The sequence below is a fragment of the Ranitomeya imitator genome, chromosome 8 (genome assembly GCF_032444005.1).
Source record: "Ranitomeya imitator isolate aRanImi1 chromosome 8, aRanImi1.pri, whole genome shotgun sequence".
Lineage (NCBI taxonomy): Eukaryota > Metazoa > Chordata > Amphibia > Anura > Dendrobatidae > Ranitomeya > Ranitomeya imitator.
The window spans coordinates 82120305-82379885 of NC_091289.1; the positions used below are offsets into that span (position 1 = coordinate 82120305).

At 44.1% G+C, this 259581-nt stretch overlaps 1 protein-coding gene and 1 long non-coding RNA gene across 3 annotated transcripts; both read left to right on the forward strand.

Moving 5' to 3' along the window:
- The first annotated feature begins 64089 nt into the window (after positions 1–64089).
- On the forward strand, positions 64090–241937 carry ALDH9A1 (aldehyde dehydrogenase 9 family member A1). 2 transcript variants are annotated; one of them, XM_069737123.1, is made up of 12 exons: positions 64090–64221; positions 99445–99633; positions 157343–157488; positions 165417–165546; positions 180281–180415; positions 192015–192211; positions 195385–195525; positions 214976–215164; positions 215457–215544; positions 230969–231110; positions 240880–240992; positions 241573–241813. In XM_069737123.1, the coding sequence occupies exons 2-12, from the start codon at positions 99453–99455 to the stop codon at positions 241665–241667; spliced, it is 1557 nt and encodes a 518-aa protein (XP_069593224.1). In that variant the 5' UTR covers positions 64090–64221; positions 99445–99452; the 3' UTR covers positions 241668–241813. The 2 variants fall into 2 exon arrangements, with proteins under 2 accessions (XP_069593224.1, XP_069593225.1); XM_069737124.1 differs by having other exon boundaries at positions 64203–64269; positions 241573–241937.
- Positions 241938–242384: 447 nt separating this feature from the next.
- On the forward strand, positions 242385–243108 carry LOC138647842 (uncharacterized). Its single transcript, XR_011315054.1, has 2 exons — positions 242385–242766; positions 242815–243108. It is a non-coding gene; the product is annotated as an uncharacterized lncRNA (long non-coding RNA).
- The last annotated feature ends 16473 nt before the right edge of the window (positions 243109–259581 follow it).

Sequence of the window (259581 nt, forward strand, 5' to 3'; positions counted from 1 at the left end):
ATCTCCTCCTGTATATAGTATATACGTGTGTCATCTCCTCCTGTATATAGTATATACCTGTAAGTCATCATCTGCTCCTGTATATACCTGTGTGTCATCTCCCCTGTATATAGTATACACCTGTGTGTCATCTCCCCTGTATATAGTATATATGTGTGTCATCTCCTCCTGTATATAGTATATACCTGTGTGTCATCTCCCCTGTATATAGTATATACCTGTGTGTCATCTCTCCTGTATATAGTATATACCTGTGTCATCTCCCCTGTATATACCTGTGTGTCATCTCCCCTGTATATAGAATATACTTGTGTGTCATCTCCCCTGTATATAGTATATACCTGTGTGTCATCTCTCCTGTATATAGTATATACCTGGGTGTCATCTTCCCTGTATATAGTGTATACCTGTGTGTCATCTTCCCAGTATAGACTTGTGTATCATCTCCCCTGTATATAATATATACCTGTGTGTGTGTTAGGGGTCGAGTTCCTGCCTCTGCACAAGGGGAATCTCGGGCCATCTCCGCTGTGGTCTCCCATTCTTCTCCTGCCGCAGTGGAGCCTGCTCAGCAGAGACGTCAGTCCCAGTGTCTTGCTCAATCTGACTCTGTACAAAGGGTTACTGCTGCTTTTCCTGCTTCTGCCATTGAAGTCAGTGTTGCGCAGCTGCGAGCAGATGCTTCTAGGACTAAGTCCTGCTTTTCTCGTTCTGAGCATGCCCAGAGTAAGATCTCTCAGTGGAGATCGAGGATCACATGTTCAGATACTGCAGCTAAATCCATTGGTCCTTCTAGGAAGGTCCTGTAGGTGCTCAGGCTCTGTAGCAGCCTCTCATTGGTGCTTCTTGGAAGGTCCTGTACTTGCTGCAGCTATTTAAGGCTCTCATGACCGCACAGCTATGCGCTAGCATTTAATCAGTTATGTGCATGCGCCAGTGTGGTCACATTTATGTGTGTTCAGGGACTCGGCTGAAATAAGCCCCTAGAATGCCGGCACCTCCGGCGAGGAGATTGTGTGCATGGATTTAGGGCCCCGGCTGAAATAAGCCCCTGGAATACCGGATCCTCCGGTGAGGAGATTGTATGTTTGTTTTGCCACACACTGCCTTCAGCTCGGCCGTTGCTGGATACTCCTGTGAAGTCAACAGGGTTCCGCATTTCTTAGTTGCCAAGGTCTCAGCTGCTGACTTGGGGCGTCCTCTGGCGCGTGCTTCAAAGCCACCGAGGGTCAGAGTAAGATCTGGCACAGCGTCTGTCACGGGGCTACCGCGACAGAGAGGTTCCAGAGAACCGCAGCGCTCTGGGCCTCGTTCACACACAGTGAACAGAAGCTCTTCACCTGTATTCTGACCTAGCTGCTTTGTGCCAGCAGTGCAGGAGTTAACCTTATTGCTAAGTTGCTGAGAGCTGGGTCTCTCAGCTGAAGTGGATTTTGTAATCTCATCCTCTATATAGACCCAGTCCTGACTTCAGCTAGTGTCAGTGATCAGTTCTGCTGCCTGGCTTGGAGGTTGAAGGAGCGCAGTGTTGGTGTTGGAGGTTTATTTACAGAGATTGGTGTCTGCAGTTTTGGTTGCATGTTAAACCTGTTTTCCTTCCTAAGTTTATTCCTTCTCTTCCCTTCTCTGTGTTTCCTCTGTGGTTGTGTGAGCATTTGGTGAGTTTGAGACTTTTAGTTACCTTGTTTGTATAACCTGTTATTTGTATTATTACACTGGTGCAGTCTACCTCCTTTGGGGGGAAAGGGGGCCCCTGATAGGGCCTGCACAAGAGACAGGGATACGCTGGCAGCTCAGGCCTCCTAACCATCATAGAAACCCCCGAGATAAGGGAAAGCCAGGGCTCCATTTAAGTGGTAGGGACAGGTGCGGGTCCCAGTACGCCGTCCTGCCCCTTTATTGCCGTTTACGGCATGACAGTATCACTGACCTTAAAAAATTTTCTTGGTCCAATATGGACCCCATTGCTTCTTTAGCTGCACAAATGCAGCAACTCAGTCAAGAGGTGGCTGACCTCCGCTCAGCGGTTGTGGAGCGCACTCCAGTAGCCACTGCAGGGGTTGCTACACCTCCATAAGCTTTGCTGGAGCCTAAAATTGCGTTAACTGACAGGTTCTCTGGGGGCGTGACAAATTTGTTACTTTCAGGGAGGCCTGTAAATTGTATTTTAAGTTGCGTCCTCACACTTCAGGTTCAGAGGAGCAGAGGGTTGGAATTGTAGTATCGCTCCTACAAGGTGACCCTCAGGCCTGGGCTTTTTCATTTCCCGCTGACGCTTTGCCGTTACGGACTGTGGAGGAGTTTTTTAAAGCTTTAGGTCAAGTGTATGATGATCCTGACCGCGTCTCCCTCGCTGAGTCCACAATACGCCATCTTACACAGGGAGACCGGCCAGTAGAGGAGTACTGCTTTGAGTTTCGGAGATGGGCTACTGACACAAAGTGGAATGACCCTGCACTCCGCAGTCAATTTTATCAGGGCCTATCTGATAACATAAAAGATGCCTTCGCCCTACAGGAGACACCAATCAAACTGGAGGTAGCTATATCTCTTGCGATCCGTGTGGACAACCGCCTGTGCCAGAGACTTAATGAATCGCCGCTATTCAAGGGTAATTCAGATTTGGACTCACCAGAATCTGAGTCTCTAGGAGAACCTATGCAGTTGGGTGCCGCTACTCATTCTAAGGGGGCTGCAGTAGTACGGCGTAAGGAAGGTGCATGTTTTTTTTGTGGCAGAAAGGGTCATTATGTGAATGTGTGTCCTTTTAGAAGACAACCGCCGGAAAACTATTGAGCCCGGGTTGCGGGGAGGTTGGCAACTCGGGTGTACTACTTTCCTCCTTAGGTAAACCTCAATTTTTCCTACCAGCCGAGATTCGTCTTGGTGAAAATAGGTTCAATATCTCTGCCTTTCTGGACTCTGGGGCAGGGTTTAATTTTATTGATGCTGGGTTTGTTCAGGCATATGGGTTTAAGACTCAAGAGTTGTCTAGACCCATGCCTATAATTGCCATTGATTCTGCACCCTTGAGCCAGGGGACTTTCACTCAGATCATCCGTGGGGTGAGCCTACAAATAGGGGCGTTGCACTCTGAGTCATTAGATTGTTATGTGTTGGGGGGTTTGCAGTCACCTGTAGTTCTCGGTTTACCATGGCTCACGTTACACAACCCGGTGTTAGACTGGCAGACCCGGGAGATTACTAAATGGAGTGAGTTTTGTCAGGAACATTGCCTGGGTACTCGCTGGCCGGATTGAGTTCACAGGTTTTGCCAGAGTTCATCTCAGATTTTGAGGATGTATTCTCTGAGGAGGGGAGTCGAGAGCTACCTCCACAACGTCCTTATGATTGCGCCATACGTCTCATTCCTGGTGCTAAACTGCCTAAGAGTAGGCTATACAATATCTCTGGCCCAGAGAGACAGGCCATGAAGGACTATATAACGGAAAGTCTGGCCAAGGGTCATATCAGACCCTCTTCATCACCCATTGCTGCTGGGTTCTTGTTTGTAGAGAAGAAAGACGGGGGTTTACGCCCATGCTTAGACTTCCATGAATTGAATCAAATTACGGTTCGGGATTCTTTCCCGCTCCCTCTTATTCCGGACCTCTTTAACCAAATTGTGGGGGCTAAATGGTTCTCCAAATTAGATCTCAGGGGGGCATATAATCCAATTCGGATGAAGGAGGGGGATGAATGGAAGATGGCGTTTAATACTCCAGAGGGACATTAGGAGAACTTGGTTATGCCTTTTGGGTTAAGTAATGCTGCTGCTGTGTTTCAACACTTTGTCAATGATATACTTAGTCACTTAATAGGTAGGTTTGTGGTGGTATATCTCGATGACATCTTATTTTATTCCCCTGACCTCGAGTCTCATCAGGATCATGTATGGCAGGTCCTTCATGTACTCAGGGAGAATAAACTGTTTGCCAAACTTGAGAAATGCATGTTCGCGGTCAAAGAGATTCCGTTTTTGGGTTATTTCTTATCCTCCACAGGTTTTCGTATGGATCCGGCTAAGGTCAGGGCGGTCTTGGAGTGGGATCGTCCTGAGGACATTAAGGCTTTACAGAGGTTTTTAGGTTTTGCAAATTTCTATCGCAAATTTATTAAAGACTTTTCAGTGGTAGCCAAACCATTGACAGACATGACCAAAAGGGTCACGGATTTCTCCGTATGGTCCAGTGCGGCCAGTAAAGCTTTTGAAACTTTGAAAAAGTGTTTTTTCCACTGCACCCATATTAATACAGCCTGATATCACTCAGCCATTTGTGGTAGAGGTGGATGCCTCTGAGGTTGGGGTGGGAGCTGTAGTGTCTCCGGGGATTTCTCCGAGTAAGTGGCGTCCGTGTGCATTTTTCTCGAGAAAATTGTCTCCTACGGAGAAAAATTATGACATTGGTAACAGGGAGCTGTTGGCAATTAAATGGGCATTTGAGGAATGGCATCATTTTTTGGAGGGAGCACTTCACCCTGTCATGGTGATCACAGATCACAAAAATCTGTTGAATTTAGAATCTGCAAAGCGTCTTTCACCTAGGCAGGCAAGGTGGTCTCTGTTCTTCGCCAGGTTCAATTTCTACATTACGTACCGGCCAGGAAACAAGAATGTCAAGGCTGATGCGTTATCCTGTTGTTTCCCGGGGGGTGGGGATAATTGTGAACCAGGTCCTATACTGCAGAAGGGTGTAGTAGTCGCCGCAATTAATTCTGATCTTGAGAAAGAGGTGGTAGAGGCACATGGGGACGCCCCAGCAGCCTGTCCATTAGGTAAAGTTTTTGTTCCAGCTAATGTCCGTCTCAGGGTCATAAATGAGCATCATGACTCGGTTTTGACCAGACACCCTGGAAGTAAGGTTACTGCGGACCTACTCACTCAGCGGTTTTGGTGGTCTGGGGTAAGACATCATGTACAGGAATATGTCGCTGCCTGCAGTGTGTGTGCGCGTTCCAAGTCCTCTCATTGTCGCCTGTCTGGGTCTCTCCAATCTTTGGAGATTCCCAATAGACCTTGGACTCATTTGTCACTAGATTTCATCACTGACTTACCGGTTTCGGAGGGTAATACAGTTATTTTAGTCGTAGTTGATAGATTTAGCAAGATGTCTCATTTCATTGCGCTCCCCGCATTACCAAATGCTAAGACTCTGGCACAGGTCTTTATTAACCCCTTTCTGACATATGACGTACTATCCTGTCGAGGTGGGGTGGGCCCGTATGACCACCGACGGGATAGTACGTCATACGCGATTGGCCGCGCTCATGGGGGGTGCGCGGCCGATAGCGGCCGGGTGTCAGCTGCCTATTGCAGCTGACATCCGGCATTATGTGCCCGGAGCGGTCACGGGGTTAACCCCTGGCACACCGTCATCAAATATGATCGCGGTGTGCCGGCAGTATAGGGAAGCATCGCGCAGGGAGAGGGCTCCCTGCGGGCGTCCCTGGGACCCCCGCAGCAATGCGATGTGATCGCGTTGCTGCAAGGGTCTCTTACCTCTCCTCCCTGCAGCAGGCCCGGATCCAAAATGGCCACAGCATCCGGGTCCTGCAAGGAGGGAAGTGGCTTACCCAGTGCCTGCCCAGAGCAGGCGCTTGGTAAGCCTGCAGTGCTGTAAGTCAGATCGCTGATCTGACAGAGTGCTGTGCAAACTGTCAGATCAGCGATCTGTGATGTCCCACCCCCCGGGACAAAGTAAAAAAGTTTAAAAAAAATTTCCACATGTGTAAAAGAAAAAAAAAAATTCCTGAATAATGAAAAAAAAATATTATTCCCATAAATACATTTCTTTATCTAAATAAAAAAAACAAACAATAAAAGTACACATATTTAGTATTGCCGCGTCCGTAACGACCCAACCTATAAAACTGTCCCACTAGTTAATCCCTTCAGTAAACACCGTAAGAAAAGAAAAAAAACGAGGCAAAAAACAACGCTTTATTATCATACCGCCGAACAAAAAGTGGAATAACACGCAATCAAAAAGACAGATATAAATAACCATGGTACCGCTGAAAACAACATCTTGTCCCGCAAAAAACGAGCCACCATACAGCATCATCAGCAAAAAAATAAAAAAGTTATAGTCCTGAGAATAAAGCGATGCCAAAATAATTATTTTTTCTATAAAATAGCTTTTATCGTATAAAAGCGCCAAAACATAAAAAATGAAATAAATGAGATATCGCTGTAATCGTACTGACCCGAAGAATAAAACTGCTTTATCAATTTTGCCAAACGCGGAACGGTATAAACGCCTCCCCCAAAAGAAATTCATGAATAGCTGGTTTTTGATCATTCTGCCTCACAAAAATCGGAATAAAAAGCGATAAAAAAATGTCACATGCCCGAAAATGGGAGCAATAAAAAAACGTCAACTCGTCCCGCAAAAAACAAGACCTCACATGACTCTGTGGACTCAAATATGGAAAAATTATAGCTCTCAAATTGTGGTAATGCAAAAAATATTGTGACGCTGTAAGAATCTGGCTGCACTCGGATGTCACCCGAGTGCAGTCCGATTAGAGCATGTAGATTCAAACAGTGAAAAACGGAGAGTGGACCCACTGGACCGTGATGACGAACCCCTCTCGGACGAGCTGACCAGGTGGACCGCCCCATATACAGGGAGAGTTAGGGGCAGGCCCGTGAGGGACTATCGCCACGGAAGCTGGAGGGTCGACTGAGAACAGATGGGAACACAGCAGGCACAAAGGGAAAGAGGGAACAGAAAGGAACTACTGAGACAAGGGAGAAGATGGGAACGCTACGGAGGCACGGAGGCTGGCAGGACAATATGGAGACACCGAGGCTGACGGGAGCAAGGAAAAGATATAGGAGCCGGGCAGGTACCGCAGAGGAAAAGGAACTGAAGGAACAAGGCAGGAACACAGGAAACAGGCAGGCACTGCAGAGGGCGGAGGAGACCCAAAGTCAGAGAGCTAGGAACGCACAGAAACCACAGGTGGCCAGAAGCACTTGCAAACACAAATGAACATCAGGCACAGAGAAGCAGCAGGAAGCAGTTTACATAGCAGCATGGGAGCTACTTCCGGGTTACAGTCCTCCAGGATGACGGAGAGGACAGGAAAGACCGCCAACAGAGGAATCAGATGTGCGCACGCGCAGAGCTGAATGCGACGCGTGCGCGCACCCGGCGAGCTGCAGTGGGGAGAGGCGGCAGCAGCAACGGCATGACAGTACCCCCATCTTTACGCCCCTCCTTTTTAAGACTAGAAAGAAACCGGGACAAAATAAGAGGAGCCCGAATGTTCTCTCGAGGCTCCCAGGACCTCTCCTCAGGACCAAAACCCTTCCAGTCAACCAAAAACAAAGTTCTCCCTCTAAGTTTTTTCATGGCTAAGATGTCCCTAACCTCAAAGACATCATCCTCGGAAACAGGCGAAGGAGAACAAAGGTTAGAAGAATGAAACTGGTTAAAAACTACAGGTTTAAGGAGAGACACATGAAAAAAATTAGAAATACGCAGAGAGGCAGGCAACTTAAGTTTGTAAGAAACGTCATTAATACGAGACAAAACTTCGAATGGACCGATATAGCGAGGACCCAGCTTATGTGAAGGGATTTTGAGACGGATAAATTTAGAAGAAACCCAAACCTTGTCCCCAGGATGGAATATAGGAGAATCAAGACATCTTTTGTCCGCATATCTCTTCATCCTAACTTGAGCCAACTCAAGGGCGGACTTGGTCTCCTGCCAGACCCTGGAGAACTCTCTAGACAGAAGATCAGCCGCTGGTACAGTAGAGACAGGAGGAACCGGAAGATGAAGACCAGGATGTTGACCGTAGACGATAAAAAATGGAGATTTGTTAGTGGCTTCGCTGGGATGGTTATTGTAAGAAAACTCAGCCCCTGGCAGTAAGTCAATCATTCTGATGAGAATTGGAAAAATGACGGAGATAAGTTACCAAGGTCTGATTAGTACGTTCCACCTGGCCATTGGACTGTGGATGGTAGGCCGAAGAAAAATCAAGCGAAATGTTCATAGATCTGCAGAGGGATCTCCAGAAGCGGGCGGTGAATTGAACACCTCGGTCAGAAACAATATGTAAAGGAAGACCATGAAGACGAAAAATATGGTGAACAAAAATCTTTGCCAATTCGGGAGCAGAAGGTAAACCTGGGAGAGCGATGAAATGAGCCATCTTGGAGAAACGGTCCATGACCACGAAGATGACGGTGGAACCAGAAGAATGAGGCAGATCAGTGATGAAATCCATAGATAAATGTTGCCACGGAGAGGAAGGTACTGGCAAAAGATGTAGAAGCCCAGAAGGTAGTTGCCTGGGAATCTTATTCTTGGCACAGGAAGGACAAGAGGCGACAAAACTTTGGACATCCTTAGACAACGTTGGCCACCAGTAAAAACGAGAGATCAAACGAAAGGTTTTTTTTAAACCAACATGTCCAGCCAGTTTGGAGGCGTGACCCCAAAGTAAGACACGTCTCCTGTTCCCTTCAGCGACAAAGGTCTTACCCGGAGGCAACGAAGTGAGAGAGACTGGAGCAACTGTGATGACTCTGGCAGGATCAATGATGTGTGCAGGCTCGTCCTCCAAATCCACCACCTGGAATGACCTAGACAGAGTGTCGGCTTTGGAGTTTTTATTTCCTGGCAAGAAACGAAGTTCGAAGTCAAACCTGGCGAAAAACAAGGCCCACCTGGCTTGCCGAGGATTAAGTCTTTGCGCACAACGAATATACGCCAGATTCTTGTGATCGCTGTAGATTATAAAACGATGTAAAGCCCCTTCTAAGAGGTACCGCCACTCCTCTAATGCCAACTTGATTGCCAACAGTTCTTTATCACCGATGGAATAATTTTTTTCTGAGGAGGAGAAGATCTTTGAGAAAAAACCACAGGGCACAAGACGACCAGAAGAGGATTTCTGCGAGAGCACAGCTCCAGCTCCAATTGCAGAAGCATCTACTTCAAGGATGAAGGGTTTATTGGCCACTGGACGATGAAGAATAGGAGCTGAGGCAAAGGCTTGCTTGATGGACCGGAAAGCCTCTTCGGCCTCAGACGACCACAGATGAGGATTGGCACCCTTCCGAATCATGGAGGAGATTGGAGCTGAAAGAGAGGAAAAGTGAGGTATAAACTGCCGATAGTAGTTAGCAAATCCAAGAAATCGCTGAATTGCTTTCACTCCAAGAGGACGCGGCCAGTTGAGCACGGCAGAAACTTTTCCCGGATCCATACACAAACCAGCGTCGGAAATGATGAAACCCAAGAAGGGTAGAGATGACTGTTCGAAGACACATTTTTCCAGTTTTGCGTACAGCCGATTCTCTCTCAAACGCTGAAGTACTTGCCGTACATCTCTTCTGTGAGTAGACAGATCTGGAGAGAACACAAGGATATCGTCCAAGTACACTACAACACAGGTGTAAAGTAGATCCCGAAAAACATCATTTACGAACTCCTGGAAGACTGCGGGTGCATTGCATAAACCGAATGGCATAACCAAATATTCATAATGACCATCTCTGGTATTAAACGCAGTCTTCCACTCGTCACCAGAATGGATACGGATCAAATTATAAGCTCCTCTGAGATCCAATTTGGTAAAGATTCGTGCTGCATGCAGACGATCAAAGAGTTCTGGTATGAGAGGAAGTGGGTACTTGTTTTAGATCGTGATGGTGTTGAGACCCCGGTAGTCTATACATGGGCGAAGAGAACCGTCCTTCTTTTTAACGAAGAAGAACCCAGCTCCTGCAGGTGAGGAAGACTTTCGAATGAAGCCTCTGGCCAGATTCTCTTGAATATATTCGGACATGGCTTGAGTCTCGGTAGGAGACAATGGGTAAATACGACCCCTAGGTGGAGTAGAACCAGGAACAAGGTCTATCAGGCAGTCATAAGAGCGGTGCGGCGGCAAAATCTCCGCTTCCTTCTTGTTAAAGACGTCCGAGAAAGCGCAATAGGCTGGAGGAATTCCCACGGATTCCGAAGCAGACCGAGAGGAGGACGCAGGCTTGACGGGAAGCAGGCACCTGTTCAGACAAGACTGTCCCCACCGTAGAACATCTCCAGTACGCCAGTCCAGCGTGGGTTCGTGATCTCTCAACCAAGGAAGACCCAAAAGGAAAGAATGAGACAAAGAAGGTAAAACATAAAAGGCCAGTTTCTCACGATGAAGAGCTCCAATCTGAAGTTCGACTTCCTCCGTAACCAAGTTGACGGTCTCCCGCAAAGGCTGACCATCGACGGAAGCTATTTGTCTAGGAGTCTCCAAGGGTCTAACAGGTATCCCAAGCCTGTTAACAAACCTCGAGCTGAACAAAGTTCCCAGCCGCTCCAGAATCAACATAAGCCTCCAGAGAAAAGTGACGGGAACCTAAATGTAGAATAACAGACAAAACCAGAGGCGGAGAGGAATCATAACCACCTAGGAAGGCCTCTCTTACCTGTCCTAGGCGGATGCGTTTCCCGGCTTCTGAGGACAAGCGCGTAAGAGATGAGAGGCACTGCCGCAGTAAAAACAAAGACCTTGTGCGAGTCTCTCCTTGCGGCGTTGCTCAGAAGACTTAAGGCGATCGACCTGCATGGGTTCAGGAGAAGATGAAGAAGCCACCGGGGCTGCTTGAGAAAAAGAAGTCCCTCGAGCAACAGTGGTCTGGCGAAGAGGTCTCCTCTCTCTGGCAAGCTCACGAGTGCGCTCCTGAAAGCGCAGATCAATGCGTATGGCCAAGGAGATAAGATCATCCAAAGAGGTGGGAGTGTCCTGTCCCGCCAACTCATCCTTAATCCGTGAAGACAAACCACGCCAAAACGCTCCAACCAAAGCCTCATTATTCCACCCAAGGTCTGAGGACAGAGTCCGGAAACGGATGGCGTACTGGGCTACTGAGAGAGTACCCTGGTAAAGGTTAAAGAGGGACTCAGTGGTAGAGACCAGACGACCAGGTTCATCAAAAACCTTACGGAAGGTATCCAGGAAAGGATTGAGTTGGGAGACCAAAGGATTATCACGCTCCCAGAGGGGATTAACCCATGCCAAAGCCTCACCCTCCAAATGGGATACTATAAAAGCAACCTTAGCTCGGTCGGTAGGATAAAGTAGCGAAGACAATTCAAAATGCAACTGGCATTGATTAAGAAAGCCGCGGCACGCTTTAGAATCCCCACCATACCGAGGAGGTCTAGCAAGTCGGGGCGAGGGTTGTGGCGCAGAGACAGGAGTGGAAACAGAGGCCACATTCTGGAGGGAGAGAAGCCGATCATTAATGGAGGCCATAAAATTCAAAATATGGGACCGAGTGTCCCGTTGTTGACCTAGCTCCTGCTGAAGGGCAACCAACTGCGGAGCAATACCAGGATCAGAAGGCTGTAAAGCCGCTAGGCGAGACTCCATATTCTTTAAAAATGACATGATCCTACTCTGGTTTTCACGCAAAAAGAGTAACTCCTTTTGAGTGGCGGAGACTCCAGCGGGGTCCATGGCCTGATGTTACTGTGACGCTGTAAGAATCTGGCTGCACTCGGATGTCACCCGAGTGCAGTCCGATTAGAGCATGTAGATTCAAACAGTGAAAAACGGAGAGTGGACCCACTGGACCGTGATGACGAACCGCTCTCGGACGAGCTGACCAGGTGGACCGCCCCCTATACAGGGAGAGTTAGGGGCAGGCCCGTGAGGGACTATCGCCACGGAAGCTGGAGGGTCGACTGAGAACAGATGGGAACACAGCAGGCACAAAGGGAAAGAGGGAACAGAAAGGAACTACTGAGACAAGGGAGAAGATGGGAACGCTACGGAGGCACGGAGGCTGGCAGGACAATATGGAGACACCGAGGCTGACGGGAGCAAGGAAAAGATATAGGAGCCGGGCAGGTACCGCAGAGGAAAAGGAACTGAAGGAACAAGGCAGGAACACAGGAAACAGGCAGGCACTGCAGAGGGCGGAGGAGACCCAAAGTCAGAGAGCTAGGAACGCACAGAGACCACAGGTGGCCAGAAGCACTTGTAAACACAAATGAACATCAGGCACAGAGAAGCAGCAGGAAGCAGTTTACATAGCAGCATGGGAGCTACTTCCGGGTTACAGTCCTCCAGGATGACGGAGAGGACAGGAAAGACCGCCAACAGAGGAATCAGATGTGCGCACGCGCAGAGCTGAATGCGACGCGCGCGCACCCGGCGAGCTGCAGTGGGGAGAGGCGGCGGCAGCAACGACATGACAAATATTTTTTGCAATAAAAGCGTCTTTCAGTGTGTGACGGCTGCCATTCATAAAAATCCACTAAAAACCCGCTATAAAAGTAAATCAAACCCCCCTTCATCACCCCCTTAGTTAGGGAAAAATTAAAAAAAGTATTTGTTTACATTTTCCCATTAGGGTTAGGGCTAGGGTTAGGGCTAGGGTTAAGGCTACAGTTAGGGTTGGGGCTAAAGTTAGGGTTAGGGTTTGGATTACATTTACGGTTGGGAATAGGGTTGGGATTAGGGTTAGGGGTGTGTCTGGGTTAGTGGTGTGGTTAGGCTTACCGTTGGGATTGGGGTTAAGGGTGTGTTTGGATTAGGGTTTCAGTTATAATTGAGGGGTTTCCACTGTTTAGGCACATCAGGGGCTCTCCAAACGCGACATGGCGTCCGATCTCAATTCCAGCCAATTCTGCGTTGAAAAAGTAAATCAGTGCTCCTTCCCTTCCGAGCTCTCCCGTGTGCCCAAACAGGGGTTTACCCCAACATTTGGGGTATCAGCATACTCAGAAGAAATTGGACAACAACTTTTGGGGTCCAATTTCTCCTGTTACCCTTGGGAAAATACAAAACTGGGGGCTAAAAATTAATTTTTGTGGGAAAAAAAGATTTTTTTTTATTTTCACGGCTCTGCGTTATAAACTGTAGTGAAACACTTGGGGGTTCAAAGTTCTCACAACACATCTAGATAAGTTCCTTGGGGGTCTAGTTTACAATATGGGGTCACTTGTGGGGGTTTCTACTGTTTAGGTACATTAGGGGCTCTGCAAACGCAATGTGACGCCTGCAGACCATTCCATCTAATTCTGCATTCCAAATGGCGCTCCTTCCCTTCCGAGCCCTCCCATGCACCCAAACGGTGGTCCCTCGCCAAATATGGGGTATCAGCGTACTCAGGACAAATTGGACAACAACTTTTGGGGTCCAATTTCTCATGTTACCTTCGGGAAAATACAAATTTGGGGGCTAAAAATCATTTTCGTGGGAAAAAATGTTTGTTTTATTTTTACGGTTCTCCATTATAAACTTCTGTGAAGCACTTGGTGGGTCAAAGTGCTCACCACACCTCTAGATAAGTTCCTTAGGGGGTTTACTTTTCAAAATGGTGTCAATTGTGGGGGGTTTCAATGTTTAGGCACATCAGTGGCTCTCCAAACGCGACATGGCGTCCCATCTCAATTCCTGTCAATTTTGCATTGAAAAGTCAAATGGCGCTCCTTCGCTTCCGAGCTCTGTCATGCACCCAAACAGTGATTTACCCCCACATATGGGGTATCGGCGTACTCAAGACAAATTTTTCAACAACTTTTGGGGTCCATTTTCTCCTGTTACCCTTGGTAAAATAAAACAAATTGGAGCTGAATTAAATTTTTTGTGAAAAAAAGTTAAATGTTCATTTACATTTAAACATTCCAAAAATTCCTGTGAAACACCTGAAGGGTTAATAAACTTCATGAATGTGGTTTTGGGCACCTTGAGGGGTGCAGTTTTTAGAATGGTGTCACACTTGGGTATTTTCTATCATATAGACCCCTCAAAATGACTTCAAATGAGATGTGGTCCCTAAAAAAAAATGGTGTTGTAAAAATGAGAAATTGCTGGTCAACTTTTAACCCTTATAACTCCCTAACAAAAAAAATTTGGTTCCAAAATTGTGCTGATGGAAAGTAGACATGTGGGAAATGTTACTTATTAAGTATTTTGTGTGACATATCTCTGTGATTTAATTGCATAAAAATTCAAAGTTGGAAATTTGCGATATTTTCAAAATTTTCGCTAAATTTCTGTTTTTTTCACAAATAAACGCAGGTAATATCAAAGAAATTTTACCATTTTCAAGAACTACAATATGTCATGAGAAAACCGTGTCAGAATCGCCAAGATCTGTTGAAGCGTTCCAGAGTTATAACCTCATAAAGGGACAGTGGTCAGAATTGTAAAAATTGGCCTGGTCATTAAGGAGGTTGAAGGAGCGTAGTGTTGGTGTTGTAGGTTTATTTACAGTGATTGGTGTCTGCACTTTTGGTTGCATGTTAAACCTGTTTTCCTTCCTAAGTTTTTTCCTTCTCTTCCCTTCTCTGTGTTTCCTCTGTGGTTGTGTGAGCATTTGGTTAGTTTGATACTTTTAGTTACCTTGTCTGTATACCCTGTTATTTGTTGTATTATTACACTGGTGCAGTCCACCTCCTTTGGGGGGAGAGGGGACCCCTGACGGGGCCTGCACAGGAGACAGGGATGTGCTGGCGGCTCGGGCCTCCTTACCATCATAGGTACCCCCGAGATAAGGGAAAGCCAGGGCCCCATTTAAGTGGTAGGGACAGGTGCGGGTCCCAGTACGCCGTCCTGCCCCTTTATCGCCATTTACGGCGTGACACCGTCTCTGTGAAGTAACAGAGTGCGTTTCTACCGCCATATAGGTCCGCCATTTGCTAGCAGCAGGTCTTCTGCTGCTCGGTGGACCCCGGGCTGCGAACGCACCAAATAATATCTCTCAAATTAACTCGGTGCGTTTCGCCAGCCCTAACGTGTCATCTCCTCCTGTATATACACTGTGTTCCAAATTATTATGCAAATGATATTTTTCTCAGATTTTTCTAAATGGTCGGTGCAAATGACAGTCAGTCTAAAGGTACCGTCACACTAAGCGACGCTGCAGCGATATCGACAACGATCCGGATCGCTGCAGCGTCGCTGTTTGGTCGCTGGAGAGCTGTCACACAGACAGCTCTCCAGTGACCAACTATGCCGGTAACCAGGGTAAACATCAGGTTACTAAGCGCAGAGCCGCGCTTAGTACCCGATGTTTACCCTGGTTACCAGCGTAAAAGTAAAAAAAAAAAAAACACTACATACTTACCTTCCGCTGTCTGTCCCTCGGCGCTCTGCTTCTCTGCCCTGTGTAAGCACAGCGGCCGGAAAGCACAGCGGTGACGTCACCGCTCTGCTTTCCGGCCGCTGTGCTTACACAGGGCAGAGAAGCAGAGCGCCGAGGGACAGACACCAGAATGTAAGTATGTAGTGTTTGTTTGTTTTTTACTTTTACGCTGGTAACCAGGGTAAACATTGGGTTACTAAGCGCGGCCCTGGGCTTAGTAACTCGATGTTTACCCTGGTTACCAGCGAAGACATCGCTGAATCGGCGTCACACACGCTGATTCAGCGATGTCAGCAGGAAGTCCAGCGACGAAATAAAGTGCTGGACTTTCTGCAGCGACCAACGACATCACAGCAGGATTCTGATCGCTGCTGTGTGTCAAACTGAACGATATCGCTAGCCAGGACGCTGCAACGTCACGGATCGCTAGCGATATCGTTTAGTGTGACGGTACCTTAATAAAAGTCATCACCCGTTAGATTATACATCAAATTTTATTGAAGAAATCTCCCAATGACAACAGTATAATCTCCAAAATAAATAAAAACTCAAAATGCACTGTTCCAAATTATTAGGCACAGTAGAATTTCTATACATTTGATGTTTTAAAGAACTGAAAATGCTCATTTGTGGAATTTGCAGCATTAGGATGTCACATTCACTGAACAAAACAGCTATTTAACTCCAAAACCTCCTAACAGGTAAAGTTACATGTTAACATTGGACCCCTTCTTTGATATCACCTTCACAATTCTTGCATCCATTGAACTTGTGAGTTTTTGGAGATTTTCTGCTTGTATTTCTTTGCATGAAGTCAGAATAGCCTCCCAGAGCCGCTGTTTTGATGTGAACTGCCTCCCACCCTCATAGATCTTTTGCTTGATGATACTCCAAAGGTTCTCTGTACGGTTGAGGTCAGGTGAAGATGGTGGCCACACCATGAGTTTATCTCCTTTTATGCCCATAGCAGCCAATGACTCAAAGGTATTCTTTGCAGCATGAGATGGTGCATTATCATGCATGAAGATGATTTTGCTCCTGAAGGCACGTGTAATAAACTTAGTGCTAAGTGCAGTGGAGATCAGTATCATGGGTCAGAAAAGAGGCCGAGAGTCAATAGGTTAAGAGTTCAAGAATATTTATAATGATATGCAGGTAAACAGCTATGACACAGCAGGTTAGTAGCAGACAGAGCTGGATAGGCAGTAAGCATGTGTACAGACCGTGGAAGTCCAAGTATGTGAGATCCAGAGACCTGGAGACCAGGCTAGGCCTCCTAGCAGGGAGCAGTCCAGCAGCAGAGACGGGTGCAGAGCAGATCCAGGGAAACAAGTCTTTGCAATGAAGAGATGTAGAACCGGAGACAGATGGGGTATCCCAAAGTAACGAAGAAACCAGCAAGATAGCAGTTCTTCCAGCTTGATCACAAGTCAGGAACAAGATACTCAAGCAATGAGTATATATTCAGAGCTCCCTTAAATACACCACAGACAGGAACATGGAAAATCTGACAGGAAACAAGATGGCCCCCGTGAGACCAATGACTCCATCTTAGGTAAGGGCAAAAGTAACTGAACTGAGGGCAAACAGCAACTAGAAACAGATATACAGTCCAAGTCCTTACAGCACGTTTCTGCTTTTTAGAATATGGAAGAAAGTTGTCAGTCAGAAACTCTAAATACTTTCCAGAGGTCATTTTCACACCTTCAGGAACCTTAAAGCGTCCTACCAGCTGTTTCCTCGTGATTCTGGCCCAAAAGGTGACTCCTCCACTTCCTTGCTGACATCGCAGCCTTGTTGGGACATGGTGGCAATCCACCAACCATCCACTACTACTTCCATCTGGACCATCCACGGTTGATTGACACTCATCAGTAAACAAGACTATTTGGAAATTAGTGTTCATGTATGTCTGGGCCCACTTTAACCATTTCTGCTTGTGAACACTGTTTAAGGGTGGCTGAATATTAGGTTTATGCACCACAGCAAGCCTTTGAAGGATCCTATACCTTGAGGTTCGAGGGACTCCAGAGGCACCAGCAGCTTCAAATAACTGTTTGCTGCTTTGAAATGGTATTTTGGCAGCTGCTTTCTTAATCCCATGATTTTTTCTGGCAGAAACCTTCCTCATTATGCCTTTATCTGCATGAACTCTGTTTGTGCTCTGTTTCAGTCACAAATCTCTTCACAGTATGATGACCACTCCTAAGTTTTCGTGGAATATCTAATGTTTTCATACCTTGCCCAAAGCATTGCACTATTTAATGCTTTTCAGCAGCAGAGAGACCCTTTTTAGTTCCCATATTACTTGAAACCTGTGGCCTGCTTAATAATGTGGAACATAATTTTTAAGTAGTTTTCCTTTAATTAGAATCACCTGGAAAACTAATTATCACATGTGTTTAAGATTGATTTCAGTGATCCATTGAGCCCTGAGATACAATACCATCCATGAGTTTATTTGAAAAACAAAACAATTAAATCTTTATGACACTTAAATCCAATTTGCATAATAATTTGGAACACAGTGTAGTATATTTGGGCACACGCACACGAGAACATGTACATGACATAATGGCTGCTAAAAATGAGACAGACATGACACAATTGAAGACTATACCACGTCACTTTCGACAGTTCCATGGGTGTAACCAAGTCTTTTTTGGTACGTGGAATTGATCTTGTCCAGTGTGGTATTAGAGGTGGTAATGTTCAACGTATTTTGGCACAGAGGGAGTGCCGGTGGATTACCACACTGGGCACAATGTCGCCCATGGGTCTCAATGAAGCGCATGGATTCTCCTCTTATCTTTGAAGAAGATATACATTTACACATTTTTCCTGTTGTCTCTATTGTGCCCAATCAGTTTTTAATTTTGTATCTCTGTTTCGTACATTTTTAGTGTGTTTACCATCCTGACTGTGCCCATGTGACGCCCGACATTGTGAACATCAACATCAACATGCAAATGGAATGTGATTGAAATACTAGTAACATCATTTCCGAAAGAAGTTTCATATTGGAAAAATGGACAATACAATTTTGGCAAATCTGGGATGTATAGGTTAATTAATAACAGCTGTTGTAATGATAACTAATATTAGATTTGTTGTGTGGCAACAATGAATATATATATTTTCACTGTTGTCATGTTTCAATCCTTATGTCCTTAATGTCTGATATTGTGTTACTTTGTATGTCCCCATTTGTGGGCTCTCTCATGTGCATCGCCGGGATGTTTTTATAATTGTGCTTGTTCAAATAGTCTTATATTATTACCATATATTTCATAATGCACTGTTTATTGTCATAAGCACACTTTGTTATTAATTATTCCCCTGCCCGTCCCTTCTCCCATCGGTGTATCTCGGTCATGGGTTGTGGGTATGGCCTGGATCCATTGCGTGGGTGTGGGGGTGGGAATTTGGGGACTTATTCACCATTATCATGATTCATGCATGCGCACTACTTGGCGTTACATGGTTTATATGACAACGCTAATAAGTAGGGTTGAGCGACCTTGACCTTTTTAGAGTCGAGTCGTGTTTCGCGAAACCCGACTATCTTTGAAGTCGAGTCGAGTGGAATCGGCCGATTATCGCGAAAAGTCGGGTATCGCCCGAAACACGAAACCCAATGCAAGTCAATGGGGGAGCATAGTCGGCAGTGAGTGGAGGCCAGGAAAACACCTACACTGCCCATTTTAATGGCAAAAACATCCATTCTTGTTACAGAAGCTTGTCAATCGTAATTTACCTTATAATAATTGGAAGGCATTTGAAATTGGGGGTCATTTGGCTAAAGTTGTGGGGGGTAGGGCTGGTTCAAGTAATTAGTGGGCCCAGGAAATCTGGAACACGTCACGGCAGTGGAGCAGGGAGAGGTAAGTATTTAAACTTTGCAAGTGCTGTGATCCTGAGCAAGCAGGGGGGGCCACTAGTTGGCATTGGCACTGGCACAGGGCCCCTCAAAGTACAGCGGTGTGTTTGCACAGCGGGGGCGCTTCCCACCGGCAGCAACACTTTTGCGTACTATGAGAGGCCCTGTGCCAGTGACGTCGCTAACTAGTATTCCTCCCCCCACCTGATGAAGGAACCTGCACTTTCATCTGCACCTTCCTCTTTGTCCCCGTGTAAGGTGGTATGGTATGCGGGAAGAGGAACCTGACTTTCAGCAGGGTCACAATCTTGCTGTGTACGGGGAATTTTGCGTTACGGGTCAATGTACCAGCAGACTCATCTATCACTGGCTGGGCAATGGGCAAGATGAGGAGGAAACACAGATATAGGCCCAAAGAATAAAGTTGGCTAAATGCAGTTCAAAATTGGTAACACAGGACTAACCAGGGGGCATTGCAGTGGAGGACAACTGGAATGAGAGGCTGACACAGAGAGTAGGCCCAAATCAGTAAGTAGTCGAAATGCAGTTCAAAATTGGCAACCGTAGTAAACAGGCGGCACAGCTTTGTTCAGTGGAGGAGAACAGCAAGGAGTGGCAGACACCGATAGTAGGCCCCAACCCAACTAGTAGGCCAAATGCAGTCTAACATTAACAACTACTTAACGAGAGCCTGAAAATGGAATTTCAGGACAGGAAACCAGGAGAACAGCAAGGAGCGGCAGACACTGTTAGTAGGCCCCAAACCAACTAGTCAACATATAACCCAAACCCATTACCACACATTTGGGATGGGTAGCACTCAGATATAGCACTAAACATACTGATCCACTAGGCAGATATTACGCTGCATGTTGAATCACAAGAGTGTCCTGTTTTTTTATAAAAAGTTAGAATTTTATTAACACAAACAATACAAATAATAAAACAATGCCTCAAAACCGTAAACATTATATACTGGAAACAAGCGTTTGTAGAATTCTAGGAAAACATTAGGTAACATACATATCGTTAAGCCCATTGTATTGGGCACTAGAGCATGCTAAGAAAATTCTTAATAAAATTTTTTTGTGTTCATTTTTTATTGCATCATAATACCAAACTATGAGCTAATTCTGTACCACTACACAATTTGATAATGATATAAATTATTTCATTATTATTAGAGGCATGCTGGAAAATCAGCACAGGCATTAAAAAGCACTCCGACAAATTGCTGCTCAAAAGCACTAGACACACTGTTACAAATACCCTAAATATAGTTATACAAAAATAGATAATACCAATGGGTGCAAGAGATTATTAGATCCACAATTAATGATATGGTTTAAAGTACTACTTGGTGATAATTTCAATACACCGTCGGGAAATCCCATACTTTAACCCCAGCTACCATTGGTGCCATAAACGCTGGAGGTAAGTAACTCTATAGTGTCATACCAGCTACTGTGAGTGCCCTGACCGCTAAATTAATGATTATATAAACAGTGCAACTTGATGCAAATAAGCAATTGTTACCCTAAAAATATGTTAAACTAGCTCCTATTGGTGCCGTGACCCCTAAACTAATGATTGTATAAATAAAGCAGTTTGTTATAATTACGCGCTGCTGCCGTATGGGTAAACAGCTCCAACAGAATGCGAACCTAGCTTCTACTGAATGCCGCAGTCACTGGGCCAATAATCATACAGTCAGGACAGCCCGTTATACATAAGCGTTTGTTACCGTGATGCCAGACCACTGCATGCCCTGATTGCAAGAACACATAAGGTAAGTACACTCTATGCCAAGAGGATTCCTACAAGGTGCAACGCACAAACCAACAGGTAATACTCGGAACTAAAATGGAGCGTTATAGCCACCCATATGTACATAGATGAACAATGCGTCCCTACGTTGGTCCCAGATAAATACAAATGCCGTATAATCAGCCCTCTACATGCAATAAAATATGCCTGAATAAATGGTACAAAAACACCCACACATATACATATTACCTAATTGTGAGACGCTTCTCACTTCCAGCCGCACATGGCACGCCACTTTCCAGAGACCCCGACGCGCGTTTCGCAACAGCTTCCCCCAGGAGGAAGCTGTTGCGAAACGCGCGTCGGGGTCTCTGGAAAGTGGCGTGCCATGTGCGGCTGGAAGTGAGAAGCGTCTCACAATTAGGTAATATGTATATGTGTGGGTGTTTTTGTACCATTTATTCAGGCATATTTTATTGCATGTAGAGGGCTGATTATACGGCATTTGTATTTATCTGGGACCAACGTAGGGACGCATTGTTCATCTATGTACATATGGGTGGCTATAACGCTCCATTTTAGTTCCGAGTATTACCTGTTGGTTTGTGCGTTGCACCTTGTAGGAATCCTCTTGGCATAGAGTGTACTTACCTTATGTGTTCTTGCAATCAGGGCATGCAGTGGTCTGGCATCACGGTAACAAACGCTTATGTATAACGGGCTGTCCTGACTGTATGATTATTGGCCCAGTGACTGCGGCATTCAGTAGAAGCTAGGTTCGCATTCTGTTGGAGCTGTTTACCCATACGGCAGCAGCGCGTAATTATAACAAACTGCTTTATTTATACAATCATTAGTTTAGGGGTCACGGCACCAATAGGAGCTAGTTTAACATATTTTTAGGGTAACAATTGCTTATTTGCATCAAGTTGCACTGTTTATATAATCATTAATTTAGCGGTCAGGGCACTCACAGTAGCTGGTATGACACTATAGAGTTACTTACCTCCAGCGTTTATGGCACCAATGGTAGCTGGGGTTAAAGTATGGGATTTCCCGACGGTGTATTGAAATTATCACCAAGTAGTACTTTAAACCATATCATTAATTGTGGATCTAATAATCTCTTGCACCCATTGGTATTATCTATTTTTGTATAACTATATTTAGGGTATTTGTAACAGTGTGTCTAGTGCTTTTGAGCAGCAATTTGTCGGAGTGCTTTTTAATGCCTGTGCTGATTTTCCAGCATGCCTCTAATAATAATGAAATAATTTATATCATTATCAAATTGTGTAGTGGTACAGAATTAGCTCATAGTTTGGTATTATGATGCAATAAAAAATGAACACAAAAAAATTTTATTAAGAATTTTCTTAGCATGCTCTAGTGCCCAATACAATGGGCTTAACGATATGTATGTTACCTAATGTTTTCCTAGAATTCTACAAACGCTTGTTTCCAGTATATAATGTTTACGGTTTTGAGGCATTGTTTTATTATTTGTATTGTTTGTGTTAATAAAATTCTAACTTTTTATAAAAAAACAGGACACTCTTGTGATTCAACATGCAGCGTAATATCTGCCTAGTGGATCAGTATGTTTAGTCCCAAACCAACTAGTACGCCAAATGCAGTTGTTCCATTTAACCACTATTTAACAAGAGCCTGAAGATAGAAGCTCAGGAAAGGCAACCTGGAGAACACCTTGGAGTGGAACACACTGTCTCAACACCCCATACCCAATTTGTAGGCCTAATGCAGTGTAGTTTCCAACAACTACTAAACGAGAGCATTAAGATCGAAGCAATGGCGAGGAAACCTGGGGAACACCTTGGAGTGTAACACACCATCTCTCTACACCCCATACCCAATTTGTAGGCCTAATGCAGTGTAGTTTCCAACAACTACTAAACGAGAGCCTGAAGATAGAAGCTCAGGAAAGGCAACCTGGAGAACACCTTGGAGTGGAACACACCGTCTCTACACCCCATACCCAATCTGTAGGCCTAATGCAGTGTAGTTTCCAACAACTACTAAACGAGAGCATTAAGATCGAAGCAATGGCGAGGAAACCTGGGGAACACCTTGGAGTGGAACACACCATCTCTCTACTGCCCATACCCAATTTGTAGGCCTAATGCAGTGTAGTTTTCTACAACTACTAAACGAGAGTCGGAAGACCGAAGCAATGTGGACGAAACCTGGGGAACACCTTGGAGTGTAACACACCATCTCTCTACACCCCATACCCAATTTGTAAGCCTAATGCAGTGTAGTTTCCAACAACTACTAAACGAGAGCCAGAAGATCGAAGCAATGGAGAGGAAACCTGGGGAACACCTTGGAGTGGAACACACCATCTCTCTACACCCCATACCCAATTTGTAGGCCTAATGCAGTGTAGTTTTCTACAACTACTAAACGAGAGTCGGAAGACCGAAGCCATGTGGACGAAACCTGGGGAACACCTTGGAGTGTAACACACCATCTCTCTACACCCCATACCCAATTTGTAGGCCTAATGCAGTGTAGTTTTCTACAACTACTAAACGAGAGTCGGAAGACCGAAGCAATGTGGACGAAACCTGGGGAACACCTTGGAGTGTAACACACCATCTCTCTACACCCCATACCCAATTTGTAGGCCTAATGCAGTATAGTTTTCTACAACTACTAAACGAGAGTCGGAAGACCGAAGCAATGTGGACGAAACCTGGGGAACACCTTGGAGTGTAACACACCATCTCTCTACACCCCATACCCAATTTGTAGGCCTAATGCAGTGTAGTTTTCTACAACTACTAAACGAGAGTCGGAAGACCGAAGCAATGTGGACGAAACCTGGGGAACACCTTGGAGTGTAACACACCATCTCTCTACAACCCATACCCAATTTGTAGGCCTAATGCACTGTAGTTTCCAACAAATACTAAACGAGAGCCAGAAGATCGAAGCAATGGAGAGGAAACCTGGGGAACACCTTGGAGTGGAACACACCATCTCTCTACACCCCATACCCAATTTGTAGGCCTAATGCAGTGTAGTTTTCTACAACTACTAAACGAGAGTCGGAAGACCGAAGCAATGTGGACGAAACCTGGGGAACACCTTGGAGTGTAACACACCATCTCTCTACACCCCATACCCAATTTGTAGGCCTAATGCAGTGTAGTTTTCTACAACTACTAAACGAGAGTCGGAAGACCGAAGCAATGTGGACGAAACCTGGGGAACACCTTGGAGTGTAACACACCATCTCTCTACACCCCATACCCAATTTGTAGGCCTAATGCAGTGTAGTTTCCAACAACTACTAAACGAGAGCATTAAGATCGAAGCAATGGCGAGGAAACCTGGGGAACACCTTGGAGTGTAACACACCATCTCTCTACACCCCATACCCAATTTGTAGGCCTAATGCAGTGTAGTTTCCAACAACTACTAAACGAGAGCCTGAAGATAGAAGCTCAGGAAAGGCAACCTGGAGAACACCTTGGAGTGGAACACACCGTCTCTACACCCCATACCCAATTTGTAGGCCTAATGCAGTGTAGTTTCCAACAACTACTAAACGAGAGCATTAAGATCGAAGCAATGGCGAGGAAACCTGGGGAACACCTTGGAGTGTAACACACCATCTCTCTACACCCCATACCCAATTTGTAGGCCTAATGCAGTGTAGTTTCCAACAACTACTAAACGAGAGCATTAAGATCGAAGCAATGGCGAGGAAACCTGGGGAACACCTTGGAGTGGAACACACCATCTCTCTACACCCCATACCCAATTTGTAGGCCTAATGCAGTGTAGTTTCCAACAACTACTAAACGAGAGCATTAAGATCGAAGCAATGGCGAGGAAACCTGGGGAACACCTTGGAGTGTAACACACCATCTCTCTACACCCCATACCCAATTTGTAGGCCTAATGCAGTGTAGTTTCCAACAACTACTAAACGAGAGCCAGAAGATCGAAGTAATGGAGAGGAAACCTGGGGAACACCTTGGAGTGGAAGACACCGTCTCTACACCCCATACCCAATTTGTAGGCCTAATGCAGTGTAGTTTCCAACAAGTACTAAACGAGAGCATTAAGATCGAAGCAATGGCGAGGAAACCTGGGGAACACCTTGGAGTGGAACACACCATCTCTCTACACCCCATACCCAATTTGTAGGCCTAATGCAGTGTAGTTTCCAACAACTACTAAACGAGAGCATTAAGATCGAAGCAATGGCGAGGAAACCTGGGGAACACCTTGGAGTGGAACACACCATCTCTCTACACCCCATACCCAATTTGTAGGCCTAATGCAGTGTAGTTTCCAACAACTACTAAACGAGAGCATTAAGATCGAAGCAATGGCGAGGAAACCTGGGGAACACCTTGGAGTGGAACACACCATCTCTCTACACCCCATACCCAATTTGTAGGCCTAATGCAGTGTAGTTTCCAACAACTACTAAACGAGAGCCTGAAGATAGAAGCTCAGGAAAGGCAACCTGGAGAACACCTTGGAGTGGAACACACCGTCTCTACACCCCATACCCAATTTGTAGGCCTAATGCAGTGTAGTTTCCAATAACTACTAAACGAGAGCATTAAGATCGAAGCAATGGCGAGGAAACCTGGGGAACACCTTGGAGTGTAACACACCATCTCTCTACACCCCATACCCAATTTGTAGGCCTAATGCAGTGTAGTTTCCAACAACTACTAAACGAGAGCATTAAGATCGAAGCAATGGCGAGGAAACCTGGGGAACACCTTGGAGTGGAACACACCATCTCTCTACACCCCATACCCAATTTGTAGGCCTAATGCAGTGTAGTTTCCAACAACTACTAAACGAGAGCATTAAGATCGAAGCAATGGCGAGGAAACCTGGGGAACACCTTGGAGTGTAACACACCATCTCTCTACACCCCATACCCAATTTGTAGGCCTAATGCAGTGTAGTTTCCAACAACTACTAAACGAGAGCCAGAAGATCGAAGTAATGGAGAGGAAACCTGGGGAACACCTTGGAGTGGAAGACACCGTCTCTCTACACCCCATACCCAATTTGTAGGCCTAATGCAGTGTAGTTTCCAACAACTACTAAACGAGAGCATTAAGATCGAAGCAATGGCGAGGAAACCTGGGGAACACCTTGGAGTGGAACACACCATCTCTCTACACCCCATACCCAATTTGTAGGCCTAATGCAGTGTAGTTTCCAACAACTACTAAACGAGAGCATTAAGATCGAAGCAATGGCGAGGAAACCTGGGGAACACCTTGGAGTGGAACACACCATCTCTCTACACCCCATACCCAATTTGTAGGCCTAATGCAGTGTAGTTTCTAACAACTACTAAACAAGAGCATTAAGATCGAAGCAATGGCGAGGAAACCTGGGGAACACCTTGGAGTGTAACACACCATCTCTCTACACCTCATACCCAATTTGTAGGCCTAATGCAGTGTAGTTTCCAACAACTACTAAACGAGAGCATTAAGATCGAAGCAATGGCGAGGAAACCTGGGGAACACCTTGGAGTGGAACACACCATCTCTCTACACCCCATACCCAATTTGTAGGCCTAATGCAGTGTAGTTTCCAACAACTACTAAACGAGAGCATTAAGATCGAAGCAATGGCGAGGAAACCTGGGGAACACCTTGGAGTGGAACACACCATCTCTCTACACCCCATACCCAATTTGTAGGCCTAATGCAGTGTAGTTTCCAACAACTACTAAACGAGAGCATTAAGATCGAAGCAATGGCGAGGAAACCTGGGGAACACCTTGGAGTGTAACACACCATCTCTCTACACCCCATACCCAATTTGTAGGCCTAATGCAGTGTAGTTTCCAACAACTACTAAACGAGAGCCTGAAGACAGAAGCTCAGGAAAGGCAACCTGGAGAACACCTTGGAGTGGAACACACCGTCTCTACACCCCATACCCAATTTGTAGGCCTAATGCAGTGTAGTTTCCAACAACTACTAAACGAGAGCATTAAGATCGAAGCAATGGCGAGGAAACCTGGGGAACACCTTGGAGTGGAACACACCGTCTCTACACCCTATACCCAATTTTTAGGCCTAATGCAGTGTAGTTTTCAACAACTACTAAACGAGAGTCGGAAGACCGAAGCAATGTGGACGAAACCTGGGGCACACCTTGGGGCGGCAGACACCGTTAGTAGGCCCTACCAAAGTTGTACCCCCAATGCAGTTTTAAAATTCCTAGAGGCTGAAAACAAGACTATTGACGCTCAGCTTTTTTAAAAGGAACACAGCTGAATTGAGTGGCGCAGACAGACACAGGTAGTAGGCCTTAAACCAAAAATGTGGCTCACTGCAGCTTAAAAAAGGTTACAGGGGTACACAGGCAGCATTGCTCTGGGCAGTGGAGGACAATTTCAATAGTGGACCGCAGACAGACTTTGTACGCCTACTATTAAAAAAAAGGATGCTCTATGCAATAAAAAATAGGTTCCAGGGGTACACGGGCAGCAGTGGTCTGGTCAGTGTAGGAGTAGTAGAAAGAACTGGCCGCAGACAGGCTTCGAAGGCCTAACATAAAAAAATATTGGACTGTAGGCACTTTAACATTGGTTCCAGGGGTACACGGGCAGCAGTAGACTGGTCAGTGTAGTAGTAGTAGAAAGAACGGGCCGCAGACAGGCTTCGAAGGCCTAACATAAAAAAATATTGGACTGTAGGCACTTTAACATTGGTTCCAGGGGTACACGGGCAGCAGTAGACTGGTCAGTGTAGTAGTAGTAGAAAGAACGGGCTGCAGACAGGCTTCGAAGGCCTAACATAATAAAATGGGCTGGCTGTAGGCAATTTGAAATTGGTTCCAGGGGTACACGGGCAGCAGTGGTCTGGTCAGTGGAGGCCTAGTGGAAGGAGGGACCGCAGACAGGCTTCGAAGGCCTAACATAATAAAATGGGCTGGCTGTAGGCAATTTAAAATTGGTTCTAGGGGTACACGGGCAGCAGTAGACAGGTCAGTGGAGGCCTAGTGGAAGGAGGGACCGCAGACAGGCTTCGAAGGCCTAACATAACAAAATTGGACAGGCTGTAGGCACTTTATAATTGGTTCCAGGAGTACACGGGCAGCAGTAGACAGGTCAGTGTAGTAGTAGTTGAAAGAACGGGCCGCAGACAGGCTTCGAAGGCCTAACATAATAAAATGGGCTGGCTGTAGGCAATTTATGATTGTTTCCAGGGGTACACGGGCAGCAGTAGACAGGTCAGTGGAGGCCTAGTGGAAGGAGGGACCGCAGACAGGCTTCGAAGGCCTAACATAATAAAATTGGACAGGCTGTAGGCACTTTATAATTGGTTCCAGGGGTACACGGGCAGCAGGAGACAGGTCAGTGGAGGCCTAGTGGAAGGAGGGACCGCAGACAGGCTTCGAAGGCCTAACATAATAAAATTGGACAGGCTGTAGGCACTTTATAATTGGTTCCAGGAGTACACGAGCAGCAGTAGACAGGTCAGTGTAGTAGTAGTTGAAAGAACGGGCCACAGACAGGCTTCGAAGGCCTAGCATAATAAAATGGGCTGGCTGTAGGCAATTTAAAATTGGTTCCAGGGGTACACGGGCAGCAGTAGACAGGTCAGTGGAGGCCTAGTGGAAGGAGGGATCGCAGACAGGCTTCGAAGGCCTAACATAATAAAATTGGACAGGCTGTAGGCACTTTATAATTGGTTCCAGGGGTACACGGGCAGCAGGAGACAGGTCATTGGAGGCCTAGTGGAAGGAGGGACCGCAGACAGGCTTCGAAGGCCTAACATAATAAAATTGGACAGGCTGTAGGCACTTTATAATTGGTTCCAGGAGTACACGGGCAGCAGTAGACAGGTCAGTGTAGTAGTAGTTGAAAGAACGGGCCGCAGACAGGCTTCGAAGGCCTAACATAATAAAATGGGCTGGCTGTAGGCAATTTAAAATTGGTTCCAGGGGTACACGGGCAGCAGTAGACAGGTCAGTGGAGGCCTAGTGGAAGGAGGGACCGCAGACAGGCTTCGAAGGCCTAACATAATAAAATTGGACAGGCTGTAGGCACTTTATAATTGGTTCCAGGGGTACACGGGCAGCAGTAGACAGGTCAGTGGAGGCCTAGTGGAAGGAGGGACCGCAGACAGGCTTCAAAGGCCTAACATAATAAAATTGGTCAGGCTGTAGGCACTTTATAATTGGTTCCAGGAGTACACGGGCAGCAGTAGACAGGTCAGTGTAGTAGTAGTTGAAAGAACGGGCCGCAGACAGGCTTTGAAGGCCTAACATAGTAAAATGGGCTGGCTGTAGGCAATTTAAAATTGGTTCCAGGGGTAGACGTGCAGCAGTGGTCTGGTCAGCCAGGGCCGATTGTAATGAGTGTCTGCCAGTTAGTAGTCCAAAACAATAAATAAATGTGAATGTCTCGCATTAAAACAAAATGAAAACACTAAAGGGTGCAATCATTAGGTTCAGGGGTGGGATCCTCTGCGTAGTTTCAGACCTACTAATTTAGCGCAAAGTATTTATTGTGGTAAATAGAGAACACTGCCCCTGACTATGTTAAGTACCATCATACATGTCAACACAATGGTATTGTCAGTGGCAGGAATGGAAGGATGTCAGCGCATAGACTAAACATTGGTGGAAGTGTGAGAGATAACTGTGGAAGTGGTAGAGCAATGTTTGACCTGGGGTTGGGTGAACTCTCTTGTGGCCGGCGGTACAGGCCCAGGGCCCCTCATGTTACAACAGTGTGTCTGACGTTGGGTGCGCACCACCACCGCCAGAGACACTTTATTGAACTATGAGGGACCCAGTGGCAGTGCCGTCGACCAAAAGCGGGCACACCCACCTCTTCAGACAAACAGCACTCTCACGGGTGCTTGCGCCAAGTCGCGATACCACGGCCCCGTGTGGGGAGTTTGGCCATTTAGGGAGGTGTAAACATGTCGTATGCTGGACAATCAGCAGCAGCAAATTAGACATTCGAAAAGTAATTCACAGTAGTCCACAGGCAAGAGCTTTTCATAGGAAAGCTAGGTGTCTGCCGGGCAAGGTGGGGCAAAAGAATTCGAAATCCAGTTGTGGTTCATTTTAATGAATGTTAGATCATCAACATTTTGGGTAGCCAGACGAGTCCTTTTTTCGGTTAATATTGTTCCTGCAGCACTGAATACTCTTTCTGATAGGACACTAGCTGCCGGGCAAGCAAGCTCCTGCAATGCATATTCTGCCAATTCTGGCCAGGTGTCTAATTTTGATGCCCAGTAATCAAATGGGAATGACGGTTGAGGGAGAACATCGATAAGGGATGGAAAATAGTTAGTAACCATACTGGACAAATGTTGTCTCCTGTCACTTTCAATTGATGCAGCAGTACCTGTCCTGTCTGCGGTCATAGCAAAATCACTCCACAACCTGGTCAGAAAATCCCTATGTCCAACGCCACTTCTGATGTGTGCACCCCTGGTCTGCTGCCCCCTGGAGCTCGTGTGAGAACGATCACGTGCTCTGTGTGCTGGGAATGCCTGAAGCAAACGGTCAACAAGAGTTGATTGTTTGGTTGCTAATATTAGTTCCAAGTTCTCATGTGGCATAATATTTTGCAATTTGCCTTTATAGCGTGGATCAAGGAGGCAGGCCAACCAGTAATCGTCATCGTTCATCATTTTAGTAATGCGTGTGTCCCTTTTGAGGATACGTAAGGCATAATCCGCCATGTGGGCCAAAGTTCCAGTTGTCAAATCTGCGGTTGTGATTGGTTGAGGAGCAGTTTCAGGCAAATCTACGTCACTTGTGTCCCTCAAAAAACCAGAACCTGGCCTTGCCACGCAACCAATTTCCAGTGCCCCCGGGAAAGCTTCCTCATTAAAAATATACTCATCCCCATCATCCTCCTCGTCCTCCACCTCCTCTTCGCCCGCTACCTCGTCCTGTACACTGACCTGACCAGACAATGGCTGACTGTCATCAAGGCTTTCCTCTTCCTCTGGTGCAGACGCCTGATCCTTTATGTGCGTCAAACTTTGCATCAGCAGACACATTAGGGGGATGCTCATGCTTATTATGGCGTTGTCTGCACTAACCAGCCGTGTGCATTCCTCAAAACACTGAAGGACTTGACACATGTCTTGTATCTTCGACCACTGCACACCTGACAACTCCATGTCTGCCATCCTACTGCCTGCCCGTTTATGTGTATCCTCCCACAAAAACATAACAGCCCGCCTCTGTTGGCAGTCTCTGAAGCATGTGCAGTGTTGAGTTCCACCTTGTTGCAACGTCTATGATTAGGCGATGCTGGGGAAGGTTCAAAGACCGCTGATAGGTCTGCATACGGCTGGAGTGTACAGGCGAACGTCGGATATGTGAGCATAGTCCACGCACTTTGAGGAGCAGGTCGGAGAACCCAGGATAAGTTTTCAATAAGCACTGCACCACCAGGTTTAAGGTGTGAGCCAGGCAAGGAATGTGTTTCAGTTGGGAAAGGGAGATGGCAGCCATGAAATTCCTTCCGTTATCACTCACTACCTTGCCTGCCTCAAGATCTACTGTGCCCAGCCACGACTGCGTTTCTTGTTGCAAGAACTTGGACAGAACTTCCGCGGTGTGTCTGTTGTCGCCCAAACACTTCATAGCCAATACAGCCTGCTGACGCTTGCCAGTAGCTGGCCCATAATGGGACAACTGGTGTGCAACAGTGTCAACTGCCGATGGAGTGGTTGGCCGACTGCGGTCTGTGGAAGAGCTGTCGCTTCTGCAGGAGGACGAGGAGGAGGAGGAGGGGGTGCGAACGCCTACAGCCAACTGTTTCCTAGACCGTGGGCTAGGCACAACTGTCCCGAAATTGATGTCCCCTGTGGACCCTGCATCCACCACATTCACCCAGTGTGCCGTGATGGACACGTAACGTCCCTGGCCACGCCTACTGGTCCATGCATCTGTAGTCAGGTGCACCTTTGTACTCACAGATTGCCTGAGTGCATGGACGATGCGCTGTTTAACATGCTGGTGCAGGGCTGGGATGGCTTTTCTGGAAAAAAGTGTCGACTGGGTAGCTCGTAGCGTGGTTCAGCGTACTCCATCAGGGCTTTGAAAGCTTCGCTTTCAACTAACCGGTAGGGCATCATCTCTAACGAGATTAGTCTAGCTATGTGGGCGTTAAAACCCTGTGTACGCGGATGCGAGGATAAGTACTTCCTTTTTCTAACCAGAGTCTCATGTAGGGTGAGGTGGACTGGAGAGCTGGAGATCGTGGAACTTGCGGGTGTGCCGGTGGACATGGCAGACTGAGAGACGGTTGGAGACGGTATTGTTTCCGCCGGTGCCCTAGATGCAATATTTCCTCCTACAAAACTGGTGATTACCTGACCCTGACTGCTTTTGGCTGGCAAAGAAACCTGCACAGATACTGCCGGTGGTGCGGAAAATGGTGGCCTTACAGTGACGGAAGGGATGTTGCGTTGCTGACTAGCTTCATTGGCCGAGGGTGCTACAACCTTAAGGGACGTTAGGTAGTTAGTCCAGGCTTAAAAATGCATGGTGGTTAAATGTCTGTGCATGCAACTTGCATTGAGACTTTTCAGATTCTGACCTCTGCTTAAGCTAGTTGAACATTTTTGACAGATGACTTTGCGCTGATCAATTGGATGTTGTTTTAAAAAATGCCAGACTGCACTCTTCCTAGCATCAGATCCCTTTTCAGGGATTGCAGACTGAGCTTTAACCGGATGGCCACGCTGTCCTCCAACAGGTTTTGGCTTTGACACGCGTTTTGGGCCAGATACGGGCCCGGCAGATGGAACCTGTTGCGATGTTGATGCCTGCTGCAGCCCCTCCTCCACCTCCGCTTCTGAACTACTGCCGCCTGCACCCTGTTCCCCCAATGGCTGCCAATCGGGGTCAACAACTGGGTCATCTATTACCTCCTCTTCTAGCTCGTGTGCAACTTCGTCTGTGTCACCGTGTCGGTCGGTGGTATAGCCTTCGTGACGGGGCAACATAGTCTCATCAGGGTCTGATTGTGGATCGGTACCCTGAGAGGGCAATGTTGTGGTCTGAGTCAAAGGACCAGCATAGTAGTCTGGCTGTGGCTGTGCATCAGTGCACTCCATGTCAGAATCTACTTGTAATGGGCATGGCCTGTTAAGTGTTTCACTTTCTAAGCCAGGGACGGTATGTGTAAAGAGCTCCATGGAGTAACCCGTTGTGTCGCCTGCTGCATCCTTCTCTCTTGTTGTTGTTTTTGCTGAAGAGGACAAGGAAGCGACTTGTCCCTGACCGTGAACATCCACAAGCGACGCGCTGCTTTTACATTTACCAGTTTCAGAAGAGGAGGCAAAAAAGCTAGAGGCTGAGTCTGCAAGGTAAGCCAAAACTTACTGTTGCTGCTCCGGCTTTAAAAGCGGTTTTCCTACTCCCAGAAAAGAGAGCATTCGAGGCCTTGTGTAGCCAGACGACGAACCTGGCTCCACAGCTCCAGACTTAGGTGGAATATGTTTTTTCCCACGACCACCTGATGCTCCACTACCATCATTACCAGCTGACAATGAACGCCCACTGCCACGACCTCTTGCACCAGACTTCCTCATTGTTTTAAAAACTTAACCAAAGTAACTTTATTTGTTGCTGTCAAACAACTTACACGGTGACCTATAACTTCAGTATGATTTCAATATCCCTTTACAGGTTGGTGAGAACACAAGGAAAATCAGGCACAATGTTACACACTCTGTTTTCTGTGGCACCAAATCACAGAGATGCCACACACGCAGGACTGTCACTCAAGCACAAATGTCAATATTAATCTCCCACCTATTTTTTTTTTTTCAGGGAGACTTTAGAAACCAAATAAAATAAAATGATTTTTTCAGGAAGAATTTAGAAACCAAATAAAATAAAACTATTTTTTCAGGGACAATTTAGAAACAAAAAAAAAAAAAAAAAGGCTTTCTATGACCCACTGAGTGAGAGATGGCACACACAGGAGTCAGGAGTGGCACACAAGCCCAGAGGCCAATATTTTTCTCCCACTGATTGATGTACTGATTTTTTCAGGTAGATTTTGGAACCCAAATCAAGAAAAAAAATAAATAGGCTTTCTATGGCCCACAATTTGAGAGAGAGAGAGAGATGGCACACCCAGGAGTCAAGACTGGCACACAAGCAGAAAGGGCAATATTAATCTCCCACTGTTTTTTTTTTTTTTCAGGGAGACTTTAGAAACAAAATAAAATAAAATGATTTTTTCAGGAAGAATTTAGAAACCAAATAAAATAAAATGATTTTTTCAGGGACAATTTAGAAACCAAATAAAAAAAAAGGCTTTCTATGGCCCACTGAGTGAGAGATGGCACACACAGGAGTCAGGAGTGGCACACAAGCCCAGAGGCCAATATTTTTCTCCCACTGATTGATGTACTGATTTTTTCAGGTAGATTTTGGAACCCAAATCAAGAAAAAAAATAAATAGGCTTTCTATGGCCCACAATTTGAGAGAGAGAGAGAGATGGCACACCCAGGAGTCAAGACTGGCACACAAGCAGAAAGGGCAATATTAATCTCCCACTGTTTTATTTATTTTTATTTTTTTCAGGGAGACTTTAGAAACAAAATAAAATAACATGAATTTTTCAGGAAGAATTTAGAAACCAAATAAAATAAAATGATTTTTTCAGGGACAATTTAGAAACAAAATAAAAAAAAAAAAGGCTTTCTATGGCCCACTGAGTGAGAGATGGCACACACAGGAGTCAGGAGTGGCACACAAGCCCAGAGGCCAATATTTTTCTCCCACTGATTGATGTAGTGATTTTTTCAGGTAGATTTTGGAACCCAAATCAAGCAAAAAAATAAATAGGCTTTCTATGGCCCACAATTTGAGAGAGAGAGAGAGATGGCACACCCAGGAGTCAAGACTGGCACACAAGCAGAAAGGGCAATATTAATCTCCCACTGTTTTATTTATTTATTTTTTTTCAGGGAGACTTTAGAAACCAAATAAAATAAAATGATTTTTTCAGGAAGAATTTAGAAACCAAATAAAATAAAATAAAATGATTTTTTCAAGGACAATTTAGAAACCAAATAAAAAAAAAAAAAAGGCTTTCTATGCCCCACTGAGTGAGAGATGGCACACACAGGAGTCAGGAGTGGCACACAAGCCCAGAGGCCAATATTTTTCTCCCACTGATTGATGTAGTGATTTTTTCAGGTAGATTTTGGAACCCAAATCAAGCAAAAAAATAAATAGGCTTTCTATGGCCCACTGAGTGAGAGATGGCACACACAGGAGTCAGGAGTGGCACACAAGCCCAGAGGCCAATATTTTTCTCCCACTGATTGATGTACTGATTTTTTCAGGTAGATTTTAGAACCCAAATCAAGCAAAAAAATAAATAGGCTTTCTATGGCCCACTGAGTGAGAGATGGCACACACAGGAGTCAGGAGTGGCACACAAGCCCTGAGGCCAATATTTTTCTCCCACTGATTGATGTAGTGATTTTTTCAGGTAGATTTTAGAACCCAAATCAAGCAAAAAAAATAAATAGGCTTTCTATGGCCCACTGAGTGAGAGATGGCACACACAGGAGTCAGGAGTGGCACACATGCCCAGAGGCCAATATTTTTCTCCCACTGATTGATTTATTGATTTTTTCAGGTAGGATTTAGAACCCAAATCAAGCAAAAAAAATAAATAGGCTTTCTATGGCCCACTGAGTGAGAGATGGCACACACAGGAGTCAGGAGTGGCACACAAGCCCTGAGGCCAATATTTTTCTCCCACTGATTGATGTAGTGATTTTTTCAGGTAGATTTTAGAACCCAAATCAAGCAAAAAAAATAAACAGGCTTTCTATGGCCCACTGAGTGAGAGATGGCACACACAGGAGTCAGGAGTGGCACACATGCCCAGAGGCCAAAATTTTTCTCCCACTGATTGATTTATTGATTTTTTCAGGTAGGATTTAGAACCCAAATCAAGCAAAAAAAATAAATAGGCTTTCTATGGCCCACTGAGTGAGAGATGGCACACACAGGAGTCAGGAGTGGCACACAAGCCCAGAGGCCAATATTTTTCTCCCACTGATTAATTTATTGATTTTTTCAGGGAGGATTTAGAACCCAAATCAAGCAAAAAAAATAAATAGGCTTTCTATGGCCCACTGAGTGAGAGATGGCACACACAGGAGTCAGGAGTGGCACACAAGCCCTGGGGCCAATATTTTTCTCCCACTGATTGATGTAGTGATGTTTTCAGGTAGATTTTAGAACCCAAATCAAGCAAAAAAATAAATAGGCTTTCTATGGCCCACTGAGTGAGAGATGGCACACACAGGAGTCAGGAGTGACACACAAGCCCTGAGGCCAATATTTTTCTCCCACTGATTGATGTAGTGATTTTTTCAGGTAGATTTTAGAACCCAAATCAAGCAAAAAAATAAATAGGCTTTCTATGGCCCACTGAGTGAGAGATGGCACACACAGGAGTCAGGAGTGGCACACAAGCCCAGAGGCCAATATTTTTCTCCCACTGATTGATGTAGTGATTTTTTCAGGTAGGATTTAGAACCCAAATCAAGCAAAAAAATAAATAGGCTTTCTCTGGCCCACTGAGTGAGAGATGGCACACACAGGAGTCAGGAGTGGCACACAAGCCCTGAGGCCAATATTTTTCTCCCACTGATTGATGTAGTGATTTTTTCAGGTAGATTTTAGAACCCAAATCAAGCAAAAAAATAAATAGGCTTTCTATGGCCCACTGAGTGAGAGATGGCACACACAGGAGTCAGGAGTGGCACACAAGCCCAGAGGCCAATATTTTTCTCCCACTGATTGATTTATTGATTTTTTCAGCTAGGATTTAGAACCCAAATCAAGCAAAAAAATAAATAGGCTTTCTATGGCCCACTAAGTGAGAGATGGCACACACAGGAGTCAGGAGTGGCACACAAGCCCAGAGGCCAATATTTTTCTCCCACTGATTGATTTATTGATTTTTTCAGGTAGATTTTGGAACCCAAATCAAGCAAAAAAATAAATAGGCTTTCTATGGCCCACAATTTGAGAGAGAGAGAGAGAGATGGCACACCCAGGAGTCAAGACTGGCACACAAGCAGAAAGGGCAATATTAATCTCCCACTGTTTTATTTATTTTTATTTTTTTCAGGGAGACTTTAGAAACAAAATAAAATAAAATGATTTTTTCAGGAAGAATTTAGAAACCAAATAAAATAAAATGATTTTTTCAGGGACAATTTAGAAACAAAAAAAAAAAAAAAAAAGGCTTTCTATGGCCCACTGAGTGAGAGATGGCACACACAGGAGTCAGGAGTGGCACACAAGCCCAGAGGCCAATATTTTTCTCCCACTGATTGATGTAGTGATTTTTTCAGGTAGATTTTAGAACCCAAATCAAGCAAAAAAATAAATAGGCTTTCTATGGCCCACTGAGTGAGAGATGGCACACACAGGAGTCAGGAGTGGCACACAAGCCCAGAGGCCAATATTTTTCTCCCACTGATTGATGTAGTGATTTTTTCAGGTAGATTTTAGAACCCAAATCAAGCAAAAAAATAAATAGGCTTTCTATGGCCCACTGAGTGAGAGATGGCACACACAGGAGTCAGGAGTGGCACACATGCCCAGAGGCCAATATTTTTCTCCCACTGATTGATTTATTGATTTTTTCAGGTAGGATTTAGAACCCAAATCAAGCAAAAAAAATAAATAGGCTTTCTATGGCCCACTGAGTGAGAGATGGCACACACAGGAGTCAGGAGTGGCACACAAGCCCAGAGGCCAATATTTTTCTCCCACTGATTAATTTATTGATTTTTTAAGGTAGGATTTAGAACCCAAATCAAGCAAAAAAAATAAATAGGCTTTCTATGGCCCACTGAGTGAGAGATGGCACACACAGGAGTCAGGAGTGGCACACAAGCCCTGAGGCCAATATTTTTCTCCCACTGATTGATGTAGTGATTTTTTCAGGTAGATTTTAGAACCCAAATCAAGCAAAAAAATAAATAGGCTTTCTATGGCCCACTGAGTGAGAGATGGCACACACAGGAGTCAGGAGTGACACACAAGCCCTGAGGCCAATATTTTTCTCCCACTGATTGATGTAGTGATTTTTTCAGGTAGATTTTAGAACCCAAATCAAGCAAAAAAATAAATAGGCTTTCTATGGCCCACTGAGTGAGAGATGGCACACACAGGAGTCAGGAGTGGCACACAAGCCCAGAGGCCAATATTTTTCTCCCTCTGATTGATGTAGTGATTTTTTCAGGTAGGATTTAGAACCCAAATCAAGCAAAAAAATAAATAGGCTTTCTATGGCCCACTGAGTGAGAGATGGCACACACAGGAGTCAGGAGTGGCACACAAGCCCTAAGGCCAATATTTTTCTCCCACTGATTGATGTAGTGATTTTTTCAGGTAGATTTTAGAACCCAAATCAAGCAAAAAAATAAATAGGCTTTCTATGGCCCACTGAGTGAGAGATGGCACACACAGGAGTCAGGAGTGGCACACAAGCCCAGAGGCCAATATTTTTCTCCCACTGATTGATTTATTGATTTTTTCAGGTAGGATTTAGAACCCAAATCAAGCAAAAAAATAAATAGGCTTTCTATGGCCCACTGAGTGAGAGATGGCACACACAGGAGTCAGGAGTGGCACACAAGCCCAGAGGCCAATATTTTTCTCCCACTGATTGATTTATTGATTTTTTCAGGTAGATTTTGGAACCCAAATCAAGCAAAAAAATAAATAGGCTTTCTATGGCCCACAATTTGAGAGAGAGAGAGAGATGGCACACCCAGGAGTCAAGACTGGCACACAAGCAGAAAGGGCAATATTAATCTCCCACTGTTTTTTTTTTTTTTTTTTTTCAGGGAGACTTTAGAAACAAAATAAAATAAAATGATTTTTTCAGGAAGAATTTAGAAACCAAATAAAATAAAATGATTTTTTCAGGGACAATTTAGAAACAAAAAAAAAAAAAAAGTCTTTCTATGGCCCACTGAGTGAGAGATGGCACACACAGGAGTCAGGAGTGGCACACAAGCCCAGAGGCCAATATGTTTCTCCCACTGATTGATGTACTGATTTTTTCAGGTAGACTTTGGAACCCAAATCAAGCAAAAAAATAAATAGGCTTTCTATGGCCCACAATTTGAGAGAGAAAGAGAGAGAGATGGCACACCCAGGAGTCAAGACTGGCACACAAGCAGAAAGGGCAATATTAATCTCCCGCCGTTTTATTTATTTTTATTTTTTTCAGGGAGACTTTAGAAACAAAATAAAATAAAATGATTTTTTCAGGAAGAATTTAGAAACCAAATAAAATAAAATGATTTTTTCAGGGACAATTTAGAAACAAAATAAAAATAAAAGGCTTTCTATGGCCCACTGAGTGAGAGATGGCACACACAGGAGTCAGGAGTGGCACACAAGCTCAGAGGCCAATATTTTTCTCCCACTGATTGATGTAGTGATTTTTTCAGGTAGATTTTGGAACCCAAATCAAGCAAAAAAATAAATAGGCTTTCTTTGGCCCACAATTTGAGAGAGAGAGAGAGATGGCACACCCAGGAGTCAAGACTGGCACACAAGCAGAAAGGGCAATATTAATCTCCCACTGTTTTATTTATTTTTTTTTGTTTCAGGGAGACTTTAGAAATAAAATAAAATAAAATGATTTTTTCAGGAAGAATTTAGAAACCAAATAAAATAAAATGATTTTTTCAAGGACAATTTAGAAACCAAATTAAAAAAAAAAGGCTTTCTATGCCCCACTGAGTGAGAGATGGCACACACAGGAGTCAGGAGTGGCACACAAGCCCTGAGGCCAATATTTTTCTCCCACTGATTGATGTAGTGATTTTTTCAGGTAGATTTTGGAACCCAAATCAAGCAAAAAAATAAATAGGCTTTCTATGGCCCACTGAGTGAGAGATGGCACACACAGGAGTCAAGAGTGGCACACAAGCCCTGAGGCCAATATTTTTCTCCCACTGATTGATGTAGTGATTTTTTCAGGTAGATTTTAGAACCCAAATCAAGCAAAAAAATAAATAGGCTTTCTATGGCCCACTGAGTGAGAGATGGCACACACAGGAGTCAGGAGTGGCACACAAGCCCTGAGGCCAATATTTTTCTCCCACTGATTGATGTAGTGATTTTTTCAGGTAGATTTTAGAACCCAAATCAAGAAAAAAAAATAAATAGGCTTTCTATGGCCCACTGAGTGAGAGATGGCACACACAGGAGTCAGGAGTGGCACACAAGCCCTGAGGCCAATATTTTTCTCCCACTGATTGATGTAGTGATTTTTTCAGGTAGATTTTAGAACCCAAATCAAGAAAAAAAAAAATAGGCTTTCTATGGCCCACTGAGTGAGAGATGGCACACACAGGAGTCAGGAGTGGCACACAAGCCCAGAGGCCAATATTTTTCTCTCACTGATTGATTTATTGATTTTTTTCAGGTAGGATTTAGAACCCAAATCAAGCAAAAAAAATAAATAGGCTTTCTATGGCCCACTGAGTGAGAGATGGCACACACAGGAGTCAGGAGTGGCACACAAGCCCAGAGGCCAATATTTTTCTCCCACTGATTAATTTATTGATTTTTTCAGGTAGGATTTAGAGCCCAAATCAAGCAAAAAAATAAATAGGCTTTCTATGGCCCACTGAGTGAGAGATGGCACACACAGGAGTCAGGAGTGGCACACAAGCCCTGAGGCCAATATTTTTCTCCCACTGATTGATGTAGTGAATTTTTCAGGTAGATTTTAGAACCCAAATCAAGCAAAAAAATAAATAGGCTTTCTATGGCCCACTGAGTGAGAGATGGCACACACAGGAGTCAGGAGTGACACACAAGCCCTGAGGCCAATATTTTTCTCCCACTGATTGATGTAGTGATTTTTTCAGGTAGATTTTAGAACCCAAATCAAGCAAAAAAATAAATAGGCTTTCTATGGCCCACTGAGTGAGAGATGGCACACACAGGAGTCAGGAGTGGCACACAAGCCCAGAGGCCAATATTTTTCTCCCACTGATTGATGTAGTGATTTTTTCAGGTAGGATTTAGAACCCAAATCAAGCAAAAAAATAAATAGGCTTTCTATGGCCCACTGAGTGAGAGATGGCACACACAGGAGTCAGGAGTGGCACACAAGCCCAGAGGCCAATATTTTTCTTCCACTGATTGATTTATTGATTTTTTCAGGTAGGATTTAGAACCCAAATCAAGCAAAAAAATAAATAGGCTTTCTATGGCCCACTGAGTGAGAGATGGCACACACAGGAGTCAGGAGTGGCACACAAGCCCTGAGGCCAATATTTTTCTCCCACTGATTGATGTAGTGATTTTTTCAGGTAGATTTTAGAACCCAAATCAAGAAAAAAAATAAATAGGCTTTCTATGGCCCACTGAGTGAGAGATGGCACACACAGGAGTGGCACACAAGCCCAGAGGCCAATATTTTTCTCTCACTGATTGATTTATTGATTTTTTCAGGTAGGATTTAGAACCCAAATCAAGCAAAAAAAATAAATAGGCTTTCTATGGCCCACTGAGTGAGAGATGGCACACACAGGAGTCAGGAGTGGCACACAAGCCCTGAGGCCAATATTTTTCTCCCACTGATTGATGTAGTGATTTTTTCAGGTAGATTTTAGAACCCAAATCAAGCAAAAAAATAAATAGGCTTTCTATGGCCCACTGAGTGAGAGATGGCACACACAGGAGTCAGGAGTGACACACAAGCCCTGAGGCCAATATTTTTCTCCCACTGATTGATGTAGTGATTTTTTCAGGTAGATTTTAGAACCCAAATCAAGCAAAAAAATAAATAGGCTTTCTATGGCCCACTGAGTGAGAGATGGCACACACAGGAGTCAGGAGTGGCACACAAGCCCAGAGGCCAATATTTTTCTCCCACTGATTGATGTAGTGATTTTTTCAGGTAGGATTTAGAACCCAAATCAAGCAAAAAAATAAATAGGCTTTCTATGGCCCACTGAGTGAGAGATGGCACACACAGGAGTCAGGAGTGGCACACAAGCCCTGAGGCCAATATTTTTCTCCCACTGATTGATGTAGTGATTTTTTCAGGTAGATTTTAGAACCCAAATCAAGCAAAAAAATAAATAGGCTTTCTATGGCCCACTGAGTGAGAGATGGCACACACAGGGATGGCACTCTAGCAGAAATGCCAATCTTAATCTCCCACAAAAAAAAAAAAAAACAGGGACTGTCCTACAATTACTATCTCCCTGCAGTAATCTCAGCCAGGTATGGCAGGCAGCAATAAGGAGTGGACTGATGCACAAATTAAATAAAAAGTGTGGACAAACAAAAAAGATAGCTGTGCAGAACGGAAGGAACAACAGGATTTGTGCTTTGAAAAAAGCAGTTGGTTTGCACAGCGGCGTACACACAGCAATGCAGCTATCAGGGAGCCTTCTAGGGCAGCCCAATGAGCTACAGCTCTGAGAAAAAAAAAATGTAGCTTCCACTGTCCCTGCACACCGAAGGTGGTGTTGGACAGTGGAAATCGCTACAGCACAAGCGGTTTGGTGGTTAATGGACCCTGCCTAACGCTATCCCTGCTTCTGACGAAGCGGCAGCAACCTCTCCCTAAGCTCAGATCAGCAGCAGTAAGATGGCGGTCGGCGGGAACGCCCCTTTATAGCCCCTGTGACGCCGCAGACAGCAAGCCAATCACTGCAATGCCCTTCTCTAAGATGGTGGGGACCAGGACCTATGTCATCACGCTGCCCACACTCTGCGTTCACCTTCATTGGCTGAGAAATGTCGTTTTTCGCATCATTGAAACGCGACTTTGGCGCGAAAGTCGCGTACCGCATGGCCGACCCCGCACAGGGGTCGGATCGGGTTTCATGAAACCCGACTTTGCCAAAAGTCGGCGACTTTTGAAAATGAACGACCCGTTTCGCTCAACCCTACTAATAAGTACTCAATTTTATCTATACTTGCACTTTATTGCACTGTCACTTTAGATCCAGACATCAGGTGATGTTCTGCACACCAGCACGTAGGGCTCATTGCGCACTTGGTTCCATCTCTGACGGCGGTCCTGTGTCATGTGTTGTGGGCGTGGCGCCGGCCCGCTCACATGATCGGTATCTGCCGGACGGATGTGAGACCTGGAGCGCATTAGAGGCTCTGCGTGCGGTTCACGCATGCCCACGCGCTATTTCTATTTCGTCACATGATCGGATGTGACCATTATTTAAATGGGACTGAGATCTTTATTAAGCCACGCCCCCTGAGGAAGCGGCAACTTTTGAACGCGAAACGCGCGTTGGGGTATGCAACCGGGATCCAGACGGGACCTCTACTCCACTCTACTCCACATGGGTAATTAGAATTTTTGTATATGCAGTGTGTGCACATTAAGGCCCCGTCACACTGGACGATACCACTAGCGATCCGTGACGTTGCAGCGTCCTGGATAGCGATATCGTCCAGTGTGACACGCAGCAGCGATCAGGCCCCTGCTGTGATATCGCTGGTCGGGGCAGAAAGGCCAGGACTTTATTTCGTCGCTGGCTCTCCCGCTGACATCGCTGAATCGGCGTGTGTGACGCCGATTCAGCGATGTCTTCGCTGGTAACCAGGGTAAACATTGGGTTATTAAGCGCAGGGCCGCGCTTAGTAACCCGATGTTTACCCTGGTTACCATCGTTAAAGTAAAAAAAACAACCACTACATACTTACCTACCGCTGTCTGTCCCCGGCGCTGTGCTTCTCTGCTCTGGCTGTGAGCGCCGGGCAGCCGGAAAGCAGAGCGGTGACGTCACCGCTCTGCTTTCCGGCCGCTGTGCTTACACAGGGCAGAGAAGCACAGCGCCGGGGACAGACAGCGGTAGGTAAGTATGTAGTGGTTGTTTTTTTTTACTTTAACGATGGTAACCATGGTAAACATCGGGTTACTAAGCGAGGCCCTGCGCTTAGTAACCCGATGTTTACCCTGGTTACCGGCATCGTTGGTGGCTGGAGAGCTGTCTGTGTGACAGCTCTCCAGCGACCAAACAGCGACGCTGCAGCGATCCGGATCGTTGTTGGTATCGCTGCAGCGTCGCTTAGTGTGACGGTACCCTTAGTTTACGGCCATTACCATAGCACTTATCTATGCGCTGATACTATTAAGCCTGGCTGTTTGAACATTAGCAAATGCTTTTGTGTGCACTTGCTGGCAGCACGTTTGCTGCATGCTTATGAGTCAGTAATCCACTGTGTTATTGTCCCGGTCTGTGATTCGTGGTTACTAGGGTTGAGCGACCTTTACTTTTATAGGATCGGGTCGGGTTTCACGAAACTCGACTTTTTCAAAAGTCGGGTCGAGTGAAATCGGCCGATCCTATAAAAAAGTCGGGGTCTGGGTCGGCCGAAACTCGAAACCCAATGCAGTGCATTGGGTTTCCAATGGTTCCCAGGGTCTGAAGGAGCGGAAACTCTCCTTCAGGCCCTGGGATCCATATTTAAGTGTAAAATAAAGAATTAAAATAAAAAATATCGCCATACTTACCCTCTGACGCGCCCTGGTACTAACCGGGAACCTTCCTTCCTTCGAATCAGCCTTCCAGGACCTTGCGGTGACGTCGCGGCTTGTGATTGGTCGCACGGCCGCCCATGTGACCGCTCGCGCGACCAATCACAAGCCGCGACATCACCGAAGGTCCTGGAAGGGCTGATTCTTAGGAAGGAAGGCTGCCGGAAAGAAGCAGGGCGCATCCGAGGGTGAGTATATTCCTATTAGGTATATACTCACCCTCGGACGCGCCCTGCTTCTTTCCGGCAGCCTTCCTTCCGTGACGATACCTAATAGGAATATACTCACCCTCGGATGCGCCCTGCTTCTTTCCGGCAGCCTTCCTTCCTAAGAATCAGCCCTTCCAGGACCTTCGGTGACGTCGCGGTGACGTCGCGGCTTGTGATTGGTCGCGCGAGCGGTCACATGGGCGGCCGCGCGACCAATCACAAGCCGCGACGTCACCGCGAGGTCCTGGAAGGCTGATTCGAAGGAAGGAAGATTCCCGGTTAGTACCAGGGCGCGTCAGAGGGTAAGTATGGCGATATTTTTTATTTTAATTCTTTATTTTACACTTAAATCTGAATTCCGATACCAATTCCCGATATCTTAAACATATCGGGAATCGGTATCGGAATTCCGATTCCAGATTCAGAAGATCGCCGACTTCATGGCCGACCCCACACAGGGGTCGGGTCGGGTTTCATGAAACCCGACTTTGCCAAAAGTCGGCGACTTCTGAAAATTGCCGACCCGTTTCGCTCAACCCTAGTGGTTACTATTGTACCAACGGATTTAGTCACTAATTTGTCACTTTTATTTATATGGTAATACTATGTTTTTGGAAATTTAGTGTTTTCAATAAAGTTTATATTTTGGGTATACTCTTTTGGCTACTTTTTGGCTAATGGTTCTCCTATTTTTGTTACAGTGTAGTATATACCTGTTTCATCTCCTCTTGTATATAGTATATACCTGTGTGTCATCTCTCCTGTATATAGTAAAGATAAAAAAAGGAAAACAGCGCAAAAAATTAAAAAAAGTGGACTTTATTGCCCAAACGGTGTGGCAACGTTTCGGATGTGATATCCTTTCTCAAGTAGTGAATACATAGGAGTGACTAGTTTTTATACAAAACACAGACATATCTCATTAACAAAATCATTAAACAGAATATTAAATAATACTCAACAGTGCTTCAGAGACAAGTGATATTTAAAGTGCATTAGTGCAAAATCTGAAAGTCCTTTTAGATTTTTAGTTCAGACAAACAAACCATTGTACACAATGTATAAAAATGTAAAAACTCACTAAATGATCAATCAATTCAATTTCCTTATCCAGGTGTCCCTTTTCCATGAAACATAATTAAACCACACTCACAAGTATATTTCTCATGCGCACCATAACCTCGGCGTTCTTTCATGTCTACTGCGCATGTCCGTGACGATCATGTCCAGGACTCACAATACCTACATCCGCAATTGCGCAGAGCACTTTCAGAGTACAGGGCGCCATCTTAGTTATGGTATTCCAGTATAATACGATCAATACTGCGCATGTCCACGACGGTCATGTCCAGGACCCACAATGCCTACGTCCGCACATACACATAATAGACAGGTCATGTGACTGACAGCTGCCGTATTTCCTATATGGTACAGTTGTTGCTCTTGTAGTTTGTCTGCTTATTAATCCGATTTTTATTTTTGAAGGATAATACCAGACTTGTGTGTGTTTTAGGGCGAGTCTCATGTGTCAAGTTGTGTGTGTTGAGTTGCGTGTGGTGACATACATGTAGCGACTTTTGTGAGATGAGTTTTGTGTGGCGACATGCGTGTAGCAACTTTTTGTGTGTCGAGTTGCATGTGACAGGTTAGTGTAGCAAGTTGTGTGCAGCAAGTTTTGCGCATGGCGAGTTTTGCGCGTGGCGAGTTTTATGTGTGGTGCGTTTTGAGTATGTGCAAGTTTTGTGTGAGGCAACTTTTGCATGTGTTGCAACTTTTGTGCATGTGGCAATTTTTCCGCGTGTGCAACTTTTGCATGTGGTGAGTTTTCCATGAGGTGAGTTTTGCGCGTGTGGCGAGTTTTGCATGAGCCTAGTTTTTACATGTGGCGAGTTTTGTGCGTGGCGAGTTTTGAGCAGCGACTTTTGCGTTTTCACTTTTATGTGGCAAGGTTGGTGTATGTGTGGTGAAATGTGTGCTGAGGGTGGTATATGTGTTCAAGCACGTGGTGGTGTGTGGCGCATTTTGTGTGTGTGTTCATATCTCCATGTGTGGTGAGTATCCCATGTCAGGGCCCCACCTTAGCAACTGTACGGTATATACTCTTTGGCGCCATCGCTCTTGTTCTTTAAGTCCCCCTTGTTCACATCTGGCAGCTGTCAATTTGCCTCCAACACTTTTCCTTTCACTTTTTCCCCATTATGTAGATAGGGGCAAAATTGTTTGGTAAATTGGAACACACACATACATACACACATTCAGCTTTATATATTAGATTGAAACAATCCCAACCGGGAAGAAAAAATGCATTCAGTTGATTCGTTATAGGGAATAGTGTAATAATTAGAAGAAGCTCCGTATAGAAAGCAAATAGTGTGATCTAATTACCTAGGATAATGGTTTATAGCGCCCGGATTATAATTATACTGTATGTCACTGTGTGCGAAACCTGAAAAGATGTAGGTATAGTAAAAATCTGGAATATAGATAAAGCTAATGTAGGGTCTCTAATATAAGTTTAAGTATATTACCTTGTTGCGATTATAGGTAGAGCGGCGCTCCCATGTCCTGCTCGTGCTGGGTGTGCCAGGATAAGTGACTGCGGAGTTTAAAAGCTGGTGTATCGCTGTGTTGGCCGGAAATGGCTCCCATTGTGCCAGAAGTGACGTGGCGCAATACAATCAGTCTGTCGCGCATGTGCGGTAGTTCCTAAGGACGCCTAAGCAGCGTGAGAGTATCGGCGCAAGCGCAGTAGTTGTTTAAGGACGCCTATGCAGCGTGAGGGAATCTGAGTTAACCGGCGCCTGCGTATTGATGGCCTGTAGTGTGGGCTGTCTATACGTCTATAGGAGTATCGCATGTGAGCGGGGGGGGGGGGTTCTTTTGTGAGCAAAATTATGGCCGAAGCCTACCTATAGTTGATGGAGAAAGAGGTATATATGTAAATAAAGGTGGAATCTAAGCAGAAAAGTGGGGCAAATTATATAAGCAATATATAGATATCACGGAACTACTAGTCTGTAGAAGATCCTATCCGGGCACTCTGGTAGTGGTCAGAGTGGGATAACCAAAATGGATGGGATATAAGCAGAAAAATAAAAACTGGAACATGATAAAAGAAAGATGGAACATAATAAAAGAAAGCAAAAAATTTAAAGGAACCTGTCACCTGAATTTGGAGGGACCAGTTTTCGGTCATATTTTCGGGTGTTTGATTCACCCTTTCCTTACCCACTGGCTGCATGCTGGCCGCAATATTGGATTGAAGTTCATGCCCTGTCCTCCGTAGTACACGCATCCACATTTTGTGGATGGCAAATGTGTTAATGCTGGCAGTAGCCATTTAAAGAAATAAAAAGGGCAGAGTTTTGAGTTATGTGTATTACAAAAATATATCCTGTGAGCGGCCAGCACCGTATAATGGTGGCCCAGAGCCATGTGCTAATTCTAATAGCAGCCATTTTGTGGATGGGCCATGTGCTAATTCTAATACCAGCCATTTTGTGGATGGGCCATGTGCTTATTCTGATGGCAGCAGTCATTTTGTGGATGGCAAATCTAATGTTGGCAGCAGCCATTTTGTGGATGACAAATGTGGTAATGATGGCAGCAGCCATTTTGTGGATGGCAAATGTGGTAATGATGGCAGCAGCCATTTTGTGGATGGCAAATGTGTTAATGCTAGCACCAGCCACTTTGTGGATGTCAAATGTGCTAATTCTGGCGGTAGCCATTTCGTTGATGGCAAATGTGTTAATACTGGCAGCAGCCAATTTGTGGATGGCAAATGTAATTCTGACGGCAGCCATTTTGTGGATAGCAAAAGTGTTAATTCTAATGGTGGCTATTTTGTGGATGGCAAATGTAATTCTGACGGCAGCCATTTTGTGTATGGCAAAAGTGTTAATTCTAATGGTGGCCATTTTTTGGATGGCAAAAGTGTTAATTCTAATGGTGGCCATTTTGTGAATGGCAAATGTAATGCTGGCAGCAGCCATTTTGTGGATGGCAAATGTGTTAATGCTGGCAGCAGCCATTTTGTGGATGGCAAATGTGTTAATGCTGGCAGCAGCCATTTTGTGGATGGCAAATGTGTTAATGCTGGCAGCAGCCATTTTGTGGATGGCAAATGTGTTAATGCTGGCAGCGGCCTTTTTGTGGATGGCAAAAGTGTTAGTTCTAACGGCGGTTATTTTGTGGATGCAAATGTGTTAATTCTGGTGGCAGCCATTTTGTGGATGGGCCATGTGCTTATTCTGATGGCAGCAGCCATTTTGTGGATGGCAAATGTAATGCTGGCAGCAGCCATTTTGTGGAAGGCAAATGTAATTCTGACTGTGGCCATTTTGTGGATGGCAAATGTAATTCTGGCGGCAGCCATTTTGTGGATGGCAAATGTGCTGCTCCTGGTGGTGAACATCTTAGGCTACGTTCAGACTAGCGTTGTGCGCCGCTGCGTCGGCGACGCAATGCACAACGCACGCAAAAACGCGGCAAAACGCATGCAAAAACGCTGCGTTTTGCGACGCGTGCTGCGTTTTTTGCCGAAAATCGGACGCAAGAAAAATGCAACTTGTTGCGTTTTCTTGGTCCGACGCTTGCGGCAAAAAAGACGCATGCGTCGCAAAACGCAACAAACAAAAACGCATGCATCCCTCATGTTAAACATAGGGGCGCATGACGCGTGCGTCGCCGCTGCGTCGCCCGACGCTAACCCGACGCACACTAGCACAACGCTAGTCTGAACGTAGCCTTAGACTAAGGTTACACACCACATCACCAAATCCTTGCTACCCAGTAATGACCACTAATGGCCAATACTATATTCCTTCGGGAATTGAATAGGCTTTACCCACGTTTCCTGTCTCAGTGGTTTCCAATGGGGCACCGACCCTTTCCCCTATCACTCCTGTCGTGAGTCCAGTTATCCTCCCACCTGCATCGTCCCCAGCACCGACCCTTTCTACTGTCACTTCCATTGCCAATTTAGCCGCACACCCATCTCCTCCCAATGCTTCCACTACAACAGCACTCTCACGCAGTCTACCTAGCCCTATACCCGATACCTCACAGGCTCTCTCACAGCCAAGCGCACACCTGACGGTGGCAACTGTATCAAGGGGGGGCTCAATCTGGGAGGGGGGTACCAATAGCACAGGAAGCATAAAGGGGAGGGAATGTTGGCAACCTATTTTTTGAAAAAGAACTTCCTGAGGGACACTTGTTAGTGGTGGGAAAGGGTGACCTAATGACAATGGAAACGGACGGTAATTGTTAATGCTGCCAATTCTTAGTTAGAGCACAATGGAGGTGTAGCTAGAGCTATAGTGGAAGCAGGAGGGGCGACTATTGAAGCTGACAGTCGAATCATTGTTGAGTCAGGTGTTCAGATAGCCGTTGGGGACATAGCGGTGACTAAATCTGGCAATCTTCCGTGTAGAATCAACATACACGCTGTGACCCCTACTTTTGACCCTATTCATCCAGACGTTAGTGCTCAACAACTTCGTGCAGCAATAACTCGCATTTTAGAGTATGCGGATTTTAGTGAGCAGATTGAGACCTTGACAATTCCCGCTATTGGTGTTGGCATTTTTGGTTTCCCTGTTCATGCATGTACAAGGGAAAAAGTTGGAATTATAATCAACAAGTGTAGCCCCCCAAGCATTTGCTGCCTCTCTGAAATCAAGTTAATTAGTAATGAGGACAGGACTGTTAAAGCTTTTAAGACTGCCTGCGTCACCTGGACCCCACACAATGATACTGGAGCTGCCTAAATAGAGCCCCTCATACCAGGACTGTTACCTCCTCCTGCTCCTCATACACAAGGGATTACATCTGTACTACTCCTGGTGCCATCTCTACTCCCGCCTCAGGTGCCACCACCAACCGTGCCAATTCTCATGTCTGAGGAGCCCACCCTCTATGTCAAGTATACACCCCAGCAAGCTGCTACTCTGTTGAACCAAGTTCCAGATCCAGAAAAACAGCTGATGCCTTTCTACAGAAGCATGCTTCAAATCCAAAGTAATTACCCAGCCACATGGCAAGATCTCATTTCTCTGGCAAATCTCAAAGCGGGCGATGCATATTGGCCTGTTATGGAAATCACGTTCAATGATGCCTCACTTGCCAGTGACACTACATGGGACTCTGGTGTTGAGTTCTGCCAACAACTCAAGACATGGGCCTCTGATGAGTTGGCTTACCTATCACATATTGTCACCAATGGATTCCACATGCCTCCAAGCTGATGCAGCCATTGTACGATGACCTCAAGACGTCAGCGTTTCCACTATGTACCAAATCCGTGGAAGCTTTCTACGCTCTTAAACAGGCCATAGTCTGCACCAGCTCTTGGAATCCCATATTCTGATATCATCTTAAGACATCCAGTTCTCTTAATGGCTCCACACAACATAAAAGCTATTTTTGAAACCTAAACGTCTGTCACTGCAGCGTCATATGAGACTCCAATGTTCGCTCTTGGTTCCGGATAATGTCACTCTTGTCTGCTGCGCCATCCTCAACCCGTCCATGCTGCTTCCTCTTTCCAGGGGGGATGTGGATGATGATGCTGATGCTCTCGGTGAAGATGCTTCTACACACTCAGAGAAGGATCATGACTGTCTTGAACAAATGCAGGAAGAAGTAGCCTCCCAGAAAAATGTGTCTGAAGACCCATTCCCACTCCCATATGCTGACCTGACGTTCTTCACTAATGGTTCCAGATTTGCAGATGAAACAGGAAGGTTCCATACGGGATATGCCATGGTTACACATGACCAGGTCATCTCAGCTGGATCCCTACCACCGCACATGTCTGCACAAGAAGTGGAACTTAAGGCTTTGACGTTAGCTTGTCAGGAAGCGACGGAGAAGGTAGTCAACATCTACACGGATTCAAGATATGCTTTCGGAGTGGCTCATGACTTCGGCAGTATCTGGGCAGCCAGAGGATACCTAACGTCCAGTGAAACTCCTGTAAAACATGCTGCTACCATACAAGAACTTGTGGCCGCTCTAGATCTACTTTCGAAAGTTGCAGTGATCAAGATCAAAGCTCACGGAAGATTGGATTCTCCAGAAGCAAGGGGGAACTTCTTTGCTGACAAAACAGCAAAAACCTATGCTGCGGATCCATTTGGGAAAGAGAAAGCAGCGATGTAAATGTCAGAAGACACTGAAGAAGGGACTAAAGGCTCTCTTATGAGGATTATCCATCTACATCAAGACAAGACATCAGATGATGAAAAGAAGTCATGGCAAGAAGGAGGAGCTAAAAAAGGATGAAGATGGAGTCTGGAGGGTGAACAAAAAGCTCTGTCTACCCCGTAATCTGTACCCCTCGGTGACAGAATGGGCACACGGTATCACCCGCAGAGGCAAGAATCAGATGAATGACCTGATTTGGAAGACTTATATGGCACCTGGGATCTCTACTGTCACCCAAAAATATTTCAAGTCCTGCCTTGTGTGTGCAACATGCAATCCAGCACCGCCTCAGAAAGTTACTCAGAAACATTTGGCTAAACCACTCTATCCCTTTCGGAGGATTCAGATTGATCACATTCAAATGCCAAAAGTAGGGAAGTATAAAAACGTATTGGTAGTGACTAACATGTTCTCAGGATGGCCCGAAGCTTATCCAGTAACAAACATGACTGCCAGAGTGACTGTTAAGAGACTGATGACTGAAGTAGTATGCAGACATGGGGTCCCAGAGGTAATTGAGAGTGACCAAGTACCCGCATTCATTGCAGCACTGACTAAGGAACTATGGACATTGGTGGGAGCTGATTTGGGTTTACATACTCCATATCACCCACAGAGCAGTGGGAAAGTAGAAACACTGAATGGCACCTTGAAAAATAAAATACTGAAAGCCAGTTAGGAGGTCAGACTTGGACAGACATTTTGCCTGTTGCCTTATACTCAGTCAGAAACACTCCAAGGGGTCCCACTAAACTCACACCATACGAGATTCTTTTTGGGGTGCCTCCAAGGTTGGGTCAATATTTTCCACAACAGCTAGCCTTAGGAAGTGATACTCTTGTAAATTATGTAATTGTCCTTACTAAAAGAACTGTCAGTAATACATGTACAAGTTTTATCATCCATTCCAGATCCAGATTCCAGTGACGGTACCCATGCTTTCCAACCTGGTGACTACATGCTGGTAAAGAAGTTCATCAGAAAGACATCCCTGGAGTCGAGATTTGAGGGTTCCTATCAAGTGCTCCTGACTACTCCTACTTCGGTCAGGATTGCTGAGTGCCTCCTGGATCCATCTTATTATTATTATTATTTATTGTTATAGCGCTATTTAATCCATCTCTCACATTGTAAACTTGTTAGACAGTTAGGGACAGAGTAGGATCTGACCTGCTTATCAAAGTCCAGCTACAAAGGGAGGTTTTCCACAAGGGAAAGCTTGTCTCAAACTGGTGAAAACTCCAATTCCCCCCTCCCGGGCGAGACGGTCAGATCTAGGATGTGTTACATCAGGGTGAGTCACATATGTATTTTATGTAACCATGGAGATGGGAGATTGGAGAGTAATAGATCCAGCAGGTAGGAAAGTCCCGAGGACATGGGTAGAGCGCTCCGATATACCTCCTGATATATCCATAATTGGTCACACATTCTGTGGTGTCAATAGCATCCGTATTGTCATGAAGCCTCTGATGTCATAGTGACACTTAACACTGGTGGGTTAGGGAACCACAGTTGGATCAAGAAAAAATAAAAGGTTAATAAAGTATTTAGGGGGGACTGTTGAGGAGAGCCATAAGATCAAATACTTTATTAACCTCAAGACATAAGAGATTGAGAGAAGTGACCCATAACGTGTATTGTTTAACCTTACTTAAGCTTTCTCAGATCAAAGTGAGACCCTAAAGATGGCTGCCATTTCCTGTATCAGCATACCATGTGCTGATATCCAAGATGACTCCCACCCTGATGACCTCATGGATCCACCCACAGTGACGCCCACCTTGATGACCTCATGGACCAACCCACCCTGATGACCTCATGGATCCACCCATGGACTTTCTCATTGCCCAACCCACTAACCAATGGAATGCTTCCGATCACTCCCATTTTAAAGCTAACCGAGCCCCCCTTACAGGGGTTATATAAATCTGTGTCCTGACTAAATAAAGCCCTTTGGAGCTGAGCCATAGATTGATCAAGGAGAATTTACATCTGACTGTGTGTGTCATATGTTTATTTCTTTAGTGCGCACCTGATCAATATCCATTAGGCCAGGAGTAGGCAACTAGAGAGTGAACATTTTATTAATTGTTCAACCCAACAATGGGAGCCAATTTTTGCCACATCTAATCGTAGATTTATTGCTTGCTATTCGATCACGAATACGTTGAGTAGTCTCCCCTACGTATAGGAGACCACATGGACACTTCACCACATAGACCACAAAATTAGAATTGCACGTGAAGTAGCCATGAATCGGGTAGCTCTTACCAGTTCTGGGGAGGGTGATGTTCTCTGCCTTGGTAACGTTGGATATCATTGTACTCACGGTGGAATATTTGCAAAAAAGTATAGCTGAGACCAGATTGAAAATTGAGGCTATAGAAACACAACTCAGCACTACCCTCTCATCTGCTGAATGGACTGCTCTTAGGCCATGTGCACACGTTCAGTATTTTTTGCGTTTTTTTCACGTTTTTCGCTATAAAAACGTGAAAAAAAAACGCTTACATATGCCTCCTATTAATTACAGTGTATTCCGCATTTCTAGTGCAAATGTTGCTTTTTTTTCCGCGAAAAAAATCGCATTGCGGAAAAAAAAGCAACATGTTCATTAAAAATGCGGAATTGCGGGGATTCCGCACACCTAGGAGTGCATTGATCTGCTTACTTTCCGCATGGGGCTGTGCACACCATGCGGGAAGTAAGCAGATTATGCGCGGTTGGTACCCAGGGTGGAGGAGAGGAGACTCTCCTCCACGGACTGGGCACCATATAATTAGTATATAAAAAAAAAAAGAATTAAAATAAAAAATAGTCATATACTTACCCTCTGATGGCCCCGGTGTCTTCCCGCCTCTCAGCGGTGCATGCTGCCGCTTCTGTTCCTATAGATGGTCTGTGTGAAGGACCTACGATGACGTCGCGGTCCTGTGATTGGTCGCATGACCGCTCACGTGACCGCGACGTCATCGAAGGTCCTGCACACACACACCATCTATAGGAATGGACGCCGCTGAGGAGATCGGCTTTCTGCAGTGTGAGTATAACCATTTTTTTAATTTTTTTTATTATTTTTAAACATTCTATTTTTTACTATAGATGCGGCATAGGCCGCATCTATAGTAAAAAGTTGGTCACACTTGTCAAACACTATGTTTGACAAGTGTGACCAACCTGTCAGTCAGTTTTCCAAGCGATGCTACAGATCGCTTGGAAAACTTTAGCATTCTGCAAGCTAATTTCGCTTGCAAAATGCTAAGAAAAACGCGAAAAAAACGAAAAAAAAAAATGCGGATTTCTTGCAGAAAATTTCCGTTTTTCTTCAGGAAATTTCTGCAAGAAATCCGGACGTGTGCACATACCCTTAAAACTAAAACTGATAAGAGTTTGGCCGAGCACGAGAAACTTCTGCAGGATCGAAAGAGACAGAAATTCTATAGAGACAACGAGGACTACGCGAATAATTTCGCTCACAAAAGAACCCCCCCCCCTGCTCACATGCGATACTCCTATAGACGGCCCACACTACAGGCCGTCAATACGCAGGCGCCAGTTAACTCAGATTCCCTCACGCTGCATAGGCGTCCTTAAACAACTACCGCGCATGCGCCGGTTAGCACAGATATCCTCACACTGCTTAGGCTTCCCTAGCAACTACCGCGCATGCGCGATAGATGGATTGTATTGCACCATGTCACTTCTGGCACAATGGGAGCCATTTCCAGCCAACACAGCGATACACCAGCTTTTGAACTCCGCGGTCACTTATCCTGGCACACCCAGCACGAGCAGGGCGCCGCTCTTCCTATAATCGCAACAAGGTAATATACTTAAACCTTTATTAGTGACCCTACATTAGCTTTATCTATATTCCAGATTTTTACTATACCTACATCTTTTCAGGTTTCGCCATACAGTGACATATAACTATAATCCGGGCGCTACAAACCATTATCCTAGGTAATTAGATCACACTATTTGCTTTCTATACGGAGCTTCTTCTAATTATTACACTATTCCCTACAGCAAATCAACTGAATGCATTTTTTTTCCCCGGTTGGGATTGTTTCAATATTATATATTTTGGAAAAGGTAAAATCTGACTTCTCTTGCCTCTCTCATGTGTGATTTTTTTGGTGATGTGACACTATTTGAGATTGGTGCAATTTTCATCTCTCCAACAGGTTCTGGACTTTGGGGCTATTTTCTTGGGTTCTATACCTAATGTGTGCAAATGGCGGTTATTACAATGATATTTATTATTTGTATTTTATGATTTATATACTTTATGATTTGTATACTTCCATTTTTTTCTCTCCACAGCGGGGTATGATTAAGAACCCGGTGGGTTCGAAACGTCAATGCATTTTTCTTCCCGGTTGGGATTGTTTCAATATTATATATTTTGGAAAAGCGGGGTATGATAAAAAAAAAATAATTCTTGCAGTACCGATGCCATACGGATTACATACGGAGGATGACATACGCTGACACACCCTGCCTACGGATGACATACGGATCACTATTTTGGGGACATTTCTGCGTATTATGGCCGTAAAAAAAACGGACCGTATTTTCATACGCTGAGTGTGACGCCGGCCTAAAGGCTTTTTTTTTTGTTTGTTTTTTCTTAATCATTGCTGTTTCCTCAGATTGTTAGCTCTTGTGAACAGTGCCCCTGCTACTGAGGGTGACTAGTGTGGCGGCGTTATAGGAGGTCCTCATAACCACTCCATTCTAGTCACCTCATTACAGAACCGGCTAGGATCGAGTTGCTGATTTGAGGGGGGTAATGAGGCGCAAGAATAAATGGTATTAGGCCGGCTTCACACTTGCGAGTTTTACGGACGTAAGAGCGCAGAAACTACGTCCGTAAAACTCGCAAAAAATACGGCACAATTATTCTCTATGCCCCTGCTCCTATCTGCCGTATTTTACTGATCAGTATTATACGGCTTTCTACGGCCGTACAAAATCGCAGCATGCTGCGTTTGTCACCGTACTGCGCAAGAAATACGCCAATGAAAGTCTATGGAAGCGTGAAAAATACGGATTTCACACGGACAAGCAGTGTGACTTGCGAGAAATACGCAGCGCTGTTAGAGAGAAAAGCCGGTAATTCAGTGCGGTGTACAGTAAAATCACACTGACAGCTTACAGTAGAATAGGTAGAATAAATGTGTACACATAGAATAGGTATATATATATATATATATATGTCAGTGAGACACATATATGTATATATATTAATATTTATTCCAGCGCTATACAGCTTGAAAGCCGGTAATTCAATTACCGGCTTTTTCTTTCTCCTTCCTAAAACCCGACATGATTTGAGACATGGTTTACATACAGTAAACCATGTCTTCTCTCCATTTTTTTTGCAGATTCCACACTACTAATGTCAGTAGTGTGTATCTGCAAAATTTGGCCGTTCTAGCTCTTAAAATAAAGGGTTAAATGGCGGAAAAAATTGGCGTGGGCTCCCGCGCAATTTTCTCCGCCAGAGTAGTAAAGCCAGTGACTGAGGGCAGATATTAATAGCCTGGAGAGGGTCCACAGTTATTGGCCCCCCCCTGGCTAAAAATATCTGCCCCCAGCCACCCCAGAACAGGCACATCTGGAAGATGCGCCTATTCTGGCACTTGGCCACTCTCTTCCCATTCCCGTGTAGCGGTGGGATATGGGGTAATGAAGGGTTAATGCCACCTTGCTATTGTAAGGTGACATTAAGCCTAATTAATAATGGAGAGGCGTCAATTATGACACCTATCCATTATTAATCCAATTGAATGAAAGGGTTAAATAAAACACAAACACATTATTTAAAATTATTTTAATGAAATAAAAACAATGGTTGTTGGAGTATTTTATTCTACGCCCAATCCAGTCACTGAAGACCCTCGTTCTGTGAAAGAAAAAACATAATAAACCAACAATATACTTACCCTCCGCAGATCTGTAACGTCCAACGATGTAAATCCTTCTGAAGGGGTTAAAACATTTTGCAGCAAGGAGCTTTGCTAATGCAGGCTGCTCCTCGCTGCAAAACCCCGGGGAATGAGTCTAAATATAGATCAATGAGCTATATTTAGCTTCATTTGCGGTGAGGCGCCCTCTGCTGGATGTTCATAGATCGTGGGAAATTTCCTAGAAAGCTCCCAGGCTTTCTAGGCAAGTTCCCACGATCTATAAACAGCCAGCAGAGGGCGCCTCACCGCAAATGAAGCTAAATATAGCTCATTGATCTATATTTAGACTCATTCCCCGGGGTTTTGCAGCGAGGAGCAGCCTGCATTAGCAAAGCTCCTTGCTGCAAAATGTTTTAACCCCTTCAGAAGGATTTACATCGTTGGACGTTACAGATCTGCGGAGGGTAAGTATATTGTTGGTTTATTATGTTTTTTCTTTCACAGAACGAGGGTCTTCAGTGATTGGATTGGGCGTAGAATAAAATACTCCAACAACCATTGTTTTTATTTCATTAAAATAATTTTAAATAATGTGTTTGTGTTTTATTTAACCCTTTCATTCAATTGGATTAATAATGGATAGGTGTCATAATTGACGCCTCTCCATTATTAATTAGGCTTAATGTCACCTTACAATAGCAAGGTGGCATTAACCCTTCATTACCCCATATCCCACCGCTACACGGGAATGGGAAGAGAGTGGCCAAGTGCCAGAATAGGCGCATCTTCCAGATGTGCCTTTTATGGGGTGGCTGGGGGCAGATATTTTTAGCCAGGGGGGGGCCAATAACCGTGGACCCTCTCCAGGCTATTAATATCTGCCCTCAGTCACTGGCTTTACTACTCTGGCGGAGAAAATTGCGCGGGAGCCCACGCCAATTTTTTCCGCCATTTAACCCTTTATTTTAAGAGCTAGAACGGCCAAATTTTGCAGATACACACTACTGACATTAGTAGTGTGGAATCTGCAAAAAAAATGGAGAGAAGACATGGTTTACTGTATGTAAACCATGTCTCAAATCATGTCGGGTTTTAAGAAGGAGAAAGAAAAAGCCGGTAATTGAATTACCGGCTTTCAAGCTGTATAGCGCTGGAATAAATATTAATTTATATACATATATGTGTCTAATGACATATATATATATATATATATATATATATATATATATATATATAGACAGTATATATATATATTTTTTTCTTTTTGGGACACATGGATCATTTCTATAGCGGTATGTTGGTTTTGCAAGCCTGCGAGAAAACCACGCAGTACGGATGCCATACGGATTACATACGGAGGATGCCATGCGCAAAAAACGCTGACACACCCTGCCTACGGAGGAGCTACGGACCACTATTTTCTGGACATTTCAGCGTATTACGGCCGTAATATACGGACCGTATTTTCATACGCTGAGTGTGAAGCCGGCCTAAGAAGTTGTGGTTTTTTTTTTTTCTTTGAGAGCTGCTGCGATCCGGGGGGCAGGATGATGGACACACAGGGGCAGAAATGCTGGACACACAGGGGCAGAATGGTGGACACAGTGGGGCAGAATGCTGGACACACAGGGGCAGAAATGCCGGACACAGTGGGGCAGAAATGCTGGACACAGTGGGGCAGAATGGTGGACACAGTGGGGCAGAATGGTGGACACACAGGGGCAGAAATGCTGGACACAGTGGGGCAGAAATGCTGGACACAGTGGGGCAGAATGGTGGACACACAGGGGCAGAATGGTGGACACACAGGGGCAGAATGGTGGACACAGTGGGGCAGAATGCTGGACACACAGGGGCAGAAATGCCGGACACAGTGGGGCAGAATGGTGGACACAGTGGGGCAGAATGCTGGACACAGTGGGGCAGAAATGCTGGACACAGTGGGGCAGAAATGCTGGACACAGTGGGGCAGAAATGCTGGACACAGTGGGGCAGAAATGCTGGACACAGGGGCAGAAATGCTGGACACAGTGGGACAGAATGGTGGACACACACAGGGGCAGAAATGCTGGACACAGTGGGGCAGAAATGCTGGACACAGTGGGGCAGAAATGCTGGACACAGTGGGGCAGAAATGCTGGACACAGTGGGGCAGAAATGCTGGACACAGTGGGGCAGAAATGCTGGACACAGTGGGGCAGAAATGCTGGACACAGTGGGGCAGAAATGCTGGACACAGTGGGGCAGAAATGCTGGACACAGTGGGGCAGAAATGCTGGACACAGTGGGACAGAAATGCTGGACACAGTGGGACAGAATGGTGGACACACACAGGGGCAGAAATGCTGGACACACAGTGGGGCAGAATGCTGGACACAGTGGGGCAGAATGCTGGACACAGTGGGGCAGAATGCTGGACACAGTGGGGCAGAAATGCTGGACACAGTGGGACAGAAATGCTGGACACAGTGGGACAGAATGGTGGACACACACAGGGGCAGAAATGCTGGACACACAGTGGGGCAGAATGCTGGACACAGTGGGGCAGAATGCTGGACACAGTGGGGCAGAAATGCTGGACACAGTGGGGCAGAAATGCTGGACACAGTGGGGCAGAAATGCTGGACACAGTGGGGCAGAAATGCTGGACACAGTGGGGCAGAAATGCTGGACACAGTGGGGCAGAAATGCTGGACACAGTGGGGCAGAAATGCTGGACACAGTGGGGCAGAAATGCTGGACACAGTGGGGCAGAAATGCTGGACACAGTGGGGCAGAAATGCTGGACACAGTGGGGCAGAAATGCTGGACACTGTGGGACAGAATGCTGGACACACACAGGGGCAGAAATGCTGGACACACAGTGGGGCAGAATGCTGGACACAGTGGGGCAGAATGCTGGACACAGTGGGGCAGAATGCTGGACACAGTGGGGCAGAATGCTGGACACACAGTGGGGCAGAATGTTGGACACAGTGGGGCAGAATGCTGGACACAGTGGGGCAGAAATGCTGGACACAGTGACAGGGGCAGAATGCTGGACACAGTGACAGGTGCAGAATGCTGGACCCAGGGGCAGACTGTGAGACCCAGGGGCAGAATGCGAGACACGGGGCAGAATGGAGATACGGGGCATGATTGGAGACACGGGGCAGGATGAAAGACATGGGGGCATGACTGGAGACAGATGGGGCAGGATTGGAGACAGATGGGGCAGAATGGAGACACAGGGGGCATGATTGGAGACAAGTGTCAGGATTGCAGACATGGGGGCATGGTTGGAGACATAGGGGGCAGAATGGAGACATGGGGCATGATTGGAGACACTGGGGGCAGAATTGGAGACAGATCGTGCAGGATCATGGGGCAGGATGGATATGATGGAGACAGATGGGGCAGGATAGAGAGATCACATGGGGCGATCATATGGGGCAGGATAAGGAGATCATATGGGGCAGAATGGATACTCATGAGGGCAGGATGGGAGAATATCTGGCTGATGCCAGGAATGAGACACACGGGGCCAGGCTGGGTGATATTATTAATACCATAGGGGCTAATTTAGGGATATTATTACTGCAGTGATGTATTTATTTTATTTTTTGAGTATACTGTTTTAAATGGGGGGCGGTCCTGTTACTGTATAGAGTGATACTATGTCGCCTTCTTCATGTGGTGTAATGTAGAAGTTGTGAAAAATTAAGTAATGTGTTCTGCAAGCGGAGCTCGAGATAACTGTGTTATTTCCTGCAGAGAGAAGTCCTGGCTGGATGAAATGATGGCGGTCTGTGCTGGATGAAAGATGAAGGACTTCACCTAGAGACGTCACTGGTGAGTCAGTGTGTTACCTATACACTGACACTATACACTGTATACAGAGCTCCTGTGTATAATTTCACTAGTGATCACTATATTATCTGTACACAGACACTGCATACTAAGTACAGATCTCCTGTGTATAATGGCACTTATGGTGATAGTATGGTGCTTTTTTAAAAATTACTGATCAGAATTGTAGTATTCAGTCACTATGTGGTGGTAATATGTGGTCTGGACATGGTGTTGTGGTATTTGTTCCTTGTATGTGATATTATTCGATCACTGTGGTGGTAATATGTGGTCTGGTCATGGTGTTGTGGTATTTGTTCCTTGTATGTGATATTATTCGATCACTGTGGTGGTAATATGTCATCTGGTCATGGTGTTGTGGTATTTGTTCCTTCTATGTGATATTATTGGGCATTTTAAAAATTGAAAAATAAATAAAAATATACCTAAATTGTATTGCATATTTTAACAAATATTTAATAGGTTACAGCAGAGTAGGGCCTGGCCAAAAGTGTCTACCGTGTTATGGTGGCGGCTTAAAAAATCTTTTGGCCAAAACAAAAGCTGCCTGCTATATGTGTGATCTGGTGATGGGAACTGTTAATGTGTGATTGGTGAGAAGTGGAGTTTTTCCAAGAGAGAGCGGTGGGACTGTGGACAGTTCGAGGGGTGGAGCCTGGAGGCGGGGCTGGGGTGGAGCCTGGGCGGAGTCTCAAGGGGGCCCCGAAAATTTTGCCAGTATGGGGCCCCGAAATTTCTAGTGGCAGCCCTGGTAATTTCACACACAAACTTAGCATCTGTTCAACAACCCTTGAATTAAACATAGATTAGTGGGTTAAGCCCTTATGGAAACTTCAAGTAAGTTGTGATAGCAAACAGTGAGGTACCTATAAAATGTTTCACATGTGGAGTTAGCATATTTTGTATAATTCTTCAAAAATACATAGAGTTCTGAATTTTTGGGACAAAATTTGTTAGATAGGGTACGATTGATTATGTGCGACATAAGCGATTTACGTGAATAACTTCTGAACTACACAGAGTTGACAATTTTTTTGGCAAATATTGTTCAGGACATTGATATGTTCATTTTGAGTACTTGTGGTCCAAGGTACCTGTTTTCAAATTGAACTTATGTACGATTGAGTGCGTTTGTTTATTCGCGACATAAGCGATTTACGTGAATAACTTCTGAACTACACATAGACTTGATATTTTTTTGGGTAAATATTGTTCAGGACATTGATATGTTCATTTTGAGTACTAGTGGTCAAGGGTACCTGTTTTCAAATTGAACTTACGTACGATTGAGTGCGTTTGTTTATTCGCGACATAAGCGATTTACGTGAATAACTTCTGAACTACACATAGAGTTGATATTTTTTGGGTAAATATTGTTCAGGACATTGATTTGGTCATTTTGAGTAGTAGTGGTCAAGGGTATCTGTTTTCAAATTGAACTTAGGTACGATTAAGTGCGTTTGTTTATTCGCGACATAAGCGATTTACGTGAATAACTTCTGAACTACACAGAGTTGATATTTTTTTTGGCAAATATTGTTCAGGACATTGATATGTTCATTTTGAGTAGTAGTGGTCCAGGGTACCTGTTTTCAAATTGAACTTAGGTATGATTGAGTGCGTTTGTTTATTCGCGACATAAGCGATTTACGTGAATAACTTCTGAACTACACATGGACTTGATATTTTTTGGGTAAATATTGTTCAGGACTTTGATCTGGTCATTTTGAGTACTTGTGGTCCAAGGTACCTGTTTTCAAATTGAACTTAGGTACGATTAAGTGCGTTTGTTTATTCGCGACATAAGCGATTTACGTGAATAACTTCTGAACTACACGTAGAGTTGATAATTTTTTTGACAAATATTATTCAGGACATTGATCTGGTCATTTTGAGTAGTAGTGGTCAAGGGTACATCTTTTCAAATTGAATTTACGTACGATTGAGTGCGTTTGATTATGCGCGACATAAATAAGCGATTTATGTGAATAACCCAGGACCACAAGTAGTCAAAATAAACGTCTCAAAGTCCTGATCAAAATTTTACCCAAACAATATCCACTCTATGTATAATTCACCATGCATGGAAAATGGAATAGCTAACTAATATCTAATAGCTAACTGCCATACATGAAAATCGAATAACTAACTAATATCTATAATAGCTAACTGCAGACTAACTTGAATCCGGTCCATCAGGGCACCGTAGTGATGTGTCGTTCCTGAACGAGCCGACACAAAGAGCCGGCTCTCTGCTGTGAACGAAAGCAGTCGGCTCTGCAGCGCGAGTGAGCCGAGTGTTTTTTTTTTTTTCTTTCTTGGCTGGCAGCACAGGACTCCCCCCGCCGCCTCCATCAGAGCACAGGACCCCCTCCCCCCGCCGCCTCCATCAGGGCACAGGACCCCCTCCCCCCGCCGCCTCAATCAGCGCACAGGACCCCCTCCCCCCGCCGCCTCCATCAGGGCACAGGACTCCCCCCGCCGCCTCAATCAGCGCACAGGACCCCCTCCCCCCGCCGCCTCCATCAGAGCACAGGACCCCCTCCCCCCGCCGCCTCCATCAGGGCACAGGACCCCCTCCCCCCGCCGCCTCCATCAGAGCGCAGGACCCCCTCCCCCAGTCCAGAGGGGCGTAGGCGCGGGGCGGCGCACACAGTCAGCCTCAGTGGACGTAAGTACAGAGGTGAACGGAGCACTGAACGCACATAGGGAGCCAGCGGTAGGTTTCACCCCGATGCGTCTTTGTCGTATGTTGCAGGATCAGTTAGTGCGCGGCCCAGGAGCGCAGAGCAATAGATCGCTTCTCTGAGCTTGTGCTTGTCAACGGCGCTGATGACAAAAGTTCTGTGCGAGGGAAGTGGAAAGTGCAGCTCCATAGCCTGGAACTGGGACATAGCAGGAGGTGCAGCCCCATAGCCTGGAACTGGGACATAGCAGGAGGTGCAGCCCCATAGCCTGGAACTGGGACATAGCAGGAGGTGCAGCCCCATAGCCAGGAACTGGGACATAGCAGGAGGTGCAGCCCCATAGCCAGGAACTGGGACATAGCAGGAGGTGCAGCCCCATAGCCAGGAACTGGGACATAGCAGGAGGTGCAGCCGTATAGCCGGGAACTGGGACATAGCAGGAGGTGCAGCCGTATAGCCAGGAACTGGGACATAGCAGGAGGTGCAGCCGTATAGCCGGGAACTGGGACATAGCAGGAGGTGCAGCCGCATAGCCAGGAACTGGGACATAGCAGGAGGTGCAGCCGTATAGCCGGGAACTGGGACATAGCAGGAGGTGCAGCCGTATAGCCGGGAACTGGGACATAGCAGGAGGTGCAGCCGTATAGCCTGGAACTGGGACATAGCAGGAGGTGCAGCCCCATAGCCTGGAACTGGGACATAGCAGGAGGTGCAGCCGTATAGCCGGGAACTGGGACATAGCAGGAGGTGCAGCCCCATAGCCGGGAACTGGGACATAGCAGGAGGTGCAGCCGTATAGCCGGGAACTGGGACATAGCAGGAGGTGCAGCCGTATAGCCAGGAACTGGGACATAGCAGGAGGTGCAGCCCCATAGCCTGGAACTGGGACATAGCAGGAGGTGCAGCCCCATAGCCGGGAACTGGGACATAGCAGGAGGTGCAGCCGCATAGCCAGGAACTGGGACATAGCAGGAGGTGCAGCCGTATAGCCGGGAACTGGGACATAGCAGGAGGTGCAGCCGTATAGCCAGGAACTGGGACATAGCAGGAGGTGCAGCCCCATAGCCGGGAACTGGGACATAGCAGGAGGTGCAGCCGCATAGCCAGGAACTGGGACATAGCAGGAGGTGCAGCCGTATAGCCGGGAACTGGGACATAGCAGGAGGTGCAGCCGTATAGCCTGGAACTGGGACATAGCAGGAGGTGCAGCCGCATAGCCAGGAACTGGGACATAGCAGGAGGTGCAGCCGTATAGCCAGGAACTGGGACATAGCAGGAGGTGCAGCCGTATAGCCGGGAACTGGGACATAGCAGGAGGTGCAGCCGTATAGCCTGGAACTGGGACATAGCAGGAGGTGCAGCCCCATAGCCTGGAACTGGGACATAGCAGGAGGTGCAGCCGTATAGCCGGGAACTGGGACATAGCAGGAGGTGCAGCCGTATAGCCAGGAACTGGGACATAGCAGGAGGTGCAGCCCCATAGCCTGGAACTGGGACATAGCAGGAGGTGCAGCCGCATAGCCAGGAACTGGGACATAGCAGGAGGTGCAGCCGTATAGCCGGGAACTGGGACATAGCAGGAGGTGCAGCCGTATAGCCGGGAACTGGGACATAGCAGGAGGTGCAGCCCCATAGCCTGGAACTGGGACATAGCAGGAGGTGCAGCCGCATAGCCAGGAACTGGGACATAGCAGGAGGTGCAGCCGTATAGCCAGGAACTGGGACATAGCAGGAGGTGCAGCCGTATAGCCGGGAACTGGGACATAGCAGGAGGTGCAGCCGTATAGCCTGGAACTGGGACATAGCAGGAGGTGCAGCCGTATAGCCGGGAACTGGGACATAGCAGGAGGTGCAGCCGTATAGCCTGGAACTGGGACATAGCAGGAGGTGCAGCCCCATAGCCTGGAACTGGGACATAGCAGGAGGTGCAGCCGTATAGCCGGGAACTGGGACATAGCAGGAGCTGCAGCCCCATAGCCTGGAACTGGGACATAGCAGGAGGTGCAGCCGTATAGCCTGGAACTGGGACATAGCAGGAGCTGCAGCCGCATAGCCTGGAACTGGGACATAGCAGGAGGTGCAGCCGCATAGCCGGGAACTGGGACATAGCAGGAGGTGCAGCCGTATAGCCTGGAACTGGGACATAGCAGGAGGTGCAGCCCCATAGCCTGGAACTGGGACATAGCAGGAGGTGCAGCCGCATAGCCTGGAACTGGGACATAGCAGGAGGTGCAGCCCCATAGCCTGGAACTGGGACATAGCAGGAGGTGCAGCCGCATAGCCGGGAACTGGGACATAGCAGGAGCTGCAGCCGTATAGCCGGGAACTGGGACATAGCAGGAGGTGCAGCCACATAGCCGGGAACTGGGACATAGCAGGAGGTGCAGCCGTATAGCCTGGAACTGGGACATAGCAGGAGCTGCAGCCACATAGCCTGGAACTGGGACATAGCAGGAGCTGCAGCCCCATAGCCTGGAACTGGGACATAGCAGGAGCTGCAGCCGTATAGCCAGGAACTGGGACATAGCAGGAGCTGCAGCCGTATAGCCTGGAACTGGGACATAGCAGGAGGTGCAGCCCCATAGCCTGGAACTGGGACATGGCAGGAGCTGCAGCCGTATAGCCAGGAACTGGGACATAGCAGGAGCTGCAGCCACATAGCCGGGAACTGGGACATAGCAGGAGGTGCAGCTCCATAGCCGGGAACTGGGACATAGCAGGAGGTGCAGCCCCATAGCCTGGAACTGGGACATAGCAGGAGGTGCAGCCCCATAGCCTGGAACTGGGACATAGCAGGAGGTGCAGCACCATAGCCTGGAACTGGGACATAGCAGGAGGTGCAGCCACATAGCCGGGAACTGGGACATAGCAGGAGGTGCAGCTCCATAGCCGGGAACTGGGACATAGCAGGAGGTGCAGCCCCATAGCCTGGAACTGGGACATAGCAGGAGCTGCAGCCGTATAGCCGGGAACTGGGACATAGCAGGAGGTGCAGCCCCATAGCCTGGAACTGGGACATAGCAGGAGCTGCAGCCGTATAGCCAGGAACTGGGACATAGCAGGAGGTGCAGCCGTATAGCCAGGAACTGGGACATAGCAGGAGGTGCATCTCCATAGCCGGGAACTGGGACATAGCAGGAGCTGCAGCCGTATAGCCTGGAACTGGGACATAGCAGGAGGTGCAGCCCCATAGCCTGGAACTGGGACATAGCAGGAGCTGCAGCCGTATAGCCAGGAACTGGGACATAGCAGGAGCTGCAGCCCCATAGCCTGGAACTGGGACATAGCAGGAGGTGCAGCCCCATAGCCTGGAACTGGGACATAGCAGGAGGTGCAGCCGTATAGCCAGGAACTGGGACATAGCAGGAGCTGCAGCCACATAGCCGGGAACTGGGACATAGCAGGAGCTGCAGCCCGATAGCCTGGAACTGGGACATAGCAGGAGGTGCAGCCACATAGCCGGGAACTGGGACATAGCAGGAGCTGCAGCCGCATAGCCGGGAACTGGGACATAGCAGGAGCTGCAGCCGTATAGCCGGGAACTGGGACATAGCAGGAGCTGCAGCCGCATAGCCAGGAACTGGGACATAGCAGGAGGTGCAGCCACATAGCCGGGAACTGGGACATAGCAGGAGCTGCAGCCGCATAGCCGGGAACTGGGACATAGCAGGAGCTGCAGCCGCATAGCCGGGAACTGGGACATAGCAGGAGGCGCAGCCCCATAGCCGGGAACTGGGACATAGCAGGAGCAGCAGCCCCATAGCCGGGAACTGGGACATAGCAGGAGGTGCAGCCACATAGCCGGGAACTGGGACATAGCAGGAGCTGCAGCCGCGTAGCCGGGAACTGGGACATAGCAGGAGCTGCAGCTCCATAGCCGGGAACTGGGACATAGCAGGAGCTGCAGCTCCAAAGCCGGGAACTGGGACATAGCAGGAGGTGCAGCCCCATAGCCGGGAACTGGGACATAGCAGGAGGTGCAGCTGCATAGCCGGGAACTGTGACATAGCAGGAGGTGCAGCCCCATAGCCGGGAACTGGGACATAGCAGGAGCTGCAGCTCCATAGCCGGGAACTGGGACATAGCAGGAGGTGCAGCCCCATAGCCGGGAACTGGGACATAGCAGGAGGTGCAGCCGCATAGGCGGGAACTGTGACATAGCAGGAGGTGCAGCCCCATAGCCGGGAACTGGGACATAGCAGGAGCTGCAGCTACATAGCCGGGAACTGGGACATAGCAGGAGGCGCAGCCCCATAGCCGGGAACTGGGACATAGCAGGAGCTGCAGCCGCATAGCCGGGAACTGGGACATAGCAGGAGGTGCAGCCGTATAGCCGGGAACTGGGACATAGCAGGAGGTGCAGCCGTATAGCCGGAAACTGGGACATAGCAGGAGGTGCAGCCCCATAGCCGGGAACTGGGACATAGCAGGAGGTGCAGCCCCATAGCCGGGAACTGAGACATGTTACATAGCAGGAGGTGCAGCCACATAGCCGGGAACTGGGACATAGCAGGAGGTGCAGCCACATAGCCGGGAACTGGGACATAGCAGGAGGTGCAGCCGTATAGCCGGGAACTGGGACATAGCAGGACGTGCAGCCCCATAGCCGGGAACTGGGACATAGCAGGAGGTGCAGCCCCATAGCCGGGAACTGGGACATAGCAGGAGGTGCAGCCGTATAGCCGGGAACCGGGACATAGCAGAAGATGCAGCTCCATAGCTCGGGTACTGAGACACGTTACATAGCAGAAGGTGCAGCTCCATAGCTCGGGTACTGAGACACGTTACATAGCAGAAGGTGCAGCTCCATAGCTCGGGTACTGAGACACGTTACATAGCAGGAGGTGCAGCTCCATAACCCGGGTACTGAGACACGTTACATAGCAGGAGGTGCAGCTCCATAGCCGGGTACTGAGACACGTTACATAGCAGGAGGTGCAGCTCCATAGCCGGGTACTGAGACACTTTACATGGCAGGAGGTGCAGCTCCATAGCCCGGGTACTGAGACACGTTACATAGCAGGAGGTGCAGCTCCATAGCCCGGGTACTGAGACACGTTACATAGCAGGAGGTGCAGCTCCATAGCCCGGGTACTGAGACACGTTACATAGCAGGAGGTGCAGCTCCATAGCCCGGGTACTGAGACACGTTACATAGCAGGAGGTGCAGCTCCATAGCCCGGGTACTGAGACACGTTACATAGCAGAAGGTGCAGCTCCATAACCCGGGTACTGAGACACGTTACATAGCAGAAGGTGCAGCTCCATAACCCGGGTACTGAGACACGTTACATGGCAGGAGGTGCAGCTCCATAGCCCGGGTACTGAGACATGTTACATAGCAGTTGGTGCAGCCCCATAGCCCGGGTACTGAGACACGTTACATAGCAGAAGGTGCAGCCCCATAGCCCGGGTACTGAGACACGTTACATAGCAGAAGGTGCAGCTCCATAGCTCGGGTACTGAGACACGTTACATAGCAGAAGGTGCAGCTCCATAGCTCGGGTACTGAGACACGTTACATAGCAGAAGGTGCAGCTCCATAGCTCGGGTACTGAGACACGTTACATAGCAGGAGGTGCAGCTCCATAACCCGGGTACTGAGACACGTTACATAGCAGGAGGTGCAGCTCCATAACCCGGGTACTGAGACACGTTACATAGCAGGAGGTGCAGCTCCATAGCCGGGTACTGAGACACTTTACATGGCAGGAGGTGCAGCTCCATAGCCCGGGTACTGAGACACCTTACATAGCATGAGGTGCAGCTCCATAGCCCGGGTACTGAGACACGTTACATGGCATGAGGTGCAGCTCCATAGCCCGGGTACTGAGACACGTTACATGGCAGGAGGTGGAGCTCCATAGCCCGGGTACTGAGACACGTTACATGGCAGGAGGTGCAGCTCCATAGCCCGGGTACTGAGACACGTTACATACCAGGAGGGGCAGCTCCATAGCCCGGGTACTGAGACACTTTACATAGCAGGAGGTGCAGCTCCATAGCCCGGGTACTGAGACACTTTACATAGCAGGAGGTGCAGCTCCATAGCCCGGGTACTGAGACACGTTACATGGCAGGAGGTGCAGCTCCATAGCCCGGGTACTGAGACACTTTACATGGCAGGAGGTGCAGCTCCATAGCCCGGGTACTGAGACACGTTACATAGCAGTTGAGAAACTTTATGGGACAAACCCACATGTCAAAACCGTAGATCCTGATCAATTGTCAGCGTTGTGTGTACTAAGACTAGGACTAATTACACTCCATCATTATACTTAGATAGGGATAAACTCAGAACAAAATGATACTAGGGTTCATATTAAATTGAAAATTACAAAACTTTATTGATTAAAATACAAATACCGTAATTTAGGTGAAAAAAGGAGGGAATGAGTCACAGATCTAACATGCATAATAATGCACCGCAAAAGTATGGACACGCAAGGGAGTAGAAAGCATGGAAGTGAGTATCAATTTTTCCCTCACTGAGAGCACGCAATGTTCAACCACTCATATATCCAATAACAATGGGGATTTTTAACTATCTTACCTCTCCTGCACCCTATGGAATCATCTAATTAATCATAAAAGTAGGAAGAACATGTAATCATTTACCCGTAGTCAAAAGGCAGTAAAGGGCACAGTCCACACCTCTATCCCTGCGCGTCCCCCCCTGCAGACTCGCAGGGATAGTGGTGTGGACTGTGCCCTTTACTGCCTTTTGACTACGGGCACTGAGACACTTTACATAGCAGGAGGTGCAGCCTTATAGCCTGGGCATTGAGAAACTTTAAATGGCAGGAGGTGCAGCCCCCATAGCTCAGGCACTGAGACACTTTACAGGAGGTGCAGCTTTATAGCCTGGGCATTGAGACACTTTACATGGCAGGTGGTGCAGCCCCATAACCCGGGCACTGAGACACTTTAGGCTACGTTCACACTAGCGTTGTGCGCCGCTGCGTCGGCGACGCAACGCACGCAAAAACGCAGCAAAACGCACGCAAAAACGCTGCGTTTTGCGACGCATGCGTCAGTTTTTGCCGAAATTTGGACGCAAGAAAAATGCAACTTGTTGCGTTTTCTTGGTCCGACGCTAGCGGCAAAATACGCATGTGTCGCACAACGCAACAAAAAAAAAAAACGCATGCGTCCCCCATGTTAAATATAGGGACGCATGCGTCGCCGCTGCGTCGCCCGACGCAAACTAGCATAACGCTAGTGTGAACGTTACCTTACATAGCAGGAGGTGCAGCTCCCATAGCTCAGGCACTGAGACACTTTACATGGCAGGAGGTGCAGCCTTATAGCCTGGGCATTGAGACCCTTTACATGGCAGGTGGTGCAGCTCCATAGCCCGGGTACTGAGACACTTTACATAGCAGGAGGTCTAGTTCCATAGCCCGGGTACTGAGACACGTTACATGGCAGGAGGTGCAGCTCCATTGCCAGGGTACTGAGACACTTTACATGGCAGGAGGTGCAGCCTTATAGCCCGGGCATTGAGACACTTTACATGGCAGGAGGTGCAGCCCCATAGCCCGGGTACTGAGACAGTTTACATGGCAGGAAGTGCAGCTCCATAGCCCGGGTACTGAGACATGTTACATGGCAGGAGGTGCAGCTCCATAGCTCGGGCATTGAGACAATTTACATGGCAGGAGGTGCAGCCCCATAGCCCGGGTACTGAGACAGTTTACATGGCAGGAGGTGCAGCTCCATAGCCCGGGTACTGAGACATGTTACATGGCAGGAGGTGCAGCTCCATAGCCCGGGTACTGAGACATGTTACATGGCAGGAGGTGCAGCCCCATAGCCCGGGTACTGAGACCCTTTACATGGCAGGAGGTGCAGCCCCATAGCCCGGGTACTGAGACACTTTACATGGCAGGAGGTGCAGCCTTATAGCCCGGGTACTGAGACACGTTACATAGCAGTTGGTGCAGCCCCATAGCCCGGGTACTGAGACATGTTACATGGCAGGAGGTGCAGCTCCATAGCCCGGGTACTGAGACATGTTACATGGCAGGAAGTGCAGCTCCATAGCCCGGGTACTGAGACACGTTACATGGCAGGAGGTGCAGCTCCATAGCCCGGATACTGAGACACTTTACATGGCAGGAGGTGCAGCTCCATAGCCCGGTTACTGAGACATGTTACATGGCAGGAGGTGCAGCTCCATAGCCCGGATACTGAGACCCTTTACATGGCAGGTGGTGCAGCTCCATAGCCCGGGTACTGAGACACTTTACATGGCAGGAGGTGCAGCCCCATAGCCCGGATACTGAGACACATTACATGGCAGGAGGTGCAGCTCCATAGCCCGGGTACTGAGACATGTTACATGGCAGGAGGTGCAGCTCCATTGCCCGGGTACTGAGACACTTTACATGGCATGAGGTGCAGCCCCATAGCCCGGGTACTGAGACCCTTTACATGGCAGGAGGTGCAGCTCCATAGCCCGGGTACTGAGACATGTTACATGGCAGGAGGTGCAGCTCCATAGCCCGGGTACTGAGACATGTTACATGGCAGGAGGTGCAGCTCCATAGCCCGGGTACTGAGACACGTTGCATGGCAGGAGGTGCAGCCCCATAGCCCGGATACTGAGACACATTACATGGCAGGAGGTGCAGCTTCATAGCCCGGGTACTGAGACATGTTACATGGCAGGAGGTGCAGCCCCATAGCCCGGGTACTGAGACACTTTACATGGCAGGAGGTGCAGCCCCATAGCCCGGGTACTGAGACACTTTACATGGCAGGAGGTGCAGCTCCATTGCCCGGGTACTGAGACACTTTACATGGCAGGAGGTGCAGCCGCATTGCCTGGGCCCTGCTTGACACTGTGAGTGTTGGAAGATGGCTCTGATCTCGTCCTCTGCTGTTTGTACTGTGCTCTAGGAGCCTTTGTCGCTACCTTTGTGGCCGTGTGATCAGGTTGTAGTTTCTTTGTGTCAGATAAAATAGTTATTCTGCCATAAACTGAAATCACAGCTAGGACAAAGTGCCTTGCAATAGTATTCGGCCCCCTGGAACTTTTCAACCTTTTCCCACATATCATGCTTCAAACATAAAGATACCAAATGTAAATTTTTGGTGAAGAATCAACAACAACAATTGTGAAGTTGAGCAAAATTTATTGGTTATTTTAAATTTTCGTGGAAATTTAAAAACTGAAAAGTGGGGCGTGCAATATTTTTCTGCCCCTTTAACTTAATACTTTGTTGCGCCAACTTTTGCTGCGATTACAGCTGCATGTCGCTTGGAGTATGTCTATCAGTTTTGTACATTGAGAGACTGAAATTCTTGCCCATTCTTCCTTGGCAAACAGCTCGAGCTCAGTGAGGTTTGTTGGAGATCGTTTGTGAACAGGAGTTTTCAGCTCTTTCCACAGATTCTCGATTGGATTGCGGTCTGGACTTTGACTTGGCCATTCGAACACCTAAATACTTTTATTTGTGAACCATTCCATTGTAGATTTTGCATAGTTTGGGATCATTGTCTTGTTGGAACACAAATCTCCGTCCCAGTCTCAGGTCTTTTGCAGAATCCAACAGATTTTCTTCAAGAATGGTCCTGTATTTGGCTCCATCCATCTTCCCATCAATTTTAACCATCTTCCCTGTCCCTGCTGAAGAAAAGCAGGCCCAAACCATGATGCTGCCACCACCATGTTTGACAGTGGGGATGGTGTGTTCAGGGTGATGAGCTGTGTTGCCTTTACGCCAAACATATCGCTTGGCATTGTTGCTAAAAAGTTCTATATTGGTTTAATCTGACAAGAGCACTTTCTTTCACATGTTTGATGTGTCTCCCAGGTGGCTTGTTGCAAACTGTAAATTACACTTTTTATGGATGTCTTTGAGAAATGGCTTTCTTCTTGCCACTCTTCTATAAAGGCCAGTTTTGTGCAGTGTACGACTGATTGTTGTCCTATAGACAGACTGTCCCACCTCATCTGTAGATCTTTGTAGTTCATCTAAAGTGATCATGGGCCTCTTGGCTGCATCTCTGATCAGTCTTCTCCTTGTTTGAGATGAGAGGGACAGCCTGGTCTTCATAGATTTGCAGTATTATGATACTCCTTCCATTTCAATATGATCACTTGCACAGTGCTCCTTGGGATGTTTAGAGATTTGGAATTCATTTTGTATCCACATCCGGCTTTAAACTTCTCCACAACAGTATCACAGACCTGCCTGTTGTGTTCCTTACATAGTTATTAAGGTTGAAGGAAGACTATAAGTCCATCTAGTTCAACCCATAGCCTAACCTAACATGCCCTAACATGTTGATCCAGAGGAAGGCAAAAAAACCCATGTGGCAGAGTAATCTCCACATTGGAGAAAAAATTCCTTCCCGACTCCACATACGGCAATCAGACTAGTTCCCTGGATCAACGCCCTATCAAGGAATCTAGTATATACAGTCATGGCCAAAAGTATTGACACCCCTGCAATTCTAGTATCAAATATTAATAGTAAAGCCACACCCTATAATGGCAATGTCTCTATGTACAGCAGAGTGCACGTCCTCACCAGGGGATCATCCCAGTAGGTAAATCCAGAAGCGCATGAAGAGAAGGACAGCACCACAGCAATTGTGAAAAAACAGCTCCCGTATTTATTCTGCCATCTGCAACGTTTCGGTCCGTGGACCTTTTTCAAGCATAGTGAAAAGACAATACAACCACCATTATATACCCTTAGGCCAAACCCATTAATTAACAAGCAACCAATGGTGTGGCTCCATACACCTGGAAAAAATACATCATAGTGCAACATACATATACACATATAAAAACAGTCCCACATTTCCAGCCCCCTATATATACTAGCTGCTAACATAGTCCAACTACCTCTGATCGCTCGCCGCTATTATATCACACTCATAAATCCCCTATAAGTCCTTAACCCCTTAGCGACCGCCGATACGCCTTTTAACGGCGGCCGCTAAGGGTACTTAAACCACAGCGCCGTTAATTAACGGCGCTGTGGAAAAAGTCCATAGCGCCCCCCAGAGGCCGATTTTCTCCGGGGTCTCGGCTGCCGAGGGTAGTCGAGACCCCAGAGAACATGATTCGGGGGGTTTTTAACCCACCCCGCATTTGCGATCACCGGTAATTAACCGTTTACCGGCGATCGCAAAAAAAAAAAAAAAAAAAGCGATCTCTTTTTAATTTCTCTGTCCTCCGATGTGATCGCACATCGGAGGACAGAGAAAAGGGGTCCCAGGTGGCCCCCCAATACTCACCTAGCTCCCCCGATGCTCCTCGTGTCTCCCGGTGGGCGCCGCCATCTTCAAAATGGCGGGCGCATACGCAGTGCGCCCGCCGGCCGGCACCGATCGGTATTACCGACCCCTGTTTTGCGATCGCCGGTAATTAACTGTTTACCGGCGACCGCAAAAAAAAAAAAAAAAAAGTAAAGTGTAATTCTCTGTCCTCTGATGTGATCGCACATCAGAGGACAGAGAAATAGGGGGATTCGGGGAACCTAGCATACTCACCTAGGTCCCTGGATCCTCTTGCTGCTCCTCCTGGCCGCCGGCAGCAGAACATGGCGGACGCATGCCCAGTGCGCCCGCCATCTGTCTCCATCTGCCGGCCGGCAGGAGAACAGCAGTTGGGGCTAAAATTAGGGTTAGGGGTAGGGTTAGGTGTAGGGTTAGGGGTAGGGTTAGGGTTAGGTTAGGGGTAGGGTTAGGGTTAGGTTAGGGTTAGGTTAGGGGTAGGGTTAGGGGTAGGATTAGGTTAGGGGTAGGGTTAGGGTTAGGTTAGGGGTAGGGTTAGGGGTAGGGCTAGGGTTAGGGCTAGGGTTGGGGCTAAATTTAGGGTTAGGGTTGGGGCTAAATTTAGGGTTAGGGTTGGGGCTAAATTTAGGGTTAGGGTTGGGGCTAAACTTAGGGTTAGGCTTCTTTCACACTTACGTCGGTACGGGGCCGTCGCAGTGCGTCGGCCCGACATACCGACGCACGTTGTGAAAATTGTGCACAACGTGGGCAGCAGCTGTAGTTTTTCAACACATCCGCTGCCCAATCTATGTCCTGGGGAGGAGGGGGCGGAGTTACGGCCACACATGCGCGGTCAGAAATGGCGGATGCGACGTACAAAAAAACGTTTCATTGACCTTTTTTTGTGCCGACGCTCCGCCAAAACACAACTGATCCAGTGCACGACGGACGCGACGTGTGGCCATCCGTCACGATCCGTCGGCAATACAAGTCTATGGGCAAAAAACGCATCCTGCGGGCACATTTGCAGGATCCGTTTCTTGTCCAAAACGACGGATTGCGACGGAATGCCAAACGACGCAAGTGTGAAAGTAGCCCTAGGGTTAGGGTTGGGGCTAAAGTTAGGGCTAGGGTTGGGGCTAAAGTTAGGGTTAGAGCTGGGATTAGGGTTAGGGTTTGGATTAGGGTTCGTATTAGGGTTAGGGTTTGGATTAGGGTTGGCATTAGGGTTACGCTTGGGATTAGGGTTAGGTTTGGGATTAGGGTTAAGGTTAGGGTTGTGATTAGGGGTGTATTGGGATTAGGGTTAGGTTTGAGGTTAGGGTTGATATTAGGATTAGGGGTGTGTTGGATTTAGGGTTTTGATTAGGGTTATGGTTAGGGTTGACATTAGGGTTGTTTTGGGGTAAGGGTTGTGATTATGGTTAGGGTTAGTGATTAGGATTATGGATGAGGTTGGGATTAGGGTTAGGGGTGTGTTGGGGTTAGGGTTGGAGCTAGAATTGGGGGGTTTCCACTGTTTAGGTACATCAGGGGGTCTCCAAATACGACAGCCAATTTTGCGCTCAAAAAGTCAAATGGTGCTCCCTCCCTTCTGAGCTCTGCCGTGCGCCCAAACAGTGGGTTACCCCCACATATGGAGCATCAGCGTACTCGGGATAAATTGGACAACAACTTCTGGGGTCCAATTTCTCTTGTTACCCTTGTGAAAATAAAAACAAGACCGCAGGACCGCGCTTAGTTACCCGATGTTTACCCTGGTTACAAGCGTTAAACTAAAAAAAAAACAAACAGCACATACTTACATCTGGTGTCCGTCACGTCCCTTGCCGTCTCTGCTTCCCGCACTCAGTGACTGCCGGCCGTAAAGTGAAAGTGAAAGCACAGCCGCTGTGCTCTGCTTTCACTTTTCGGCCGGCAGTCACAGTGCGGGAAGCAGACGGCAAGGGACCTGACGGACACCAGAATGTAAGTATGTGCTGTTTGTTTTTTTTTAGTTTAACGCTTGTAACCAGGGTAAACATCGGGTAACTAAGCGCGGTCCTGCGCTTAATTACCCGATGTTTACCCTGGTTACAAGCGAACGCATCGCTGGATCGCATCGCTAGATCGGTGTCACACACACCGATCTAGCGATGACAGCGGGAGATCCAGCGATGAAAGAAAGTTCCAAACGATCTGTTACGACGTACGATTCTCAGCAGGATCCCTGATCGCTGCTGCGTGTCAGACACAGCGATATCGTAACGATATCGCTGGAACGTCACGAATCGTACCGTCGTAGCGATCGAAATGGTATAGTGTGACGGTACCCTTACTCATGGAAGTGCCTAGGTACTGGAAGGTCAATCAAATTTGTTCTAATAGTACTTTTATGCTTTGAAATTCTCGCTTTGACCTCCATTGTAGTCTCCCCTACATAGTAGAGACCACACGGGCAGCTAAGGATGTAGACCACAAAACTACTTCTGCATGTACACCGTTTCCGTATCATATACTTTTTTCCAGTGTGGGGATGATAAAAACATGCCCCTTTAATTAAGTTATTGCAGCTTGCACATCCGAGACAGGGAAAATTACCCAGGCTTAAAGTAGTCTGCAGATCCCTCCTTGAGCTGCCCACATCAGACACCACCAGCTCGTCCTTCAGATTTTTATTTCTCCTATATGAGAATAGTGGGGGCGACTGAAACTCACTCACATTGTCATGTCCCCTACCCAGAAGTGACCAGTGCCTTCGAATCACATCCGAGATCTGGCCACTCAAACCATTAAATGCTGTCACAAATGGTATCCTCTTATTAGATTCTATAGCAACCTTGGGAGTAAGGAGCTCATCTCTTCCTTTAGACTGCTTTAATTTTGAATGTATCCAGGTCCTCCTTAGGATATCCTCTCGCCAGAAATTTTTGGCATATCTCATTAAGCCTCAAATCTATAAGAGTCACTCGAGAAAATCCTCCTGACTCTTAGGAGTTGGCTCCATGGGAGGGACTCCACCATTCTCCGTGGATGTTCACTGGAAAAATGTAAAACATTATTCCTGTCTGTCTTTTTGACAAATAGGTCAGTGTATAAAAACCCTTCACTCTTATAGACGCATGTATCCAGAAATTGCATCCTGGTCTGAGAGCACTCCATCGTGAAACCCAACCCAGGGTAGATATTATTCAAAAAAAGGTGGAATTGTACGAGCTCATCATAGTCACCATCCCAAACCAGGAAGATGTCGTCGATGTAGCGCCGCCAGCCCCTAACACGGCCCCAAAACTGCGACTTGTACACATGTTTGCCCTCCAGGACAGCCATATAGATGTTAGCATACGTAGGGGCCACATTGGACCCCATGGCTGTCCCGCGGCGCTGCAGGAAGAAATCATCCCCAAAGAGAAAAAGGTTCCTCTCGAGAATGAACTCCAGCAGCGCCAGGGCGAACCGTGCACAGTCCGGGGCCATGTCGGAGCCGGCAAGCGCCACACCGACAGCAGACAACCCCCTGGCATGCTCGATGGAAGTGTATAAAGATGTAACATCAAATGACACCAACCATGTGGTATCCCCGACCTGCACACCCTCCAAGGACCTAATGAAATCACTAGTATCCTTCACATAGGAATGTGTAGTAACCGCAAATTTTCTCAGTAAATGATCCAAAAAGATCGCCACTTTATTACACAGAGACCCACTGCCCGACACAATCGGGCGGCCAGGGGGCCTCTGAAGATCCTTATTAATTTTTGGGAGGGTGTACAGGACGGGAACCACCGGGTGTTCAACTGTAAGATATTTGGCCAACTTAGCATCAATTAGGCCACTATTCAATGCCTCCTCAATTATTGTATCCAAATTTTGATTTAAACCTCTGGGTTGGGTTCACCTGTAGCCTCTCATAGACCTCTGTATCTTAAAGCTGCGACCTTATCTCATCCAAATACTGAGTCGTGTCCATCACCACCAAGGCTCCGCCTTTATTGGCTGCCTTGATGGTGATGGATTTATTACTTTTTAGAATCCCAATCTCCTTACGCTCTGCATATGTTAAATTCGAGCGACTCGATCTCTTCCCCTTTTGTTTCAATTTAGCCAAATCAGCCTTTACTAATTTACAAAAGGTCTCCACAACAGGATCCTGTGTTGGAGGCACAAAATCACTTTTACATTTTTCCAGTGAACATCCACGGAGAATGGTGGAGTCCCTCCCATGGAGCCAACTCCTAAGGGTACCGTCACACAGTGCAATTTTCATCGCTACGACGGTACGATCCGTAACGCTCCAGCTTCGTAACAATATCGCTCCAGCGTCGTAGACTGCTGTCACACTTTGCAATCTACGACGCTGGAGCGATAATTTCATGACGTATGTGCGATGTAGAAGCCGTTGGTTACTATGCACACATCGTATACGATATATGTTACACCATGCAATCATGCCGCCACAGCGGGACACTAGACGACGAAAGAAAGTTTCAAACGATCTGCTACGACGTACGATTCTCAGCGGGGTCCCTGATCGCAGGAGCGTGTCAGACACTGCGATCTCGTAACTATATCGCTCGAACGTCACGAATCGTGCCGTCGTAGCGATCAAAATTGCACTGTGTGACGGTACCCTAAGAGTCAGGAGGATTGTCTCGAGTGACTCTTATAGATTTGAGGCTTAATGAGATGTGCCAAAAATTTCTGGCGAGAGGATATCCTAAGGAGGACCTGGATACATTCAAAATTAAAGCATTGTCTAAAGGAAGAGATGAGCTCCTTACTCCCAAGGTTGCTATAGAATCTAATAAGAGGATACCATTTGTGACAGCATTTAATGGTTTGAGTGGCCAGATCTCGGATGTGATTCGAAGGCACTGGTCACTTCTGGGTAGGGGACATGACAATGTGAGTGAGTTTCAGTCGCCCCCACTATTCTCATATAGGAGAAATAGAAATCTGAAGGACGAGCTGGTGGTGTCTGATGTGGGCAGCTCAAGGAGGGATCTGCAGACTACTTTAAGCCGTCCGAGCCTGGGTAATTTTCCCTGTCTCGGATGTGCAAGCTGCAATAACTTAATTAAAGGGGCATGTTTTTATCATCCCCACACTGGAAAAAAGTATATGATACGGAAACGGTATACATGCAGAAGTAGTTTTGTGGTCTACATCCTTAGCTGCCCGTGTGGTCTCTACTATGTAGCGGAGACCACAATGGAGGTCAAAGCGAGAATTTCAAAGCATAAAAGTACTATTAGAACAAATTTGATTGACCTTCCAGTACCTAGGCACTTCCATGAGTTCGGGCACTCGGTTAATCAGCTAAGATACCGAGTCATAGATGATGTACCTATGCCAAGACGGGGTGGCGATCGGGTTTCCCTTCTGAAGAGAAAAGAATTGAAATGGATCTATGAGCTTGATACTCTTTCTCCAAAAGGCTTAAATATTGATTATCAACAAAGTTGTCTCCTGTAAGGTCCTTTTGGGCCTTTGTGGTATCTTATCGGTGTATTATTGTTTTTAATTCTATTATATACTGTTTATTTTTGTTAGGGGTGGTCTCATTAACAGTTGCCTTTTAGATCTGTCCTATATATACAAATGTAGCCTCTTGATCAATTTGATCTGAATAGAATGTGGCTGTTCGCCTGATATCTACCTTAATCCGTTTTTTATAAATTGTAATTTATTTTTTTTTCCCCCTTTTTCTGCTTGGATGTATTTTTTCCAGGATAAAAAAATATGTCTATGGAGTTAATGTACCTGCTCTCGTCAGATCGCAAATGCTAAGCAGCTTGAGGCTGGGCAAGTACTGGGAATCCCTGGTACCAAAGGTGTTTGTGATCTATGCATGTCCTTGCAAGGAGTTTGATACGGACTGAGTTTAGGTTATCATGATGGTTGTTTTTTTCTGTATATGTCGTCTCTCATTACAGGCCCAAATGAAAAGATGTAAATATTTAAAATGACGGATCACATAATATAGGAATAGTCGATATTGGGGATAAATATATAAGGTGTCCAGTGGAGAAATGTTATATTGTATACTGTTGTATACTATGGACCTGGAGTGGAAAAAATACTATACCTAGTTATGAGCCTGGATGTACTTTTGCGCGCTGATTGTAGCGCAATGTGACCGCTCACTGGAGCCATCTATCATGAAGAAGTCTATGGAGCATTACTGTGTCAGGTGCAGTTGCCGATTAAATAGATTCAGTGTGCTGACTATGCTGGATTCCGTCATTATAGCGCTATGGGACCGCTCACTGGAGCCATCTGTCATGAAGAGATCTATGGAGAATTCCTCTGTCATGCGCAGTTGCCGACTATATGGACTCAGTGTGCTGATTGTGCTGGAGTCCGGGACTGCGACATGCGCATATGAGCTACGGACAGGGATAATGTCACGGACATGCGCAATACAATGTGCACCATTGGACAAGAGTGGGCGGTGTTTGTTTACTACTGACATGTGGACCAGCAGCCTATGAACTAGCGCGGTGAAGAGCGCTGCATGCTGGGCATATGTCGATCACATGATCTAAGATTTAGGAGCTGATTGCCCTAGCAGTACCCGGATTGGTCATGGCCCACAATGCCATGACAATCGTGGATGCAGTACCCGGATTGGTGCGAGTGATATTTGTTTACATTGTGGACTTTAAGGACTTATAGGGGATTTATGAGTGTGATATAATAGCGGCGAGCGATCAGAGGTAGTTGGACTATGTTAGCGGCTAGTATATATAGGGGGCTGGAAATGTGGGACTGTTTTTATATGTGTATATGTATGTTGCACTATGATGTATTTTTTCCAGGTGTATGGAGCCACACCATTGGTTGCTTGTTAATTAATGGGTTTGGCCTAAGGGTATATAATGGTGGTTGTATTGTCTTTTCACTATGCTTGAAAAAGGTCCACGGACCGAAACGTTGCAGATGGCAGAATAAATATGGGAGCTGTTTTTCACAATTGCTGTGGTGCTGTCCTTCTATTCATGCACCCCTGCAATTCTGTCAGATAATACTCAGTTTCTTCCTGAAAATGATTGCAATCACAAATTCTTTGGTATTATTATCTTCATTTAATTTGTCTTAAATGAAAAAACACAAAAGAGAATGAAGCAAAAAGAAAAACATTGATCATTTCACACAAAACTCCAAAAATGGGCCAGACAAAAGTATTGGCACCCTCAGCCTAATACTTGGTTGAACAACCTTCAGCCAAAATAACTGTGACCAACTGCTTCTGGTAACCATCAATGAGCTTCTTAGGCCGGCTTCACACTTGCGAGTTTTACGGACGTAAGAGCGCAGAAACTACGTCCGTAAAACTCGCAAAAAATACGGCACAATTTTTCTCTATGCCCCTGCTCCTATCTGTCGTATTTTACTGATCAGTATTATACGGCTTTCTACGGCCGTACAAAATCGCAGCATGCTGCGTTTGTCACCGTACTGCGCAAGAAATACGCCAATGAAAGTCTATGGAAGCGTGAAAAATACGGATTACACACGGACAAGCAGTGTGACTTGCGAGAAATACACAGCGCTGTTAGAGAGAAAAGCCGGCAATTCAGTGCGGTGTACAGTAAAATCACACTGACCGCTTCCAGTCCAATAGGTAGAATAAATGTGTACACATAGAATAGGTGTATATATATATATATATATGTCAGTGAGACACATACAGTGGGGCAAAAAAGTATTTAGTCAGTCAGCAATAGTGCAAGTTCCACCACTTAAAAAGATGAGAGGCGTCTGTAATTTACATCATAGTTAGACCTCAACTATGGGAGACAAACTGAGAAAAAAAAATCCAGAAAATCACATTGTCTGTTTTTCTAACATTTTATTTGCATATTATGGTGGAAAATAAGTATTTGGTCAGAAACAAAATTTCATCTCAATACTTTGTAATATATCCTTTGTTGGCAATGACAGAGGTCAATCGTTTTCTGTAAGTCTTCACAAGGTTGCCACACACTAGTGTTGGTATGTTGGCCCATTCCTCCATGCAGATCTCCTCTAGAGCAGTGATGTTTTTGGCTTTTCGCTTGGCAACACGGACTTTCAACTCCCTCCAAAGGTTTTCTATAGGGTTGAGATCTGGAGACTGGCTAGGCCACTCCAGGACCTTGAAATGCTTCTTACGAAGCCACTCCTTCGTTGCCCTGGCGGTGTGCTTTGGATCATTGTCATGTTGAAAGACCAGCAACGTTTCATCGTCAATGCCCTTGCTGATGGAAGGAGGTTTGCACTCAAAATCTCACGATACATGGCCCCATTCATTCTTTCATGTACCCGGATCAGTCGTCCTGGCCCCTTTGCAGAGAAACAGCCCCAAAGCATGATGTTTCCACCACCATGCTTTACAGTAGGTATGGTGTTTGATGGATGCAACTCAGTATTCTTTTTCCTCCAAACACGACAAGTTGTGTTTCTACCAAACAGTTCCAGTTTGGTTTCATCAGACCATAGGACATTCTCCCAAAACTCCTCTGGATCATCCAAATGCTCTCTAGCATACTTCAGACGGGCCCGGACATGTACTGGCTTAAGCAGTGGGACACGTCTGGCACTGCAGGATCTGAGTCCATGGTGGCGTAGTGTGTTACTTATGGTAGGCCTTGTTACATTGGTCCCAGCTCTCTGCTGTTCATTCACTAGGTCCCCCCGCGTGGTTTTGGGATTTTTGCTCACCGTTCTTGTGATCATTCTGACCCCACGGGGTGGGATTTTGCGTGGAGCCCCAGATCGAGGGAGATTATCAGTGGTCTTGTATGTCTTCCATTTTCTAATTATTGCTCCCACTGTTGATTTTTTCACTCCAAGCTGGTTGGCTATTGCAGATTTAGTCTTCCCAGCCTGGTGCAGGGCTACAATTTTGTTTCTGGTGTCCTTTGACAGCTCTTTGGTCTTCACCATAGTGGAGTTTGGAGTGAGACTGTTTGAGGGTGTGCACAGGTGTCTTTTTATACTGATAACAAGTTTAAACAGGTGCCATTACTACAGGTAATGAGTGGAGGAAAGAGGAGACTATTAAAGAAGAAGTTACAGGTCTGTGAGAACCAGAAATCTTGATTGTTTGTTTCTGACCAAATACTTATTTTCCACCATAATATGCAAATAAAATGTTAAAAAAAACAGACAATGTGATTTTCTGGATTTTTTTTTCTCAGTTTGTCTCCCATAGTTGAGGTCTACCTATGATGTAAACTACAGACGCCTCTCATATTTTTAAGTGGTGGAACTTGCACTATTGCTGACTGACTAAATACTTTTTTGCCCCACTGTATGTATATATATTAATATTTATTCCAGCGCTATACAGCTTGAAAGCCGGTAATTCAATTACCGGCTTTTTCTTTCTCCTTCCTAAACCCGACATGATTTGAGACATGGTTTACATACAGTAAACCATGTCTTCTCTCCATTTTTTTTGCAGATTCCACACTACTAATGTCAGTAGTGTGTATCTGCAAAATTTGGCCGTTCTATCTACTAAATTAAAGGGTTAAATGGCGGAAAAAATTGGCGTCGGCTCCCACACAATTTTCTCCGCCAGAGTAGTAAAGCCAGTGACTGAGGGCAGATATTAATAGCCTGGAGAGGGTCCATGGTTATTGGCCCCCCCCCTGGCTAAAAACACCTGCCCCCAGCCACCCCAGAAAAGGCACATCTGGAAGATGCGCCTATTCTGGCACTTGGCCACTCTCTTCCCATTCCCGTGTAGCGGTGGGATATGGGGTAATGAAGGGTTAATGCCACCTTGCTATTGTAAGGTGACATTAAGCCTAATTAATAATGGAGAGGCGTCAATTATGACACCTATCCATTATTAATCCAATACTAGGAAAGGGTTAAATAAAACACAAACACATTATTAAAAATTAATTTAATGAAATAAAAACAATGGTTGTTGGAGTATTTTATTCTACAGTCACTGAAGACCCTCGTTCTGTCAAAGAAAAAACATAATAAACCAACAATATACTTACCTTCTGCAGATCTGTAAAGTCCAACGATGTAAATCCTTCTGAAGGGGTTAAAACATTTTGCAGCAAGGAGTTCCGCTAATGCAGGCTGCTCCTTGCTGCAAAACCCCGGGGAATGAAGCTAAATATAGGTCAATGATCTATATTTAGCTTCATTTGCAGTGAGGCGCCCTCTGCTGGCTGTTCATAGATCGTGGGAACTTACCTAGAAAGCCTGGGAGCTTTCTAGGAAAGTTCCCACGATCTAGGAACAGCCAGCAGAGGGCGCCTCACCGCAAATGAAGCTAAATATAGGTAATTGACCTACTTTACCTTCATTTTCCGGGGTTTTTGCAGCCATGAGCATCATTGCATTAGCAAAGCTCGTGGCTGCAAAATATTTTAACCCCTTCAGATGGATTTACATCGTTGGACGTTACAGATCTGCAGAGGGTAAGGATATTGTTGGTTTATTATGTTTTTTTACTTACAGAACGAGGGTCTTCAGTGACTGGATTGGGCGTAGAATAAAATACTCCAACAACCATTGTTTTTCATTAAATTAATTTTTAATAATGTGTTTGTGTTTTATTTAACCCTTTCCTAGTATTGGATTAATAATGGATAGGTGTCATAATTGACACCTCTCCATTATTAATTAGGCTTAATGTCACCTTACAATAGCAAGGTGGCATTAAGCCTTCATTACCCCATATCCCACCGCTACACGGGAATGGGAAGAGAGTGGCCAAGTTCCAGAATAGGCGCATCTTCCAGATGTGCCTTTTCTGGGGTGGCTGGGGGCAGGTGTTTTTAGCCAGGGGGGGGCCAATAACCATGGACCCTCTCCAGGCTATTAATATCTGCCCTCAGTCACTGGCTTTACTACTCTGGTGGAGAAAATTGTGCGGGAGCCCACGCCAATTTTTTCCGCCATTTAACCCTTTAATTTAGTAGATAGAACGGCCAAATTTTGCATAGACACACTACTGACATTAGTAGTGTGGAATCTGCAAAAAAACTGGAGAGAAGACATGGTTTACTGTATGTAAACCATGTCTCAAATCATGTCGGGTTTTAGGAAGGAGAAAGAAAAAGCCGGTAATTGAATTACCGGCTTTCAAGCTGTATAGCGCTGGATGAAATATTAATATATACATATATGTGTCTACTGATATATATATATATATATATATATATATATATATATATATATATATATATATAATTTTTTTTTTCTTTTTGGGACACATGGATCACTTCTATAGCGGTATGTTGGTTTTGCAAGCCTGCGAGAAAACCACGCAGTACGGATGCTATACGGATTACATACGGAGGATGCCATGCGCAAAAAACGCTGACACACCCTGCCTACAGAGGAGCTACGGACCACTATTTTCGGGACTTTTCAGCGTATTACGGCCATAATATACGGACCGTATTGTTTTACGCTGTGTGTGACGCCGGCCTTACAATGCTCTGCTGGAATTTTAGACCTTTCTTCTTTGGCAAACTGCTCCAGGTCCCTGATATTTGAAGGGTGCCGTGTCCAAACTGCCATTTTTAGATCTCTCCACAGGTGTTCTATGGGATTCAGGTCTGGACTCATTGCTGGCCACCTTAGAAGTCTCCGGTGCTTTCTCTCGAACCATTTTCTAGTGCTTTTTGAAGTGTATTTTGGGTCATTATCCTGCTGGAAGACCCATGACCTCTGAGGGAGACCCAGCTTTCTCACACTGGACCCTACATTATGCTGCACAATTTGTTGGTAGTCTTCAGACTTCATAATGCCTTGCACATGGTCAAGCAGTCCAGTGCCAGAGGCAGCAAAGCAACGCCAAAACATCAGGGAACCTCCGCCATGTTTGACTGTAGGGACCGTGTTCTTTTCTTTGAATGCCTCTTTTTTTCTCCTGTAAACTCTATGTTGATGCCTTTGCCCAAAAAGCTCTACTTTTGTCTCATCTGACCAGAGAACATTCTTCCAAAACGTTTTAGGCTTTTTCAGGTAAGTTTTGGCAAACTCCAGCCTGGCTTTTTTATGTCTCGGGGTAAGAAGTGGGGTCTTCCTGGGTCTCCTACCATACAGTCCCTTTTCATTCAGACGCCGATGGATAGTACGGGTTGACACTGTTGTACCCTCGGACTGCAGGGCAGCTTGAACTTGTTTAGATGTTAGTCAAGGTTCTTTATCCAACATCCGCACAATCTTGCGTTGAAATCTCTTGTCAATTTTTCTTTTTCGTCCGCATCTAGGGAGGTTAGCCACAGTGCCTTGTTCTTTAAACTTCTTGATGACACTGCGCACGGTAGACACAGGAACATTCAGGTCTTTGGAGATGGACTTGTAGCCTTGAGATTGCTCATGCTTCCTCACAATTTGGTTTCTCAAGTCCTCAGACAGTTCTTTGGTCTTCTTTCTTTTCTCCATGTTCAATGTGGTACACACAAGGACACAGGACAGAGGTTGAGTCAACTTTAATCCATGTCAACTGGCTGCAAGTGTGATTTCGTTATTGCCAACACCTGTTAGGTGCCACAGGTAAGTTACAGGTGCTGTTAATTACACAAATTAGAGAAGCATCACATGATTTCTTTGAACAGTGCCAATACTTTTGTCCACCCAGTTTTTTTTTGTTTGGTGTGAAATTATATCCAATTTGGCTTTAGGACAATTCCTTTTGTGTTTTTTCATTTAAGGCAAATGAAGATAATAATACAAAACAATTTGTGTTTGCAATCATTTTCAGGAAGAAAATGAGTATTACCTGACAAAATTACAGGGGTGTCAATACTTTTGGCCATGACTGTATACCCTGTAACATAATACTTTTCCAGAAAGGTATCCAGTCCCCTCTTAAATTTAAGTAACGAATCACTCATTACAACATCATACGGCAGAGAGTTCCATAGTCTCACTGCTCTTACAGTAAAGAATCCGCGTCTGTTATTATGCTTAAACCTTCTTTCCTCCAGACGTAGAGGATGCCCCCTTGTCTCTGTCTCAGGTCTATGATTAAAAAGATCATCAGAAAGGTCTTTGTACTATCCCCTCATATATTTATACATTAAAATAAGATCACCCCTTAGTCTTCGTTTTTCCAAACTAAATAGCCCCAAGTGTAATAACCTATCTTGGTATTGCAGACCCCCCAGTCCTCTAATAACCTTGGTCGCTCTTCTCTGCACCCGCTCCAGTTCAGCTATGTCTTTCTTATACACCGGAGACCAGAACTGTGCACAGTATTCTAAGTGTGGTCGAACAAGTGACTTGTATAGAGGTAAAATTATGTTCTCCTCATGAGCATCTATGCCTCTTTTAATGCATCCCATTATTTTATTTGCCTTAGTAGCAGCTGCCTGACACTGGCCACTGAATAGGAGTTTGTCATCCACCCATACACCCAGGTCCTTTTCATTGATGGTTTTGCCCAGAGTTTTAGAATTAAGCACATAGTTATACATCTTATTACTTCTACCCAAGTGTATGACCATACATTTATCCCCATTAACCCCTTCATGACCTTGGGATTTTTCATTTTTCCGTGTTCGTTTTTCACTCCCCTCATTCCCAGAGCCATAACTTTTTTATTTTTCCGTGAATTTGGCCATGTGAGGGCTTATTTTTTGCGGGACGAGTTGTACTTTTGAACGACATCATTGGTTTTAGCATGTCGTGTACTAGAAAACGGGAAAAAAATTCCAAGTGCGGTGAAATTGCAAAAAAAGTGCAATCCCACACTTGTTTTTTGTTTGGCTTTTTGCTAGGTTCACTAAATGCTAAAACTGACTTGACATTATGATTCTCCAGGTCAGTACGAGTTAATAGACACCTAACATGACTAGGTTATTTTTTATCTAAGTGGTGAAAAAAAAGTCCAAACTTTGCTAAAAAAAAAAAAAAAATTGCGCCATTTTCCGATACTCGTAGCGTCTCCATTTTTCATGATCTGGGGTCGGTTGAGGGCTTATTTTTTGCGTGCCGAGATGACGTTTTTAATGATAGCATTTTGGTGCAGATACGTTCTTTTGATCGCCCGTTATTACATTTTAATGCAATGTCGCGGCGACCTAAAAAACGTAATTCTGGCGTTTTAAATTTTTTTCTCGCTATGCTGTTTTGCGATCAGGTTAATGCTTTTTTTTAATTGATCGGGCGATTCTGAGCGCGGCGATACCAAATATGTGTAGATTTGATTTTTTTTTTAATTGATTTATTTTGATTGGGGCGAAAGGGGGGTGATTTAAACTTTTTATATTTTTTTTTATTTTTTTCACATTTTTTTATTACTTTTTTTACTTTTGCCATGCTTCAATAGCCTCCATGGGAGGCTAGAAGCAGGCACAACGCGATCGGCTCTGCTACATAGCAGCGATCTGCTGATCGCTGCTATGCAGCAGAAATGGAGGTGTGCTGTGAGCGCCGACCACAGGGTGGCGCTCACAGCCACCGGTCATCAGTAACCATAGAGGTCTCAAGGACCTCTATGGTTACAATGGAGACGCTTTGCCGACCTCCGATCATGTGACGGGGGTCGGCGATGACGTCATTTCCGGCCGCCCGGCCGGATGCGGTAGTTAACCCTTCGTCACATACAATATTCGGACTAACGAGTTCACATACAATGTGCCTGTCAGGCGCCTGCTGGAAAAATACCTATAATATCTAATGTTTGCAATTTCAGTGCTCTAAAAGTGATCAGTGACCTTCATAGAGATGTAATAAAAGAGACTACACATAATCAGTTGCAAAAAAAAACATTTACTTAACATAAAACTAATAACTATGAAATACAAACTTTTCAAAACTCCCGCCAAATAGTCCCCAGTTCGACTCTCTCAAAAAAATGTACAAAGAAAATTTTTGAACACAAACTTTATTTTAAGGTACCTTAAGTACTATTAAAAACATATTCAATCAGAAATAGATGCTGAGGTTTCCCCAGAAAAGTCACACTTGCAGAGCAAATGGCAAGAATTACACACCATTTTTGCATGTGTCAGGCAAATTGCTTTATGACATTTGAGACATTCATAATTTGAAAGCCTTCTGGTTCCGCTTTCCGTTTGGCAGGTGGTGCATCTCCTTCTTTTGTGAGGTGGTGCAGATGGTGACTTTTCACCATCATCTTCTGGGCGGAACCTTTTGAGCTGAACTTGAAGGCGAGAGGGGATACCGATTGTTTTCACGCTTCTCCTGCGTAGCTCTCCAAGTACTAGTTCATGGGCCAATTTTTTCAGATACAATCGTCTACGGAGTGGTTCAAGCTTGTTTTCAAGATAAATTACTTGTGAATTTATACCACCCAAATTCAACATAGCAAAAAATATGACCATTGGCCAGCGTTTGATGTTTCTGCTGACGTTGAAAGTGGAGCACATCTGATCTGCTGTATCCACACCCCCTTTGGTGGCATTGTAAAATGTAATTATCTCAGTTTTTTTTTCTGCCCCAGTCCCAGGATCGATGGCAGCATCATCATGAAGTGTTGATAGAAGAAGTACGATTTTTTTGGCATGTGGTACATAGGAAACTAAAGCCTTTCCATTATGGAATGCAAACATACTGCTGTACTGTTGTCTCTCTTTAACACTTACAAACTGTGGCTGCAATTCCCTTTTGTTTTTTCTTACAGTTCCCACATATGACAGCTTCTGAATTTTCAGATAATCAATCAGATCACAACTTGTAAACCAATTGTCAGCTGTAATATTGCGACCCGATCCAAATAAGGGTTCAGCCAGTCTTTTTACAACATCAGTGGGTTTGTTGCTCACACAGTAAGGACCTTCTGGTTGTTTTCCTGCATAAACTTCCAGGTTGTAAGTGTAGGTCTTACTGGCATCAACAAGGGCATAAATTTTTATTCCATATTTGTTTGGCTTTGATGGAATATATTGACGAAAGGCACATCTACCACGAAAACCAGGGAGCATTTCGTCAATAGTGAGATTCTCTCCAGGGTAATAACTTTGTTTACAGTTTACAACAAATCTTTGAAATATATTACGAATTGGAGCAAGTCGGTCATGTGTTTTGCGTTCGGTTCGGGTAGTTCTGTCGTCAAACCGAAGGCAACGAATTAGAATCTTGAATCTGTTTATGGACATAACAAGGCTAAATTTTTCAACTCCATCCCCATCTTTACCCCAAAGTTCCTCCAAACTTTGTCTATTTGCCCTATAAGCTCCTGCAAGGTACAGTAATCCAAAAAAAGCACGCAGTTCTATTTCATCTGTGGGCTTGATGGTTCTGTTGCAGATGTACTTGTCCTTTATAATGTCTATATATTGGTTGGTATATGTGACAATAGAGTCCAGAATGTCATCTGTAAATATACTGTTCCAGCATTCAACTGCAGTTTTTGCATTACGTGCAGTTCCTATTACTGCAGGAAGGTGAGTAATAATGTTTAAAGGTTCCCTACGTTTTTTCTGGAATGGCTTCTTGTTCCATTTAGTATTTTTATCTTTTCCAATATAATATGATCCAACTTCTTCATCCTCACCACTGTCACCATCTTGCTCTGTTTCAGAATCCAGGACACATTCTTCCACCTCATCATGAGAATCAATCTCCCTTTCCTCTCCTAAATCCTCATTCAGTGTGAGGTCTCTATCATCTAACAGCATATTTGTTACTTCCTCAACATCAAGTTGTACATTTTCCTCTCCATTTCAGCAGATAATCTGAAGCAAGAGAAGGAATATGTTAGGGAACTACTGTATATGCCTGAGCAGCACACTTTCTTTTATAAAATCTTCCTTATTTCTATGAAATATCCTCACATTTTGTGCTATACATTCATAAAACAAGCTAAATAAACTATTGTGATGAATAAAAACATAAAATACCAACCTTACTGAATGTGACGTATTCACATACAATGAGCCTGAGAGATCTGTGCAGCTATATCCTCTCCCCTGAAGCTCTGAAATCCAACTGTGATATCAGGTTTCACAGACCTTCAAGAGACAGGAGACTACCTGGAGGAAGGGGGTTTCCTCACAATCTGGTGAGGAAGGAGAAATGAAAGTAAAAGAGAAGCGCCTGTCAGATCAGTTGTATGTGACGGAGGGTTAAATGCCGCTGTCTGCGATTGACAGCGGCATTTAACTAGTTAATAGGTGCGGGCAGATCGCGATTCTGCCCGCACCTATTGCGGGCACATGTCAGCTGTTCAAAACAGCTGACATGTCCCGGCTTTGATGCGGGCTCACCGCGGAGCCCTGCATCAAAGCAGGGGATCTGACCTCGGACGTACTATCCCGTCCGTGGTCAGATAGGGGTTAAAGCTCATTTGCTATTTATCAGCCCAAGCTTCTAGTTTACATGAATCATCCTGTAATATAAACTTGTCCTCCCCTGTATTGATTACCCTGCAGAGTTTAGTGTCATCTGCAAATATTGAAATTCTACTCTGAATGCCCCCTACAAGGTCATTAATAAATATGTTAAAAAGAAGAGGGCCCAATACTGACCCCTGTGGTACCCCACTGCTAACCGCGACCCAGTCCGAGTGTGCTCCATTAATAACCACCCTTTGTTTCCTATCCCTGAGCCAGCTCTCAACCCACTTACACATATTTTCCCCTATCCCCATTATTCTCATTTTATGTATCAACATTTTGTGTGGCACCGTATCAAAAGTTTTTGAAAAGTCCATATACACTACATCCACTGGGTTCCCTTGGTCCAGTCCGGAACTTACATCTTCATAGAAGCTGATCAAATTAGTCTGACATGAACGGTCCCTAGTAAACCCGTGCTGATACTGGGTCATGAGGTTATTCCTCTTCAGATGCTCCAGTATAGCGTCCCTTAGAATGCCCTCCAGGATTTTACCCACAGTAGAGGTTAAGCTTACTGGCCTATAATTACCGAGTTCAGTTTTTGTCCCCTTTTTGAATATTGGCACCACATTTGCTATACGCCAGTCCTGTGGCACAGACCCTGTTATTATGGACTCTTTGAAGATTAAAAATAATGGTCTATCAATGGCTGTACTTAATTCCTGCAGTACTCGGGGGTGTATCCCATCCGGGCCCGGAGATTTCTCAATTTTAGTGATTTTTAGACGCCGCCGTACTTCCTACTGGGTTAAGCAGGTGATACTTAATGTGGAATTTTTGTTATCACTGATCATAGTGTCTGCCATGGGATTTTCTTTTGTAAATACTGATGAAAAAAAGTCATTTAGCATATTGACTTTTTCCTCATCCTCCATTTCACCCAGACTTTTTAAGGGGGGCAACACTATCATTTTTTTAGTTTCTTACTATTCACGTAGTTAAAGAATATTTTGGGATTATTTTTACTCTCTCTGGCAATGAGTCTCTCTGTCTCAATCTTTGCTGCCTTGATTTGCGTTTTACAGACTTTATTTAATTTTCTGTATTTATTTAATGCCTCATCACTACCTACTTCCTTTAATTCTCTAAATGCTTTCTTTTTGTCACTTATTGCGCCCCTTACAGCTCTATTTAGCCATATTGGTTTCCTCCTATTTCTAGTATGTTTATTCCCATACGGTATATACTGTGCACAGGTCCTATCCAGGATGCTAATAAATGTCTCCCATTTTCTTTGTGTATTTTTATGTCTCAGGATATCGTCCTAGTTAATTGCACCAAGATCATCTCTCATCCGTTGGAAATTTGCCCTCCTGAAGTTTAGTGTCCGTGTAACCCCTCTACTACACATCTTATTAAAGGATACATGAAAACTTATTATTTTGTGATCGCTATTCCCCAAGTGACCCCCAACCCTTTTATTTGATATGCGGTCTGGCCTGTTGGTTAATATTAGGTCTAGCAGTGCCCCCCTTCTTGTTGGGTCCTGAACCAGTTGTGAAAGGTAATTGTCTCTCATAGTTGTTAAAAACCGATTACCTTTTCTGGAACTGCAGGTTTCTGTTTCCCAATCTATTTCAGGGTAGTTGAAGTCCCCCATAATAATGACTTCTCCTTGAGTTGCAGCTTAATCTATTTGCTTTACGAGGATATTCTCCATTGTTTCCATTATTTTTGGAGATTTATAACAAACCCCTATCAGTAATTTATTATTTTTTCCCCCTCCCCTTATCTCCACCCACAGGGACTCTACATTTTCATTAAATTCACCTATATTATCACGCCGGATGGGTTTTAAGGACGATTTTACATATAGACACACCCCACCCCCTCGCTTATCTGTACGGTCATTTCTGAACAGACTATAACCCTGTAAATTAACAGCCCAGTCATGGCTCTCATCCAGCCACGTTTCAGATATCCCCACCATGTCATAATTATGCTCCAACAACATTAGTTCTAATTCGTCCATTTTGTTGGCGAGGCTTCTTGCATTAGTATACAAACATTTTAAGTATCTCTCTGCACCTCTATTCTTTCTTAAATTATTAACTGTTCTAACCCCACCCCCCATGCCACCGCCACCCCCATCTTCCTTATTTGTGCCCAGGTCTCTATCTGCACTATCTTCCCCTCCTATAAAATGAATACCCTCCCCCAAATCCCTAGTTTAAACTCTCCTCCAACCTTCTAGCCATTTTCTCCCCCAGCACAGCTGCACCCTCCCCATTGAAGTGCAGCCCGTCCCCAGCGTAGAGCCTGTAGCCAACTGAGAAGTCGGCCCAGTTCTGAAGGAACCCAAAGCCTCCTTCCTACACCAATTCTTGAGCCACTTATTAACCTCCCAAATCTCCCTTTGCCTCTCTGGCGTGGTACAGGCAGTATTTTTGAAAATACCACGTTGGAGGTCCTTGCTTTCAGCTTGCAGCCTAATTCCCTGAAATCATCTTTAAGGACCTTCCACCTACCTCTAACTTTGTCATTTGTGCCAATGTGCACCATGACCGCTGGGTCCTCACCAGCCCCTCCCAGTAATCTGTCCATCCGATCAGCGATGTGTCGGACTCTAGCGCCAGGTAGGCAGCACACCGTTCGACGATCCGTGTCTTTGTCACAGATCGCCCTATCTGTTCCCCTTGGTCTTCATGATGCTCTGTGCTTCAAACAGAACCCTGAGGCTATCACAGAGCAGGTGCATTTATACTGAAACTTGATTACACACAGGTGGATTATATTTATCATCATTAGGCATTTAGGACAACATTGGATCATTCAGAGATCAACAATGAACTTCTGGAGTGAGTTTGCTGCACTGAAAGTAAAGGGGACGAATAATATTGCATGCTCCACTTTTCGGTTTTTGAATTTCCACCAATAATTTCCGTTCAACTTCACAATTGTGTTCTATTTGTTGTTGATTCTTCACCAAAAATTTACATTTGGCATCCTTATGTTTGAAGCATGATATGGGGGAAAAGGTTGAAAAGTTCCAGGGAGCCGAATACTTTTGCAAGGCACTGTACCGGTAACCCTCAATGAGAGACCTGTAGAAAAGTCTTCAATGAGCCTGTCAGTGGTTTGTGTATGTGATATGCGGACTATTTCTGGCATGTCCTCCATAGTGAGGGCCAGCCTTACATTAGGCTGATATCTGGTGTACACTCGCCTTCCCCGAGACACCGCTCTGCTTTCCTGCACTGACTGTGAGCACAGCAGCCGGAAAGCAGAGCGGTGACGTCACCGCTGTGCTTTCCGGCTGGCCGGCGCTGACACAGGATGCAGGAGGAGTGCAGAGAAGCAGAGCGCCGGGGACAGACAGCAGAAGGTAAGTATGTAGTGTTTGTTTTTTTTACTTTTACGATGGTAACCAGGGTAAACATCGGGTTACTAAGCGCGGCCCTGCGCTTAGTAACCCGATGTTTACCCTTGTTACCAGTGAAGACATCGCTGAATCGGCGTCACACACGCCGATTCAGCGATGTCTGCAGGGAGTCCAGCGACAAAATAAAGTTCCGGACTTTCTGCAGCGATCAACGACATCACAGCAGGATCCTGATCGCTGCTGCATGTCAAACACAACGATATCGCTAGCCAGGACGCTGCAACATCACGGATCGCTAGCGATATCGTTGTGAAGTTGTTTAGTTTGAAGGTACCTTAACCCTAACTTTAGCCGCTACCCTAACCCTAATGAGAAAATGGAAAGAAATACATTTTTTTTTAAAATTTTTCCCTAACTAAGGGGGTGATGAAGGGGGGTTTGATTTACTTTTATAGCGGGTTTTTTTGGCGGATTTTTATGATTGGCAGCCGTCACACACTGAAAGATGCTTTTTATTGCAAAAAATATTTTTTGCGTTACCACATTTTGAGAGCTATAATTTTTCCATATTTTGGTCCACAGAGTCATGTGAGGTCTTGTTTTTTGCGGGACGAGTTGACATTATTTATTGGTAACCTTTTCGGGCACGTGACATTTTTTTGATCGCTTTTTGTGAGGCAGAAAGACCAAAAACCAGCTATTCATGAATTTCTTTTGGGGGAGGCGTTTATACCGTTCCGCATTTGGTAAAATTGATAAAGCAGTTTTATTCTTCGGGTCAGTACGATTACAGCGATACCTCATTTACCGTATATCATTTTTTTATGTTTTGGCGCTTTTATACGATAAAAACTTTTATAGAAAAAATAATTATTTTTGCATCGCTTTATTCTGAGGACTATAACTTTTTTATTTTTTCGCTGATGATGCTGTATGGTGGCTCGTTTTTTGCGGGACAAGATGACACTTTCAGCGGTACCATGGTTATTTATAGCTGTCTTTTTGATCGCGTGTTATTCCACTTTTTGTTCGGCGGTATGATAATAAAGCGTTGTTTTTTTGCCTCGTTTTTTTTTTTTTTTTACGGTGTTTATTGAAGGGGTTAACTAGTGGGACAGTTTTATAGGCTGGGTCGTTACGGATGCGGCGATACTAAATGTGTACTTTTATTGGTTTATTTTTTTTAATTTTGATAAAGAAATGTATTTATGGAAATAATTTTTTTTTGTTTTCATTATTTAGGAATTTTTTTCTTTTACACATGTGGAATTTTTTTTTTTTTACTTTGCCCCAGGGGGGGGGGACATCACAGATCGCTGATCTTACAGTTTGCACAGCACTCTGTCAGATCACCGATCTGTCTGAGAGCACTGCAGGCTTACCAAGCGCCTGCTCTGAGCAGGCACTTGGTAAGTCACCTCCCTCCCTGCAGGACCCGGATGCCGCGGCCATCTTGGATCCGGGCCTGCTACAGGGAGGGAGGTAAGGAGACCCTTGCAGCAACGCGATCACATCGTGTTGCTGCGGGGGTCTCAGGGAAGCCGCAGGGAGCCCCCTCCCTGCGTGACGCTTCCCTATACTGCCGGCACGCCGCGATCATGTTTGATCGTGGTGTGCCGGGGGTTAATGTGCCGGGGGCGGTCCGTTACTGCTCCTGGCACATAGCGCTGGATGTCAGCTGCGATAGGCAGCTGGCGATCGGCCGCGCTCCCCCCCGTGAGCGCGGCCGATCGCCCTGGACGTACTATTCCGTCCATGGGAATTAAGGCCCACCCCACATGGACGGAATAGTACGTCGGATGGCAGAAAGGGGTTAATGTCCACACTCACACCGTATCCTCCGGATCGCAACTGGGAAACAAAACAGTCCATAGGAGTCCAGTTGCCGAGGGCTACTGCACCACCATATCACGCTGTGAAGTGCCAGGACTTCGCTCTGCTCGCTCTGTGTTAACTCACACAGGCTTAGCTTCTGCAGAGCCGTATGCTCCGCAAGTTGCAAACTCCAAACTTGCACACCCAAACCCTTGCTGCAGGGTTTTTTAAACTGGAATCTGTGGCCATGGGCCACTTGCAAGATCCGGCCTGGAGGAAATTGACTGCCCTGCTACCTTTTGTAGTCCTTTTCAAAAATAAAAGCCCATGACTGGTTTTCCTGAACAATGTCTTGGCCAAATAGCTTGACCAGGTCCATGCTTACTTTTATTTTGCCTTGTGACTCACAAGCATCTTGCTGTGACCACAAGGCCCTCCAGCGGGTCTAATAGGACTCCATCCGCACCCCTGGAATACATATCGACCCTCACATATGATCTCCCCCCTTGCCTCCCTCACAGGTATAAAGTGAATTTTCCTTGTATTTTTGTATTGTCCTTTTTTTTTGTACCTTTCTTTTCTAGTAAAAAGTTGCATGACCCTCTGAAATGTTGCTAAACTCTTTTAAACTGCAGAACCATGTAGCAACATTTCGAAATGTAGTAAATGATAAATGATGGTTCGTCTTAGGCTATGTGCACACGTTGCGGATTAGCCTTAGGAATTTCTGGTGCGGATTCTGCCTCTCCTTGCAGAAAACGCAGCTGCGGATTTGTCGCGTAATTTGTGTGGATCCGCAGCGATTTTTGTGCGTTTTTGCTGCGGATTTTTTTGCGGATTTGCTGCTTTTTTTACCCCTGCGGATTTCTATAATGGAATGGGAACAAAAACGCAGCAGATCCGCAAAAAAAAAGTAGTGACGTGCTACTTCTTTTTTTATCCGCAGCGTTTCGCACCGGATTTTCCGCAACATGTGCACAGCTTCCGCAGAGAATCCGCAACGTGTGCACATACCCTTAAAACATCTTGATATTCAAAAGCACGCATATAATCCTGATGGCCCCCCCCTTCTCCAAAAATTAAAACAGGAGAAACCAAAGTTAATTTAAAACAGGCACAAATTGAATAATGAATTGGATGGAAACATACTATAAGTCATTATGAAAACCATCTTTACTGATAAAAGCAATGATGAGTAGGTGTCGTAGTTTACAAGCCCTGAGGCCTCGTATAGAAGAAGTACTCCATGTGAGAATGGGTATTCTACAGTGTTCTGCAGCTGGGGAAATAGCTCAAGTTAAATTATAATTAGTTATCTTGTGTAAGCAAACACATGAGATCTATGCTAACCTGTCATGTGGCAAAGGGGCGTGTGTTTTCCCCAGACCCGTTGCCAGGTATAAATCCTTATAGTCCCTGTACTCTTTCCTGTTAAGTAACTGTTTTTTTCACATGATATTATTTATATGACAATTTTTTGAACACTTAAAAATCTCCTTTTTTGTTGCGTATTTATTCTTTAGGCTACTGAATGAAATTTATTGGAGCTACTCCTATTGTTCGCTTTCTGATTCCAAAACTACTAGTGACCATGAACCGTACTCTCTGCACGGGGACCTTCCAAAATTGCCAGCCCCTGAATTATCGAGCAGGCGGTAGGGTGCAGCCTTTGGACTCTGTAGGGCACGAGGAAGCCTATGAGCCCTCCACAGGTAAGCAATGGTCAGCGTTCAACTCCTGTATTCACTGCTATATTGTGTACACTGATTCTGGAGGGACACCACAGCTTGTGGTCAGGCTTTCAACAAATAATGACGTATTTGGCCTGCGCTCAGTGTGTTTTGGGTTACAGAATCTTTACACCGACCTTAGCAGTCTTAAAATGTCCACTTTAGTGTCATGTCAGCTTCATCACTTCTGTTCTGCATATTGCATATTTTTGCAGCCTATAAGCAAAGTAGATCTTATCACAGAGGTGAATAGTGCCCTACCTAACCTATAATCTAATATATAAAGCTGTGTATGTATCTATCTATGTATGTATCTATCTATCTATGTATGTGTGTATGTCCAGGATTGACATCTGCACCATCGCAGCTACAGCCACAAAATTTTGCACAGTCACACATCTGGACCCTGAGAGCATCATAGGATATGTTGTGAGGCGAAGTTTTAACCCCGCGCTTTCCAATTCACCAAACAATTTTGCGCCTATCTACATAATGGGGAAAAAGTGAAAGGATAAGTGTTGGAGGCAAATTGACAGCTGCCAGATGTGAACAAGGGGGACTTAAAGAATGAGAGCGATGGCGCCAAAGAGTATATACCATACAGTTGCAAATGCGTCACACACTACCATGTGCTTGAACACATATACCACCCTCAATACACATTTCACCACACATACACCAACCTCGCCACATAAAAGTCGAAACACAAAAGTCACCGCTCAAAACTCGCCACGCGCAGAATTCGCCACATGCAAAACTAGCCACACGTGCAAAACTCACCTCATGGAAAACTCGCCACACGCAAAACTTGCACACGCAGAAAAATTTCCACATGCACAAAAGTTGCCTCACACAAAACTTGCGCATACTCAAAACGCACCACACATAAAACTCGTCACGCGCAAAACTCGCCATGCGCAAAACTTGCTGCACACAACTTGCTACACTAACCTGTCACATGCAACTCAACACACAAAAAGTTGCTACATGCATGTCGCCACACGCAACTCATCACACACAACTTGACGCCTGAAACTCGCCCTAAAATGCACACAAGTCTGGTATTATCCTTCAAAAATAAAAATCTGAATAATAAGCAAACTACAAGAGCAACAAATGTACCATATAGGAAATACGGCAGCTGTCAGTCACATGACCTGTCTATTGTGTATATGTGAGCTAATATATACTGCCAGGGGGGAGGGCATCCTGTTGGCTGGGGATTTATCAGGCTGCCAATTTAGCTTACAAATACTGAGGTAAAAATACTGACCAAATAACGTGTGAATGAGGTCTAATACAGGAGCAGATGACACACAGGTATATACTATATACAGGAGCAGATGACACACAGGTATGTACTATATACAGGAGGAGATGACATACAGGTATATACTATAGGAGGAGATGACATACAGGTATATACTATATACAGGAGGAGATGACTTACAGGTATATACTATATAAATGAGGAGATGACACATAGGTATATAGAGGAGGAGATGACATACAGCAGGTATATACTATATACAGGGGAGATGACATACAGGTATATACTATATGCAGGAGATGACATACAGGTATATACCATATATAGGAGGAGATGACATACAAGTATGTACTATATACAGGAGGAGATGACACATAGGTATATAAATACAATATACAGGCGGAGATGACATACAGCAGGTATATACTATTTACAGGGGAGATGTCATACAGGTATATATTATATACAGGGGACATGACATACAGGTATTTACTATATACAGGAGATGGCAAACATGTATATACTGGGAAAAATGAGAGGTGTGAGGTGAAAATGAGGTGTGAGGTGAAAATGAAAAGGTGCGAGTGCAAAATGAGAGGAGTGAGGGAAAATAGTGGAGTGATCGGAAAATGACAGATGTGAGGTCGAAATCACAAGTGTTAGGGGGGAATGAGAGGAGTGAGGAGGAAAATGAGAGGTGTGAGGGGGAAAATGAGAGGCGTGATGGGAAAATAAGAGAAGTGAGGTGCTATAACTAACCACAGATATTTACTATGCCCAGGCAACGCCGTGCTCTTCAGCTACTAATAATAATAATCTATTTATATAGCACTAACATATTCTGAAGCACTTTACAGTTTGCACACATTATCATCACTGTCCCCAAAGGGGCTCACAATCTAAATTCTCTATCAGTATATCTTTGGAATGTGAGAGGAAACCGGAAGAAACCCACGCAAACACAGGGAGAACATACAAACTGTTTGCAGATGTTGTCCTTGGTGGGATTTGAACCCAAGACTCCAGAGCTGCAAGGTTGCTGTGCTAACCACTGAGCAACCTTTGTAGTTGCTGTTGGGTCTGGCACTGTTCCCTCTAAGCTCTGTTTTGGAGATTATCAGAGTTGAACATTAGACTGAAGGCTCTGTAACTGGAAACTTGTTTTAACGTTTTCGTTTTCCAGAGCCCACAGCTTCTAATTGATATGAAGGCAGATGTGCAGGTGGCACTCAAAGCTGATAATTTTCATTTAGGCTGTGTGCACACGTTGCAGATTTTGTTGCGGATCAACAGCTTTTTCTGCGCGGAATTGCACCAGATCTGCCATGTATTGCCCAAGCAATGTTAGTCAATGGGAATCCAGAATTGGTGTGCACATGCTGCAGAAAATTCCCTGCGGATTCGCAACGTTTTATTTTCCGCAGCATGTCCGTTCTTCTTGTGGATGTGCAGCGTTTCTGCACCCATGAACTTGCAGTGAGTCAGTCATATCTGCAGCAAAACCGCAGGTGTAAAAAGGTTTGCAGATTTGCGTGCTAAAAACGCTGCAGAAATGAAGAAGGAAGAGTGTATGGGCAGAGAATATGTGCGTGCGTCTGTGTGTGTGTGTGTGTGTGTGTGTGTGTGTGTGTGCGGCTGTGTGGGTGTCTGTGTGTGTGTGTGTGTGTGTGTGTAGCCAGGCATCGTCTGATGTGACTATTTCTCCCATCCGGCTATATCTACTTTCACATATAACAGTGACAGCATGAGCTGATGAGTAGTCCCATCATCCAGCAACTGTGTTCAAGTGTAAAAAAAACAAAAAACACACAAAAAAAAACACATTTACATAATCACATTCAAAATTCATACTCACCAAACACTTAATCCCCGACTCCCACATCTCCTGCAACAAAAATAAAATAATAAACCAACAGAAATACTCTGTCTGCCGTAGTCCATTTAATTACGAGTGTCCCATGGCGATCTCACTTGTATGCCGCTGTGAGAGAGTTCTCTGGAGTTCATGCTGTCTTGTGGCACTGCTGCATGAGAAACTCTGTGTATCACTGGAGGCCGTGTAGAACCGTCACATCTCCTAATGTGACTGTTCTACACGAGATATAGTCGTGGGACACTTGTTATTAAATAGACTGCGCTGAACAGCGAGTATTTATGTTGGTTTATTTTATTTTTTTTGCAGGAGATCGAGGGAGTCGGGGATTAGGTGATGTTGTAAGTATGGTTTAACCCCTTAGTGACGGAGCCAATTCGGTACTTAATGACCGAGCCAATTTTTACAATTCTGACCACTGTCAGTTTATGAGGTTATAACTCTGGAACGCTTTAACGGATCCCACTGATTCTGAGAATGTTTTTTTGTGACATATTGTACTTCATGTTAGTGGTAACATTTCTTCGATATTACTTGCGATTATTTATGAAAAAAACGGAAATATGGTGGAAATTTTTAAAATTTGGCAATTTTCAAACTTTGTATTTTTATGCCCTTAAATCAGAGAGATATGTCACAAAAATAGTTAATAAATAACATTTCCCACATGTCTACTTTACATCAGCACAATTTTGGAAACATTTTTTTTTTGTTAGGGAGTTATAAGGGTTAAAAGTTGACCAGCAATTTCTCATTTTTACAACACCATTTTTTTTAGGGACCACATCACATTTGAAGTCATTTTGAGGGGTCTATATGATAGAAAATACCCAAGTGTGACACCATTCTAAAAACTGCACCCCTCGACATGCTCAATACCACATTCACGAAGTTTATTAACCCTTTACGTGCTTCACAGGAACTGAAACAGTGTGGAAGGAAAAAATGAACATTTAACTTTTTTTTGCAAACATTTTAATTCAGAACCATTTTTTTTAATGTTCACAAGTGTAAAAACAGAAATTTAACCATAAATTTTGTTGTGCAATTTCTCCTGAATACGCCGATACCCCATATGTGGGGGTAAACCACTGTTTGAGCGCACCGCAGAGCTTGGAAGAGAAGGAGCGCCGTTTTACTTTTTCAATGTAGAATTGGCTGGAATTGAGATCGGACACCATGTCGCGTTTGGAGAGCCTCTGATGTGCCTAAACAGTGGAATCGCTCCACAAGTGACACCTTAAGGAAATTATCTAGATGTGTGGTGAGCACTTTGAGCCTCGAAGTGCTTCACAGAACTTCATAACGTAGAGCCGTGAAAATAAAAAATCGCATTTGTTTACACAAAAATGATCTTTTCGCCCACAAATTCTTATTTTCTCAAGGATAACAGGAGAAATTAGACCACAAAAGTTGTTGTGCAATTTCTCCTGAGTACGTCGATACCCCATATGTGGGGGAATACCACTGTTTGGGCGCACCACAGAGCTTGGAAGAGAAGGAGTACCATTTTACTTTTTCAATGTAGAATTGGCTGGAATTGAGATCGGACACCATGTTGCATTTGGAGAACCCCTGATGTGCCTAATCAGTAGAAACCCCCCACAAGTGACCCCATTTTGGAAACTAGACCCCTTAAGGAACTTATCTAGATGTGTGGTGAGCACTTTAAACCCCCAAATGCTTCAAAGAAATTTATAAAGTAGAGCCGTGAAAATAAAAAATCCTGGGGGGGGAGAGCACTGTTTGGGCACCTATCGAGGCTCTGAAGGGAAGGAGTGCCCCTTGAAATGCAGACTTTGATGGGATGGTCTGCGGGCGTCATGTTGCATTTGCAGAGCTCCTGATGTTCCCAAACAGTAGAAACCCCCCCACAAGTGACCCCATTTTGGAAAGTAGACCCCCCCCCAAAGAGCTTATCTAGATGTGTGGTGAGCACTATGAACTCCCAACTGCTTCACAGATGTTTATAATGTAGTTACATAGTTACATAGTTATTAAGGTTGAAGGAAGACTATAAGTCCATCTAGTTCAACCCATAGCCTAACCTAACATGCCCTAACATGTTGATCCAGAGGAAGACAAAAAAAAACCCATGTGGCAAAGAGTAAGCTCCACATTGGGGAAAAAAATTCCTTCCCGACTCCACACACGGCAATCAGACTAGTTCCCTGGATCAACGCCCTATCAAGGAATCTAGTGTATATACCCTGTAACATTATACTTTTCCAGAAATGTATCCAGTCCCCTCTTAAATTTAAGTAATGAATCACTCATTACAACATCATACGGCAGAAAGTTCCATAGTCTCACTGCTCTTACAGTAAGGAATCCGCGTCTGTTATTATGCTTAAACCTTTTTTCCTCCAAACGCAGAGGATGCCCCGTTTCAGGTCTATGATTAAAAAGATCATCAGAAAGGTCTTTGTACTGTCCCCTCATATATTTATACATTAAAATATGATCATTCCTTAGTCTTCGTTTTTCCAAACTAAATAGCCCCAAGTGTAATAACCTATCTTGGTATTGCAGACCCCCCAGTCCTCTAATAACCTTGGTCGCTCTTCTCTGCACCCGCTCCAGTTCAGCTATGTCTTTCTTATACACCGGAGACCAGAACTGTGCACAGTATTCTAAGTGTGGTCGAACTAGTGACTTGTACAGAGGTAAAATTATGTTCTCCTCATGAGCATCTATGCCTCTTTTAATGCATCCCATTATATTATTTGCCTTTGTAGCAGCTGCCTGACACTGGCCACTGAATGAGTTTGTCATCCACCCATACACCCAGGTCTTTTTCATTGACTGTTTTGCCCAGAGTTTTAGAATTAAGCACATAATTATACATCTTATTACTTCTACCCAAGTGCATGACCTTACATTTATCCCCATTAAAGCTCATTTGCCATTTATCAGCCCAAGCTTCTAGTTTACATAAATCATCCTGTAATATAAAATTGTCCTCCTCTGTATTGATTACCCTTCAGAGTTTAGTGTCATCTGCAAATATTGAAATTCTACTCTGAATGCCCCCTACAAGGTCATTAATAAATATGTTAAAAAGAAGAGGGCCCAATACTGACCCCTGTGGTACCCCACTGCTAACCGCTACCCAGTCCGAGTGTGCTCCATTAATAACCTCCCTTTTCCTATCCCTGAGCCAGCTCTCAACCCACTTACACATATTTTCCCCTATCCCCATTATTCTCATTTTATGTATCAACCTTTTGTGTGGCACCGTATCAAAATCATTTGAAAAGTCCATATAGGGACTTCCGGGAGGCAGAGCCTGTGAATGGCCGCTTCTTAACAGAGCTCCTGGACCAAGGGCGCAAAATAACTATTTTGGCGTTATTTCATATAAATCAGAGGCCAGGATAAGGACCGGACAAGGGTCATCTAACACAGACCCAGCTCTCCGGACTCCCTGGGAGTCACAGGGGGTGCAGTCAGCGCTGCAAGCAGCACCGCTTCCATCTAACGACCGGAGGCCTGAAGTGGAGAGGGAGCCGGTAGGGGAAGGGCGAGCAGCGCGCCCCATCGGCATCCCGAGCGGACTCACCGGATACCGCCAGGAGGACGGTGAGAGGCATCGGTGGAGGCCCGAGGTGTCCCAGGTCGGTGTGCGGCGGCGGTGTGCAGGGGGGACAGCGTGGGAAGAGGAGGTGAGCCAGCGCCATCTTGCCGGAAAGCGCGCCGGCCCCTCGCCGCTTGCTGCATAACGCCGGAGGCTGGAAAGGAGGAGAGTGCCGAGCCACAGCTGCTGCCATTGTGATAAGGTGAGCGGCGAAGGGAACATTTACAGCACCCCCGGCCCCGGGAAAGTAGGAGACGGCTGGAAGGAAGGGTGAGACCAAAAATCAGCCTGGCGCCCTTCCTGCTGGAAAGCGCGCCAAGTCCCCATACCGCAGGCTACACCTCACTGAGGACCCACAGCGGGAGATAGAGCGAGTCGGCACCTACTGCAGGAGAAGGTGAGCAGGGTCGGAGAGGGATAGTAGCGTCCCTGGCCCCAGGCGATAACAGCAACGATAGTGGCGAAAGGTGAGGGGGGAGACAGCGAGCGGTCGCCATCTTGCAGAGAAGCACACCTGGTACTAGTGACATTCTGCTGGGTAGTCTGTATAGCTGTTCAATTCCAGCTCTGCATCGGCTCTAACCACAGCCATATACTGACTGAAGTTTATGTGCAACATCCTTGAAAAGGGCACTTTAAATCCCTCTGGCATAATAATTGTGAAAGTCTAAGGTGAAACCTTACCCAGTGCGGTAATTTAAAAAGACTTCCAAATCTATCTCCGGATGTAACTAACACACATTGCGATATCACTGACAACTTTACTTACTACTTCAGGCATCCATCTCATCATGGACAAATTCGTGGGTAAAAATGCCAAGCCTGGCAGAAGTTCCACACGTAACCAGGCAGGCACATCTCCCGTATCACAAAATGCTGATGTTAACACAGAGAACCCACAGTCAATTGCAACCGCTATCATAGAACGGTTGATGCCTGAGATAGACAATCGCTTGGCAGCTTTTCAAACTTCTTTGGACACAATTGTCTCACAAGTTAATACTCAGGGAGCGCGCATAGCAGAAGCGGAACAAAGAATATCAGACCTGGAGGACTCTACCATGGCCCTCAAAGACTAACTAGATGGCAAAGAAAAGGTCATCTCAGACCTTCTGGACAAAGTAGATGACCTTGAAAATAGATCTCGTTGCAATAACTTGAGACTTATAGGCCTCCCAGAGTCTACCCCCCCCCCCCCCCCTCGGAGCTAGTCAAAATAACATCTGAATGGCTGCCAAAATCTCTTGGGGTACTACCAACATCAGGTGTAATGGCTATTGAAAGAGCATACAGGTTGGGACCCCGAGGGGAGGGGAGGGTGACAGACCACGACCAGTCATCTTTAAAGTCCTGGACTTTCAAGATAAAGTCCGCATTTTGTCAGCATACAGGAAACAACGCTCCCTGTTGTATGAGAACCACAAACTACTCCTGTTCCAGGACTATTCGGCCGCGTTGGCTGCCAGACGTAAAGCCGTCAACCCTGCTTGTGGACTTTTGGTGGATAAAAACATTCGCTTTAGCCTGCAATATCCTTCAACTTTGCGTTTTGGCATGGCGGGGAAAAATTGGTCCTTCAGTGACCCAGGAAAAGCTTTGGAATTTCTTCATGAGGAATCCCGAGCTCATTCTAATTCTGACAACTCCTGAACGAGTAGAGCTGCTCTAACTGTCATTACTCAGTGATGTTGTGTTTATGCTGATAAAGACCGTTTCTAAACAGTAGAACCCCCCCCCCCCACAAGTGACCCCATTTTGGAAACTAAACCCCCCAAGGAACTTATCTAGATATGTGGTGAGCGTTTTGAACCCCCAAGTGCTTCACAGAAGTTTACAACGCAGAGCCATGAAAATAAAAAAATCATTTTTCTTTCCTCAAAATGATGTTTTAGCAAGCAATGTTTTATTTTCACAAGGGTAACAGGAGAAATTGGACCCCAATAATTGTTGCCCAGTTTGTCCTGAGTATGCTGGTACCCCAAATGTGGTGGTAAACCACTGTTTGGGCGCACGTCAGGATTTTTTGAACGTAAGATTGGCTGGAATCAATGGTGGCGCCATGTTGCGTTTGGAGACCCCTGATGTGCCTAAACAGTGGAAACCCCTCAATTCTAACTCCAACACTAACCCCAACCCACCCCTAACCCTAATCCCAACTCTAGCCATAACCCTAACCACAACCCTAACCCCAACACACCCTTAACCATAACCCTAACCACAGCCTAATCTTCCTTTCAGTGTTCTTTTTATTAGAAATTTTTTTGCTTAAACAATCAAATTCAACAATAATGACAATAACACAGTTCAATTTTAAAGTGTATAACTAGTACAAGAGCTCAGATTGTTTTTATCTTCTTGAGTACTATTAATATCAGATTTATACTGTCATTTATTAACGATTAAGGTAACATTAACTTTTGATATATATTTAAGAAAAAAAGCAATTGAAAAAGATAGGATAGCTTGAATGTTGGAGAAAGGAGAGAAGAGTTGGGGAGAAGCTGGTTGGGGTAGTAGGGCTGGGAGGGAGGGAGGGTTGGTGGCACCTTGGGGCGATAGATTATCAGTTTATGGCATTATTTCTGAAAGAAATGTTTGTGTGGTCCAATGCTTCCAGATGTGGTTAAAAAGTTGTGATTGACTCTTGCAGCTAATTCCTCAATGTGATATAATTGTTCAATTCTAGCCTGTAGTTGGTTGTCAGTGGGCATTGTCTTGGAATTCCAGTGGATCGGAATCAAGGATTTCCCCGCTGCTATAATAAATTGAGCTAATTTGTTAGCAGTCCTGTCATTTAGCCAAATTGGAATGTGTAGAAATACATTTTCTGGCTTTAATGTAATATGTTTATTTAATAGCTTATGTATGATAGAATTTACTATTCTCTCCATAGGTGGGCGAGCGTCGGGCAGGACCACCATATGTGTATGTAGCTACCTTCTTCGGTACCACATCTCCAGCAATTTGCTGATGTAGCATGATGCCATTTTTGAATCTGTTTGGGCGTAATGTACCATCTAGTGATGATTTTGAAAGAATTTTCTTAGATTCACACACATTTTAAGTGACCGTGTGAGTTTCTATAGATGTGTTTGATTTGTGAATCAGTAAAGGAATAGCCTAAGTCTTTTTCCCATCTGGTCAGATAGGCTCGCTTCAATGTTGTGTCTATTTTAAGTAAGTATTGGTATACAGTTGATAGAATTTTGGTAGGAGACCTCAACTCAGCACATAATCTTTCATAAGTAGTTAATGGTCTATTAAAGTCGACCTGGTGGCTACATTGACTTAATATGTGAGAGAGTTTTCTGTGCTGTGAAAATGTTAGGCCTGAGAAGCCTGGGATTTTGTGTAGTTCCTTCAGCGACTTAAGTGCACCATCCTCAAATATGAGTTCTAGTGGAATTTGTGCAGCTTGTTTAGGAAGGGAATCTAGAAAATCCGCAATTTTATTTAAGGGGGATATAGGGGGAGTTAAACTGTGGCAATATTTTTTCCATATTTTATTTGTGGCTAAGGTATGAATATTTTTGTTAGGGTTGGATCATCATTTTGTCCAAGTAATATGGAACGCAGGGGGAGAGGTGACATTCCTTCTTCTATATTCAACCATTTTTTGCTTTCAGTGTTTCTGATCCAGCTAATTGTTCTTGAGATGTGTGCTGCCTGGTAATATTTTACAATGTCTGGTGCGCTCATCCCTCCCATATCTTTTGGCAAAGTCAGGGTTTTCGAGTTGATTCGTGGTTTGCTCTTTTGCCATATGTAATTGAAAAATAGGGAATGCACCTTAGCTAGGAAGGAGGAAGGGATTTGAATTGGGAGCATGTTAAACATATAAATACATTTTAGTAGGATTAAGCTTTTTAGTATATTTTTCCTTCCCATCCATGACAAATATGTATCTTTCCTGGAGTGTCGGGATCCAGCTGTGCTTCTCAATAATTGGTTAAAATTTAGCTCAAATAGGTCTTTGTCAGACGCGCACAACTGAATGCCTAAGTACTTTAAGCTTTTCGATTGCCAGGAGAATAAGTAAGCTGATTTAAGTTTATTTTCTACATGTGTTGGTAGACCTAGATTTAAAAATTCAGATTTTGTTTCGTTCATCTTGAAGTTTGAAAGATTGCTTTATTTTTCCATGACAGCTGGTATGGCCGGGATGCTCTTTAGTGGTTTAGAGATTACTAGTATAAGGTCATCTGCAAATGCTACAGTCTTGTAGTGGGCATCATGACTCTGTAGACCTGCTATATCAGTGCATTGCTTGATGGCTTGTAAAAGTGGTTCAAGAGATAACACAAATAATAACGGGGATAGGGGGCAACCTTGCCTTGTACCGTTATAAATCTGAAATGAGTCTGTCAACGATCCATTGAGTCTAATTCTGGCTGAGGGACTTGAGTACATTCCCATGATAGCAGATATTGTTGATGGGGGAAAGCCAAATTGTGATAGTGTTTCCTGTAGGAAAATCCAGTCTACCCTATCGAATGCCTTCTCAGCATCGATACTCATTAGTGCAATTGGAATTTTTCTCAGTTTAGCATATTGCATTAGATGTAAAATTTTGTATGTTTTATCTTTCTCCTCTCTTCCTTTTACAAATCGACTGGTTTAAGGAGATTAAATGAGGAAGCACTGCCGCAACCCTGTCTGCCATCATTCTCTCATATAATTTTAGATCCGTATTTAACAATGATATAGGTCTATAACTACCACACTGTTCTGGATCTTTCCCTTCTTTATAGATCAATGAGATTCTGGCTTTGAGTAGTTGCCGGGGGCCACCTCACCTCTCTGAAGACTATTACACATGTTGAGCAAGTGGGGAAGTAAGATCTCAGAATTAGAGCTATAGTAATAAGCTGAGAAACCGTCTGGGCCTGGTGCTTTTCCCTTAGGGTACCGTCACACTATACGATTTACCTACGATCACGACCAGCGATATGACCTGGCCGTGATCGTAGGTAAATCGTAGTGTGGTCGCTGGGGAGCTGTCACACAGACCGCTCTCCAGCGACCAAGATGCCGAGGTCCCTGGGTAACCAGGGTAAACATCGGGTAACTAAGCGCAGGACCGCGCTTAGTTACCCGATGTTTACCCTGGTTACAAGCGTTAAACTAAAAAAAAAAAAAACAGCACATACTTACATTCTGGTGTCCGTCAGGTCCCTTGCAGTCTGCTTCCCGCACTCAGTGACTGCCGGCCGTAAAGTGAAAGTGAAAGCACAGCCGCTGTGCTCTGCTTTCACTTTACGGCCGGCAGTCACAATGCTGGAAGCAGACTGCAAGGGACCTGACGGACACCAGAATGTAAGTATGTGCTGTTTGTTTTTTTTTAGTTTAACGCTTGTAACCAGGGTAAACATCGGGTAACTAAGCGCGGTCCTGCGCTTAGTTACCCGATGTTTACCCTGGTTACAAGCGAACGCATCGCTGGATCGCATCGCTAGATCGCTAGATCGGTGTCACACACCCCGATCTAGCGATGACAGCGGGAGATCCAGCGATGAAAGAAAGTTCTAAACGATCTGCTACGACGTACGATTCTCAGCAGGATCCCTGATCGCTGCTGCGTGTCAGACACAGCGATATCGTAACGATATCGCTGGAACGTCACGAATCGTACCGTCGTAGCGATCGAAATGTTATAGTGTGACGGTACCCTTAGGACATTTCAACAGAGCCGACCGGAGTTCCGCAAGAGTAAATGGTTTAATCAATTGTATTTGCTGGGAATTAGATAGGGCTGGAAGCTTTAAATGTTTTTAAAAAGGATTGAATATCCTGTCTCCTTTGACTTTTTTCTTTTTCCCCTTCTTCCGGGCGTAATTGATATAAAGACTTGTAATAGGCTAGGAATTCTTTCTCTATCTCAGAATAATTCTGAGTCTTTAAACCTGCTTTTGTTTTAATAAGATCAATAAATGTGCGGTTCTGTCTTTTTTTTTTTTTTTGATTAGGGACATGGTTAGTTTTGATGCCTTATCCCCATGTACAAATATGCGGTTTTTCCAGGAAGCAAATAATTTAGCTGATTGCTCTCTCAGAATATCTTTTAATCTTTGCCTCTTGGTTGTAAGTTCTATCAGGGTTTGTGGTAGTAAGGTTTTCTTATGTTGGGATTCTAAGCGTATTATCTCTTCATGAAGAGAGTCCATCTCCCTATTTTTCATTTTATTCAAATAAGATGCCATTGATATAAATTCCCCTGGTATCACAGATTTGTGTGTTTCCCAAATTATTAGCGGTGATGTCTCCGTATTGTTATTTAATTCAAAATATGTTGTTATGGCTTTTTGGATACGTAGTTTATTTGAAGGGTTATGAAGTAAAGAGTCATTCAGTTGCCAAGATCTACTCGGGGAAAATTGCTTGGATAGGATTAATTCAGTCTTTACATATGAATGGTCAGAAAATAGGGAGGGGACTATCTCCACGTGCTTAAGGTACCGTCACATTAAGCGACGCTGCAGCGATATAGACAACGAGCCGATCGCTGCAGCGTTGCTGTTTAGGTCGCTATAGAGAAGTCAAACACGTCAACACCAGAACGATGCAGGAGCGATCCAGTGATGTACTTATCGTTCTTGCTGGTTGTTAGCTCCATGTAAAAACATTGCTGGCATCGTTGCTTTTGCTGTCAAACATGACGAATCACGCCGACCTGACGACCAAATAAAGTTCCGGACTTCTAGCTACGACCAGCGATGTCGCAGCGGGATCCAGATCGCTGCTGCGTGTCAAACACAGCAAGATTGCTATCCAGGATGCTGCAAGGTTCTATCACAGCGATCAAAATGTACCTGTAACAAATCTGTTGACCGCCAGATTTGGCAGGCGCACTGCGCATGCGCCCGCCATTTTGGAACATGGCGGCGCCCATGGAGCCAACGGACGGACGTCGGGAGGGACACCGGAGGTCGGTAAGTATGAAGGGGGGGATCAGACAGCGGGGGAGAGATCGGACTGCGGGGGGAGCGGACAGGAGGACGGAGGGGAGCGGAGGACAGCAGATGACAGGACGGAGGGGAGGAGATCGGTGGCGGCGGGCAGATCGCGATCTCCAGCCATGGCTGATGCTATTGCAGCATCGGCCATGTCTGGATTGAAATATTTCACCTATTTTCATTGGTGAAATATTACTATCGCTCTGCTTAAAAGTGAAAGTGAAACGTCACTTTCAACAGCCAATCAGAGCGATCGTAGACACGGGGGGGGGGGAGGGGGCAAAGCCACCCCCCTGGGCTCAAGTACCACTCCCCCTGTCCCTGAAGGTCGGGTGAAATTAGTTAACCCTTTCTCCCGACCTGCAAGAGCGCGATCCGACCACCCTTTGTTTCCTATCCCTGAGCCAGCTCTTAACCCACTTACACATATTTTCCCCTATCCCCATTATTCTCATTTTATGTATCAACCTTTTGTGTGGTACCGTATCAAAAGCTTTTGAAAAGTCCAAATACACTACATCCACTGGGTTCCCTTGGTCCAGTCCGGAACTTACATCTTCATAGAAGCTGATCAGATTAGTCTGACAGGAACGGTCCCTAGTAAACCCGTGCTGATACTGGGTCATGAGGTTATTCCTCATCAGATACTCCAGTATAGCATCCCTAAGAAAGCCCTCCAGGATTTTACCCACAGTAGAGGTTAAGCTTACTGGCCTATAATTTCCGAGTTCAGTTTTTGTCCCCTTTTTGAATATTGGCACCACATTTGCTTTACGCCAGTCCTGTGGTACAGACCCTGTTATTATGGAGTCTTTAACCCCTTAATCCCATATGACGTACTATCCCGTCCAGGTGACCTGGGACTTAATTCCCATGGACGGGATAGTACGTCATATGCGATCGGCCGCGCTCACGGGGGGAGCGCGGCCGATCGCGGCCGGGTGTCAGCTGCCTATCGCAGCTGACATCCGGCACTATGTGCCAGGAGCGGTCACGGACCGCTCCCGGCACATTAACCCCCGGCACACCGCGATCAAAGATGATCGCGGTGTGCCGGCGGTGCAGGGAAGCATCGCGCAGGGAGGGGGCTCCCTGCGGGCTTCCCTGAGACGATCGGTACACGGTGATGTGCTCACCGTGTACCGAGCGTCTTCTCCCTGCAGTCCCCGGATCCAAAATGGCCGCCGGGCTGCATCCGGGTCCTGCAGGGAGCACTTCCGGGTCAGGATCAGGCTGCAGCTGCAGCTCTAATCCTGCCCGGCTGTATGTCAGATCACCGATCTGATAGAGTGCTGTGCACACTGTCAGATCGGTGATCTGTGATGTCCCCCCCTGGGACAAAGTGAAAAAGTAAAAAAAAAAATTTCCACACTTGTAAAAAAAAAAATAAAAAAAAAATTCCTAAATAAAGCAGAAAAAAAAAAATATTATTCCCATAAATACATTTCTTTACATAAAAAAAAAAACAAAAAAACAATAAAAGTACACATATTTAGTATCGCCGCGTCCGTAACGACCCGACCTATAAAACTGGCCCAACTAGTTAACCCCTTCAGTGAACACCGTAAGAAAAAAAAAAAAAAAACGAGCCAAAAAACAACGCTTTATTATCATAACGCTGAACAAAGAGTGGAATAACACGCGATCAAAAAGACGGATATAAATAACCATGTTACCTCTGAAAACGTCATCTTGTCCCGCAAAAAACGAGCCGCCATATAGCATCATAACCAAAAAAATAAAAAAGTTATAGTCCTCTGAATAAAGCGATGCCAAAATAATTATTTTTTCTATAAAATAGCTTTTATCGTATAAAAGCGCCAAAACATAAAAAAAATGATATAAATGAGGTGTCGCTGTAATCGTACTGACCCGAAGAATAAAACTGCTTCATCAATTTTACCAAACGCGGAACGGTATAAACGCCTCCCCCAAAAGAAATTCATGAATAGCTGGTTTTTGGTCATTCTGCCTCACAAAAAAATCGGAATAAAAAGCGATCAAAAACTGTCACGTGTCCGAAAATGTAACCGATAAAAACGTCAACTCGTCCCGCAAAAAACAAGACCTCACATGACTCTGTGGACCAAAATATGGAAAAATTATAGGTCTCAAAATGTGGAGACGCAAAAACTTTTTTGCTATAAAAAGCGTCTTTTAGTGTGTGACGGCTGCCAATCATAAAAATCCGCTAAAAAACTCGCTATAAAAGTAAATCAAACCCCCCTTCATCACCCCCTTAGTTAGGCTAGGTTCACATTGCGTTAATGGGTTAACGCTAACGGACAGCGTTGCACGGCGAAAATGTCACAATTAACGCCGTGCAACGGGTCCGTTAGCACAACCATTGACAGCAATGTGATTTTCAGGTGTAGCGCATCGCTAGAGCGTGCCATTTTCGGCTCGCGCTAGCAAGGTGCCATTCTTTTGTGGCGCGCCTCAGACGCTGCTTGCAGCGTCCGCGGCGCGCCCGAGGTCCGATCCCCGATCTTCCAGAGCGGGGACGTTAACGCGACCACTAAACACGACACCTAAAAAGACATTGTGTTAGCGCAATCCGCTAGTGCTAAACGGATTTCCCTAACGCAATGTGAACCTAGCCTTAGGGAAAAATAATAAAATTAAAAAAAATGTATTTATTTCCATTTTCCGGTTAGGGTTAGGGCTTGGGTTGGGGCTAGGGTTAGGGTTTGGATTACATTTACGGTTGGGATTAGGGTTGGGATTAGAATTAGGGGTGTGTCTGGGTTAGGTGTGTGGTTAGGGTTACAGTTGGGATTAGGGTTAGTGGTGCGTTTGGATTAGGGTTTCATTTATAATTGGGGGGTTTCCACTGTTTAGACACATCAGGGGCTCTCCAAACGCGACATGGCGTCCGATCTCAATTCCAGCCAATTCTGCATTGAAAAAGTAAAACAGTGCTCCTTCACTTCCGAGCTCTCCCGTGCGCCCAAACAGGGGTTTACCCCAACATATGGGGTATCAGCGTACTCGAGACAAATTGGACAACAACTTTTTGGGTCCAAGTTCTCTTGTTATCCTTGGGAAAATAAAAATTTGGGGGGCTAAAAATCATTTTTGTGGGAAAAAAAAGGATTTTTATTTTCACGGCTCTGCGTTGTAAACTGTAGTGAAACACTTGGGGGTTCAAAGTTTTCACAACACATCTAGAAAAGTTCCATGGGAGGTCTAGTTTCCAATATGGGGTCACTTGTGGGTGGTTTCTACTGTTTGGGTACATCAGGGGCTCTGCAAATGCAACGTGACGCCTGCAGACCAATCCATCTAAGTCTGCATTCCAAATGGCGCTCCTTCCCTTCCGAGCTCTGCCATGAGCCCAAACAGTGGTTCCCCCCCACATATGGGGTATCAGCGTACTCAGGACAAATTGAACAACAACTTTTGGGGTCCAATTTATTCTGTTACCCTTGTAAAAATACAAAGCTGGGGGCTAAAAAATCATTTTTGTGAAAAAAAAAAGAATTTTTATTTTCACGGGTCTGCGTTATAAACTGTAGTGAAACACTTAGGGGTTCAAAGTTCTCACAACACATCTAGATAAGTTCCATGGGAGGTCTAGTTTCTATTATGGGGTCACTTGTGGGGGGTTTGTACTGTTTGGGTACATCAGGGGCTCTGCAAATGCAACGTGACTCCTGCAGACCAATCCATCTAAGTCTGCATTCCAAATGGCGCTCCTTCCCTTCCGAGCTCTGCCATGCGCCCAAACAGTGGTTCCCCCCCACATATGGGGTATCAGCGTACTCAGGACAAATTGGACAACAACTTTTGGGGTCCAATTTATTATGTTACCCTTGTGAAAATACAAAACTGGGGGCTAAAAAATTTTTGCGAAAAAAAAATAAATTTATTTTAACGGCTCTGCGTTATAAACTGTAGTGAAACACTTGGGGGTTCAAAGCTCTCAAAACACATCTAGATAAGTTCCTTAGAGGGTCTAGTTTCCAAAATGGTGTCACTTGTGGTGGTTTTTAATGTTTAGGCACATCAGGGGCTCTCCAAACCAACATGGCGTCTCATCTTAATTCCAGTCAATTTTGCATATGGGGTATCGTCGCACTCAGGACAAATTGCACAACAACTTTTGTGGTCTAATTTCTTCTCTTACCCTTGGGAAAATAAAAAATTGGGGGCGAAAAGATTATTTTTGTGAAAAAATATGATTTTTTTATTTTTACGGCTCTGCATTATAAACTTCTGTGAAGCACTTGTTGGGTCAAAGTGCTCACCACACCTCTAGATAAGTTCCTTAAGGGGTCTACTTTCCAAAATGGTGTCACTTGTGGGGATTTCAATGTTTAGGCACATCAGGGGCTCTCCAAACGCAACATGGCATCCCATCTCAATTCCAGTCAATTTTGCATTGAAAAGTAAAATGGCGCTCCTTCCCTTCCGAGCTCTGCCATACGCCCAAACAATGGTTTACACCCATATACGGGGTATCAGCGTACTCAGGACAAATTGGCCAACAATTTTTGAGGTTCAATTTCTTCTCTTACTTTTGGGAAAATAAAAAATTGGGGGCGAAAAGATCATTTTTGTGAAAAAATATGATTTTTTATTTTTACGGCTCTGCATTATAAACTTCTGTGAAGCAATTGGTGGGTCAAAGTGGTCACCACACATCTAGATAAGTTCCTTAGGGTGTCTACTTTCCAAAATGGTGTCACTTGTGGGGGGTTTCAATGTTTAGGCACATCAGTGGCTCTCCAAACGCAACATGGTGTCCCATCTCAATTCCTGTCAATTTTGCATTTAAAAGTCAAATGGCGCTCCTTCCCTTCCGAGCTCTGCCATGCGCCCAAACAGTGGTTTACCCCCACATATGGGGTATCAGCGTACTCAGTACAGATTGTACAACAATGTTTGGCATCCATTTTATCCTGTTACCCTTGGTAAAATAAAACAAATTGGAGCTGAAATAAATTTTGTGTGAAAAAAAGTTAAATATTCATTTTTATTTAAACATTCCAAAAATTCCTGTGAAACCCCTGAAGGGTTAATAAACTTCTTGAATGTGGTTTTGAGCACCTTGAGGGGTGCAGTTTTTAGAATGGTGTCACACTTGGGTATTTTCTATCATATAGACCCCTCAAAATGACATCAAATGAGATGTGGTCCCTAAAGAAAAATGGTGTTGTAAAAATGAGAAATTGCTGGTCAACTTTGAACCCTTATAACTCCCTAACAAAAAAAAATTTTGGTTCCAAAATTGTGCTGATGTAAAGGAGACATGTGGGAAATGTTACTTATTAAGTATTTTGCGTGACATATCTCTGTGATTTAAGGGCATAAAAATTTAAAGTTGGAAAATTGCGAAATTTTCAAAATTTTCGCCAAATTTCCGTTTTTTTCACAAATAAACGCAAGTTATATCGAATAAATGTTACTACTAAAATGAAGTACAATATGTCACGAGAAAACAATGTCAGAATCGCCAAGATCCGTTGAAGCGTTCCAGAGTTATAACCTCATAAAGGGACAGTGGTCAGAATTGTAAAAATTGGCCCGGTCATTAACGTGCAAACCACCCTCGGGGCTTAAGGGGTTAAAGATTAAAAATAATGGTCTATCAATGACTGTACTTAATTCCTACAGTACTCGGGGGGTGTATTCCATCCGGGCCCAGAGATTTTTCAATGTTAGTGATTTTTAGACGCCGCTGTACTTCCTGCTGGGTTTAGCAGGTGACATTTAATGGGGAATTTTTGTTATCACTGATCATATTGTCTGCCATGGGATTTTCTTGTGTAAATGCTGATGGGAAAAAAAGTCATTTAGCATATTGGCTTTTTCTCATCCTCATCCACCATTTCACCCAGACTATTTTTAAGGGGGCCAACACTATCATTTTTTAGTTTCTTACTATTTATGTAGTTAAATAATATTTTGGGATTATTTTTACTCTCCCTGGCAGTGAGTCTCTGTCTCAGTTTTTGCTGCCCTGATTTTCTTTTTACAGAATTTATTTAATTTTCTGTATTTATTTAAGGCCTCATCACTACCTTTTTGTCACTTATTGCGCCCCTTACAGCTCTATTTAGCCATATTGGTTTCCTCCTATTTCTAGTATGTTTATTCCTATACGGTATATACTGTGCACAGGTCCTATCGAGGATGCTAATAAACGTCTCCCATTTTCTTTCTGTATTTTTATGTCTCAGGATATTGTCCCAGTTAATTGCACCAAGATCATCTCTCATCCGTTGGAAATTTGCCCTCCTGAAGTTTAGTGCCCTTGTAACCCCTCTACCACACATATTATTAAAGGATACATGATACAGGCAGTATTATTTTGTGATCACTATTCCCCAAGTGACCCCCAACCCTTATATTTGATTTGCGGTCTGGCCTGTTGGTTAATATTAGGTCTAGCAGTGCCCCCCTTCTTGTTGGGTCCTGAACCAGTTATGAAAGGTAATTGTCTCTCATAGTTGTCAAAAACCGATTACCTTTGCTGGAACTGCAGGTTTCTGTTCCCCAATGTATTTCAGGGTAGTTGAAGTCCCCCATAATAATGACTTCTCCTTAAGTCGCAGCTTCATCTATTGGCTTTACAAGGATATTCTCCGTTGCTTCCATTATTTTTGGAGACTTATACCTAACCCCTATCAGTAACGTATATACTAGAGTATAAGCCGAGATTTTCAACCCACTTTTTTGGGCTGAAAGTCCCCCTCTCGGCTTCTACTTGAGTCATACCCAAGGGTCGGCAGGTGAGGGGGAGCGGGGGCTATCTAATTATACTTACCTGCTCTTGGCGCGGTCCCTGGCTTCTCGGCGCCGGCAGCTTCCTCCTGTACTGAGCGTTCACATGGTTCCGCTCATTACAGTAATGAATATGCGGCTCCACCACTACGGAAAGAATCTGCAGCGCTGGGGAAGCAGGGACTGCATAGCGCCAGAAGCAGGTACTGCACAGCGCCAGGAGCAGGTTATGTATAACGGGGAGGGGAGCACTGCGCGATACTCACCTGCTCCTCATTTCGGCGCCGCTCCATCTTCAGCAGTGGCGCTCAGGTCAGAGGGCGCGGTGACGTGGTTAATGCGCGCCCTCAGCCTGAACGTCAGTGCTGAAGATGGAGCGGCGCCGGAACGATCAGCACATGAATATTGAAAGCGCCGGGGGCCTGAGCGACGGAGAGGTGAGTGTGATTTTTTTTCTTTATCACAGCAAATGGGGCAAGTGTCTGTATGGAGCATCTATGAGGCCATAACATTTGTGCAGCACTATATGGGGCCTTAACGTTTGTGCAGCTCTATATGGGACCATAAAGTTTGTGCAGCACTGTATGGGGCCATAAGTTTGTGCAGCACTATATGGGGCCATAAAGTTTGTGCAGCACTGTATGGGGCCATAAGTTTGTGCAGCACTATATGGGGCCATAACGTTTGTGCAGCACTGTATGGGGCCATAACATTTGTGCAGCACTATATGGAGCCATAAAGTTTGTGCAGCACTGTATGGGGCCATAACGTTTGTGCAGCACTATATGGGGCCATAACGTTTGTGCAGCACTATATGGGGCCATAACGTTTGTTCAGCTCTATATGGGGCAAGTGTCTGTATGGGGCCATAATCAACGTTTGTGCAGCACTATATGGGGCAAATGTCTTTATGGAGCATCTTATGGGGCCATAATCAGCATTTGTGCAGCATTATATTGGGCAAATATGTCTATGGAGCATGTTATGGGGCCATTATTAACCTATATGCAGGATTATATGGGGCATATTTTAATATGGAGCATCTTATGGGGCCATCATAAACTTTATGGAGCGTTACATGCGGCTCCTGATTCAATATGGATATTCAAAAACACAACCTACTGATGTCTCAATTAATTTTACTTTTATTGGTATCTATTTTAACTTTTGACATTTACCGGTAGCTGCTGCATTTCCCACCCTAGGCTTATACTCGAGTTAAGTTTTCCCAGTATTTTGTGGCAAAATTAGGGGGGTCGGCTTATACTCGGGTCAGCTTATACTCGAGTATATACGGTAATTTATTATTTTTCTCCCCCTCCCCTTATCTCCACCCACAAGGACTCTACATTTTCATTAGATTCACCTATATTATCATGCAGGAAGGGTTTTAAGGATGGTTTTACATATAGACACACCTCCCCCTCGCTTATCCGTTCGATCATTTCTGAACAGACTATAGCCCTGCAAGTTAACAGCCCAGTCATGGCTCTCATCCAGCCATGTTTGAAATATCCCCACCATGTCATAATTATGCTCCAACAACATTAATTCTAATTCGTCCATTTTGTTGGCGAGGCTTCTGGCATTAGTATACATGCACTTTATGTATGTCTCTATACCTCTATTCCCCATGCCACCCCCAACTTACTTAATACATCCCATATAATGCTCCATATAAAAAATATGCCCAATATAATGCTGCACAAAGGTTAATAATGGCCCCATAAAATTCTCAATAGATTATGCCCCATAGATTATGCCCCATAAAATGCTCCATAGATTATGCCCCTTAAGTGATCCATAGATTATGCCCCATAAGATGCTCCATAGATTATGCCCCATGTGCTGTGATTAAAATAAAAAAATCACATACTCACCTCTCCTCGCTCAGGCCCTTGGCACTTGCGATATTCATCTGTCCTCCTCGTTCCACCGCTGCATCCCCTCTGTCTTCCAGCTCTCTGACTGTTCAGGCAGTGGGCGGTGTGCACAGTAAACATGTCATCGCGCCCTCTGACCTGAACAGGCAGAGGACGCAGAAGATGGAGCGGCGCCCGGAGGGGAAGCGGGGTCAAGTGAATACAGCGCAATGCTCACTCACCCTTCCCGTTAAACTCACCTGCCCCCAGTGCGGTCCCTGGCAGCTTTTCACTGTGGGATGGTCCCCGGGACCCGGCAGTGCTTCCTGTGTTCAGCGGTTACATGCTTCTCATTAAAGTAATTAATTTTCGTCCATATTCATTATTTAATGAGCGGTACGACATGACCGCTGAACACAGGAACCGCTGCCCGGAGACCATGAGAGATGCAGGATCCACGCCAGTAGCAGGTGAGTATGTGACAGCTGCCGCTCCCCTCTCCCGCTGACTACCCCTCTGCCCCACCCCCCGACAATAACTCGAGCATAAGCCGAGAGGGGTACTTTCAGCCTTAAAAAATGGGCTGAAAATCTCTGCTTATACTCGAGTATATACGGTACATGTGATCGATATTGTAGTAGACATATTCTGACATCTAAGGCTGCCGTCACACTTGCAGTATTTGGTCAGTATTTTACATCAGTATTTTTAAGCCAAAACCAGGAGTGGGTGATAAATACAGAAGTGGTGCATATGTTTCTATTATACTTTTCCTCTATTTATTCCACTCCTGGTTTTGGCTACAAATACTGAAGTAAAATACTGACCAAATACTGCTAGTGTGACGGCAGCCTAACAGTCACAAAACTTTGGAGGAAAGATGGGACCTTTTTTTTCATTTCAGTGGTCTAGAGACACAGTGTAGCAAGATGGATCAGAGAGGCCATTAAAGTAACTTACAGTGGGTATGGAAAGTATTTATTATACTCCCTTGCATAGTGCCATTAATTCCAAAGCGCTTTACGTACATTGACACTGTCTCCATTAGGGCTCACAATCTAGAATCCCTATCAGTATATCTTTGGAATGTGGGGTGAAACCAGAGAACCCGGATGATACCCACGCAAACACATGGAGAACATACAAACTCCTTGCAGATGTTGTCCTTGGTGGGATTTGAACCCAGGACCCTAGTGCTGCAAGGCTGCAGTGCACTGAGCTACCTTGCTGCACATTCAGATCCTTTTAACCCCTTCACCCCAAAGCCTGTTTTCACCTAAGTGACAGGGCCAATTTTTACAATTCTGACCATTGTCACTTTATGAGGTTATAACTCTGAAACGCTTCAACGGATCCTGGTGATTCTGACACTGTTTTCTCGTGACATATTGTACTTCATGATAGTGGTAAAACTTCTTCGATATGACTTGCATTTATTTGTGAAAAAAACAAAAATTTGTCGGAAATTATGAAAATTTAGCAATTTTCAAACTCTTAGTTTTTATGCCCTTAAATTAGAGAGTTATATCACATAATATAGTTAATAAACAACATTTCCCACATGTCTGCTTTACATCAGCACAATTTTGGAAACATAATTTTTTTTTGTTAGGACGTTATAAGGGTTAAAAGTTGACCAGCGATTTCTCATTTTTGCAACAAAATTTGCAAAACCATTTTTTTACGGACCACCTCACACTTGAAGTGACTTTGAGGGGTCTATATGACAGAAAATGCCCAAAAGTGACACCATTCTAAAAACTGCACCCCTCAAGGTACTCAAAACCACATTCAAAAAGTTTATTAACCCTTCAGGTGCTTCACAGGAATTTTTTGAATGTTTAAAAAAATTGAACATTTAACTTTTTTTTCACAAAATTTTTACTTCAGGTCCAATTTGTTTCATTTTACCAAGGGTAACAGGAGAAATTGGACCACAAAAGTCGTTGTACAATTTGTCCTGAGTACGCCGATACCCCATATGTGGGGGTAAACCACTGTTTGGGCACATGGCAGAGCTCGGAAGGGAAGGAGCGCTATTTGACTTTTCAATGCAAGATTTGCTGGAATTGAGATCGGAGCCCATGTCACGATTGGAGAGCCCCTGATGTGCCTAAACAGTGGAAACCCCCACAGGTGACACCATTTTGGAAAGTAGACCCCCTAAGGAACTAATGTAGATGTGTGGTGAGCACTTTGAACCTCCAAGTGCTTCACAGAAGTTTATAATGTAGAGCCGTAAAAAAATTTTTTTTATTAATTTTCACAAAAAATGATCTTTTTGCCCCAAATTTTTTATTTTCCCAAGGGTAAAAGGATAAATTGGACCCCAAAAGTTGTTGTGCAATTTGTCCTGAGTACGTCGATACTTCATATATGGGGATAAACCACTGTTTGAGCGCATGGCAGAGCTCGGAAGGGAAGGAGTGCCAATTGACTTTTCAATGCAAAATTGGCTGGAATTGAGATCGGACGCCATGTCGCATTTGGAGAGCCCCTGACGTGCCTTAACAGTGGAAACCCCCCACAAGTGACCCCATTTTGGAAAGAAGACCCCCTAAGGAACTTATCTAGATGTGTGGTGAGCACTTTTAACCCCCAATTGTTTCACTAAAGTTTAGAATGTAGCATTGTGAAAATTAAAAAATCATTTTTTCTTTCCACAAAATGATGTTTTAGCCCGCAATTGTTTTTCCCCAAGGGTAACAGGAGAAATTGGACCACAAATGTTATTGTCCAATTTGTCCTGAGTACGCTGATACCCCACATGTTGGGGGGAACCACCGTTTGAGTGCATGGCAGAGCTCGGAAGGGAAGGAGCACCGTTTGAAATGCAGACTTAGATGGAATGGACTGCAGGTGTCATGTTGCATTTGCAGAGCCCCTGATGTACCTAAACAGTAGAAACCCCCCACAAGTGACCCCATATTGGAAACTAGACCCCCAAAGGAACTTATCTAGATGTGTTGTGAGAGCTTTGAACCAACAAGTGTTTCACTACAGTTTATAACGCAAGCCGTGAAAATAAAAAATATTTTTTTTTCCACGAAAATGATATTTTATCCCCTATGTTTTTATTTTCCCAAGGGTAACAGGACAAATTGGACCCTAAAAGTTGTTGTCCAACTTGTCCTGAGAACGCTGATACCCCATATGTTGGGGGGAACCACTGTTTGGGCACACAGGAGAACTCGGAAGGGAAGGAGCCCTGTTTTACTTTTTCAAAGCAGAATTGGCTGGAATTGCGATCGGACGCCATGTCGCGTTTGGAGAGCCCCTGATGTGCCTAAACAGTGGAAACCCCCAATTATAACTGAAACCCTAACCCCAACCCTAACCCTAGCCCTAACCCTAACCCTAGCCCTAGCCCTAACCCTAACCCTAGCCCTAACCCTAGCCCTAACCCTAGCCCTAACCCTAGCACTAATGGGAAAATGGAAATAAATACATTTTTTTACATTTTATTATTTTTCCCTAACTAAGGGGGTGATGAAGGGGGGTTTGATTTACTTTTATAACGTTTTTTTGGCGGATTTTTATGATTGGCAGCTGTCACACACTAAAAGACGCTTTTTATTGCAAAAAATAGTTTTTGCATCACCACATTTTGAGAGCTATAATTTATCCATATTTTGGCCCACAGAGTCATATGAAGTCTTGTTTTTTGCGGGACGAGTTGACGTTTTTATTGGTAACATTTTCGGGCAGATGACATTTTTTGATCGCTTTTTGTTCCGATTTTTGGGAGGCGGAATGAACAAAAACCAGCTATTCATGAATTTCTTTTGGGGGAGGCGTTTATACCGTTCCACGTGTGGTAAAATGGATAAAGCAGTTTTATTCTTCGGGTCAGTACGATTACAGCGATACCTCATTTATGTAATTTTTTTTTATGTTTTGGCGCTTTTACACAATAAAAACTAATTTTATATAAAAAAAATTGTTTTTGCATCGCATTATTCTGAGAGCTATAACTTTTTTATTTTTCTGCTGATGATGCTGTATGGCGGCTTTTTTTTTGCGGGACAAGATGACGTTTTCAGCGGTACCATGGTTATTTATATCCGTCGTTTTGATCGCGTGTTATTCCACTTTTTGTTCGCCTGTATGATAATAAAGCGTTGTTTTTTGCCTTGTTTTTTTTTTTTTTTTTTTTTTTTTGCGGTGTTCACTGAAGGGGTTAACTAGTGGGATAGTTTTATAGAGCGGGTCGTTACGGACGCGGCGATACCAAATATGTGTACATTTATTGTTTTTTTTTTTTTTTACATAAATAAATGGATTTATTGGGAAATGTTTTTTTTTTTTTTTATTTGGGGATTTTTTTTTATTTTTTTTTACACATTCTATTTTTTTTTTTTTTTACTTTCAAACATTGTCCCAGGGTGGGACATCTCTGTATTAGATCAGATCGTTGATCTGACACTGTGCTTAGCACACTGTCAGATCAACGATCTGACAGGCAGCTTACCTGGCTTTCCAGCGCCTGCTCTCAGCAGGCGCCGGCTAGCCAGGTCACTTCATGACCCGGAAGGAGTCCGGCGGCCATCTTGGATCCGGGGACTCCTTCCGGGTCACCGGAGCAACGCGATCTCATTGCGTTGCTCCGGTGGGAGAGCGCAGGGAGCCCCCGTCCCTGCGCGATCCCCCTCTATGCCGCTGTCACTACTGACAGCGGCATCAGAGGGGTTAAATGCCCGCGATCGGCGATAGCGCCGATCGTGGGCATTGCTGCGGGGTGTCAGCTGTCACATACAGCTGACACCCGCACCCGATCACCGCGGCGCTCAGCGCGAGACCGCGGTGATCGGTGCGCCGTACTAGTACTGCTGCTGGCACTAGTGCAGTGCCGGCAGCGCAGTACTAGTACGGCGCGTGTCGCGTGTCGCGAAGGGGTTAAAGTTTTCACAATTTCTTTACAACCATTTGGTAAATTCTAAAAAGGTTTTTTTTTCCTCATCAATGTACACTCTGCACCCCATCTTGACTGAGAAAAAACAGAAATGTAGAATTTTTTTCTAATTTATTAAAAAACAAAACCTGAAATATCACATGGTCATACATAGTCAGACCCTTTGCTCAGTATTGAGTAGAAGCACCCTTTTGAGCAAGTACAGCCATGAGTCTTCTTGGGAATGTTTTTCACACCTGCATTTGGGGATCCTCTGCCATTCCTCCTTGCAGATCCTCTCCAGTTCAGTCAGGTTGGATGGTGAACGTTGGTGGACAGCCATTTTCAGGTCTCTCCAGAGATGCTCAATTGGGTTTAGGTCAGGGCTCTGTCTGGGCCAGTCAAGAATGGTCACAGAGTTGTTCTGAAACCACTCCATTCTTATTTTAGCTGTATGCTTAGGCTCATTGTTTTGTTGGAAGGTGAACCTTCGGCCAAGTTTGAGGTCCAGAGCACTCTGGAAGAGGTTTTTATGCAGGATATCTTTGTACTTGGCCGCATTCATGTTTCCTTTAATGACTACCAGTCATCTTGTTCCTGCAGCTGAAAAACACCCCTATAGCATGATGCTGCCACGGCCATGTTTCACTGTAGGGATTGTATTGGGCAGGTGATGAGCAGTGCCTGGTTTTCTCCACACATGCAGCTTGGAATTATCACCAAAAAGTTTTATCTTTTGTCTCATCAGACCAGAGAATCTTATTTCTCAAAAAAAAAAAAAAAAAGTTTAAATAATTGTAAAAATATAAAAATCTAAAATAATAAAATCAAAAGATATTGTATCTATAAATAAATATTTGTATGAAAAATAAAGATCTATAAAATAATGTGGCACCCCTAGGGGTATTTGCCACAAAAATAGTTACTGACAGTAAGTACAAATACTAAAATAGCAAGACTGCACTACCACCTCCGGCCAGAAGGGGGAGCTCCAGAGACTCCCCTTGATCCATTCTGGTCTGAGAGAAGAAATGGCAGTTGGGCTAAGGAGCTGATAGTGAGAGGTCATACAGTTGAATCTCTAACAGCCCTGTGACTGTTACCAGGCCTAAATCACCGGCCTGAGGAGAAGAGGGATAGAGAAAAAGGACATTGTGAGAACCGGGTAGCATTAATCACTACCCAGAACAGGCGCAAAGACGGATACCGGATCCGTGGCTGTATTCATTATATATAATACAGCAACCGGAAAAACGTGAGGTGATATCAGCTTCACTAGGGTCGGATGCAGCAACAGACACAGAGTTCAGCGGTACTCCCAGAGGGGGTAAACCGATAAAAGGACTCGGGTTGCCCGTCGAACCAGGACCCGGAGGGGACAGATTGGGCCGGCAGCCAGTTCACATACAGCAGCAGGGCCACACAGAAATTGCGCACAATAAGAGGCGAAGACCCCGGCAGGGTCAAAGTAACTCAGAGTTCCCATACAGACTCCGGTGACAGGACTGGTTGTAAATCCTTTTATGTTAAAGTAAACTGGTTAAACGTTTCAGTGCCTCAGTCTTTCATTTGGACAATAGCCATCTATCCAGGATCAGGATCGTCACCCTTGGGAGAACCTGCTGCTGATCAAGTAAGTGCCTGTCCCCTCATGATACCCCTTACACTGTGCATTGCCTGAGGCCACAGCACCGGGTCAAGCCACCCGTGACATCCCCCTCAAGAGACAGACTCTATTGGTCCGGTGCTGGGTATCCCGGTCTCCTGGGCGTCACAATAATAAAAGTACACATATTTGGGATCACCACGTTCATGAAGACTCGACCTAAAAAACTGTCCCACTAGTTAACCGCTATAGTGAACACCATAAAAAAAGTTAAATATTGTGATGAGCAAGTTTACTTGTTCAAAAAACGAAAAGATGATCCAGCTTCCAAATAAAATATAAAAGTTTAATCCAACATATTAAAATAAGGAGACGACTCCTGGGACGGCATCATACACATAGTAAGGCGAGCGACGCGTTTCGACCAAGCGGTCTTTATCACAGCTGATCTGCTAAATGACATATCCGGTATATATACAATATAGCACCAATCAAATGCTGGAAAAATGTCATGTGATACATAGGAGAAAAAAAAAAAAATTTCACAAATGTACCCAATAAATTCAAAACAATAATGTGCAGAAGGATATATACAATAGATAATAAACAATGCACAATGAATAAAAATAAAGACATAAAGAAAATGAAAAAATACAGAGGGAGGGACATTGCTAGTAATGAAACATTAGTTCATTTCGTTTGTTCAAACCACCTGGAAACCTTGTACCTAGATTAAAGATCCAGAACGCTTCTCTGGTAAGTAATGCTCTGTGAATATCCCCACCGCGCGGAGGTTTTTTAATTTTCTCAATACCTATTACTTTTAAAGAAGCTGTATTGCGGGAATGAAAATCAATAAAATGCCTCGCCACCGAGGAAATGGTGCGACTATTATTTGTAGTGCATTTGATGTCATACAAGTGTTCCGATATGCGGTTTTTTAATTTCCGAGTAGTACACCCGATATGATTTGTCACAAATCGTACAATCAATTATGTAGACTACAAATCGTGTATTACAGTTTATAAATGTTTGAATTTTGTATTGATTTTTATTTCCTCCGGTACCAAAAAACTTGACGGTGGTAAGATGTCTGCACGTAGTGCAATTAGTTACATTACATTTATAACAACCTATACAATGCAACCAAGTATTAGTTGAATGTTCAGAAGAAAAGTGATTAGGAGATATTATGTTGCCTAAGGTAGGCGCTTTTCTGGCTACTATATTGCATCCCCCCTTCAAGTCGCGGCCCTTTTTCATTTTTGCGTGTTCGTTTTTCGCTTCCCTCCTTCCCAGAGCCATAACTTTTTTATTTTTCCGTCAATATGGTCATGTGAGGGCTTATTTTTTGCGGGACAAGTTGTACTTTTGAACGACACCATTGGTTTTACCATGTCTTTTACTAGAAAACGGGAAAAAAATTCCAAGTGCGGTGAAATTGCAAAAAAAGTGCAATCCCACACTTGTTTTTTGTTTGGCTTTTTTGCTAGGTTCACTAAATGCTAAAACTAGCCTGCCATTATGATTCTCTAGGTCATTACGAGTTCATAGACACCTAACATGACTAGGTTATTTTTTATCTAAGTGGTGAAAAAAAAATCCAAACTTTGCTAAAAAAAAAAAAAAAAGTGCCATTTTCCGATAACCGTAGCGTCTCCATTTTTCGTGACCTGGGGTCGGGTGAGGGCTTATTTTTTGCGTGCCGAGCTGATGTTTTTAATGATTTCTGCGCAGATACGTTCTTTTGATCGCCCGTTATTGCATTTTAATGCAATGTTGCGGCGACCAAAAAAACGTAATTCTGGCGTTTCGGATTTTTTTCTCGCTACGCCGTTTAGCGATCAGGTTAATGCTTTTTTTTAATTGATAGATCGGGCGATTCTGAACACGGCGATACCAAATACGTGTAGGTTTTTTTTTTTTTTTGTTTTATTTAGGATGGGGCGAAAGGGGGGTGATTTAAACTTTTATATTTTTTATATTTTTTTCATATTTTTAAAAACATTTTTTTTTTACTTGTGCCATGCTTCAATAGCCTCCATGGGAGGCTAGAAGCTGGCATAGCCTGATCGGCTCTGCTACATAGCAGCGATCATCAGATCGCTGCTATGTAGCAGAAATGCAGGTGTGCTGTGAGCGCCGACCACAGGGGGGCGCTCACAGCAGACCTGCATCAGTAACCATAGAGGTCCCAAGGACCTCTATGGTTACCTTCCTGATGCATCGCCGACCCCCGATCATGTGACGGGGGTCATCGATGACGTCATATCCGGCCGCCCGGCCGGATGCGGTAGTTAAATGCCGCTGTCTGTGTTTGACAGCGGCATTTAACAGGTTAATAGCGGCGGGTGAATAGCGATTTCACCCGCCGCTATTGCGCGCACATGTCAGCTGTACAAAACAGCTGACATGTCACGACTTTGATGTGGGCTCACCGCCGGAGCCCACATCAAAGGGGGATTCACGGCATGCGCAGTAGATGTACGGCGCATGTCGTGAAGGGGTTAAATAAATCATTATTATTGTTACAGTTTCGCTTCAATCTCGTGAATTCACCTACAGGAATTGCCTTAACTGTGTGCCTGGGATGACTACTTTTAGCGTGAAGTAAACCATTACCTGCCATTGGTTTTATAAAAGTTCGTGTGGAAATAAGTTCATTAGGAACACCTGTCAACTCCAGATCCAAAAAGGAAATCTTGGACACAGCCTGAACATATGTGAATTTTAAATTAAAATTGTTGTCGTTAATATAATTTACAAAGTCCTGTATGGCAGATACATCGCCACGCCAAATAAACAGCGTATCATCGATGTATCTGCCATACCAATGAATACATGCAGAAAACGGATTGGAAACTGCAAAGAGGTGTGAATACTCCCAATAAGACATGACCAGATTTGCTAGGGAAGGTGAAAATTTAGCCCCCATGGCCACACCTGTGCATTGTGTAAACATATCATTCATTCTCTGAGCTGAAATATCCTGCATGTCTATTGCTCCAGTCCCTGACAGCAAGCAGCTTGGATGGTATCTGAGTCATTCTATCTTCGGCATTGAATCCTGCATGTATCTATATATGTTAGTCATCCTATTATGCCTTTGTTTGTGTTTATAGATATTTAACTCACTTTTGCATGTCCTTACTCAGAGAGATCACATAACTGTTTCAAAGTGGCTTATGATCCATGTAGACCTGGACATTTGTTTATCTGATCACTACATTTATTGTGTCCTGTTGTCTCAACTGAGTTAGATTGATTGCTAACGAGCTTTAACCCCAAAAAAAAAAAAAAGAAAAAGAGATCTAAGGGCTAGCCCTTCTATAAATGTAGATTTAGCTTGGGAATGCATTCGTGCACTGTTATTCGTGTATTTTTTATTCAAAGTACTTTTTTTTCTAAGTACTTGGCAGTTATAACATGGCAGTTAGACAGGGCAGGAGACAGGTAAGACAATCTAAATCTAAACCATATTCACTTGAAACAGCACAAATACTCACCATATTTATTTGTATAATCTATATTCTGGCTGCTGCATTCACTCACATTCACCGCCCTCGCATTAACTCTCTACACTCCATCCATATCGGCCCCTCTGTCCTTGCCTCTCCTATGTATAGCACTCATGCTCTATTCACATTGCTTAACAGCGCAGATCCATTCAGTCCCACCATCCAACACAAGAGACGCTCTCACAAATCACTTAACCATCTGCTCACTCTTTCGATCCTCCTTCTCCTAGTCGCTGGAGACATATCTCCAAACCCCGGCCCCCCATGTTATAGCCAGTCAAACCTCCCAATTGCTACACCCAGAAACCCCTCTAACCTTATTAATATTCCCTGCATGCCTGCTGTCTTTCAATTGTGCCCTTTGGAATTCTCGCTCTGTGTGTAATAAACTCTGCTTCATTCATGACTTCTTCCTTTCTAATTCTTTTAATCTCCTGGCTCTTACTGAAACCTGGATCCAGCAATCAGACACCACTGCTGCTGCTGCTCTTTCATATGGTGGACTACACTTTTCTCATACCCCAAGATCAGACAACAGAGCAGGTGGAGGCGTTGGCCTGCTCCTTTCACCCAAATGTACTTTCCAAGTTATCCCCCAAGTACCCTCACTTGTCTTCCCTTCCTTTGAGGTCCATGTGGTCAGACTCTACGTCCCCTTCTCCATGCGAGTGGCGGTGGTGTATCGTCCTCCCGGCCCCTCTCATCAGTTCCTGGATCACTTTGCTACCTGGCTTCCACACTTTCTCTCCTGTGACACCCCCACCCTTATCATGGGTGATTTCAACATCCCCATTGCCTCTCCCCTCTCCCCATCTGCTTCTCACCTTTTATCTCTATCCTCCTCTTTTGGCCTCTCGCAGCATACTAACTCTCCAACACATGAAGATGGAAACTCCCTTGACTTGGTCTTCTCCCGACTTTGCTCAGTGGATGATTTCACAAACTCCCCTCTCCCGCTCTCTGACCACAACCTTCTTTCATTCTCTATCAAGAACTGCCATCCCGCTCAGGTCACCCCCACTTTTCCACACTTATAGAAACATACAGGCCATTAACACCCAGAAACTTATGAAGAACTTGCAGTCCTCATTGGCCCCTATCTCCTCCATCTCATGTCCTGATTCTGCATTGAAGCATTACAATGAAACCCTGCAAAGTGCTCTGGATGAAGCTGCTCCTCCTATACATAAAACAACTCGGCACAGACGGCAACAACCGTGGCACACGCTGCAAACACGTTTCCTGCAGCGGTGCTCCAGGTGCGCAGAACGTCTGTGGAGAAAATCTAATCTACCCGAAGATTTCATCCATTATAAGTTCATGCTAAAGACATACAATTCTGCCCTTCACCTCTCCAAACAAACCTACTTCAACACCCTCATCACCTCCCTGTCCAATAACCCTAAACGTCTCTTTGACACGTTCCAGTCCCTACTCAACCCAAGAGAGCAGGCCCCAACCACGGATTTCCGTGCTGACGATCTGGCCAATTACTTCAAAGAAAAAATTGACCACATTCGACAGGAAATCACCTCCCAATCTCTTCATACTATGCACTGTCCTCCCTCCCCCACTGCATCTAGTTCACTCTCTGACTTTGAAGCAGTTACAGAAGAAGAAGTAAGCAGGCTCCTTGCATCTTCTCGCCCGACCACTTGCAACAGTGACCCCATTCCATCACATCTCCTCCAGTCCCTTTCCCCGGCTGTCACCTCTCACCTAACAAAAATATTCAACCTTTCCCTCACTTCCGGTATTTTTCCCTCCTCATTTAAGCATGCCATCATACATCCATTACTTAAAAAACCATCCCTCGATCAAAACTGTGCCGCTAATTATAGACCTGTCTCTAATCTTCCCTTCATCTCTAAACTCCTCGAACGCCTGGTCCACTCCCGTCTTACCCGCTATCTCTCAGATAACTCTCTTCTCGACCCTCTTCAATCTGGCTTCCGCTCTTTACACTCTACTGAAACTGCCCTCACTAAAGTCTCTAATGACCTAATAACAGTTAAATCTAATGGTCACTACTCCATGCTAATTCTCTTGGATCTCTCTGCAGCATTCGACACTGTGGATCATCAGCTCCTCCTCACTATGCTCCGCTCCATCGGCCTCAAGGACACCGTTCTCTCCTGGTTCTTCTCCTATCTCTCTGACCGATCCTTCACTGTATGTTTTGCTGGTTCCTCCTCCTCTCACCTTCCCCTTACTGTTGGGGTTCCTCAAGGATCAGTCCTAGGCCCCCTACTCTTCTCGTTGTATACTGCCCCTATTGGACAAACAATCAGTAGATTTGGTTTCCAGTACCATCTCTATGCTGACGACACCCAATTATACACTTCTGCTCCTGATATCACACCAACCTTTTTAGAAAACACCAGTGATTGTCTTACCGCTGTCTCTAACATCATGTCCTCCCTCTATCTGAAACTAAACCTGTCAAAAACTGAACTCCTCGTGTTCTCTCCCTCTACTAACCTACCTTTGCCTGACATTGCCATCTCCGTGTGCGGTTCCACCATTACTCCAAAGCAACATGCCCGTTGCCTTGGGGTCATCCTTGATTCTGACCTTTCATTCACCCCCTACATCCGATCACTGGCTCGCTCTTCTTACCTGCATCTCAAAAACATTTCTAGAATTCGCACTTTTCTTACTTTCGACTCTGCAAAAACTCTGACTGTTTCACTTATTCATTCTCGTCTGGACTATTGTAACTCTCTACTAATCGGCCTCCCTCTTGCAAAACTCTCCCCGCTCCAATCTGTCCTGAATGCTACAGCCAGGATCATATTCCTCACCAACCGTTACACCGATGCCTCTACCCTGTGCCAGTCATTACACTGGCTACCCATCCACTCCAGAATCCAGTACAAAACTACTACCCTCATCCACAAAGCACTCCATGGCTCAGCACCACCCTACATCTCCTCCCTGGTATCAGTCTACCACCCTACCCGTGCCCTCCGTTCCGCTAATGACCTCAGGTTAGCATCCTCAATAATCAGAACCTCCCACTCCCGTCTCCAAGACTTTACACGTGCTGCGCCGATTCTTTGGAATGCACTACCTAGGTTAATACGATTAATCCCCAATCCCCACAGTTTTAAGCGTGCCCTAAAAACTCATTTGTTCAGACTGGCCTACCGCCTCAATGCATTAACCTAACGATCCCTGTGTGGCCTATTTATAATAACAAAAAAAAAAAAAAAAGGTTCCTCGCATCATGTTCTCATGCACTTTATGCAGTATTAGCCCTCTGTGTCTGTACTGCTACATACTTAGGCAGTTAACTGGTTCATGCAGCTTTACATGAACACCTGAGCCTTACACTATAGCTGGTCCGAATAACTAAAGCAATTGTTACCATCCACCTCTCGTGTCTCCCCTTTTCCCCATAGTTTGTAAGCTTGCGAGCAGGGCCCTCACTCCTCCTGGTATCTGTTTTGAACTGTATTTCTGTTATGCTGTAATGTCTATTGTCTGTACAAGTCCCCTCTATAATTTTTAAAGCGCTGCGGAATATGTTGGCGCTATATAAATAAAAATTATTATTTATTATTATTATTATTATTATTGTAAAAAATATTCAGAATCAAAAGAAAAGAAATTATGCGTCAAAAGAAAATAAGTTACCTGTAAAATAAAATTAATCAGATCACTTGAATATGAGCTATACTTGTTCAGATGGAATTGTAACGCTTGTATTGCAACATTGTGAGGGATACAAGTATATAAAGAAACGACATCGCAACTTAGCCAAGTATACTACAATTTCCATTTCTTTTTTGTTATGATACCCAGTATATCTTTGGTATCCTTAATATATCCTGGGGTCCTGGATACCAATGGCTGTAGTAAAGAATCAAGCCACTGGCCAAGAAATTCATTCAGAGATCCTACGCTAGAGACTATGGGTCTCATAGGTGGAAAAGCGGCTTGTTTATGAATTTTAGGAAGCCCATATAAAATGGGCATAACTGGATGAGAAACTCGTAAAAAATCAGCCTGTTTAATGGTCAGGACCACCAAAGATATTCCCTCTTCAATAATTTTGTCAATTTCAGATTTAAATGAGGGGGTAGGATCAGAAGTCAATTTTTTGTAAATATTAGTGTCCGCTAAAGATTTTAAAATTTCATTTTTATAGTCAGAGGAATTCATGATGACAATTATGCCTCCTTTATCACTAGTTTTTATAACTATGTCATTCATATCTTTTATCTCCTGAATAGCTCGTTTCTGGTTTATAGATAAATTGTGTTTAACTGAAACCCTTTGATTCTGCAGGGTTTTAACCCCTTCCCGACCCATGACGCCACGTAGGCGTCATGAAAGTCGGTGCCAATCTGACCCATGACGCCTATGTGGCGTCATGGAAAGATCGCGTCCCTGCAGATCGGGTGAAAGGGTTAACTCCCATTTCACCCGATCTGCAGGGACAGGGGGAGTGGTAGTTTAGCCCAGGGGGGGGGTGGCTTCACCCCCTCGTGGCTACGATCGCTCTGATTGGCTGTTGAAAGTGAAACTGCCAATCAGAGCGATTTGTAATATTTCACCTATTATAACGGGTGAAATATTACAATCCAGCCATGGCCGATGCTGAAATATCATCGGCCATGGCTGGAAATACTAATGTGCCCCCACCCCACCCCACCGATCGCCCCCCCAGCCCCCCGATCTGGCCGGTACACTGTTCCGGCTCCCCTCTGTCCAGTGCTCCGCTACCCCCTGTGCTCTTGTCCGCTCCCCCCGTGCTCCAATCACCCCCCCCCGTGCTCCAATCACCCCCCCTGCACTCCGATCCACCCCCCGGTGCTCCGTTCCACCCCCCCGTGCTCCATTCCTGCCCCCCGTGCTCCGTTCCACGCCCCCCGTGCTCCGTTCCACCCCTCCCGCGCTCCGATTCCCCCCCCGTGCTCCGATCCCCCCCCCCGTGGTCCCCCCCCACCCCATCATACTTACCGATCCAGCCGGGGTCCCGTCCGTCTTCTCCCTGGGCGCCGCCATCTTCCAAAATGGCGGGCGCATGCGCAGTGCGCCCGCCGAATCTGCCGGCCGGCAGATTCGTTCCAAAGTGCATTTTGATCAGTGAGATAGATTATATCTCAGTGATCAAAATAAAAAAATAATAAATGACCCCCCCCTTTGTCACCCCCATAGGTAGGGACAATAAAAAAGTAAAGACATTTTTTTTTTCCCACTAATGTTAGAATAGGGTTAGGGGTAGGGTTAGGGGTAGGGTTAGGGGTAGGGTTAGGGGTAGGGGTAGGGTTAGGGGTAGGGTTAGGGTTAGGGTTTTGGTATGTGCACACGTATTCTGGTCCTCTGCGGATTTTTCCGCTGCGGATTTGATAAATCCGCAGTGCTAAACCGCTGCGGATTTATGGCGGATTTACCGCGTTTTTTTCTGCGCATTTCACTGCGGTTTTACAACTGCGATTTTCTATTGGAGCAGTTGTAAAACCGCTGCGGAATCCGCAGAAAGAAGTGACATGCTGCGGAATGTAAACCGCTGCGTTTCCGTGCAGTTTTTCCGCAGCATGTGTACAACGATTTTTGTTTCCCGTAGGTTTACATTGAACTGTAAACTCATGGGAAACTGCTGCGGATCCGCAGCGTTTTCCGCAGCGTGTGCACATACCTTTAGAATTAGGCTATGTGCACACTGTGCGGATTTGGCTGCGGATTGGCCGCTGCGGATTCGCAGCAGTGTTCCATCAGGTGTACAGTACCATGTAAACATATGAAAAACCAAATCCGCTGTGCCCATGGTGCGGAAAATACCGCGCGGAAACGCTGCGTTGTATTTTCCGCAGCATGTCAATTCTTTGTGCGGATTCCGCAGCGTTTTACACCTGTTCCTCAATAGGAATCCGCAGGTGAAATCCGCACAAAAAACACTGGAAATCCGCGGAAAATCCGCAGGTAAAACGCAGTGCCTTTTACCCGCGGATTTTTCAAAAATGGTGCGGAAATATCTCACACGAATCCGCAACGTGGGCACATAGCCTTAGGGTTAGGGTTGGAATTAGGGTTGTGGTTAGGGTTGTGATTAGGGTTATGGCTACAGTTGGGATTAGGGTTAGGGGTGTGTTGGGGTTAGTGTTGGAGGTAGAATTGAGGGGTTACCACTGTTTAGGCACATCAGGGGTCTCCAAACGCAACATGGCCCCACCATTGATTCCAGCCAATCTCGTATTCAAAAAGTCAAATGGTGCTCCCTCCCTTCCGAGCCCTGACGTGTGCCCAAACAGTGGTTTACCCCCACATATGGGGTACCAGCATACTCAGGACAAACTGCGCAACAATTACTGGGGTCCAATTTCTCCTGTTACCCTTGTGAATCTAAAAAAATGCTTGCTAAAACAATTTTTGAGGAAAGAAAAATGATTTTTTATTTTCACGGCTCTGCGTTGTAAACGTCTGTGAAGCACTTGGGGGTTCAAAGTGCTCACCACATATCTAGATAAGTTCCTTGGGGGGTCTAGTTTCTAAAATGGGGTCACTTGTGGGGGTTTCTACTGTTTAGGCACACCAGGGGCTCTGCAAATGCAACGTGACACCCGCAGACCATTCCATCAAAGTCTGCATTTCAAAAGTCACTACTTCCCTTCTGAGCCCCGACGTGTGCCCAAACAGTGGTTTACCCCCACTCATGGGGTATCAGCTTACTCAGGAGAAACTGGACAACAACTTTTGGGGTCCAATTTCTCCTGTAACCCTTGGGAAAATAAAAAATTCTGGGCTAAATAATTATTTTTGAGGAAAGAAAACGTATTTATTATTTTCACGGCTCTGCATTATAAACTTCTATGAAGCACTTGGGGGTTCAAAGTGCTCACCACACATCTAGATAAGTTCCTTTCGGGGTCTAGTTTCCAAAATGGGGTCACTTGTGGGGGGTTTCTACTGTTAAGCCACATCAGGGGCTCTGCAAACGCAACGTGACGCCCACAGAGCATTCCATCAAAGTCTGCATTTCAAAACGTCACTACTTCACTTCCGAGCCTCGGCATGTGCCCAAACAGTGGTTTATCCCCACATATGGGGTATCAGCGTACTCAGGAGAAACTGGACAACAACTTTTGGGGTCAAATTTCTCCTGTTACCCTTGGGAAAATAAAAAATTGCAGGCTAAAAGATCATTTTTGAGAAAATAATTTTTTTTTTTTTTTTCATGGCTCTGCGTTATAAACTTCTGTGAAGCTCTTGGGGGTTCAAAGTCCTCACCACACATCTAGATTAGTTCCTTTGGGGGTCTAGTTTCCAAAATGGTGTCATTTCTGGGGGATCTCCAATGTTTAGGCACACAGGGGCTCTCCAAACGTGACATGGTGTCCGCTAATGATTGGAGCTAATTTTCCATTTAAAAAGCCAAATGGCGTGCCATCCCTTCCGAGCCCTGCCGTGCGCCCAAACAGTGGTTTACCCCCACATATGGGGTATCAGCGTACTCAGGACAAACTGGACAACAATATTTTTGGTCCAATTTCTCCTATTATCCTTGGCAAAATAGGAAATTCCAGGCTAAAAAATCATTTTTGAGGAAAGAAAAATTATTTTTTACTTTCATGGCTCTGCGTTATAAACTTCTGTGAAGCACCTGGGGGTTTAAAGTGCTCACTAGGCATCTAAATAAGTTCCTTGGGGGGTCTAGTTTCCAAAATGGGGTCACTTGTGGGGGAGCGCCAATGTTTAGGCACACAGGAGCTATCCAAACGCGACATGGTGTCCGCTAACGATGGAAATAATTTTTCATTCAAAAAGTCAAATGGCGCTCCTTCCCTTCCGAGCCTTACCATGTGCCCAAACAGTGGTTTACCCCCACATGTGAGGTATTGGTGTACTCAGGAGAAATTGCCCAACACATTTTAGGATCCATTTTATCCTGTTGCCCATGTGAAAATGAAAAAATTGAGGCTAAAAGATTTTTTTTGTGAAAAAAAAGTACTTTTTCATTTTTACGGATCAATTTGTGAAGCACCTGGGGGTTCAAAGTGCTCACTATGCATCTAGATAAGTTCCTTGGGGCGTCTAGTTTCCAAAATGGGGTCACTTGTGGGGGAGCTCCAATTTTTAGGCACACGGGGGCTCTCCAAACGTGACATGGTGTCCGCTAAAGAGTGGAGCCAATTTTTGATTCAAAAAGTCAAATGGCGCTCCTTCCCTTCCAAGCCCTGCCGTGCGCCCAAACAGTGGTTTACCCCCACATATGAGGTATCAGCGTACTCAGGACAAATTGGACAACAACTTTCGTGGTTCAGTTTCTCCTTTTACCATTGGGAAAATAAAAAAATTGTTGCTAAAAGATAATTTTTGTGACTAAAAAGTTAAATGTTCATTTTTTCCTTCCATGTTGCTTCTGCTGCTGTGAAGCACCTGAAGGGTTAATAAACTTCTTGAATGTGGTTTTGAGTACCTTGAGGGGTGCAGTTTTTAGAATGGTGTCACTTTTGGGTATTTTCAGCCATATAGACCCCTCAAACTGACTTCAAATGTGAGGTGGTCCCTAAAAAAATGGTTTTGTAAATTTCGTTGTAAAAATGACAAATCGCTGGTCAAATTTTAACCCTTATAACTTCCTAACAAAAAAAAATTTTGTTTCCAAAATTGTGCTGATGTAAAGTAAACATGTGGGAAATGTTATTTATTAACTATTTTGTGTCACATATCTCTCTGGTTTAACAGCATAAAAATTCAAAATGTGAAAATTGCAAAATTTTCAAAATATTCGCCAAATTTCCGTTTTTATCACAAGTAAACGCAGAATTTATTGACCTAAATTTACCACTAACATGAAGCCCAATATGTCACGAAAAAACAATCTCAGAACCGCTAGGATCCGTTGAAGCGTTCCTGAGTTATTACCTCATAAAGGGACACTGGTCAGAATTGCAAAAAACGGCAAGGTCTTTAAGGTCAAAATAGGCTGGGTCATGAAGGGGTTAAGATCTCGCTCCACTATTTCTTGAAATTTATTCATACATTCAGCCTGAGACTGCAAAGGATAAAAAAAGGGGTTCTTTGTTACCAAATCTAGAGATTGATTGACCAATTTATTGGATTCAGTATCCTGATCCTGTAAATCCTGCAGAATCAAAAGGGACATTTGTTCATGAAAATCCAAAGAATGAAAAACATTTGTTGTCCCATAATTTTCCTCAGACAAATATTCTTGTTGTTCGGCTGAAAAAAATGTTTTTTAATTGTAAGATTCCGAATGAATTTTATTGATGTCCAAGATTGTTGCAAAAAGATTAAAGTCTTGATCTGGCCCAAAATTTAAACCAAAAGACAATACTTCCAATTGGTCTTGTGTAAAAGATCTAGATGATAAATTTATAACATTATTATTCATCTCATTGCACCCTTCCTGCGGCGGGTCTGCACACCATATAGACTTTCTGTGCTTCCTCCCACCGCGCCTCTTGCGTTTTTTGGCTTATTCACATGTCTAATGGGACTGGTATCTGTGAGCGAAATGAACTAATGTTTCATTACTAGCAATGTCCCTCCCTCTGTATTTTTTCATTTTCTTTATGTCTTTATTTTTATTCATTGTGCATTGTTTATTGTTTATTATCTATTGTATATATCCTTCTGCACATTATTGTTTTGAATTTATTGGGTACATTTGTGAATTTTTTTTTTTTCTCCTATGTATCACATGACATTTTTCCAGCATTTGATTGGTGCTATATTGTGTATATATTCCGGATATGTCATTTAGCAGATCAGCTGTGATAAAGACCGCTTGGTCGAAACGCGTCGCTCGCCTTACTATGTGTATGATGCCGTCCCAGGAGTCGTCTCCTTATTTTAATATGTTGGATTAAACTTTTATATTTTATTTGGAAGCTGGATCATCTTTTCGTTTTTTGGATATTCTTCATGTCACGTCAGGACGGAGATCCGTGCTTCCTGCATTTCCTCGGTGTGCTGGCTCCCTGCCTTTTGTCCATATTTCGCTGACTACCGTGCACCCGAGATTTAACTCCTTATTTTCGGGACTGGCTACATATCATCACAAGTAAGTGCTTTCTCTGCTTTTATTACATTCTTATTTTTTTGGGACATTGCACCATGTCGGACACCACTACAAACCGCATGCAAAAAGCAGCTAAGGTTTTTTCTGGTACATTTGAAGGAAATGTTGCTACGTCTGAAATTTCTAACTCATGGTCTGTACTGAAAAAACTCATGATCCAAGAAACCAAAACTTGGTGGGATTTAACCACACTTCAGAATTACATATCCAAAAGTATGGTGCCAAGAGGCTTGCGAATTAAGAAAAAAGCCACTACTGATTTGGGCACTTCATTCTCTGAGGAGTGGAACGAAATATTAAGCACCTGTTCACTTAATCTCATGCGTTTAATTGTGAAATATGAGGATAAAAAACTTAATGACATACAAAAAGAAATTTATGTATCTAAAGCAAATCTGCAGAGTATGGACATCATTCTAGAAAATAACGTCTCGTACAAGAAAATTCAGGAAGACGTCACAATATTAGAGGATGAAATTATACAACGAAAAAAAACGCAAATTTCAACGAGATTTGGACGACTATGCAACCAATAAAGTGTTCAACTGGAATGAAGGCATAGACTCCTCTAAAACACCCAGATCCATTCTGCGGTTTTCCAATCGCCGCAAAAAACAGAACAAGCGTTTTGTAAGCTTTAGCTCAAGAGAGGGGGATTCTGACGATAATGGCTGCAGCACATCGGATGCCTCCCTCAATGAGCTCACAGATACCAGTCCCATTAGACATGTGAATAAGCCAAAAAAACGCAAAAGGCGCGGTGGGAGGAAGCACAGAAAGTCTATATGGTGTGCAGACCCGCCGCAGGAAGGGTGCAATGAGATGAATAATAATGTTACAAATTTATCATCTAGATCTTTTACACAAGACCAATTGTCTAGATTTGGTAACAAAGAACCCCTTTTTTTATCCTTTGCAGTCTCGGGCTGAATGTATGAATAAATTTCAAGAAATAGTGGAGCGAGATCTTAAAACCCTGCAGAATCAAAGGGTTTCGGTTAAACACAATTTATCTATAAACCAGAAACGAGCTATTCAGGAGATAAAAGATATGAATGACATAGTTATAAAAACTAGTGATAAAGGAGGCATAATTGTCATCATGAATTCCTCTGACTATAAAAATGAAATTTTAAAATCTTTAGCGGACACTAATATTTACAAAAAATTGACTTCTGATCCTACCCCCTCATTTAAATCTGAAATTGACAAAATTATTGAAGAGGGAATATCTTTGGTGGTCCTGACCATTAAACAGGCTGATTTTTTACGAGTTTCTCATCCAGTTATGCCCATTTTATATGGGCTTCCTAAAATTCATAAACAAGCCGCTTTTCCACCTATGAGACCCATAGTCTCTAGCGTAGGATCTCTGAATGAATTTCTTGGCCAGTGGCTTGATTCTTTACTACAGCCATTGGTATCCAGGACCCCAGGATATATTAAGGATACCAAAGATATAATGGGTATCATAACAAAAAAGAAATGGAAATTGTAGTATACTTGGCTAAGTTGCGATGTCGTTTCTTTATATACTTGTATCCCTCACAATGTTGCAATACAAGCGTTACAATTCCATCTGAACAAGTATAGCTCATATTCAAGTGATCTGATTAATTTTATTTTACAGGTAACTTATTTTCTTTTGACGCATAATTTCTTTTCTTTTGATTCTGAATATTTTTTACAATGCACAGGTGTGGCCATGGGGGCTAAATTTTCACCTTCCCTAGCAAATCTGGTCATGTCTTATTGGGAGTATTCACACCTCTTTGCAGTTTCCAATCCGTTTTCTGCATGTATTCATTGGTATGGCAGATACATCGATGATACGCTGTTTATTTGGCGTGGCGATGTATCTGCCATACAGGACTTTGTAAATTATATTAACGACAACAATTTTAATTTAAAATTCACATATGTTCAGGCTGTGTCCAAGATTTCCTTTTTGGATCTGGAGTTGACAGGTGTCCCTAGTGAACTTATTTCCACACGAACTTTTATAAAACCAATGGCAGGTAATGGTTTACTTCACGCTAAAAGTAGTCATCCCAGGCACACAGTTAAGGCAATTCCTGTAGGTGAATTCACGAGATTGAAGCGAAACTGTAACAATAATAATGATTTATTTAAAGATCTAATCCAATCACGAAACAAATTTTTAAAACGTGGATATCCGCATTGGATGCTAGACAGAGCAGCACATATAGTAAATCAGAAAGAGCAATCAAGTCTTATCCCCTCAGAGATAGACAGTGGAACAAGCGATAATAATAAAAAAAAGAAAATTATAAATAGAACTAATATAGGCAATAAACCATACGTGTGGCTACAATTTAGTCCACAGTTCAATAAAATCAAAACTATTATTAATAAAGCTTTGCCCATTTTATTTGAAGATCCCACTCTTGCTCAGATTCTGTCTAAGGGATGCAATATAGTAGCCAGAAAAGCGCCTACCTTAGGCAACATAATATCTCCTAATCACTTTTCTTCTGAACATTCAACTAATACTTGGTTGCATTGTATAGGTTGTTATAAATGTAATGTAACTAATTGCACTACGTGCAGACATCTTACCACCGTCAAGTTTTTTGGTACCGGAGGAAATAAAAATCAATACAAAATTCAAACATTTATAAACTGTAATACACGATTTGTAGTCTACAAAATTGATTGTACGATTTGTGACAAATCATATCGGGTGTACTACTCGGAAATTAAAAAACCGCATATCGGAACACTTGTATGACATCAAATGCACTACAAATAATAGTCGCACCATTTCCTCGGTGGCGAGGCATTTTATTGATTTTCATTCCCGCAATACAGCTTCTTTAAAAGTAATAGGTATTGAGAAAATTAAAAAACCTCCGCGCGGTGGGGATATTCACACAGCGTTACTTACCAGAGAAGCTTTCTGGATCTTTAATCTAGGTACAAGGTTTCCAGGTGGTTTGAACAAACAAAATGAATTAATGTTTCATTACTAGCAATGTCCCTCCCTCTGTATTTTTTCATTTTCTTTATGTCTTTATTTTTATTCATTGTGCATTGTTTATTATCTATTGTATATATCCTTCTGCACATTATTGTTTTGAATTTATTGGGTACATTTTTGAAAATTTTTTTTTTTTCCTATGTGTCACATGACATTTTTCCAGCATTTGATTGGTGCTATATTGTATATATACCGGATATGTCATTTAGCAGATCAGCTGTGATAAAGACCGCTTGGTCGAAACGCGTCGCTCGCCTTACTATGTGTATGATGCCGTCCCAGGAGTCGTCTCCTTATTTTAATATGTTGGATTAAACTTTTATATTTTATTTGGAAGCTGGATCATCTTTTCGTTTTTTGGATATTCGTCACGTCAGGACTGAGATCCGTGCTTCCTGCATTTCCTCGGTGTGCTGGCTCCCTGCCTTTTGTCCAAGTTTACTTGTTGCTCGGGTTTTCCCGAGCACACTCGGGTGGTCTCCGAGTATTTGTTAATGTTCAGAGATTTAGTTTTCATTGCCTCAGCTGCGTGATTTACGGCTGCTAGCCAGGCTGAATACATGTGAGGAAAGCCTGTTTGTTAGGGAATTCCCACATGTATTAGCCTGGCTAGCAGCCGTAAATCATGCAGCTGAGGCGATGAAAACTAAATCGCCGAGCACATCCAAATACTCGGAGATCACCGAGTATACTCGCTCATCACTAGTAAAAAAAACAAGGCAAAAAACAATGCTTTATCATACTAACAAACAGAAAGTGGAATAAAACGCAATAAATAAAAAAGGCTGATATAAATAAACTTGGTACCACTGAAAACGTCATCTTGTCCCGCAAAAAACAAGCCGTCATACATCTCCCTCAGCGGAAAAATAGTTATAGCTCTCAGAATAAAGCGATGCAAAAATATTTTTTTTCTATAAAATAGTTTTTATTGTATAAAAGCGGCAAAACATAAACTATATAAATTAGGTATTGCTGTAATCGTACTCACCCAAAGAATAATACTGCCTTATCAATTTTACCATACACGGAAGCGTATAAACACCCCTGCCCCAATAAATTCCTGAAATGCTGTTTTTTGTTCATTCTGACTCCGATAAATTGAAATAGAAAGCGATCAAAAAATGGCATGTTCCCGAAAATGGTACCAATAAAAACATTAATTCATTCCTCTTAAAACAAGCCTTAGCATGATTCTGTGAGCCAAAATATGGAAAAATTTTGGCTCACAGAGAAATGTGGGGATGATTTTTTGCAATAAAAAGCGTCTTTTACTGTGTGACAGCAGCCAAACATAAAAACCCTATATAAATCTGGTATCAATGTAATCGCACCGATCCGAAGAATAAAGTCGCCTAATCACTTATACTGAACGAGGAACGGCGTAAAAAATAAATAAAACCAATTGTTCACATGCTATGTATTTTTTGTTCTGCCTCCCAAAGATCGCAGTAAGGTGCAGCACACATTTATCCTGCGCTGAATGCTTTCATCGAGCTTTCCGTGTAATTCTCTGAAATACCTGATTTAGACGGAACCTCTGGCGAAAGATTTCTTATGATGAGGCAGATGGAGGCACTGTGGACGTCGTCTGACCTATGATCCGGCAGTGTCCTTTTTAGGATTGCTTAAAAGTGTCATGGCCACAGGTTTGTGCACTTCAGAAAACAAGGACTCTGCTGAACAGAGGCCAGACGGAGCCTCATTATAGTGAATGTATCCCTCGGCGGTTTCGTCAGAATCACATCACTCAAAGATTTAGATGGAGACCCCAAAGTACCGTATATACTCGAGTATAAGCCGACCCGAGTATAAGCCGACCCCCCTAATTTTGCCACAAAAAAATGGGAAAACTTATTGACTCGAGTATAAGCCTAGGGTGGAAATGCAGCATTTACCGGTGAATTTCAAAAATAAAAATAGATCATTATTTCCCCATAGCTGTTGTTAAAAATCGTTATTGCGCAAAAATATCTAATCAAGACTTAACCAGGTGCGTTATTCTTAAAAGAAAAATGTCATGATTTTCTGACGAAAGTATAGTGGTTTATTGAGTTATCCACCATCGCAACAAAAACATAAAAGGTAGATGAAACAATTACAAACAGAGTGTCCATGTGTAGATATCAGCGCTTCTCCTGTTACTCATCTTTAAAAGGTAGAATGGTAGAAGTCATCTGTCTGTGTGAAAGTCTGAAGTCATCATGGCATGGAGTAGCTAACAGCTGTTGTTCCTCGTGTCTTGTCTCATGTCCATGGAGAATGATGGTGAAGGAAGGGAGGTGACCGTCCCACGTGACAAAAAGCCCCCCACACCCTCCTTAGAGACGTTATTTATATGGTTTCTACAGATCACGTGTCTTCTGTATATGGAGTTAACTTATACTCTGAGCTACATACACAGAAATAGCTTTTGATAGTGTCAGCAAGAAGCAATGTGCTCGGTACAGAATAAAAATAAGAATAATTAATATTTAACAATTCCCCCTTTTGAGGGTGACAGACATTGATTGGAACCCTCAAATTAAAATATTAATAAAATCTTCTTTCTTTTTTGGCAAAATGATGTAATAAATAATATCAATAATAATATTGTTATATGTTCTCAATAATATAATGATATGTAAATTCATGTTATGGTAATTCATGTTATGGTAATTCATGTTATGGTAAGCCGTGACTAATATTCATATAAAATATATATTATTATACTTCCCTATATCTACTTGAAGCATCTCAGGTCTGATGTCATCTGGTCTTCATATTGATATCTTCTTCTTTTAAAACAATCTTTATTATAAGTCTTTTCTAATAGATGATAACATGTAGATATGTAGAGACTGTGTGTCATGTGTCAATCAAAGTCCATAAATTCAAATGTTGATAAGAAAACAAAGTTCATAGATGAAATGAAGCTTTGATATCTGTGCAGTGTCACCTTTAGAGACCTGGACTTACAATGGCTCGCCTTGGAAATCATCTGGAATCCTCATATCATCCGTGCTGGTCTTGGGACACGTGTGACGTCTTTGGTCGGCACAGCAAGGGTTACATTGACTCTTCCTTGCTAAACATAGCACCATAACCTGTCCTTAGTGCACAGGACACATGTCAGGGTTGTAGCGGCCTGACAATTACCTGAGTGTTCACCAGCTTTCATGGAAGTCTTATAGGTGATAGGAAACCACTGGAACGTAATAACACAGTTCATCTTTGATACTGTACTCAGTTGTCAGTGATGGATGCTGTAGTTGTGAATGGTGACATGAATTGTATTTGACACAGTCTATTATTACTCAGAAATCATAGCATTGTTACCTTGTGGAACTTCTGGATAACGGCTTTTCTTCTTGCAATTTTTAAGAATCAATTGAATTTAGAAAAATGTAAAGTCTTTATTAACGTATCTCCGGTATCTTGATTGAAGTCTTCATTCCCTATTCTATACCAAATCTGGTTCTTTTCCCTAACTTATAACATCACAGCGTACCATAGCAATCAATAATATCCATATAATTATTACATTATATTAATATGAAATTTATATTTAGAAAATAAAATAATAATAATAATAATAATAAATGATATATTATTTACCATATTCTTCATGTGATTGGACATTTTTATGTCATAGGTGTAATTTCTTTTTGAACCCATAGATGTCAGTATGTCTTTTATGTAACAAGTGCTGATATTTAGTATTAAAACTTTATTAATTTATGTTCAGTAGACCAATAATATGTAAGTATGTATAGCCATGAACCAAAATAAGAATATATATATGAATGAATGAATGAGTGAAAGAATTGTTGTATTTAACTCAGAATTGAAATTTTCTTATATAATGAAACCATATGATCACTATATTTGATAAAGCAATATGCTTGTAGACATTACTCTATTAAATATTGATTTTTCCTTGATGAAAAATAAGAATGAAAAATAAAAATTGAAGAAAAAATTAAAAATTAAAAATTAAAATAAGGCCTTCATTTGTTGATGAAAAAAATGAAAAATTAAAAACAAAAATGAGAATAAAAATAAGAATAAGGCCTTTATATGTTGATGACAAATGCTGAGATTATGTCTCAGTAATACATTCCCTTAATATTTTCCCCATGTAGATGTTGTCATAACCTTGGATCACCAAAATATTGAAATTATGCAGCTTTGCATATAATACCCTTCATAAGAGAAAAAAATGATATTTATAATATTTATTGTTATTGTACCCAATAATACCTTATTAATATTTCTTCTTTATTAAAATGTGTGAAGAAGAGGTATTGATGAAATGTGATGATGTGATCAGGATCAAAAACACATTTCCCCCTTAATATCAAAAAATATTATTTTATGAAAAAATTAATTCGTAAAAACCCAAGTGAAAAATCATTATTTTTATAACTGTCATATCAACTTGTGCCATATATTTGTTTGAAGATGTGTACTTATCTATGTAACTATAAAAAAAAAACACTGAATATCATAAAATTATAATTTGGAAAAATTATTCTAAATGTAGGTTTTCTAGAAAAATCATATTGATGTATTATTGTACTTATTAAATAATAATCACCAAAGAAATATATGTTGCATAATAATATTTAAATATATCTTAATATTCTAATAATTTAACTGAATCCTATTATTATTATTTTTTTTTTTTTTTTTAAACACACAGTTGTTGGTTTTTTTTTCTGACATACCATAAATCATGAGGCCTCAGTCAAACTGTGCATACACATTCCACATTCCACATACCACGCTCTGGTCACTCTTACATCACATCTCATGTCAAATTCACTCAGCAGCTGCTCATATGTTCTCTCACCTGTCACATGTGACTCACATAGACGTTCACAATACATTTCACATACAAAGAATAAAAAACATGTATATTAACCCAAAATATTGTATCCTAATTATCAATCAATGCGCATTGTAATCTATTAAATTTAGTATTCTAATATTCCTTTGAATATTCCCCAAATATTATCTAACACTATGTTTTAAACTATAGAAAGGACTCCTCCATTTACAAGAAACCCAAGTTGAATGTTTCAACACTATTTCGGTACAAGCCTGTTACTGAAACCATTTGAATGTATAGGCTGAGGAAAATTCCTAAAACTAAAAAAAAACAAGGCTATATGATATTCCTTAACTCACAGCTGTCACGTCATGCACCATGCAGTGGGAGGAAAAAAAAAACACGTTTTAGATTATTACAGAAAGAAAATTTACATGTAGTACACACATTTTTAGGTTGTTAGATATATTATTTATTTTGTTAGTGTTAAATATATATATAAAAATCATGCAGTTAATATAACTTCCTGTGTGAATAAGACATAAATTCATGAAACAGGTATTTTTTGTTCAATCCTCGCTTTGAAAGTAAAATTCTAAGGGAAATGAAAGATAAAGGTTAATTTCATATTTATTTCAAAACAAAATAATTTAAATATCTTATACATATGTATATATTAAATGTATTTAATTGTAATTCTAAATATTTTTTACTGGAGTATATTTTAATTATTTCGCTATATATATAAAAATGCAGTTAATATAATCTCTACTTATACAAATATGCTACAGTATTTACTGTATATTATATTAATATATGTAACTGCAGAATTATATTGAAATAGAATAATTACATTAATAAATAATACATTGTATAACTCATCATATAATATAATTACATATTTAGCCAATTCCTATCCCAAAATGTAACTCTCTGTCAATTATCTGAAATGCTGTATTTAGTAAGGTCAGTTTTAACCCTATGGACTCTTTGAAGAGCTGCTGTGATAATGGAGTGTTCAGCTGAGCTCCCCCTGGGATACTCACCTGCTTCCGTCTGTCAGTCTCCGCCATCTTTACAGACAGATCTGACCCTTCAGATTTTAAATCTTTCAGAGAAATTTCTTTAATAGACTCCTGAATCTTTTCATACGGTTTGTAACAAATATGTAATTTTCTTCGTACTTCATAGATTTGATTTTGGATCAGATTTGAAGATTTTGATTTTGGCTTTTGATAAGATTGAATTCTGACTGGTTTCAAAAACTTAGTAAAATGTGTTTTCCTTTCAAGATTCTCGTGTTTTCTAGAAAAATCAAGGGATTGGGCGCATTCGTATAAAGAATTTTTCTGTGTAGCAATTGCACGAGATACAGGATTTAAGAATTTAAACTTGTTTACAAAACAATTTATCATGGATTGTTGATTCAAATTCGTACAGACCAATTTATAAATCCTTTCAAAAATGGCCATAAAAGTAAACGTACATTCTTCCCGGCCAATCTTCAATTTTAGAAGAATATCAAGATCTGGATAATTTTCTTTCAATCCACAGAAAATCAAAATTCTTAATCTTTCTACATCAGTCATATTTTCATACTCCTCATTCTGCATTTCTAATGAATATCTTCTCATAAAAGTTACTGGCAGCCAAATTTTAAACAAATTATTTTTCTCCTGATTAGTCAAATCAAACTTATCAGCAAAACTTTCAAATATCTCTGAATTTCTGCACACATGGATTTTGTCATCATATGCAGGAATGATTTTGCATAATTTTAGCAGGATTTTCCTAGATTTAAGTTGGAGTTGGGCCTCTGAGTCGTCTATTTTTAGTGGCCCTTGTACATCTGTCCCTCGTAGATCATCTTTGTCAATTGTCATGTCTCCTTCACTTCTTCCATCTTGTTTTTCATCTTGTGTCACAAAGTCAATGTCACTTTGGGTGGTCATCGTCATCACAGATACGTGTGTCACATCTTTCTCACTCTTCTCATTACAGTCAATCTTGGGAACATCATTCGTTTCCTTAGAAATTCTTTCTACACTGTCTTTTTTGGACTTCTCTGTCACAAACTCGTTAAATACATAAACCATATGTAAAATATTTTTAAGTTGCTCTTTTTCTTTTTTCTTAGACATTAGCTTAGAATCTAAATTCAAATTCGAATTCGCTATTCTGCATTCTGCAAATAAATTAGACCAAAATATTTCTAAGCTAGATCCGTACAAACTTACAAATTCTATCTGACTTGATTTAGCATATGAATTTATCAAATCCATTTGTCTTACCTTGAAATCTCAGCTTGTAATCCCTTTGCTTTTACAACGCTGGGCTCCGGACATCAGCACGGCTATTTTTAGCACGTCTGTTCTTCAGCACTACCAGTGCTTGCTGTCAATCCGTACAACACCTGTTAGTCTCCGTCATTCGTAGGTTCTTGTGAGATCTTTGTGACTTGAAATTTTGAAGTGGAATTCCTGAATACTTGCACAATCTAGCGGAACTCTTCTGTCTTCCCCCGTGTGCAAGAAGAAGGAAATTCACGCAAAAATAGCACAAAAAATCAAAACTGGCTGGCTTGGCCAAATGTTAAAAATCGTTATTGCGCAAAAATATCTAATCAAGACTTAACCAGGTGCGTTATTCTTAAAAGAAAAATGTCATGATTTTCTGACGAAAGTATAGTGGTTTATTGAGTTATCCACCATCGCAACAAAAACATAAAAGGTAGATGAAACAATTACAAACAGAGTGTCCATGTGTAGATATCAGCGCTTCTCCTGTTACTCATCTTTAAAAGGTAGAATGGTAGAAGTCATCTGTCTGTGTGAAAGTCTGAAGTCATCATGGCATTGAGTAGCTAACAGCTGTTGTTCCTCGTGTCTTGTCTCATGTCCATGGAGAATGATGGTGAAGGAAGGGAGGTGACCGTCCCACGTGACAAAAAGCCCCCCACACCCTCCTTAGAGACGTTATTTATATGGTTTCTACAGATCACGTGTCTTCTGTATATGGAGTTAACTTATACTCTGAGCTACATACACAGAAATAGCTTTTGATAGTGTCAGCAAGAAGCAATGTGCTCGGTACAGAATAAAAATAAGAATAATTAATATTTAACAGCTGTGCCATATAGTGCTCTGCACCGTTCATTATTTCCCCATAGCCGTGCCCCATATAGTGCTCTGCACCGTTCATTGTGCCCCATTGCTGTGCCCATATACGGTGCTCTGCACCGTTCATTGTGCCCCATTGCTGTGCCATATACAGTGCTCTGCACCGTTCATTGTGCCCCATTGCTGTGCCATATACGGTGCTCTGCACCGTTCATTGTGCCCCATTGCTGTGCCATATACGGTGCTCTGCACCGTTCATTGTGCCCCATTGCTGTGCCATATACGGTGCTCTGCACCGTTCATTGTGCCCCATTGCTGTGCCATATACGGTGCTCTGCACCGTTCATTGTGCCCCATTGCTGTGCCATATACGGTGCCATATGCTCCCTGCATGTCCCACATATATACACAGCTCTGCCGCCTGCATGTCTCACATATATACACAGCTCTGCCGCCTGCATGTCCCTCATATATACACAGCTCTGCTCCCTGCATGTCCCACATATATACACAGCTCTGCTCCCTGCATGTCCCACATATATACACAGCTCTGCTCCCTGCATGTCCCACATATATACACAGCTCTGCCGCCTGCATGTCCCACATATATACACAGCTCTGCTCCCGGCATGTCCCACATATATACACACAGCTCTGCTCCCTGCATGTTCCACATATATACACAGCTCTGCTCCCTGCATGTCCCACATATATACACAGCTCTGCTCCCTGCATGTCCCACATATATACACAGCTCTGCTCCCTGCACCGTTCATTGTGCCCCATAGAAATCTCTGCCGCCGCCGCCGCTGCTGCAATAAAAAAAAAAAAAACACATACTCACCTCCCTTGATTGCAGCTCCCGGCGTCTCGTTCCGGCGCCTCCATCTTCCCGGCGTCTCTGCTCTGACTGATCAGGCAGAGGGCGCCGCGCACACTATATGCGTCATCGCGCCCTCTGCCTGAACAGTCAGAGCGCAGACGTCGGGAAGATGGAGGCGCCGGCCGGGAAGATGGAGCGACGCCCGGCGGCTGGAACGAGGACAGGTGAATATGACATACTCACCTAGTCCTGGCGATCCTCGCGCTGTCCCTCTGCCTGGTCTTCGGTGCCGCAGCTCTTCCTGTCAGCGGTCACCGGCACCGCCGATTAGAGGAATGAATAGGCGGCTCCGCCCCTATGGGAGGTGGAGCCGCTTATTCATATCTCTAATGAGCGGTCCCACGTGACCGCTGAAGAGAGGAAGAAGCTGCAGCACAGAAGACGGGGAGGAAGGCAGGGACAGCGCGAGGATCGCTGGGACTAGGTAAGTATACCTCAGCGCCCTCACCCCCTCACCCGCCGACCCTGCCATCCACATTGACTCGAGTATAAGCCGAGAGGGGCACTTTCAGCCCAAAAATTTGGGCTGAAAATCTCGGCTTATACTCGAGTATATACGGTAAGTGCTTAGCGTAGAGCGCCGGATAAATGTGATCCCAAACATATAAAATGTTCCCAATTAAAGCTTCAAATCAATCCACAAAAATGCAAGCCCTCAGTCAGGTCCGTAATCTGTTAACGGAAATATAGGGTCTTCCACGTTACTGGTAGCACAAAGACTCTGAAAAAGTGAAATGGCTCCTTACCCGCCAATAGAAATTCAGCAAATTATTCACTCCAAATTCAAATGCCTCCTCACTTCTGAGCCCCACAGTATACCTAAACCATATAATGTGTCGACTTTTGGCATTTCTGAAGCGATGAGAGCCTGCCTAACTTACGGGTGCATGCCTCCAGAAGCATGGGTTGGGCATAACATACTGATGACTGGAACATATTAGTCACTACAACAGCAGTTTGCAATTTTCACTCGGCAACATTCATTGCTGCTTATTTCAGGAAAATGCCCATGGAGTCAAAATCGTCACTACACCTGTAGATAAATTCCCCAAGGGGTATAGTTTCCCAAATGGGGTCACGTCAGGGGAGATTCTGCTCTTCTAGCAATTAGTGGCTCTGTATATTTGACTGTTCTAGGAACATCTGCGCTCCATGAGGCAAATAGCGCTCCTCCCGAGTCTCTCCATATGGCTAGGTAGTTCTGTACAGCCACATATGGGGTATTGCCACGTTCAGTAGAAATTGTGGGACAAATTTTGGTGCCCTTTTTTGCCCACTTCATTTGAGAAAATTTAAAATCTGGGGCCAAAACAAAATTTTGGTGGTTAAAAGTGTAGTTATTTTTCACTGCCCAATGGTATAAAATTTTGTCACACCCGTGGTGTCAACATGGTCGCCTCTAGATGAATTCATTGAGAGGTTTAGTTTGTATAATGGGGTCACTTATGGGGGTTTTTGCTGGTTTTCACCTCATGGTCTTTCCCAGTGGGTGATGGCACCTGCAAACCATAACAGTAAAATCGGACGCTCCTTGCTTTCCGAGTTTTGTACTGTGCCTGAAAAATGTTTCCTGGTTGCATGTAGGGTATTGGCCCACTCTGCAAAAAATGGACCCCAGTTTGTTGTAAAAAAAAATGTCCTATTAGCCCTTAGAAAAATTAAAAACTTGGGCTAAAAACATTTTAGTGGCAAAAATGTATCGTATTTTTCGGATTATAAGACACCCCTGATTATAAGACGTACCCCAAATTTTGAGGAGAAAAATAGGAATTTTTTTTTTTAAATAAAATGGTGCTACTTATAGTCCATGCGTCTTATTGCTTACCAGGGGGTGGTGTCTGTGGTGAATCGGAGCCCCAGGGTTGCTGCTGGAGGAGGCAAGAGTGGAGCGTTGCTGCAGGCCACGGACTGGGATGAGGGAGTGTTCGGGTGTGCTGCTGCTGGTGGTGTCCGGTGCTGTTGCCGGTGGTGTCCGGTGCTTTTGCCGGGTTTGTCCGGTGCTGCTGTGGGTGCTCTGCTGACATTTTGTGAAAGGCCGAGCTCCCCGCAGTTTCATGGTTTCCTATGCGGTGGACTCCGGGAAAATGGGTGTCGGGGCTGCGCATGCGCAGATGGAGATCTCTACACCAAGATCTCGGGAGATGAGATTCACCAGTGGTTCCCAGCCTCGACGGTCGCATCTTGGCACAGTCCAGGTTGAAAACTGTTTATCCTCCAGACATGGATTATGGCATTGAAATTTTTGGTTTATTACAGTAGATCGAGGGCTTTTGTGGAATTGGGTGTTAGGTGAGTATAGCTGTGTTTTATTTTTAAATGAAACTGGAAAACTGTGTTTTGTTTTATTTCTAATAAAATACTTTATTCTGGCTGTGTATTTATTTACCATGTAACTTTAGGATTAGTAATGGGTGGGAGTCTTATAGACGCCTTTCCATTAGTAAGCTGTGGGCTTGATGTCACCTGTCAGTACAAAGGTGACATCAACCCCACAAATATGAACCCCACTTGCCACCACTACAGGGCAAGAGGGAAGAGCCGGGCAAAGCGCCAGAATTGGTGCATCTAATAGATGTGCCTTTTCTGGGCAGCTGCGGGCTGTTATTTTTAGGAGGGTGGGTTAATATCCATGGCCCCTTACCTGCCTGAGAATACCAGCCCCCAGCTGTCTGCTGTAGCAAGGCAACCCCACACTGTTTTTTTTTTTTAAATAATTTATTTAAATAATTAAAAGAAAAAAAAAACAGCGTAGGGACCCCTCTATTTTTGATAACCAGCCTTGTTGATGCTGACATGAGGGTGGCAGCCCTCAGCTGTGAGTTTTGCCTGGCTGTTAATCAAAAATACAGGGGAACCCATGCCTTTTTTTTAAATTTACAACACAGGAGCTGCTGATGAATACTCCTATCTGCCGTTCCTGCACTCACTGCTATTGGCGGCTGCAGGTGTCGGATGATGGGAGCGGTAGTCCCATGAGCTGACACCAGTGACTGGAGATAAACTTTATACCTCCGATCACAGCTGAGCACTCCCACTGTCTTTTGACAGCGTGGGAACCGCGGCTCTGACAGGCGGGGTTTTTTTTCTTCTGCCGATCAGCAGCGGTGCTTGCCGCGCTGTCATGCACATGAGCGCATGGAAAACACTGGATGTTCGGGTCCAGGTACTGTTCTGGTACCCAAACTTTTTGTAATTGTTCGGCCAGACAGGACCATCCAAGTGTCCACCCATCTCTAGTCTGTAACTGTCCTGAGTGTGTATTCCACCCCCTATTCTGTCCACTGTTGATCAATGCAAAGTTTGTTGAAACCAGAGTGACTATTCATCACTCCATGGCTGTAGGCAATTTCAGGGAATTGATTTTAAATTTTAGTTTTTGCCACATCTTTATTAAGTGACATTTGTTGTTTTGTGTTTTACAAGTAAGTGACCAGCACTTTACATTGCTAGAAAATTGTTATTTTTACATCGTCACGACTATACATCTCTATCGGAATACCAGGTTGTGGACTGTAACTGCTGATCTGTTTGTGCCGTTCTAGGACGAGTTATTACATCTTTTCCTTGCTCTGGAGAAAAAGAGGTGAATGAAGCCATTCAAAGTGCTAAGACTGCCTTTAACATATGGAGACAGAAGTCTGGAATGGAGCGAAGCCGCATCTTGTTGGAGGCAGCTCGTATTATCAGGGTCAGTATGTCATGGTGAGAAATAAGTCTACTGGCGTTGGAATCAAATTGATCAGTAACAGAGGTTAATAGTTTTACTTTACTGGGGTTTGCCTGGCTAATACACCATGTACTGGCATAGAAAAATCAACTCTCCATGCTTTCTTACTAGCGTGCTCCAGGTCTGGCCCTTTTTTTTAGATCCTTGTTTGGCAATGGTCCTTTTATTTACCCAAGTGAACCCTTCGACTGCATCATCTAATGTACCGCCACTGGAAGTGTTTAGCTCATTTGCAGGTACAGAAGAAAATGAATTAGAAGAGAAGACTATGCATCATTATCTGATTCTATTCATGGATTTACGTGCCTAAAATCTGCAGTGAAATGCAGTAGCAGCTAAATGGATGAGATATCATCCAATCTCCACTTCGCTGTGCTGAAAGCTTCTACAGAATTTGTTGCAAAATGCACCCTATCCACTGAAAAGGGGTAAATCTGCAAGACGATGGTCACTGGCCAAAACAAAAAAAATATTAAATTGCCCACTTTTCCAGTTCAGAAAAGAAAAATAAAACCTCAGATTTGGTATTGCATCATGTGTAGAAATCCAATCTATCGACATTTTAAATTGCTTAACTCATTCCAATCCAGGCGATTTTTATTTTCACATAGCTGTATGAGGGCTTGTTTTTTGTGTGGTAAGTTGAAGTTTTAAATGACTGTTCGACTTATAAATGCAGCTTCTCTTACAGGCAGATGATGCTTTGATGCCTCAAAGACTGTGACCCAACATATAATGCAACTTAACCTTCCTCTAGTGTTAGGGTTGTGACCGACCCGTTTTAGGTTTTAAATGCATACAAATTCTACATACATTTGTTTATTGCATCAAGACTTTTTGACTTTTCAGGAACTTATTGTTAAACAAAATTCAATAAAATAAAACTATTTTACTAAATTGTAAAATGCTCTTATTAAAATTATAACATTTGTGTTGTTGGGGTCAATTTCGACCCAGGTCTAATATAAAAGTAAAAAAAACAATAATAAGTCCCAAAACTGAACTCATAAACACAATATAAACCAACAGCCCACAGCCAGCTCTACCTCCAACAACTTGAGATAGGGACATGTCCAGGCATGTATGGCCAAATCAGCTTAGAGTTGGTACTTTGCAGAGTATAGTTTATATTATTCTCTTGAGGTTCATTTGACAATATTTTTATATTGAAAATGAAAGGTATGCTTCTCAAATGAAAGGCCCAGGGGGCCACAACAAAAATATTAAAATCAATCCTTCCATGGATGAGAAACCCTAACAAGGTAACTAAGAGGTAAGAAACATATTGGATCATAAATAACTGTTTTTAGGGTATCCTAGAGGTGATTTAAGACACGGGTCAAAACCGACCCGTTAACATAAGAAAGTAACAGAAAGGTAACACTAGAGGAAGGTTAAAAGAAATGAGCTAGAACACGTTAATACTAGTGTAATGGAAGTAATATAGGGTTCTTGGTTGACACAATTTTGAGTTATCTGGATGAGATCCTCAGATCCATTGTGAGACAATACAGGTCCTTCTCAAAAAATTAGCATATAGTGTTAAATTTCATTATTTACCATAATGTAATGAGTACAATTAAACTTTCATATATTATAGATTCATTATCCACCAACTGAAATTTGTCACGTCTTTTATTGTTTTAATACTGATGATTTTGGCATACAACTCCTGATAACCCAAAAAACCTGTCTCAATAAATTAGCATATCAAGAAAAGGTTCTCTAAACGACCTATTACCTTAATCTTCTGAATCAACTAATTAACTCTAAACACATGCAAAAGATACCTGAGGCTTTTATAAACTCCCTGCCTGGTTCATTACTCAAAACCCCCATCATGGGTAAGACTAGCGACCTGACAGATTTTCAAGAAGGCCATCATTGACACCCTCAAGCAAGAGGGTAAGACCCAGAAAGAAATTTCTCAACAAATAGGCTGTTCCCAGAGTGCTGTATCAAGGCACCTCAATGGTAAGTCTGTTGGAAGGAAACAATGTGGCAGAAAACGCTGTACAACGAGAAGAGGAGACCGGACCCTGAGGAAGATTGTGGAGAAGGACCGATTCCAGACCTTGGGGAACCTGAGGAAGCAGTGGACTGAGTCTGGTGTGGAAACATCCAGAGCCACCGTGCACAGGCGTGTGCAGGAAATGGGCTACAGGTGCCGCATTCCCCAGGTAAAGCCACTTTTGAGCTACAGAGAAGCAGCACTGGACTGTTGCTAAGTGGTCCCAAGTACTTTTTTCTGATGAAAGCAAATTTTGCATGTCATTCGGAAATCAAGGTGCCAGAGTCTGGAGGAAGACTGGGGAGAAGGAAATGCCAAAATGCCTGAAGTCCAGTGTCAAGTACCCACAGTCAGTGATGGTGTGGGGTGCCATGTCAGCTGCTGGTGTTGGTCCACTGTGTTTCATCAAGGGCAGGGTCAATGCAGCTAGCTATCAGGAGATTTTGGAGCACTTCATGCTTCCATCGGCTGAAATGCTTTATGGAGATGAAGATTTCATTTTTCAGCACGACCTGGCACCTGCTCACAGTGCCAAAACCACTGGTAAATGGTTTACTGACCATGGTATTACTGTGCTCAATTGGCCTGCCAACTCTCCTGACCTGAACCCCATAGAGAATCTGTGGGATATTGTGAAGAGAAAGTTGAGAGACGCAAGACCCAACACTCTGGATGAGCTTAAGGCCGCTATTGAAGCATCCTGGGCCTCCATAACATCTCAGCAGTGTCACAGGCTGATTGCCTCCATGCCACGCCGCATTGAAGCAGTCATTTCTGCCAAAGGATTCCCGACCAAGTATTGAGTGCATAACTGAACATTATTATTTGATGGTTTTTTTGTTTGTTATTAAAAAACACTTTTATTTGATTGGATGGGTGAAATATGCTAATTTATTGAGACAGGTTTTTTGGGTTATCAGGAGTTGTATGCCAAAATCATCAGTATTAAAACAATAAAAGACGTGACAAATTTCAGTTGGTGGATAATGAATCTATAATATATGAAAGTTTAATTGTAATCATTACATTATGGTAAATAATGAAATTTAACACTATATGCTAATTTTTTGAGAAGGACCTGTATGCAGGGTCACTGGACCCTGGATTCCTTCTGATCGTGACAATGTTAGGCCTCATGTGGCTTAAGTGTGTCCATAGTTCCTGCATGATGAAGGCATTGATCATTTCTATGTTTTATATTTGCAACACATTCCACTATGTAATGAATAAAGATTTGAAACTGGAATATTTCATTCAGTGACATCTAGGATGTGGAATGTGTTCCCTTTTTTTTTTTTTTTTTTTTGAGCAGTGTACATTGGCCCAGTCAAGGAGTTAGGCAATATTACACGTTGTAAATGGTGGTTAAGTGGATTGATACTTCCTTGGTATTTCTCTCAACCTATTTTTTTTCTCTTACTAATATGAGGAAACTGACATTTTTTTTGCGTTCTGATTAACCATTGGGATTAGTGATTTTGAATTTTACGCTGATAACCCATATGTTGGGGTAAACTCCTGTTTGGGCACACGGGAGAGCTCGGAAGGGAAGGAGCACTGTTTTACTTTTTCAACGCAGAATTGGCTGGAATTGAGATCGGACGCCATGTCGCGTTTGGAGAGCCCCTGATGTGCCTAAACAGTGGAAACCCCCAATTATAACTGAAACCTGAATCCAAACACACCCCTAACCCTAATCCCAACGGTAACCCTAACCACACCACTAACCCAGACACACCCCTAACCCTATTCCCAACCGTAAATGTAATCCTAACCCTAACTTTAGACCCAACCCTAACCCTAACTTTAGCCCCAACCCTAACTGTAGCCTTAACCCTAGCCCTAACCCTAATGGGAAAATGGAAATAAATACATTTTTTTTATTTTTCCCTAACTAAGGCGGTGATGAAGGGGGGTTTGATTTACTTTTATAGCGGGTTTTTTTAGCAGATTTTTATGATTGGCAGCCGTCAAACACTGAAAGACGCTTTTTATTGCAAAAAATATTTTTTGCATTACCACATTTTGAGAGCTATAATTTTTCCATATTTGAGTCCACAGAGTCATGTGAGGTCTTGTTTTTTGCGGGACGAGTTGACATTTTTAATGGTAACATTTTCGGGCACATGAAATTTTTTGATCGCTTTTTATTCCAATTTTTGTGAGGCAGAATGACGGAAAACCAGCTATTCATGAACTTCTTTGGGGGGAGGCGTTTATACCGTTCCGCGTTTGGTAAAATGGATAAAGCAGTTTTATTCTTCGGGACAGTACGATTACAGCGATACCTCATTTATATCATTTTTTTATGTTTTGGCGCTTTTATACGATAAAAACTATTTTACAGAAAAAACAATAATTTTTGCATCGCTTTATTCTGAGGACTATAACTTTTTTATTTTTTCGCTGATGATGCTGTGTGGCGGCTTGTTTTTTGTGGGAAAAGATGATGTTATCAGCGGTACCATGGTTATTTATATCCGTCTTTTTGATCGCATGTTATTCCAGCGGTATGATAATAAAGCGTTGTTTTTTGCCTCGTTTTTTTTTTTTTACGGTGTTCACTGAAGGGGTTAACTAGTGATATAGTTTTATAGGTGGGGTCGTTACGGACGCGGTGATACTAAATGTGTGTACTTTTATTGTTTTTTCTTTTTTATTTAGATAAAGAAATGTATTTATGGGAATAATATATATATTTTTTCATTATTTAGGGATTTTTTTTTTTTTTTTTTTTTTTTTACACATTTGGAAAAAATTTTTTTTTAACTTTTTTACTTTGTCCAAGGGGGGGACATCACAGATCGGTGATCTGACAGTTTGCATAGCACTCTGTCAAATCACCGATCTGACTTACAGTGCTGCAGGCTTCTCAGTGCCTGCTCTGAGCAGGCACTTGGTAAGCTACTTCCCTCCCTGTAGGACCCGGATGCCGTGGCCATCTTGGATCCGGGCCTGGAGCAGGGAGGGAGGTAAGGAGACCCTCGCAGCAACGATGCTTCCCTATACCGCTGGCACACCGCGATCATGTTTGATCGAGGTGTTCCGGGGGTTAATGTGCTGGGAGCGGTCTCCTGAGTACACTGATACCTCACATGTGGGGGTAATCCACTGTTTGGGCACACGGCAGGGCTCGGAAGGGAAGGAGCACCATTTGACTTTTTGAATGAAAAATTAGCTCCAATCGTTAGCGGACACCATGTCGCGTTTGGAGAGCCCCTGTGTGCCTAACCATTGGAACTCCCCCACATGTGACCCCATTTTGGAAACTCGACCCCCCAAGGAACTTATCTAGATATGTGGCGAGCACTTTGAACCCCCAAGTGCTTCACAGAAGTTTATAACGCAGAGCCATGAAAATTAAAAATCATTTTTCTTTCCTCAAAAATTATGTTTTAGCAAGCAATTTTTTATTTTCCCAAGGGTAACAGGATAAATTGCCCAGTTTGTTGAGTATGCTGGTACCCCATATGTGGAGGTAAACCACTGTTTGGGCGCACGTCGGGGCTCGGAAGGGAGGGAGCACCATTTGACTTATTGAACGCAAGATTGGCTTGAATCAATGGCGCCATGTTGCGTTTGGAGACCCCTGATGTGCCTAAACAGTGGAAACCTCTCAATTCCAACTCCATCACTAACCCCAACACACCCCTAACCCCAACACTAACCCCAACCCTAATCCCAACCCTAACCCTAATCCCAACCCTAACCACAACACAACCCTAACCATAACCCTAACCACAAGCCTACTCTTAACCCTATTTCCAACCTTAGCCCTAATTCCAACCCTAACCCTAAGGCTATGTGCCCACGTTGCGGATTCGTGTGATTTTTCCGCTCTGTTTTTGAAAAATTCGCAGGTTAAAGGCACTGCGTGTTTTTGTGTGCGGATTTCATCTGTGGATCCCTATTGAGGAACAGGTGTAAAACGCTGCGGAATCCGCACAAAGAATTGACATGCTGCGGAAAATCCAACGCAGCGTTTCCACGCGGTATTTTCCACACCATGGGCACAGCGAATTTGGTTTTCCATAGGTTTACATGGTACTGTAAACCTGATGGAAAACTGCTACGAATCCGCAGCAGCCAATCCGCTGCAGATCCGCAGCCAAATCTTCACCTTGTGCACATAGCCTAATTCTAACCCTAACCCTAGTTCTAACCCTAATTCTAACCCTAATCCTTACCCTAGCCCTAACCCTAGTGGAAAAATAAAAGTAAATACATTTTCTTTGTTTTATTATTGTCCCTACCTATGGGGGCGATAAAGGGGGGGTTCATTTACTATTTTTTTTTTTTATTTTGATCACTATGTTACTATCAATATCTATGTTACTATCAATATTGTATCATACAATTATTAGGTTCTGTAGAAGGACGTAGATCTGGGTATTTATTATGATGGAATATAGGCTGAACTGGATGGACAAATGTCTTTTTTCGGCCTTACTAACTATGTTACTATGTTACTGTGATAAAACCTATCACAGTGATCACAATGTACCTGGAATGAATCTGCCGGCAGAGTCGGCGGGTGCACTGCGCATGCGCCCGCCATTTTGGAAGATGGCGGCACCCATGGACAAGATAGACGGACATCGGGAGGCTCGGTAAGTATGAGTGGGTGGGATCGGAGCACGGTGGTGGGATCGGAGCACATGGGGAGCGGAGAGGAGGATTGTATTGTAATACAATACTGGATTGTAATATTTCACCACTTTTCATAGGTGAAATATTACAAATTACTCTGATTGGCTGTTGAAAGTGGAACAGCCAATGAGAGCGATCATAGCCTCGAGGGGGCGAAGCCACCCCTCCTGGGCTGAAGTACCACTCCCCCTGTCCCTGTAAGTCGGATGAAATTGGAGTTAACCCTTTTACCCGACCTGCAGGGATGCGATCATTCTGTGACACAGCAAATGCGTCACAGGTCGGATTGGCACCGACTATTCATGACGCATACGCTGTATCACAGGTCGGGAAGGGGTTAATGATACCATTTCAGTCCAGATGCGTTCTTTTGATTGCTCATTATTGCATTTTAATGTAATGTCGCAGCGACAAAAAAAACAAAACGTAATTCTGCCGTTTTGAATCTTTTCTCGTTACTCCGTTTAGCGATCATTTTAATCCTTTTTCTTTATTGATGGATCGTGTGATTCTGAACCAAATATGTGTATGTTTTGATTTTTTTTATTGTATTTTGAATGGGGCGAAAGGGGGGTGACTTGAACTTTTATATTTTTTTTTATTTTTTTTCTTCATATTTTTAAAAACACTTTTTTTTAACTTTTGCAATGCTTCAATAGCCTCCGCCTCTGCTACATAGGGGCGATGGTCAGATCGCCCCTATGTAGCAAAATTACTGCATTGCTATGAGCGCCGACCACTGGGTGGCGCTCATAGCAATCTGGCATCAACAACCATAGAGGTCTGCTGGAGACCTCTTGTTATTATGCCTACGCACCGATGACCCCCGATCACGTCACTGGGGTCAGCGGTGTGCGAATTTCCGGCCGAAAGCGCTTGTTAAATGCCGCTTTCAGAGTATGACAGCGGCATTTAACTAGATAATAGGTGCGGGCAGATGGCAATTCCGCCCACGTCTATTGCCGGCACACGGCAGCTGTTCAAAACAGCTGACATGTCCTGGCTTTGATATGGGCTCACCGCTGGAGCCCACATCAAAGCGTGGGTTCTGCCGTCGGACGTACTATTCCATCCGATTTCAGAAAGGGGTTAAGTGTTGCTGGCTTATAACTGACTAAGTTTACAGAAGTAAAATGATGTAGAGTTGTTCTGTGTTTTTGTTCTGTTGAAGAAAAAAATATTGGGCTACTTTCATTTTTTTAAAAAGTTTGAAATGGCTTTGTTACAGGAGCGCAGGGAAGAACTTGCTACCATGGAAACCATAAACAATGGGAAATCCATCTTTGAGGCCAGAGTGGATATTGAAATTTCTTGGCAGACTTTGGAGTATTATGCAGGACTTGCTGGGTGCATGGCTGGTGAGACCACTCTGAAATGATATGTAATCACTTACTGGTACCGTTATTTAGAGCCTCTGTGAGCATGTATAGCAATGACATGATACATATAGATAGACAAAAGCTTTAGCATACATCTTCAGAAATAGAAAAAGTGACATGGCTTAAAAAATAAACCTACCGTATATACTCGAGTATAAGCCGACCCGAGTATAAGCCGACCCCCCTAATTTTGCCACAAAAAACTGGGAAAACTTATTGACTCGAGTATAAGCCTAGGGTGGAAATGCAGCATTTACCGGTGAATTTCAAAAATAAAAATAGATCATTATTTCCCCATAGCTGTGCCATATAGTGCTCTACACCATTCATATTTCCCCATAGCTGTGCCCCATATAGTGCTCTGCACCGTTCACTGTGCCCCCTAGCTGTGCCATATACAGTGCTCTGCACCGTTCACTGTGCCCCCTAGCTGTGCCATATACGGTGCTCTGCACCGTTCACTGTGCCCCCTAGCTGTGCCATATACGGTGCTCTGCACCGTTCACTGTGCCCCCTAGCTGTGCCTTATACGGTGCTCTGCACCGTTCATTGTGCCCCCTAGCTGTGCCATATACGGTGCTCTGCACCGTTCATTGTGCCCCCTAGCTGTGCCATATACGGTGCTCTGCACCGTTCACTGTGCCCCCTAGCTGTGCCTTATACGGTGCTCTGCACCGTTCATTGTGCCCCCTAGCTGTGCCATATACGGTGCTCTGCACCGTTCACTGTGCCCCCTAGCTGTGCCTTATACGGTGCTCTGCACCGTTCATTGTGCCCCCTAGCTGTGCCTTATACGGTGCTCTGCACCGTTCACTGTGCCCCATAGATGCTCCACATTAATCTGTGCTGCCGCTGCTACTGCTGCAATAAAAAAAAAAAAACACATACTCACCTCCCTTGATTGCAGCTCCCGGCGTCTCGTTCCGGCGCCTCCATCTTCCCGGCGTCTCTGCTCTGACTGATCAGGCAGAGGGCGCCGCGCACACTATATGTGTCATCGCGCCCTCTGCCTGATCAGTCAGAGAGCGCAGACGCCGGGAAGATGGAGGCGCCGGCCGGGAAGATGGAGCGACGCTCGGCGGCTGGAACGAGGACAGGTGAATATGCTATACTTACCTAGTCCTGGCGATCCTCGCGCTGTCCCCTCCTGTCTTCGGCGCTGCAGCTTCTTTCTCTATCAGCGGTCACCGGCACCGCTGATTAGAGAAATGAATAAGCGGCTCCGCCCCTATGGGAGGTGGAGCCGCTTATTCATTTCTGTAATGAGCGGTCCCACGTGACCGCTGAAGAGAGGAAGAAGCTGCAGCGCCGAAGCCCGTGGGACGGCAGGGACAGCGCGAGGATCGCTGGGACTAGGTAAGTATGCCTCAGCGCCCTCACCCCCTCACCTGCCGACCCCACCGCTACCGTGACTCGAGTATAAGCCGAGGGGGGCACTTTCAGCCCTAAAATTTGGGCTGAAAATCTCGGCTTATACTCGAGTATATACGGTACTTTATGGCATCTTCATGTTAAAATATCATAGTAGGTTGGTAGAAAGTTGGCGTGTTAAGTTCAAGTTGATATTGGAGTTTTTCACTAGGGATTTTTTGCTAACGGTGACTAATCATAAGCAGGCATCAACTATTGATGGGAAAAAAAACACCCCCCACAACCACCATAGCTTACAGCAAGTTTGTCACTATGAGAGATGTAGAACAAACAGCCGCAATCTCCTGGTCTGACCTCCTACATGAGTTGGTGTTGGGTAGCAGCAGTGCAGCTGAATTTAGCCATGGCCTTTTTTCACATTTTTCCACATGGCCTTTTAACCCCTGTCCTGCTGAAGAAAACAAAACACTTTTAATACACAGGAGAAGTGTTTCTTCTCAGCGATGAAGCAGAAGCCATCAGACGCCGTGGTCTTCTGGTACTGCTCAATCGCGGTAACTCCATGACAGTACCCCCCTTCTATGAGGGACCTCTGGAACCTCAGGACCTGGTTTATCTGGGTGGGCCGCATGAAAGGCCCGAACCAGTCTGGTCGCATGAACGTCGGAAGCTGGAACCCACATCCTCTCCTCAGGACCGTACCCCTTCCAATGTACCATGTATTGAAGTGACCGACGAACCAGACGAGAATCTAAGACCTTGGCTATCTGGAACTCCAGATTACTATCGACAATGACAGGAGAAGGTGGCAGAGGTGAAGATCCTGCAGATACCACGTACTTCTGGAGAAGAGAACGGTGAAACACATTGTGGATTTTAAACGTAGGTGGCAGAGCAAGGCGGAATGCTACCAGATTGACTATGGCTAGGATCTTCTAGGGACCAATAAACCTGGGACCCAATTTCCAAGATGGAACCTTTAGCTTAATGTTCCTTGAGGACAGCCACACCAAGTCACCAACACTCAGGTCCGGACCCACCAAATGTCTCCGATCAGCCACACTCTTATATTTGGAGCCCATCTTTTGCAAATTATTAATCACCCCCTGCCAAATCGTAGAAATAGAAGAAGAGAACCATTCCTCCTCCGGTAAACCAGAAAGGCGATCACCATTGAACGAACTAAACTGCAGATGAAACCCATATGCCCCAAAAAATGGGGACTTACCAGTTGATTCCTGACAGCGATTATTAACTGCAAATTCAGCCAACGGTAAGTAGGTCACCCAGTCCTCCTGATTCTCAGATACAAAACATCTAAGATATGTCTCTAAATTCTGATTAACCCGTTCAGTCTGCCCATTAGACTGAGGGTGAAACGCCGAAGAAAAAGACAAATGGATCCCCAAACAGGTGCAAAACGCCCTCCAAAATTTCGAGATAAACTGCACCCCCGATCAGAAACAATATCCGTAGGAATCCCATGCAGTCTTATTAGTTCCCTGATGAAGATTTGCGCCAGTTTTGGCATTAGGCAAAGCTGGCAAAGCAATAAAATGAGACATTTTACTGAACCTGTCCACTACCATCAGAATTACAGTGTTACCTGCAGACACAGGTAGATCCATAATAAAACTGACCGAGAAATGAGTCCAAGGTCTGCTGGGAATCTCCAAAGGTAGGAGAGCCCCTGACAGACGAGTATGTGAAGTCTTAGAACGCGCACAGATATTGCAGGCGGCGACATACTCCTGAACATCCTTAAAAGCACCTGGCCACCAAAAACGCCGAGTAAGTAGATCCGCGGTAGCCTTAATCCCTGGATGTCCAGCCAGCATGTATCATGATGTTCACTGAGGATTCTAAGACGGAGATTGGTGCAAATAGTTTACAAAGTGGACAGGTAGCAGGGGCGTCCCCCTGAGGGTCCGCAACCTCTCTTTCAAGATTGGAGCATATGGACGCCATTACTACCCATTTTTGTAGAATAGGTACCGGTTTGCACTTATGGCCTCCCCCAGGAAAGCAACGGGACAAAGCATCTGCCTTAACATTTTTGTTTCCCGGCCTAAAAGTAACAAAAAAGTTAAATCTGGTAAAGAACAAAGCCCATCTTGCCTGACGAGTTGTAAGACGTTTTGCCGACTCCAAGTAAACCAGATTCTTATGGTCAGTGATCACAGTCACAGGGTAAACCGCTCCTTCCAAAAAATGACGCCACTCCTCAAATGCCCATTTGATAGCTAAGAGTTCCCGATTACCAATATCATAGTTTCTCTCAGCTGGCGACAGTTTTTTAGAGAAGTAAGCGCATGGTTGCCATTTACCAGGAGACGCACTTTGCGATAATACAGCCCCCACTCCCACCTCGGATGCATCCACCTCCACAATGAATGGGTGAGTGACATCAGGCTGAATAAGAATCGGCGCAGAAGAAAAACACCCTTTCAAAGTGTCAAATGCCTCCCTGGCAGGACTGGACCACTTGGAGAAGTCTGTCCCTTTTTTAGTCATATCAGTGAGTAGTTTAGGTACTGCTGAAAAGTTCTTTATGAATTTACGGTAGTAATTGGCAAAACCCAAAAACCTTTGTAAGGCCTTGAAATCCTCAGGACGATACCATTCCAATACCGCCTGGACTTTCGCCGGATCCATGCGAAAACCGGTGGCAGATATTACATATCCAAGGAAAGGGATCTCCTCCACCGAGAACATGCACTTTTCAGGTTTGACATACAATTTATTGTCACGAAGTATCTGTAGGACTTGTCTGACATGTTGCTGGTGTGACTCATGGTCAGGTGAGTACACAAGAATGTCATCCAGGTAGATAACAACAAAGCTGCCTACAAGGTGACTAAAGATGTCATTAATAAAGTGCTGGAAGACGGCGGGTGCGTTCGTCAATCCAAAAGGCATCACTAGATTCTCGTAGTGTCCTTCTGGCGTATTAAACGCAGTCTTCCATTCATCACCCTCCTTAATGCGGATGAGATTGTACGCCCCCCTGAGGTCCATTTTAGAGAACCATTTTGCCCCAACAATTTGATTAAAAAGGTCAGGTATAAGAGGTAGCAGATATGGATCACTGACCGTGATAGCATTAAGTTTCCGGAAATCCAGGCAAGGATGTAACCCGCCATCCTCCTTCTTTACGAAAAAAAGAACACTGCAGCAAGGGATGAAGAGGAAGGTCGGGTATGGCCCTTAGCCAGACTTTCTCTAATATAGTTCTTCATGGCCTGCCTTTCTGGACCTGAGATGTTATAGAGTCTGCTCTTGGGCAGCTTGGCACCAAGAACCAGATTGATGGCACAATCGTAAGGATGATGTGGGGGAAGCTCTTGGCTCCCCTGCTCAGAAAACACATCCACGAAGTCTGACAGGTAATGGGGCACAGACTGGGTATACACCCTTGCCAATCGGGTACCCAAACAGTGTCCTTGACAGTATGTACTCCATTTTACCACTTCCTGTGTCTGCCAATCAATTACTGGATTGTGCAGAGCGAGCCAAGGAAGTCCCAGTACCACAGGTGAGGGCAGGCCCTCAAGCACATAACATTTTAACACCTCAGAGTGTATGGCCCCTACCTGTAGCGGTAAGTCATGGACTACCAGCGTGAAGTGCCCCTGTCTTAGAGGACCGGAATCAATAGCTATTATGGGTATAGGTCTAGACAAGGTTTGTGAGACAGGGCCTTGGTCCCGGATGAACCCTGCGTCGACCAAATTAAACCCCGCCCCACTGTCCAAGAAGGCGGACACGTCAACTTTATTTTCACCCACATATAACATAGCTGGAAGTAAAAAACGAGTCTTTCCCACAGAGGTTATGAGTACACCCGAGTTGCCTACCTCCCCGCAACCCGGGCTCTCTAGTTTTCCGGCAGTTCTTTAAACAAGTGACGGGTAGGACATGTGCTCACAAAAGGACCTTTCTTGCCACAACAAAAGCACACTCCCCCCCCCCCTTACGTCGAATTAAAGCAAGTTTACTAGGTTGGGACATTGCACCCACTTGCATGGGTTCCACAGTAGAATCAGTACTGGTCACGCTCAAACTTGGACCTCCTGCCCCCAGAGGTGTCTCCCTATGCCTCTGGCGAAGACGGCGATCAACCCGGATCGCCAGAGACCTGGCCGTCTCAAGGAAATCCGGAGTCTCATAGAGAGCTAAAGCATCCCTTACCCTTACGAAAAGACCCTCGCAGAACTGACTACGGAGGGCCGGGTCATTCCATCTAGTGTCAGTGGCCCACCGCCGGAACTCGGAGCAATATTCCTCCGCCTGACGGTTTCCTTGCTGAAGTTGGCGCAGAGACGACTCAGCCAAGGAGACACGATCAGGGTCATCATACACTAAGCCCAAAGCCTGGAAGAAGCCCTCTACTGACTGAAGTGACTGTGAGTCAGATGGAAGAGAAAATGCCCATGCTTCCGGGTCCCCCTGTAGGAGCGAGATAACAATCCCCACCCGTTGCTCCTCCGTACCCGAGGATACCTGGCAGCGCGACCTTGGGCTCCACAATGGTTTGTTTGGAAAGCGAGATCCCCACACCAGACGTAACAGAGTGCTGTGAAACCACCGTGCGTAAATCCGCCACCTCCAGACTGAGCTGCTGCAACTACCCTGTCAGCGCTGTAATCGGATCCATAACGGATCAGAAAAATGCTTTCGGGTCTGAGATAATGTCACGATTGGACTGGTGAGTAAACTGGTTCCAGGGGCACCTTTCCTGGCCCTAGCGCTAGGGGGCGCCCTAACTCGCCCTGTTCCCCGGAATACCTCAGATGGCAAGGATTCCTGGGCCTCCGCCCTCGCCTTGTCTCCTGACTGCCGCCCTGCGTCTGTCCCCCTCCCCCACCCGGGGAAGAGAGTCGCTACCGTGTACAACAGTACACCAACCCGACAAACAGGGTAACAAAGACAAGGGTAAAAAGAAAACTCCACTCACACAAAATATGCTCTCACAAATAACAGAGGTATCCACCAGGGTGTGAAGGACGGGGAGGGTAAATAAAGCAGGTAAGGATGAGGAATTTTCCAAGAGTACAAACCATACAACTGTCGCACAATAAAATTCCTCCAGCTCTCCAAACACCAGCTCCTCACTACTCCAGGTCTATCAAGCAAGTGCTATCTCAGACAAGGATCTGGCCAGAAGGCTTAGCTTTTAAAGGAGAGAGGAGTGGCTAACCGAGCACAGCTGAAAGCAGGAATTTCCACATGGCCTATTAACCCCTGTTTTGCTGAAGAAAACAAAACACTTTTAATACACAGGAGAAGTGCTTCTTCTCAGCGATGAAGCAGATGCCATCAGATGCCTTGGTCTTCTGGTACTGCTCTGTCGCGGTAACTCCGTGACACCAGCACACCATTTTTTTAATAAGATCGAGCAGGGCATGTTGGAACACCTTACGCCTGAACTCCAGCTCAACGTGATTCTGGCCTGCAATGCTGCTTATGTTCAGGCTATGCAGCAGGCTTGGTACTTCCACCTGCCACAGGTGGAATTTCCACCTGCCACAGGTGGTATTTCCACCTGTGCCACCAATTACACACAATACCAAGTTCTGCTGCATACCACTGTACGGCCACCACCATGCCCAGTCCTGCTGCTCACCACTACACCGTCACCACCACGCCGGGTGCTGCTGAAAGCCACTCCACCACCACCCCCATGCAGAGTCTTGCTCCTGCACGGCTGCCCATCGCCACCACCACTATGCTGCCTGAAGATCCTGCACGGCTGTCCACCGCCACCACCACTAGGCCTCCTGAAGATCCTGCATGGCTGTCCACCGCCACCACCAGGCCGGGGTCAGCAGGTCGATCACAATGTGGACCCACCACTCCTACCCTCCCAGGAGACACAAAAAAAGGAAGCTGCTGCATAAAACGGGACAAAAAGGCAAAAGGACTCGTGGCAGCAGAAGTGTCATACTACCTCCACCCTCACCTCCCAATGTGTCTGTGTTGTCCAGTTTTTCTCTCCCTTCCAATGTGTCTCTCCCATCCCATGCTTCCACTCCTAATGTTTCTACTTCCATTCATGACCTCCCAGACCCCACAAGTTTAGTTAGCCCTTTCCCTGGAATCCCTTCATCATCCACCTGTAGTCAATCCTCCCAGCTCCACACCCCCCAGGTCCTTAATATTTCCCCCTCATTGGTTCGTAAAAGTTATTATTTTTTTAAATAAATTTGTATTGTTTCTCCCCAATCACTGTTTGATCTTTGTCTCTTTCGTCGCCAGCAACATGCGCTGGCAACACACGTCACCGTGTACACACACACTTTTTGCCACCTCATAGCTCCATGACACACAATCTACTGCCCCTCTTCTTTACTTGCTTTACACTGCAGCTTTGCTTCTTGTGTCTGTCATGGAGCTTTGAGGTGGCAAAAACACAGAGGACTGAAAACCCTCTAAATATTTTTATTAATTCAGCAAAAAAGGTCAGGGGTCAACAATGCTCACCTGCCCAGGTGTCAGCACTATGTTTTTTGCATCCTGAGTGCACTAGTTCTGACACACGGGCAGGTGGGTAAAGATATGAGATGGATTAGCTCCATCATCTGTTCAGTCTGCTTTAATATATAGAAATGCAGACGGAAGAGACAATGGAGCTAATCCAACGTCACCTACCATATCACTGACCTCAAGAGAGAAGACGTGTAGTGTAAAGCATAGGTTACATAACCCAATTTGGTTATAATCCAATCCCTGTCTGATGCAATCTGCATGATACAGTGAGTGGAATTTATAAAAACTTTAGTTGTGAACCGGTGATCACCTTATTAGAATTTAAAAAAAAAAAATTCTACTATAGAAGGCACTTGTAACAGGTATTTAACTAGGTGTTTTATTATCAGCAAACATTAAAGTACATTTTAATAATTACAGGTACATAACATTACACAACAGTACAAGAACACTAAACCATGTCATCTTGCCAGGACAGACGTCCACTCTCAGAAACGAAGTAGGACGCAAATGTATCCCTCATTTGGGCAACTTCAACTGTTGCCCAATGATGGTAATCTGGCAATGGATTAGGCTGCCGTCACACTAGCTGTATTTGGTCAGTATTTTACATCAGTATTTGTAAGCCAAAACCAGGAGTGGAACAATCAGAGGAAAAGTATAATAGAAACATATGCACCACTTCTGCATTTATCACCCACTCCTGGTTTTGGCTTGCAAATACTGATGTAAAATACTGACCAAATACAGCTAGTGTGACGGCAGCCTAATCCATTGCCAGATTACCATCATCCTGGAAATGAGCATCTCGTCTCTTCCTAAGATTGCGAAATCCTGGACTCTAAATGAGACTTTGCTGGATTCTAGCTTACACGTATCTAAACTATCAGACGCTCTGGAGAACTTTTTCTGGAAAAATATACGCTCAGGTCTGGGAAAACCATAAGGCTGTTGTGAGAGGGGAGCTTATTTCTCTGGGTTCTTTTGTTAAAAAAGAAAGAACAAAGCAAACTTTATCTATCTTACACCAAATTAATGCGTTTGAGAAGATACACAAAAAATACCGTAGCGATAATATCCAAAATCGAGCTGGTGAAACTACGTCAATCTTTAAAAAACCTTTTGAATATACAATCGGCAAAAATTTACATGAGATGCAAACAGAAGTTTTACCTCCATGGTAATAGAGGCAGTAAACTTATGACTTCTCTACTTAGGAAACGTAACGAGAAGAGGTTTATAAATCACATTAAATCTGCAAATAAATCCTCTAAACATGATACTGCCGACATTGCTGAAGAGTTCAGATCCTTTTATGAAGGCCTATATAATCTACCCAACCCCATAAACCTGAAAGAACCCTCAGAGGCCTCTAGAAAAATAAATGAATTTTTGATACCCCTTAGACTTCCCAAGGTTCTCTTAAATGATTGCCAGACATTGATAGCTCCTATCTCTCCTAAAGAAATATCAGATATATTGGCAACAATCCCTAATGGGAAAGCTCCAGGGCCAGATGGCCTGCCTACAGTTGTGGCCAAAAGTATTGACACCCCTGCAATTCTGTCAGATAATACTCAGTTTCTTCCTGAAAATGATTGCAATCACAAATTCTTTGGTATTATTATCTTCATTTAATTTGTCTTAAATGAAAAAACACAAAAGAGAATGAAGCAAAAAGCAAAACATTGATCATTTCACACAAAACTCCAAAAATGGGCCAGACAAAAGTTTTGGCACCCTCAGCCTAATACTATGTTGCACAACCTTTAGCCAAAATAACTACGACCAACCGCTTCTAGTAACCATCAATGAGTTTCTTACAATGCTCTGCTGGAATTTTAGACCATTCTTCTTTGGCAAACTGCTCCAGGTCCCTGATATTTGAAGGGTGCCTTCTCCAAACTGCCATTTTTAGATCTCTCCACAGGTGTTCTATGGGATTCAGGTCTGGACTCATTGCTGGCCACCTTAGAAGTCTCCAGTGCTTTCTCTCAAACCATTTTCTAGTGCTTTTTGAAGTGTGTTTAGACCTCTGAGGTAAACCCAGCTTTCTCACACTGGGCCCTACATTATGCTGCAAAATTTGTTGGTAGTCTTCAGACTTCATAATGCCATGCACACGGTCAAGCAGTCCAGTGCCAGAGGCAGCAAGGCAACCCCAAAACATCAGGGAACCTCCGCCATGTTTGACTGTAGGGACCGTGTTCTTTTCTTTGAATGCCTCTTTTTTTTCTCCTGTAAACTCTATGTTGATGCCTTTGCCCAAAAAGCTCTACTTTTGTCTCATCTGACCAGAGAACATTCTTCCAAAACATTTTAGGCTTTTTCAGGGAAGTTTTGGCAAACTCCAGCCTGGCTTTTTTATGTTTCGGGGTAAGAAGTGGGGTCTTCCTGGGTCTCCTACCATACAGTCCCTTTTCATTCAGATGCCGATGGATAGTACGGGTTGACACTGTTGTACCCTCGGACTGCAGGGCAGCTTGAACTTGTTTGGATGTTAGTCGAGGTTCTTTATCCAACATCCGCACAATCTTGCGTTGAAATCTCTTGTCAATTTTTCTTTTCCGTCCACATCTAGGGAGGTTAGCCACAGTGCCATGGGCTTTAAACTTCTTGATGACACTGCACACGGTAGACACAGGAACATTCAGGTCTTTGGAGATGGACTTGTAGCTTTGAGATTGCTCATGCTTCCTCACAATTTGGTTTCTCAAGTCCTCAGTTATTTGGTCTTCTTTCTTTTCTCCATGCTCAATGTGGTACACACAAGGACACAGGACAGAGGTTGAGTCAACTTTAATCCATGTCAACTGGCTGCAAGTGTGATTTAGTTATTGCAAACACCTGTTAGGTGCCACAGGTAAGTTACAGGTGCTGTTAATTACACAAATTAGAGAAACATCACATGATTTTTCGAATAATGCCAATATTTTTGTCCACCCCCTTTTTTATGTTTGATTTGGAATTATATCCAATTTGGCTTTAGGACAATTCTGTTTGTGTTTTTTCATTTAAGACAAATTAAATGAAGATAATAATAACAAAGAATTTGTGTTTGCAATCATTTTCAGGAATAAACTGAGTATTATCTGACAGAATTGCAGGGGTGTCAATCCTTTTGGCCACAACTGTATCCTCTACTATAAAAAGTTTCTTAAACACTTGCTGCCTCATCTGACATTGCTGTTTAATTCATATCTAGAAGGCCAACCCTTGCCCAAACAATCCTTAGAGGCTTTTATATCAGTTATCCCGAAAGAGGGAAAGGACCCCACCTCATGTACTAGCTAGAGACCAATATCCTTACTCAACACAGACACTAAACTGTGGGCCAAAATTCTGGCAAACAGACTAAGCACCATTTTACCCAAACTTATCCATTCTGACCAGGCCGGGTTTGTGAGGGGAAGGATAACTCAGTCAAAATCATTCAATCTATTACATTTGCTAGGAACAGGGGGATTCCCCCGGCCCTCCTATCTACAGATGCTGAAAAAGCTTTCGATAGGGTAAGTTGGAGATACATGGAGAAGGTAATGATCAAGTTTGGCTTTCCTCCTCTATTTGTTCATGCTGTTTTTTCCCTTTACGCCCAGCCTACGGCCAGAGTTAGAATAAATGGCACCCTGTCAAATAGCTTTGACATAAACAATGGCACTAGACAGGGGTGTCCACTGTCCCCTTCTCTGTTTATCTTGGTTATTGAAACACTATTACAGAAAATCAGACAGGAATCATCTATAATAGGATTAAAAGTGGGCCCTATAGAATTTAAAAACGTTAGCATTCGCTGACGATCTACTCTTTTTGATCACTAATCCTTTCCATGCGCTCCCGGCCGTACTGGATATTTCTCAACAGTTCGGGCAGTTATCCAATTTTAAAATCAACACCTCAAAATCTGAAGCATTGAACATCTCCCTTCCACATTCCCAACTAAATGCCCTACGTTCCCAAACCCCATTTTCATGGGCCTCAAATTCCATAAAATATTTGGGGACAACGATAACGAGAGACCCTAACAATCTTTCAAACTAAGTATAGCACACTCTTTAAAAAAGTTGAAAGTCTGACGAAGACGTATAATTTACCTACACTCTCTTGGATGGGACGTATAAATATTTTTAAAGCATATATAATGTCGATAATCCTATATACATTTAGTATGATCCCTATTAATGTACCGCAGACCTTCTTCAGGAATTTAAAATCGATAATTTCGAAATTCATCTGGAATAAGAAACCAGCTAGACTACCTTACAAGTTCCTCTCCCACTCATGCTCATCAGGCGGATTGGGGGCCCCAGACCTAACTCTATATTTCAAAGCAGTACATCTGTGTAGATGGCTAAAAATAGTGTCGGGTTTTGAGAATGGAGACCTAAACAGCATTGATTTAGCATTACTGGGCTCCGAAGGTATACCCTACCTTTGGTCGCTAGCTAGACCCCTTCTCATCTTAGACTAGATGAGGTGACCTTAACTACACTCCGAATTAAATGCTTAGTGAACAACGATCTTCCCACAGACACCTTTCCCTCTATACTAGCACCCATTTGCACCATCGTTTTCCTGCTTGACCCCGACTTTCGAGACCCATGTGGGCTCTGGTCCTCACTACCTAAAGAATCTTTAAATAGTTTCTATAATAACGAAATTCTTTATGGAGAGACCTGGCCTACAACATCACTAAACCACCCAAATAATTTCCTTCAGACACAACATGTTCGATGAACCCTTAATCAATTTAGACGAAAGTTCCCAACTAAACCTAACTTGTCCTGGCTTGATATTTTGGCTAAAGCTTCTCACCCAAAAATGAAGAGTATCTCTCGCATTTATTCGCAACTTAATACCCCAATGGGGAAACCAAAACCCTCTTTTATTCACTCTTGGGAATTGGAACTTAATATCAACCTTACAGAAGCCCAAATAGCTAAAATCCTGACATATGCAAGAGGCTTCTCCAGATGCATCTTACTTCAGGAAAATTATTACAAGATATTAACAAGGTGGCACCTAACCCCAGCTAAATTACACCATTTGGGACTCACGGAATCCAATTCATGCTGGGAATCCAATTCATGCTGGCGATGCCATAATTCTTTAGGGCACCACACGCACATTTTCTGAGATTGCTTAAAATTAAAACAATATTGGAAGGATATAAATAGCACTCTCCAGAAACTACAAATAACTAAAACTAACCTCCAAGCAACGGAAGTTTTACTTTCTTGCCCATCTAAAAATTTCAGACCCAAAAAACATTGCCTCCACCCTATGATGATTTGTACTGCAAAGTATTTAATTACTCTTCATTGGAAGGATGAGTCCCCCCCCCTACTTGGACAGAATGGTCCTCCAAGGTTAATCAAATCTCTCGCCTTGAAGAGCTCTCAAGCTGTGAGACAGTCAACCATGATCTATATGTTGAGATGGTCTGCTTGGAGAGAATTGCAAAACCTTTGACCTAATACCCGATGTAATCTTTGTTTGTGTACCATTTGGAACGTTAGTTATTGAAGGTTTTTTTTTTCTCTTTTAGCTTTTCTTTGCACACTGGATTGTAACCTTTGTTTTTTCTATTACTCTTGTATTACTCTCTGAAACCAGAAAGTTGTTGTTCCCTGCTTCTCCCTTCTTCCTCCCCCCCCATTCTATTCCTCCATTTTTCTGCCTTTCCCCTTTCTCCCTAACCCCCCCTCCTTCCCCCATGTCACAAAAAAGGAAAAAGTTTGTTGATTGTCTAGCCATTTAACCAACTGACTTGTACTATATATTTGTACTTTTAACTTTGGTTGACACTAAATAAAGAATTTACAAAAAAAAAAAAAAAGCACCGACGCCGACTTCTCTGTTTTTCTCTTTTCCGTTCTCGCTCACAAGCAAATGCAAAGGAAAGAAACAAGCTGACATCCAAATCCAGATTCCGATAGAAACTCTCCATGTGAAGATCCATCTTGACGCAGGTTACAGGAGCAACATCTGAGGATTTCATCTGTACAAGGGTTTATATACAGAAATCCCATGAGCCATGCCCATTTGGCGTGGCTTGTGTCAAGGAAATTCTCCTGAAAATGTTTTTTCCTAGCAAATGCATGCGCATAAAAAGCGCAAACGCATGCAAAAGCATGCAAACGTTGCGTTTTTTATCCGTCATGCATAAGCTGATGCAGATAAAAAATGCAGCGTTATCATGGCTGGACCATCATTGTAAATACACACCTGTGCTTTGTATCTCCCCCACCTCATTGTAGATTGTAAGCTCTCACGAGCAGGGTCGTCTTATATTGCTTTAATTATTGTATTGTTAATATTGTTGCTTATGACTGTTAGGTTTGAAATTGTTAAACTGTAAAGCACTGCGGACTATGTTGGCTCTATATAAATAAAGATTATTATTATTATTATCCTGCTTTTGTATGCGTTTTTCCATGCGTTTGCGGACAAGCCACTGCTGACTCAACCGCAAATGTAAACCTAGCCTGTCACCTTCTCTTACCCTGAATAATAATAAATTGCAATATAAAAGTACCCTGCAGCTTTGTTCCCTGCTATTGTATCTTGTTTCAAAATTTGAAATATGAATTACATTTGCAGCTGTTGTAAAACCTTTTTATATCTTTATAGAAATATTTCTCCTTATTTAGGTGACAAACCTAGAGTTTGAACATAGTGGTCTACAAGCACCAGTGAACCATCAAAATGTTACACAAATTTTGATTGGTCTGTGAGACTTCATGCTGCTGAGCTGAACTTCATGCTCTATATAACTTAATGTTTCTCTTCTTTTTTTATCTACTTTTGTGTACCCTTAGCACTTAAATGTTGTCTTCATTTGTCTGTACAGGACAACATGTGCAGCTCCCAGGAGGATCCTTTGCGTATACAAGAAGAGAACCTCTTGGTGTCTGTGTGGGGATTGGAGCCTGGAACTACCCTTTCCAGATTGCTTGTTGGAAGTCTGGCCCGGCATTAGCGTGTGGTATGTAGAGCAATGGAAGAGTATAATGTAAAGCCTAATGGCGCCTAATGGCGCCTGAGTGCAGCGCAAATGACAGAATTTTTTCTTTTTTTTTTCTTTTCTGACCGTCATAATGGTGCAGCATTCTAATAGTTAAACCTCACAGACAATTGGCGGGTCAGTCTTTGGATTCTGTAAAAACAAAAGCTATTTTTAAAGGAGAACCTGAGTCATGATATACAAAAATTATAAAGAATTTATTATTGCAAGAAAATTACAATTAATAAACATATAAAATATAAAAATTATATTGGTACAAGAGGTTTTGTTCCATAGGTTGAATGAAAAAACAGTGTCCAGAGGCCTGGTCAAGATTACATAATGATGTGGGCCACCAATCCATTTTATCAAACAACACAAGAGACACCAGCATCGAATAGCATTCCTTTGTCCGATTGTTCTATTTATTGCGCTATACCAAATGAATGAAGGAGAGCAATCAAGCAGAAATACTATGATGTGGAGTCTATTGTGAAGTGTAAAGTATTTTTGTGGTGCACGCTATACTTACCCATTTGATGATGGATCCTGCCTGGACTGCGGCCACATACCCCAAGGCGCGCTTCGCATGGTTGTCGCTTCCTCAGTGGGCTTGCAAAACATAAGCTTTGTATGGCCCTTGTTTGAGGGGTGTGTGTGTTTCTTTTTTTTTTTTTTTTCTCAGTCTTTCAGCATCTCACTATATAGCTTGGACTTGTGTTCCTGCACGGTGGTGACAAAATGTATCACAGTCTCATCTCTGATTTGCCAAAATCGAGGAGTGGATCTTGCTATCGGTTTACTTCATACTAGTGACACATTAAAAAATAATCGTTCTACTGGATTAGTTAAATGGAGAAAGATAAATATAATTTTTCCTGTTGTGAATTCTGTGGCCAAGCTCCCTCCTGTGGTCGTGAGTGGTACTTCGGCTGGTTCTGTCTATGAGCTTCCTTTGGTGGATGAGAGTGGTACTGCGGCTTCTGAGTTTCCTTCCTCAGGTGATGAGGTTAAGTCGTTAGGTGCTGCTCTATTTAACTCCACCTAGTGCTTTGATCCTGGCCTCCAGTCAATGTTCTAGTATTGGTCTTGCTTCCTCCTGGATCGTTCCTGTGGCCTGTCTATCCTGCATAAGCTAAGTTTTGCTTGTGTTATTTTTGTTTGCTATTTTTTCTGTCCAGCTTGCTATATTGGTTTTTCTTGCTTGCTGGAAGCTCTGGGACGCAGAGGGAGCACCTCCGTACCGTTAGTGGGTGCGGAGGGTCTTTTTGCCCCCTCTGCGTGGTTGTTTGTAGGGTTTTGTGTTGACCGCAAAGTAATCTTTCAATCTTTCCTATCTTCGGTCTGTTCAGTAAGTTGGGCCTCACTTTGCTAAATCTATTTCATCTCTGCGTTTGTATTTTCATCTCAACTCACAGTCATTATATGTGGGGGGCTGCCTTTTCCTTTGGGGTATTTCTCTGAGGCAAGGTAGGCTTATTTTTCTTTCTTAGGGCTAGCTAGTTTCTCAGGCTGTGCTCGAGGCGCCTAGGTTCTGGTCAGGAGCGCTCCACGGCTACCTTTAGTGTGGTTGGATAGGATTAGGGATTGCGGTCAGCAGAGTTCCCACGTCTCAGAGCTCGTCCTATGTTTTTGGTAATTGTCAGGTCACTTTGTGTGCTCTGAACTTCAAGGTCCATTGTGGTTCTGAATTACCTGTTCATAACAGTACTGGAGGCCAAAAGTACTAATGCTTCTCAATAGAGGGAAAAGAGAAGTTCTGAGACCATTTTTTTTTCTTTGCACTGTGTTCTGTCTTTCTTTTCCCCTTTACATCAGGGTGGTTCAGAACACAGGTGTGGACATGGACATTCAGGGTCTGTTCTCTTTGATGGATAATCTCGCTATAAATGTACAGAATATTCAAGATTTAGTGGTTCAGAATCCTATGTTAGAACCTAAAATTCCTATTCCTGAGTTATTTTCTGGAGATAGAGCTAAGTTTTTGAATTTTAAAAATAATTGTAAACTATTTCTGGCTTTGAAGCCCCGCTCCTCTGGTGACCCAGTTCAACAAGTTAAGATCATTATTTCTTTATTACGTGGCGACCCTCAAGACTGGACATTTTCCCTTGCGCCAGGAGATCCTGCATTATGTAATATTGATGCGTTTTTTCTGGCGCTCGGATTGCTGTACGATGAACCTAATTCAGTGGATCAGGCAGAGAAAAATTTGCTGGCTCTGTGTCAGAGATAGAGATTTATTGTCAGAAGTTTAGAAAGTGGTCCGTGCTCACTCAATGGAATGAATGTGCGCTGGCAGCTATTTTCAGAAAGGGTCTCTCTGAAGCCCTTAAGGATGTCATGGTGGGATTTCCTATGCCTGCTGGTCTGAATGAGTCTATGTCTTTGGCCATTCAGATCGGTCGACGCTTGCGTGAGCGTAAATCTGTGCACCATTTGGCGTTATTATCTGAGAATAAACCTGAGCCTATGCAGTGCGATAGGACTTTGACCAGAGCTGAAAGGCAGGAACACAGACGTCAGAATGGGCTGTGTTTCTACTGTGGGGATTCCACTCATGCTATCTACGATTGTCCTAAGCGCACTAAGCGGTTCGCTAGGTCTGCCACCATTGGTACGGTACAGTCGAAATTTCTTTTGTCCGTTACTTTGATCTGCTCTTTGTCTTCCTATTTTGTCATGGCATTTGTGGATTCAGGCGCTGCCCTGAATTTAATGGACTTGGAGTTTGCTAGGCGCTGTGGGTTTGTCTTGGAGCCCTTGCAGTGTCCTATTCCATTGAGAGGAATTGATGCTACGCCTTTGGCCAAGAATAAGCCTCAGTATTGGACCCAGCTGACCATGTGCATGGCTCCTGCGCACCAGGAGGATATTTGCTTTCTGGTGTTGCATAATCTGCATGATGTGGTCGTGTTGGGGTTGCCATGGCTACAACTCCATAACCCAGTATTAGATTGGAAATCAATGTCTGGGGTTGTCAGGGGGTACATGGTGATGTTCCATTTCTGTCTATCTCATCATCCACCCCTTCTGAGGTCCCAGAGTTCTTGTCTGATTACCGGGATGTATTCGATGAGCCCAAGTCCAATGCCATAGGGATTGTGATTGTGCTATCGATTTGATTCCTGGTAGTAAGTTTCCTAAGGGTCGACTGTTTAATTTATCTGTACCTGAGCACGCCGCTATGCGGAGTTACGTGAAGGAGTCTTTGGAGAAGGGTCATATTCGCTCGTCATTGTCGCCATTGGGAGCGGGGTTCTTTTTTGTGGCCAAGAAGGATGGTTCGCTGAGACCTTGTATTGATTACCGCCTTCTAAATTAAATTACGGTCAAATTTCAGTACCCCTTGCCGCTGCTGTCTGATTTGTTTGCTCGGATTAAGGGGGCTAGTTGGTTCACCAAGATAGATCTTCGTGGTGCATATAATCTTGTGCGTATTAAACGGGGCGATGAATGGAAAACAGCATTTAATACGCCCGAAGGCCATTTTGAGTACCTGGTTATGCCATTCGGGCTTTCTAATGCTCCATCAGTGTTTCAGTCCTTTATGCATGACATCTTCCGAGAGTACCTGGATAAATTCCTGATTGTATACTTGGATGATATTTTGGTCTTCTCGGATGATTGGGAGTCTCATGTGAAGCAGGTCAGAATGGTGTTCCAGGTCCTGCGTGCTAATTCTTTGTTTGTGAAGGGGTCAAAGTGTCTCTTTGGTGTTCAGAAGGTTTCATTTTTTGGGTTCATTTTTTCTCCTTCTACTATCGAGATGGACCCTGTTAAAGTTCAGGCCATTTATGATTGGACTCAGCCAACATCTCTGAAGAGTCTGCAGAAGTTCCTGGGCTTTGCTAATTTTTATCGTCGCTTCATCAATAATTTTTCTAGTATTGCTAAACCGTTGACTGATTTAACCAAGAAGGGTGCTGATGTGGTCAATTGGTCTTCTGCTGCTGTGGAAGCTTTTCAGGAGTTGAAGCGTCGTTTTTCTTCTGCCCCTGTGTTGTGCCAACCAGATGTTTTGCTTCCGTTCCAGGTCGAGGTTGATGCTTCTGAAATTGGAGCAGGGGCGGTTTTGTCGCAGAGAAGTTCTGATTGCTCGGTGATGAAACCGTGCGCCTTCTTTTCCAGGAAGTTTTCGCCTGCTGAGCGAAATTATGATGTTGGCAATCGAGAGTTGCTAGCCATGAAGTGGGCATTCGAGGAGTGGCGTCATTGGCTTGAAGGAGCTAAGCATCGCGTGGTGGTCTTGACTGATCACAAGAACTTGACTTATCTCGAGTCTGCCAAACGGTTGAATCCTAGACAGGCTCGTTGGTCGCTGTTTTTCTCCCGTTTTGACTTTGTGGTTTCGTACCTTCCGGGCTCTAAAAATGTGAAGGCGGATGCCCTGTCTAGGAGTTTTGTGCCCGATTCTCCGGGTTTGCCTGAGCCGGCGGGTATTCTCAAAGAGGGGGTGGTTTTGTCTGCCATCTCCCCTGATTTGCGGCGGGTGCTGCCTAAATTTCAGGCTAATAGACCTGACCGTTGCCCAGCGGAGAAACTGTTTGTCCCTGATAGGTGGACGAATAAAGTTATCTCTGAGGTTCATTGTTCGGTGTTGGCTGGTCATCCTGGAATCTTTGGTACCAGAGATTTGGTGGCTAGATCCTTTTGGTGGCCGTCTCTGTCGCGGGATGTGCGTTCTTTTGTGCAGTCCTGTGGGATTTGTGCTCGGGCTAAGCCCTGCTGTTCTCGTGCCAGTGGGTTGCTTTTGCCCTTGCCGGTCCCGAAGAGGCCTTGGACACACATCTCTATGGATTTTATTTCGGATCTCCCCGTCTCTCAAAGAATGTCGGTCATTTGGGTGGTTTGTGATCGCTTCTCTAAGATGGTCCATTTGGTGCCCTTGTCTAAATTGCCTTCCTCCTCTGATTTGGTCCCATTGTTTTTCCAGCATGTGGTTCGTTTACATGGCATTCCAGAGAACATCGTTTCTGACAGAGGTTCCCAGTTTGTTTCGAGGTTTTGGCGAGCCTTTTGTGCTAGGATGGGCATTGATTTGTCTTTTTCCTCGGCTTTCCATCCTCAGACAAATGGCCAGACTGAACAAACCAATCAGACCTTGGAAACATATCTGAGATGTTTTGTTTCTGCTGATCAGGATGATTGGGTGTCCTTTTTGCCTTTGGCTGAGTTCGCCCTTAATAATCGGGCCAGCTCGGCTACTTTGGTTTTGCCGTTTTTCTGCAATTCTGGGTTCCACCCTCATTTCTCTTCAGGGCAGGTTGAGTCTTCGGACTGTCCTGGTGTGGATACTGTGGTGGATAGGTTGCAGCAGATTTGGACTCATGTAGTGGACAATTTGACTTTGTCCCAGGAGAAGGCTCAACGTTTCGCTAACCGCAGGCGCTGTGTGGGTCCCCGACTTCGTGTTGGGGATTTGGTTTGGTTGTCATCTCGTTATATTCCTATGAAGGTTTCCTCTCCTAAATTTAAGCCTCGTTTCATTGGTCCATATAGGATTTCTGAGGTTCTTAATCCTGTGTCTTTTCGTTTGACTCTTCCAGCTTCTTTTTCCATCCATAACGTGTTCCATAGGTCATTGTTGCGGAGATACGTAGCGCCTGTGGTTCCATCTATTGATCCTCCTGCTCCGGTTTTGGTTGCAGGGAAGTTGGAGAATATAGTGGAGAAGATTTTGGATTCTCGTGTTTCGAGACGGAAACTCCAGTATCTGGTTAAGTGGAAAGGTTATGGTCAGGAAGATAATTCCTGGGTCTTTGCCTCTGATGTCCATGCTGCCGATCTGGTTCGTGCCTTTCATGTGGCTCATCCTGGTCGGCCTGGGGGCTCTGGTGAGGGTTCGGTGACCCCTCCTCAAGGGGGGGGTACTGTTGTGAATTCTGTGGCCAAGCTCCCTCCTGTGGTCGTGAGTGGTACTTCGGCTGGTTCTGTCTATGAGCTTCCTTTGGTGGATGAGTGGTACTGCGGCTTCTGAGTTTCCTTCCTCAGGTGATGAGGTTAAGTCGTTAGGTGCTGCTCTATTTAACTCCACCTAGTGCTTTGATCCTGGCCTCCAGTCAATGTTCTAGTATTGGTCTTGCTTCCTCCTGGATCGTTCCTGTGGCCTGTCTATCCTGCATAAGCTAAGTTTTGCTTGTGTTATTTTTGTTTGCTATTTTTTCTGTCCAGCTTGCTATATTGGTTTTTCTTGCTTGCTGAAAGCTCTGGGACACAGAGGGAGCACCTCCGTACCGTTAGTGGGTGCGGAGGGTCTTTTTGCCCCCTCTGCGTGGTTGTTTGTAGGGTTTTGTGTTGACCGCAAAGCAATCTTTCCTATCTTCAGTCTGTTCAGTAAGTTGGGCCTCACTTTGCTAAATCTATTTCATCTCTACGTTTGTATTTTCATCTCAACTCAGTCATTATATGTGGGGGGCTGCCTTTTCCTTTGGGGTATTTCTCTGAGGCAAGGTAGGCTTATTTTTCTTTCTTAGGGCTAGCTAGTTTCTCAGGCTGTGCTCGAGGCGCCTAGGTTCTGGTCAGGAGCGCTCCACGGCTACCTTTAGTGTGGTTGGATAGGATTAGGGATTGCGGTCAGCAGAGTTCCCACGTCTCAGAGCTCGTCCTATGTTTTTGGTAAATGTCAGGTCACTTTGTGTGCTCTGAACTTCAAGGTCCATTGTGGTTCTGAATTACCTGTTCATAACATTTTCCTTTGTTTCTCTTCTTCTCCCCCGTACCCTCTTTTTCCTTTCTGCTCTCACTTTCTGTTTTATAGAATTTTGTTGTCATGGCCTGTATTAGATTGGCTTCAAGCTTGGTTTCTGTGTATTTTATATATAACTTAAAAAGTTTGGTTAATTTATTTACATGGAGGAAACTATTTTATGGCACTTACTTTGTTAGGTTGCCTTCTGATAGACCTCACAGCCTTCATGTTCCCTGAATATTTGGCAATGGGGTGGAATATGACCGGACCTGTCCATCAATCTCTATAAGCAATTGAAGTACAGCCTCCCTTGTTTTATAATTTGAAGGCGGCTGATGGACCGGTCTGGTCACTTGCTCCTCCATCCACTGCTATTTTAGGAACAGCAGCACATTAGTCAGTGCAGCCATCCTCAAACACAAAGCTGAACCTCTAACACTTATATCTTAACCACTTCCCGACGTATGACGCATACGCTGCGTCATGAAAGTTGGTTCCAATCCGACCTGTTACGCAGCATATGCGTCATGGAGGGATCGCGTCCCCGCAGGTCGGGTGAAAGGGTATGTTCACACGTCAGGATTTTCTAGCGGAAATTTCCTGACAAAAACCGGACATTTCTGCTAGAAATCCGCATGCGTTTTTGACGCGTTTTTGACACGTTTTTGATGCGTTTTTTTCCCAATGCATAGAATAGCGGGAAAAACGCGAAAAAACCCCGCAAAATTAATGAACATGCTGCTTTTTTTTACCGCAATGTGTTTTTTTTTTGCGGAAAAAAACGCATCATGTGCACAAAAATTGCAGAATGCATTCTAAATGATAGGATGATACATAAGAAGAGACTGAAAGCGCACTCACCGGTATATGAACAATCAAAGCGGTTTATTCACATGAGATCATGCGGTGCAAGGAGGGTATGTGAATACAAAAAAGGATGACAGCTGTTTCGTGCTATGTGAGCACTTCAACAGATCCAATTGATTGGATCTGTTGAAGTGCTCACATAGCACGAAACAGCTGTCATCCTTTTTTGTATTCACATACCCTCCTTGCACCGCATGATCTCATGTGAATAAACCGCTTTGATTGTTCATATACCGGTGAGTGCGCTTTCAGTCTCTTCTTATGTATCATGTTGGATCTGTTTTTCTTAAGCAGCACCAAGGTATAATCTTTTTAGCGTTTTTTTTGTTTAGTTTGTTTTCTGACAAAAGGCTTTAATAGTCCATTTTTCTGCCCCTGGAGCAGTAAGGGTCTAGCGTATAGCGGCTGTGCGATTGCATTTTTTTCTCTTTATTCTGGACTAAATGATAGGATGCATATGTCTAGTTTCTAATGCGTTTTTATCACGAAAAAATGTGACAAAAACGCGAAAAAACATGAACGTGTGCACATACCCAAAGGGTTGACTCCAATTTCACCCGATCTGCAGGGACAAGGGGTAGTGGTACTTCAGCCCAGGAGGGGTGGCTTCACGATCGCTCTGATTGGCTGTTTCACTTTCAGCAGCCAATCAGAGCGATTTGTAATATTTCACCTATGAAAAGAGGTGCAATATTACAATACAGCCATGGCCGATGCTGCAATATCATCGGCCATGGCTGGAAACCCTGATCTGCCCCCCACACCACCACCGATCTCCTCCCCAGTCCTCCGTTCTGTCCTATAAACTGCTCCGCTCCCATCCGTCGTCCTGTCCTCTCCCCCATGCTCCGATCCCACCTCCCCGTGCTCCGATTCCCCCCGTGCTCCGATCTCCCCCCCCCCCCCCCGTCATACTTACCGAGCCTCCCGGTGTCCGTCCGTCTTCTCCATGGGCGCCGCCATCTTCCAAAATGGCGGGCGCATGCGCAAGTGCGCCCGCCGAATCTGCCGGCAGATTCGTTCCAGGTACATTTTGATCACTGTGATAAAACCTATCACAGTGATCAAAATAAAAAAAATAGTAAATGAACCCCCCCTTTATTGCCCCATAGGTAGGGACAATAATAAAATAAAGAAAATATATATTTTTTTCCCACTAGGGTTAGGGCTAGGGTTAGGTCTAGGGTTAGAACTAGGGTTAGGGGTAGAATTAGGCTATGTGCACACAGTGCAGATTTGGCTGCGGATCCGCAGCGGATTGGCCGATTCGTAGCAGTGTTCCATTAGATTTACAGTACCATGTAAACCTATGAAAAACCAAATCCGCTGTGCCCATGGTGCGGAAAATACCACACAGAAGCGCTACGTTGTATTTTCTGCAGCATGTCAATTCTTTGTGCGGATTCTGCAGCGTTTTATACCTGTCCCTCAATAGGAATCCGCAGGTGAAATCTGCATAAAAAACACTGGAAATCTGCGGTAAATCCGCAGGTAAAACGCAGTGCCTTTTACCTGTGGATTTTTCAAAAATGGTGCGGAAAAATCTCACACGAAGGGTTAGGGGTGTGTTGGAGTTAAAATTGTGGTTAGGGTTGGGATTGGGGTTAGGATTAGGGTTGGGATTAGGGTTACGGGTGTGTTGTGGTTAGGGTTGTGGTTAGAGGTGTGTTGGGGTTAGGGTTGTGATTAGGGTCATGGCTAGAGTTGGGATAAGGGTTAGGGGTGTGTTTGGGTTAGTGTTGGAGTTAGAATTGAGGGGTTTCCACTGTTTAGGCACATCAGGGGTCTCCAAACGCAACATGGCGCCACCATTGATTCCAGCCAATCTTATGTTCAAAAAGTCCTGACGTGCGCCGAAACAGTGGTTTACCCCCACATATGGGGTACCAGCATACTCAGGACAAACTGGGCAACAATTATTGGGGTCCAATTTCTCCTGTTACCCTTGTGAAAATAAAAAATTGCTTGCTAAAACATCATTTTTGAGGAAAGAAAAATGATTTTTTATTTTCACGGCTCTGTGTTATAAACTTCTGTAAAGCTCTTGGGGGTTTAAAGTGGTCACCGCACATCTAGGTTAGTTCCATGGGAGGTTTAGTTTCCAAAATGGGGTCACATGTGGGGGAGCTCCAATGATTAGGCACACAGGGGCTCTCCAAACGTAACATGATGCCCGCAGGCCATTCCATCAAAGTCTGCATTCCAAAACGTCACTACTTCCCTTCCGAGCCCCGACGTGTGCCCAAACAGTGGTTCCCCCCACATATGGGGTATCGGCGTACTCAGGACAAACTGGACAACAACTTTTGGGGTCCAATTTCTCCTGTTACCCTTGTGAAAATAAAAAAAAATTGCTTGCTAAAACTTCATTTTTGAGGAAAGAAAAATGATTTTTTATTTTCACGGCTCTGTGTTATAAACTTCTGTGAAGCTCTTGGGGGTTCAAAGTGGTCACCGCACATCTAGATTAGTTCCATGGGAGGTCTAGTTTCCAAAATGGGGTCACATGTGGGGGAGCTCCAATGTTTAGGCACACAGGGGCTCTCCAAACGCGACATGGTGTCCGCTAACGATTGAAGCTAATTTTCCTTCAAAAAGTCAAATGGCGCTCCTTCCCTTCCGAGCCCTGCCGTGTGCCCAAACAGTAGTTTTCTCCCACATGTGAGGTATCAGTGTACAGGAGAAATTGCCCAATAAATTTTAGGATCCATTTTATCCTGTTGCCCATGTGGAAATGAACAAATTAAGGCTAAACGAAATTTTTTGTGAAAAAATTACTTTTTCATTTTTACGGATCAATTTGTGAAGCACCTGGGGGTTCAGAGGGCTCACTATGCATCTAGATAAGTTTCTTTGGGGGTCTCACTTCCAAAATGGGGTCATATGTGGGGGAGCTCCAATGTTTAGGCACACAGGGGCTCTCCAAACGCGACATGGTGTCTGCTAACGATCTGAGCTAATTTTTCATTCAAAAGTCAAATGGCGCTCCTTCCTTTCCGAGACTTGTCGTGTGCACAAACAGTGGTTTGTGACCACATATGAGGTATCCGTGTGCTCAGGAGAAATTGCCCAACACATTTTAGGATCCATTTTATCCTGTTGCCCATGTGAAAATGAAAAAATTGAGGCTAAAAGAAATTTTTTGTGAAAAAAAAGTACGGTACTTTTTCATTTTTACGGATCAATTTGCAAAGCACCTGGGGGTTCAAAGTGCTCACTGTGCATCTAGATAAGCTCCTTGGGGAGTCTAGTTTCCAAAATGGGGTCACTTGTGGGGGAGCTCTAATGTTTAGGCACACAGGGACTCTCCAAACGCGACAAAGTGTCCGCTAAAGATTGGAGTTAATTTTTCATTGAAAAAGTCAAATGGCGCTCCTTCCCTTCCAAGCCCTGTCGTGCGCCCAAACAGTGGTTCCCCCCCACATATGGGGTATCGGCGTACTCAGGACAGATTGTACAATAGCTTTTGGGGTCCAGTTTCTTTTTACCCTTGGGAAAAAAATTGTTGCTAAAAGATCATTTTTGTAACTAAAAAGTTAAATGTTCATTTTTACCTTCCATGTTGCTTCTGCTGCTTAGAAGCACCTGAAGGGTTAATAAACTTCTTGAATGTGGTTTTGAGTACCTTGAGGGGTGCAGTTTTTAGAATGGTGTCACTTTTGGTTATTTTCAGCCAGGCCTCTGATGCGCTGGTAGCCCTATCGGAAGTTGCAAACCTTTTTTTACACATCACACTGGTAACGCCCCCTTTTATTTACAATAATCTCTGGAGGCAGATTCTCAGGGAGATCAGTGTCCGGCCCATAGTTCTAAATAGCTCATTTACATAGAAGAAAGATGTAGATTTCTCTGGAATAATTAGATCTCGGACATCAAGGTATCATTGCATTCAGCTTCCTAGGACATGCATGTCCATAATAGACGGCTTAGGAGGGACGATCCTACTGACTTAAAGATTCACTTTTAAGGCTACACATTAGCAAGGCATATCTTGATAACTGTCATATCTTCTTTGTTTCCTAGGAAATGCTATGGTATACAAACCATCTCCATTTACTCCTATCACAGTAGTTTTGCTTGCTGAGATTTTCAGGGAGGCAGGAGCCCCTCCAGGGCTTTTTAACGTGGTGCAAGGAGGAGCAATCACTGGGGAGTTCCTCTGTAAGCATCCAGATGTGGCTAAAATTTCATTTACTGGCAGTGTCCCTACTGGCTCAAAGGTAACTCCATCACAAATAATTTAAAATTTGTAAAAAGAAAAAATTGTCTTGAAAAGGCTTTTATGTAATAAAGTTCTAATGGGGCCTATCCTAACCCCTATTACCAGCCCCATTTGTCTGTCTGCAACTGGAGCTATGCTTTCTGTGGGAATTGTTTGCCTGGTTGAGTTATTTGTAGTAATCAAGGCTGTGAGGAGTCTGAGGTTTGGTTTACCAAGTCCAATTTCCCTGACTCCCAACTCCACAGCCATGCCTCACTGCTGAGCATGGACATAAAGTGCAGCACAGATTCACCTCAACTAAAAGACGAGATCTTTAGAAACAGAACAGACATTTATAGGACATTTTATAACTTGTATGCTATCTACCTCCAACATATGGATCTGCAAAACAGACACTTTTTTATATTTCTGTAAAGATGTGAGTTATGTATTGATATTATCATAAACTGGATTTTTGCAGTCTTTGTATGTATTCTATTCTATGAATTCACATAAAATTGTTTGATGTATTTGGATCACTATTTTTCTTTATTTTGACTCTGTAGGTGATATAACCCCTGTAAATTTGTTTCTAAAAGTTTTATAGTTCTATCTGATAAATAAAAACTTCCCCAGTTGTAGACATTTATTTTTGTATTTTTTTTAATACCAAGGTTAGCACGCAACTTTACCCAATTTGTTTTCAATTTTGGCCTTCTGTGTATTTGAGTTTGACATCCCTGCTCTTCATCCTCAGTCCTTGCCTATAACACTTGATATAATGTGCAAAAGCTCACTTGTGCATACAACTGCACAGTGTAAAGTATCTGGTTAGTGGTTGATATTGTGATATTTGATGCTTTATGTTGGTTATGCCCTTTTACTTAAAGGGAACCTTTCACCCCCCCCCCCCCCCCGGCGTTTGTAACTAAAAGAGCCACCTTGGCAGCACTACTGCTACATTCTTTCAAGATGGTTCTTTTATTTGGGGTCCCTTCCACCGCTGAAATAATCATTTTTATAATTTGCCCGCCATACCTGTAGTTTGTCCGGGGGGCATGTCTTTTCCTCCTGGACACAAACGCCTCCCAGCCATCAGTAATTTGCTCTTTTCCCCTGGGCGCCGCCTCAGCATTCAGTTATGTCCCCGGCGTCTGTACTGTCATTTGTTTTCTAGGGCTTGCGCAGACATCCGACTGACATCCGACTTGACTGACATCCCATGATGTCTTCATTCTTGCGCGCCTGCGTGTACGAGCGGCCCGAGATCCTGCCCCGCAGTCTCATCTTATTTATTCACACTGCGGGGCTGGGAATCTTGGGCATGCACAGTAGTTCAGTGCGGCTGTCCCCATCTCTATCCGCCTCTTTCCTACAGCATCAAAGGAATCATCAGAACTCAGCACTGTGGCGTCATAGTGATGAGTGCTGATGATTTCTTTGACGCTTTAGGGTAGGAAAGAGGTGGAGGGAGAGCCACAGAGAAGTACTGCGCATGTTCAAGATTCCCAGCTCTGCAGTGTGAATAAATCAGAAGAGACTGCGGGGCGGGATCTCGGGCCGTGCGTACATGCAAGCGCAAGAAGGAAGACATTATGTGATGTCAGTGGACGGGCAACGCTAACTGCACATGTCCGCGAAAACAAATTACAGCGCATGCGCCGGGAACATAACTGAACGGTGAGGAGGCGGCACCCAGGGGAAAGGAGAAAATGACTGATGGCTGGGAGGCGTTTGTGTCCAGGGGGAAAAGACATGCCCCCCAGACAAACTACAGGTATGGCGGGCAAATTGTAAAAACAAAACAGAGAGAGAAGATGATATGCAAACCAATGGGATCCACCTTAAATAATCAATTATTTTATTGTACAAAAGTCATAATCTATAAACAAAGCCAGGCAAGACATACATTTAAAACAATGGTATGGCTAAATAGACGATAAAGAATTATAAAAACGATTATTTCAGTGGTGGAAGGGACCCCAAATAAAAGAGCCACCTTGAAAGAATGCTGCATTAGTGCTGCACAAGATGGCTCTTTTAGTTATAAACGCCGGGGGGTGACAGGTTCCCTTTAAGGCTTCCGTCACTAGCAGTATTTGGTCAGTATTTTATATCAATATTGGTAAGCCAAAACCAGGAGTGGGTGATAAATGCAGAAGTGGTGCATATGCTTCTATTATACTTTTCCTCTAATTGTTCCACTCCTGGTTTTGGCTTACAAATACTGATGTAAAATACTGACCAAATACTGCTAGTGTGACGGCAGCCTAAAGATACCTTCACACTGAACGATATCGCTAGCGATCCGTGACGTTGCAGCGTCCTGGCTAGCGATATCGTTGAGTTTGACAGGCAGCAGTGATCTGGATCCTGCTGTGCCATCGCTGGTCAGCGCAAAAAGACCAGAGCTTTATTTCGTCGCTGGATTCCCGCAGACATCGCTGAATCGGCGTGTGTGACGCCGATTCAGCGATGTCTTCACTGGTAACCAGGGTAAACATCGGGTTACTAAGCGCAGGGCCGCGCTTAGTAACCCGATGTTTACCCTGGTTACCAGCGTAAACGTAAAAAAAAAAAAAACACTACATGCTTACATTCCGGTGTCTGTCCCCCGGCGCTTTGCTTCTCTGCACTGTGTAAGCGCCGGCCGGAAAGCAGAGCACAGCGGTGACGTCACTTTCCGGCTGGCGCTCACTGTCTGTGCAGAGAAGCACAGCGCCGGGGGACAGACACCGGAATGTAAGTATGTAGTGTTTGCTTTTTTTTTTACGTTTACGCTGGTAACCAGGATAAACATCGGGTTACTAAGCGTGGCCCTGCGCTTAGTAACCCGATGATTACCCTGGTTACCAGGGAACTTCGCATAGTTGGTCGCTGGAGAGCTGTCTGTGTGACAGCTCTCCAGCGACCACACAGCGATGCTGCAGCGATCGGGATCGTTGTCTAGATCGCTGCAGCGTCGCTAAATGTGACGGTACCTTTAGAAGGAAAAAGCTCTTTAACATGCATCATCATGACCCAATTCAGTAATTGGATGGGTTTTGAAATACTGTTGGCTGTGCATTGGGGCTTACAAGTAGTTATTAAACAATTTTGTGCATGGTAAATGTTGCTTTCCATGTAGGCAATGTGTACCTTATGTATCATGTTTAAATTGTCATTCAGCGTTAATCGTTCTTTTTTTTTCAGATTATGGAAATGGCTTCCAAAGGTATTAAGCCCGTGACCTTGGAGCTGGGAGGAAAGTCTCCTCTCATTATCTTTTCAGACTGTGACCTGGAAAATGCTGTGAATGGCGCTATGATGGCAAACTTCCTCACACAGGGACAAGTAAGATTTATATTGCATATATACATATTAACCCCTTTCTGACATTAGACTTAATGGCAGGACCCGGACCATTAGGAGGGTTAATTCATGGCATTACCAGGCAGCAGGTATAGCTTCCCTTAAGGCTATTTGCACACGTTCAGGATTTTTCGCGATTTTTTTCGCTGTAAAAACGTGACAAAAGCGCATACATATGCATTCCATCATTTATAATGCATTTTGCAATTTTTGTTCATATGTTGCCTTTTTTTACGCGAAAAAATGCATTGCGGTAAAAAATGCAGCATGTTCATTAATTTTGCGCTTTTTTTCGCTTTTTCCCCGCTATATAATGTATTGGGAAAACTCCGGAAAAAAATGTGAAAAAAAACGCTGTAAAACGCAAAAAAAAAGCATGCGGATTTCTTGCAGAAGATGTCTGGTATTCTTCAGGAAATTTTTTGCAAGAAATACTGACGTGTGCACATAGGCTAAGTGCACACGTTGCAGAATTGCCGCGGAAATTTCCGCGGCAATTCTGGGCCTCCTGCCGCGGGTATATCGCATGCGGAATTGGCATGCATATTCCCGCAGAAAACTAGCGTTTTGCAAACATAATTAGCTTTGCAGAATGCTAGCGTTTTCCAAGCGATCTTTAGCATCGCTTGGAAAACTGATTGACAGGTTGGTCACACTTGTCAAACAGCGTTTGACAAGTGTGACCAACTTTTTACTATTGATGCAGCCTATGCTGCATCAATAGTAAAAGAATGTTAAAAATAATAAAAAAAAAAAAATTAAAAATGGTTATACTCACCTACCGCAAACAGCCGATCTCCTCAGCGGCTTCCGTTCCTATAGATGGTGTGTGTGCAGGACCTTCGATGACTTCGCGGTCACTTGACCGCAACGTCATTGAGGTCATGTGACCGCAACGTCATCGCAGGTCCTTCACACACCATCTACAGGAACGGAAGCGGCCGCGTGCAGCGCTGAGGGGCAAGAAGACTCCGGGGGCCATCGAAGGTGAGTATATCACGATTTTTTTATTTTAATTCTTTTTTGTTAACAATTATATGGTGCCCAGTCTGTGGAGGAGAGTCTCCTCTCCTCCACCCTGGGTACCAACCGCCCATGATCTGCTTACTTCCCGCATGGTGGGCATAGCCCCATGTGGGAAGTAAGAAGATCAATGCATTCCTAGGTGTGCGGAATCACTGCAAATTTAATGAACATACTGCATTTTTTTCTGGAATGCGAATACGCTCAGGAAAAAAATGCAGCATGTGCTCAAAAAATGCGGATTGCATTCTATTAAATAGGATGCTTAATGTGAGTGTTTTTTTCGCGGTTTTATAGCGTTTTTATAGCGAAAAACCACGAAAAAAACGTGTGCACACAGCCTTAGGGTTAATTTGTGGTGGGATAGAGTTTTCTCTCCACATTGGTGGTGGGCCTGTCCAGTCAGCTGCACGTTACTGGGTGAAGTGTAGTTTTCTCCCCAGTGACGTGCGCTGATAGGACAGGCTAATGTAAACAAACTATGAGCTGAAGGGATAAAGAGAGGGCAACTTTGAGGGAAGTTGTCCTTCCTCATCATTGCCATACCTAAAGTGCTGTCCCTCACTTTTATTTCGTCACGGACGAAATACCTGTGGCTAAGTCATTCAGGGAACTGAATGGACTGCATGATGGTAAATGGTAACCAGAGCTTGAGCTTTGGCTAAGCTGCCATATGTTTTATAAGTTATTGAGTTATATATTTACATTTAATAAAGGATGTGGCCAAAACCTTAAATTTAACCCCTTAACGACCGCCGATACACCTTTTTATGGTGGCAATTAATAGCTAAAGTTAGGGTTATGTTTGGGGCTAAAGTTAGAGTTGGGGCTAGAGTTGGGGTTTGGTTTAGGGTTTGGATTACGTTTACGATTGGGGTTAGGGTTGGGATTGGGGTTAGAGTTGGTTTTAGGGTTAAGGTTAGGGGTGTATTGGGGTTAGGGTTGTGGTTAGGGTTAGGGGTTTGGTTATGGTTATGGTTAGGGTTGGGATTAGGGTTAGGGATGTGTTGGGGTTGGAGTTAGAATTTCCACTGTTTAGGCACATCAAGGGCTCTCCAAACGCGACATGGAGTCCGATCTCAGTTCTGCATTGAAAAGTCAAACGGTGCTCATTCCCTTCCGAGCTCTGCCGTGCGCCCAAACAGTGGTTTACCCCACATATGGGGTATTGGCATGTTCAGGACAAATTGCCCAACAAATTTTGGGGTCTATTTTCCCCTGTTACCCTTGGGAAATAAAAAAATTGGGGTGAAAAGATAATTTTTGGGAAAAAAATATGATTTTTTATTTTCACGGCTCCACACAACTAGATAAGTTCCTTGGAGGGTTTAGTTTCCAAAATTGTGTCACTTGTGGGGAGTTTCCTCTGTTTAGGCACATCAGGCGTTCTACAAATGGCGTCCAATCTCAATTCCAGCCAATTCTGCGTTGAAAAAGTCAAACTATGTTCCTTCCCTTCTGAGCTCTGCTGTGTGCCTAAACAGTGGTTTACCACCACATATGAGGTATCAGCATATTCAGGAGAAATTGCACAACATATCTTGTGGTTCATTTTCTCTTTTTACTTTTGTGAAAATAAAAAAAACTGGCTCTGAAATAAAATGTTTGTGAAAAAAGTTAAATGTTCATTTTTTCCTTCCACATTGCTTCAGTTTCTGTGAAGCACGTAAAGGGTTAATTAACTTCTTGAATGTGGTTTTGAGCACCTTGAGGGGTGCAGTTTTTAGAATGGTGCCACTTTTGGGTATTTTTTGTCACGTACACCCCTCAAAGTGACTTCAAATGTGATGTTGTCCCTAAAACAAAAAATGTGTTGTAAAAATGAAAAATCGCTGGTCAACTTTTAAGCCTTATAACTTCCTAACAAAAAAAAATGTCTAAAATTGTGCTGATGTAAAGTAGACATATGGGAAATGTTAAGATTTTTTTGTGACATTAAGGGCATAAAAATTCAAAAATTGAATTGAAAATTGGTAAATGTTCAAAATTTTCGCCTTATTTCCTTTTTTCATAAATAAACGCAAGTCACATCGAAGAAATTTTACCACTAACATGAAGTACAATATGTCACGAAAAAACATTCTTAGAATCAGCGGGATCCGTTAAAACGTTCCAGAGTTATAACCTCATAAAGTGACAGTGGTCAGAATTGTTAAAATTGGCCTGGTCATTAAACTGCAAATTGGCTCCGTCGCTAAGGGGTTAATTTCTCTCCTGTGATCTCATTGCACGTCAGAGAGAGAAATAGGGTTCTCCTCCCCCCCGGTATCTGCCGGTGTCCCTGGTTCTTCCTGCTTCCCCCCACGGCCGCTAGCATCTTCTTCCGGTAAGAAAATGGTGTGTGCATGCGCAGTGCGCCCGCCGAGATCTGCTGGACAGCACACGGGAACAATAGGAGATTTTTTTCCTATTGGTTCATTTTGATCACTGTGATAGGGTCTATCACAGTGATCAAAATAAAAGAAATAGTAAATAAAAGCTCCCTTTATCACTCCCTTAGGCTTCTTTCACACTTCCGTTGTTTGGCCACCGTCGCAATGCGTCGTTTTGGAGAAAAAACATCCTGCAAAGCTGTCCGCAGGATATATTTTTTCCCCATAGACTTGCATTAGCAACGCGTTGTGACGTATGGCCATACGTTGCATGCATCGTCCACTGGATGCGTCGGGTTTTGGCGGACCGTCATCTCAGAAAAACGTTCAAGGGAACGTTTTTCTGTACGTAGCATCCAGTGTTTCAAACTGCGCATGCGCAGTATGAAATATCTCTCTCGCGTTGTTTCCTCACCCAGAAGTGTGACGGAAATGTGAAAGCACACACTTCCGTCGGTACGTTACGCCGACGCTTCGTGACGGCCCCGTACCGACGGAAGTGTGAAAGAAGCCTTAGTTAGGAAAGAATAATGAAATAAAAATATATTTATTTCCATTTTTCCATTAGGGTTACCGTTTTACGAAAGTGAGTTGGGCTAAGGTGAGGGTTAGGGTTGGGGCTAAAGTTAGGGTCAGGGTAGGGGCTAAACTTAGGGTTAGGGCTAGAGTTGGGGTTAGGGTTTGGATTACGTTTCCGGTTAGTGTTGTGAATTCAGCTTTTGGGCTCCCTCCGGTGGTTGTAGAGGGTAATGCAGTTGTGTCTGGATTGCAGGAGTGGACATGTGTATCTACTAATTGCAGGAGTGACTGGGGTATATAGCTTTGCAGGATCCTTTAGTCAGTGCCAGTTGTCCATTATTCTTGAAGGATTCACTTCCCTGCTGGTCTCTCCAGTTTGCTGTGTTTTTCTACAAAGATAAGTCCTGGCTTTGTTTTTGCTGTCCACCTGCAGTGGACCTTATAGTTCTGTGCATTTTCATGTTTTTCTCTTGTCCAGCTTGGTCTGTGAAGGATTTTTTGCAGCCTAGCTATTTCTCTGGAGATGCAGATATACCCCCCATGTCTTTAGTCAGATGTGGTGATCCGTATTTTCTGCGGTGGATATTTTCTAGAGTTTTTGTACTGACCGCATAGTACTCTGTTCTATTCTTTCTTTTTAGCTAGTATGGCTTCCTATGCTAAATTCTGATTTCATTTCTACGTATGTTATTTCCCTCAACTTTCACAGTCAATATTTGTGGGGGGCTATCTATCCTTTGGGGATTTTATCTGAGGCAAGATAGGTTTCCCGTTTCTGTCATTAGCGGTAGTTAAATCTTAGGCTGTGTCGAGATTTCTAGGGAGTGTTAGGTACCCCCCACGGCTGCTTTTAGTTGTGCTGCTAGGTTCAGGGTTTGTGGTCAGTACAGGGACCACCTTTTCCAGAGTACGTCTCATGCTGCTCCAAGGCCACCAAAGCATAACAGGTTAGTTTTAGGATTAGGGTTGGGGTGTGTCAGGGTTAGGTTTGTGGTTAGGGGTGTGTTGCTGTTAGGGGTGTGGTTAGGGTTGGGATTAGGGGTGTGTTAGGGTTGGAGTTAGAATTGTTTTTTTTTCCACTGTTTAGGCACATTAAGGGCTCTCCAAACGCAACATGGTGTCCGATCTCAATTCCAGACAATTCTGCGTTGAAAAAGTCAAATGGTGCTCCTTCCCTTCCGAGCTCTGCCGCGCGCCCAAACAGTGATTTACCCCCACATTTGAGGTATCAACGTATTCAGGAGAAATTGTACAACAAATTTTGTGGTTCATTTTCTCTTTTTCATTTGTGAAAATAAATAAAAAACTGGTTGTGAAATAAAATGTTTGTGAAAAAAAGTTAAATGTTCATTTTTTTTTTTCTTCCACATTGCTTCCGTTCCTGTAAAGCACGTAAAGGGTTAATTAACTTCTTGAATGTGGTTTTGAGCACCTTGAGGGGTGCAGTTTTTAGAATGGTGCCACTTTTGGGTATTTTCTGTCACGTACACCCCTCAAAGTGACTTCAAATGTGATGTTGTCCCTAAAATAAAAAATGGTGTTGTAAAAATGAAAAATCGCTGGTCAACTTTTAAGCCTTATAACTAACAAAAAAAAATTTCTAAAATTGTGCTGATGTAAAGTAGACATATGGGAAATGTTAAGATTTTTTTGTGACATTAAGGGCATAAAAATTCAAAGTTTGAATTGAAAATTGGTAAATGTTCCAAATTTTTGCCTTATTTCCTTTTTTCGTAAATAAACGCAAGTCATATCGAAGAAATTTTACCACGAACATGAAGTACAATATGTTACGAAAAAACATTCTCCGAATCAGCGGGATCCTTTAAAGCGTTACAGAGTTATAACCTCATAAAGAGACAGTGGTCAGAATTGTAAAAATATGGCCAGGCCATTATATACAGAATTGGCTCTGTCACTAAGGGATTAAAAGTCAACCTGTGTGTCCTGTGTATTTTATTATGTTGATCTATTTATTGCCTTAGTATGTACGGATCATAGGCTGTGTAATGCCACGATCCATCCATGTGCCCTAGGCCTATTTGACCAGGGACGGATCATTACTAGTGATGAGGGAGTATTCTCGTTGCTCGGGTTTTCCCGAACACGCTTGGGTGATCTCCCGAGTATTTGTGATTGTTTGGAGATTTAGTTTTGTTGATCCAGCTGCATGATTTACGGCTGCTAGCTAGCCTGAGTACATGTGGGGATTCCCTGGTTGCTAGGGAATCCCCACATGTATTCAAGCTAGACAGCCGTAAATTATGCGGCTGCGGCAAGGAAAACTAAATCTCCGAGCAGTCACAAATACTCGGAGATCACCTGAGCGCGCTCGGGAAAATCCGAGCAACGAGTATACTCGCTCATCACTATTCATTACGTCATTGCGTGGGCGATTACCGCCGGGTGTCAGCTAAATCTAATAGCTGACACCTTGCACTAGGTGCCAGGAGAGGTCATAGACCGCTCCGGCACTTTAACCCCCGAAATGCTGCAATGGAACACGATCGCAGCATTCCGGAAGCCAGCAGGGGGCTGATAGCCCCTTTGCCTTTGGATCGTAGACACCGCTGCGTGATGCAGGGTCCCGATCGTTGCCTTAGTGACCCGATGTCGTCATGCTAACATCTGGGTCACCAGACCTAGAAAACTTGCTGATGATGCCCAGATACTGCTTCACCTCCATGATATCGAAGCGATCAGCCTGTAAGAAATGATAGAGGAACAAAGTAAAAAAGAGCCGGCAGATTCGTTCCAAAGTGCATTTTGATCACTGAGATATAACCTATCACAGTGATCAAAATAAAAAAAATAGTAAATGACCCCCCTCCCTTTGTCACCCCCATAGGTAGGGACAATAAAAAAAAATAAAGAATTTTTTTTTTTCCCACTAAGGTTAGAATAGGGTTAGGGTTAGGGTTTCGGTATGTGCACATGTATCCTGGTCCTCTGCGAATTTTTCCGCTGCGAATTTCATAAATCCGCAGTGCTAAACCGCTGCAGATTTATGGCAGATTTACCGTGGTTTTTCTGCGCATTTCACTGCAGTTTTACAACTGCGATTTTCTATTGGAGCAGTTGTAAAACCGCTGCGGAATCCGCAGAAAGACGTGACATGCTGCGGAATGTAAACCGCTGCGTTTCCGTGCAGTTTTTCTGCAGCATGTGTACAGCGATTTTTGTTTCCCATAGGTTTACATTGAACTGTAAACTCATGGGAAACTGCTGCGGATCCGCAGCATTTTCCGCAGCGTGTGCACATACCTTTAGAATTAGGCTATGTGCACACGGTGCGGATTTGGCTGCGGATCCGCAGCGGATTGGCCGCTGCGGATTCGCAGCAGTGTTGCATCAGGTTTACAGTACCATGTAAACCTATGGAAAACCAAATCCGCTGTGCCCATGGTGCGGAAAATACCGCGCGGAAACGCTGCGTTGTATTTTCCGCAGCATGTCAATTCTTTGTGCGGATTCCGCAGCGTTTTACACCTCTTCCTCAATAGGAATTCACAGGTGAAATCTGCACAAAAAACACTGGAAATCCGCGGTAAAACGCAGTGCCTTTTACCCGCGGATTTTTCAAAAATGATGCTGAAAAATCTCACACGAATCCGCAACGTGGGCACATAGCCTTAGGGTTAGGGTTGGAATTAGGGTTGTGGTTAGGGTTGTGATTAGGGTTATGGCTACAGTTGGGATTAGGGTTAGGGGTGTGGGGGGGTTAGTGTTGGAGGTAGAATTGAGGGGTTTCCACTGTTTAGGCACATCAGGGGTCTCCAAACGCAACATGGCGCCACCATTGATTCCAGCCAATCTTGTATTCAAAAAGTCAAATGGTGCTCCCTCACTTCCGAGCCCCGACGTGCGCCCAAACAGTGGTTTACCCCCACATATGGGGTACCAGCATACTCAGGACAAACTGCGCAACAATTACTGGGGTCTAATTTCTCCTCTTACCCTTGTGAAAATAAAAAAATGCTTGCTAAAACATCATTTTTGAGGAAAGAAAAATGATTTTTTATTTTCACGGCTCTGCGTTGTAAACGTCTGTGAACCACTTGGGGGTTCAAAGTGCTCAACACATATCTAGATAAGTTCCTTGGGGGGTCTAGTTTCTAAAATGTGGTCACTTGTGGGGGGTTTCTATTGTTTAGGCACACCAGGGGCTCTGCAAACGCAACGTGACGCCCGCAGACCATTCCATCAAAGTCTGCATTTCAAAAGTCACTACTTCCCTTCTGAGCCCCGACGTGTGCCCAAACAGTGGTTTACCCCCACACATGGGGTATCAGCGTACTCAGGAAAAACTGGACAACAACTTTTGGGGTGAAATTTCTCCTGTAACCCTTGGGAAAATAAAAAATTCTGGGCTAAATAATTATTTTTGAGGAAAGAAAACGTATTTATTATTTTCACGGCTCTGCATTATAAACTTCTGTGAAGCACTTGGGGGTTCAAAGTGCTCACCACACATCTAGATAAGTTCCTTTCGGGGTCTAGTTTCCAAAATGGGGTCGCTTGTGGGGGGTTTCTACTGTTTAGCCACATCAGGGGCTCTGCAAACGCAACGTGACGCCCGCAGAGCATTCCATCAAAGTCTGCATTTCAAAACGTCACTACTTCACTTCCGAGCCCCGACATGTGCCCAAACAGTGGTTTACCCCCACATATGGGGTATCAGCGTACTCAGGAGAAACTGGACAACAACTTTTGGGGTCAAATTTCTCATGTTACCCTTGGGAAAATTAAAAATTGCAGGCTAAAAGATCATTTTTGAGAAAATATATATATATATTTTTTTTTTCATTGCTCTGCGTTATAAACTTCTGTGAAGCACTTGGGGGTTCAAAGTCCTCACCACACATCTAGATTAGTTCCTTTGGGGATCTAGTTTCCAAAATGGGGACATTTGTGGGGGATCTCCAATGTTTAGGCACATAGGGGCTCTCCAAACGTGACATGGTGTCCGCTAATGATTGGAGCTAATTTTCCATTTAAAAAGCCAAATGGCGTGCCTTCCCTTCCGAGCCTTGCCATGCGCCCAAACAGTGGTTTACCCCCACATGTGAGGTATCTGTGTACTCAGGAGAAATTGCCCAACAAATTTTAGGATCCTTTTTATCCTGTTGCCCATGTGAAAATGAAAAAATTGAGGCTAAAAGAATTTTTTTGTGAAAAAAAAAAAGTACTTTTTCATTTTTACGGATCAATTTGTGAAGCAAGCACCTGGGGGTTCAAAGTGCTCACTATGCATCTAGATAAGTTCCTTTTGGCATCTAGTTTCCAAAATGGGGTCACTTGTGGGGGAGATCCAATTTTTAGGCACACGGGGGCTCTCCAAACGTGACATGGTGTCCGCTAAAGAGTGGAGCCAATTTTTCATTCAAAAAGTCAAATGGCGCTCCTTCCCTTCCAAGCCCTACCGTGCGCCCAAACAGTGATTTACCTCCACATATGAGGTATCCGCGTACTCAGGACAAATTGGACAACAACTTTCGTGGTTCAGTTTTTCCTTTTACCATTGGGAAAATAAAAAAAACTGTTGCTAAAAGATCATTTTTGTGACTAAAAAGTTAAATGTTCATTTTTTCCTTCCATGTTGCTTCTGCTGCTGTGAAGCACCTGAAGTTTATTCTTCTTGAATGTGGTTTTGAGCACTTTGAGGGGTGCATTTTTTAGAATGGTGTCACTTTTGGGTATTTTCAGCCATATAGACCCCTCAAACTGACTTCAAATGTGAGGTGGTCCCTAAAAAAAAGATGGTTTTGTAAATTTCGTTGTAAAAATGAGAAATCGCTGGTCAAATTTTAACCCTTATAACTTCCTAGCAAAAAATAATTTTGTTTCCAAAATTGTGCTGATGTAAAGTATACATGTGGGAAATGTTATTTATTAACTATTTTGTGTCACATACCGTAACTCTCTGTTTTAACAGAATAAAAATTAAAAATGTGAAAATTGCGAAATTTTCTAAATTTTCACCAAATTTCCGTTTTTATCACAAGTAAACGCTGAATTTATTGACCTAAATTTACCACGAACATGAAGCCCAATATGTCACGAAAAAACAATTTCAGAACCGCTAGCATCCGTTGAAGCGTTCCTGAGTTATTACCTCATAAATGGACACTGGTTAGAATTGCAAAAAACGGCCAGGTCATTAAGGTCAAAATAGGCTGGGTCATGAAGGAGTTAAGTATTGAATCACTCATTACAACATCATACGGCAGAGAGTTCCATAGTCTCACTGCTCTTACAGTAAAGAATCTGCGTCTGTTATTATGCTTAAACCTTTTTTCCTCCAAACGTAGAGGATGCCCCCTTGTCCCTGTTTCAGGTCTATGATTAAAAAGATCATCAGAAAGGTCTTTGTACTGTCCCCTCATATATTTATACATTAAAATAAGATCACCCCTTAGTCTTTGTTTTTCCAAACTAAATAGCCCCAAGTGTAATAACCTATCTTTGTATTGCAGACCCCCCAGTCCTCTAATAACCTTGGTCACTCTTCTCTGCACGCGCTCTAGTTCAGCTATGTCTTTCTTATACACCAGAGACCAGAACTGTGCACAGTATTCTAAGTGTGGTTGAACTAGTGACTTGTATAGAGGTAAAATTATGTTATCCTCATGTGCATCTATGCCTCTTTTAATGCATCCCATTATTTTATTTGCCTTTGTAGCAGCTGCCTGACACTGGCCACTGAACATGAGTTTTTCATCCACCCATACACCCAGGTCTTTTTCATTGATGGTTTTGCCCAGAGTTTTAGAATTAAGCGCATAGTTATACATCTTATTACTTATTACTTATCAGCCCAAGCTTCTAGTTTATATAAATCATCCTGTAATATAAAATTGTCCTCTGTATTGATTACCCTGCAGGGTTTAGTGTCATCTGCAAATATTGAAATTCTGCTCTGAATGCCCCTTACAAGATCATTAATAAATATGTTAAGAAGAGGGCCCAATACTGACCCCTGTGGTACCCCACTGCTAAACGCGACCCAGTGCGAGTGTGCTCCATTAATAACCACCCTTTGTTTCCTATCCCTGAGCCAGCTCTTAACCCACCTACACATATTTTCCCCTTTCCCCATTATTCTCATTTTATGTATCAACCTTTTGTGTGCCACCGTATCAAAAGCTTTTGAAAAGTCCATATACACTACGTCCACTTGGTTCCCTTGGTCAAGTCCGGAACTTACATCTTCATAGAAGCTGATCAGATTAGTCTGACATGAACGGTCCCTAGTAAACCCGTGCTGATACTGGGTCATGAGCTTATTCCTCTTCAGATACTCCAGTATAGCATCCCTTAGAATGCCCTCCAGGATTTTACCCACAGTAGAGGTTAAGCTTACTGGCCTATAATTACAGAGTTCAGTTTTTGTCCCCTTTTTGAATATTGGCACCACATTTCCTATACGCCAGTCCTCTCTCCACACACCCAATGTCGAAGTGTCCCAATCTGAAAGCCACTTCAGCAATACCTCCACCCCGAACTATATAAACTTATAAATTTTTTTCTACTTTGTTAAAAAATTTGTTTAATAAAGCTGTTTGTTAAAAAAACATTTTCTTTTATTTTTTAAGGTATAAGGCTAAATATATTGGGTAAAACAAGGTTTAATAATGTGGTTAAAGGTAAAATACTTTGGGTACATCTCAAACAGGTACAGGTGGGTGGGGGGGATTGGAAGGTGTTTCCATAGAGATGACGGCCCATATCAGACAATTTGAAAACTTGGGAATCATTGGAGCGGCCATACTTTCCAATATCCACCGCTATAAAATTGTATTCCGCATCTGTGATGGCCATCAGCACAATGGAGAGAAGTATTTTTTATAGTTGAAATATTCTGATCCTGATCCAGCCAGTTTCACGATGCAGATATGTTTCCCGTCCACTGCACCCAAGCAATTGGAAAACTGACAAATTGCTGGAATTTATCGGCTATTTCCAACCAACTCTCCATTGTGGGATGTTGTATAAATTCGCCGTGCAAACAGTCCCACAATGCACGGCACGTGTGCTTCACAGTTCCCGATATGGTGGAAATTCCCAGCTGAAATTGAAAATGTAGTGACGAAAGGGATTCTCCAGTTGCAAGGAATCTGTGAATAAAAGCAAGGCAAAAATTATTACAAAATACCAACAAAAACATTACAGTTAGAAGTCAGCGTTAACAGTAGGAGATACAATAAAAATAATTCATTAAAAAGACCATCGATAACATTACAGTTATAATGCAGCTTTAACTGTAGGAAATACACTAAAATTTATTCTAATAAAATACCTGCTACAACATTAAAGTTAAGTGTGCTTTACACGAGGAGATGCAATAAAAAATGGCTTACCAATGAGTGACCATCAGACGCTCCCCCGGTGAAATGGAGAATCGGCAATACGTGTCACTCCTTCGGATGAGATGTCCAATTCGGTCCACCAATAGATCGAAGTTCTCGAAAAACTTCTGTTTCCTCGTAGCTCCATGTATAAAGTAGAAAAGACTCCCTGCATCATTCTCTGTGCTGTGATGGTATAGATCCACAAACGCCGTCGGCGCAGACACATAATGCGCTGTCTCTCTTGCTCCTTCTCCAGAACAATTGTTTTCAAGTGATTTGCCTCCACAGTAAAATTCACATTGATCTTCAGAATATTCGCAATAATGCCTTCCATCTTGCTCTCCTAACACTTGCTCCTCTACATCCATGTTTTAAGTGGCCAATCACATTTGGGAGCCTCCCAGGGGCGTTTTTAAAAACAATCAAAAAACGGATAAAAAAAACTGAAGAAACGGATGCAAAACTGATGGAACGGATCCGGCTTTTCCCTGGTTCCTCTAGTCAGTTCTGGCGAAAAACCGTATCCGTTCCATTAGTTTTTCACATTTTACGCCAGATCCTGCGCTGCGGCGCGACGCCGGAACCGACATTACAGCATACCCATAGTATGTTCCCAAAATTTTCTTTAGTACCTGGGGATCTGATTGAATTAATCCAGAGGGGTCCCTAAGTTGATATATTCCTTGTAGGGGTCTCCTAGCTTTTGCCAAAATAGCCAGGATTCTGCCAGCCTTATTACCATATCTATAGAAACAGATCTCCCTCTGCGTCAAAAACAGCTTCCCCCTCCTCTCCACTTCGAGGTTAAAGTCTGCCTGCTTTTGTAGCCAGCATGCTTTGTTTGTAGGGGAGGAATTTGCAAGGAAGGCAGTATAGGCCTTTCTAAGTTCCTTTGTTAACTCCCCATACCTCTGTAATGTTATTATTATTATTATTATTTATTATTATAGCGCCATTTATTCCATGGCGCTTTACATGTGAGGAGGGGTATACATAATAAAACAAGTACAATAATCTTGAACAATACAAGTCACAACTGGTACATGAGGAGAGAGGACCCTGCCCGCGAGGGCTCACAATCTACAAGGGATGGGTGAGGATACAGTAGGTAGGGTAGAGCTGGCCATGCAGCGGTTTGGTCGATCGGTGGTTACTGCAGGTTGTAGGCTTGTCGGAAGAGGTGGGTCTTCAGGTTCTTTTTGAAGGTTTCGATGGCAGCAGCTGCCAAGGCAAACAGGATCATGGGGTGCATTAAAAGAGGTCTGGATACACATGATGAGAGCATTATACTGCCTCTGTACAAATCCCTAGTTAGACCGCACATGGAGTACTGTGTCCAGTTTTGGGCACCGGTGCTCATGAAGGATATAATGGAACTAGAGAGAGTACAAAGGAGGGCAACAAAATTAATAAAGGGGATGGGAGAACTACAATACCCAGATAGATTAGCGAAATTAGGATTATTTAGTCTAGAAAAAAGACGACTGAGGGGCGATCTAATAACCATGTATAAGTATATAAGGGGACAATACAAATATCTCGCTGAGGATCTGTTTATACCAAGGAAGGTGACGGGCACAAGGGGGCATTCTTTGCGTCTGGAGGAGAGAAGGTTTTTCCACCAACATAGAAGAGGATTCTTTACTGTTAGGGCAGTGAGAATCTGGAATTGCTTGCCTGAGGAGGTGGTGATGGCGAACTCAGTCGAGGGGTTCAAGAGAGGCCTGGATGTCTTCCTGGAGCAGAACAATATTGTATCATACAATTATTAGGTTCTGTAGAAGGACGTAGATCTGGGGATTTATTATGATGGAATATAGGCTGAACTGGATGGACAAATGTCTTTTTTCGGCCTTACTAACTATGTTACTATGTTACTATGATGGTGCGCTTTTTCAGAGAGAACACATATGCCATAATTTTTCCTCTAAGTACAGCTTTCACTGTCTCCCACAAGAGCAAGGGATCGCTTTGGTGTATTGCATTATCAGTTAGGAATTCCTGCCATCATAGCTTAAGGGAAAAGGGAAGGACTGGTCTGTAAATAAGAAACTGAGGAATCTCCAGAGGAAGTCAGTGCCCTTCTGATAAGTTTCTCTTTGATCTAGCAGAACAGGAGAGTGGTCTGAAATAATCAAATCCCCAATTGTTGCTCCTATCAGTTTGGAAATCAGGGTGAGAGAAATTAAAATGTCATGGATCCGAGACCATGAGTTTTTAGCGTGAGAAAAGAAAGTGCATTCTCTGCCATCCGGATGTAGGAACCTCCATGCATCTTTTAGGGAACACTGTGTCAAAAGAGGGGCCATAACTGTCTCTAGATGGCTCTGAGCTACTAGTTGGAGTCATATGTTTTCTGTCTTCTAGCTTAGATAACACCGAATTAAAGTCGCCTCCAATTATTTTGTTAAGATTCTGGTCTGAACTATTGTAGTCTCTAAGTAGGTAAAGAAAGACTTGCTACTGTCATTTGGGCCATATACATTATATATTGAGATGTCACCCATTTGTGTAGACAAAGTCAAATGCGATTGTCTTCCCTCCTCATCGGGCCTGGTGGGAGATCAGATGGTGAATAAAGTGTTTATTGATAAGGGTCAACACAACCGCGTTTTTACTCACCGATGGATTCAGGCAAATGTGTCTTCTGTAAGAGAGTAATAATGGGTTTAAGCCTCTTCAGGTGTCTCAGAATCATCATCCGTTTTTGTGGGGAGCGCAGGCCTTTAACATTCCAACAAATAACTCTCATGTGAGATATAGAAAGGATAGGACTGTAAATTAAGTTTGTTGCTTAGATAGATTGAGGCCGGCAAAAGTTGAAGCAAGGGAAGGGGGGGGGGGGGTTCGGAAATAAATGAACAACAAAATAAACTTCAATAAGTAACAAAAGCTGCAGTGGTAAAGACATTGAACAAAACTTATAACAAACTGTCTCATGAGAAAGGAACATTGTCTCACCACAAACTTTTCGTCCAAGTGGCGGGGAAAAAGGTAGCCCTCAACACCTGGAGAAATTTTACAAATGGACTACACTTCTATCCGACCCTGTGAGACTTGGGTCCCTCGAGCCCTCCGCTATATCAAAATAAGCTTAGTTAGTATCAAAAGAACTACACCAATCAAAAATGAGAATTGCATATTCACGGTGCTTTATTTGCTCTGTTATCTTCAAAAGACCGTGGTGACTGTCGAGCCTCGGGGCCATTTGAGAAATGGTTGTTCTCTGGGACCTTTTTCGATTTGAGAAGTTCTTTAATAAAAGCTTCTGCTTCGATAGGGGAAGAAAAGGTAGGAGATGCTCCTGAGCCCTCTCTGATCAGCAAGATTGCAGGGTATTTAAGTTGAAATCGGATGCCCTCTTGGAATATTTTTGTACAAATAGGGCTAAAAGCCTTGCGTTTCCTTATGACTTCAGCTGAAAAGTTGTCAAAAATGAGTCTTGTGACCACGGATCATTAAAGGCTGGTTGTGCTTCCGGTATGCTTGTAGAATATCAATGTTGTCATTATAATCCAGAAGCGCATAATTGTTTGACGTGGGCGTTTCTAGGCCCCTCCCCCAGATGTAGTTGAGGGTGTCGCAGGGCCCACTCTGTGAGCCCTCTCCACCTTTCGTCCCGTGGAGAGATGGAGGGCCTTGGGAAGATCAAGTTCACAAATTGACTTTAAATCTTTAGGTAAAAAAGATTCAGGTAGGCCCACCAGACTATTATGTCTGGAACGATTTTCAAGGTCATCAACCCTATCCCAAAGCAGGGCATTTTCTTTAGTGAGTGCCAGAAGCTTATTATAATCTCTGTAGGAATCATCTTCGAGACTCAACAGTCTGTTCTCCATTTCAGTTATACTTTCGGCCTGTTCGTCCTGCCTGTCTTGCAATCCCTTTAAAGCTAAATGTAGGGAGTTTTCAATATTAGATTTTATTTCTGGCAAGATTTTTGCTATAATGTTGTCAACTATAGAGGGTATTTTTAATTGTAAGTCTGAGTTATTAGGTGAAGGCAGGGAGGTGGGAGTAGGGATTGCTAGATCCCCAGCCGAGGTCATTTCAGAACCTACTGGATGATTTTTCTGAGGGCTGGCGTTGTTTTTGCCCACTGCGTAAAAGATATTGGTCCTTATAAAATGTTTTATAAATGCCAGTTATTATACGATTTGCGTTCTGAACAGGCTACAAGATCACGTTTTACCAGTTTGGGCAAGAAGCATATGGATATACGAAGTTAGCGGAGGTTCAAGGAAGCCATCCAAAAATGCTCACATGGTCAGCGCACAACCCGGAAGTCACATAGTCAGAAAAGTCTGTGTCTGAGTCTGACCGGCAGAAACAGACTTGCAGAAACTAAATTTGTGGAGTTGTAGTTGTGTTAAATCCTGTTGGCCACTAGAGGGGGATGTTTATTCGTACTAAGGCAACAATGCACCATACCATGTTATGGTAGCAGGGAGACGTACGCTTTTTACTGTAGTGTGCTTGCTTCTGTTCTCTAAGAGAAGAGGAAAATAATTTTCCTTCCAAGAGTTTCAACTGTTTTTTTCCTCAATGGTTAGGATCTTGGACCCTTGCAAACACCACATAAGTCTCCTTTATACGTTTATGCATTGGCTGGAGAAACCTGTTAAATTAATATAGATAGTTTTCTGTCCAGCTTTGGCTTGTCCCCAAGGCCCCCTGCACTCGTGCCCCGCTGGATCAGTGCTTCCCCGATCATCTCGGGTCGCAGCCAGCCTCTCCAGCACTTCCAGCTCCACCGAGCTCTCAGGTGTCCGGCCGCAACCCGTACGCCACTGCCCCCTGACCGCAATATTTACGCTGCCCCGGCGGGACAACCCGCCCTGTCGGGCCTCTCCTCCCACCGTCTGCGGCCTAAATACAGCTCACCGTCTCCTGCTTTTGTCCTTGCTGTTGATGGTCCAGGCCTGTTGCCACGGCCGCCGCTGCACGAGACTTCGGCACGGCGGCCGCCTGGTGGGGTGGGGGGGGGGAAATGCTTTGCAGCTCACCTCTGAAGAACTTTTCCACTTCGTTCGCCTCCACCGGCAGTTCCTGATCTGATCTCCGGTCCCTGGAAAGGCCTCTGTAAATGTGGGGGTCCGGCAGCAGATCCATAGTGCATGCCCCATCAGGCTTCCGGCCTCATCGCTAGGCCGCACTCCACGAGGTCCTCCAGCCTCCTATATAAGCTGCAAAATGTCAGTATAGATCACCGGCTGTGCCCGTCACAGGGCCTGTTGGTGAGATTGGTTTCCAGAGAGTCCTCTTTCCGGACTTGAGAGCCTGGATGGCTTGGGATCTGCAAAGATCAGCAAGAGCTCCCTGTAGTGTGTCCTGCTCTGCCGGCGGCCATCTTGGATCTCATGCAATGGTTTTATGTATTTGGACATATAAATAAATAAAAAAAGCATCTTGTCCTGAAGTCTTAACATTAGGTAAATACGACTTCAGATGACAAACACCTGACAGATTTTACTGTTAACCCCTTCCCGATCTGTGACACCACGTAGGCGTCATGAAAGTCGGTGCCAATCTGACCTGTGACGCCTATGTGGCGTCGTTGCGGGATTGTGTACCTGCAGATCGGGTGAAAGGGTTAACTGAAATTTCACCCGATCTGCAGGAACTGGGTGACTTGTACTTTAGCCCAGGGGGGTGGCTTTGCCCCCCCTCTCTTGGCTACGATCGCCCTGGTGACTACTTTGTCACAACTCCCAGATCTGATTGGAGCCTGCGTCCATGTCACACTAGCTCTCCATTCAGATGTGGAGGGGCAGAGAAAACTATGACTGCCTCGCTGTCCAGCTTCATGGTGTCCCTGAAAGCTGAACAGTGAGGTGCCTGCTCGCTGCCCTCACCACGACCACTGCTGCCAGGTTCTCACCTTCGCCCCCCCACCCCCCATGCTGTTGCTGCCGGCTCCATGTCCTCCATCTGCACATAATTCTGTGGTTTAACAGAATAAAAATTCAAAATTTGAAATTTTTAAAATTTTTTGCCAAATTTCCAATTTTTTCACAAATAAACGCAAAAATTCTCAACCTAAATTTACCACAAAGATGAAGCCCAATATGTCACGAAAAAACAATCTCAGAATCGCTAGGATCCATTGAAGCGTTCCTGAGTTATTACCTCATAAAGGGACACTGTTTAGAATTGCAAAAAATGGCCAGGTCATTAAAGTCAAAATAGGCTGGGTCATGAAGGGGTTAACAAACTAGGCCAAAATGCAGAAGCAGTGTGTGAAATATGAAGTACATCCTATAACCCACTATCGGCTGCAGTGACATGAAGTAATTGTTCTCTATGTGACATCAGTCTCACATCTTTCTGCAGGGATTTCGGCCCTCTATTCTTTCCAGTGCTAAGTTCATTGAGGTTTGTGGTCGTAAGTTTGTGCACAATTAGCTTGCACAAGTTCAGCATATGATAGATGAGAGAGAATTTGCTAGGCTATGGCTGATTGCACCTTTTATACTAGGCTACAAAGTGCCCTTGGTTAGAAGTACATCTACCCTATAAATATGGGATGTGCTGCTGACCACAATGTAAAGGGAGATTGTCCATTTAATGCCCTCCTGTATACCCTGATGTAATTGTTATCACATGTACTTTGTGTATTATCATTCATTGCTTCTCGAGGGCAATGTATCTGCCCAAGTAAAAAGGAGTTTTATTTCCTAATAATAATTATTAGCCTGTGTAAAATAATGAAAACTAAACAAGTGCTATCCTTGACCTTGATATTGCCATCTTAAGAATTGCCAGCAGCACGATTGCTAAATCGAGGTTTATAGAAGCTGCTTCTGCCTACGGCAAATGCGCCTCCCTGTGCTCTTCCTGGTCAAGCTAAAATGTAGCGTAAGGTTTTTAAAAGCTATCCAGTTAATACAAAATTTGATGAATGTTTGAATGATTAGCATATTTTTTAAATGATGAAGATGTACTGATCCCCTGCCCCTGTTTGGCACCTGCGATTTTTTTTTTTTTTTGTCCCCTACCAGTCTTTTTTTCTTTTTTTTTGCTTCTATAGTGACGAAGTTTGGATATGGGCATGTGACTGGAGCAGCCAATCATTGACTATAATGGGTTGTCTTTTTCATGTATTCTGTCATGAGTCTGAACTAAAATTTTGAAATTAATGGATCACTTGATTTTTATGTCAAATAGGTATGTTGCAATGGCACACGTGTCTTTGTTCAACGGGACATATTGCAAAAGTTCACTGAAGAAGTGGTGGAGAAGGTGAAAAAAATAAAAATTGGAGACCCACTATTAGAAGACACGAGAATGGGACCACTCATTAATCAACCACAACTTGAGAAAGTGTTTGGCTTTATTAAAGGTGCAAAAGAGCAAGTAAGTTGGATTGGAGCAATGAGAAGGCACACTATAGTTCAGATTTTAAAAGATTTTGCGTGAATATTTTCTTTTACTATGGGCCTAAAAACTAACAGGCACTTGCTTGGTAATTACCAGTCTATTCTGGATACCTTGTATCCGTTTATCAGGTGGTTACCACTCTGGGCCGGCAGAGGTCAGTGGCACGCATAACAGACAGGTAGTTAGCAATTGCTAGTCTGTTCTAATTTTAGTTTTTCACTTTTATATCTTTAGATCTACTCAAATGTGTGTTATGTTTCATTTTTAGGGTGCCAAAGTGCTGACTGGTGGAGGGCCACATTGCCCAGAAGATCCTAAACTGAAAGCGGGGTTTTTCATGAATCCCTGTGTACTGGGTAATGTCTCATTGTGTTTTTTTATATATATTTTGCTTTTATTTAGCAAACAGTCTGTAAAAGATCTGTGAATCAAAATGTGTAGTGTTCTAGCACTAAGAATATGCTCAGTAATTAAAGGGAGTGACAGAGTATTTGTCTGCTAGCTTAATTTTGTTTTTTTCACATTTCATTGCCCTAATAATTACAAGTAGATTGGTTAGGGGTCCAGGTCCTGTGATCTGCGCCAATTGCTCAAGCTCCTCCTGACAGCCCCTCCTCACACTCATTTCACAACCTCAACCAAGATGAGCCTTCTATTTAATGCGCGCTCCTGTCTGTGTGCTTTGGGCTGTGATTTACTGTCTCCTAAGTGGTGCACCTCTTGGTTGGGGGTGGTGAGTGGGGGTCAGGATTTGCTTTCATTGCTTGTAATTAGAATAATGAAGTGTGAGGCAAAATATAATTCAAATGTTTAGTTATGATTTAACAATGTTAAATGTTATTTGAATATCTGAAACAATCCAGCTTAAAAAATTATATAAAGTACATACTTGTTCACATATGTGGCTGACCACCACAGTCAACAGTGATGTGAATAAGTTGGACAAATACCGCTCTGGCAAAAATTAATAGACCACTGCAAAATTTTCAGTTTGTCTGATTTTTCTCTTTATAGGTATATTTTTGAGTAAAATCTAAATTGTTCTTTTATTCTATACACTACTGACAACATGTCTCCAAAGATCCAAGCAATAAATTTTGTATTTATTTTCTGAACATGAGAAATGGTCAAAATAACAAAAAATGCGTTGCTTGCTAACCTCAAATAATTAAAAAAATAATAAAACAAGTTCATAATCATTTAGAAACAACAATACTAATGTGTCAACTCAGGAAGAGTTCAGAAATCAATATTTTGTGGAATAACCATGATTTATAATCGCAGCTTTCCTGCGTCTTGGCATGCTTTCCACCAGTCTTTCACACTGTTTTGGGTGACCTTATGCCACTCCTGGTACAAAAATTTAGGCAGTTTTTCTTTGTTTGATGGCTTGTGACTATCCATCTTCCTCTTGATTACATTCCAGAAGTTTCCAATGAGGTTCAGGTCTGGAGATTGGGCTGGCCATGACAGGGATTTGATGTGGTGGTCCTTCATCCACACCTTAATTGACCAACTGTGTGGCATCGTGCACTGCTGGATAAAACAGCCCTCAGAGTTGGGGAACATTGCCTGAGCAAAAGGAATCAACTGTTTTTCCAGAATAATCTTGTATGTGGCTTGATTCATACGCAATGATTAACCTGCCAAATTCCAGCCTTGCTGAAGCATCCCAGGGTCATCACCGATCCTTCACCAAATTTCACAGTGGGTGCAAGACACTGTGGCTTCTAAGCATAGAATGTTAGAGTTGGAAGGGACCTCCTGGGTCATCTGGTGCAACCCCTTGCTCAAAAGCAGGATTCACTAAATGATCCCAGACAGATGTCTGTCTAGCCTCTGTTTGAAGACTTCAATTGAAGGAGAACTCACCACCTCTTGTGGCAGCCTGTTCCACTCATTGATCATCATTACTAATCTGTGTCTCCTCTCATTCAGTTTCATCCCATTGCTTCTAGTCTTTCCTTGTGCAAATGAGAATAATGATCCTTCTACAATGTGACAGCCCTTGAGATATTTGTAGACAGCTAAAAAGTCTCCTCTGTCTTCTTTTTTTGCAAGCTAAACATTCCCAAATCCTGTAAACGTTCCTCACAGGACATGGTTTGCAGACCAGTCACCATTCTTCTCTGAACTTTCTCCAGTTTGTTAATGTTTTTTTTAAATGTGGTGCCCAAAACTCGACACAGTATTCCAGATGAGGTCTGACCAAAGAGGAGTAGAGGGCAATAATGACTTCACGTGATCTAGACTGTATGCTTCTGTTAATACATCCCAGAATTGTATTTTTGGCTGCTGTGATCTATTAGTATAACCACGTCTTTTTCACATATGCTGTTGCTTAGCCCTATTCCTCTCATTCAAGATTCAAAGATTCAAGATTCAAAGAAGCTTTATTGGCAGGACCAAATACACATCAGTTTTGCCAAAGCAAGTGTATTGCTCTATTCCTCAAGTCTATTCCTCTCATTCTGCTCATATGCTTTTTTCATTTTTATTGCCTAGATGTAGTACTTTGCATTTTTCTGTGTTAAAAATCATTGTTAGTTGCTGCCTACTGCTCCAGTTTATTTATATCTTTTTGAATCCTCTCTCTCTTCTCTAGTATTAGCTATCCCTCCTAGCTTTATGTCATCAGCAAATTTAATTAGTTTATCCTCAATTCCTTCATCTAAATCATTAATAAAGATGTTGAACGATCCAGGGCCCAGGGGGTATCCCACTTGAGACATTCTTACATCTGGATGTGCAGCCATTTACGACCACTCTTTGGGTCCGATCACTAAGCCAGTTATGAATCCACCTAACAGTTGCCTAGTCCATTCCATACTTAGTCATTTTTTCAATAAGGATGGTGTGAGATACTTAGTCAAATGCTTTCCTGAAGTCAAGATATTCTATATCTATAGCATTTTCCTGATCCACCCAGTTAGTGATTCTGTCATAGAAGGATATTAAGTTAATCTGACATGACTTATTAGTTACAAACCCACGCTGTTTAATCACTTCATTCTTATCCAGGTACTTACATACATGTTGTTCAATAATTTGTTCATAGTTTTTTCCTGGTATAGACATCAGACTCACCGGCCTATAGTTCCCTGGGTCCACCTTCTTCCCCTTTTTGAAGATGGGAACAACTTTTGCTCTTCTCCAGTCTTCTGGGACTTTCCTGTTCTCCAAGAATTTTCAAAGATTATGGAGAGTGGCTCAAAAATTTCTTCTGCTATCTCCTTCAGTACTCTGGGGTGAAATTCATCTGGACCCGGGGACTTGAATTCATTTGTGTTAGCTAAGTGTTTCCTCACTGTCTTTCTGTTTATAGATATCCTGGATTATTCCATTCCCTTAATAGGACAGTGGAAATCAGTTGATGTTACATTTTCTTTCTGAGAGAAAACAGATGTAAAATAGGAATTTAAAAGTTCGGCCTTCTCAACATCCTTTCTTACCTTTTCATCCTGTAAAAATCCTTTGGCATTTTTGACTTTTCTTGTACTTTTGACATATCCCCAAAATCCTTTTTTATTGCTTTTGACATCTCTTGCAAGCCTTAATTCGTTGTCAGCTTTAGATAATCTGATTTGTGCCCTGCAAATTCTGCAGACAGCATTATATTCTTCTTTGGATATGCCTCCCTCTTTCCATTTGATAAACATTTTCTTCCTTTTTAGTATGTGTTCAAGTTCTGTGTTCATCCATCCTGGTTTCCTTTAATGCTTCCTATTCTTCCCTTTTTTCGGAATTGTTAATGATTGTTCTTTGAGAATCTCATTTTATAAGATTTCTCATCCTTCCTGGACAAACTCCTTAATGACCGCCAATACGTCTTTTAACTGACCTGAGATATAAGAGAATAGCATCCCCATACAGGTGACAATCCAGCAGCTATCGGCTGTACACTGTAGCTGACAACTTGCTGCATCAGACACGATCAGTGTGTGCACCGTCCAAATGTGTTTTACCCCTTAGATGCTGCTGTCAATAGTGACTACATCATATAAATGGTTAACAGAGTGTTGGGGCTTCCTCTTTATCCCAATTGGTGCCCTCTAGTGATGAGTGAGTATACTCATTGCTCGGGTGGTCTCCGAGTATTTGTTAGTGTTCGGAGATTTGGTTTTCATCGCCTCAGCTGAATGATTTACAGCTACTATTCAGGCTAAGTACATGTGGGGGTTGCCTGGTTGCTAGGGAATCCCCACATGTAATCAAGCTGGCTAATAGCTGTAAATCGTTCAGCTGAGGCGATGAAAACTAAATCTCTGAACACTAACAAATATTCGGAGATCACCCGAGCATGCTCGGAAAAACCTGAGCAATGAGTGTATTCGCTCATCACTTGTGCCCTCAGACCATGATTGTGTGGTCCTGATGGTTGCCATGGCAATTCACAACCAATTAGCGGCCTTAGTCTGACGGCTGTTGTAACCTGTTCAGAAGTTAGCAGCGTTTAGGTGGTAAAAATACACATTTTCATTTCTGTCATGCCACTTTGCATTAATTTGTGAAAATCTCCTGAAGGGTTAATAAACTACCTGACAGCAGTTTTAAATATGTCAGGGGGTGCTGTATTTAAAATGGTATAACCTTTGGGGGATTCCCAATATATGGGACCCCTAAAGGCACTTCAAACATGGATAGGTCCCCAAAAAAAATAAATTTTGTAAATTTCCTTGAGAAAATGAAAAATTACTGCTACATTTTTAAACCTCCTAAAATGCTAACAAAATAAAATAACAGCAGACATGAGGGAAATGTTATTAACCCCTTCATGACCCAGCCTATTTTGACCTTAAAGACCTTGCCGTTTTTTGCAATTCTGACCAGTGTCCCTTTATGAGGTGATAACTCAGGAACGCTTCAACGGATCCTAGCGGTTCTGAGAATGTTTTTTCGTGACATATTGGGCTTCATGTTAGTGGTAAATTTAGGTCAATAAATTCTGCGTTTATTTGTGATAAAAACGGAAATTTGGCGAAAATTTTGAAAATTTCGCAATTTTCACATTTTGAATTTTTATTCTGTTAAACCAGAGAGATATGTGACACAAAATAGTTAATAAATAACATTTCCCACATGTTTACTTTACATCAGCACAATTTTGGAAACAAAATTTTTTTTTGTTAGGAAGTTATAAGGGTTAAAATTTGACCAGCGATTTCTCATTTTTACAACGAAATTTACAAAACCATTTTTTTTAGAGACCACCTCACATTTGAAGTCAGTTTGAGGGGTCTATATGGCTGAAAATACCCAAAAGTGACACCATTCTAAAAACTGCACCCCTCAAGGTGCACAAAACCACATTCAAGAAGTTTATTAACCCTTCAGGTGCTTCACAGCAGCAGAAGCAACATGGAAGGAAAAAATGAACATTTAACTTTTTAGTCACAAAAATTATCTTTTAGCAACAATTTTTTTATTTTCCCAATGGTAAAAGGAGAAACTGAACCACGAAAGTTGTTGTCCAATTTGTCCTGAGTACGCTGATACCTCATATGTGGGGGTAAACCACTGTTTGGGCGCACGGCAGGGCTTGGAAGGGAAGGAGCGCCATTTGACTTTTTGAATCAAAAATTGGCTCCACTCTTTAGCGGACACCATGTCACGTTTGGAGAGCCCCTGTGTGCCTAAAAATTGGAGCTCCCCCACAAGTGACCCCATTTTGGAAACTAGACGCCCCAAGGAACTTATCTAGATGCATAGTGAGCACTTTGAACCCCCAGGTGCTTCACAAATTGATCCGTAAAAATGAAAAAGTACTTTTTTTTTCACAAAAAAATTCTTTTTGCCTCAATTTTTTCATTTTCACATGGGCAACAGGATAAAATGGATCCTAAAATGTGTTGGGCAATTTCTCCTGAGTACACCAATACCTCACATGTGGGGGTAAACCACTGTTTGGGCACATGGTAAGGCTCGGAAGGGAAGGAGCGCCATTTGACTTTTTGAATGAAAAATTATTTCCATCGTTAGCGGACACCATGTCGCGTTTGGATAGCTCCTGCGTGCCTAAACATTGGCGCTCCCCCACAAGTGACCCCATTTTGGAAACTAGACCCCCCAAGGAACTTATTTAGATGCCTAGTGAGCACTTTAAACCCTCAGGTGCTTCACAAATTGATCTGTAAAAATGAAAAAGTACTTTTTTTTCACAAAAAAATTCTTTTCGCCTCAATTTTTTCATTTTCACATGGGCAGTAGGATAAAATGGATCATAAAATTTGTTGGGCAATTTCTCCCGAGTACGTCGATACCTCATATGTGGGGGTAAACCACTGTTTGGGCACTCGGCAGGGCTCGGAAGGGAAGGCGCGCCATTTGACTTTTTGAATGGAAAATTAGCTCCAATTGTTAGCGGACACCATGTCGCGTTTGGAGAGCCCCTGTGTGCCTAAACATTGGAGCAACCCCACAAGTGACCCCATTTTGGAAACTAGACCCCCCAAGGAACTTATCTAGATACATATTGAGCACTTTAAACCCCCAGGTGCTTCACAGAAGTTTATAACGCAGAGCCATGAAAATAAAAAATAATTTTTCTTTCCTCAAAAATGATTTTTTAGCCTGGAATTTCCTATTTTGCCAAGGATAATAGGAGAAATTGGACCCCAAATATTGTTGTACAGTTTGTCCTGAGTACGCTGATACCCCATATGTGGGGGTAAACCACTGTTTGGGCGCACGGCAGGGCTCGGAAGGGATGGCACGCCATTTGGCTTTTTAAATGGAAAATTAGCTCCAATCATTAGCAGACACCATGTCACGTTTGGAGAGCCCCTGTGTGCCTAAACATTGGAGATCCCCCAGAAATGACACCATTTTGGAAACTAGACCCCCAAAGGAACTAATCTAGATGTGTGGTGAGGACTTTGAACCCCCAAGTGCTTCACAGAAGTTTATAATGCAGAGCCGTGAAAATAATAAATACGTTTTCTTTCCTCAAAAATTATGTTTTAGCCCAGAATTTTTTAATTTTCCCAAGGGTAACAGGTGAAATTTGACCCCAATATTTGTTGTCCAGTTTCTCCTGAGTACGGTGATACCCCATATATGGGGGTAAACTACTGTTTGGGCACATGCCGGGGCTTGGAATTGAAGTAGTGACGTTTTGAAATGCAGACTTTGATGGAATGCTCTGCGGGCGTCACGTTGCGTTTGCAGAGCCCCTGATGTGCCTAAACAGTAGAAACCCCCCACAAGTGACCCCATTTTGGAAACTAGACCCCGAAAGGAACTTATCTAGATGTGTGGTGAGCACTTTGAACCCCCAAGTGCTTCATAGAAGTTTATAATGCAGAGCCGTGAAAATAATAAATACGTTTTCTTTCCTCAAAAATTATGTTTTAGCCCAGAATTTTTTATTTTCCCAAGGGTTACAGGAGAAATTGGATCCCAAAAGTTGTTGTCCAGTTTCTCCTGAGTACGCTGATACCCCATGAGTGGGGGTAAACCACTGTTTGGGCACACGTCGGGGCTCAGAAGGGAAGTAGTGACTTTTGAAATGCAGACTTTGATGGAATGGTCTGCGGGTGTCACGTTGCGTTTGCAGAGCCCCTGATGTGCCTAAACAGTAGAAACCCCCACAAGTGACCCCATTTTAGAAACTAGACCCCCCAAGGAACTTATCTAGATATGTGGTGAGCACTTTGAACCCCCAAGTGCTTCACAGACGTTTACAATGCAGAGCCGTGAAAATAAAAAATCATTTTTCTTTCCTCAAAAATTGTTTTAGCAAGCATTTTTTTAGATTCACAAGGGTAACAGGAGAAATTGGACCCCAGTAATTGTTGCGCAGTTTGTCCTGAGTATGCTGGTACCCCATATGTGGGGGTAAACCACTGTTTGGGCACACGTCAGGGCTCGGAAGGGAGGGAGCACCATTTGACTTTTTGAATACGAGATTGGCTGGAATCAATGGTGGGGCCATGTTGCGTTTGGAGACCCCTGATGTGCCTAAACAGTGGTAACCCCTTAATTCTACCTCCAACACTAACCCCAACACACCCCTAACCCTAATCCCAACTGTAGCCATAACCCTAATCACAACCCTAACCACAACCCTAATTCCAACCCTAACCCTAAGGCTATGTGCCCACGTTGCGGATTCGTGTGAGATATTTCCGCACCATTTTTGAAAAATCCGCGGGTAAAAGGCACTGCGTTTTACCTGCGGATTTTCCGCGGATTTACAGTGTTTTTTGTGCGGATTTCACCTGCGGATTCCTATTGAGGAACAGGTGTAAAACGCTGCGGAATCCGCACAAAGAATTGACATGCTGCGGAAAATACAACGCAGCGTTTCCGCGCGGTATTTTCCGCACCATGGGCACAGCGGATTTGGTTTTTCATATGTTTACATGGTACTGTAAACCTGATGGAACACTGCTGCGAATCCGCAGCGGCCAATCCACTGCGGATCCGCAGCCAAATCCGCACCGTGTGCACATAGCCTAATTCTAAAGGTATGTGCACACGCTGCGGAAAACGCTGCGGATCCGCAGCAGTTTCCCATGAGTTTACAGTTCAATGTAAACCTACGGGAAACAAAAATCGCTGTACACATGCTGCGGAAAAACTGCACGGAAACGCAGCTGTTTACATTCCGCAGCATGTCACTTCTTTGTGCGGATTCCACAGCGGTTTTACAACTGCTCCAATAGAAAATCGCAGTTGTAAAACCGCAGTGAAATGCGCAGAAAAAACGCGGTAAATCCGCAGCGGTTTAGCACTGCGGATTTATCAAATCCGCAGCGGAAAAATCCGCAGAGGACCAGAATACGTGTGCACATACCGAAACCCTAACCCTAGCCCTACCCCTAACCCTAACCCTAGCCCTAACCCTAACCCTACCCCTAACCCTAGCTCTAACCCTACCCCTAACCCTACCCCTAACCCTACCCCTAACCCTAACCCTATTCTAACATTAGTGGAAAAAAAAAATTTCTTTATTTTTTTATTGTCCCTACCTATGGGGGTGACAAAGGGGGGGGGGGGGGTCATTTATTATTTTTTTTATTTTGATCACTGAGATAGATTATATCTCAGTGATCAAAATGCACTTTGGAACGAATCTGCCGGCCGGCAGATTCGGCGGGCGCACTGCGTATGCGCCCGCCTTTTTGGAAGATGGCGGCGCCCAGGGAGAAGACGGATGGGACCCCGGCTGGATCGTTAAGTATGATGGGGTGGGGAAGGACCACGGGGGGGGGGGATCGGAGCACGGGGGGGGGAATCGGAGCGCGGGAGGGGTGGAACGGAGCACGGGGGGCGTGGAACGGAGCACGGGGGGGCTGGAATGGAGCACGGGGGGGTGGAACGGGGCACCGGGGGGGTGGATCGGAGTGCAGGGGGGGTGATTGGAGCACGGGGGGAGCGGACAAGAGCACGGGGGGGAGCGGAGCCCTGTACTGAGGGAAGCCGGAGCAGTGTACCGGCCAGATCGGGGGGCGATCGGAGGGGTGGCGTGGGGGCACATTAGTATTTCCAGCCATGGCCGATGATATTGCAGCATCGGCCATGGCTGGATTGTAATATTTCACCCGTTATAATAGGTGAAATATTACAAATCGCTCTGATTGGCAGTTTCACTTTCAACAGCCAATCAGAGCGATCGTAGCCACGAGGGGGTGAAGCCACCCCCCCTGGGCTAAACTACCACTCCCCCTGTCCCTGCAGATCGGGTGAAATGGGAGTTAACCCTTTCACCCGGCCTGCAGGGACGCGATCTTTCCATGACGCCACATAGGCGTCATGGGTCGGATTGGCACCGACTTTCATGACGCCTACGTGGCGTCATGGGTCGGGAAGGGGTTAATGTTTTGCTGTGGTATGACTAACGGGATAACCATTCAAAGTTTGAAAATTGCTAATTTTTTAACATTTTCCTCAAATTTCGGATATTTTTTTTTTTTATAAATGGACACAAAACATATCATAACGTCATTATCATAACGTATAATGTGTCATGAAAAAACAGTCCCCATATCACTGGGATTTGTTAAAGTGTTCCTAGAGTTATTACCACATAAAGTGACACTGGTCAGATTTCAAAAATTTGGCTCAGTCACTAAGGGGTTAAGGATATCCAGCCATTGGATCCCTCCGATTTCTGAAATCTAACCTAGACGTCTGAGTCTTCACAGGTCTTCCTCCTCTAGTTATCCAAAATTCTAAAATAGCATGGTTGCTACCTCCTAGGGTCCCAGCCACTCTTACCTCCTCAACTATTTCCTCCCTGTTTATACGGATTAGATCCAATGTAGCAGATCCCCTTGTTTTCTCTCCTACCTTTTGGAAGATAAAATTGTCAGCAAGAGAGGATAAGAATGTGTTTGACTTGTTAGTTTTGCCTGAGACAGATTCCCAACAAATGTCTGGATAGTTGAAATCTCCCATGACAACTATGTCATATTTTTTGGTGAACTTGGCCATTTGATGCATAAAGAGTTCATCCATATCCTCAGCCTGTAGTAAATGCCTACAATAGTGTCCTTTCCGTTGTTCTCTCCTTGTATTCTTACCCAGTTTCCACAGAACTCCCAGTCTCTGAAGCTTCAATCTCTGTGCAGATTTATGCTTTTCTAACATACAATTCCAACACCTCCTCCTCTTTCATCAAGTCTGTTTCTTGCAAATAAGTTGTATACTTCTAGCCTTGTATTCCTATCATGTGTATCATCCCACCAAGTTTTAGTGATTCCAATAACATCATATTTCTTTTCCTGCGTTATTAGTTCCAATTCTCCTGTAATTCCCCCCCGGGATCAATAAAGTGTATCGTATTGTATCTTATCGTATTCCCCTTGTTTGTTGCCCATGCTTTAGTTTGTGATTGGTTTCTTTCTCCGATATTTTTATTATTTAGATTTTTTTTGTTTTTGTTGTTCCCTTCCACTTCTAATATCAGAGTTCTCAATAGTATTTGTCATGTGTTGGGCTTTTTCTGACTTTTTGCTTCCCTTCCCACATTGTTCTAGTTTAAAGCTCTCCTGATGAGCGTAGCAAGGTGACTTCCAAATACTTGTTTTCCAGTCTTCGTAAGGTGCACCCTATCTCTAGCAAGTAGTCCATCGTATAGGTAATTCACTCCGTGATCCAGAAATCCAATTCTTTGCTGACTGCACCAGCGACGTAGCCAGTTATTCACCTGCAGAATCTTATTCCACCTCCTTGTTCCATCGACATCCGCTGGAAGGATGAAAGAGAAGACCACCTGCGCTCCCAGTTCTTTCACTTTCTTACCTAAGTTTTCAAAGTCACTGCAGATGGTTTCCAGGTCGTTTCTTGCAGTGTCATTTGTCCCCACATGTATTAGCAGAAAAGGGTAGTCATCTGTAGGTCTGAAGAGTCCTGATATCCTGTCAGACATATCTTTAATTTTTGCACCTGGAAGACAGCACATTTCTCTTGAGGTTATATCCGGTCTGCAGATTACAGCCTCTGTTCCTCTCAACAGGGAATACCCTGTTTCTTCTTCACAACATTTTTCTTTCTCCATCCAGGAGGACTCTGAGGGCGTCCAAGGTTGTTCTTTGTGGGCAAAGTCTTATCTTCATGTATTTCTTCGTCGTTCTCCTGCGTAAGAGCCTGGTACTAGTTCCTGAGCACTATGGGTGCAAACTGCCTCTTGATCCTCCTGCTTATCTGGTTCACATGCTTCCATTCCTCAGTTTCTACAGGTGCACTTCAAATTTCTTCTCTTTCTGTAACATGAAGAGTTAATTCTGCTCTAAGGCTGGTTTCACATTTGCGTTTTGTGACGCTGCGTTTGTACCGCATATAAACGCATGCGTCATGTTTTCCTATATTTAACAGTAAAAACGCATACGTTTTTTTTTGTACGCGTTTGGCCGCGTTTGACGCATGCGTTTTTTCGCTGCTTGCGTCTTGCCGTGGAAATGCAACATGTAGTAATTTCTAGAGGCGTTTATTTGCCGCCAGGAAATGCATGCGTTCGATTGCACACGGTTTGCATAAAAAAAAGCATTGCTGTCTATGTAAACGCATGCGTTTTTAAGCACATGCGCTTGGTTGCGTTTTTTAACGCATGCGTTTCCATAGAGAAAAACAAGTCTAGACACTGATAAGCCACCCCCCACCATCAAGGTGATAAAGTGATCCAATCCCTAACCCTAACCCTAAGCCACCATCAAGGTGATTAAGGGATCCAAGCCCTAACCCTAGCCCTAACCCTAACTCTAACCCTAGTGATCCAATCCCTAACCCTAGCCCTAACCCTAAGCCACCATCAAGGTGATAAAGAGATCCAATCCCTAACCCTAACCCTAGTTATCCAATCCCTAACCCTAGCCCTAACCCTAGGGATCCAATCCCTAGCCCTAACCCTTGGGATCCAATCCCTAGCCCTAACCCTAGGGATCCAATCCCTAGCCCTAACCCTAGGGATCCAATCCCTAGCCCTAGCCCTAACCCTAACAGGAAAATTGAAATAAATAAAATTTTTTAATTTTTCCCTAACTAAGGAGTTGATGAAGGCGGTTTGATTTCTATTTATAAGGGGTTTTTCTAGTGGATTTTTATGATTGGCAGCTGTCACACACTGAAAGACGCTTTTTATTCCAAAAAATATTTTTTGCGTTACCACATTTTGAGAGCTACAATTTTACCATATTTTGGTCCACAGAGTCATGTGAGGTCTTGTTTTTTGCGGGACGAGTTGACATTTTTATTGGTAACATTTTCGGGCGTGACATTTTTGATTGCTTTTTATTACGATTTTTGTGAAGCAGAATGAACAAAAACCAGCTTGTGAAATTTCTCATCATGCGTACCAAAAGCGCAAACGCAGGAACAAACGCATGTAAACGCGTACAAACGCGGCGTTTTTTAGCCGCATGCGTCAACGCATGCGTCTAAAAAACACAGCATTTGTAAGCGTTTACATGCGTTTTTTCCACCACTTGCGGATGCGTTTAAAATGCTGCAGATTTAAACGCAAATGTGAAACCAGCCTAAGAAGTCTTCACCTTCTTTAATGATTTTCAATGTAGCTAACTTTTTTTTCTAGATTTTGCAACTTTTCCTCCAACAGGGACACAAGCTTGCATTTCTGGCATGTGAAGTTTGGCTTTTCCACTGGTAAGTCTGTGAACATGTAGCAAGAAATGCAGCTCACCAAATGGCTCCTGGCCGCTTTCATGTCCTTATTGTTAAAAAGATATCAAAACATGAGAAATGTGCCAAAATTCACACACCAGCAGGCGTGAGGTTTACCGATGTCCTCCTTTCAGCTGCAATGGACAAAATCCAGTGTTCTTTGAGCTCGCGGAGACTCTTCACTTATCCCAGAAGGCATAGGGAATATGCAAATTCTTTACTCGGGACTCTCCCTTTGAGGACTCTCCAGGTCTCTGTCTAACCATTAGATGACCAGGTGTTGGGCAAAGCTGAAAATTAGACTCATCAGAGAAGATTACCTTACTCCAGTCCTCTATGGCCAATCCTTATGGTCTTTGGCAAACTTCAGCCTGTCTCTCCTTTGCTTCTCATTGATGAAAGGCTTTTTTCTTCCTTTACATGACTTGAGTCCTGCCTCTAGGAGCCTGTTACAAACTGTTCTTGCCGTGCACTTCACCCCAGCTGTGTGTTGCCAAGTTTTAAACACTAAGGTTCGGATACGGCTTTAAAGAAGGCTACTACTTGCGATATAACGCAATTTTATTTCAAAGTACAAAATTAAAGGAATGGTGTGATTGAATAGTATGATTGCGTACACCTGTGTATATTTTAAGATACAAAGTACATACAGTATAAGGATTAAATTCATATAATGATTAAGAACATATAAGGATTAAATACATATAATGATTAAGTACATATACTCACATCATCCGTCACCAAGGAGCTTTTAAACTTCATCCGTCTGGAAAATCAGAGAAGCAACACCAAGACAGAGAACCCCTGGAAAATTCACAACACTGCATGGGCGTCCCCAATTATGCAGGTATCTCAACACTGTACACATGCATGTAAGTACAGGTACACCAGTTTATGCTTCTGTCTTAGTCATGTTTCTCTGGTCTTATATAGTGATTTGCACTATGCTTAACTTTGGTTTCACCCTGCCCTTCAAGTGGCCAGCTTTTAAGATAGAATGAGACCAAGATATCAGTCATACATCAGACAATGGGCCATAAACCCATAGATGCATAAAAGCCCACAAGGGTTAGATAAACCTACCACAGACAGAGGTTAAATAAACCTTACTGTTTTACAATAACAAACAAACTTAAAACTGTTTATAAACTCAAAGGTCTTCAGACAATAAATAAACAGCTCTCAAGATTGTGTCACAATGAGCATTGTCTGTCTGTAAATGTATGACAAGAAATGCTGCTCTGTAATGGTCTGAATGCATTCAGTATATTTCAAAATGGACTCAAAATAGCCATTTTTATATTTACATTACAAGCTGCCATTTGCCATTCCTTTTGTAGGTCACTTGATGTCATCCTGTGGTTGCTGAGTGACATTTGAATAAAATGACGGTCATCCTGGTCAGTGGAGAGTCGTTTTCACTCTCTGCCCGTCTGTAGCTTTGTTGTCCCCAATGTCTGCTGCTTGACCTTGTTGTAATGGACTGCCGTCTTAAAAATTTTAAGGATGGAGGCAACATGACGCTGACTGTGTCCCTCTGCTAGTAAAGCCAGAATTGAGCTTTTCTTTTCCTCACTCAAGACTTTTTTCTTTTCAACTCCTTAGGAATGAAAAAACAACTTTTAACCATTAGTAGCACTTGTTTTGCCATCCTGCATGTCCTATTGCAAGAGGATTGTGAACACCATAGCAGTGGGGTTTTTTTTATACTTTCCCTAGTTAAATAATATTTGGTTCAGGTGATCGCCCAATCAGAAGCACATTAAGTAGAATGAGGTGTACTCTTGTTGGAATTCAACTGACACTGGAATGGAATGGCTGTCAGACATGTAGAGAAGCTGATTTTTATAAAACTATGCAGTGGTCTCTTAATTTTTGCCATAGCTGTATTTGTATATGACGCTTCAGAATTCTTGAACATCAAAAAACTGACCGAAACATCCAAACACAAATCAGATCTGAACAGGTGCTTACCTAGAGTAACCAACTCTATAAAACCACAATAACAATGTAGATAATAATCTACAAAACTACAATAAAACCAAAAGGTAGCACTCTCAAGCGCTATAGCATGCAAACATGAAATATGACAATTGAATTGCATTACTGCACTAGAAAAATGAAAAAATTGAGAATGCTTTGCGCATAAATTGGCCAATTCATGTGTACCTGGCAGCCACCTTAAGGCAATCCTCATCGCCAGGACCTAATACCAGTCCTCACTTAGACAGTTTACATCTCTCTGGGAACCTAATATGAATACTTCAGAATTCTTGGCATGCATTGTTTTTTAATATGGAACTGGAGTAAGTTGCCTATTCTTTCTAAAGATTAGTGCATATGAATGAAGTATCCCAGCTGGATAGCATGGTTTAGGCCTTATTCACACAAGAGTAGATCATGTTGATTCTGTATTTGGAAAGGCTAAACGTAGTGAGTCACATCATATAGAAACACAATATGAATGTTATTGATTACAGTAAACAGAATTATCCCATATAGTGTTATTTCTTCATATGAGTGTGCTCATGTGACTTACAGTATCTGCTGCCGTTGCACCTCAATATCCTTGGTATTTTCAATAAGTGAACTTCATTTGAGCTATGGGGAATCATGAGAAAGTGCCATATTTTTGCTTTGTCTCCTTATCGTTATTAGGTGATTGTAAGGATGATATGACCTGTGTCAAGGAAGAAATTTTTGGTCCTGTGATGTCCATCCTCCCTTTTGATACAGAGGAAGAGGTTTTAAAAAGAGCAAATAGCACAACCTATGGATTGGCTGGAGGCGTCTTCAGCAGGTGTTATCTTAAGTCAAATATCTGTACATGTTTGCTCATGTTTAAAGTGAATACTAAGCTGTTACATTTGTATTGATGCACTTAAAAATAGAAAGGAAAATGGTGTAATAACAATAATCTTTTCTCACTGGCCAGGTGAAAGCAAAATGGAAAAATCCTATATTCCCAACTTTAATACTTTTTAAGGTCTCGCTCACACAGGCATATAACATAGCACTCGACCCAGTGCTATTCTATGGTTCAGTGCAGGTCTGCGATTTTGGTGGTTTTCTATAGATTACTTGCATTTTCTGAAAATCGGCAATATAAATTCTCAATACTCATTGTGGGAACGTGGCCTCTTAATTGCTTCAGATTTCCTTGAACCAAGTGGTTCAGATGTTCAAAAGCCTGAACATAGAACAGAAAATATTTTTTAGGCAAAAATTAAGGTTTAACCTCTTGACTGCCTATACACATTAAAAAGGCGGGCTTTAAGAGTATTGATTCCCTCAGAGTTTTAAAATGGTGATAGGGTATAAGGGAATATTGCCGCCGAACGGCAATGATTCCCATGGGTGTCTTCTGTACATGACAGCGGACACCGTGCAGCATCGGCCCCGGCCGGTTTTGTGGCCAATCTGGGCCGATTTAACTCATTTAAATACCACTGTCAATTGCAACAGCTGTATTTAAGTTGTTTCAAGAGGTCACAAGACTCCCTTAATAACCATCAGACTTCCGCGATGAGAATCGTGGGTCCCGATAGTTACCATGGTTCCCTGAGGTCATGTGACCCCAGGGTACGGTGGCCTGTGAGATTTGGCAATAAGCTGAGTCTCACAGGCGTGGTCAGGGAGACACTGACTGTCTCGTGTACTGTTGTAAATGAGTACAGCAGTGTATGAGACAAGTGATCAAACTGAAACTTATACATGTCCCATATAATTGGTATCGCTGCATCTGAGACAACTTGCTGTATAAAACTGGCACGTTATTTATTCTGTTTGGCAAACGTCATTATAGAAAGCAATCTAAAACGCATATTTACCCCTCTCTGAAATCCTACGTACTATCCTGTCCATGTGACCTGGGCCTGTCTGACCATGCACGGGATAGTACGTCATCGTGAGTGGCCGCGCACACGGGTAAGTGCGTGGCCGATCGCCGCCGGGTGTCAGCTGATTCTGACAGTTGGCACTAGGTGCGGTCACAGACAGCTCCCAGCACTTTAACCCTCGAAATACTGCGATCGAATACAATCGCAGCATTTCGAAAGCCGGCGCAGTGGCTGACAGCCCCTCTGCCTTTGCATCGGAGACCCTGCGGCGTGACTTGGGGTTCCGATCGCTGCCATGGTAACCCGATGTCGTCATAACGACACCCGGGTTACCAGAGCTAAGAAACTTCCTGGTCATGTGCAGTGCATGATCAGGAAGTCTCTGTGTCAGTGCTCTTAGTGCAGCGCTAACATCTTTTATAGCATGCAGATGAAGCAGCATATAGAGGCGATCAGCCTGCAAAAAATGAAAGTCACATAGTGGGAAAAAGTTTAAAAGTCAATATACCGTATATACTCGAGTATAAGCCGACCCCTATAATTTTGCCACAAAAAACTGGGAAAACTTAATGACTCGAGTATAAGCCTAGGGTGGAAAATGCAGCAGCTACCGGTAAATTTCAAAAATAAAAATAGTTAACAATAAAATTAAACTAAATTGAGATATCAGTAGGTTAAGTGTTTTTGAATATCCATATTGAATCAGGAGCCCCATATAATGCTCCATACAGTTCATGATGGGCCCCATAAGATTCTCCATATTAAAATATGCCCCATATAATGCTGCATAAAGGTTAATAACGGTCCCATAAGATGCTCCATAGACACATTTGCCTAATACAGTACTGCATAAAGGTTAATAAGGGCCCCATAAGATGCTCCATAGAGAAATTTGCCCCATATAATGCTGCACATATGTTGATTATGGCCCCAGAAGATGCTCCATAGAGATATTTGCCCCATATAATGCTGCACAAATGCTGATTATGGCCCCATAAGATGCTCCATAGAGATATTTGCCCCATATAGTGCTGCACAAACGTTCATTCTGGCCCCATAAGATGCTCCATAGAGATATTTCCTGTTGTGAATTCCGTTCTTGGGCTCCCTCCGGTGGTTGTAAGTGGCACTTTTGTGAATTCTGCTCTTGGACTCCCTCTTGTGGTTTCAAGTGGTATGGCTGCTCCTTGGAGTTAGCTGTCTTCAGCTGCTTCCACTGATCGTCTTTTCTGCTCGGCTATTTATGCCTGGCTCTGTCCTTCAGCCAGTGCCACTTGTAAATGGTTCCTGGTTGGATTCACATCTCTTTGGAGTTCCCTGTTATCCTGACCAGTTCAGCAAAGCTAAGTTTTTGCTTGCTCTTTTCTGTTCACAGATTGTGGACTTATCCGTTCTGTGCTTCTATGTTTGTCCAGCGTTATCAGTATGAATGAATTCTGTCTTGCTGGAAGCTCTGGGAAGCAGATTTACCCTCCACACCTTTAGTCAGGAGTGGAGATTTTTAGTAAACTCTGCGTGGATTTTTGTAGTGTTTTATACTGACCGCACAGTATTCCATCCTGTTCTATCTATCAAGTTAGACTGGCCTCCTGTGCTCATCCTGGTTTCATTTTGTGTATGTCTTTTCCCTCTCCACTCAGTCATTATTTGTGGGGGGCTAATCTATCCTTTGGGGATTTTCTCTGAGGCAAGATAGTTTTCCTGCTTCTATCTTTAGGGGTAGTTAGGCGGTGACGAGGTGCCTAGGGAGAGTTAGGAGCATCCCACGGCTACTTCTAGTGTTGTGTTGAGCTTAGGGACTGCGGTCAGTACAGTTACCACTTCCTTCAGAGCTCGTTCCATGTTGCTCCTAAACCACCGCATCATAACAATTTCCCCCATATGCTGTTGCTGCGATTAATAAAAAAAATTACATACTCACCTCTTGTCTCTCAGGCTCCCGGCACTTGCTATATTGACCTATCCTCGTTCTGGCGTCGCTGTGTCTTCCGCATCACTATAACTTTCAGGCAGAGGGCGCGGACTAACAACGTCATCGCGCCCTCTGACCAGAGCGTCACTGTAGAGGACGCAGAAGACGGAGCGGCGCCTGGAACGAGGAGAGGTGAATATCGGTGAATAAGTTCAATCTAAATATAAAAACAATTAACTAGATTGGTAAACTTCGCTACGGAAAAAAATCAATAACTCTATAATTAGAGTTTTTTTCTCCACAACTCCACAAAAATGCTGTAATAAGCTAGCAAAAAGTAACTGTCACAAAACCGCTGTCGGGTGACCCGGGACCAGGGGCTCCTTTCCTGACCCTAACACTAGGGGGAGCCCTAGCTTGCCCTGCTCCACGGGATACTTCAGATGGCGATGATGCCAGGGCCTCTGCCTTTTCCTTTTCTCCCAAGTTAGCCTTCCATTTGTTCTCTTCCCCCACTCAGGGAAGAGGGTGCGCTACTGTGCTCCTCAATACACCAACCTGACAAACAGGGCAACACAGACCAGGCTTAATGGAAAACTCCAGACACACAACATATTCACTAACATATAACAGAGGAATCCACCGGGGTGTGCAGGAAGGGGAAAAATCAAAATAGAGGATAAGGAATTACCACGCATACAAACCAAACCATCGCTAATAACTCCTCCAGCTCTCCTTCTCGTACCAACTCCTTTCCCTGCGTTAGCCATGCAGCAATAAAGCTAGCTCTGATGAGTATTAGTAGCAGTGCCCAGATTATATAGGGAAAAGGAGTGGCTAAGTGAGCACAGGAATTTCCAACATGGCTGATTAGCCCCTGTTCTGCCAGAAGAAATAAACACATTTAATATGATGGAGAAGTGGAAAAAAACTGGACATGTTTGGTATTGCTGTAATCATATTGGTGAGATTTATATTGCGTGGTCATTTTTGCCACAATGCACACTGTAAAAACAATTCCCAAAAAAAAGTCAGGATTGTGTAGTTTTTTTTTTCTTCCCTCCCCTGTTTTCGAGTACCCTATGTGGTAAAATGAACGATGTCATGCAAAATTACAACTTGCCCCACAAAAAGACAAGCCCTCATATGTCTATATAGACAGAAAAATAAGAGTTATGTCTCTGGGGAAGAAAGGGAGGAAAAAACGGAAGCAAAAATGGGCTGTGGTGTAAAGGGTGTGGTGTAAAGGGGTTAAGTGTGCATAATTCTGTAAAGGAGCAAGAATTTTTTTTATTGTTAAATAAAATTGATTATTTTTCCCTTACAAGGCTGCAGTAGTGCTTGAAAGTTTGTGATCCTTTTCGCAATTTCCATATACAAGTGCTTCTCACAAAATTAGAATATCGTCAAAAAGTTAATTTATTTAAGTTATTCAATGCAAAAAAAGTGAATCTAATATGTATAGAGTAAATACAAACAGAATGATCTATTTCAAGTGTTTTTGCATCCGTGTTGATGATTATGGCTTACAGCCAATAAAAACCCAAAAGTAATTATCTCAGTAAATTAGAATACTTTATAATGCCAGCTTGAAAAATGATTTTGAAATCTGAAATGGTGGCCTACTGAAATGTATGTACAGTAAATACTTGGTCGGGGCTCCTTTTGCATCAATTACTGCATCAATTCGGCATTGCATGTAGGCGATCAGCCTGTGGCACTGCTCAGTTGTTATGGAAGCCCTGGTTGCTTTGATAGCAGCCTTCTCATCAACTGTATTGTTGGGTCTGGTGACTCTCATCTTCCTCCTGATAATACCGCATAGATGGTGTTAAGATCAGGCGAGGTTGCTGGCCAATCAAGAACAGTGATGCTGTTGTGTTTAAACCAGGTATTGGTACTTTTGACAGTGTGGACAGGTGCCCTGTCCTAGAGAATTAAATTTCCATCTCCAAGTAGCTTGTCAGCAGAGGGAAGCATGAAATTCTCTAAATTTGCCTGGTAGACGGCTGCGCTGACTTTGATCTTAATAAAACATAGTGGACCTACACCAGCAGATGACATGGCTCCTCAAACCATCACTGAATATGGAAACTTCACACTAGACTTCAAGCAGCTTGGATTGTGTGCCTCTTCACTCCTCCTCCAGACTCTGGGACTTTAAATTTTGCATTTTATTTGGAAATCACCTTTATCTGAAAACATCTCTGACCACTGAGCAACAGTCCAGTTCTTTATCTCCTCGGCCCAGGTAAGACACTTCTGGCATTGTCTATTGGTCATGAGTGGCTTGATACAAGGAATGCGACACTTGTTGCCCATGTCCTGGATACGTCTGTGTGTGGTGGCTCTTAAAGCAATGTCTCCAGCCACTCCAATTAGTCCACTCCTTGTATCAACTCCACAAATTTTTAATGGCCTTTTCTTAACAATCCTTTCAAGGCTGCGGTTATCCAGGTTGCTTGTGCACCTTTTTCTACCACACTTTTTCCTTCTACTCAACTTCTCATTAATATGCTTGGATACAGCTCTCTGTTGTGAACAGCCGGCTTCTTTAGTAATGACCTTTTGTGGCTTTCCCTTCTTGTGGAGTGTGTCATTGACTGCTTTCTGGACATCTGTCATTTCAGCAGTGTTCCCCATGATTGTGGAGCTTACTGAAACAGACTAAGGGACCTTTTTAAACGCTTAGGAAGCCTTTGCAGGTGTTTTTTGTTAATTTTTCTAATTTACTGGGATAATGACTTTTGGGTTTTCATTGTCTGTAAGCCATAATCATCAACATTAACAGAAATAAACACTTGAAATATATCACTCTATTTATAAGGACTATATAATATGAGTTTCACTTTTGTATTGAATAACTGAAATAATTTTTTAGATGATATTCTAATTTTGTGAGAAGCACCTGTATCTACAGTAATTTAGCTGAAAACTGTATCAGATTTTTACAAGTCCTAAAACTAGATGAAGCAAACCAAATAAAACAAGTGGGTCTAACATACTAGATGTGTCTGTGGGTGGCAAAAGTAAAATCTATCCCCAGTCTGATATTCATTAGCTTTGATTGTGGGAGCGTATTGTGTGCGAACAAAGGATATTTTCAGGGATCTCAGATTAAGAGTTCTTGATGTTCATGAAGCTGTAAAAGAAGTGGAGTGTGAGAGGAAAGGGAACTTCTTCTCTAAAGAGTTTGTTTTCTAATTATCTGCTGTCAGGATGATTATGGATGGAGGGAATTATCTATGATTGTTTAACAAAGATCACTCCGAGGAAAAAAAAAGCATATAATTGTCTGTGAGGTTACAAAGGAACCTTAAGGTACCTTCACACATAACGATATTGTTAACGATATCGTTGCTTTTTGTGACGTAGCAACGATATCGTTAATAAAATCGTTATGTGTGACAGCGACCAACGATCAGGCCCCTGCTGGGAGATCGTTGGTCGCTGAATAAAGTCGAGAACTTTATTTCATCGCTGGACTCCTGCTGACATCGCTGGATCGGCGTGTGTGACACCGATCCAGCGATGTCTTCACTGGTAACCAGGGTAAACATCGGGTAACTAAGCGCAGGGCCGCGCTTAGTAACCCGATGTTTACCCTGGTTACCATCCTAAAAGTAAAAAAAAACAAACACTACATACTTACCTACAGCCGTCTGTCCTCCAGCGCTGTGCTCTGCACTCCTCCTGTACTGGCTGTGAGCGTCGGTCAGCCGGAAAGCAGAGCGGTGACGTCACCGCTCTGCTTTCCGGCCGCTGTGCTCACAGCCAGTACAGGAGGAGTGCAGAGCACAGCGCTGGAGGACAGACGGCTGTAGGTAAGTATGTAGTGTTTGGTTTTTTTTACTTTTAGGATGGTAACCAGGGTAAACATCGGGTTTCTAAGCGCGGCCCTGCGCTTAGTTACCCGATGTTTACCCTGGTTACCGGCATCGTTGGTCGCTGGAGAGCTGTCTGTGTGACAGCTCTCCAGCGACCAAACAGCGACGCTGCAGCGATCCGGATCGTTGTCGGTATCGCTGCAGCGTCGCTTAATGTGAAGGGGCCTTTAGGTAACCTTTAAGCAACTGAAGGCCTCTCACATTAGCTAATGTTAAAAGGAATCTGTAAGTACAATAAACCCTCCTAAGTTATCTATTGGAAGCTTAATAAAGTGATACCTAGATAGCTGCAATCCTGTGTGTTATTTCACAGTTTTATTTACATGTGAATGAGCTTTTTAAGACTATGGACAGGACACTAATCTGCATGAGTCTGCCTCCAGAACTTACTATAAATGAAATGGGACATTACCAGTGTGAGACATGTAACTAATAGTGATGAGCGAGTATACTCGTTGCTCAGGTTTTCCCGATCACGCTCTGGTGATCTCCGAGTATGCTCAGAGATAAAGTTTTCCTTGCCGCTGCTGCATGATTTGCGACTGTTCGACATGTGGGGATTCCCTAGCAACCAGGCAGCCCCCACATGTACTCAGGCTGGCTAGCAGCCGTAAATCATGCAGCTGAGTCAACAAAAACTAAATCTCCGAGCAGTCACAAATACTCGGAGATCACCCAAGTGTGCTCGGGAAAACCCGAGTATACTCTATCATCACTAGTAACTAACATAGGACAGTAAAACTGATTTTTTAGAAAACACATAATCATCACCTGCACCTCTCACAGCTATGCTGTATTGCAACCCTAATCTAACTGTGAGATGGAGAGCAGAGAGCGGCCATTACACATCACACTGTAAATAAAAGGGGGAGTTACGAGTTATCTGCATGAAAATCTGCCTCCATATGTTAATTTCTGGCCTATAGCCTTGTACGGCTCATTTACATATAAGGAAAATGTGTGTTTCTCCAGAATAAGACATCAGATCTCCGATATCAAGGTTTCTTTTTATTCAGGTTCCTAATAATAATTCTATTTTTATATAGCGCTAACATATTCTGTAGCGCTTTACAGTTTGCACACATTATCATCGCTATTCCCGATGGGGCTCACAATCTGTGTTCCCTATCAGTATGTCTTTGGATGACCTACATGCCCATGTAGACTGTGTAGGATGTTTGATCCTACTGACAGATTCCCTTTAACTTTAGCTAAAGGGAGACCTTTAGTCACTTAGAGGTTACCTTAATTTCCTTTGTGACCTCGGACTATTATATGCCTTGTTCTTTTAGTGATCTCTATTACTGACAAATTCACTTGAAGGCAAATGTTCACATTTTGCACTCAGACACGTGTTTTCATCTTTTACTTTTTTTTTTTTGAGGAAATGAATCAAAGTCTTAACTTATTTACTTGTTTGTTTGGTTTAATTCTATTTTCTTCTAGGACTTTTATGAAAATCTGATGTAGTTCCTTATCAAATTTCTGGAGGAACTTGGAAATTTTCAAAGGATTCACAAACTTTCATGCACCACTCTGTATTATTATTATTATTATTATTATTATTATTATTATTATTTATTGTTATAGCGCCATTTATTCCATGGCGCTTTACATGTGAGGAGGGGTATACATAATAAAAACAAGTACAATAATCTTAAACAATACAAGTCATAACTGGTACAGGAGGAATGAGGACCCTGCCCGCGAAGGCTCACAATCTACAAGGGATGGGTGAGAATACAGTAGGTGAGGGTAGAGATGGTCATGCAGTGGTTTGGTCGATCGGTGGTTACTGCAGGTTGTAGGCTTGTCTGAAGAGGTGGGTCTTCAGGTTCTTTTTGAAGGTTTCGATGGTAGGCGAGAGTCTGATGTGTTGTGGTAGAGGGTTCCAGAGTAGGGGTGATACGCGAGAGAAATCTTGTATACGATTGTGGGAAGAGGAGATAAGAGGGGAGTAGTGTAGGAGATCTTGTGAGGATTGGAGGTTCCGGGTAGGTAAGTACCGGGAGATGAGGTCACAGATGTATGGAGGAGACAGGTTGTGGATGGCTTTGTACGTCATGGTTAGGGTTTTGTAGTGGAGTCTCTGGGCAATGGGGAGCCAGTGAAGGGATTGACAGAGGTGAGAGGCCGGGGAGTAGCGGGGGGCCAGGTGGATTAGTCGGGCAGCAGAGTTTAGAATAGATTGGAGGGGTGCGAGAGTGTTAGAGGGGAGGCCACAGAGCAGGAGGTTGCAGTAGTCAAGGCGAGAGATGATGAGGGCATGGACTAGGGTTTTTGCAGATTCATGGTTGAGGAATGAACGGATTCGTGAAATATTTTTGAGTTGAAAGCAGCAGGAAGTGGAAAGGGCTTGGATATGTGGTTTGAAGGAGAGATCAGCGTCAAGGATTACCCCGAGGCAGCGAGCTTGTGGGACTGGGGAGAGTGGGCAGCCATTTACTGTAATGGATAGGTTCGTTGGGGGGGTCACGTGAGATGGGGGAAAGATGATGAATTCTGTTTTGTCCATGTTAAGTTTTAGAAAACTAGTGGAGAAGAAGGATGAAATAGCAGACAGACCTTGAGGGATTATGGTTAGAATGGAGGTGATATCTGGTCCTGAGATGTAGATCTGTGTGTCGTCAGCGTAGAGGTGATACTGAAAGCCATGAGATTCTATGAGCTGTCCCAGGCCAAAGGTGTAAATGGAGAAGAGCAAGGGCCCAAGGACTGAACCTTGTGGGACTCCGACAGATATAGGGTGAGGTGAGGAGGTGGTGTGTGAGTGGGAGACGCTGAATGTCCGGTCTGTTAGGTATGATGAGATCCAGGATATGCTCTGTATGCTCAACACTGCTGCACATGTCCAGGGAATTTTTAGAAATCTTAAATGCTAACCACTCTTATTTGGAGGGAAAGTAAACTGATCTTCCTTCTTCTTTTCAGGGATATTCAGCGTGCACATAGAGTAGTGGCTGCTCTGCAGGCTGGTATGTGCTTTATCAACAATTACAATGTGAGCCCGGTGGAACTTCCCTTTGGAGGCTACAAAAAGTCAGGTATGTATTTCTGCTAAATAGTGGCGAATAAGCAGCTGCACTTATATATGGTTCCTATTATTAAACTCAACCTGACAGCTAATACATGCTGCCCAATTCATAGGCAGGATATATCAGAAACTAGCTGTATGATTAGTCAGGCATGTTTGACTGAAACACTGTAGCATTTTCAGAAAAATATGCTTTAAAAACCACTGGAAACAGAGTTGCATGGAAAACTGGTGAAATTGGCAGTTCCTGGCGGCTTTTCCCCTACGCACACTGTGAATGATAGGTCTCTCCATATGCACACGCACAGGAAGAAACTCCATGCTACATTTCAGAGTTAAACATATGTGGCTGGAATAATACAGCTAGTATTAGTTGCATGCTAACTGGATTGGACAGCCTGTATCGGCTGTCAAGTTCCCTTTTAAGTTTACATTTTTTATGAATCCAATGTTTTAGATCTGCATAATTAACAATACATTACCAGGATGTTATATCTGTGTGTCCTATATGTAGAAGAAAGTTTCATCTGTTTAGAACAAATAATTTCTATAAAAAAGACAAACCTAATAAGCTGAATTGTTTTTTGCAGGTTTTGGACGTGAAAATGGGCAAGTTGCCATTGAGTATTATTCCCAGCTGAAAACTGTCTGTGTAGAGATGGGAAACGTTGAGTCAGTGTTTTAGATGGGCATCGCATTAGCACAGTACCATCTTTGGTGGTGGTCACTATTGCATCAATGCTTCAAAGCTTTCGTCACACCATGTAGAAGATTTTTTCACTGTTTGTTTTTTTTTTGCAGTGCCAAATGGCATTGTCAGCTACGCTATTCACTGCCTTATTCCTAGAAATGTATGAAAAATTTGACCGTCCTGGTACAAGTTGGGCATGCATCCCTACAGTCTGACACTGGCCTGTCAGCACTGACTGTATCCTATAAAGGACATGCCACTTAGAAAAAGGAAATGGTAATTAGCAGGCATTAAAGGGAACCTGTCACCCTCAGAATGGAAGGTGAGCTAAGCCTACCAGCATCAAGGGGCTTATCTACAGCATTCTGTAATGCTGTAGATAAGCCCCGATGTATCTTGAAAGATGAGAAAAATAGGTTATATTATACTCACCCAGGGGCGGTCCCGATTCTGTTCTGGTCCGATGGGCGCCCCATCTTTTTACGATGATGTCCTCTTCTTGTCTTCAGGCTGCGGCTCCGGCGTAGGCGTACTTTGTCTGCCCTGTTGAGGGCAGAGCAAAGTACTGCAGTGCGCAGGCACTGGGCCTTTTTGACCTTTCCCAGCGCCTGTGCACTGCAGTACTTTGCTCTGCCCTCAACAGGGCAGACAAAGTACGCCGGAGCTGCAGCCTGAAGACAACAAGAGGACATAATCGTAAGAAGATGGGAGGCCCCGGACCGGACCGCGACGCCCATCGGACCAGAACAGAACCGGGACCGCCCCTGGGTGAGTATAATCTAACCTCTTTTTTCATCTTTCAGGATACATCGGGGGCTTATCTACAGCATTACAGAATGCTGTAAGATAAGCCCCTGATGCCGGTGGGCTTAGCTCACCTTTGATTTTGGGGGTGACAGGTTCCCTTTAAATTTAAAAAATGGCCAGGAATGAGGAAAAAACAAATGATGACATATCATTGTTAGAGTAATTATTTTCATAATTCTCTTTCATGGGGAATACAGATATTTTACAGTAGCACAAGTCAAGAGAACCAATGGTCTTTGCAAAAATAGAAATCTAGGGTTCAGATATAATCCTGTCAAATGCTTAGGTTTGCCTCATAGAAATCTGTGAACATTCCATCCTGTCAAATGCTTAGGTTTGCCTCATAGAAATCTGTGAACATTCCAGTATATACACAAGTCAGGTTTATGGGTGAAACATGGTGTGAACAGAGCCTACGTGCCTTGTAATCTAATCTCATTTCATGCAATTTTACTACAGCTCGTTGCATATTATTTTCCTGTTATACAATATACTAATAAAGAGGAAATATTGGAATTTAGTGAAAGATACTGAAAATTTCAATACTGGAAATGTACCTATTCTTGTAAACTGATAAATGAAGCATGAGCAAAGTACAGTAACAATAAACTGCTTTCTCTTTCTCTAATACGTTGTGAATTGCATTTGTGTTGGAGTTATGAGCACATTTATTCAGGATAACCGGTCACCACAATAACGCATAGGGCCTTCATCAATAGTCTGCTAAACAGCTAGGGGTTAGCCCTCTGTTATGTGCTGTCATTGTAGTTTCCAATTACTAACCTTAAGATACATGCACCTGTGGCACCCCTAGGGGTATTTGCCACAAAAATAGTTACTGACAATAAATACAAATACTAAGATAGCAAAACTGCACTACCACCTCCGGCCAGAAGGGGGAGCTCCAGAGACTTCCCTTGATCCATTCTGGTCTGAGAGAAGAAATGGCAGTTGGGCCAAGGAGCTGAAAGTGAGAGGTCATACAGTTGAATCTCTAACAGCCCTGTGACTGTTACCAGGCCTAAATCACCGGCCTGAGGAGAAGAGGGATAGAGAAAAGGGACATTGTGAGAACCGGGTAGCATTAATCACTACCCAGAACAGGCGCAAAGACGGATACCGGATCCGTGGCTGTATTCATTACATATAATACAGCAACCGGAAAAACGTGAGGTGATATCAGCTTCACTAGGGCCGGACGCAGCAACAGACACAGAGTTCAGCGGTACTCCCAGAGGGGGTAAACCGATAATAAGACTCGGGTTGCCCGTCGAACCAGGACCCGGAGGGGACAGATTGGGCCGGCAGCCAGTTCACATACAGCAGCAGGGCCACACAGAAATTGCGCACAATAAGAGGCGAAGACCCCGGCAGGGTCAAAGTAACTCAGAGTTCCCATACAGACTCCGGTGACAGGACTGGTTGTAAATCCTTTTATGTTAAAGTAAACTGGTTAAACGTTTCAGTGCCTCAGTCTTTCATTTGGACAATAGCCATCTATCCAGGATCGGGATCGTCACCGCTGGGAGAACCTGCTGCTGATCAAGTAAGTGCCTGTCCCCTCACGATACCCCTTACACTGTGCATTGCCTGAGGCCACAGCACCGGGTCAAGCCACCCGTGACATCCCCCTCAAGAGACAGACTCCATTGGTCCGGTGCTGGGTATCCCGGTCTCCTGGGCGTCACAATTGGCGTCACGAACAGGATTCAGCCAGCCCGTATACCGGGTATTGTGTGCCATGATTGGAGTCCAAAATTGTGAAAACTTGGATGAAAAATCTTGAAAATTGACTTTATTAAAGAAAATTCCATTTCCCATTGAAAACTATTGAAAGTGACTTTTCCCCATTGGTTATAATGGAGAAAAGATGGCCGCCATCCCCTGAGGTAATCACCTCATAACCGTTAGGCACGAGACTGTTAATTGAGCTACCCCATCACCTGAGCCCCAGTCTAACTGAAAAACTTCAGAATCCGCCATTACAGAGCGCGCGGCGGGTGGGAGCAGCAGGGGGCGTGTCATTGTGGGCGGCACCAAGCTGAGCGCTCTGACGTCAGAGCAAGGGGAAAACCGATCCTGCTGCACAGCGGAATGAATCTACACTATCCCGACGGAAGCGGAGGACCGGAAGGGTCAGGATTAACTAAGGGGGCACAGTATGTCGCAGCACGGAGACGCCGCAGCACCCGGCGACGCTAATGCAGCTGAAAGACAGAGTGTTGATAGAGAGTCCAGCAGCGCAGCGGTGCAAGGAGTGGCGCCCATCATGCCGGTGCTGATGCCATATACCCCGGGTGGCCCGTGGCTTCCAATGTATGAAGGTGAGCCTAATACCCTTGACGATTTCAGAGAAAAGATGCTGGCCCATTTTGACATGTTCCCCTTGGGTGAAGTTCAGCGTGTTAGTCTCCTGATGATGCAGTTAAGTGGCCATGCTAAGCGAGAAGTCACAGCATGGGCAGCTGATCTAAAAGGCACTGTTGAACGCATATTTGCTGGATTAAAAGCTACATTTGAAACCACTGCCAGCAGCAAAGCTAAAGTACGATTCTTTAATTGCAAACAAAAAGTTAATGAGGGCGTGAGAGACTTTGCCTTAAACCTGCAGGAAGCCCTTAAATCACTTACACTGGCTGAACCCATTTTTAACACCGGAGCGGATAAACTGCTAAGAGATCAATTTATTGAGGGACTCTACACCCCTTGTCACCGGGGGCATGTGAGCATGCTTGTTTTTAAGAACCCTGAATTGACATTTGCCCAATTAAAGGAGAGCGTTATACGTCTCCAGCTGGCAGAAGCACCTCGGGATCAGGAGCCTGCGCAACTCATAGCAGAGGCTCCTCAACAACATGGAGTACCAGTGACATCAGCTATGTCCGGGGCCATTGCTAAGCCCCTGGGGCCCAGTACTAATGAGGCTCTTCAACAAAAGCTTGACTCTTTAACTGATGTTGTTGCTTCAATGGCTAAAACCATGCAGGAGATGAGAGGACCCAAGATGGAGTTGGCAAACCGTAGAGAAGATGTTCCATGGATGAGACCCCGGAGATACCCGACATGGAGAGGACGACCCCGCGACCGCTACCAACCGGATGGACAGCCCATTTGCCGCCGTTGCCAGCAGCCAGGCCACTTTGCACGAGATTGTGATTTAAATGGGAATCCCCTGGGAATGCGGGCCGCTTCACAGGAATGAACTTTCAAGGCCCAACACCCTGGCACGACAGGTACATCGGAGGACGACCCATTATCCCTATCGTGCTGGACGGAATTCCTCTCAATGCTTTGCTGGACACAGGTTCCCAGATTTCATCTATACCGTATATCCTTTATAAGAGGTACTGGGCTGATGCAGATATTGATAAAGGGCCCTCTGATGTTGAACTAGATATATGGGCCAGTAATGGTAAGTTGGTACCGAAACTAGGATTCAGGGAGATGACCATAAAGATTGGTAAAGTAGAATTGAAGAAGCAGGGTATAATTGTTGTTGATGTTGACCGGCGGAACTGTGAACCAACTGTATTGATAGGAATGAATGTGTTAGAGAACTGCTTTTCCGAAGTCATTTCTGTCTTACAGCAAATTGCTTAAACTGCCCAATCTTGCCAGCAGAGAGTTCTCCGGAGGGAAATAAAAGTATTGATGTTAAGGCAACAGGTAGAAGTTGCAGGTGGAGAAATCGGCAGTGTGAGGGTAAGTGATCCAACGTCTATTGTAATCCCACCAAAAACAGAAATGCTGGTATGGTGTAGAGCAGCCATTGGTACTAAGGGACGAGATTATCAAGCCTTAATAGAACCAGTGTACACCGACAGCAGGCCCACTATACTCACAGCACGAGGGATAGTCGAGGTACACCGGGGACGAGTGCCGGTACGACTTTTGAACTGTGGAGAGGAAGAGGTCACTTTGCCAAGGTATGCTACAATGGCAAAGCTATATACTGTTGACAACAATGCCATCACAACCATTGAGCCCTTAGAACCAACCTGTCAGGTGGAAGGCAATGGCTCAGATGGAGAAATGGAGGATTGGTGCCAACAGCTACACGTGGGCATAAATTCAACACCTACCCATCAAAAACAAGGGGTGTATAGGCTAGTGATGGAATATGAACAAGTCTTCAGTAAACACCCATTGGACTTCGGACGGATAGAAGGGGTAGAACACACAATCCCCACCGGTGACCATCCCCCAATAAAAGAAAGATATAGACCCATACCGCCCGCTCACTATCAATGTGCAAAAGATATGCTGAGGGAGATGAAACAGGCCGGGGTAATAAGAGACAGCTGTAGCCCCTGGGCGGCCCCTCTGGTGATTGTCAAAAAAAAAGACGGAACCATGAGAATGTGCGTAGACTACCGGCAGATTAATAACATCACCTATAAAGACGCCTACCCCTTGCCTAGGATAGAAGAGTCCTTGACTGCTTTGAAATCTGCTAATTATTTTTCCACCTTAGGGTACCGTCACACTATAACATTTCGATCGCTACGACGGTACGATTCGTGACGTTCCAGCGATATCGTTACGATATCGCTGTGTCTGACACGCAGCAGCGATCAGGGATCCTGCTGAGAATCGTACGTCGTAGCAGATCGTATGGAACTTTCTTTCATCGCTGGATCTCCCGCTGTCATCGCTAGATCGGTGTGTGTGACACCGATCTAGCGATCTAGCGATGCGATCCAGCGATGCGTTCGCTTGTAACCAGGGTAAACATCGGGTAACTAAGCGCAGGACCGCGCTTAGTTACCCGATGTTTACCCTGGTTACAAGCGTTAAACTAAAAAAAAACAAACAGCACATACTTACATTCTGGTGTCCGTCAGGTCCCTTGCCGTCTCAGCTTCCCGCACTGTGACTGCCGGCCGTAAAGTGAAAGCAGAGCACAGCGGCTGTGCTTTCACTTTCACTTTACGGCCGGCAGTCACTGAGTGCGGGAAGCAGACTGCAAGGGACCTGACGGACACCAGAATGTAAGTATGTGCTGTTTGTTTTTTTTTAGTTTAACGCTTGTAACCAGGGTAAACATCGGGTAACTAAGCGCGGTCCTGCGCTTAGTTACCCGATGTTTACCCTGGTTACCCAGGGACCTCGGCATCTTGGTCGCTGGAGAGCGGTCTGTGTGACAGCTCCCCAGCGACCACACTACGATTTACCTACGATCACGGCCAGGTCATATCGCAGGTTGTGATCGTAGGTAAATCGTATAGTGTGACGGTACCCTTAGACTTAACAAGCGGGTATTGGCAAGTCCCTGTGGCTGAGAGAGATAAGGAAAAGACGGCATTCACCACACCAATGGGTATAAGTGAATTTAATCGCATGCCGTTCGGACTCTGCAATGCATCCGGTACCTTTCAGCGGCTGATGGAATGCTGCCTCGGACACAAGAACTTCGAGACCGTCCTCCTGTACCTAGATGATGTGATCGTCTACTCAAAGACTTACGAACAACACTTAATAGACCTGGCAGAAGTGTTCGAAGCCTTATCCAGGTATGGCATGAAAATCAAGCCATCCAAATGTCACCTTCTCAAGCCAAAGGTACAGTACCTGGGACACATCGTGAGTTCGGAGGGAGTAGCACCGGATCCCGAGAAAATAACCGCCATAAGGGATTGGCCGAGACCTACCAGCGCAAAAGAAGTGAGGCAATTCCTGGGATTGGTGGGTTACTATCGCAGATTTATAAAAGGATTTACCAAGTTGGCAGCACCCTTGCAAGACACCTTGGTAGGGCAGACGAAGAAACCTTCAAACCGAAACCCTCCTTTCCAGTGGAACGACGAAAGGGAAGACTCCTTTGAACAACTAAAGAAGGCACTAACCGGAGAAGAGGTTCTGGCATACCCAGATTACCATCAACCTTTCATCCTCTACACCGATGCCAGTAATGTGGGACTAGGAGCGGTGCTGTCACAAAAGCAAGAAGGTCGGGAGAAAGTCATCGCCTTTGCAAGTAGAAAGCTCCGGCCTACTGAAAGAAATCCAGAAAATTATAGCTCCTTCAAATTGGAACTACTGGCAGTAGTTTGGGCTGTGACTGAACGTTTCAAACACTATCTGGCCGCTGCAGAATTTATTGTCTATACTGACAACAATCCGTTGACCCACCTGGACACAGCCAAATTAGGTGCGTTAGAACAGCGATGGATAGCCCGGTTATCTAATTACAACTTCAAGATCAAGTATCGAGCAGGTCGCAAGAATGGAAATGCTGATGCCCTATCCCGGATGCCACACTTGAGAGATGTAGAAGAAGAAACGGGGGAGCTTGAAGAAATTGAACTACCAGTCTTCCATCATCCCAAGGCAAAACATCATCAGTCAAGTACCTATCAGAAACAACAAGAGGTGAATTTTAATATGTTAGCACACCATAGATGGGCTGACACCCAAGACAGCAATCCGGCTGTGAAGTTGGTGAAGGAACTGTTAACTGAGCAAAGTGCATATCCCGATGAGGATGCCCCAGAAGAGACACATCAACTCTGGAAAGAGAGAGGAAAAATGTTCCTGTATCAAGGGAAGCTCTGTAGAAGGTACACCAATCCGAAAACACATGAATTGGTTTGGCAGATTATCGTGCCTAAACAAGATGTGAAGATGGTCCTCGAAGCTTACCATAATGGTGCTGGTCACTTCGGTTGGAAAAAGTTAGAAGTACTTCTAAGAGAAAGATTTTATTGGGTCGGGATGAGAAAATCAATCGAACAGTGGTGCAGAAATTGTGGCCCGTGCAACCTCAGAAGAAACGATCAAAAGAACCAAAGAGCACCACTGCAGCCCATAATCACCAAACAACCACTTGAACTTGTAGCCATAGACCACGTGAAGTTAATACCAAGCCGGTCCGGCTATGTCTATGCCTTGACCATCGTGGACCATTATTCACGCTTCTTGGTAGTAGTACCCGTAAAAGATCTGACAGCAAAAACAGCAGCCAAAGCGTTCCAAACGTACTTTTGTAGACCCCATGGATATCCGGAACAGGTTCTCACCGACCAAGGTACAGCCTTTGAATCAGAGATCTTCAGAGAATTCTGTAATATGTATGGTTGCAAAAAGATCCGGACGACGGCCTATCATCCACAAACAAACGGCTTATGCGAGAAGATGAACCATATTGTAATAGACCTACTAAAGACTTTACCTGAGACAGAAAGGAATCAATGGCCAGAGAAATTGCCTGACTTGGTGGATCTGTATAATCATGTCCCGGTGAGCTCCACCAACTGCACCCCAGCTTACCTTATGCGTGCAAGACCCGGCCAATTACCAATCGATCTAGAAATGGGAATTCTGAAACCAGACGCAGAAGTTCAAGACTCCAATTGGGATATCATACGGCAAAAGCAGTATCGCCAAGTGCAAGAGAGTGTGGAAAGAAGCCTTCAGCAAACTAGAGAAAGACAAGAGCGAACTTTCAACCAGAATGCTCTAGCGACCCCATTAAGACCGGGTGACCAAGTGCTCAAGAGAAATCGTCGAACCAATAAACTGGACAATCAGTGGGAAGCCGTACCCTACACAGTTTTACCAACAAGAGTGGATAATCCTAAAATGTGTCTCATTAGCAAAAACGGAGGCTTAACATCTGTACTAGTGTCAAGAGACAATCTTAAATTATGTCCGGAAGCATTGAAAGAGCCAGACGTTGTCCAGCCAGAACCAGAAGTTATTCAACCCATACAGGTTCAACCAGTAAAGGAAAAAGAAGAGGAAGTGTATCACACCTGTATAGGAGACTTTCCCAAAACCCTACTAACATACCATGGTGCAGTAGTGGTTCCCATGGTGGCCTTTTACCCAACACCGAACCCAATACCAGAAGTCCCAAGACAGGAAGAGGCTGACCCCGTACTACAGGAGGTTCCAGGCCAGGAAGAACAGATTCCTGGTCAGAGTAATCCCATTCACGGTGGACTTGCCAACTCCATAGTCGTGGAATTATCTTTAGCAGAGCGGGCAGATACTACATCCGCAGTAGACAGTAGTACACCACATGAAGAGACACCGCTATTACGTAGATCACAGCGTAGTACCCAGGGTCAATTACCGGCCAGGTATGCAGATTACCAACTATAAAGCTCATAATGTGAATTGTATATATGTTATGCCGTATATAGTTAAACAGAAAGTGTAGTATAGTCATTGTTATCAGTCTGCAACGTTTAAGCCCAGTACCTACAGAGACTTGTCTGTATGAACTTATTGCATATTCTTGAACTTTTTATCAGCCCGGAGGCACTAAATCAAAGCTCCGGAAAGACTGCTTTTTGAACTTTGCTTTTTGCTCTTTTTGAACTTTCTTTAGACTTTATATTGGCAACTCCGTTGGAAAAATGGAACTAAATTCCTGGACACAAAGTGCAGTGCCTTTCCTAGTACCTTCAAGGATAGGACTGTATTAATGGACGCTATTTGAAGTGACTTTTTACAGAACTCTATTTTTGTTTCTTTGAGTGATTTTTGTAACTTTTCATTTTTAAGACTCTGTACATATTAATTGTTATTTCAAAATGTTATTGTCCCACAGTCCCGGAGTACTGTTCTTAACTAAGGGGGAATGTGGCACCCCTAGGGGTATTTGCCACAAAAATAGTTACTGACAATAAATACAAATACTAAGATAGCAAAACTGCACTACCACCTCCGGCCAAAGGGGGAGCTCCAGAGACTTCCCTTGATCCATTCTGGTCTGAGAGAAGAAATGGCAGTTGGGCCAAGGAGCTGAAAGTGAGAGGTCATACAGTTGAATCTCTAACAGCCCTGTGACTGTTACCAGGCCTAAATCACCGGCCTGAGGAGAAGAGGGATAGAGAAAAGGGACATTGTGAGAACCGGGTAGCATTAATCACTACCCAGAACAGGCGCAAAGACGGATACCGGATCCGTGGCTGTATTCATTACATATAATACAGCAACCGGAAAAACGTGAGGTGATATCAGCTTCACTAGGGCCGGACGCAGCAACAGACACAGAGTTCAGCGGTACTCCCAGAGGGGGTAAACCGATAATAAGACTCGGGTTGCCCGTCGAACCAGGACCCGGAGGGGACAGATTGGGCCGGCAGCCAGTTCACATACAGCAGCAGGGCCACACAGAAATTGCGCACAATAAGAGGCGAAGACCCCGGCAGGGTCAAAGTAACTCAGAGTTCCCATACAGACTCCGGTGACAGGACTGGTTGTAAATCCTTTTATGTTAAAGTAAACTGGTTAAACGTTTCAGTGCCTCAGTCTTTCATTTGGACAATAGCCATCTATCCAGGATCGGGATCGTCACCGCTGGGAGAACCTGCTGCTGATCAAGTAAGTGCCTGTCCCCTCACGATACCCCTTACACTGTGCATTGCCTGAGGCCACAGCACCGGGTCAAGCCACCCGTGACATCCCCCTCAAGAGACAGACTCCATTGGTCCGGTGCTGGGTATCCCGGTCTCCTGGGCGTCACACACCCATTATGGGTTAGAATACGCAAACCATGAACAAGTGCCAAGAGTTCTGTGTTTTGCAGCAATGCAATAAATCTAGTGCTATATATTACCATGTGAAAACTAATTTGCGTTCTTGAATTTGGATGTTTTTTCCATCTCCATTTTCTTTGACATTGTATATAAGTCCCAGCTAGACCGAAAATACCATATGTTTTGGCAGCTAAGACTGCTTTCACACATCAGGTTTTTGCTGTCAGACTGAATCCGGTGAATTTTGAAAAAAAAAACGGATCCGTTGCAAACTGTGAAAAACTGATGCGACAGATCCGTTTTTCGCCGGATTCGACTAGCTGATACGGCATTGGATCCTAAGGGTATGGTTCTGGAGAGGGAGAGACTCCAGACTAGAAAACGCTACTGAACATACTCTAAAAAAAAAAATTGGAGCATGCTCAGTTTAAAAAAAATGGAATCCGTTGCCGGATTCCATCATTTGACAGATCAGGCGGCCATAGGCTTCCATTCTAGCAAATGCCGGATGGTACCGGATCCGTCGCTGTCCGTTTTTTTTTTGACTGACACAAAAAACGTTCCTCGGAGTGTTGTCTTCGGCTGCCGGACCGAAAGACGGACGAAACGTGGGCAATCTGGCGCTAATACAAGTCTATGAGGAAAAAAAAAAACGGATCTGGCAGCATTATTTGCCGAATCCGTTTTTTTCAAAATTCGCCGGATTGCTCCTGATGGCAAAAACCTGATGTGTGAAAGCAGCCTAAGCAGTAATTAATGATAGTACTTTTTTACTGAATACTGGCTATAGAATTCTAGTTTAGTTTGTACTTTAGACTTTTTTGGTTACTGTTTAACAGAATGTGTGTACAATGTAATCTTGAGGTATAATATAATGAATATGCACAATTTCAGGGTTGCCTGGTTGCTAGGAAATCCCCACATGTACTTATGCTGGCTAACAGATGTACATCATTCAGCTGCGGCGATGAAAACTAATCTCCGAGCACTAAAAAAATTCTCGGAGGACACCCGAGCGTGCTCGGGAAATCTCGAGTAACGAGTGTATTCGCTCATCACTATTAAAAAAATGTCTTCATTTGTTAGAAATATTATGGTTGGAAAGATGAATAATATCTTACAAATATTCCCTTATTCTTGTCTTAAAGGTTCCTTGTTGTGGAACCAATATATATCAACCTTCATGTAGTACATTCAATAATATACTGTAGATCACATGATCTGTATTACAATTAAAAAAACCCTTAACCCCTTCCCGATCCATGACGCCACGTAGGCGTCATGAAAGTCTGTGCCAATCCGACCCATGACGCCTATGTGGCGTCATGGAAAGATCGCGTCCCTGCAGATCGGGTGAAAGGGTTAACTCCAATTTCACCCGATCTGCAGGGACAGGAGGAGTGGTAGTAAAGCCCAGGGGGGGTGGCTTCACGCCCCCGTGGCTACGATCGCTCTGATTGGCAGTTTCACTTTCAACAGCCAATCAGAGCGATTTGTAATATTTCACCTAAAAAACTGGTGAAATATTACAATCCAGCCATGGCCGATCCTGCAATATCATCGGCCATGGCTGGAAACACTGATGTGCCCCCTCCCCACCCCACCAATCGCCCCCCCAGTCCACCGTTCTGTGGTCCGCTCCCCTCTGTCGCCCTGTTTGCTCCCCCATCCTCCTGCCCGCTCCCCCGTGCTCCTATGCCACCCCCCCGTGCTCCGACGCCCCCCTGTGCCCCGATTTCCCCCCCCCCTCATACTTACCGAGGCTCCCGGTGTCCGTCCGTCTTCATGGGCGCCGCCATCTTCCAAAATGGCGGGCGCATTTGCAGTGCACCCCCATAGGTAGGGACAATAATAAAATAAAGAATTTTTTTCCACTACAGTTAGAACTAGGGTTAGGGTTAGAGAATGTGCACACGTATTCTGGTCCTCTGCAGATTTTTCTGCAGCGGTTTTTATAAATCCGCAGTGCAAAACCGCTGCGGATTTACCGCGGTTTTTCTGCGGATTTCACTGCAGTTTTCTATTGGAGCAGTTGTAAAACCGCTGCGGAATCCGCAGAAAGAAGTGAAATGTGCAGAATGTAAACCGCTGCGTTTCCGCGCAGTTTTTTCCGCAGCATGTGCACAGCGTTTTTTGTAAACTCATGGGAAACTGCTGCGGACCCGCATCGGCTGAAACGCTGTGGATCCGCAGCCACGTGCACATACCCTTAGAATTAGGCTATGTGCACACGGTGCGGATTTGGCTGCGGATCCGCAGAGGATTGGCCGCTGCGGATTCGTAGCAGTTTTCCATCAGCTTTACAGTTCCATGTAAACCTATGGAAAACCAAATCCGCTGTGCCCATGGTGCGGAAAATACCGCGCGGGAACGCTGTGTTGTATTTTCTGCAGCATGTCAATTCTTTGTGCGGATTCCGCAGCGTTTTACACCTGTTCCTCAATAGGAATCCACAGGTGAAATCTGCACAAAAAACACTGGAAATACACGGTAAATCCGCAGGTAAAACGCAGTGCCTTTTACCTGCGGATTTTTCAAAAATCGTGCGGGAAAAAAATCTCACACGAATCCGCAACGTGGGCACATAGCCTTAGGGTTAGGATTGGAATTAGAGTTAGGGTTGGAATTAGGGCTAGGGTTGGAAATAGGGTTAAGATTAGGCTTGTGGTTAGGGTTATGGATAGGGTTAGGGGTGTGTTGGGGTTAAAGTTGTGGTTAGGGTTGGGATTAGGGTTAGGGTTTGGATTAGGGTTACGGGTGTGTTGGGGTTAGGGTTGTGGTTGGGGGTGTGTTAGGGTTGTGATTAGGGTTATGGCTACAGTTGGGATTAGAGTTAAGGGTGTGTTGGGGTTAGTGTTGAAGTTAGAATTGAGGGGTTTCCACTGTTTAGGCACATCAGGGGTCTCCAAACGCAACATGGCGCTATCATTGATTCCAGCCAATCTTGCGTTCAAAAAGTCAAATGGTGCTCCCTCCCTTCCGAGCCCCGACGTGCGCCAAAACAGTGGTTTACCCCCACATATGGGGTACCAGCATACTCGGGACAAACTGGGCAACAACTATTGGGGTCCAATTTCTCCTGCTACCCTTGTGAAAATAAAAAACTGCTTGCTAAAACATAATTTTTGGGGAAAGAAAAATGATTTTTTAATTTTCACGGCTCTGCGTTATAAACTTCTGTGAAGCACTTGGGGGTTCAAAGTGCTCACCACATATCTAGATAAGTTCCTTTGGGGGTCTAGTTTCCAAAATGGGGTCACTTGTGTTTTTTTTTTTACTGTTTAGGCACATCAGGGGCTCTGCAAATGCAACGTGACGCCCGCAGACCATTCCGTCAAAGTCTGCATTTCAAAGCGTCACTACTTCCCTTCCGAGCCCCGACATGTACCCAAACAGTGGTTTACCCCCACATATGGGGTACCAGCATACTCAGTGCAAACTGGGCAACAACTACTAGGGTCCAATTTCTCCTGTTACCCTTGTGAAAATAAAAAACTGCTTGCTAAAACATAATTTTTGGGGAAAGAAAAATGATTTTTTAATTTTCACGGCTCTGCGTTGTAAACTTCTGTGAAGCACTTGGGGGTTCAAAGTGCTCACCACATATCTAGATAAGTTCCTTGGGGGGTCTAGTTTCCAAAATGGGGTCATATGTGGGGAAGCTCCAATGTTATGCACACGGGCTCTCCAAACGCGACATGGTGTTCGCTAACGATTGGAGCTAATTTTTCATTCAAAAAGTCAAATGGCCCTCCTTCCTCTCTTAGAATATGTAAGTTTTGTTTTACTTTATTAGATGTAGCAGAAAAGTGTGTTATAATTAAAGACTAAAGTGGGCATTTCACTTGAATTATATTTCTCTTGTTAAAGTATTCCTGGATTTGGTACCTACAGTCTTGGCTGAACGGTTTAAAGACCATGCCGGATAAAGGTACTGTCACACTAGACGATATCGCTAGCGATCCGTGACGTTGCAGCGTCCTCGCTAGCGATATCGTCCAGTGTGACAGGCAGCAGCGATCAGGCCCCTGCTGGGAGATCGCTGGTCGGGGAAGAAAGTCCAGAACTTTATTTCGTCGCTGGACTCCCCGTAGACATCGCTGAATCGGCGTGTGTGACACCGATTCAGCGATGTCTTCGCTGGTAACCAGGGTAAACATCGGGTAACTAAGCGCAGGGCCGCGCTTAGTAACCCGATGTTTACCCTGGTTACCATCCTAAAAGTAAAAAAACAAACACTACATACTTACCTACAGCCGTCTGTCCTCCAGCGCTGTGCTCTGCTCTCCTCCTGCTCTGGCTGTGAGCGTCGGTCAGCCGGAAAGCAGAGCGGTGACGTCACCGCTCTGCTTTCTGGCTGCCCGGCGCTCACAGCCAGACCAGAGAAGCAGAGCGCCGAGGACAGACGGCTGTAGGTAAGTATGTAGCGTTTGTTTTTTTACTTTTTAGGATGGTAACCAGGGTAAACATCGGGTTACTAAGCGCGGCCCTGCGCTTAGTTACCCGATGTTTACCCTGGTTACCGGGGACCTCGGGATCGTTGGTCGCTGGAGAGCGGTCTGTGTGACAGCTCTCCAGCGACCAAACAGCGACGCTGCAGCGATCCGGATCGTTGTCGGTATCGCTGCAGCGTCGCTATGTGTGACGGTACCTTAATTCTTCGGTAACCGGGAATTAACTATTTGAGATTCTCTTCTGAAAAGAAGCAGTAATCACTGCAGTTTCTCTTGGCTCTAGACAACTCTACCACTGGGATAGCCTAGATGGTATGGGAAGGGTGGAAACTATTGGCATGTAATATAGTATTGCCAGAGGTTGGTTTCCTATACCTTTTTCTTTTGATAAGTAAACTGTGTTGGCCAGTTAATTTCAAATCCAGATATGTTATAGATTTTGTGTTTGAAAAATGAGTGTAACTCAAATTGAATTGGTTATCATTCAAGTAAGAGAAAAAAGATATACCGGTATTGACTATTCCAGGTAAGTAGTATATGATCTATAAATCTAGCATAAACTGTAATTGGCAAGTGCAAAGGATTTTGAATACTGTAGATAAAGCATTCCTCCCATCATGCCATAACCAAATTAGCAGCTACTGTGTTGTCGTGGTTTCCTTGGGGGATTTAATTAGCGTGCACTGTGTCTTGAAATTCGAGGTGTTGGTGTAACAGACCATGTAGGTCCTATCACTCAGTAAAGCAGAATTCACCGTACACTCTAGTAGATTATCTTCTACAATACGGTAAGTTTATTGTCAAAAAGATGGGAGCAAAAAGGAGTATATATACACTGGAAAAGGGCGACTACAGAAAATGATGTTTCAACCCCTCCGGGGTCTTAATCATACTGGCGCTGCAAAATAAAGAAAAATGTATCAATGTATCACAATGAACATGGCACATACGAGGTATAACATGCAACAAAAAATAAAGTTATCCCTGGTAAAGGATCATACAAACAGCAAAGTAATACAGGATTTCATCAAAATTGGATCAAGTCAAAAAAATACAGTGACATGGTATCTGACAAGTTTCTGTTGAAGCAGAGCAAGATAATATAGAAAGTAGTATAGCAGAGGTCATGGTTTACCTTAATCCAGATGTATTGAGTAGGTAAGGCACAAGTATAAATATTGGAGTCCCTGGGGAATCCTATTGAGGCTTTAAGGAATGGTGATACGGTTAAAAAGGGTGTTCCAGTGAGAGAATAAGATAAGTGGTTGGACAAAGTTCATTATACCTAATCCATTTTGGTGCCTAGTTGCAGGTGAAGGGCCCGGCTCGGCTAGGGACCTGTAGGGATTCAGGGTATGTTATAGGGTCAGAGCCATATTACTAGGGCTAATGGGAATAGTAGCGCTAAGTTACATTGTGCTGTCGGGTGATAGAGCGGCGCTCCCGCGCCTTGCTGCTGTGGCTTGTATTACATGTGTCTGGTGACACATAAATAGTGGTATGCATCGTTGGACCGAAAGTGCGTCGTCTGGCCCGGAAATGATGTTGCGCTGCCCAGATGCTCTTACCGCGCATGTGCGGCTGTTAGGAAAGCTGGAAAATGCTCAGTAACAAGTGGTTAGATGACTGCGCAGTTGTAGTTTGTATTGGCTGCGTTATGACCTTGGCAGTCTTTAGGGAAACCGGGCAGTACTTAGTAAATGGTTATAGAGATGTTCACATGGTAAATCTAATATATAATTGCCTAGAATACTACTTCCTGCAATTTGTGCCAACTTCCGTGGCTTTGTCCGGAGCTAATGTCCGGAGATAAGTGACGTCAACAGTGTCCAGTGTCTGATTGGTTGCCGCCTGCTGCGAGCGACCAATCAGAAACGTGCCGTACTGTGACACACTCCGCCCGCCATTTTGGTGTGATTTTTGAATTTTTACCTCACAGCAAGTTTCTACTGCGTGGAGGCGGGCCCAGTGACGTTGCTCTTCAAGCTCCTGCCGAATTTCGTCAAAAAAATGATAATACCATTTACCAAAACTATATATATTTAGTTGTGAAGTGGTTCAGTGACATTTTCACACCAATTTTGAACTTTTGTTTGGTGTTTTCTCCATATACTGCCTATTATTTTTGTTCTTTCTTACTATTATTTATTAATTGTATTATTCTTACATTTGAATAAATAAAGTATATATGGATTCTAGACTCCCGATTCTTTAGAATCGGGCTGCCATCTAGTGTTCAATATTTGTATAAACATAAACACTACATTGGGACAGGATTAAGGTCCTATGGGTCAAAAAACATGTACGTAGATATGCGTGTTTAATATGGGAATAATGTAATCGGGGACAATAGCTGGCAATGGTTATGTGGAATATACACTGCTCAAAAAAATAAAGGGAACACTAAGATACCACATAATAAATATCTCTGAAATATTCCAGTTGCAAATTTTTATTCATTGCATAGTGGAAGGTGTTCAGAACAATAAAACATAACAATTATCAATGTAAATCAAAATGAATATCCCATGGAGGTCTGGATTTGGTATGATATTCAAAATCAAAGTGGAATATCAAATTACAGGCTGATCCAACTTCAGTGGAAATGTCTCATGACAAGGAAATGATGCTCAGTATTGTGTGTGGCCTCCACGTGCCTGTATGACCTCCCTACTGTACAATGCCTGGGCATGCTCCTGATGAGGCAGATAGTCTCCTCTTCGAGGGGAAGAGGGTTCCAGGAACCTGTGTGGCCGTCACCAACAGGTAACGGACAGGAGTCCGTGTGATATTGACAGGGGTCAGTGAGAAACTGTGTTTGGGCTGTAAACCAGGTGTGTAACAGACAGGAGTCTGTGCTGTGCTGACCGGGGTCAGTGACAGACTATGTTTTTCTTATAAAGCACGTGTGCAGGTGTTTGCTGTGGACTGGCGGGTCCATGTATTTTTTTTTCTTCTCTGATCAACTTGCTGTGGCTCGGCGAGGCCACGAAGACTGAAGGCGTCTGGCGGTAACTCGGCGGGGTTACGAAGTTTGCTGTGGATCGGCAGGTCCACGAAGTCTGCGGTGGTTACGTGCAGTGCAGTTGCAGTAAGAGGTTCTGCAGCAGCCGGAGTTGCAGCGGCTTGTGATCGGCAACCGGAGGTGTCGGTGGTTTG

What these genes read in the sequence shown, in the direction of transcription:
- ALDH9A1 (XM_069737123.1), top strand. Translation starts at nt 99,453, where the DNA reads ATGAAATTTATTGGAGCTACTCCTATTGTTCGCTTTCTGATTCCAAAA. An exon ending in AGCCTATGAGCCCTCCACAG is followed by an intron (nt 99,634 to 157,342) that starts GTAAGCAATGGT and finishes GTGCCGTTCTAG; the next exon opens with GACGAGTTATTACATCTTTT. An exon ending in CATGAATCCCTGTGTACTGG is followed by an intron (nt 215,545 to 230,968) that starts GTAATGTCTCAT and finishes TATCGTTATTAG; the next exon opens with GTGATTGTAAGGATGATATG.